Here is a 277,536-nt window from a genome sequence, read left to right as displayed (position 1 = left end):
CCTAATCTAATAACACCGCTAATGGACATGTTTAGGCATTCACTTGAAATACACCAACTACCTAAAACCTTAGAACAGGCTCTGATTACTCTCCTGCTAAAACCAGGTAAGGACCCGAAACTCTGTGGTTCCTATAGGCCCATAGCCCTTCTCTCATCAGAGTATAAGGTATTCACCAAGGTTATAGCTTCTAGGCTGGAGAAGGTGATACCGGACCTTATTTACAAAGACCAGACAGGCTTCGTTCAGAACCGTTTTTCCTCTGACAACATCCGTAGGTTCCTCAATGTGATGTGCCTGATTTTCAGTTATATTATCTGGCTGCCCAATCCAGAGCTATCTGGATCTGGATCCAAAACTTGGAACACCCTCCAGCTTGGAAACAGATTGAACAGTCCCATACGGCGGAAGCGTTGTCTAGCATCCCATTTATTTACTCTTATTACAAGCAGAAAAATGTAACTCAAAATCCAATGATAAAACTTACATCTAAAATCTGGGATGAAATTAGAACAAAGCTCCATAGTGTCCGCACATTGTACAGATCTACCCCATTCCATTTTAATCCGGTTTTACCTGGGATATTAAAAGATGGCATTACTAGAGACTGGTATAACAGAGGCATATGTACTTTTGGACATCTATATGAGGACAATAATTTGAAAGCCTTTGAACAACTAAGATTTTCTTTTGGGCTCCCCTCTGCACATTTCTTTAAATATCTACAAGTTAGAGACTTTATTAGGGTGCAGCAGGGTGGGAAACTTATCCCCTTGGAGGATTTTGAGGTAGACTGTATGATGCGAGACAAGCATAACTCTAAAGGCTTCCTATCCTATGCTTATAACAGACTAATGAGCCTGGCAGAAAATAAAGCTCTTACTGCAAAAGCTAAGTGGGAAGCGGACATTAATTATGCTTTCAATGACTTTGAATGGAAGGAGATTTGCAGTAGCTCTCAATCATTCTCCTATAACGGCCGACACAGACTCTTACAGTTTAATCTTATACATAGGGTTTACATGACACCTCATCGTCTCCATAAGATAAGTAGTAAATATTCTGAATACTGCCCTAGGTGTAAGACTGAAACAGGGTCCCTTCTTCACATGTTTTGGACGTGTGGATGTCTGAAGCAGTACTGGAGATCTATTTTGGACATTATTAAAGGAATTATGGGGGTGGAAATCCCAGCCAATCCACGGCTGACGTTATTAGGAGACCTGTCGGTCTTACCAAATAACACGAAAGACAACACTCGCTTCGTCAGACTAGCCCTAATTGCAGCTAACAAATGTATAGCTATCAACTGGGAAAGCGAGGAGCCCCCTGGTGTTTCTTTGTGGCTTAAAGAGCTCTCGTCATACCTGCCACCGGAAAAGATCATGTTTAATCTCAGGAAAAAACCATCAGTCTTTGATAAATGCTGGGGAGGATTTCTGACCTTTTTACATAATAGAGCTGCCCCTGTAAGCAGTGTCCATGGTCAAAATTGAAAACTGTACTGCAGTGTGCTGCAGGAGTCCTGGGTGATCCCCAGGGCTGATGCAACTTTCCCCAGGCCGCTTGTTGTCTCTATCTTCAGTACCAATCCATCTCTGTGCATCTTGTTTTTAATAATTTTTAATATATATATTTTTATTTTTTGTTTCCCCCTTTTTTTTTTTTTTTTTTTTTTTTTTTACAATGCCCTTTCGATAGGTGTGAATTGGGGTTATTGCTTGACTTGTTGTATCTCATTTTTTTTTCCTTTTTGCTTGTTTTCACTTGTTTTTTACTGATTATTACTGTTGTAACCATTGCGGTTATTGCTATTGATTTTTTGTTTTTGTTTTTCCCCACTCTTGTCCAGGGGAAGGGGAGGGAGGGGGGCTGGGGGGGTTAATGTGGGATGTTAATTGATTGCACTGACCTTGAAGTGTTGTACGAAATCTTAATAAATAAATTGTTCAAAAAAAAAACAATGGTCAAAGCACAGACTCCTCTGTTTAGTCACTGAAAATCAGTTCTCTGAATTAAATACTGCCCATTGTTTGTGATTTGTTTGTTTTCCCTTTATGGATAGTGAGGCCTACGTGAGATGAGGACGTCTAGCACTCTTGTCTTGTCTTGCATTTGCTTTTGGCTGTGAGAGAGCAAAGCGATGTTGTCTGTGAAGTCTAGGTCGTCCAACTGAGTTGTCACTGTCCACTGAATCCTGTTTTTCCTCTGTGCTGTTATGATCTTCATTACCCAATCAATGGCTAGGAGCATCATGTTCGGTGTCAGGCCTGTGGCGCTGTGTTTGGATGCCATGCCGTGCCATGCCAACATGCCATGACTGCATTAAGTCCCAGTCCTAGTGGCAGCGCTCAGCAGTAGAAGCCAAGATTTTCTTTAGGGTGGCATTAAAACGCTCCACTTGTCCATCAGACTGAGGGTGAAATGGAGTGGTTTGTGTCTTTTCAATTCATAGCATTTCACACATCCCTTGGAACACTGCTGATTCAAAGTTGGTGCTTTGGTCACTGTGTAGGCTGTGTGGAGCTCCATACCTGCACACCCACTCACGCAAGCTTTTCAGCCACTGTCGATCGTTGCTCGTCTGGTACTGGATAAGCCTCCACCCACTTGCTAAAATAGTCCTGTACTACTAGTAACGGTTGTACCTTTCTGTCTCATTTAATGGTCCCATTAGGTCGACCGCAGCCCTCTCCACAGGGGCACCAACTCGCACAGTGCCCATGGCAGCTTGAGGTGTTTTCTTAGGCTGGGCCTTGGCAGCACAGCTAGTGCAGGTGTGGCACCACAGAGGGACATCATCTTTCATGTTGTACTAATAGCATCTGGTTTGAAGTCGTGCAAATGTATTTTCCACCCCAAAATGTCCACCCACAGGACCGTCATGCATCTGCTCCATTACAGAATTGGGGTACACACAGGGCAACAGAATCTGGGGACAGAACTCTTTCCCTTCCAAGCAGTAAAACTTCCTTACCAGAGCTCCATCTTTCCCCCTGTGCCCAGTCGGCTTTGGTGGCAGGGCTGCAGTGTGCAAGTGTCCATTTCCTTACTGGTGCAATGTCAAGTATCAGTCATTTGTGTGTCAAGCAGCTATTCTTGGGTCCACCCACAGAAAAGGTTGGTGTTGGGCTGTTCACTTACTCAGCAGACGTGATGGGACAGAGCACGTTTGCAGCCACTGTCACAGGAAGAGCTCACTACCCCCACTGGCGGTGACTCTGGCTTGAGGGTCAGGCAGCCCCCGCCAGGACAATCGGCCCATCCACTCCCCCTGGAGTGTGCTGTGTATGATTCATTTTAGTTGCATTGTCAGGCAGGTTTCACGGCATCATCTTATGCTGACAAAGGTCACTGAGACTAGGCTCTGGAACTGTGCAGGGACATGATGAATGGCAATGCCTCCTCGGGAGTGTGTCTGCGTTTTGATGCTGTTTAACTGGGCGATGGAAGTCGTACTCCACCAGTTTCTTAAGCACTTGAGCTAACTGGCCCTCTGGCTCCCTTAACTTCAGTAGTGGTTTTAGGCATGGGCAAACTGGGCAGCCGCCCGGGGCGGCATTTTTTCATGACACAAGGGGGGCGGCACGAGCAAAAATAAAAAAATACATCTGCGCCGCCACATGGTTTTCTATTATCTGTCATATCTGTGTGGGGAATTGGCAAATTGGCGCCCCCTGCAACTGCAAGCGCGCCTGCTTGCTGAGAAGGTGCCGTGCAGAGAAGGTGTGTGTGAGAAAGGGAAAGGGGAGGGGGGCGCAGGGGACAGTTCACCTCTGGGTCTCTCCCAAACTGAATGGACGGGGGGGATCCACTGTATAAAAGGGCTAAAGTCAGTCACACCTTGACTTTCTTCCATATAACACACATTTCATTCATGATAGGCTATAAGCCTATTATTCCTGCATGTTTTTTGTTTTTATGAATTGTGTGAAATGGCCAAATAAAAATAGGTAATCCAAAACGATTATGTGGTCACCAAGGTGAATTGGTTTAGTCTTGACTTCTGGTCGTGAGTGACAGCGTTGGAGGATGGAAATCTGTTGATTGTCGAGTGTCAAATAAACAGAGATAGACAGAAAAAGGTCAAAACCATCAGGTGACCAGTTTACGAAAAAAAGAAAAGACTCTCTGTATGATTACAGTATCCATGTCATGAATGAAGGGCTAATGATAATTGTTGGTATACGTTTGTTAGCCTTTTTGCTGTGATGCTTGCAATGCTTATACAACAGTAATTCATCTTAACAAACACCAGATCTAATTTCACCTTAAGATTGTGCTTTGCAACAAAACTGTTACAAGTTCACTTATTATTTATTTCCACGTTGGGTCCTGTAATTAGCCAAGGGAATTTTCATATCTGTTGGTTCATATCAGTTTCATATCTGTTGGGGGGGGCGCTTGGAGGGGGTCTCGCCCGGGGCGTAATTCAATGTAGAACCGCCACTGCTTAACCTGGTCAACCAGTGCAGGCTGCTGTGGTCAGTCCGGATGGTGAATGGTCTCCCAGTATTGTCTAAAGTGGGCAGTGAACTCCATTATTGCTAGGAGTTCACGTATGGTGGTGCAATAGTTTTGCTCTGTGGCTGACAGCCGCCTGCTCCCGTAGGCTAGAACCCCCCCCCCCCCCGTACTTGGGAGAGGACTGCTCCGATCCCCCAGTCACATCAGTGTCAAGGAAAAGTTCACCGCTGTCAAGGGGATAGCCAAGGACAGGTGGGGATGTCAGCCATCTTTAAATGCCTCCTGGCATTCGTCTGTCCAGTCAAAGCGTGAATACTTTTTGGTGACTTCATGAAGTGGCCTGGCAACTGTGGCAAAATCCTCAACAAAACATCTGTAGTACGAAGCCAAGCCAATGAACTGCCGTACCTCTGAGATGCTTTGGGGTGTTGGCCACTCTATCACCTTTTGGATCCTCTAGGGGTCGGTAGCGAGGCCTTCAGAGGAGACGGTATGCCCAGGTAAGCCACTTGCTCCCGAAACAGGCAGCACTTGGAAGTTTTCAACTTGAGGTTGGCTTGGCGCAGTCTGGTGAAAACTTGGGACAACTGTTCCAGCATTTCAGCGCCATCCTGCCAGTGTAACCCAGTTAGCACACGGTCCATAAGTCTCTAAAATGTGGCCGGCACATTACAAAGTCCAAAGGGCATCACATTCCATTCAAACAGTCCCTTACATGTGCAGAAAGCAGCAGCCTTGCAGGCTCTTGGCGTCATTTCCACGATGGGTGCAGCCCACCTGCTGTTGCTGGGTTGAGCTAGCCCTGCTTCCAGACTCTGCTGCACTTGCTGGTCTGCTGCGACCTGTTTTCTGGACATTCTACGTGGTGGCTGTTTCACAGGGGAACCCGGGGTTGTCAGGATGTCGTGCTGCACAAGGTCAGTTTGTCCTAGATCAGAGGGCCCCGTGGAGAAGACATAGCCATGGGACTGTAACAGATTTTTGTACCTTTGTTGTTTCTTTGCTTTTTTAAAATGACTACAAAGTCGACAACCCAGAAAATGAACAGGGCTGAGAGTACACCAGCCATTAATGGCACATTTATAGTTTGAAAGATAAAAGACACAAGAGAGACAGATTTTAAGTCAGAATCTTTTTATGAAGACAGACAAAGAAAGAAAGAGAAAAATCCATCACTGCATAAGAGGAAGTTATGTTACGCTGACACTATGACAGCAAAGTCCATGTGTCCATGTATTTTATGATCTCCTCTGTTACAGTATAGCCTACTACAAAACTGTTTATTGATGTCAATGTCAAGTCAAGTTTTATTTATTGATAAAAAAAATGTTGTGTTACATGTGGTATCAGTAAATGTGAGTATCAGTGATCATCCTATAGACAGTTAATGATGATCATACAGTACTTTGTGTGAAGCTCTTACTTCCTTGAAGCTACAGTGAAGATCTTTTGTCTCCCTCTTCTGACAGTGAGAGGAATCAAACAAACTGTTGACAATTGCTTTAATGAATCTTGATTGTTCTTTTTATATTTACAGTATATGTGAGATTAACCTTTATTCAGACTTTCCAATAATAAAAATGCAGAAAACTCTCAGCTGCTAAGCTGCTAAGCTACAAACAGGATCTATGCAGAATGAAAACAAGAGCAAAACACTGAACAGTCTGAAATGTCTCCTGTTACTGGTCAGCCTCAGATGAAGCATGCATGTGTGGCAACATAGTTAGTCGTCATGGTGACTGTCAGCTGTGCTGCAGTCTCAACCAATCATGATGGGAGACTGCCACATAAAGGCGGGTGTAAAACACCTGTCGGCCGTTCGCTTGCCTGAGGCTGGGTCACGTCACTCCTGTGCGTCCTCTATTTCCGCTTCCGTGTGGTAACAGGTAGGCTGCCGGCAGCGGCTGCATTTCTCCCTATGTCGCCCATCCAGTGCTAATGTCATTGTTTATTAAAGGTTCGCTTGGGTGTTGCTAGTGATGGCCCTCTGACACCCGAGGCTCCGACACATGCGCCGTAGCTCATGAAGCAATTGTATCGAACCACTGTGCCGAGGCGTGCTTCGGTCACGTGACTAGTGACGTTTGAAGCACTTGAGTGACGTTCGAAGCAGTTCAAGTGCTTCGAATGCTTCAGCGGCAAACGAATCACCTGAGGGGTTCGGTTTGTCATGTGAATCACCTGGTGGGATCGAGTGTGTTTCGGGATATCTCGGATACCCTATCCCTATTTAGTGGTGCTCATTTGAATGCTTCTTTGCATAGTAGGTTGGTTTGTTGCTGTAGTTGGAGTTAGTTGCGTATTTTGTGGAGATAGATCGTAAGATTCAGAGAGAAATAGATAAATACATAGCACTAGATTGATAGATAGACATAGTTAAATAGATAGTCCTAAATAGCGTTATATATAGATAAGACAGAGAGAGAGATACAGATACGATATAGATATATAGTCAGAAGTGCGTGTATAGTTTTGGTTGGGACAAATCACGTGTTTTGTGAGGTATGAACCATTTCACTGCTTCATTCAGAAACCTTGTCACTGGTTTGGTTGTCTCGGCTCTTCGGGAGAGATGAGATGAGTCTTCAGAGCAAATAATGAGTCAGAGATTTGGTTTGACACTGTTGCATTCAGTACAAATATTCTAACACTACTAAACCATGATACCAAGAGCAAATGAAAATAGCTGATGTAAGCGCTGAAACATAAACATTAGTGTAAACTAGACAATTCCCCTGCGGGAAATCGCGAGAGTGATGCAGTGGCCGCAGCAGTCTGCGATACCATGCTATATTGCTGCGACAGTACGATGCTACGATGCTATGATGATGCTACTATGCCAAGATGCTACTACAATGCTATGATGCTAAGATACTAAGATGCTACAAAGCTAAGATACTATGTTGCTACAATGCTAAGATGCTACAATGCAATTCTACTAAGATGCTATGATGCTAAGATACTACAATGCATCATTGCATTGTAGCATCATTAAAGCATTATAGCATGGTAGCATCATTAAAGCATCTTAGCATCATAGCATTGTAGCATCTTAGCATCATAGCATTCAAATCGTCATTTAAGGCCTGGTTCCTACTGACTGGATGGGTGTGAGTTTGATGTCATGCAGGGTACAACAAATCAAACAGGATGAGGAGGATGCAGTAGGCCTGGCTGAGAGAGAGAGACACTGAGAAGGGTCGTCCTTTATGCTTCGCCTTCTACAAACCGAAGGGCAGGTACAGGCAGCAGACCCCTCCCAGCTCCACCTGAAAGCCAGCATCAAATAAGGAAGAGAGTGGGAGGGATCGTCACACCCCCACCTTTAAGAGGGCTGTCCTCACTAGGATCCCCAGACAAGGAACGAGCAAATCCTCGTCAGTCAAACATGACTGAGAAGTTGTCATTCAGTCAATGAGAGGAGCTATAGCTAAGAGGCCCAGCAGCTGTGTGGAAGCACCAACTGAGAAGGGAGGGAGAGAGGGAGGGAGGGGGGTTCATGGGGTGTTCTGCCTCCCTACTGTAATGAATGTAATGCTGTGAGAGTCCCTAATGTTTTGTCGGTCTGTGTCTGTAATGCTATAGTGGGAGGGGAGGTGGGAGGTTGGAGTGGGGGGGTCATAGTGTCAGGTTCTGGCTCCCTACTATAGTCCTGTAATGGGTTTAGGGGGTCATAATGTTTTGGCAGTCTATTACTGTAATGCCTAAATGGAGTGGAGGGGGGTCATAGTGTCAGATTCTGCAGCCCAACTATAGTCCTGTAATGGGTTAAGTGGTCATAATGTTCCAAGGGTGTTCCAAGGGTTTTCTACAATTTAGTGTTGTCGCCACGCGCGTACTGCCAAAATTGTGGCCGTAGTCGTTTTGGAAAGAAAGTATGCGACACGAAAATCGTCGAGAAATCCCTCTCGATTTCCACATACACACACATGGGGAAAAATTCGAAAAGCTGGCGCCGCACTCCTCACTCAGAGGAGCCTCCAGTCCAAACCGTACGTCCCACACAAATCAAACCAACACCATCTTAAAGCCAACAAAAATCCCTACGTTTTTATGTATTTTTTATCTCTGTACCTCAAAAACTGTGGCCACCACATGAGATTGAACCTTTTTTTTTCAGAATATCACCGAAACTCTGAAGTTAGAGTGAGCGCGAGAGGGAGGGATTTTTAATTTTTTTCCCCAAATTTCACCAAACGTAAACTGCGACCCTGACCAAACCGTAAAAGGTATCGAAACGCCGTTTTCAGGAAGAGAAAGCTACACTTCCCGTGCCTCGTACAAACTTCCAAGCAAGTTTCTACTACAAAGCATGGCCGAGTAATCGCTCGACAAAGCCAAGCTGGACATTTTGGAATGTTGCCGCTTTTTTCGGGCTTCTCCATTCATTTCAATGGGAAATTGATCGCGTTTTTTTCGCGACTACGTCGCGAAAAAATCTTGTTTGGAAGAACTGTATAGAAGCACACCGAGTCCGATCGAGACGCACGTTTTGATGTATTTTGTGTCTGTGTGCGACGAACGGTATTTGAGTTGAAAAGTTTCGAAAAATCGGGTGTGGAAAAAGTTCGCACTGCAAACTATTGACTCCCATAGCTTTGCTATGAGGGTCAATAGTTTGCATTGCGTAGCACTGCATCACTAACTAGACAATTCCCCTGCGGGAAATCGCGAGAGTGATGCAGTGGCCGCAGCAGTCTGCGATACCATGCTATATTGCTGTGATAGTACGATGCTACGATGATGCTACTATGCCAAGATGCTACAATGCTGAATGAATGAATGAATGAATTTATTTATCATTGAGAGATACTCACGAGCACGAACGGGGGGACGAGCTTGAGAGCAGGGTCGGTGGGAAGGCTCCTCTCCGGCCGGGGGGGACGTCTGATGAAACATTAAGACCAAACGCATACAGAACTCAGCAGTTAAGGAGAAAACAATAGATGTAACATTTCTAGAGCCATTTTCACGCAGACAGATGTCATTGTGGCACAGAAGCTTATCTACTGTGTAAATACCTCCAGGGGGGAAGGGGTGGACCTCAGCTCCTCCAGGTCGAGCCTCCTCCAGCGCTGCTTCACCGCCATGGAACGTCTGGACTTCCTAGGCATCCTGCTGACAAAAAATAGACAGAAAAAAAAAACAAGACAAAATACTTTTCAAAGCTTAACAGGCTATCAAACCTATCAAACTAACCTAAACCCTAACCTTTACCTAAACTCTAACTACCTAATGTAAAATAATCTAATCTAAGACAAATTAATGTAATATGTTATACTTAAATTAAATCTGTGTAGATGAAGGTGTGGTGAATGTATGTGTGTGGGTGAGGTGGCGATACTGCTCTGTGATGGTTGAGGGCGATGAATCAACGATGATCACTCTCAGCTGTCGAAGCACAGGAACCCTTTAATCCTATCAAAGACAATGCAAAAAAATTGAAATGTCTTTCAAATGTTATAAGTAAATGTAAGCAACAAGCTAATAACAAAGCAGACACATGTTAAACATCTGTAGTTGTCATAAAGTGTGTGTTTTCCTTATACTAAGATGCTATGATGCTAAGATACTACAATGCTAAGATGCTTTAATGATGCTACAATGCTATGATGCTAAGATGCTTTAATGATGCTACCATGCTATGATGCTTTAATGATCACCTGTTCATATAGTCATAATATAATCCTGGTGAAATTATTTGCGATTTACGTCGCAAATAATTTCATGTTTGACTACAAAAAGTAATGGTCACGTCAAGACAGGTATGAAAGTATTCGCGACTTACGACGCGAATGTCTTTACTAAGTAGCATGTCTTTACTACCATGAGCAGCAGCTATAACAAAAAGCACAACTCAAATAGTCATTTAAGGCCTGGTTCCTACTGACTGGATGGGTGTGAGTTTGATGTCATGCAGGGTACAACAAACCAAACAGGATGAGGATTATGGTCATAATGTTTTGGCAGTCTCTTACTGTAATGGCCACTCACTGCTCGCCGCTGGTTGCTCTTGGGTAGCGCTTATCCTCTGTGTCCACGCCGTGTTGGCCTGACCGGTACGTAGTGCAGCGGCCTTAGCTTCCTCCTCCAGCCATTGTATGTTGCTCGTTGTTTGTTTTATTAGACTGACTGCCGGTGGAACCACTGCTGCTTTGCCTTGGATTTGTTTCTAGTTTTCTTTATTAAAGAAATCATTTGGACTAATCGCTGTACCCCCTCGAACTGTTTTGCTTCGCCTAGAGTTGCTATAAGACTAATCGTTTTGCTTGGCTTTGATTAGTCGTACGACGGACACTCACCGCTGCGCCAGGGCCGATTCGGCTTGTGGATCGCCTTGCCTGTTCATTCGGCTGGCGATAGCGCTCGTGCTTCTTCTGTTGCTTCCTGGGCGAAGCGGTGGCTCGGCGACGCGGTCTCTTTTTTTTTTTTTTTTTTTTTTTTTTATCGTTGGTGCAGCTAAATCTTAAAGTGTGTGTGTGTGTTTGCGTGAGAGAGGACAGTGTGGGAACATAAAATTGAGTTTGTTCCTTTGTGGTACTTTCTTTAATTTCTTTGTTTTGTAATTGTTTTTTTTGGTTGCAACCCATAAATAAGATTATTTTGTTACTTTTGTATTTATTTTTTTGGTTATTATGGGTTGCATCTCATAGTTTGCTTATTTGTTATTGTGTTTAATTACTATAGATTCTGAATATTTAAATGTTTTGATTCCTCTTTTGTTATTAGTTATTGTTTTGTTTCATTACTGTTTTCCCTAACCTGAGCTCTCTGGTCTCCCCCATTCAGGTGCTGAGCCTACGGTGGTGGATTGGTGTCCTGGTCACGGTGTCCCCTTATATTGCATTTGTATTTGGTTGATTCTTTTGTTTACTTTTATTTGCTTTGTGTGGTGTTCCTGGGATCCCCCTTTCCTTTGGATGCAGTTCTCTCACAGTAGGTCTCAGCACTGATTGGCCCCCTTTTGTCCCCTTAATGAGTGATTTTCTTATATTGTCTTAAAACAGAAATTTGTATAAATAAAAGCATTTTGTATCATTGAACTGCCGTCTCTGCCTCACTGCATAACGGACCTCAGTGCCTTCCTTTATTTGGGTTGGTCCCCTTAAAAGAAATCCCTGGGTGAAATTTCCAGGGTGGCGTTGTCTGGCAACAAATTAGATATTATCAATACTGCCTTAAAGGGCATTTTTTTCATCCCCATACCTCGTGTCGCCACACATGCAAACGGTGTATGTGGAGAGACAAAAAAGGAACTGACCATGACTCAGCTGAAGAAGGAAACCCACAACACATACATCTTCCTCCCTGAGTGACTGTCATTGTACAGTTCTTTCATTTTGTTTTCTTAATACAGTAACATGTATATTGGGACAGCAGAGCCATCAACATTTTTATTTTTTTCCAAGCAAAACTTTAAATCACCTGTCTTTACGGACCTTGGCATACACACAATCATCTTCTTTTGGTTCAGTCTGCCGGTGTCGTGCTGAAAACTTGACTTGACCGTACTCCACCTCCACATTTGGCCTTTGCTCAGCCTGCCTCCCCTGCTGCTGCACGACTCTGACATCAGCGTAGGTTAATTCCTGGTCATTTTCTTCCTCTGCAGAGAAGCAGGAAGGACAGACACAAGCATTGTATACTCATTAATTATTGAAGAACAAGTTTTACATTTTGGAAAATGCACTTATTTGCTTTATTGAATAGATTCAGACAAAAATATTCATGTACTTCAACGTCTGCAGTAGCAACAGCCAAGTTAACTATTTTCCTCTGTTTCCAGTTTGTGTTAAATGATTTGCTTCATATTTAACTAAGTGGTATCAACAAGTTCAATCAACTCTGTGCAGCAGCAGATAAGTGCATTGTCATAAATATCAAATTATCTTTTTAAAAGTATAATTACAGCAAATGTTAGAACTGTGAATCCAGTGAAGTTTAGTTTTGTACCTTTAGGTTTGTTGTTTCTTTGCTTTTTCTTCTGAGCCCAGATGACTGCTAAGCCCACAACCAAGAAAATGACCAGGGCTGAGAGTACACCAGCTATTAATGGCAAATAGCCTGTTAAAAAGATAAAAGATACAAGAAAGATGGACTTTAAGTCAGAGAACACTACACGTCTTTTTAGGAAGACAAAGAGAGAAAGAGAAAAATCTGTCAATGAATCCACTGCAGCAGAGTAAGTTTTCACTTACTAATGTACCATAGTTCATCACTGGTCAAAGTTTGATTGGAGGGTTTATTTGACACTATGACAGTTTCCTCGCTCAAACTAGTGTCTGGGACAGTGGTAGGGGCAGTCGTTGGTTTAATACACAGTGTGTTATTGGCGTCAAACACCCACTCTGATATGTGTGTCCCATTGGAAGTGCAGTTAATGAATATGAAGCCTATGAACAAAGAAAGATCATTTATGACTGATGTTATGACACCAACATGATGAACAAGTTATTTCTCATCATGTTGTCACTCACCACAGGTAGAGATTATCTCTTCTCTGGAGACACTACTGATGTGATTCCTGACTGAGCAGACCAGATGTCCTGAGACGTCTTGTTTCAGAGTGATGATGTTAGTCTCATTATTTCCAGAGAGGAGCTCAGCGTCTGTCACTGAGTGTCCATCCAGAGTCCAGCTGTACTGAGGACTGTCCCCTCCATCAGAGGAGCAGGACACCCTCTTCTCTCCATGGGACAGACACTCAGAGACCAGACGGACAGAGGACACAGGAGCTGAGAGAAACAAACACATATGACTTGTGATGATATAAGAAAGTCTTGGTCATTCTCTACAAACTACATCCTCCTGAATGATCATACAGTTGAATTACCACATTTTTGAAGCTGTTTCAACATAAACTGAACATTATAACAGTCATGAAGGAGGATTCAATGCAGGACCGATCTAGTGTACCTAATGAACTGGCAAGTGAAGATAAGATATACTTTGTAGGTTATAAATACTATTTTAGATTTGGATCTATCCATATGACTTCACAGGATTAAAAAAAAAAAAATTTACCTTGAATAAACAACTGTAGAGTCTGTTCTGGTGATGCTGATCCATTTGCATCATAGATTGTAAGATTATATTGACCACTGTCATTCCTGCTCAGGTCATTGATCCTAAATGTTCCATCACTTGGATTAAAGAGAGATCTGTCTTTTATGATATTAGTGATAATCATTTTGTTTCTCCATCTTAATATTACTGATGATCCCTTTTCCCAGTCCCATTTAAATATTTCTAAGGCGTTGTCCATCAGCCTGATGACCACAGTTCCTCCCAAAGCTCCATAACACTGAGCTCCACTCTGTCTGCCATCACAGTAAGTTTCTCCACCTGTGAATTAAAACATTGAGAGCATTTCATTTCTACCACTATAAAGCAGAATTGTTGCAATATTTCCATTACATGCATTGACCTAATTAATCTAATTAATTAACCTTTAAAAGGAGTTTTTAGATGAGTTGAATTCAACCAGGAATTACAAACCTGTGTGTGTCAAACTGAGTAAAACCGATCTGTTGGTTCATATTTTGAATAAAATTAGAAAACTGTAGAATAATCTGGAGCAGTAGTGCAACCAATAAAAATAAGAGATGTGAATATTTCCCTCAGAATGGGTAGGCAGTATGAGCCACGTGTTGCAACACCCCCACTTTTTCAACAAGGTGATTTCATCCCCCCCACTTTTAGTGGTATTAAACCATTTGGTTTGGCAGTGTACCAATGGCAGTGTACCAGCGTACTGAAATGGAGCGCACCTCAGACATGAAATTTAACAAGTTAATAATATAGAATTTTCTCTGTAAATAACTAAACTATGTCTTACTTTGTGAGATGTCAGCTAACATTAAGCAAGCCAGGTGGCAAACAAAGTTAATGCAAGCTCAGTAAAGTTAATGGTAACTGACAGTTTACTGATTTTGATATTATTCACCATTATCATTATTCTTTTTGTTAGGAATGCCAAAAAGGAAAAACCAGCAGAAGATTGACTTATTTTTCCACTCAGGTTGTCATGTAATTAAGTGACAGGAGGGAAACAGAAAGCTGTCAATCCATAAATGCACTAATTCAACTTTATAGTACTGCATATTCTTGCATTAATGCCATGTAGGTGTTCATTTACGTAACTTAAAGCTATTTGTTGGAGCTTAAAACTTCCTTTTCAATGAAGAAAATCCCCTACATCAACTCATCCCTTTTACTCCTCTCAGAAATTAGAAAAGAATAGAAATGAAGACAATAAAATGCAATAAAACTATTAAAATCTTAAATAATAAGAGGAATAAAATAATAATATAGAGTACAATAAAGGCTAGGATGAAAGAATAGTTAAAACAGATCAGAACAACAAAATATATGTGAAATAATTAATAAAAAGCAGTTGAAAGAACAACAAAATAAATGAATATTCCCCTTATCAAAATCAAGGCTGTAGAGGTTTGTTCTAAGTTTACAAATATTTCAACACTTCCATGTTCAGGAATATTAACACTGAGTTCTTTATGTAGGATGAGGAAGGGAAGTCCAGGAGTCAGGACAAAGGAGAGCATGGAGAAGATGAGGGAGAGAACAGGAGAGAAGAGAGAGAGAACATAAGAGAAGAAGAAAGGGAGAACATGAGAGGAGAGGGAGGGAACACAGTGTTCTTGTCACTCACACTTGTTCCTAATAAAAAAAAATAATTGCTTAATACCATGGTGTGTGATTGTGAATATCTTGGGTTATATAGCGTTATGCTATAATGTACATTTTGAATGCAATATAATTTGCATATCCTCATGAAGAAAATCTAGAAATGCATTGCATTAGTTTTGGAGACTGAACACACACACTTTTAAAATTGCTGCTCCACCCCTGTATGAAGCTACAAGGAAGTGTTGGAACAAGGCCATAGAAGGCATTATATCTGTCACTGGTTTTGTTCATCAGTTTTACTCAACAAAGTTATAGAGGCTCAAGGCCACATGAAGCACAATGCAACAGCAGAGTTACACCGTGGGAATGTAGCTGATTTATCCACCAGATAGTCTAAAGAAACTCTGTCAGTGTTGTCAGATATTACAACGACAACATTAAAAACATCAAAAAGATCATGGAAGAAACTAAAGCCGTGTGTATAAAAGACTATCATGTCATCTTCATTGTCCTCAATCAAACTGTTTGATAAACGTGTGAGACTTTCAAACCTCCTTTCAGAACCAGTTAAGCTGGTCACAAGTCTTCCATCACAAATATTGATGAATTAATGCAGCTACAAGATCAGTTATAGTCAGTGAACCTTTAACATGTTCTGGCTTTATTTAATCAAACTGATTCTGTTATTATGGTATTTGATAATTTTTCTATTTTCTTTAGAAGTTCATCATTTCACTGATCCACTAAACCATCTTTATAAACCTTAATAAAGTACCACATGAATATCTCACCATGAGAGACTCCAAGTATCATCAGCAACAGTCCAACCACAGCTTCCATGTCTCCTCTCTGTTCAGACTCTGTTGAGTCACTCAGCAGCTTTCAAACTTTATCTAATTCCTCCCAAAATCAAACCTATATACCCTGCTCTGAACAGAAAGGAGTGTGTTGTGGTAGTGATCAGCCTCAGAGGAGAGAGTGTGAAATGTACAGGGTGTTGCTTCAATTTTCTCGTCATATGATGAAAAAAGAAAGGGAAGCAGTATCAACTTTCTTCCTTTTTTAAATCTACAGTTCAACAAGTGGGTCTTTCTGTGTGACGGACTAAGTGAAACATCCCTCCTTCTGAGACTGACGCTTGATATTTCTAAGGTGCCATGAAGGTGTGAAGAAGGAAACCCACAAAGCATCTTCTTCTCTGAGTTGTTATCATGACTCAGTTTTTTCTTTATTTTAACTACAGTCATGTGTCCATTGTCACGTCTGTATCAATCATAAATTTAGCAATTCAACAGCAGCCCTGCATCAACATCTCTGTAGCTCATGATGTTGACATTTTGGTGACATGATCTGATATGTGTAAATTCATGTATAGTGTTAATTACTGAGTTCATAGTCAAAGATGAACATGATGCAGTCCAGTCCAACCCAACACTAACTATGATCTCAGTGCTAAAACACATATGTGACAGTGTGGAAAACATGAGCATTACAGTAAAGTGGACTTTGTGACAGAACAGAAAACACTGGAACAACCTTTGCTGTTATCTGACTAATGCTCTATTATGGTTATGAACGGTAAAAACACTGCATTACAGCTGTAAAAACTAAATATAGGAAGACCTTCTATGTCCATTTCCTTATAATATTATTTGTCCTGTTGCTCATGACCAAAGACAAACCTATGTACCCTGCTCTCAACAGAATGCAGAGTGTCTTGTTAGTGATCAGCCTCAGAGGAGAGTGTGTGAAATGTGCAGAGCGTTGCTTCGAACTTCTCGTTACATTAAGAGAAAAGAAAGGGAAGCAGTATCAACTTTCTTCCTTTTTTTTAGTCTGCAGATCAACAAGTGGGTCTTTCTCTGTGATGGACAGTGGAAGAGAGAGAGACATCGATTATTCTGAGGCTGACAGCTGGTATTTCTAAGACACCATCATGAAGCTGTATCCTACACTGATCAGTCTGAAATGTCTCCTGTTATTGATCAGCCTCAGAGGAAGTGCTGAGCAAAAATTTTACGTGGAGCAGAAAAAGGGAAGTGAACACAACATGGTCATTACAGAGCTGAATAAGGAACTTAGTGTCTTATTTAGACTTATTGATCTACAGGGGAAATTACTTGGTCACAGTTGCTCAGTTGCACATAAAAAAACACTCGAGAACCAATAAATAAAATAATAAAATATATTTTAAAAAAGAAATAAAAATAAAATGAAACAAAAATATAAGCAAAAACCTGGTATAGTAGTAAAATATAGTAAAAAATAGTAAAATAGTAAAAGCAAAAAATGTAGAAAATTAGGATACGAACAAATGTGACTATGTTGTTGTGCAGAGGATGGTGGACATTGTTCATAGTTAATAGTCCGGATTTTGTCCAAGGTCCTTGCATCTGCCAATAATGTCAGGGATTTCAGCTCTGCCTCTACCACAGAGCCCACCTTCTGTATCAGTTTGTCCAGCCGCAATGTTCCCTTCTTAGTGCTGCCTCCTCAGCACACCTCACCGTAGAAGAGGGCACTGGCAACAATAGTCTGAGGTAGAACATGTCCAGCAGCTTCCAGCAGATGTTAAACAACCTTAGCCTCCTGAGGAAATAGAGAGGGCTCTGACCTTTATTGTATACCCAGCCTACGTTAGTCAACCAGTCCAGTTTGTGATCCAGCTGTAGACCCAGGTACTTAAAATCTGAACCACCTCTACACACTCCCTGTTGATGGTTACGGGCTGCCGGTGGGGCCTGGACCTTGTAGTGGAAATTTTCTGAGTACTGACTAACATAACAAAATATTGATGAAATGAACGTGTTTTTTAGCAGATAGTGTGTTATTTAGAAGCTGTGTTTCGATGCCCCATTTACTCCCGTAGTGGAAAAATCCTTAAGCACTGACTGTCTTGTTTTTGCTCACACAAACCAAAACATATCTGCACCTGCTCAGCCGTTTCTGTGAGAATCTTCTCAAGGTCCCACGGTTGTTGAGAAAACTGATAGAGACAAAACCTCCTACGAGAGGAACAAGAACCAATGAGCAGAATGTACTTGTACAACGCCTTGTTTCAAAGATAAAAACCGTCTGCAAAACTAAAACTGTGGAGAGAATCTGCGGAGTTTTTCACAGATGTTTCTTCCCCCTTCATGAACGGCATACCTTTGTTTTCTGCAATAAAACTCACAAAGACAAAACCTTTGTTTTGAGATCTTTTTATTCAAAGTAGTGAAAAAAATCCACTACAAACTTGGTGTCAGAAGTGGGATTCCAGGCTGATCGCCGGATCCACGGCAGACGGCGACTGGCCATCCAGGACTCAGACAAACTGACGATCCTGCCTCAACCCTGACAGCTTAAAGGTCGAGAGGGCCGACTGCGTGGACTGCGGCTGTCACCTCGGAATCCAACGAACCAACAAACCGCCAAAATAAACGGTAAAGACATTCTGATCTCTTAAAATTCATTCAAAGGCTGTTGTGTGTTTTGTTGCAAATTCAAAGACACATATTTTGTTTTTTTTTACAAAGGGTAAAAGAAATACAAAACAATTAAATTGCTTGCTTTGATGTTGTCTTTATACCTTTTCTTTTGGCCTCCTGGGGCACGCTTTCCTTGGACAAGCTGTGAGTAGAGGACTTGTTTGGGGAGGCGAGAGTCAGGCATCCGAATGACGTGGCCAATCCATCTGAGCTGGTGTTGGGCGATGATGGCAGTGATGGTAGGGATGCCAGCCTCCTCCAGGATGCTGGTGTTGGTCCATCGATCTTTCCAAGTTATCCTGAGGATTCTCCGGAGGTACTTCTGATGGAAGGCCTCAAGTGCTCCCAGGTGCCTGCTGTATGTGGTCCAGACTTCTGACCCATACAGAAGAGTGGGGAGCAGTACTGTTTTGTAGACTAGGATTTTGGTCTTTGACTGGAGGTCCCGGTTCTCAAAGACCCTTTTCTTTAGTCTACAGTATGCCCCACTGGTGCAGCTAAGACGGTGGTGTACCTCTTCATCAATGGTGGCTTTAGATGATAGGAGGCTGCCAAGGTATGGGAAGTGGTCCACATTTTCCAACCTGGTGCTGTCAATGGAGATGTTTGGGGGAGTGCCGCTGTTTGGTGGTGGCTGGTGGAGGATTTGAGTCTTTTTGATGTTAATGGCCAGACCAAGCTGTTTGTATGCTTTCGCAAAAGCTGTCAAGGTGCACTGTAGGTCCTCTTCTGAGAGGGCTACAATAGCATTATCGTCGGCATACTGCAGCTCCATGATGGATACGGTGGTGGTTTGACCTTTAGCCCTGAATCTGTTGATGTTCAGAAGTCCATCAGTCCTGTACATAAATCCACAAGCGAGTTTCTAGGAGTGCTACTTGGGTGTTCCTCTGTTATATTGTAGTCCTGTACATAATTTTGACTCCCTGTGGCAGCTGATTTCCTGTGAGATGGAGGATACCTGCGATGAAGATGGAGAACAGCAATGGGGCAATGACGCATCCCTGCTTGACTCCTGTGTCGACCCGAAAGGGTTCTGTTTCATCCCCAAAACCACTCAGCACTGTGGCAGACATGTTGTCATGTAGCAGCCGCAGCACTCTGATGTATTTTCCTGGGCAGCCAATTCTTGCCAGGACCAGCCAGAGGGCCTGACAGTTGACTGAGTCAAAGGCTTTGGTGAGGTCTATGAAGGCCATGTATAGATGTTGGTTCTGTTCCCGGCACTTTTCTTGCAACTGACGAGCAACGAAGATCATGTCCGTAGTGCCTCTGTTTGGGCGGAATCCACTTTGAGACTCAGGAAGAATGCTTTCTGACAGGGGGGTGAGTCTGTTGGCCAACACCCGGGCTAACGCCTTCCCTATGGTGGAGAGGAGGGAAATACCACGGTAATTTCCACAGTCTGCCTTGTCACCCTTCTTAAAGAGGGAGATGACTAAAGCATCCTTTAGCTGTGCAGGGATTTCCTCTTTTTCCCATATTTTGAGGAGCAGGGTGTGGATGTGCTCAAGGAGGACAGGCCCACCCTCTTTTAGGACTTCAGCTGGGATGCCATCAGGCCCGACAGCCTTGTTGTTTTTCATTGTCCTGATAGCGTCCTGCACCTCTTCCAAACTGAGTGGTTCTTCCATACTCTCAATGATGGGCAGTTGGGGGAGTTGGTCCAGGGCCTCAAACTCAGGAGTGGTGTCCCTGTTTAGAAGCTCTTCATAGTGCTCCTTCCACCTCTGTGTTATTGCCTCCTTATCTTTCATCAGGGAGAGTCCATCCTTAGAGCGAAGGGGGGTTAGGCAACGGTGGCTAGGGCCATATACCGCTCTCGTGGCTTCATAAAAGCGTCTGGTGTCTCCAGAGTCAGCAAGCTGTTGGATTTCCAGGGCCTTTTGTGTCCACCACTGGTTCTTCAGTGTCCTAACCTGTGATTGAACAGCTGCCTTTGCTTTGGAATGGGCTTCTCTTTTATCCTTGCAATTGATGTCATTTTGCCAAGTGATGAAAGTTTTTCGCTTGTTGTCAATAAGCCGCTGGATTTCGGTATCATTCTCATCATACCAGTCTTGATGTTTCCGCGTTTTGTGACCAAGGATGGCTTTGCAGGAGTTCATGATGGTAGCAGAGAGGGTATCCCAATGCTTTTCAATATCCTGTGGATACTGGTCTGGCAAATTTGCGCTGAGGGCTGCCTGCAGCTGTTGTTGGTAGGTGGTTTCTCCCAATCGCTCGATATTAAGCCTTCGGCGGGTCTGTCCTTTCTGCTGCCTTCTTTTCCGCATCAGACGGATAGACATGATGGAGCGAATGAGGCGGTGGTCAGTCCAGCATTCATCAGCGCTGATCATTGCTCTCGTGCTGAGCACATCTCGACGGTCTTGGGAGCGGACAATGACATAGTCAATGAGATGCCAGCGTTTAGAGCGGGGATGCATCCAAGATGTCTTGAACTTGTTCTTTTGACGGAAAAGTGTGTTAGTGATGGTCAGGTCATGTTCGAAGCACTTGGTTAACAGCAATAAGCCATTGGAGTTAGTGTTTCCAACCCCTTCTCTCCCCAGTGTGCCTCTCCACAGATCGTGGTTTCGCCCGACTCTAGCATTAAAGTCTCCAAGAAGGATTAGCTTATCCTCCTTGGGGACTTTGGATATTATTGTGTCCAGGTCAGCATAGAAGGCCTCCTTTACATCCTCCTGTGCATCAAGTGTTGGGGCGTAAGCACTAATAACAGTGGCCATCTGACTGCTTGCAAGCATCAGACGTATAGTCATTAGGCGCTCGCTGATGCCCACAGGTAGTTCATGAAGGTGGTTGACGAGGTTGTTTTTAATGGCAAAACCCACACCGTGGATTCGCTGCTCATCGACAGGCTTTCCTTTCCAGAAGAAAGTGTAGCCACCTTTTTTCTCCTCAGGCTGCCCTTCATCAGCCAGGCGGGTTTCAGAGAGAGCTGCGATGTCAATTTGGAACCTTTTTAGTTCCCTGGAGATGATGGCTGTTCGTCTTTCGGGTCGTTCACTGGCTTGGTTGTCCATGAGGGTTCGCACATTCCAGGTTCCAAAAAGTAATTTGTGTTTCTGACCGCATGGTAGTGACCCCTCTGGATGCGGTAGTCCAGATAGGGTGAAAGAGGCAGGCTATGTTTAGGGTACCTTTTCTAACCCTCTCCCCTCCTGGGGTGAGCAGAGTGGATCCTTAAAAGGGCTGCTCAGTCGTGGGTGCAGCTACCGAAAGGCTCTTTCTGCCTCATCCAAGAGCTTAGCGATCATCTTGCACCCACCGCCTGTGTGCCAGGTTGTGGCTAGGGGCTGCCAGACTCTGGATCCAGTGGCATGGAATCCAAGACAACTGGAGATCGCCCTCTGTTGCAGCCTTCATCCGCCTTCTCAGCCGTTGTTGTGCATCTCACTGCTGCCATCTTCCGCCTGGTCCGCCGTTGAGGTCTTCACTATTTGCCCATAGCTGGGGCAGAGGTTGACGGGCAGCAGAGCATATCCACATACCAGTGGGCCTGCGTGCCGTGTCTCTGGGGTCCCCTGCTACTCCGAGATCCCGTACAACTTTGCCTGGAACCGTGAGGTACCAGTTACCGTGTGTGGCCACAAGGAGGCGTGTACGAGTCTTGGCAGTGGAGAGGCTGTGTACCGGCAGAGGAGGCTTATGCACTCGGCTCCTCTTTTCGGCCCCTGAAACAGGGGACTAGCCGGCGGCGGTAGCTGAAAGCGGAAGGCAGCAAGCAGAAGTTTAATGCAACATGCACTAACTACAAGCACTACTTCTACTCCAACACTACTGCACTGACATCACACGCCCTGTGTAGAATACACACACACACAAAAAACCGGGGTATCAACCTGGAGACACCCAGAGATAGAGAAATAAGTAAGTAAGAAAAAAGGAGTCAGGGACTCGCCAGGTCCGGTAAAGAGCTTGGGTAACTCTTACAATCCGGGGTATCCACCTGGAAAAACCAGTGTAACGGTAGAAGTTTACACAGATTGATCGGGGACGCCTGATAATCTTCAGGAATAGACACCATGGGGTCTAATGGAAGTAAGAACCAGCCAACCGAACTCCGGGGTCCAATTTTTGATGTTATGAGAAAGAAATATGGGGAAACAAGTTTAAATTGTGTTCAATATTGGATAAAGGAATGTGGTTTCCCAGATCAAGGCAGTTTTAGCATGAAACAACTGCAACAGTTGCAAACCTGTCTAAAAAAGAAAGAGGGGGATATTAAGTCACAAAGAAAGATCAGGAGGGAGTCGTTAGAACGTATAGAGGAAAATGTGAGATGTCTTAAACAGTGGATAATGGAAGCGGAATGTAGAGACAGAAGAAAGACAGGAAAAATGTTACCAAAGGTAGATACGAAAAGGGAGGAGAAGACAGAGATAACCGGAAAAAATGCTTGTACTGATACACCACACTGTCCCACTTCTCTTTTTCCCTCTCTGTCCGGTGGGGTCCGAGGCAAAAAAGACGACGATTACGTACCAATATATCATCCCGCCCTGCCTGATCGCCTACCTGATGGACAACAAGGACAACAACCTCCGCCATACTTCGGACAGCAACACTTGCAAGACCCCGTCAAAGAGCATAGAAGCCCAAGAGGCGAAACTCTGTTGTGTTATGGGTAACAGTCTGTAGATGGCGCTGCGGAGGCTCATCCGCCATTATGGACTGAAAGCTGCTGAAATCGTTTGCGCCAGTTTGCACGCCACACAACCAAAGAGTATAGCGAAGATGAGCAAGTGGTCAAAACGCAAGCAGTGTTCTGCAATAAATTGCAAAAATTATCAGTCCACCAGAAGTGATTTGGCATTCCATCGATTTCCAAAGGATGCACAAAGGTAATAACTCATTTAAGTGGAAATATTTTAATGATGTCGTGATTTAACTTGAATGTTGAACGTGAATGACAGCATTGTTAGCGTTAGCAAATCTGCATGAATGCTAGTGCATCTCTGTCAAGTTTGCTTTATAAACTAATGATTGACGGACTATTAGATCGCATTTATTTTCGCATTTATTTTTAAGGAAAATGCATAATAGAACATAAATATTGATAGATTAAAGGTTTGCCGTAATTTTATAATTGTATCTTTGCAAACCGTAAGTGGTAGGCTAATGAAGAAGATTCAGTGGGGGACGAAAAAGTACTATAGGAATCTTATAGTATTTTGGGACAAAATATTATAGTAATCTTATAGGAATACTATAGTAATTTGGGTTATAGAAGTACTATAAGACTACTATAGAAATACTGTAGCGGCTATAAAATATTATAGAGGTATACAGAACATTCCAGAAGTATGTTATGTTCTGTAATACCTCTATAATATCCTAGAGCCGCTATAGTATTTCTATAGTAGTCTTATAGTACTTCTATAGTATGTCCCAAATTACTTTAGTATTCCTATACTATAATATTTTGTCCCAAAAAAATAGTCCCAAGCGATGATGACATGAAGGAGGCTGCGAAAGACCTGCTGCCCATAGAAAAAGGAGGAACGGAATTAGCAGACGCTCCCCGTCTGTTTTGTGGCATGTGGCGACCAATGGGACCAGAACTGCGGAGACTACTGCTGAGACATTTAGGACCCACGGAATATGCAAAGATTCAAACCACCGTGGAGACACCAGATTATAACAACCTGAAAGCTGAGAGGGCCTTATGGGACCCTGCTAAGGAATGGGAACGATGGGTGACAGCCATATGTCAAAAACTGCGTGAATCATTCCCCATAAAGGTGGATTACAGCAAACTTCGAGACTGTATTCAAAAGGAAGGCGAAACGGTCGCGGACTATTTCCACCGCCTGCTCGATGTTTGTGTTCGCCATTCGGGCCAGAATAAACCCGCAAACTGGGAGGGAGCGGAAACGGCCTTCGAAAACATCATGAAAATGGCCTTCGGAGAAGGCCTCTGGAAACCCATCCTCACACAAGTGTGCACCACCCTGATCGGCGGGTGGGCTGATAACAGGCTCTCGGAGCTCCTCAGACACGCCAAACACGCAGAGCAAAAAGAAAAAGAAAAGAAAGATAAAGCCTCCAAGCAAATGCATGCAGCCACTCTGAATGCTCAGCTGGCCTTGGCTCATCTGGATGAGCGCCCATTCAACAGGCCAAACAGAGGACGCGAACGCGAACGTGGACGAGGTCGAGGACGAGAATATGGTCGCGGTTACAGCCCGTATGAACCCAACAAATGCTTCGCATGCGGCAAAAACGGCCATTGGGCCAGAGACTGTCCGGAGGTGCCATGGGGGAATGACAGAGGAAATCGCAGAGGCGGGCGGGACCCTCAGTTCGGACGGACCTCCTTTGCCTAGGACTGACCATCACAGAGAGGAGTTGGTAATGTAACTGCACATACAACAACACCCACACCCGCTTCTTGCAAAGAAGAGCTGCTTTGCACTGATACAATGCTTGGCTTAGTACAGGATAAGATAAGGGATTTAGAGAAGCCCCCACAGCAGGGAACATATGCATGTCTGTCCTCCTCAGGTTATAAAGAAATGCCCATAATAACATGTTGTATCCAGGGCCAGGACTTAGACTTCTTAGTTGATTCCGGGGCAACACACTTAGTGTTAAGAACCTCTGAAATATCCCTGCCCCCTAGCGGTCGCTATACTTTCTCTATGAGTGCTTGTGGTTCCCGTACGAAAGAAAATTATAGCAAGCCAGTTACTTGCTCCTGGGTTTTTAAAGGGAGCACCTGTAAAACCAAACACTCCTTTTTGATGTCTGACATGTGTCCGGTGAATCTTTTGGGCCGAGACCTGATGTGTGCATTCGGTATTGTGTTGATTTGCACCCCCCCTGGAATGCAAGTGACTCGTCCCAAATTAGAAACAGATGAATCTCTGCCTTTCACTTGTGTGAAGGTCAGCCCAAACACAACGCTGTATGCTTATCAGTGGTGGATGAATCATGATTCCTCAAAATATTTGACCGCCACAGCTGCCCCCCTGATCACCGCCTCTGCAGAGTGCATGAAACCAGAAAACTTACATTGTACCTCTTTTGTAAGCAAATGAGGCCCAGACCCTGAGTATGAAAAGAAATTCTTTAAAGATTCGAATGATCAACTGACAATCACTGATATGTACACTAATGGCATACGCAGTGCTGCAGCAGTGGCACTCACACCTGCTCAGAAGAAACTCTATGATGTTCATGACTCTCATCCACACATTTCACTGTCTAAAGCTCCATCTGAACGGTGGCGTGATTTAGGTTCATTTGTAAGACTGTGTAAGGAAGCAAACGACTGGGTTCCCTCCCCCATACATACAGGAGCTTTTTTATCTTTCTCTCTTCAAGCTCACAGACATCCTCTCATAATGAGAGTTCACTGTCAGCGAACGACTCATTTAGTTGATGATCTGCGCAGACGAGTGTCCACTTCCGCGTTTTTATCTGCTGCACACACACATGCAGCGAAACCGACAGAGATCTCTCCGCTGCTCGCACAAGTCCCAAGTACATTATGGGCAGCGCACAAACATGATGTTGGCCTTATACGAAATTGTGAACCGGTTCAAATCACCCCCAAATCTGTGTACAGGCCTCAACAGCGCCAGTACCCTTTGCGCAAAGAAGCAATAGATGGCATTACTCCCGTTTTTGAATCCCTTCTCAAAGCAGGTATTATAATACCATGTGAAGACTCCCCTGTACAAACTCCCATTTTTCCAGTGAAAAAGATCCGCTCAGAAGACCAGCCCACTGAGTAGTGTTTTGTTCAAGACCTACAAGCTGTAAATTCTGCTATTATTGCATCTACTCCGAATGTTCCCAACCCTTACACTATCTTGAGCCAAGTGCCCTCCACATCTCAGTGGTTTTCTGTGGTTGATCTCTCAAATGCTTTCTTTTCAATTCCAGTGCATGAAGACTCCCAGTTTTGGTTCGCGTTCCAATTCAGAGGAAAGAGATATACCTGGACCAGACTTTGCCAGGGGCTCACTTGCAGCCCCACCCTTTTCTGTCAAGCTTTGTCTCGAAGTCTCTCTTCTCTCACACTCTCCCCAGGATCAGTTTTGCTGCAATATGTTGATGACATCGCAGCCCCCACGAAGGAACAGTGTGAGACGGACACCATCCTGCTCTTGCGCCATCTGGCGACAGAAGGACACAAAGCCTCTTTGTCTAAACTGCAGTTCGTGCAACAGCAGGTCACATTTTTGGGTCACATTCTTACCCCTGGCGGCAAATCCCTCTCTCCCTCAAGCGTTGAGGCGGTGGTTAACACTCCGAAACCGAAAACTAAAAAACAGGTTCTCTCATTTCTAGGCATGTGTTCCTACTGCCGCCATTTTATTCCCAATTTTTCAGAGAGAGAGCGTCCACTGAGGGATATTGCCTATCAGAGGGACCTGACGGCCCACAGCCTTGTCACGTGGACCCCAGAGGCAGACGCAGCGTTTGAAGACCTCAAACTGGCCCTGCAGTCCACCCCTACGTTGGGGATCCCTGACCCTGAAAAACCATTCACTCAGTTTGTGGATGAAAAACATGGTTGTATGACCTCTGTTCTCTTACAGGAACACGGCGGTCAGCTCAAACCAGTGGGTTACTTCTCCCGTCTCCTAGATCCAGTGGCCAGAGGCCTCCCATCGTGCTTGCGTGCCGTAGCAGCCTGTGAATCCGCAGTGTTGGCCTCACGTGACTTTGTGGGTTATAATCACCTTAACCTCTTTGTACCCCACTCTGTGGCACACATTTTGCAAGAACAGAAAACCTCACACCTCACGCCAGCACGGTGGCTCAGATATCACACCACACTCTTAGGGCTTCCAAATGTTCAGGTTAAGAGATGTTCTGTGCTTAATCCTGCTACTCTCGTGCCTCTGCCAGACGACGGCGAACCTCACTCTTGTATTGCAGAACTCCAGCACACCTGCACTCCAAGACCAGACTTAAAGGATACCCCTCTAACTAACCCGGATCTAATCTTTTATGTTGATGGTTCTGCTTTCAGAGATCCCGAGCGAGGAACAGCTCACGCTGGCTTTGCTGTTGTTGATGATGTTTCTGTGGTCTGTTCGTCTCCTCTACCTTCTCATTACTCTGCACAGGCAGCAGAACTTGTGGCCCTGACTGAGGCGTGCAAACTAGCCAGTGGGAAATCCATTAATATCTACACTGATTCTCGTTACGCTGGAAACATCGCAAATTCCTTAAATCTGATGGTAAACCTATTCTCCACCATGACAAAATAGCGGCACTATTGGAGGCTATCCTGTTACCCTCCAATGTAGCTGTCTGTCGGTGCCCCGCTCACACCTCCTCCCGAGACGCAGTGTCCTTGGGGAATGCACGAGCGGATGCGGCTGCCAAGAGTGCTGCTTCTCGTGTACAGCCTGCCTCCCTATCTTACTCTGACTCACCTCCCTCCTCATCACAATCTCCAGACTCCTCTCCCACTGCCTCTCTCTCTGCCCTCGCTTCACTCTCTACTCCAGCTGAGAGACGCCTGTGGGCCCAGCACCGCTGTGTGTTTTCGGAAGGCGTATGGAGGGGCCCTGACCACAAGCCGTGTTTGCCTAGAAAGCTGTTTTTGCCTTATGCTAAGCTGTCTCATGGTCTTGACCATTCGTCAAAAGGGGGGATGTGTGCTATAGTGCAAAAACACTGGTTCACAAAAGGCTTTTCAACATTTGCAGATGAGTTTTGTAAAAACTGTCTGATTTGTGCCCAAAACAACCGAGGCAGACCAAAACCTCTGACACATCAAGCAGCACATCCTACACCAGACAGACCATTTCAACATGTTATGATGGATTTTATTGAACTCACCCCAAGCGAAGGTAAGAAATACTGCCTGGTGATGGTGGATATGTTCTCAAAATAGATTGAAGCGTTTCCAGCCAAACATGCAACCGCCGCGGTAGTGGCGAAAGCACTGTTGACAGAAATCATTCCCAGATGGGGAATCCCTGAGAAACTGTCCTCCGACAATGGCTCCCACTTTGTTAACGAAGCCATACAACAGCTGTCCGCACAGCTTAAATTTGACCTCAAAGTACATTGCTCCTACCATCCACAATCGGGGGGCGCTGTAGAGAGGCAAAATGGCATGTTGAAACAAAAATTAGTCAAGTGTTGCCAAGACACCAACCTCAGCTGGCCCAAATGTCTGCCTATTGTGCTTATGTACATGAGAATGCGAGTGCGCACGCGATGTAACCTGTCCCCTTTTGAGATCTTGTTTGCAGGAACTCCGAATGTTGGGGTGGGACCTCCGGGACCCCCAATGGACACCACTCTCTGTGAAGGGAATCTGATAACTTATTGTATTTCTCTAACAAAATGTCTGTCTAAAATCAGAGAACAGGTAAAAGCAACCCTACCACCCTCTGCTGAGACCCCGCTGCATCCATTCAAACCTGGGGACTACGTGGTCGTTAAGAACTTCAGACGAAAGACGTGGAGGCATCAGCGCTGGCTGGGACCGTACCAGATCCTCCTCACCACCCACACGGCTGTGAAGGTTGCTGAGAGGGCCACTTGGATACACGCCACCCACTGCAAATGGGTCCCCGAGCCGACAACGAGCGTAGACACCTCCCACTAGAGACGGAGCATCACTCTTCCTGCCATTGACTGAGAGGCAGAACAACATGGAAAGACCACGCACCTGGCACCCCTTCAGACATCCTGGGCTCTGCGGTCTGCGAGGAACGACCTGCGTTCTCCTGATCCTGTCTGTCGTCATAATCACCCCATGGCTGCTGTGGCTGCGACTGAAAGACCCTGCACCCACCTCCATCCCATCCACAACAACCCATCCAGCCGACACACCACTAAATCTCTCTAAGCAATCTGTGTCTAGGACGGACGCCTCCGGCTTCGTCGTCATCCATTGTGTTCAAGAACCTCTCTGTGGCCACTCTGGACGAGTCCTGTCATCACCTCCACTACAGCTATCCACCAGTTGCACAGGGCCCGACCGACCCTTCTCAGATGCATGTCTACCGCTCCAAGCGTGACATCGCACGCCCTGGAGGTACATTTGACCCCCACATCTATCTCGATGGGATAGGAGTTCCCCGCGGAGTCCCAGATGAATTTAAGGCTAGAAATCAGGTAGCTGCAGGATTTGAATCAATGCTTTTCTGGTGGTCTACAGTTAATAAAAATGTTGACTGGCTTAATTACATATATTACAATCAGCAGCGTTTTATCAACTACACCCGCAACGCTATTCATGGCATTCATCCCCAGTTAGATCGAACCAGTCTTATGACCTGGCAAAATCGACTGGCGCTGGATATGCTGCTGGCCGAGAAAGGCGGCGTCTGTATGATGTTTGGTGATTCCTGTTGTACCTTTATCCCCAACAATACAGCTCCAGATGGTTCCGTGACCCGAGCCCTTGCGGGTCTAACCTCTTTAAGCGAGGAGCTGGCTACAAACTCCGGCATTGATAACCCGTTCTCTTCTTGGATGGCTAACACGTTTGGTAAATGGAAATCTCTCATTATGTCTGTCTTGTGTTCCTTGGGCATAATGATAGCAATACTGGTTACTTGTGGTTGTTGCTTAATTCCCTGTGCTCGTGCTCTGATAGAACGTTTAATCTCGATGGCGCTTAGTAAGACCCCCTATACTCTACTGCAGCAGACTGACGTTCCTGTGCCGCAGGAGCAACCCCAGTTCCCCTCAGACTCCCCCGACTGTTCTTCTGACTCTGACGATGATACTAACGTTTAAAAGGAAAGTTTGTGTGTGATGTTGTGATTTTCTTTCTGCCTTAAGCTTTGCCATACCATAGAGATACCTATGTCTCGAAAAAACAAAGCTCTTCTTTCTTACAATCTATTTTTATGAAGTGTACTCTTAAACCTGTTTGGTGTGCGTACATGGATGCTAGATAGATTCTCTATTTCTATACAAATACATATATATTCTACATACTTTTTATTACATATTTTTTGATTTTTTGACCTTTGATTTGACATATTACATTGTTTTATATACTCTGTATTTTTCTATATACTTGACATATGAGGAGAAGTTGAAGATCAAGGAGATGAATTCCATACCACCATGCATCGTATGTGCTAGTAACCTCTCCATGGTGGTGGCCCTCTACTGTGCACTCAGCACATGGGTTGAAGATCATTCCTCCTATCAACTGTTACTACTATTACATTATTATGATTGCTTTGTTTTGTTTACGGTAATTCCACTTTGAAGGTTTCATATTTACCTTCATACATTTAGTCCGATACTGAATATGCCTGTAATTGTCACATTAAATTGTTACGTAATCTGCATATATTATTGTTATTGATTCATGTGTTGTACCAAGTGATTACACACCCTTATGACATCATCTGGATGAGACTAGACTTTGGGTTTTCCTCCATGACATTGAGGTTTTTCCCGTAGGTCTGACTCCATGGTTAGAATAGTTAGCGCAGGGGTCTTTTTGCCTCCTCTCGTCAAGAAAGGGGGGGTTTTTGACTTCCTGTAAGTAGGTTCATGTGGCTGTGTTTTCCATCGTGAGCCCTTCTAACACTTAGGTGTTTCAGGGGTTCTTTATCCCATTGAGGGTTTGCCTCCAGCGGTTCTTGTTGACGGGAAGGTGGGGTTCATGGATCACATGTTAGATAAGCTGACATGCTATATAAGAAGGGTGTGAATATTACTTCATGATATTATTTCACGTGAGTCAAACAATAATAACGTGATTCTGTGTTTAATTGTGTTTTATTTTACAACACCATCTTTATCAATGTTGATGCATTTATTTGTTTAATTGTTTATTACTTGTTTCACATTTGATCTCATTGGATTCTTGTGTTGCGTGATGGTCTTTGATTCTGATGGCTTGACATTTTGTTATACTGTATATACATATATTGTGTTGATTACATGTAATCAAAAGGAGGGAATTGTAGTGGAAATTTTCTGAGTACTGACTAACATAACAAAATATTGATGAAATGAACGTGTTTTTTAGCAGATAGTGTGTTATTTAGAAGCTGTGTTTCGATGCCCCATTTACTCCCGTAGTGGAAAAATCCTTAAGCACTGACTGTCTTGTTTTTGCTCACACAAACCAAAACATATCTGCACCTGCTCAGCCGTTTCTGTGAGAACCTTCTCAAGGTCCCACGGTTGTTGAGAAAACTGATAGAGACAAAACCTCCTACGAGAGGAACAAGAACCAATGAGCAGAATGTACTTGTACAACGCCTTGTTTCAAAGATAAAAAACGTCTGCAAAACTAAAACTGTGGAGAGAATCTGCGGAGTTTTTCACAGATGTTTCTTCCCCCTTCATGAACGGTATACCTTTGTTTTCTGCAATAAAACTCACAAAGACAAAACCTTTGTTTTGAGATCTTTTTATTCGAAGTAGTGAAAAAAAACCACTACAACCTCCGGAAATTTACTAACATCTCCTTGGTTTTAGCTGTATTGATCAGAATTTGGTTGTCACCATGTCACCACAAGGTTGTTCACCAGATTCTTGTACTCCTGCTCTTGTCCATCCCTGATACATCCCACAATTGCAGTGTCATCTGAGAATGTGGTGCTCCAGTGCTGCTGTTCCAGACATGCAGTTCCTCAACCTGACATACTAAGGTCTCCCAGTGAGATAGTCCTCTGTCCAGGAGGTGAGGTGTGAGTCCACTCCCATCTCTGTTAACTTGTCTCTCAGCAGCAGGGGCTAGATGCTGTTGAATGCTGGAATAGTCAAAAAACATGATCCTCAAGGCAGCATTCCTCTTGTCCAAGTGTGAGAGAGTCCGATGGAGCAGGCAGAGGATGGCATCCTCCACCTCCACCTTTTCCTGGTATGAAAACTGCAGTGGGTCTAGAGTGTGGTGGACCTGGGGCCTGATGTGATGGAGCAGCAGCCCTCCATGGTCTTCATGATGCTGGATGTCAGGGGGATCGGTCTGTAGTCGTTCATCTCCCTCGGGTGTAGCTTCTTGGGGGCAGGGATGATGCAGGATGTCTTCGACTGCAGGAGGACCCTCCTAACGTGTAGGCTCAAGTTAAATACATGGTGAAGGGGCTCCCCCAGCTCAGAAGTACAGGCCCTGAGTAATTGTGGGGACACTCCGTCTGGGCCGGCTGCATTGCTGGGAACAGTGGCAGACCTCAACATACACACAATCATCTTCTTTTCTTCAGTCTCCCGAAGTCATCAATATGCATCTGATTTAACCAAGTAACCAACATGTTCAATTAACTCTTGCCAACAGTTATGTGCATTGTCTAAAACTAAAGGCCGGAACTATCAATCCAGTGAGTGAGGAAACAAGAAGTTTATATTTGTACCTTTGTTGTTTCTTTGCTTTTTTAAAGACGACTACAAAGTCGACAACCAAGAAAATAAGCAGGGCTGAGAGTACATCAGCCATTAATGGCAAATTTATACAGAATCTTTTTTATAAAGACAAAGAAAGCAAGAAAGAAAGAGTAAACTCCATCACTGCGTAAGAGGAAGTTATGTTATGCTGACACTATGACAGTAAAGTCCATGTTAAGGTATTTTATGATCTCCTTTGTTACAGTATAGCTACTACAAAACTGTTTATTGATGTCAATGTCAGTTTTATTTATTTATAAAAAATGCTGTGTAATATGTGGTATCAGTTAATGTGAGTATCAGTGATCATCCTATAGACAGTTAATGATGATCATACAGTACTTTGTGTGAAGCTCTTACTTCCTTGAAGCTACAGTGAAGATGTTTTGTCTCCCTCTTCTGGCAGTGAGAGGAATCAAACAAACTGTTGACAATTGCTTTAATGAATCTTGATTGTTCTTTTAATATTTATGTGTAAGATATAAGGAGTTGGTCAGAATAACTTGAGACGTATGTAGTCTATTAGTATTTCTCAGTTCTTGTGTTTTCAACAAAGTGTTTTATTGAACACAGAACTATCCATAGACAGTAAAGCATTTTCTTTTTTTTAATAGTTAAAGCACAGGTCACTAACAGACAAACCATGGTAAGGGTCTAGACCCAGAAGAAGTCCCATTCGGACTCGGACCTACAGCCACAACAGAAGGTTATTATTTAAAACCGGACAGGGCGCTTTATTTATTTTAACCAAGGCAGCTTTCAGTAGTGGTTAAGTGGCTGAGGAAAGTCACAGACCAATTACATGAGAGTTAGGCCAAATCTCAGCTAATCCAAGTCTGTGCGGTTAACAGTTCGACTCTACAGTGCAGACAGACCATTGACTGTATAAGATGAGACAAACAGATGAGAGAGAGTAAGAGACAAGTTACACAGGAAAAGAAAGAAACAGACGACTGAGCCGTAGAAAGTTGAAGAAAGATGAGTGAGACGGAGGAAGGGAGAGAAACAGACTTGTTAAGATGTGTTGATTTGTTATCTGTAAAAGTGTTTGGGACTGTTGAGTCAAGATGTGAAACAGAAAAGGAGTAATTCAAGCTTTTCCTCCTTTTATTTTATTTTTCAGTCTGCCGGGGTCGTGCTGAAATCTTGACTTGACCGTACTCCACCTCCACATTCGGCCTTTGCTCAGCCTGCCTCCCCTGCTGCTGCACGACTCTGACATCAGCGTAGGTTAATTCCTGGTCATTTTCTTCCTCTGCAGAGAAGCAGGAAGGACAGACACAAGCATTGTATACTTATTAATTATTGAAAGACAAGTTTTACATTTTGGGAAATACACTTATTTGCTTTATTGAATAGATTGAGACAAAAATATTCATGTACTTCAACGTCTGCAGTAGCAACAGCCAAGTTAACTGTTTTCCTCTGTTTCCAGTTTGTGTTAAATGATTTGCTTCATATTTAACGAAGTGGTATCAACATGTTCAATCAACTCTGGGCAACAGCAGATAAGTGCATTGTCATAAATATCAAATTATCTTTTTAAAGTATAATTACAACAAATGGTAGAACTGTGAATCCAGTGAAGTTTAGTTTTGTACCTTTAGGTTTGTTGTTTCTTTGCTCTTTCTTCTGAGCCCAGATGACTGCTAAGCCCACAACCAAGAAAATGACCAGGGCTGAGAGTACACCAGCTATTAGTGGCAAATAGCCTCTTTCTGAAAAATAAAAGACACAAGAAAGATGGACTTTAAGTCAGAGAACACTACACGTCTTTTTAGGAAGACAGACAAAGAGAGAAAGAGAAAAATCCGTCAATGAATCCACTGCAGAGACGTGTTGTTTCAAAATGATGATGTTAATAGGCAGTTTAGACTTCTGCGTTAAGTTGATGCGAAGGCTACGGCTATCAAAGACACCTACGCAGAGCCTAGCGCCGTAGCTGACGTGCACCTCCCCAGAAATGTAACAACGCACCAAGGTGTTGCAGAGCGTAAGAGCTGTGATTGGTCCACTTGGTAGTAGCTTGTTTCCGCTGTTTTGGATCAGTAAAGAATCTGTAATGTTAACTGAGGAGGTTTGGAGATACAGACATTTGTATGACTCGAACTTTCGGCGAAAAGCTTCAGTTGCCATTGTTGAAAGTGAAGCAGGAAGTGAGACAAAAATGAACCGGCATGACAAAAAAAGATACAGCGCCGACAAGCGTTTGGGTGGTGTTGTTACTGAGCAAGCAAGACTGACGTAAATGACTCACACCAGCGTTGGCTACGTGCGTAGGTCCCACACTACTACATAAGCACCTTAAACTGCCTATTAGTCTCATTATTTCCAGAGAGGAACTCAGTGTCTGTCACTGAGTGTCCATCCAGAGTCCAGCTGTAGGACTGAGGACTGTCCCCTCCATCAGAGGAGCAGGACACCCTCTTCTCTCCATTGGACAGACGCTCAGAGAACAGATGGACAGAGGACACCGGAGCGGACAGAAACACACACACATGACTTTTGATGATACAAGAAAATCTTGGTCATTCTCTACACTTTCTAATGAAGAACAGAAAAAAATAGAGACACATGAAGAATATACCCTCACTTGCCAGTTCATTAGGTACAGGTAATATAATAATATAACAGTCCTGCACTAAATCGTAGCTTCAGCATTACTTTATAGAGCTGTTGGTTCAGCTGTGTTTTCATTTTGGAGGCTGTGGTTTGTAGCACTATTGAAGTGTATTGTGTTGAATCAACACATGTTCTTATTATTTTATTTTATTTTATTTTGACATTCCATCAGAGGCTCCAGTGTCAAGGTGTGAATGAGATTGAAACTTCTTGGGGACAGAAGTTAAAACTGTATTGTAAATAGATGGCAGATTAAATCTCAGTCCACCTCCTCTGTTTAGTGAAGGTTTTTCCAGTCTGACATAGATGGCTTCCTTTACTCCTCTTTCAAACCATCGGTCTTCTCTGGCTAAGATTTGGACGTTGTTATCTTCAAAGGAGTGTCCTTTGTCCTTCAGGTGTAGGTGGACCGCTGAATCGTTTCCTGATGAGCTGGCTCTCCTGTGCTGGTACATGCATTTATGGATGGGTTGTTTGGTTTCCCCAATGTATAAATCTGTACACTCCTCACTGCACTGAACAGCGTACACCACATTACTCTGTTTTTGCCTGGGTGTTTTGTCTTGTATTCTTGTAGTGTATTTCCTGGTTTGAAATAAACTGGAATACGGTGATTTCGGAAAATTCTCCTGAGTTTCTCAGACACTCCAGCCACGTAGGGGATGATGATGTTTTTCCTTTTGTTGTTCTCCTCCTTTCTGTCCTTTTTGGGGTATCTTTTTGAGCCTTTTACAAAGGCCCAGTTGGGATATCCACATGTCTTAAGTGCCCGTTTAATGTGTTTTTGCTCCTTCTCCTTTCCATCCAGTCTTGTGGGTACAGGCTGAGCTCTGTCCTGGAGCGTTCTGATGACCCCTAGTTTGTGTTCCAGGGGGTGGTGGGAATCGAATAATAAGTGCTGATCAGTGTGGGTGGGTTTTCTATACACTTCAGTGTTGAGGCTTCGGTCTTCTTCCACATGCACCAGACAGTCCAGGAAAGACAGACTACCTCTGCTGATGTCCTCCTGAGTGAACCTGATGTTGCTGTCCACTGCAATGATGTGCTGTGTGAAAGATTCCACTTCCTGCGTTCAGTGACGTCCACGTACCTGAACCAGTGGGTGGGGGTGTTTCCTGTGAAAGAGTTCAGGGCTCTGGTCTCGACCTCCTCCATGTAGAGATTGGCCACAATAGGTGACACTGGTGACCCCATTGCACAGCTGTGTTTTTGCCTGTAGAATCCTCCATTAAATTGGAAATAGGTGGTTGTCAGGCACAGATCGAGTAACACGCAGAGTTGGTCTGGGGTGAGGGTAGATAAGAACGACATTCCATTTGTTCACGTGCTTTAATGTTGAATAGCAGTGAAATGACAATAATCAAACATGTCATGAGCAGCTGAATGTGCCGCTATGTTTACATCTCAGACTTGTTAACCACTTCCTGTTTCCTGTTTCCTGTTTCCTGTTTCATTACGTGCAACAGCATAAAGGACCGTAGTGCAATATTCCCTATCTCCCCCCGAGCCTTGAACATGTCTAAAGAAAGGCTGAAAGAAAACAGAATCGAATGGGCGGCCGTAAACACATAACCAAACATATAACCAAAGTGCATAACATCAACATAATGCCCACAGAACCCACAGGTAGGTCAACCCATAGAATAGTCCTTGTGCCAGGCAGGCACACTGGTCATCCTGCCGGACCTGCGCAGGACCGCCGCCGGCGGCGCCGCCACGGTGGGCTCCAATGGGGGAGGAGCCACAGGGGCCGCAGAGGCCGGCAGTGATGCACGAGGGACGTCCCGGCCCGACGTGTCCCGATCCCGCCCTGCTGGCGCGACAGAAGTGGGCCGCATGCTGCGCCGGGGAGAGCCCGCTGATGGCGGCGGTGGTGGAGTCGGCCCTGCCACCGTAACTGGCGTCATGGGGCCGCTCACAAGGTCAGGCAGTCGTGACACCACAACAGGTGACGGCACGGTGGCGCGAGCTGCCAGATCGTCAAAGATCGACCGGGGTGGTGGCTGGTCATTGCGAACTGGGTAGAGCTTGCGCAGGAATCTCCGGTTCCGAAGTGTGACCCTGCCTGACCCGTCAATCTTGACCACGTACTGATCATGCTGACGTACCTCCACGACACTGCCCGTTCTGTCCCACTTGTTAGGGTGGGGTCCCATCTGGTTCTGTACGCGGACCATGTCCCCCACCTTGAGAGGTGGGAGGCGTTTGGTGTGCTCCGCCAAGGCGTCAGCTGTGCGGATGTGGCGTTTGCGGAGGGCTTCCTCTCTCTCCGTCAGCGTCTCACGGCAAGTCTCGTGTGGCCTGTACCTCCCAGGGGCTATTGGGATGAAATCTCGTATCGGACGGCCGAAGACACACATCGCAGGTGATATCTTTGTGTCAGGGTCCGGTGTATTGCGGTATTGCAGTATCGCCCTCTGTACAGCGTCGGTGTCGAGTTCACCCTTCGGGCCTGTGTTGTCGGTGATGAGCCGCTTCATCGTCTTCACCCCAATTTCTGCACGGCAGTTGCTGTGAGGGAAGGCCACCGATGAGAGACGGTGGTGCACGCCCCATCTGTGCAGGAAAGACCTGGTCTCGGCGGAGGTGAATTCTGGCCCCCCATCTGATGCAAGCTCCTCAGGCGTCCCATACGTAGCAAAGGCACGACGTAGGTGGCATATGAGATCGGTAGCCCCACCCGTCGACCTGGAGATAATTGGCCAGTTCGAGTAGCGGTCCACTATCACGAGGTAGTGTATACCCCTGTGCATGAAAAAGTCAGAACACACCGCCTGGAAGGGGTAAATGGCCGGGATGGGCGGGGTCGGTGGCGCCGCAGGCTGTGAGGGTGCCATCCGGTGGCAGTGTTCGCAGCCGTTCCGAGTGGTGCTGATGTCAGCCGACATGCCAGGCCAGAACACAGAGGATTCTGCGCGGGCAGTCATCATCGAGACACCCTGGTGGGCAGCGTGAAGGGCGCTCAGTACCTCGTGGCGAAGTGAGGGTGGTATGACTACCCTATCTTTGTACAGGACCACCCCGTCTGCCGACGTGATGTCCTCGCGGTACTGGTGGAAGCCACGAATCGCTTCCGGCATCCCGATCCTCGACTCAGGAAAGCCATCCACCGCCATTTCCTCCAACATGCGCATGTCGCTGTCGCTGCTGGTGGCCTCCTTGACGCGGTCCCATGTCACTGACTGCAGTGACTCGAGGCCCGCAGCACACCATGTCAGGTCGCCCTCCTCAATGTCGTCGACCTCTGGCTCAGTCTGGCGTAGGAGAGGCAGCACATCAGCATATACGCAGGGTGAGGGGTGGGTAACCACGGCGGCATTGTCGTCCGGGAGGTCCATGAGTGTTGGGCGCGAGGAGCCAACTGGCCTGCGTGACATGGCATCTGCGGCTCTGTTCCTCATGCCCGGGACGTGTATGATGCGGAAGCGATAACGCAGGGTCTTTTCCTTGAGGTTCCTGAGGCGGGGGTTGGGTATGTCATCAAGCGCCCTGTCACCAAGGAGCTTCAGCAGCGGCTTGTGGTCGACTGCCACAATTAGGTCCCTGCAGCCCAACACAAAGTAGCGGGCCTTGTCCAAGGCGTCCACTACTGCCAGCGCTTCGCCCTCTATGGGCGCATATCTGGACTCAGCTGCATGCGTGAACCTGCTGCCGACCAGGGTCACCTTCCACCCGTCGGTGCAGCAGAAAGGCCGGACCGGTGCGCATCGACAGTGCTTCTGAAATAGCCAGAAGCCGACGCCCTCCTTTGACCAGTCCGTGGCGAGGCACGTTGGCTTGGACTTATCGAAGATGCGGACGCCATGCACGATCTCCTGAACGATCGCCTCCTTCGACTCACGGAATAAGTCCTCCAGCTCCGGGGACCATTCGAAGCGTATCCCACTCTGCAAGAGCTTCCGGAATGGTTGCATACGTTCAGCCATACTGAAGGCGTAGGCCACCTGGTTGACCAGTCCGAACCATGATCTGATGTCAGTGATGTTACGAGGTCGTGGAAAGTCACGGATTGCCTCCAGGTAACGGTTGCATGGTCGCACATCAGTCATAGTGATTGTGAAGCCCGCAAAGTCCACCATAGGTGCGCTGAAGACGAACTTCTCCGGGTTGAGGATGATTCCGTTCCGGCCGCATACATCCAGCCATTGTATCGCCTGGAAGTAGCTCTCCTTGATTGTGTCAGCCCACAGCAGTGTGTCGTCCACGCACTTAGTCTTGTTGCCAATGTCCGAGACTACCTCGTCGTACCGTCGTGAGTAACCGTCCCCTGACGCCAAATAACCTTGTGGGGCCGAGAGGTACCGGTAGCGCCCCCACGGTGTGATGAAGGTCGTTTTGTGGCGGTCGTCCTCGTGCAGCGGGACACTGTGGTAGCCGTTCCAAGCATCAAACACAGTTTTGCGTTTTCCACTGGGTACTTGTCTCGCCTGATGAAACGGGGATTGCGTGTGGTGGGTCTCGCGGAACGCGTGTTTGTTCAGGGCTTGGAAGTCAATGGTGCGTCGTGGCTTGCCATTCTTCTTCGCGCAGATCACCATGCGGTGACACCACGTCACTGGCGTACCAACGGGTACTTCCTCCAGCACACCAAGGCGAACGTCCTGGTCGAGGCCCGCTTTCACTTCATCTTGCCAGTGTATGGCCACAGGGATGGGGGTGTGATAGGCGATTGGCGTCGCATCCTCATCAAGCATGAGACGGAGCGGCGGGCCGGACATCCTGGGTAGGGGCTGGTGAGGGCACGTATTGAATGTGCTCTGAGCGTACGTTCTGAGTAAGTGCTCCCGCAGTGCTTCTCTGTTAGCCTCCGTCGCTGGCATGGGGAGCATGGTCGGCTTGGCCGGCGGCTCTGCACGTCGCGGGCAGTCGCATTCCGAGGTCGCCAGGTTGACCTCCCCGAGCGTCGGGAACTTGTCCGAGATCATGCCCAGGTCCACGCAGGCTGAGCGAGAGAGGAATATACGGTCTGAGGTGTCCGTCACATATGCAATCTGGCGCGTCTCCAATCTCCGTGCGTCACCGCTGTTACCGGCGAACCTGACGACCACAGCTCCGAGAATCCGTATTCCCCCATTGTTCGCGGCCTTCATTGTCATGGACACGGGAATAAGGTCCTCTGTACACAGGCCCATCTGTTGGGCGACCTTGACGCCAATCAGGCAGCTCTGGCACCCTGTGTCAGCCATAGCAGGCAGGGTCACTGCGCGGGTGCGTCTCTGAAGGTCGAGACCCAGCGCTTTGTAATCTTCACGTTCGATGGTGAGGGTGAGGTTGATGTACGGCTGTGGGTTGGATGGGCGCTTCATCCACTTGTCACACATGTCGTCATATAGGTGGTGAGCGAGGGGGAGCGTGCGTAGCTGGTCGCTTGCGCTGGTCACAGTGAGCGTGCATAGCTCAACGAAGGCAGCTGTCTGCTGCTCGTTGCACACCCCGTCCGTCTCCTCGGATGGGGGCCTAGACAGCCGGCCACCCAGGCAGACCCTGCCGAGGTGGTTCTGACGGTTACACTTTCGGCACGTCTTGCCATACCCAGAGCACTCGGCAGCAGCGTGCGTGGTGGCGTGTATGTTCAGCATAGCCACTACCACCGCTGCCTCTGCGTGTGTGGCTGAATAGTTACAGTCTTCAATCGGGCAACGTGCATTCACAGGCGCCATCAGCACAATTAATCCGTGGAATTATTCCGTAAAACAGATTTCAAAAAGAACGCATCAAAGTCCTCCTTTTGTTTTTTTTTTTTTTGTTTTTTTTGACGGATGCGTGATTCAGGTTCCCGGGTAGCGTTACTAGCCAAACTTTTCTCCGTTCACTCACGCATTAATTTATGTCCGTTTTCAGTGCTGGCGATCTCTGCTTGCTGCATCCAGTTGTTTGATTATAGATAAGAACGACATTCCATTTGTTCACGTGCTTTAATGTTGAATAGCAGTGAAATGACAATAATCAAACATGTCATGAGCAGCTGAATGTGCCGCTATGTTTACATCTCAGACTTGTTAACCACTTCCTGTTTCCTGTTTCCTGTTTCCTGTTTCATTACGTGCAACAGCATAAAGGACCGTAGTGCAATATTCCCTAGAGGGTGGTCCTACCAGCCAAGGAGTCATCCTTTAGTAGTCTTTCCCTTACTACTCTTGTGGCTTCTCCGGTGGGGATACACGTGAAGAGGGAGGTTACATCATAGGAAACAATGGTTACCTTGTGTGATGTTGCTAACTTTGTGGAGTTTTCAATGTGGTGGGGAGTGTTGCCCACCAACGGAGACAGGATGGATGCCAGGTGTTTAGCGATGTTGTATGTGACCGAGTTTATGCTGCTGATGATGGGTCTGAGAGGTGCTCCTTCCTTGTGTATTTCTGGAAGTCCATAAATACACGGGATGGCATCCCCGGGATACAAAGGCGCCTATCGATTGCCTTCTCCTTCGTCAGCTGTTGTATGTAGTTTATTGTTTTGGTTTTGTAGGTGTTGGTTGGGTCTCGCCTCAGTGTCTCATATGTGTCCTTGTCGCTGAGGAGGTTGTTAATCTTTGTGTGGTACTCCGTTGTGTTCAACACCACAGTGCACCTTCCCTTGTCGGCTGGCAAGATGGTGATGTCCTGGTCTCTTTGTAGTGACGCCAGCGCCTTCCTTTCCTGGGTGATGATGTTGGAAGGTGGCGTTTTAGCACTGGCAAGGGCTGCTGTTACCTTCAGTCTCAGTTGTTCTGCATCTGTGTTGGTAAGTTTGTTGTTCTTTATCGCTGATTCCGTGGCACTGATGAGATCCACCACTGGAATTTGATCTGGTGTGATGGCAAAGTTCAGGCCTCTGGCTAAAGCATCTTTTTCTGGCTGAGTGAGCTCTCTGTCTGACAGATTATGGACCCACTTCTCCTGGATGTCATGCTGTGTGGTGTGGCCATCCTTTCTTCTCCATGTCAGTTCTAGGGTTTAATCCCGGGAAACGGGATTCCCGGGAAATCTGATCAAGACTATTTCCCGATTCCCGGAAAAGGTTATGACGGGAAACGGGAAATATATATTTATTTTTTGTTACACGTGCGCTTCTATTGTTGTCTTACGTTAACGTTGAATTCAGTGCAGCAGTAGGCTATAGCCTAGAAATCCACGCACCCTAGCGGCAGCAAATGTCATTTGCAGCAGTAGGCTACCAACCTCCTAATGATGTCTGCAGCCAGCTTTGTTAGGCCGTAAGGTGAACCCTGTTATCGTTTCATCCCGCTCCACAGTCTGGCATCTACACAGAAAACATAACGAGTCATGCTAAGCTACCCAAAAAATGTTCGTCGCAAAAATTCCAGTCGATTGCCGATGCGTCTATGTTTTATGCAGAACTAGTTTCTTCAGAGCGTAATAAGCTCTTGGTGTCGAGTGGTGGCACGGTTGGTCACGTGATCGTTCTACACCAATACGGTAGCTGCTTTTTGGCAGATAGGCTGTCACGCACGCAGCTCACTTGATCACGCAGCAGAATTGATCATTGCAAACTTTTTTGATATGGACATAAACTGTGTTTCTTGCCCTAATAATGTTACAAATACCGTATTTTCCGCACTATAAGGCGCACTTAAAAGCCTTTAATTTTCTCAAAAAACGACAGTGCGCCTTATAATCCGGAGCGCCTTATATATGGATTCATTCTGGTTGTGCTTACTGACCTCGAAGCGATTTTGTGTCGTTCACGGCGCTCAAAGCCGCACCGCTTGCAGCATTACGGCTACCGTAGTCAGGAGAATCACGGAGCAATGCTCAGCAATGCAGGACGAAGGCAGAAGCATCAAACGAGGTGAAAATCATTATAAATCGGGTCATGTCGAGAGCTGTAGTTACACGAAGGGAGTTTTGGTCGGTTCTGTACGCGCCAGCATGCGGGACTTGTAGTTCGTTTAATTACGTATTTTCCATAGCGTTTTACTTAACTATCTGGTGACACACTGTGACATTCTTGACATGTAAAATAATTTTTTATTCTGAAAAACAACATATGTATAATCCAAGGCACAAGTCGATCGGGACCAGAAAATAATTTATCTTTCGCCATAGACTGCCGTTCATATTTTTTCAAAAGATAGGTCCCATAACCCGGAAGTAGAGGGGGCGGGACTTCGGCTCTCTTAATGCGCCTTATAGTCCGGTGCGCCTTATATATGAAAAAAGATCGAAAATAGACCATTCATTGACAGAGCGCCTTATAATCCAGTGCGCCCTATAGTGCGGAAAATACGGTAATATAAAACATGCTGGGAACGCATATTTGAATGATATCGATACATTACTTGGGCAAAAACAACAACAACAAAAAACAGCTGTTTCCCGGGATTCCCGGGAAATGGGTCGTCTTTTCCCGGGATCTGATTCATCTAATTTTCGGGAAAAATATTAAACCCTAGTCAGTTCCTCAGGCTTGTGTTGACAGAAATTTCCGTTTCTGCCGTTCCTTACCTCTTGTGTGTTGCACAGTTTGGGCTCTTTCCACAAAATAAACTGAACATTATAAAAATCATAAAGGGGGATTTAGTGAAGGACTGTTATATTACTTCACAGTGTACCTAATGAACTGACAAGTCAGGGTAAGATATACCTACAGTAAATTATAAATACAATGAGAGATTTAAATCTATTGATATGACTTAATTTCTCAGAAGTATAAGAATTTAATTTACCTTGAATAAACAACTGTAGAGTCTGTTCTGGTAATGCTGTTCCATTTGAATCATAGATTATAAGATTATATTGACCACTGTCATTCCTGCTTAGGTCATTGATCCTAAATATTCCATCACTGGGATTAAAGAGAGATCTGTCTGTTATGTTATTAGTTACAATCGTTTTGTTTCTCCATCTTAATATTACTGATGATCCCTTTTTCCAGTCACATCTAAATATTTCTAAGGCGTTGTCCATCAGCCTGATGACCACAGTTCCTCCCAAAGCTCCATAACACTGAGCTCCACTCTGTCTGCCATCACAGTAAGTTTCTCCACCTGTGAATTAAAACATTGAGAGCATTTCATTTCTACCACTATAAAGCAGAATTGTTGCAATATTTCCATCACATGCATTGACCTAAAACAGACTTAGTGGGTTTTTCTCTCTCAGACTAAACAAGCAAACAAGCATGTGTTGATCCACTAAACCATCTTTATAAACCTTAATAAAGTACCACATGAATATCTCACCATGAGAGACTCCAAGTATCATCAGCAACAGTCCAACCACAGCTTCCATGTCTCCTCTCTGTTCAGACTCTGTTGAGTCACTCAGCAACTTTCAAACTTTATCTAATTCCTCCCAAAATCAAACCTATGTACCCTGCTCTGAACAGAAAGCAGTGTGTTGCGTAGTGATCAGCCTCAGAGGAGAGTGTGTGAAATGTGCAGGGCGTTGCTTCAAACTTCTCATTACATGAAGAGAAAAGAAAGGGAAGCAGTATCAACTTTCTTCCTTTTTTTTAGTCTGCAGTTCAACAAGTGGGTCTTTCTTTGTGATGAACAGTGGAAGAGAGAGAAACATCGATTATTCTGAGACTGACAGCTGATATTTCTAAGACACCATCATGAAGGTTTATCAAACAATAAACATTTTGAAATGTCTCCTTTTACTGATCAGCCTCAGGAGAAAAACATTTTAAATCCTGTATGTGGAGAGGTAAAAAAAGGAAGTGATGACGAATGAGCTGAAGAAGGAAACCCACAAACAATATTCTTGTCTGAGTTGGTATCATTACTCAGTTCTTTCTTAACTGCAGTCATGTTGAAAACATGAGCATTACGGTAAAGTCGACTTTGTGACAGAACAGAAAACACTGGAACAACCTTTGCTGTTGTCTGACTAATGCTCTCTATAAATATGGTTATGAACGTTAAAAACACCACATTACAGCTGTAAAAAACTAAATATAGGAAGACCTTCTATGTCCATTTCCCTATAATATTATTAGTCCTGTTGCTCATGACAAAAGACAAACCTATGTACCCTGCTCTCAACAGAATGCAGAGTGTCTTGTTAGCGATCAGCCTCAGAGGAGTGTGTGTGAAAACTTGACCTAGCAGCGTGTTGAATCTTTGTGGTGTCTCTTTTAGCCTACAGTACAACAAGTGGGCCTTTGTGTGTTGGGGACTGAGTGGTAGAGAAGGAAATATCCCTCATTCTGACACTGACAGCTGACATTTCTAAGACATCAGCATGCAGCCTTATCCTACACTGAACAGTCTGAAATGTCTCCTTTTACTTTATCACCTTCTGAAGAACAGGTTTAACAAACACTGAACATAGAGAGGCAGAAAAAAGGAAGTGAACATAACTTGGTTATGATAGTCAACATGTAGACTGAATATTTTTTGTTATGGGGAAACAGGTATAAAGTCTCTATTCTCTCACAATGGAAAGCTGTCAGATAGAAATATATTATCATCATTCCTTTTTATATTTCTGGACGGCCACAAGAAAACATTTTCAACTCATGTCAAGTTATGAGGACAACAGCACAGCCTTTATAAACCAGTAATGGGAAACTTCAGACCTACTACCCACACGGAAAGAACCGATATGAGGATATATGCGCATATATGAAACCTATATGCAGTTTATCTGTGAATATATGCTGCATATGTACGTTATATATGCACATATATGATAATATATATGCTGCATATATATAGCATCTATGCGTATATATGAAAACGGCCAATTTTATGTATGTCACATATATTTAAAACCTATATTAGAACCTATATCAAAACCTATATGTTTATATAGGTTCTTTCCGTGTGGGTAATAGGAGCCTAGAAGTTTTATTCAGAGTTAAAATAATGTTCAGCAGTCATTAAAGGTACAATGTTTGATTATATGGGCTGCTTAATCATTTTTAAAACACAAAAATTCAATTAAATTCATTTCAGTTCAATTCAATTTTATTTATATAGCGTCAATAACAATACAAATCGTCTCAAGATGCTTTACAAAACCCAGCCTGAAACCCCTAGAGCAAGCCTGAAGGTGACGGTGGCAAGGAAAAACTCCCTTTTAACAGGAAGAAACCTTGAGCAGAACCCAGCTCATATGGAGGAACCCATCTGCCTAAGGCCAGCCGGGCATGAGGATGAGGAAGTTTCAGGACTTTAACCTGTCTCCTGAGAGGAGATTTCATTTTCTCCCACTGACTGTGTGGGTTTTATCCAGGTGACCCAGCTTCCTTCTACAGTTCAAATACATGCATGTTTGGTTAACTGCTGATCAGTCTCTTTATATGGTGGAGGCCTCTGTTACAGTATCAAAAGAGTGAACCTCTGTTCAGAATTATTTCAAAGTGACAATTGAAAATGTTTCACTTACAGAATCTTAGACTTTCAGTATGTGACAGGCAAACATATGAGTGTCTGTAAATGTGAGCAATGATTCTTTGATTGGACACTGTTATGTCCCTAGGTGGGTCAAGGGGAATTTAGGAACGGACACAGGAAAATCACAGAAGTGGAGTCTGGATGTAAGGCAGACTTAACAGGATTTATTTCAATACAAACGTAACTGAAAACCTGCTTGAAGCATACACAGTGGGGAAGGATTGGACCACGTGGTTGTGTCAAATAAATGAAAGCAATATAACAAAACTAGACCTGGCTAATGAACTTCTCCAAGTTGAAGGCAACAAACAAAAGGTCTAACTGTCTATTTATCTACAAAAGAAAGTATAATCAAAAGTACATCAGTGGCACCAACCCATAATCCTAGTGTGTATAAACAATTAACAATGTTGCATGTATGTTTACTATGTGTTGCTGTTACATTTACTATCTACTGATCACGACAGTCCAATAAATATTTTGCAGGTTTCTAAAAAGGAGTTTAACATGGGATTGTAAAAAGCCAGAGTAACTTCTCTGTCAACCAGCAGAGGGAAACCTCACACTTATGATGAGTTTTTGTTCAGCTCTCAGCAGACTTTAAAGTTACAGTCTGTGTTCAAAATGTCAGAGGGTTAAGAGATGATTACTCAAACAAACTGATGACGCCTCACACTGATGATTTACTGACAGCCTTTAAATACATAAAACACAAAGCTCCTGCCAGGTCTAAAAGTTTCCCAGCAGAACATTGTATCGTCACAAGATGGTCACTGTTATTTACTTCTCCTGTCAGTGGTCACAATGTTGTGGCTGACTGGTGTATGTATCTATGTAACATTTATTCAGTGATAAAAATGCAGAAAACTCTCAGCTGCTAAGCCACAAACAGGATCTACAAAAACTATTGCAATTTCCCCATTGCGGGACTAATAAAGGTTTTCTCAATCTATGCAGAATGAAAACAGGAGCAAAACACTGAGCAGTCTGAAATGTCTCCTGTTACTGGTCAGCCTCAGATGAAGCATGCATGCAAACGTTGTATGTGGAGAGACAAAAAAGCAACTAACCATAACTCAGCTGAAGAAGGAAACCCACAACACATACATCTTCCTCCCTGAGTGACTGTCATTGTGCAGTTCTTTCATTTTGTTTTCTTAATACAGTAACAAGTATATTGGGACAGCAGAGCCTTCAGCATTTCCATCTTCCTTTTTTTCCAAGCAAAACTTTAAATCATCTGTCTTTACGGACCTTGGCATACACACAATCATCTTCTTTTGGTTCAGTCTGCCGGTGTCGTACTGAAAACTTGACTGTCCTCCATCTCCACATTTATTGAAGAACAAGTTTTACCTTTTGGGAAATACACTTATTTGCTTTATTGAATAGATTCAGACAAAAATATTCATGTACTTCAACATCTGCAGCAGCAACAGCCAAGTTAACTGTTTTCCTCTGTTTCCAGTTTGTGTTAAATAGTTTGCTTCATATTTAACTAAGTGGTATCAACATGTTCAATCAACTCTGGGCAGCAGCAGATAAGTGCATTGTCATAAATATCAAACTATGTTTTTAAAGTATAATTACAACAAATGGTAGAACTGTGAATCCAGTGAAGTTTAGTTTTGTACCTTTAGGTTTTGTTGTTTCTTCGCTTTTTCTTCTGAGCCCAGATGACTGCTAAGCCCACAACCAAGAAAATGACCAGGACTGAGAGTACACCAGCTGTTAGAAGCAAATAGCCTGTTTAAAAGATAATAGACACAAGAAAGATGGACTTTAAGTCAGAGAGCACTACACGTCTTTTTAGGAAGACAGACAAAGAGAGAAAGAGAAAAATCTGTCAATGAATCCACTGCAGCAGAGTAAGTTTTCACTTACTAATGTACCATGGTTCATCACTGGTCAAAGTTTGATTGGAGGGTTTATTTGACACTATGACAGTCTCCTTACTCAAACTAGTGTCTGGGACAGTGGTAGGGGCAGTAGTTGGTTCAATACACAGTGTGTTATTGGCTTCAAACACCCACTCTGATATGTGTGTCCCATTGGAAGTGCAGTTAATGAATATGAAGCCTATGAACAAAGAAAGATCATTTATGACTGATGTTATGACACCAACATGATGAACAAGTTATTTCTCATCATGTCGTCACTCACCACAGGTAGAGATCATCTCTTCTCTGGAGACACTACTGATGTGATTCCTGACTGAGCAGACCAGATGTCCTGAGACGTCTTGTTTCAGAGTGATGATGTTAGTCTCATTATTTCCAGAGAGGACCTCAGTGTCTGTCACTGAGTGTCCATCCAGAGTCCAGCTGTACTGAGGACTGTCCCCTCCATCAGAGGAGCAGGACACCCTCTTCTCTCCATGGGACAGACACTCAGAGACCAGACGGACAGAGGACACCGGAGCTGAGAGAAACACACACACATGACTTGAGATAATTGTAGAAAATCTCCGTTTTCATCTCTGATAAATAATCAGAAAAAAACAAAAACAAAATACGGATACATGAAGAATATGAAACATATTATGTAGACTCTCAATACAGTGTGAGAAATAAATCTATAAATACGACATAATTTCTCAGGAGTAGAAGAAAATTAATTTACCTTGAATAAACAACTGTAGAGTCTGTTCTGATAATTCTCTTCCATTTGAATCAAAGCATCTAAGATTATATTGACCACTGTCATTCCTGCTCAGGTCATTGATCCTAAATGTTCCATCACTGGGATTAAAGAGAGATCTGTCTTTTATGACATTAGTTAGAATCGTTTTGTTTCTCCATGCTAATATTCTTGATGATCCTTTTATCCATTCCCATCTAAATATTTCTGAGGCGTTGTCCATCAGCCTGATGACCACAGTTCCTCCCAAAGCTCCATAACACTGAGCTCCACTCTGTCTGCCATCACAGTAAGTTTCTCCACCTGTGAATTAAAACATTGAGAGCATTTCATTTCTACCACTATAAAGCAGAATTGTTGCAATATTTCCATCACATCCATTGACCTAATTAATCTAATTAATTAATCTTTTAAAAGGAGTTTTAGATGAGTTGAATTCAACCAGTAATTACAAACCTGTGTGTGTCAAACTGAGTTCATTTCATTTCATTTCATTTATTTGGCACCTAAAATACAACGAAAGTACAACAACAATACAAATACATTAACAATACAATACGTAATTGAAGAAGGTAAGAGCATAAAGGCATGCCAGGGAAACCCCAAAAAACCCTCAAGGGGCTTGTATAGGAGGGTTCCCCAAAAGAACATTTAAATTTTAATTAAAGCGACCAAATTATCTGTTGGTTCATGTTTTAAATAAATGTGAATAAAATAATAAATAATGTAGAATAATCTGGAGCAGTAGTGCAACCAATAAAAATAAGAGATGTGAATATTTCACTCAGAGTGGGTAGGCAGTATGAAGCTACAAGGAAGTGTTGGAACAAGGCCATAGAAGGCATTATATCTGTCACTGGTTTTGTTCATCAGTTTTACTCAACAAAGTTATAGAGGCTCAAGGCCACATGAAGCACAATGCAACAGCAGAGTTACACCGTGGGAATGTAGCTGATTTATCCACCAGATAGTCTAAAGAAACTCTGTCAGTGTTGTCAGATATTACAACGACAACATTAAAAACATCAAAAAGATCATGGAAGAAACTAAAGCCGTGTGTATAAAAGACTATCATGTCATCTTCATTGTCCTCAATCAAACTGTTTGATAAATGTGTGAGACTTTCAAACCTCCTTTCAGAACCAGTTAAGCTGGTCACAAGTCTTCCATCACAAATATTGATGAATTAATGCAGCTACGAGATCAGTTATAGTCAGTGGACCTTTAACATGTTCTGGCTTTATTTAATCAAACTGATTCTGTTATTTTTTTTCCACTTTATATAGAAGTTTATCATTTCACTGATCCACTAAACCATCTTTATAAACCTTAGTACAACATGAATATCTCACCATGAGAGACTCCAAGTATCATCAGCAACAGTCCAACCACAGCTTCCATGTCTCCTCTCTGTTCAGACTCTGTTGAGTCACTCAGCAGCTTTCAAACTTTATCTAATTCCTCCCAAAGTCAAACCTATGTACCCTGCTCTGAACAGAAAGCAGTGTGTTGTGGTAGTGATCAGCCTCAGAGGAGAGTGTGTGAAATGTGCAGGGCATCGTTTCGGTCTTGTCTTTATTGGTATCAACTTCCTTCCTTTGGTTTTTCTGTGTGATGGACTAAGTGAAAGACAGAGAGACATCGATCACTCTGAGACTGACAGCTGTTATTTCAAAGACACCATCATGAAGCTGTTTCCTGCACTGATCAGTCTGAAATGTGAGCAAATATTTTATGTGGAGCAGAAAAAGGGAAGTGAACACAACATGGTCATGATAGAGCTGAATAAAGAACTCAACACAGTGTCTTATTTAGACTTAGCCTTTATTGATCTGCAAGGTCACAGTAGCTCAGTTGTACATAGAAAACACTAGTGAGAACCACAAGTAAAAAGAAAAATAGGTGAAGCTAGTTAAAAAATAATAAAATTGAAAAAACTAATAAAAATAAAATAAAATGAAATATAAGCAAAAATCTAGTACAATAAAATACAATAGTAAAAGCAAAAAAATGTACAAAATTTGTATATGAACAAATATAAAAGAAATAGAGACAGAAGTAAATATATATTATATACATATGGAGGATTAATAAGGTGCAGTTTCTCATCATGTTGTCACTCACCACAGGTAGAGATCATCTCTTCTCTGGAGACACTGCTGATGTGATTCCTGACTGAGCAGACCAGATGTCCTGAGATTATAACAGTCATGAAGGAGGATTCAGTGCAGGACTGATATGTTTGTTTTCACCAGTGTACCTAATGAACTGGCAAGTGAGGGTAAGATATACTTTGAAGGTTATAAATACATTGTCAATATGACTTATTTTCTCAGGAGCGTAAGAACATTATTTACCTTGAATAAACAACTGTAGAGTCTGTTCTGATGATGCTGATCCATTTGAATCACAGATTTTAAGATTATATTGACCACTGTCATTCCTGCTCAGGTCATTGATCCTAAATGTTCCATTACTCTTGTGCCAGGTTGAGTGCTGCTCCACCTCCACTCTCAGTTAGTATCACCTGGTGCCACCTGCTGAACTGGTCAAGCTTTCGCTGGTGCTCACACTGTTTCCTGGCGTTCACTTGTCGAGGGCTCTCTGTCTGGCATGCTCCGGTTGTGGGTACCAAACTGTGACCTGTAAGCGGGGTTGGCCGTGCTGTTTGTGTGCAGCTTCGTGGGGATTTTGAGGAGTGTGGCGTCTGCTCTCTGCCCTCACCGCGAGACGGAGACTGTTTTGGGCTGTGTGTTGAGCTCTCTTCGCTCGAGTAGGCTTGCTCTTTTATTATTAACTTCTGCTGGATTTCTTAGCCTCATGTTAAAAGTTGTCCTACTCTCTGTCCTGCTGTAGCTGTTGAAGCCACAGCTCGTGTCTCTTCTCTTCCTCCTTCTCTCTGTGTGAGACTGCACTGCGCAGCCCGGTGTCGTGCGCCGCCTGCTGGGCATTTGGAAGAACGGCTATCCACGGCCTCCAGCCCCGGTGAGGTCGCTCCGTCTTCTTCTGCTGCCGCCGGTGTTCAACATGATCCGATTCTTTCTTTTTGCTTATTTGCTTTATTCGTTTGGGTTAAATATTTTCTTGTTTATTTGGTTTAATATCCAGCTGTTGAATTATCTTTTAGTCACTAGTCCTGGTCCCCGCCCACAGCTGAGTTTTGGTGTTGAGTTTGTTTTGTTTCCTGATTATCTTCTTACTTTTTTTTTTTTTGTATATTTGTATTTGGCTTCAGACATTCAATTAGGTATTAGGTACATTTCTGTTGGTGTGTGTGTGTGTGTGTTTTAGTGCAGGCCTCCTGTCTTAACTGTACAACCTATCTGCGTGTCCCACCACAAACATTATTGTAATTTTGTTTCTTTCTTTCCCAGGACAGGAGCTGGTGCATTGGTGGGACAGACTTCCCTGGTGGTGTGGCACGGGGTGGTTTGGTTTGTAGTGGTTTTCTTTTTTTCTTTTCTTTTTTTGCTTTAATCTGTCCGCCAAGCTAAGTCTTAGCCCTGTTCCCGTCATTTGTTTATTTTCTACCGCAATTAACCGTGATTTATCATTCTGACACCCAGGCCTTGATTTTTAACCAATAACTCTTTGTTATATTTGGAAGTCCATCTCCCATCAGCCTGATGACCACAGTTCCTCCCAAAGCTCCATAACACTGAGCTCCACTCTGTCTACCATCACAGTAATTTTCTCCACCTATGAATAGAAATAAAGAAAAAGCATTCAGAGCTATCCATTTCAACCAAAATGGTTGTTGCATCATTTTAATAACATGCGAATACTGACTAACACAGAAATAGTGTATTTTCCTCGTTCAGCTATGCAAACAAGCATGTCATGTTTACTGTGCAGCTCCAGCCAGGAGTGGAAAACCTTTAGTGTTCAACTAACACTAATTTAAAGGCCTAGCTCTATCGTATTTGAAAGACCTCATTGTACCATATCGTCCTAACAGATCACTTCGATCTCAAAGTGCAGGCCTACTTGTGGTTCCTAGAATTTCCAAAAGTAGAATGGGAGGTAGAGCCTTCAGCTATCAGGCTCCTCTCCTGTGGGACCAGCTCCCAGTTTGGGTTCAGGAGGCAGACACCCTCTCTACTTTTAAGGTCAGGCTTAAGACTTTCCTGTTTGATCAAGCTCATAATTAGGACTGGACCGAACCATCCCTTAGTTATACTGGTCGGCCTTAGGCAGATGTGTTCCTCCATATGAGCTGGGTTCTGCTCAAGGTTTCTTCATGTTAAAAGGGAGTTTTTCTTTGCTACTGCACCTTCAGGCTTGCTCTGGGGGTTTCAGGCCGGATGTTGTAAAGCGTCTTGAGACAACTTGTATTGTTATTGACACCATGTAAATGAAATTTAATTGAATTTCCCTTTGAGCAGAAGCTGGTTTCAAAGGTCATTTTGACATCAAGCAAAGAAACCACAAGTGTAAATGATTAAAGTAATGATAGCTGAATTCTGTTGAGCTGCTTTATCTTCAGGGTTATGTTGTAGTGTTCACTGTTTAAAAGAGCCACTGTTAATGTTGTTAGTAACAACCAGGCTTCTCTATGAAAACTTCACAAGTATGCATTGAATACATCTCCATATAATCATGAACTTATCTGTTTGGCCTTGATCAAAAAAAATAAAAATAAAAATAAATTTTGCAAAAACACATTGAATATTTAGTTATATTTTAACTGATACTGTAAAGTCGTGCCTGCAAACATCATTTAGCTACAGCAACAGAGGTCATCTAGTGTTTTACACATTTTTAATGAATATAATAAATATATGAACTGTAAATAATGTAAATATTGTATAATGTAAAATGTAAAATATTCCATGCTAACATGTGTTTTATGTTTTAATTTTCTTCTTTTTTGTGTAACTGCAGAATGAAATTCAATTACATATTTCTGTGAAATTGCGTTTAAATAAAAAGCCATCAAAATTTATTTTAAATGTGTCATGAACTACAATTGTTTCCACCTGTTTCTAAACTGAATTTATAAAAAAGAAGTGACAGAAAGAAAAGAAAACAGAACCTACAACTGGTGTTTGAGTATTGAATATTCGAGCTGCTTTACACGTCACTGAGAATCCAGTCAAACTTTATTATTGAATACACTTGATCCTATTGCTGCTAAACATGTTACCGGTATACGTTCCAGTATTGATAAAGTGCCTCATGAAAAAGCAAAAATGAGAAAATCTCACCATGAGAGACTCCAAGTATCATCAGCAACAGTCCAACCACAGCTTCCATGTCTCCTCTCTGTTCAGACTCTGTTGAGTCACTCAGCAGCTTTCAAACTTTATCTAATTACCAGTTTACAACTTACTTCCTCTTTTAGCCTAGCGTACAACAAGTGGACTTTTCTGTGTGATGGACTGAGTGGAAGAGAGGGAGACATCCCTCTATACGTACTGAAAGAGGAATTTAGACAGACAGCTGGTGTTTCCCCATTAACAACCCATGTTACAGTACTAACAAAGTACCAGGTTATACTCATTCATAATGATCAGCTTCTTAAAGTCTGCCTCTGACAGGTTAATGTTACACAGAAGAAGTATTGACACACACTGAGTACTCTGTATTTTGTAGACAGTGAAGAGTTTCACACATTTAAAAACTAAATAATTCAAGATTACAGAATATTGTGTGTATGAATTCATGTATAAATGATGCTGTACAGAATGGAAAAAGTTCAGCTAAGCTTTGAAGCTGCAACACTGAAGACTGAACAGATAAAATCTTGAAAACGAACTGAGAAAAAAAACATCAGTCTGATTGTGAACTTATTCGTATCATTGATCTGAAAGGTACAAACTTATGCAATACTGTATACGTAGAATAGAAACAGACAATTAATACTCTGACATTAATTTTAATAAATTAAAAGGACTAATAAATGCTGAGAGGTTTCAAAACTCTACAGTAATAATACACTGACAGCAACATTTCTTACATCATGTCAACCTCTAAATACAGTGATAAATTCTCATGTAAACTTCCTCTCTCTCATTGTTAGATAATGTTGCATGTATGTTTACTATGTGTTGCTGTTACATTTACTATCTACTGATCACGACGGTCCAAGAAATATTTTGCAGGTTTCTAAAAAGGAGTTTAACATGGGATTGTAAAAAGCCAGAGTAACTTCTCTGTCAACCAGCAGAGGGAAACCTCACACTTATGATGAGTTTTTGTTCAGCTCTCAGCAGACATTAAAGTTACAGACTGTGGTCAAAATGTCAGAGGGTTAAAAGATGATTACTGAAACAAACTGATAACGCCTCACACAGATGATTTACTGACAGCCTTTAAATACATAAAACACAAAGCTCCTGCCAGGTCTAAAAGTTTCCCAGCAGAACATTGTATGGTCACAAGATGGTCAATGTTATTTACTTCTCCTGTCACTGGTCATAATGTTGTGGCTGACTGGTGTATGTTGGTCATTAATGACCTCTCTTTCAGGAAGACAAACTCCTCTGTTTAGTCACTTAGTTCTCTGAATTAAATATTCATTCATTTATTTTCTGTAACCGCTTGTCCTCTGAAGCGTCGCAGCCTGGAGATGGATGAGAGGTGGTCTACACCCTGGACAGTCTATCAAGGGGCTAACACAGAGAGACAGACAACCATTCACGCACCTAGGGCCGATTATAGAATCACCAGTTAACCTAACAAGCATGTCTTTGGACGGTGGGAGGCCAGAGTACCCAGAGAGAACCAACGCAGGCAGAGGAGAACATGCAAACTCTGCACAGAAAGGTCCTGGTCTCCTCTGTTACAGTATAGCCTACTACAAAACTGAGCTATATTTATTTATGTCAGTGTCACTGTCAGATTTATTTATTGTTAAAATTGTTGTGTAATGTAACGTGGTATCAGTAAATGTGAGTATCAGTGATCATCCTATGGACAGTTAATGATGATCATACAGTACTTTGTGTGAAGCTCTTACTTCCTTGAAGCGACAGTGAAGATCTTTTGTCTCCCTCTTCTGGCAGTGAGAGGAATCAAACAAACTGTTGACAAATGCTTTAATGAATCTTGATTGTTCTTTTTACATTTACAGTACATGTGAGATTAACCTTTATTCAGAGTTTCCAGTGATAAAAATGCAGAAAACTCTCAGCTGCTAAGCTACAAACAGGATCTATGCAGAATGAAAACAGGAGCAAAACACTGAACAGTCTGAAATGTCTCCTGTTACTGGTCAGCCTCAGATGGAGCATGCATGCAAACGTTGTATGTGGAGAGACAAAAAAGGAACTGACCATGACTCAGCTGAAGAAGGAAACCCACAACACATACATCTTCCTCCCTGAGTGACTGTCATTGTGCAGTTCTTTCATTTTGTTTTCTTAATACAGTCCCTGACAAAAGTCTTGTCACTTATCCATTTTGTAGAAACAACAGTTTATAACCTGACTTTTAATTAATCCATTGGTTTTAGAAATGGCTCATATGAAAGCTAAAACCCTCCCAAATTATGTTTGATATGCTAAAATAAATTTGCTTCACTGAAGAAAGATTGATCATTTAATGAACACAGAAAGGTCAGATTTTGGCAAGACAAAAGTTTTGTCGCCTACAGAAAGTAATGTGAAAATTGAACAAATCATTTACTTCAAATACAAAAATATGATGCATAACATCAGTGAATGAAGTACTGGTGCTGTGAGATCCATATTTAATATCTTGTATGACTTCCATGAGCTTGAAGGACTGCATCCATGCGGTTCGACAATGATTCATACAATTTATTGATGAAGTCATCAGGAATAGCAAAGAAAGCAGTCTTACATGCCTCCCAGAGTTCATCAAGATGCTTTGGTTTCGTCTTCCATGCTTCCTCTTTCATTCTTCCCCAGACATGCTCAATGATGTTCATGTCTGGTGACTGGGCTGGCCAGTCCTGGAGCACCTTGATCTTCTTCGCCTTGAGGAACTTTGATTTAGAGATGGAAGTATGCGATGGAGCACCATCCTGCTGCAAAATTTGACCCCTTTTATGGTTGGGAATGTAAGAGGTAGCTAATACTTCTTGATATTTTACGCTATTGATATTGCCTTCCACCCTGCAAATCTCTCGCACACCCCCATACTGGATGTAACCCCAGACCATGATTTTTCCGCCACCAAATTTAACTGTTTTCTGGGTGAATCTCGGATCCATGCGAGCTCCAGTAGGTCTCCTGCAATATTTGCGGCGGCTGTGATGTAATGCAACCGAAGATTCATCTGAGAAATCCACCTTCTGCCACTTTTCCAGCGTCCATCCTTTTAGCAGGCTGTGGGCCTTGGCAAATGCCACACGTTTTTTTTAATTGCCTTTTGTTTAGTGGTGGTTTCTGGGCACTGATTCTACCATGGAGGCCATTTCGAGACAGAATTCTACAAACTGTTCTGGTTGACAAGGGGACTTGAGGTGACAAGGCCTGGTGGAGCTCTGCTGCAGTGGAAAAGGGGCTGGCCTTGGATTTTCGAGCCAACAAACGGTCCTCCCGAGCAGTTGTCTTGCGGGGTCTGCCGGACCTGGGCTTGTCAACAACATCTCCAGTCTCTTCAAATCTTTTTCTTATTCTTTGAGGCTGTAATCTAGGATTGGGTGCATCATATGACAATCGACAAGACTTTTGTCTTTGCAAAAACTGACTCAGTGGGCTTTACCAAGCTGTGAACGTTAGAATGCTTTTCAGCAGTTTTGTTTGGCACCAAAACATTATTTCAAAAGCTGTTGGGATTGTAATTAGCCATTGCTTGTAAAACAAATTGATAATACATATATTTGAGGGGCACTTAGGGTCAACTTGTACCCAAGCGACAAGACTTTTGTCTTGCCAAAATCTGACCTTTCTGTGTTCATTAAATGATCAATCTTTCTTCAGTGAAGCAAATTTATTTTAGTATATCAAACATAATTTGGGAGGGTTTTAGCTTTCATATGAGCCATTTCTAAAACCAATGGATTAATTAAAAGTCAGGTTATAAACTGTTGTTTCTACAAAATGGATAAGTGACAAGACTTTTGTCAGGGACTGTACAGTAACATGTATATTGGGACAACAGAGCCTTCAGCATTTCCATCTTCCATTTTTTCCAAGCAAAACTTTAAATCATCTGTCTTCACGGACGTTGGCATACACACAATCATCTTCTTTCGGTTAAGTCTGCCTGGATCGTGCTGAAAACTTGACTTGAATGTACTCCACCTCCACATTCGGCCTTTGCTCAGCCTGCCTCCCCTGCTGCTGCACGACTCTGGCATTAACGTAGGTTAATTCCTGGTCATTTTCTTCCTCTGCAGAGAAGCAGGAAGGACAGACACAATCATTGTATACTCATTAATTATTGAAGAACAAGTTTTACATTTTGGGAATACACTTATTTGCTTTATTGAATAGATTCAGACAAAAATATTCATGTACTTCAACGTCTGCAGTAGCAACAGCCAAGTTAACTGTTTTCCTCTGTTTCCAGTTTGTGTTAAATGATTTGCTTCATATTTAACTAAGTGGTATCAACATGTTCAATCAACTCTGGGCAGCAGCAGATAAGTGCATTGTCATAAATATCAAATTATCTTTTTAAAGTATAATTACAACAAATGGTAGAACTGTGAATCCAGTGAAGTTTAGTTTTGTACCTTTAGGTTTGTTGTTTCTTTGCTTTTTCTTCTGAGCCCAGATGACTGCTAAGCCCACAACCAAGAAAATTACCAGGGCTGAGAGTACACCAGCTATTAGTGGCAAATAGCCTGTTTGAAAGATAAAAGACACAAGAAAGATGGACTTTAAGTCAGAGAACACTACACGTCTTTTTAGGAAGACAGACAAAGAGAGAAAGAGAAAAATCTGTCAATGAATCCACTGCAGCAGAGTAAGTTTTCACTTACTAATGTACCATGGTTCATCACTGGTCAAAGTTTGATTGGAGGGTTTATTTGACACTATGACAGTCTCCTTACCTAAACTAGTGTCTGGGACAGTGGTAGGGACAGTAGTTGGTTTAATACACAGTGTGTTATTGGCTTCAAACACCCACTCTGATATGTGTGTCCCATTGGAAGTGCAGTTAATGAATATGAAGCCTGTGAACAGAGAACGATCATTTATGACTGATGTTATGACACCAACATGATGAACAAGTAATTTCTCATCATGTTGTCACTCACCACAGGTAGAGATCATCTCTTCTCTGGAGACACTACTGATGTGATTCCTGACTGAGCAGACCAGATGTCCTGAGACATCTTGTTTCAGAGTGATGATGTTAGTCTCATTATTTCCAGAGAGGAGCTCAGCGTCTGTCACTGAGTGTCCATCCAGAGTCCAGCTGTACTGAGGACTGTCCCCTCCATCAGAGGAGCAGGACACCCTCTTCTCTCCATGGGACAGACACTCAGAGACCAGATGGACAGAGGACACAGGAGCTGAGAGAAACACACACATGACTTGAGATAATTGTAGAAAATCTCGCTCTCTGATAAATAATTAGAAAGAAACAAAATACAGACACATGGAAAATATGAAATATGTTATGTAAATCTATGAATATTTATTAATTTTTCAGAAGTAGAAGAAAATTTATTTACCTTGAATAAACAACTGTAGAGTCTGTTCTGATAATTCTAATCCATTTGAATCATAGATCGTAAGATTATATTGACCACTGTCATTCCTGCTCAGGTCATTGATCCTAAATGTTCCATCACTGGGATTAAACAGAGATCTGTCTGTTATGATATTAGTTAGAATCGTTTTGTTTCTCCATGCTAATATTACTGATGATCCCTTTATCCAGTCACATCTAAATATTTCTGAGGCGTTGTCCATCAGCCTGATGACCACAGTTCCTCCCAAAGCTCCATAACACTGAGCTCCACTCTGTCTGCCATCACAGTAAGTTTCTCCACCTGTGAATTAAAATAAAGAAAAGAAATCATTAAGAGTTCTCAATTTCAACAAGACCATTTTTGCATCATTTTAATAACATGCAAATATTGACCTAACACTGAAATAGTGTATTTTCCTCGTTCAGCTATGCAAACAAGCATGTCATGTTTACTGTGCAGCTCCAGCCAGGAGTGGAAAACCTTTAGTGTCCAACTAACACTAATTTCCCTTTGAGCAGAAGCTGGTTTCAAAGGTCATTTTGACATCAAGCAGAGAAACCACAAGTGTAAATGATTAAAGTAATGATAGCTGAATTCTGTTGAGCTGCTTTATCTTTAGGGTTATGTTGTAGTGTTCACTGTTTAAAAGAGTCACTGTTAATGTTGTTAGTAACAACCGGGCTTTTCAATGAAAACATTCTAAAGTATGCATTGAAAACATCTCCACATAATCATGAACTTATCTGTTTGGCCTTGATCCAAACAAAAAAATAAAAATAAAATAAAATAATAATAATAATTATGCAAAAACACATTGAATATTTAATTATATTTCAACTGATACTGTAAAGTCGTGCCTGCAAACATCATTTAGCTACAACGACAGAGGTCATCTAGTGTTTGACACATTTTAAATGAATATAATAAATATATGAACTGTAAATAATGTAAATATTTCACACTAACATGTTTTATGTTTTAATTTTCTTCTTTTTTGTGTAACTGCAGAATGAAATTCAAATACATATTTATGTGAAACTGCATTTAAATAAAGCATTAAAATTTATTTTAAATGTGTCATGAACTACAATTGTTTCCACCTGTTTCTAAACTGAATTTACAAAAACAAGTGACAGAAAGAAAAGAAAACAGAACCTATAACTGGTGTTTGAGTATTGAATATTTGAGCTGCTTTACACGTCACTGAGAATCCAGTCAAACTTTATTATTGAATACACTTGATCCTATTGCTGCAAAACATGTTACCGGTATACGTTTACACTCCAGTATTGATAAAGTGCCTCATGAAAAAGCAGAAAATCTCACCGTGAGAGACTCCAAGTATCATCAGCAACAGTCCAACCACAGCTTCCATGTCTCCTCTCTGTTCAGACTCTGTTGAGTCACTCAGCAGCTTTCAAACTTTATCTAATTACCAGTTTACAACTTACTTCCTCTTTTAGCCTAGCGTACAACAAGTGGACTTTTCTGTGTGATGGACTGAGTGGAAGAGAGGGAAACATCCCTCTATGCTCTACGTACTGAAAGAGGAATTTAGACAGACAGCTGGTGTTTCTACATTAACAACCCATGTTACAGTACTAACAAAGTAAATAATTACAATCATATGTCCAGGTTATACTCATTCATAATGATCAGCTTCTTAAAGTCTGCCTCTGACAGGTTAATGTTATACAGAAGAAGTATTGACACACACTGAGTACTCTGTATTTTGTAGACAGTGAAGAGTTTCACACATTTAAAATCTAAATAATTCAAGATTACAGAATATTGTGTGTATGAATTCATGTATAAATGATGCTGTACAGAATGGAAAAAGTTCAGCTAAGCTTTGAAGCTGCAACACTGAAGACTAAACAGATAAAATCTTGAAAATGAACTGAAAAAAAAAAACATTAGTCTGATTGTGAACTTATTCGTATCATTGATCTGAAAGGTACAAACTTATGCACTGTATATGTAGAATAGAAACAGACAATTAATACTCTGAAATTCATTTAAAAAGTTAAAAGAATTAATAAATGCTGAGAGCTTTCAAAACTCTACAGTAATAATATACTGACAGCAACATTTCTTACATCGTGTCAACCTCTAAATACAGTGGTACAGAATTATACAGCTTCAGAAGTCATTAATGGTCAGTCAGCATCAGACTATACTTGTAATACTGGCCTGATTCAACTCAGTTCATTTAAATCTTAGTGACAAAACATAGCATAAATCATCCCCTGACTCTTATAGTGACACCAAGACCTTATAAGAGGAACCCACAGGAACAGCTGTGTGTGCTAAATAGTATCTGAGCACTGTTAAACCTCAGATTCTCAACACTTTATCTCTTTGATAAAACCAACTTAAAGGGAGTTTAGTGTATTCATTTGTTATACTGACAACATGTCATCCCTCCCTGACTAATGGATTGACTGAACAAAACCATTTTCATTAATCAAACTAGGATGTGGGAATGCCATGTGTTCATGTTTATTTGTACTGGTGATTAGCCGGTTTAACACCTGTGACTGAATTACTGATCGTCTTCAGAGTGGCCAACTGTTTTTATAATGTGATATTTTCAGTTCTCCACTACATCAAGCTGTCAAACCCAGTGTTATAACAAAAGCTTTTTGACGTATTTTGTTTGCATAATTGTTGGTTTGAAGTGTTGTTGTTCTGTTATTCACCACATGGCAAAGAAAATAGATGAATTACCTAAAAGGACTATTTCAGTTAAAAGGACTATTTCAGTTCCTCTCCAGAAATGCACTCTGTTGTTACACAGAGGTCTAAACCTGATGTTTCTTTTTCTCTGTTCCTCTCTGAGGATCAGTCTAAATTCTCATGTAAACTTCCTCTCTCTCATTGTTAGATAATGTTGCATGTATGTTTACTATGTGTTGCTGTTACATTTACTATCTACTGATCACGACGGTCGAAGAAATATTTTGCAGGTTTCTAAAAAGGAGTTTAACATGGGATTGTAAAAACCCAGAGTAACTTCTCTGTCAACCAGCAGAGGGAAACCTCACACTTATGATGAGTTTTTGTTCAGCTCTCAGCAGACATTAAAGTTACAGTCTGTGTTCAAAATGTCAGAGGGTTAAGAGATGATTACTGAAACAAAGTGATGAAGCCTCACACTGATGATTTACAGACAGCCTTTAAATACATAAAACACAAAGCTCCTGCCAGGTCTAAAAGTTTCCCAGCAGGACATTGTATCGTCACAAGATGGTCAATGTTATTTACTTCTCCTGTCAGTGGTCATAATGTTGTGGCTGACTGGTGTATGTTGGTCATTAATGACCTCTCTTTCAGGAACACAAACTCCTCTGTTTAGTCACTTAGTTCTCTGAATAAAATATTCATTCATTTATTTTCTGTAACTGCTTGTCCTCTGGAGCGTCGCAGCCTGGAGATGAATGAGAGGCGGTCTACACCCTGGACAGTCTATCAAGGGGCTAACACAGAGAGACAGACAACCATTCACGCACCTATGGCCAATTTTAGAATCACCAATTAACCTAACAAGCATGTCTTTGGACGGTGGGATGCCAGAGTACCCAGAGAGAACCAACACAGGCAGAGGAGAACATGCAAACTCTGCACAGAAAGGTCCTGGTCTCCTCTGTTACAGTATAGCCTACTACAAAACTGAGCTATATTTCTTTATGTCAGTGTCAGTGTCAGATTTATTTGTTGTGTAATGTAACGTGGTATCAGTAAATGTGAGTATCAGTGATCATCCTATAGACAGTTAATGATGATCATACAGTACTTTGTGTGAAGCTCTTACTTCCTTGAAGCTACAGTGAAGATCTTTTGTCTCCCTCTTCCGGCAGTGAGAGGAATCAAACAAACTGTTGACAAATGCTTTAATGAATCTTGATTGTTCTTTTTATATTTACAGTATATGTGAGATTAACCTTTATTCAGAGTTTCCAGTGATAAAAATGCAGAAAACTCTCAGCTGCTAAGCTACAAACAGGATCTATGCAGAATGAAAACAGGAGCAAAACACTGAACAGTCTGAAATGTCTCCTGTTACTGGTCAGCCTCAGATGAAGCATGCATGCAAACGTTGTATGTGGAGAGACAAAAAAGGAACTGACCATGACTCAGCTGAAGAAGGAAACCCACAACACATACATCTTCCTCCCTGAGTGACTGTCATTGTGCAGTTCTTTCATTTTGTTTTCTTAATACAGTAACATTCAGCATTTCCATCTTCCTTTTACTTTTTAAATCATCTATCTTTATGGACCCTGGCATACACACAATCATCTTCTTTTGGTTCAGTCTGCCGGGGTCGTGCTGAAAACTTGACTTGACCGTACTCCACCTCCACATTCAGCCTTTGCTCAGCCTGCCTCCCCTGCTGCTGCACGACTCTGACATCAGCGTAGGTTAATTCCTGGTCATTTTCTTCCTCTGCAGAGAAGCAGGAAGGACAGACACAAGCATTGTATACTCATTAATTATTGAAGACCAAGTTTTACATTTTGGGAAATACACTTATTTGCTTTATTGAATAGATTCAGACAAAAATATTCATGTACTTCAACGTCTGCAGTAGCAACAGCCAAGTTAACTGTTTTCCTCTGTTTCCAGTTTGTGTTAAATGATTTGCTTCATATTTAACTAAGTGGTATCAACATGTTCAATCAACTCTGGGCAGCAGCAGATAAGTGCATTGTCATAAATATCCAACTATCTTTTTAAAGTATAATTACAACAAATGGTAGAACTGTGAATCCAGTGAAGTTTAGTTTTGTACCTTTAGGTTTGTTGTTTCTTTGCTTTTTCTTCTGAGCCCAGATGATTGCTAAGCCCACAACCAATAAAATGACCAGGGCTGAGAGTACACCAGCTATTAGTGGCAAATAGCCTGTTTGAAAGATAAAAGATTCAAGAAAGATGGACTTTACGTCAGAGAACACTACACGTCTTTTTAGGACGACAGACAAAGAGAGAATGCAGCAGAGTAAGTTTTCACATACTAATGTACCATGGTTCTTCACTGGTCAAAGTTTGATTGGAGGGCTTATTTCAGTCTTCTCACTCAAACTAGTGTCTGGGACAGTGGTAGGGGCAGTAGTTGGTTTCACCGCTGATAAATAATCAGAAAAACAAAAAAACTAATTACAGACACATACACAACATGAAATATATTATGTGACTCTCAATACAGTGTGAGAAGTAAATCTGCCAGCATGACTTAATTTCTCAGGAGTAGAAGAAATTTAATTTACCTTGAATAAACAACTGTAGAGTCCGTCCTGGTAATGCCGATCCATTTGAAAGTTGGAATTCAAGATTATATTGACCACTGTCATTCCTGCTCAGGTCATTGATCCTAAATGTTCCATTACTGGCATTAAAGAGAGATCTGTTTTCTATGATATTAGAGATAATTGTTTTGTTTCTCCATTTGAATATTACTGATGATCCCTTTCTCCAGTCACATCTAAATATTTCTGAGGCGTTGTCCATCAGCCTGATGACCACAGTTCCTCCCAAAGCTCCATAACACTGAGCTCCACTCTGTCTGCCATCACAGTAAGTTTCTCCACCTGTGAATTAAAACATTGAGAGCATTTCATTTCTACCACTATAAAGCAGAATTGTTGCAATATTTCCATCACATGCATTGACCTAAAACAGACTTAGTGGGTTTTTCTCTCTCAGACTAAACAATCAAACAAGCATGTATTTCTGCTGCTGAGCATTTCACAGGTCTGTGACTGTAAAACTGTTGTGATTCATTTAACAGCATTAATCTTTTAAAAGGAGTTTTTAGATGAGTTGAATTCAACCAGTGATTACAAACCTGTGTGTGTTAAACTGAGTTAAACCCACCAAATTATCTGTTGGTTCATATTTTGAATAAATGTGAATAAAATGATAAATGATGTAGAATAATCTGGAGCAGTAGTGCAACCAATAAAAATAAGAGATGTGAATATTTCACTCAGAGTGGGTAGGCAGTATGAAGCTACAAGGAAGTGTTGGAACAAGGCCATAGAAGGCATTATATCTGTCACTGGTTTTGTTCATCAGTTTTACTCAACAAAGTTATAGAGGCTCAAGGCCACATGAAGCACAATGCAACAGCAGAGTTACACCGTGGGAATGTAGCTGATTTATCCACCATATAGTCTAAACCTTAATAAATAACCACATGAATATCTCACCATGAGAGACTCCAAGTATCATCAGCAACAGTCCAACCACAGCTTCCATGTCCCCTCTCTGTTCAGACTCTGTTGAGTCACTCAGCAGCTTTCAAACTTTATCTAATTTCTCCCAAAATCAAACCGATGTACCCTGCTCTGAACAGAAAGCAGTGTGTTGTGGTAGTGATCAGCCTCAGAGGAGAGTGTGTGAAATGTGCAGAGAGTCGCTTCAATCTTTAAGAAGAAAAAAGAAAGGGAAGCAGTATCAACTTTCTTCCTTTTTTTAGTCTACAGTTCAACAAGTGGGTCTTTCTGTGTGATGGACTAAGTGGAAGAGAGAGATGTCACGGGGTGACTGTGTGTGGGTGTGTGTGGGTCTGCCGACCTGTGGAGGTGATTATCTGATCACCTGCACGTGTGTAATTAGGCAGCACTAGGGGGAGGGTCGTAGGTGCTTTTTCTTCTCATTCAGGAAGCAGAGACAGAGCAGGACGGAGCGGCTGAGCTGACGCAGGCAGGTGACACGGGGAGAATACGAGTACAGCCGTTGGTCACCACGACAGGTGAGGAGCGAGTCTGCCGAGGAACACGGGAAACGGCCATAAGACGACGGAAGCCGCTGCGGTACAAGAGAGAGGACGCCGTCGATGCGCCGGACCGACCCAGTAGACGCACGGTGCGAGAGGGGGAAGCTGTGGGAGACAGTGGAAGGGTGCGGACGCGTTCCACCCTTCCTCCAGCTAAGTACCCTTCTCATTTCGCTATTTGAACATAAGGAACATCTCCAGCATTATTATCAGTCATTATAGGACAGACGTCAGTCGTTGGATGGGATTTTTGTTTGATTTGCCGTGCTATTAATTTCTTCCAAATTGTGTGGATTGTTTGTTTATTTTTGACTTGCCCTGTGTTGGCCTTTGTTTGATTACTTTTGAGATTAATTGATTTTATCCCATCAACACTGACTTCTGTTTCCTAAAAGAAAAAGAACCAAATAACTGAAGACTGATTAGGCTGAACATTCTGACGGTCACCTGGTGTTTTCTTCTGTGTCTCCTACAAAGTGATCTTCAGCCAATCGTGGATAGTGAGGCCTGCTGCCCAGGAGCTCGCCACGTCCGGAGTAACTCTACATTGTGGACTCTTTTTAGAAAAGGACTTTTAGGAGTATATTATTTTAAATTTGTAATAAAAGTGTATATTTTTTATAAAAAATCCCCCGTGGACTTTGTTGTTGTGGTAGTCGCTCCCCCGACAGAATACGGTGGTTTTGCACCCTGCCCCGGTCGCGTCCACTCGGCGACAGAGAGACATCGATTATTCTGAGACTGACAGCTGATATTTCTAAGACACCATTGTGAAGGTGTGAAGAAGGAAACCCACAAAGCATCTTCTTCTCTGAGATGTTATCATTGCTCATTTTTTTTCCTTTATTTTAACAGCAGTCATGTGTCTAATGTCACGTCTGTATCAATCATAAATCTATCAACTCAACAGCAGCCCTGCAACAGCATCTCTGTAGCTCATGATGTTGACATTTTGGTGACATGATCTGATATGTGTAAATTCATGTACAGTGTTAATTACTGAGTTCATAGTCAAAGATGAACATGATGCAGTCAGTCCAACCCAACACTAACTATGACCTCAGTGCTAAAACACATATGTGACAGTGTGGAAAACATCAGCGTACTAAAGTAAATATAGGAAGACCTTCTATGTTCATTTCCCTATAATATTATTAGTCCTGTTGCTCATGACCAAAGACAAAACTATGTACCCTGCTCTCAACAGAAAGCAGAGTGTCTTGTTAGTGATCAGCCTCAGAGAAGAGTGTATGAAAACTTGACCTAGCAGGATGTTGTATCTTTGTGGTGCTGAGAAGAGGAACTGATGTGAGTTTTCTACCTCTTTTAGCCTACAGTACAACAAGTGGGCCTTCATGTGTGATGGACTGAGTGGTAGAGAAGGAAATATCCCTCATTCTGACACTGACAGCTGACATTTCTAAGACATCAGCATGCAGCCTTATCCTACACTGAACAGTCTGAAACGTCTCCTTTTACTGATCACCTTCAGAAGAACAGGTTTAACAAACACTGAACATAGGGAGGCAGAAAAACGGAGGTGTCATAACTTGGTCATAATAGTCAACATGTAGACTGACTATTTTTTATTATGGGGAAACAGGTATAAAGTCTCTATTTCTATCACAATAGAAAGCTGTCAGATGGAAATATATTATCATCATTCCTCTTTCTATTTCTGGACGGCCACAGGAAAACGTTTTTAACTCATGTCAAGTTATGAGGACAACAGCACAGCCTTTATGAACCAGTAGAGGGAAACCTCAGACCTGCTAATAGGAGCCAATAAGTTTTATTCAGAGTTAAAATAATGTTCAGCAGTCATTAAAGGTACAATGTTTGATTATAAGGGTAGCTCAGTCATTTTTAAAACACAAAGATGAGATGAGGAAGTTTCAGGACTTTAACCTGTCTCCTGAGAGGAGATTTCATTTTCTCCCACTGACTGTGTGGGTTTTATCCAGGTGACCCAGCTTCCTTCTGCAGTTCAAATACATGCATGTTTGGTTAACTGCTGATCAGTCGCTTTATATGGTGGAGGCCTCTGTTACAGTATCAAATGAGTGAACCTCTGTTCAGGATTATTTCAAAGTGATTATTGAAAATGTTTCACTTACAGAATCTTAGACTTTCAGTATGTGACAGGCAAACATATGAGTGTCTGTAAATGTGAGCAATGATTCTTTGATTGGACACTGTTATGTCCCTAGGTGGGTCTAGGGGAATTTAGGAACGGACACAGGACAATCACAGAAGTGGAGTCTGGATATAAGGCAAACTTAACAGGATTTATTTCAATACAAAGGTAACTGAAAACTTGCTTGAAGCATACACAGTGGGGAAGGATTGGACCACGTGGTTGTGTCAATTAAATGAAAGCAATATAACAAAACTAGACCTGGCTAATGAACTTCTCCAAGTTGAAGGCAACAAACAAAAGGTCTAACTGTCTATCAATCTACAAAAGAAAGTATAATCAAAAGTACATCAGTGGCTACAACCAATAATCCTAGTGTGTATAAACAATTGACAATGCTGCATGTATGTTTACTATATGTTGCTGTTACATTTACTATCTACTGATCACGACGGTCCAAGAAATATTTTGCAGGTTTCTAAAAAGGAGTTTAACATGGGATTGTAAAAAGCCAGAGTAACTTCTCTGTCAACCAGCAGAGGGAAACCTCACACTTATGATGAGTTTTTGTTCAGCTCTCAGCAGACATTAAAGTTACAGTCTGTGTTCAAAATGTCAGAGGGTTAAGAGATGATTACTCAAACAAACTGATGACGCCTCACACTGATGATTTACTGACAGCCTTTAAATACATAAAACACAAAGCTCCTGCCAGGTCTAAAAGTTTCCCAGCAGAACATTGTATCGTCACAAGATGGTCAATGTTATTTACTTCTCCTGTCACTGATCATAACGTTGTGGCCTCTCTTTCAGGAACACAAACTCCTCTGTTTAGTCACTTAGTTCTCTGAATAAAATATTCATTCATTTATTTTCTGTAACCGCTTGTCCTCTGGAGCGTCATGGCCTTGAGATGGATGAGAGGTGGTCTACACCCTGGACAGTCTATCAAGGGGCTAACACAGAGAGACAGACAGCCATTCACGCACCAATGGCCGATTATAGAATCACCAGTTAACCTAACAAGCATGTCTTTGGACGGTGGGAGGCCAGAGTACCCAGAGAGAACCAACGCAGGCAGAGGAGAACATGCAAACTCTGCACAGAAAGGTCCTGGTCTCCTCTGTTACAGTATAGCCTACTACAAAACTGATCTATATTCAGATTTATTTAAAAGGGGAAACCTCATAAAAAATTGCTGTGTAATGTCACATGTGGTATCAGTAAATGTGAGTATCAGTGATCATCCTATAGACAGTTAATGATGATCATACAGTACTTTGTGTGAAGCTCTTACTTCCTTGAAGCTACAGTGAAGATCTTTTGTCTCCCTCTTCCGGCAGTGAGAGGAATCAAACAAACTGTTGACAATTGCTTTAGTGAATCTTGACTGTTCTTTTTATATTTACAGTACATGTGAGATTAACCTTTATTCAGAGTTTCCAGTGATAAAAATGCAGAAAACTCTCAGCTGCTAAGCTGCTAAGCTACAAACAGGATCTATACAGAATGAAAACAGGAGCAAAACACTGAACAGTCTGAAATGTCTCCTGTTACTGGTCAGCCTCAGATGAAGCATGCATGCAAACGTTGTATGTGGAGAGACAAAAAAGGGACTGACCAAGACTCAGCTGCAGAAGGAAACCCACAACACATACATCTTCCTCCCTGAGTGACTGTCATTGTGCAGTTCTTTCATTTTGTTTTCTTAGTACAGTAACATGTATATTGGGACAGCAGAGCCTTCAGCATTTCCATCTTCCATTTTTTCCAAGCAAAACTCTAAATCATCTGTCTTTACGGACATTGGCATACACACAATCATCTTCTTTTGGTTCAGTCTGCCGGTGTCGTGCTGAAATCTTGACTTGACCGTACTCCACCTCCACATTCGGCCTTTGCTCAGCCTGCCTCCCCTGCTGCTGCACGACTCTGGCATTTGCGTAGGTTAATTCCTGGTCATTTTCTTCCTCTGTAGAGAAGCAGGAAGGACAGACACAAGCATTGTATACCCATTAATTATTGAAGAACAAGTTTTACATTTTGGGAATACACTTATTTGCTTTATTGAATAGATTCAGACAAAAATATTCATGTACTTCAACATCTGCAGTAGCAACAGCCAAGTTAACTGTTTTCCTCTGTTTCCAGTTTGTGTTAAATGATTTGCTTCATATTTAACTAAGTGGTATCAACATGTTCAATCAAATCTGGGCAGCAGCAAATAAGTGCATTGTCATAAATATCAAATTATCTTTTTAAAGTATAATTACAACAAATGGTAGAACTGTGAATCCAGTGAAATTTAGTTTTGTACCTTTAGGTTTGTTGTTTCTTTGCTTTTTCTTCTGAGCCCAGATGACTGCTAAGCCCACAATCAAGAAAATGACCAGGGCTGAGAGTACACCAGCTATTTGTGGCAAATAGCCTGTTTAAAAGATAATAGACACAAGAAAGATGGACTTTAAATCAGAGAACACTACACGTCTTTTTAGGAAGACAGACAAAGAGAGAAAGAGAAAAATCTGTCATTGAATCCACTGCAGCAGAGTAAGTTTTCACTTACTAATGTACCATGGTTCATCACTGGTCAAAGTTTGATTGGAGGGTTTATTTGACACTATGACAGTCTCTGGGACAGTGGTAGGGGCAGTAGTTGGTTTAATACACAGTGTGTTATTGGCTTCAAACACCCACTCTGATATGTGTGTCCCATTGGAAGTGCAGTTAATGAATATGAAGCCTATGAACAAAGAAAGATCATTTATGACTGATGTTATGACACCAACATGATGAACAAGTTATTTCTCATCATGTTGTCACTCACCACAGGTAGAGATCATCTCTTCTCTGGAGACACTACTGATGTGATTCCTGACTGAGCAGACCAGATGTCCTGAGACGTCTTGTTTCAGAGTGATGATGTTAGTCTCATTATTTACAGAGAGGAGCTCAGTGTCTGTCACTGAGTGTCCATCCAGAGTCCAGCTGTACTGAGGACTGTCCCCTCCATCAGAGGAGCAGGACACCCTCTTCTCTCCACGGGACAGACACTCAGAGACCAGATGGACAGAGGACACAGGAGCTGAGAGAAACACACACATAATTTCAGCTAATTGTACAAAATCTCACTTTTCATCTCTGATAAATAATCAGAAAAAAACAAATTACAAACATATACATAATATGAAATTTTTTTATGTAGACTCTCAATACAGTGTGAGAAGTAAATCTATCAACATGAGTAGAAGAAAATGATTTACCTTGAATAAACAACTGTAGAATCTGTTCTGATGATGCTAATCCATTTGAATCAAAGCATTTAAGATTATATTGACCACTGTCATTCCTGCTCAGGTCATTGATCCTAAATATTCCATCACTGGGATTAAAGAGAGATCTGTCTTTTATGATATTAGTGATAATCATTTTGTTTCTCCATTTTAATATTACTGATGATCCCTTTCTCCAGTCACATCTAAATATTTCTGAGGCGTTGTCCATCAGCCTGATGACCACAGTTCCTCCCAAAGCTCCATAACACTGAGCTCCACTCTGTCTGCCATCACAGTAAGTTTCTCCACCTGTGAATTAAAACATTGAGAGCATTTCATTTCTACCACTATAAAGCAGAATTGTTGCAATATTTCCATCACATGCATTGACCTAAAACAGACTTAGTGGGTTTTTCTCTCTCAGACTAAACAATCAAACAAGCATGTATTTCTGCTGCTGAGCATTTCACAGGTCTGTGACTGTAAAACTGTTGTGATTCATTTAACAGCATTAATCTTTTAAAAGGAGTTTTTAGATGAGTTGAATTCAACCAGTAATTACAAACCTGTGTGTGTCAAACTGAGTTAAACCCACCAAATTATCTGTTGGTTCATATTTTGAATAAATGTGAATAAAATAATAAATAATGTAGAATAATCTGGAGCAGTAGTGCAACCATAAAAATAAGAGATGTGAATATTTCACTCAGAGTGGGTAGGCAGTATGAAGCTACAAGGAAGTGTTGGAACAAGGCCGTAGAAGGCATTATATCTGTCACTGGTTTTGTTCATCAGTTTTACTCAACAAAGTTATAGAGGCTCAAGGCCACATGAAGCACAATGCAACAGCAGAGTTACACCGTGGGAATGTAGCTGATTTATCCACCAGATAGTCTAAAGAAACTCTGTCAGTGTTGTCAGATATTACAACGACAACATTAAAAACATCAAAAAGATCATGGAAGAAACTAAAGCCGTGTGTATTAAAGACTATCATGTCATCTTCATTGTCCTCAATCAAACTGTTTGATAAACGTGTGAGACTTTCAAACCTCCTTTCAGAACCAATTAAGCTGGTCACAAGTCTTCCATCACAAATATTGATGAATTAATGCAGCTACAAGATCAGTTATAGTCAGTGAACCTTTAACATGTTCTGGCTTTATTTAATCAAACTGATTCTCATATTATGGTATTTGATATTTTTTCTATTTTCTTTAGAAGTTCATCATTTCACTGATCCACTAAACCATCTTTATAAACCTTAATAAATTACCACATGAATATCTCACCGTGAGAGACTCCAAGTATCATCAGCAACAGTCCAACCACAGCTTCCATGTCTCCTCTCTGTTCAGACTCTGTTGAGTCACTCAGCAGCTTTCAAACTTTATCTAATTCCTCCAAAAATCAAACCTATGTACCCTGCTCTGAACAGAAAGCAGTGTGTTGTGGTAGTGATCAGCCTCAGAGTAGAGTGTGTGAAACGTGCAGGGCGTTGGTTTGATCTTTAAGAAGAAAAAAGAAAGGGAAGCAGTATCAACTTTCTTCCTTTTTTTAATCTACAGTTCAACAAGTGGGTCTTCCTGTGTGATGGACTAAATAAAACATCCCTCCTTCTGAGACTGACAGCTGATATTTCTAAGACACCATGATGTTGACATTTTGGTGACATGATCTGATATGTGTAAATTCATGTACAGTGTTAATTACTGAGTGCATAGTCAAAGATGAACATGATGCAGTCCAGTCCAACTATCCTAACTATGGAAAACATGAGCATTACAGTAAAGTGGACTTTGTGACAGAACAGAAAACACTGGACAACCTTTGCTGTTGTCTGACTAATGCTGTCTATAAATATAGTTATGAACGTTAAAAACACCACATTATAGCTGTAAAAAAAAAATACTGGACAGTACTGCAAAAGGACGACCTTCTATGTCCATTTCCCTATAATATTATTAGTCCTTTTGCTCATGACAAAAGACAAACCTAACAGAATGCAGAGTGTCTTGTTAGTGATCAGCCTCAGAGGAGAGTGTGTGAAATGTGCAGGGCGTTGCTTCGATCTTCTCGTTATATGAAGAAAAAAGAAAGGGAAGCAGTGAAAAGCAGTGAAGCGGTGAAAACGTGACCGAGCAGGGTGTTGTATCGTTGTATTGCTGAGAAGAGGAACTGATGTGAGTTTTCTACTTCTTTTAGCCTACAGTACAAGTGGGCCTTCATGTAATAATAATACATTTTATTTATAGGTGCCTTTCAAAATACCCAAGGTCACCGTACAAGTAAAACAGGGTTTAAAATACGTAACAGACATCAAAAGCATTTAACAAACAACAAGTATAAGACTAAAAGATAAGATAAAAAGATAAACGATTTGGTTTAAAAAAATAAAAAATCTGGAGGGAGTGACAGTCAGGGAGGGTACGCTTGCAGGAAAAGGTGGGTTTTGAGATGAGATTTGAAAATAGCCAGTTAGAGGAAAGGTAGAGCTGAGTGTCGTCCGCATAGCAGTGAAAGTGAATGTTGTATTTATGGAATATGTGACCAAGGGGGAGGAGGTAAATGATGAAGAGGACTGGACAGAGGACAGAACCTTGTGGTACACCAGAGAAGATGGGAGATGGCTGGGATGCAAAAGTTTTTAATTGGATGAACTGAGTTCGGCCAGTGAGATATGAGTGGAATCAGTCCAGAGGTGTGCCAGCTAGTCCAATGGATGCCAGTCTATGGAGAAGGATGGAGTGGGAGATAGTGTCAAAACCTGTGGTCAGGTCAAGGAGGATGAGAATTGATTGGAGTCCAGAGTCTGCTGCCTGGAGGAGGTCGTTGCTTATTTTGAGTAGAGCTGTTTCAGTGCTGTGATGGGGACGAAAACCGGACTGGAACTGTTCATAAAGGTTATTGTTGGAGAGATGAGAGTGGAGTTGGGATGCGACTGTTTTTTCCAGGATTTTAGAAAGGAATGACAAATTGGAAATAGGCTGGAGGTTATTGAAATTGCTGGGGTCTGAACCAGGTTTCTTGAGAATCGGAGTTACTGCAGCACATTTGAGAGATGGTGGGACAGAACCAGAGGTGAGGGAGGAGTGGATGATGGTGGTGATCAGAGAAGACAGGTGGGGGAGACAGGAGGGAAAGCATTGTAAGAGATATGAGAGACCAATTTCTGATGGATAGTTTCAGTTTTACCATTGAAAAAGTTCATGAGTGAATTACATTGTTCGGCAGAGTAGAAGTGTTGGGGGAAGTTGTCCGGAGGGTGTAGGGAGTTTTTAAGTAGAGAGAACAGAGTCCGAGTGTTCCCATCACTGGCATTGATGAGACTTGCATAGTGTTGTGATTTGGCTGTGTTGATTGAGTCCTTATAATGGAGGATGTGGAGGTGATACATTTCCTTATGAACGGTAAGACAGGTTTTATTGTAGAGACGTTCCAGTAGTCGTCCTTTAGTTTTCAGGAGGCGGAGTTGAGGTGTAAACCAGGGAGCAGAGCGGGTGAATGATACAGTCCGTGTTTTTATGGGAGCAAGTGAAGTCAACAGTGAGTGGAGACTGCTGTTGTAGTGGAGAACGAGTTCATCAGATGTGGAAGGGGAGGTGATGCTGGGAAGTGATTCTATGGCCGTGGTGAGGGTTGTCAGATTAATGTCCTTGATGTTACGAAAAGAGATTATACGTGATGGTTTAGTTCTGGAAATGGAGAAATTCAGATTGAATGATATGAACATATGGTCAGAGATGGGGAAATGAGTAGAAGAGCAGTTAAAAGGGGTGCTGCCATGTCTCTGTCAAGCATAGAAAATCCAGTTTGCAATCGAGGAGGAGGTTCTGGAGAAGAAGTGCTTTGCCCGTGAGTGAGCGGATGTAGTCCGAAGTTGACATCACTACAAACGGAGGTGGAGACAGGTTAGCCGACTTGGCTAGGTTAGCTAACACGCCGCAGTTCGCTTGTCTGTCGGGTTGTCTGTGAGGACGGCTTCAGTTGTGGATCAGATGGAGTTGATGGCAGATGAGTGGTTGATCTGGAGGCACAGGCGGGATGTATTTCCGACGGGGGAGGCGAGCAATGTCCGGGTAAAGATGTAGCACTGGTGGAGGATCTGATTAGGTCGCAAGACCATAATGACGTTCAAAATAAAAAAGTTAAAAAGTTACCGGCGAGCAGCGGCAGCAAGTCACGCCAGCGTTCACTCGACCGGAAGTTACTGAATCCACATTTGTTAGTGATGTATTCTGACGCTGACAGCTGACATTTCTAAGACATCAGCATGCAGTTTAACAAACACTGATCATAGAGAGGCAAAAAAAAAAAAGGAAGTGAACATAACTTGGTCATTAACTCACAACTGATAGTCAACATGTAGACTATTTTTTATTATGGGGAAAAGGTATCTATTTCTATCACAATGGAAAGATGTCAGATGGAAATATATTATCATCATTTCAAGGTACGGCCACAGGAAAACGTTTTTAACTGTTTGGTTAACTGCTGATCAGTCTCTTTATATGGTGGAGGCCTCTGTTACAGTATCAAATGAGTGAACCTCTGTTCAGAATTATTTCAAAGTGATTATTGAAAATGTTCCACTTACAGAATCTTAGACTTTCAGTATGTGACAGACAAACATATGAATATGACAGAGTATCAGTAAATGTGAGCATCAATGTTCATTCAGTACTTTTTATGAAGCTGTTTCTTCCTTAAAGCTGCAGAACTTTTTGTCTCCCTCTTCAGGCAGTGAGATAGATTAAACCATCACGCCATTGAATGTCTATTGTTCTTTTAATATTTATGATATATGTAGTTTATTAAACCCCGCCTTTGCCTGATGACAACTGGGATAGACTTCAGCGCCCCCAACGACCCTTCACAGGACATGCAGTTACAGAAGATGAATGAATGAATGTAGTTTATTAATGTATGTATGTTTTCTTATGTATTTTATCTGATCTGGATTTTCCATGAATTATTTTCACGTTTTCTACACAAAGTGTTTCTGAACAGAGAATTATCAGTCAGAGTAACTCCTCTGTAAACCAGCATAGGGAAATGTCACACCTAAGTCTGAAAGTCTCTCAGCAGACGTTAAAGTACAGTCTGTGATTAAAAAGTCAGAGATTAAGAGAATATTTATGACTGACTGAAGCTTTTAAATACACACAATACTTGAAAGCAACTGAATTATAAAGGTTCTACATCAGTTATAATCAGATGAGATGAACACAAAACTATGATTCATATGCAGTAACTTTCCTGAGTTTAACACTGTGTACGCAGTATATTTAATTATACACATACCTAAGTGGAGAACAAGAGAGAAAACCATGTGTTTCCTGACCACTTTTAAGAACTAGAGGTGACCTGTATGTAAAATACAACCTCAGATTGTAAAAAAAAAAAAAAAAAAAAACAGTACACATTATCTACACTTATAAAATAATGTGGCTTTAATTTAAATGAGCAGTGATGAAAAGAGAAAGAGCCACATATTTTGTTTCCCCCTAAAACATATATTGACACTCATACAGACACAAAACTATTCACAGCAGGTTATAATGTGACACTAGGTGTTGGTTTCAACCATCATAACAGAGTTCTCTGAAGATTTCAGTGTTTGTGGGACAGCAGAGTCTTCATCTATTCTTTGTTTCTTCTTCTTCCAGGCAAAATAGACGGGAATCCCAATTAACAAGAGAATTACCACAGCTGCTTTCAAAGCACATAAGACCAACGAGTCCTCTGTTGCTGGTTTAATACACAGTGTGTTATTGGCTTCAAACACCCACTCTGATATGTGTGTCCCATTAGGTAAGGTGCAGTAAATGAATATGAAGCCTATGAGGAAATAAACAAAGATCACTTATGACTGATGTTATGACACCAACATGATGAACAAGTTATTTCTCATCGTGTTGTCACTCACCACAGGTAGAGATCATCTCTTCTCTGGAGATACTACTGATGTGATTCCTGACTGAGCAGACCAGATGTCCTGAGACGTGTTGCTTCAGAGTGATGATGTTAGTCTCATTATTTCCAGAGAGGAGCTCAGCGTCTGTCACTGAGTGTCCATCCAGAGTCCAGCTGTACTGAGGACTGTCTCCTCCATCAGAGGAGCAGGACACCCTCTTCTCTCCATGGGACAGACACTCAGAGACCAGACGGACAGAGGACACCGGAGCTGAAAGAAACACACACACATGACTTGATGATTTTCCATAGTTGATTCCCTACAGTCTATAATGAAGAATGGGAAGATTCAGAATTTAGAGATAATGGATCTATACAGTGTGTGATTTAGATCTTTTTTTATGACTTAATTATAATTGCATGGAAAAAGTAATTTACCTTGTACAGACAACTGTAGAGTCTGCTCTCGTGACTTGAGTCCATTTGAATCATACAATTCAAGGGTATATTGATCACTGTCAGACCTTCTGAGGGCATTGAAGCTAATTGTTCCATCACTGGGAATAAAGAGAGATCTGTCTTGTATGGTACTAAATAGAACACTGTTTTGGGTCCCACTGAGTATCACTGATGCTTCCTTTTTCCATAAGAATCTTGATATTCCTGCAGTACTGTCCATCAGCCTGATGACCACAGTTCCTCCCAAAGCTCCATAACACTGAGCTCCACTCTGTCTGCCATCACAGTAAGTTTCTCCACCTGTGAATAAAAAAAAGGCATTACCATCACACAGTCATGGCCAACTAATACCTACAGTACATGTAAACATCATGTTACTCAAGTGACATAAGTCTTCCAGTGTTTTTCAAGGCTTAAATGAATAATAAATAAATAAATGTCCATAAGCCATAAGTGATGAAGATATTCCATCCTGAAATACCATTTATATTATCATATTTCCACATTACTTTTAGATTATTTTGTGATAAGTGTTATTATTTACTTAAAGTATTTACTTTAAATGCATATTCATGTGAAATTTAAAGTATTTAAATAAAAAGCAGCTGACTGTAATTTTAAACAACAGTCGCAATATAAAAGGTATTAATGGATTTTTAGTTGAATTAATCAACTCCTTATTTGTATGTTGTAAAAACTGGAACAGCTAAAATGTATTTTACCTGGTATGGACAAATGCAGAGTGTGCTCTCCTAATTGGCTTCCAAGTGAATCATAAATTTGAAGGGTGTATTCACCACTGTCAGCCACTCTTAGGTCATTGATCCTAAATGTTCCGTCACTGGGAACAAAGAGAGATCTGTCTTGTATGATATTCACTCGAAACACATTCTGTCTCCCATTGAGTATTACTGAATGTTCGTTTTTCCAGTCGTATCTAAATATTTCTGAGGCGTTGTCCATCAGCCTGATGATCACAGTTCCTCCCAAAGCTCCATAACACTGAGCTCCACTCTGTCTGCCATCACAGTAAGTTTCTCCACCTGAAAGAATTAGAAATGTTTATCAAAAAAAGAAATGATCTTTCCATTTCTACAGCGAAATTCGGCAAACCCCCCAGAAACAATAGGAATTTTGCAAACAGACTAGTCATTCTTATGCATATGATGTAATGTGATGTATTTTACACTGCCATGTTTTACTGCTGTTTTACCTGCAAGGCCGTGTTGGTACAACCTGTAATGGCATTGTACTGTATCATCACTGTTTTCTTTCCATCAGTTTTATGCACAATAGATGCTCTACTCTCCATTAGTCACTACAAGCATAATGCACTTACAAAGGTACACTGTGGGAATGTAGCTAATTTAAAAACTTTTAAAACTAAACTACCACCTTATGGTTGTCAAGTGAGCAGGTGGGATGGTGAGTTGGATGGATCAGGATGACCTAAGAATGCGGGCAGGAATGTTTATGTGAGGTACTGAGGGGTGAGGTTGTTAAAGGCGTTGAAGGTGAGAAGTAGGATTTTGCAGGTAATAAGGTATTTGACAGGAAGCCAGTGGAGTTGCTGCAGGACCGGTGTTATGTGACTCATGGAGGGGGTTCTAGTGATGTTTCGTGTGGCGGAGTTTTGAACCAGTTGTAGTTTATGGATGGATTTGTCCCATAAAACCAAATAGATGTGACAAGGCTATGGGCCAATAATACTGAGTATAATACATATAGACTTAGCCATCTAAGAGCTATCACAATGGGGCTTATCACTTTGCACAGGGGTCTGTAGGTATATGTCTGCAGTATATGACTTCTGCTCCCAGTGAGACAGCATTTTTCTTTTAGTGGCATTAGTAGAGCCAGTGGGGTCTGCACCTTGAACAGATGATCCAGGTAAAAAAAAAAAAAAAAAAAAGCAGTGGCTGGTGCCATTTCCTGCAAAGCAAGAGTAATGATGATAACCTCGCTGGAAGAAGGACAGTGAGGACTACTCGACAGCTGTGATCAGTCTTCCTGGAAACAGTATCTCCAACACATGCCTAGTGATCGTCATCTGAAATGGCCATTTTCTGCTGCTTCTGTTTAACAGAAAATGGTGTCACTCTGTTCTAAAACAATTCAACAAAGCAGTAAAAGGGCAAGCAGCTGGAAACAGCTTCCCTGCAAGCTCTGGCATCAGTGCCCTCCTCTCTCTCTGAGATGACATACCTGTTTCCACCACATTAGAAAACAGGCGAAAGGGTCAACGAACTGATGTGTCTAAATCTTGATTAGTATTGATGTCCATGCACTCATGGATGACAGGGTTTGCCACACCAAGCAGTGTTCAGATAGGAGATGAGCATATGTCTATGTAGCAGCTACTGCCACAGGCCAAGAAAAGAAGGGCTGTTTCTGCTTAAAATGCACGACATCCAGCTTCATGTGTTCAGACCCTGTGCCACGATGAGAGGTTCCCCACTAACTCAAACAAGTAAGTGGGTGATTGATAACTGTTTATGGTCAACAATGCACATTTGAGGATGGAATTTTCCACTGCCTGAGGTAATGTGAGGAAGTGGGCTGAGCTGATCGCCGTGTTTGTACAGGACTCAGTGTGCGTAGGAAAGGTGTGACAGAGTAGAAACATCTGGACCATGCTCTGCCAAAACAAAAGCAGACAGACAGAGAAGAAAGTCTTCTTTCGAGGGAAGTGCTGTTCATAAAAAGGGAAGTGATTCCTTTGACAGGTAGTAAATGCCTGTCTCCAAATTAGTCCAAAATCGCACCTGCTACTAATTTTGGGGACTCAAAGCAGCATACTGTTATCTTCAGTTTTCAGAAAAAAAAAACATTGAAGCTCCAAGAAGCCAGAAGAAAGATCATCACAGTCGGGGATGTCTAGTCAGTCTCTCTGATGTAGCTCGTCACTACAGACACAGAACTAACAGGTGGTCTGAGGTGTGAGCTGTATAATGTAAGATAGCACCACGGATAGAGGTCCGATCTGGTCCGAGGCTGACCCATTATGGACACAGGCCAGGAAAGGAAATCTTCAGGACTACACATGGACAAAGGGATAAACCCAATTGACGTTCTTGCAGGGCTGTGGTCTATCCACAACAGAACCAATGACAGTATGCAGACAGGAAGTTGGTCTTTTGCAACACAATCAAACACAAATAGGATATTAAATTATAAAACATTTTATTTATAAGAACCCATGGACACGTCCATATTCCAGTACTCACAACTAAATATTTACACTGAAGAAACACAGTATTGTGATGAATACTATTCACAGCTAACTGACTGACTAACGTGTCTAATTGATCTTTTGTCCCTCAATAATTATTAGATAAACACTTAACACAAACTATATTCATATTTCGTAGCACATATTTTCTTTAATAAGATTAATTCTTAATCTTTAAGTAAAGATTCATGTTAAATCTTAGAATCTGTTAGTGCCTTAAAAAATATATATATATATTTGTGGATATTCAACAGAATCAGAGACAAGGACAAACCACTGTTGGTTTTCAGTAGAGATAAAAGTTGAATATCTCACCATGAGAGATTCCAAATACCGCCAGCAACAGTCCAACCACAGCTTTCATGTCTCCTCTGTTCAGCCTCAGTCACTCAGCAGCTTTCAAACTTTATCTAATTGCCACCTACAAGTGTCCCTTGCTCTGCGCACTATGCAGTGTGCTGTGTTAGCCACGGAGGAGTGTGTGAAAACTCTGACCAAGTAGATCGTTGCTATCATAATCTTTTTATATGCTGAGAGAAGGAAATTAAGTGGTATCAGTGCGACTTCCCTTTTACCCTACAGACATCAGCTGAGCCTTCCTACATGATGGAAGAGAGGGAAGGATTCCTCATTTTGAGTCGGACTAAAAGCTTAATCAGCATTGTGTGGAGTCATTTTGCCAGGCCTCGAAATGTAACGGATGTTCATTTGAATAAGTCTTCAAATAAATCATAATGTAGAACCATGTTTCAGTTCCTCCTGTTTTTAGATTCAGTAGTTGAGATAGAATTAGCTAGAGTTAGCATCTTTCCACTTTCTGGCCTTTTACCATAGATTCAAACATAAACATTACCAGTGATGGGAATAACGGCATTAAAATTAGCGGCGTTACTAACAGCATTATTTTTTTCACTAACGGGTAACCTAACTAATTACTGTTTCCATCGTTACAACGCCGTTACCGACAATTAAACGTGGTGCGTTATAAAGTGTGAAGTGAAGCAACTAATAGAGCTCAGGTAGCTGACGTCACCCTCCACCAACAATCACAACACCGCCATATTGGCAGGAAAGCGCACTTTGCTAATTACTACTCGGTTGACAACTGCAAGCAACTAACTTGTCATTGTACCAGTTGCATCCAAAAATGGTCGACAGCTCTTGTTTCCCAGGATGTCAGAATAGTCGGGGACAAGCAAAGGGAAAATCGTTTTAAAGGATTCCCAAAGATACCGCAAGATGGTAGATGTGGATCACTGCAATAAAACGCTCAAGAAGCATTCACAAGAGCTGAGCGGTGGTATCCCTCAAGAAACGGATTTGGCTTGTGTGGCAATCACTTTATATCAGGTACAGAATCCAGCGTTTTTCAAGTGTAATGTCTTGTTTATTTGGCATGTTTTTAACATGATGTCCAACAGATTTCTTTAGAGGCAAAGTAGGCTAATGTTTATAACGTGGATTACAAAGGGGACTTGCTCATTCAGCACTAAAACTACTCACAATGAGAAAGAAATTCAGGATTGAACAGTTACTTTAGACAGTATACACATTCAAACTGGAGGAACAGTGACTTTACGCAGTCATTGCACCAGTGGTTCCTCCTTTGTGATGCTTTGCCAAGGCCTTTACTGCCACTGTCTTCAGTTGCTTTTTGTTTCATGGGTCTCAGTTCCTTTAGTTTTGTGTCCAGCATGTGAGATGCCTATTTGAGTTGGGTTCAGATCAGGTAACAGACTCTGTAATTGCATAATATTCCGCTTATTCACCTTCAAAACCTCCCAGGTTGTTTTCATAGTATGTTGTGGGTCATTGCTTGATTGTACAGTGAGGCACCATCCAATCAACTTTGCGTCATTCCACTGAACTTGAGTAGACAGTACGTCCCTATACACTTCAGAATCCATCTGGCGGCTTCTGTCCTCGGTCGCGTCATTAATAATTATAAGTGAGTGACCTTGTAAATTCACTGTATTTGGTCTTGTGAAGCATTTCCTTCATAGAAGACTTGGATAATGATATGATAGTTAATAGATTGATGGGTGATTATATGAGCAACACAAAAGATAATGTCAAAGAGTACTCAGCGACTATATTCGGCTGCACGTGTGCAATAAGAGACTCCTAGCACAGCGTCACCAATAGCCTGCAGCCATTTTTTCCTTCCTGTTCACCTTTTGTCGAGGGCAGATTACACTTTTAGAGAGGCTCCTCTATATTTGCCAGAAGCAAACAAACAGTACATGTTTAGTGTTTAACACTCAGATGTTGTTAGTGATCAGCTTCAGATAAGAGGGTTAGAACTCCGGATGTGGTGATGACAGTTCAGCTGAGACAGAAACTAGTGGTCAGTAACATTACATTAAGAATATTTAAACCCAAAAACATGTCATTTTCTTGATGTCCTCGTCTACAGAAATATTCGACATGCACAGGCACATTGTAATGTGAGTTTTCAGACTAATTGTCTCACTGATATGTTGTGCCATATGACTGCAGTAAACTATCAAACCAGCATGCGCGCATGAAGCCACTTTATCTGAGTCATATCACAGACACTTTACTCCACACACACCTCATTGTGACTCTAAAATCTAAAATATTTTCTTCACAACAAGACTACGGAGGCATGAGCTCCTCACTCATATTGTGGGCAGTATAAATACAAGTTATTCTAGTCACAAAGGGAAGGGCTCAGTTATTACAAGTATTTTCTAATTTTGAGTAATTTAATGTTAACAGCCAATGATCTTACATGAAAGTGGCGTATGACCAAAAAGGTAATTTTCACAAGTATTTTAACAGAAGTTTGTGATGTTTGCAGAAGTCACTGTCAGGTTTCACCATACTATACAAGGAAATATCGTCATCCAGCTCACAAGGGAAGTGAAACAATCTGCTTACAAAGCGGGCACCTATTTATGTAGCTTTTCACACCTAGACCATCTCTGTTCCTCTCGGTGACAGGCTGCCAGTCTTACCACATCCAAATTTAAATTAATAGATATACAAGATCATCAGTGGCATTATACCCGCCTGCCTAATATTGTGTTGCTCCACCTTTTACCATCAAGAGACTATTTTAATTAAAGGGTGTACATGGTCTCAAACAATTATTGGGTGTGTGCCCGTGTCAAGGTAACATCCATAGAGATGGCAGGACCCAAGGTCTCCTAGTAGAATTTAGTCTAAAGCATCAAACTGCCTTCTTCCCATATTGCATCCTGGTACCAGGTGTTCTCCAGGTAAGCTACCACCAAATAGAAAACAAGATTCATCAGGTCATCTTCCATCGCCCTGTGATGCTTATGTGCCCATTGCAGGTGTTTTCAGCAGTGGACAAGGCTCCCATGAGCACCATTACTGGTCTACACTTCACCACGTGCAACAAACTGGGATGCACTGTGTGTTGTGAAACCTTCCAATCAAAACCAGTGTAACCTTTTTCAGCAGTTTTCAGCTATAGTCGCTCGTCTGTTTGATTGAAAGCACAAGGGCCAGCCCTCTTTCAGCACATCCATGAAGTTGTTGCCGATTCATTGGCTTTCCTACCTTGGACCGATTTGATGAGTACTTCACACCGCAGACTGGAAACAGTGGAGAAGATGCTCTGATGCAGTCATCCAGCCGTCCGGGCCCACATCAGAGTCGCTCAAATCCTTCCATTTGTTCATTGTAACACCTCAAAGTTGAGGACACAAAGTTCACTTGCTGCCTATTATATCCCACCCACTCACAGGTGCCATCATCAACAGTTTATGTCATAATGTTATGGCTGTTGTGTCATTTAAAGTATAATGTGTGTAGAAGATGAGACATCTGAATAACAGAAGAGAATAATAAATAATATATTAATAAAACACAATGAGATTTACGTTTAGTTTTAAATTGATTAAGTTTATGCTCCAGCATAGAAATACATTATATTTACTCAAGCACATTCATGAATCATATGCATGTGTATGTATTCAATTTACAGCATACCCTATTTATGAAAAACACAATAAAATCTTAAAAGCTCAATAATTATTACATCTAATGACACAGGTTTCAGATGCACAATCCAAATATATTTAATTCAAAGCACAAAATGAAATCTCCACAGTCTTTTCCAGTTTCCCACGTTTGCTAAAAGTCCGGTTTGCTGTTGGTCTTTTCATGAAGCATAATGGCCTTCACATGGGTTCATTAAAGTCCAAAAATCCATGCTGAACACTCACAGTCCTGAGTCTGCACAAAGACACAGAATTAAAAAAAAAAACATGTTCACAAACAAATGATGTCACTTAGCAAAATGATGTTTATTTATTGACCTTATTTTTATTCAGGCACGTAAAGTATTACCTCACTTCTTAGGACGTCTCACTTCCCTGCACACAAAGCAAACTGACACCACTATCAGCAGAGCAGCCAGTGCAGCACAGACAGGGATCAGGAAAGGAAAACTGCTTTCTGAAACTAGAAACGACGATGATAATTATAAGGACAGTATTCAAGAGTAATTCTTGCTATTAGTCAACCTCAATCGGTGGTTCAGAGCGAAAGCAGTCCTTCTGAAAATTCCTGTAACTGTCTTTGCAGCATAGAAGATCTACTTTTGTCATGACATATGTGTGAGTTTGAGGCAACAATTAGAAAAACTGACACACCCTGCATTTTTTCTCTTAGCTGCAATTAGACAATAAACAAAGTTATGCTTTATCATAAAGCATTGCATCGACTCCTGTAGTAGCAGCAGCATCCCTGTCTAGCATACTATCAAGTAAAAACAAAAAGAGAAAGAGGGAGAGAGAGCAAGAGGGAGGGAGAGAGAGAGAGAGAGAGAGAGAGAGAGAGAGAAAAATACCAAAGACAACAAACACCAAAACCTGCAGTTAAACCACAGCCAGTTCCTGTGGTTGAACCCCGCCTAACACCTCTACTTCGCATGCATAGTGACGGTTACATGCATTTTTTTTTGCAATAATTGTTGTTTCTGTGTAACGCACTGTGTAAGTTGTATTTCTATCATTTTTATGTAGATCCCTATTTTCTAGTGTCTGTGCACTGATAAAGATAACAACGAGTGTCAACGTGGTGAGGAAGTGTGTATCTGAAGAAGTCATTTTTTGAAGAAACGCGACGCATCTGTGTCAAGAGCAGGAACTTGTATTACTGTGAAAAATGTTCATACCACACAGTTCTTTGTCACAATATGAAAAAGTTGAACAACTCTGATGTCTTTGAATGTCCTCTCTTTTAATCTTCTACATAACACAACTGGTGGATTTGTATTTTCTCTCCCACATGATGATTATGTTTCTGGTTGACTTTATCATGACAGATAAATAAAAGAACAGGAGTAAGTCAGAAGATGATGTTACATGATCTTAAAACTTAATACTTGCCTTTAACCTCCAGGCTGAATTTAAATTTCTCCTTACTGACTCCATCCTGATCAAAGACCTCTATGCTGTATTGACCTGAATCCGTCTGCTCCACATTTGTGATCTTGAATGTCCCGTTGTTGGTGATAAACGACGTTCTGTTTTTGAAGTTATCCTCTATAGTCACCTTCTCTCTCTTCAGAACGAACACTTTCACAGGCCCACTGGGAAGCTCCTTCTTACACTCCATCCGACGCCCGCTAGCATTGTTCATCACTTGGATGTACACAGATCCTCCGAGTGTAACAGAGCATGGACATGTGTTCCCGGTAATATTGCATTTAGTCTCTGGAGTGAAAGCTGGGATAGATATGTTAAAATAAACACAGGGATAAACTGAAATTATCTATTAATGGCTTTGCAAAATGTTACATTTTGGTGCATTCATGATGAGGAGCTTACCTTGAGTTCCTCCCATTAATATCACAAGAATGAGAAATTGGTCCATACTCCTCTGTCTTGGTATGATCTGAACCGCGGTATAAATCTGCCATGAACCTCAGCACACACAGTGCTCAGGAAACAGGAAACATTTACTGTTTCTTCAGCGCACACAGTGCTCAGGAAAAAGTAAATGTGTGGCTGTCTAGGTACCGCATGTGTAGAAAATCAGGAAGTCAAGTGAGCACTGATCTCTGCTGCGTACAGCGGTAAAACGAGGTGTAGAAATATATATGACTAAACGTCCTGTTTTCCTTCTCTGTTGAAATCAGTGAAACTGAATCTAGACACATTACATTACTGGGGTGATACTTTGTTATGGTTACCACACAGTAAAACATGTCAAGGTAGCTTTTATTTCTGTTTTGTGTACTTCTTCTTACCCTGCCCAAAAAACTGAAGTGAGAATTACAATTATTGCATGTACACACACCATGGGCAGCTCGGGCCCTTACCTGTGGTTAATGAACTGTTCTGCTGTGCATCTCACTTGCTTCCTTCACATGCACAATATTTCTTCAGCCACACTTGCTGACTCTGAGTTCCTGTTTACATAAACGTTAAATAAAATGATATATGCTTTTACATACCCCAAAAAATATATCAGAATTAGAGATGCACCGGATCCAGGTTCCGGATCCGGATCCGGCCGGATAATGGCGTTTTTATGGGGTCCGGTTACTGCCGGATACCTAGCGTGGCAACCGGATCCGGACCCGGAAGAACGTGATTACGCGGTTAATGTTTAGAGAAGCCATCCACTACATTGTGTTAGCAGTCCTCGTCGGAAATGGAAGCAGGGAGCCGAAAAAGTGCTGTGTGGCAGTACTTTAAACTGGTAGAGGGAGATTCAAGTCATGCGATATGCACGCTTTGCTGTCAAAGTTTGTCTCGAGGTAAAAACGTTAAAGTGTACTCAACATCTCCGCTGTTTTACTGCATTATAATGTACAAGCTGATGATCGGAGTAGGATCCGGATCCGGTTCCGGATCCGGCAGGATCTTAAGCAGTGGATCCGGTATCCGGCAGGATCCTAAAAATCAGGATCCGGTGCATCTCTAATCAGAATGCAACTATTTTGACATGCACAAAGTGATTCTGCCTGCTGTGGTGTGAATCTGCCAGAAATAGAACAATAGAAGAAGAATTACTTCATAACTGACAACACTAGATTCATTCAATTGAAAAAGAAGACCACAACAAACCCACATATTCAGACATCCAACACAAACAACACTTGTTTGAACTACTTGTTGGTCATTGTTTAGGAACCGCCATGTTTTTCTGCCAATCCCGAACACTCTCCATGTCACCTAATGCTACATTTAGACCCACCTGGGCACTAGCATTTCAGTAATAATCAAAATAATGCTATTCGGAATAAAACCAGGCCAGAAAAGGCTCGATCGCAACGAATTTTCAACCAGATTTAGAGGAGTGTGCAAGCCATTGAGGTAAACATCAGGTGTCCGGGAAACACAACCATAGCTAAATAGCGTTAGCAAAACATCAAAAAACAAGTGGTCCAAAAAAGCGTTTGAAAGAATGAAGGAAGCACCGTTGAAAATGTGGGACAGCCTTGATCATCCTTTTGTATTGAATGAATTCAGTGTTGTCTATAAAGTCTGGGATTTCTTCTGTTAGATGTATTTACTGTTATAATTTCTCTTATAGCTGGGATACTTGTCAGTCTAAATGTGCTTTGCCTTAAGCAAATACCCATAAGTTCATTTTGATTCTCAAGCTCTTGCTCAGCATTGAGGTTTTTCAACCACGAGTAAAAGACAAAAAAAAGAAACAAAGTCAGGGTTGTACAACCGCACAATTCTATTATTCCTCTTTCGTAAAAATGTGTAAATCCACAAATAGGGGAAGTCGAGAATGAGTTTGAATGGAAGAAATAAGTCTTGCTAATAATGTCACATCGAAAGAGAGGTAGCCATTTATATTAATCAAAGTTACAAATGATTCTCAGTATCATCTTGTCATCCTCATCCAATGCACATATTTTCTAAAACGACCCCATCTTATAAAGGGCACAGTCTCCTTGTATGATTAAAAAACATTTGCTTACATACTTGTCTCATCTTCTGAATTTCTACTATTTAGTTTAGGGACACATTTGTTTATTCAAATAGATGCCAAAAAATGAATAATCAGTTCAGAGACTGAACATACACCTACAACAACAGCTCTGTACGTTCAGCTTGAGCTTGCAGAAATGACTTCAAATGTTCAAACAAACACAACTATTGTTGATTCACGTCCTTTCTATATTCTGTTGGACATGATCCTAGTGTTGAGTCTCCTAAAAAATGACCTGCTTTTGGACAGCTTGAGCTTCTTCTTCCAATCCATGTTCTTTTTCTGGTAAACACTATCCCACCTGTCCTCCTCCTCATCTCCCACCCAGGGGACCCAGGCACCTCCATTGAGGTGGGGTTCAGCCCGTGGGTCCTCTGATGGGTATCTTACTGGCACTGAAGTGCGGTTGTAGTAAACCAGTCTGGCCAGCAGCTCTTTCACAACATCTGGTCTCTGCTCAGAAAGGTCAAAACGCTCGTAGGGGTCCCCGGAGATGTTGAAAAGCCACACTGATTTGCGAGGTTGAGTGTGGCGCTCCAGGTTCCACCAGCTGCCAGGGAAACCTGGAAGCATCTGTGGCGGGATCCACTCTCCATAACCAGGGTCTCCTGTCAGGAGTTTCCAGTCTCCAGCTCGTATGGAGGCCTGAATAGCTGTATTCCAAATCCCATATCCTTTCTGCAGGGAGCCACTGCGTGCATGGTTGTACAGAGGGTCAATGTTGTGGAGGATCTCCAATCTGGGGGACTCCTTCCCTTCACTAATGGTTTCCCAAACATTATACCCATCAAGGCCTTCTGTCAGGGACGCATTGCCTCCTGCTAATCCCACCAGTGTAGGGTACCAGTCAGTGATGTGCACTAGTGCTTTACTCACTCTCCTCTTCTTCCGCAACAGAGGGCTGTGGACGAACCCCAAACCCCGGATGCCACCTTCCCAGTAGGTGCCTTTGCGTCCTCTGAGAGGCCAGTTACTGCCGCCAGACAAGGGCTGTCCACCGTTGTCAGTAGAGAAGATGATGACACTGTTCTGATAGTATCCATACTTGCGTAGAGCGTATGTTATGTTGCGAACCGCCTCGTCGACAGTGGAGACCATGGCCGCGTACTTCCTGCGGGCTACATTTCCCAGCCCACGGTACGGGTAGATGTACTCCCGCGGAGACTGTAGGGGTGTGTGAACAGCTTGGAAGGAGAGGTAGATGAACAGTGGCTGTGACTGAGGATCATGGGTTGCAAGGATCTTGCGCACCCTCTGTGTGTACAAGTGGGTAGAGTATTTGCCCCTCTGACCCCAGGCGACTGATTCCCCCTCATGGAGGTCAAAGCCACACAGGCCAGGGCCATCACAGGAATCATAGGTGTAGTAGTTCACACTGCCGGTTAGGGAACCAAAATATGTGTCAAACCCACGACGAGTGGGCAAACACTCCTTCTTGTAGAAGCCCAGGTGCCACTTGCCTACCATGTGGGTGGAGTAGCCGAGCTCCTGCAGCCTCTGAGGGAGGGTGACCTGGTCAAAGGGCAGGCAGTTGGGCTGGCGTGGCCGGATGATGGAGTGCTGGAGACCAGTATGAATTTGGTACCTGCAGAATTAGTAATTAAGGACATAGTCAAGATGAAACAGATCTAACAGATAACAAAACTAAAAGTGGAGAAGAGGTTAAACGATTACAGAGGATGGAGAAAGACTGTCACCCACCTCCTTCCTCAGACAGAGCTGAGAAGGTTTTTGTTTTCTTTTTTGAGACCTGATGTAAGATTTTACAATTCAACAATACGTTTTTGTAACATTTATCTCATGAGGTCATTTAAAACACAGGCAATACTGGATATAACAGTAAGGATACTGAAGCCACAGGGTGTCTGTTCGAATTATGTGATCAGAAATATAATAATCGAAACTTAAGTTCAGATTTATACTATAGGTTTGAAAATTTCAAAGAAATAGAAAACATTAATCCCTTTTTACAGTTTTGTACATAAAATACATGGTTCAATGCTTTGATTGTATGTCATAAACATATACCAAGTTGTAAATCTAATAATCTATAGTTTTTACATTTATTTTTTGAGACATAAAGAACAAAAATCCATATCCATCCATACTTAAATCCATTCATGTGTAGTTTTGCTTCATCACCGCTTTCCCATTCATTCAAATGTTACAACAAGAACAAATATCGTATCACATTGTGAAATGCATCCAGTCAAATAAATTCATTATTCAGACATTTGCAGGAAAAACATTGCAAAATTCTGCAGATATTTGTGTCTATATGCAGAAAGTCCCTATTCAAATGATTAAAGGAGCAAAAAGTGACAAAGGTCTGAGGAAACACATTTTACCTGCCAGTGATGAGTTGACTTCGGGATGGGGTGCAGATGGGCTGGACGTAGTAATTCTCCAGCTTCACTCCATCCGCAGCCAGTTTATCCAGCACCGGTGTCTTTATGTCAGAGCTATGATAGCCGATGTCGTTGAAGCCCTGGTCGTCTGTCAAGATGAAAATGATGTGAGGAGGCTGAGGGACAGGAGACCTGTTAATAAAGGTTTGGTCAGGCTCGTTCTCCAACTGGTTAGGGCTCATGAAATCCCAGGTGAGGTACCCGAGGCTGAGCAGGCTCATCATGGAGAAACCGGTCAGAGCTGTTGTTGCCATGGTTCTTGACAATTGAAATCACTCAGACCTGCTAAAGTATTTAGTATACTGTCACAAAATCATTGTGCAGTGAGGTGCAGAGTAAAATAAAATCTCATCAGATGTCGCAACTGACCCTTGACAGCTTGAATGCCAGCTAAGAAATCCTATGGAAAGAAGAGCTACACCTCCATCCTCACTGACTCTCCAAACTGTTTCAGCCTCCTTTGAAAGCATTTCCCTTTCCCTAGTGGTCTCATTAACCCCGCCCATTTTGCCTTGCTTGCTCGCTGAAATAACATCAGCCCCCTCCACCCACCCCCAAAACACACACAGAGAAGTATTTCTACTACATCCAGGTGTTAATGGAGAGTTTACATCTCATGTTAGTGATACTTTTGCTAAATCTGACAATTACTCTGCAGCATTATAGATCTGATAACTGCACGTCTGTTGCAAACTCACGTTTTACTTTAAACATGAGAGCAGCTGAAACATCAAAGCCTAATTTATGCCTCTTCATGGTCATTTGATTTCAATGAACTACAAGTTTAATAATTAATAGAAAGCAAAAACAAATTCACATCTGACTTGGTTTAGCTGTGACTGGCGGAGGTCTACAGAGAAAATACAGTGTGTGTGCATGTGTGTGTCTTTGGGCGGCAGTGGGGCCCAACAGACACAATCGCGGACACTGTTCCCCACTCCACTCCACAGCGCTCACAAACACTCTCTTATTATTTGCGCTGTTTTATGAGCAGTGGAGACCTGAGGAGAGAGTCAGAGCAGACTTCCCAGGTTCTGATAACATCTCCTGCAAGGCGTCAAAGAAGCACTTTACAAATCATCCAACGGGTCAACAGAAAGCAGCAGGGCTGCACAGTTTCAGCCTCAGCTCTTGAGTGGAGGTATTTCTCCGCAGCATACAGGCCAGTGGGCCTTCATCATGCTGCAGATTCATTTTGATTGGGAATCAGGGAAGATCTGGGGAGAAATGGACAGATAAAGGAAGATAGAAACCAATCAGAATTAAATTCATGTAAAAGACATTGGAAACCTCCTCCTCCCTCCTTACTGCTTTCAATGTGGCATGCACCTTTTGTTACATGTTGCTTCGTACTATAACAAGCCACTTAGTGGGAAACCTCCAGAGGTGGAAAGTAACGCAGTACAAATACTTTGTCACTGTACTTTTTCAGGTAGCCGTACTTTTCTTGAGTGTTTCTTTTTCTGACGAGTTTTTACTTTTACTGCCTACATTTGTACACAAATATCTGTACTTTCTACTCCGTACGTTGGTAAAAACTGGCTTGTTACTTTTTCAACCTCCAGGGATGACATGACGTAAAAGACGTGACATGATCGGACATGACTAGAGCATCAGACTAGAGACAGAAAGTCAATAGAAGAAGAAGACAGACAATAGTGATATTGAGCCCTCTCCAACAACTGCCATTTTTGGTATTGCATCGTGTTCAGATGGGTCCACTCTCCCAGCACACCTGCAAAGGGTCATTGCCTTTCTCTCCTTATTAGCTAGACGTGCCATTCTTTTTAAATGGAAGGATTCAATTCCTCCAACAAGCAGTCAATGGATTAGAGACGTCATGCTAAATATGAAGCTAGAGAAGATTAGATGTACTCTCAATGGCTCTGTTCACAAATTTTATAAAACGTGGGACCCTTTTATACAATATGTGAATACCTTACCTGGTCTGGAACTGTGAACATATACCTCATGTTTAGACTGTTGTTGCTCTATCCTACTTACCTATTGTACTTATACAGTGATGCACCCCTTATGTTTTATTTATTTATTTATTTATTTTTTTGGGTTTGTTTGTTTTGTTTTGTTTTTCCTTTGTATGTATTTGTCTATTAGGTGTTGCGTCAATTGTTGTGGTTGTTGTTTTGATTGTGAAATATCACATGGTAATCTACACATGTGTCCGTTTTGTGAAAAAACACCATAAATAAAGTGTTAAAAAAAAAAAAAAAAGAAGAAGAAGACAGAAAGTCAATAGAAGAAGAAGAAAAAAAGAAGAAGAAGAAGAGGGACAGTTAACCATGGAAAGGTGTCGAGTGAGTGGAGAGTGAGAGAGAAAACTTGCAGCAGCATGGATCAAGGAAATGAACCGGGGTGTAACGTTAGCAATGCTATGGGAACACATCGTTTTGATAGTTTATAGCTAACGCTAGCTAGCTCTCAGTTTAAAAAACAACAACCCAATAAGTTTGCAAAATTATCAACGGATGTATTTTTTCATTAATGGCATTAAAGTACATTTCAGATCCTGTACTTTCTTACTTTTACTTGAGTAAAGGAGTTGAATCAGTACTTTTACTTTTACCGGAGTATTTTTTCACACAAGTATCCGTACTTTTACTTAGATTCAAGATTCAAGATTCAAGATTTTTATTGTCATTGTATTTCTAAAACGAAATTTTGGTGGCACTTAAAAAACAGAAGACAAAACAAAACAAAACAAGACGGAACAGCTTGGACTAAAAAAAAATAAGTTAAAATAAAGTATAAGTATAAGATATAAGATATAATTAAAAGTTGTAGAATGTGAATATGTTTGCCACTTCTGGAAACCTCACAGTTTCTCACAGGAAGTGTGCATGATTTGAGATCAGGCTGAGGTTACAACTTCCAACCTCGCCCTTTGAGGTGGATTTCAAAAGGCAGTGAATCCCCATAGGACTCTGAACTTTACAGCAGAAATGTTTACAGTATGGTACAACAAAACATTGTTTTTGTGTTGGGTGTCTTCGGAGGCTGCGAACCATCTGCATAGGTGTGAAACTACAAACTATCAAGTTCTACGCTCTTTATTTTAATTCCTGCATTCCTGTTATGGGCCATTTTCATTGTGATTTAGTTTCAGGCACAAGTTGCTGCACTGATCTTGTAAAAAAGTCCCAATATTTTCATGTTACATTCATTGTACTGTTCAGAATTTACTTAAAGTTCAGTGAGGTGAAACATGGCGTGGACTCAAGAAAAAGTCAGAAGTTCATCAACATACTGGAAGGTAAAACAGCACACCTTGCAAATGTTGATATTGGGACTGGTGGGCATGGAGGTCGCTGGGCAGCCAAAGGAAGTATGAGCCTCCCATGAAGGGCATGAAGGGCATGAAGGGCATGAAGTTGCGGTGGGGTTTGTTTGCCCAGCAGCAGCAGAGCCATCTTTGGAGCGGAGCTTCTGAGTTTAAGGTAGGTCAAGCCGGGAAATAGTGAGGGAAAAAAATTATTGAGGTGCACCTGAAGTTTTACACCATGATGTTTATTTATGTACTTTTCCTAGAGGGAGCGGCCCAGACATGGGAAGGTCTTGGCAAACCCAGAGAAGTTGTGCAGTTGTGCTGTGTGAAGTTGATATCGGACATTCGAAGTTCACAACAGAGAGTTAAATTGAAGCCAGGGGCCAGAAAATTGAGCAGGACAGAGAGTCATTAATGCAGCTGGGTGGTTTTGAGGAAACAAAGAGTCTCTTTGGGCAACTTCACTTATTAGATGTGACTCATCTGTTTGCTGTTGGTCAGAGGTGTAACTGCGGCAGCTCGCCAGGCCAACAACAACTCTACTCACGTCCAGCACCACAACACAAACAACGCACACATTCGGACACTCGCGTCTCACACATGTGCTCAAATATTAACATAAACGCATGCTGGACACACTCTAAAGTCTCAAGAGATGTTGATAGGTTGATACCACAGATATTTTACAGCTCACAGCTCACAGTTTGATCTGTCACATTGCCAAAGCAATGTCACTAACATTTCAACCATTAACCAGGGAATGACAGTATTTATGGAAAGAGTGTCCTGACAATGAACCAGGAACAGAATTTCAGTGACCCTTAAATGCTGAACAAACATAATGCTCGGTTTCTGGAGGTTATTTTTCACAGTTATTTGTTTGTCTTATCGTGGGCTGCTGCTAAGAATAAAAAGCATGTTGAATTGTTAATACTCTGGTAAACCACAGGTTGTCTAATTCCGGTAAAATTATTCAGCAACACATCAGGTGGTCTTGTCAGGTAAGTTACAGAAGGTCAGTCTGGGGCAACCCGATAGCTCGCTGGTTAGAGTCCAGCCTCTTTGCTGTTTGTCATACACTCTTTCTTAATGAAACACTCACTGAGGTGTAGATCTAGATGTAGATGAGTGGAAATTCACATTCTCAGTCAATTCAAATCAAATCAGCATTATTTGCCATGTATATAATGTATGTGCACACATACAAGGAGTTTGTTTCTGCATTAGGCCGGCAAGGAACAAAAAGGGATAGTGTCCACCAAATCCACCGTTTTTAAGTCAATGACCTGATGTCATGAAGGTGTATGTTAAATAAAGCTTCCTCTCTGCACACTGTTGGATTGCTACACATCATCAGGACATTTTGGGGTGAGTACAATAACCCTTGATAAGTGCATTTGAAATCTATTTCCTGTAAATTTGTCACGCTTGCTTTTGACAGTGCTGTGAACATCTGTGGTGTATTTGTTGGTTGTTCATTACCTCCGCAGTGTTCTGATTTCTTCAAGGGGACGTTAACAGATTGCCACGGTACATTGCGAATTTAACAACACCTCGTTTTCCTTGGCTCTTAATTAAACATAGATATTTTAAACACAATCAGTGTGTGGTTCCTTTCAGAAGCAGCTCATACTTCAGTCTAGAGAGACTCACTCATAAAGTTAGCCTGTGGGGCTGGTAGACCTTTCACCTTCCTCTCTTGTTTCTGTGTTTCTCGCTGCCACATTAAGCTTAATTAAACAGCAACCAATATTAGACCTTTGTTTGTTTTTATCTCTAGACTTGGATTAGCCAGCTCATAGACCCTTTCCAAACAGCTCCCAAGCCTGCATGTGAGGAGCTGTGAAATGCAATAATGACTTGAAAGGGAAGCAGAGACTGTGGGGTGGTGCTGCTGCTGCTTCTGCTGCCGCCGCCGCTACTCTGTGTTGGTCGGCTCCAGATGTTGGCTTTGGCCAAAGCAAGAGGTGCTGTTACCGAACGCGGTTGAACACTACCCCCTTTCTAATCAACGCAGCCCTGCCAGTAAACCTCCACATTACTCCCCCTCTCTCCCCAATTTTCTAATCTGAGTAGGACTGGATGGAAGTTTTCTTTTTTTTTCCTGTTCCCTTTTCCCTTGCTTCAAGTGTATCCAGCTCGTTGGCCCTCTACTGTGTACAATAGTTCCCTTGTTTCAGAGTTTGCTCTCTTTTTTTTTCTTGTCTTTTATCAATCTTTCAACGACAGTTCATTGAATTAGAAGTAATTTTAGGGCCAGAGACATTCATCTTTCTCTCTTGGTTCTTTAAGGTCTTCAGTGGTGTGAACGCCTTAAAGTCGTAAAGTTACTGATATTTTTCATACAAATACAAAGAGCACTATGCAGCACTGAAAATGTGATTCTGCAAAAGTGTCAAAAATGTATAGATGATGAGTAGTGGGTACAACGGAGGAAATAATCATACAAAAAAACTGAAAACTAGTGAAACAACTATCCTTTTTCCACTGTCTGCTGTCTCACCTTCAGTGTTACCTCTGGACTACATTATTACAGGTATTCATTGTTGTTGTTGTTGTTGTTGTTGTTTTTTTAATGGAAATTAACCTCCAAATTGCTATTGGCTGACTAACCTATCAACAGTAACACAGGAATTTGGGACTTGACAAAGGACAGACGCATCAGAAGCAGAGCAATCAGAAAGCCAATGTTTTTCAATACGTTTTAGCTCCATTTGAAGTTACAGCAAATTCTAAATCTCTTTCACATAAATTAGACACATTACGTAAAATGTTTTAATGTAATAAAAGTCAACATTGTATCTGCTGCCAACCTGTGCTTCTGTTTCACTTTTCAGTTGAATCATGTAGGTGGCAGTCTGGACTGCGACAGTGTTGCTTACAGTTACCACTTCTGCCCCAGCAGCCACAAAAACCACTGTAAGTGCACCAGCTCTGCAATGCCAGAAGCATGTGCATGTTTAAAAAGAAACCCCAAATTGATCTCACGAAGAGCAAGATCTCTAATATTTCTCCACACACCAGGCCTCACCGGGTGGGACCTCACAGCTGAGGCTGTCTCTCGATCGCTGGCCTCGGCCCCTGACTGAAAGTGTGTTTGATTTGGCCCCCGCCTTGTGGAGCTGCAGCAGCACCTGGTTAGTGAGAGCAGACACAACACTTCATTATGACCCTCCTGCAAAGCCACCTGGAAGGACATCTGAGAGGGACTCGATGAAGAATCACTACCAGTATTGAGTTACTGTTGTTGTTGTTTTGTTTCATTTTATTATTTTTAAATCAATGATTCAGTCAGTGAAACTTTTTTAAAATCATAAAATATTAATACACACGTGTAAGTGTTTCACCTCAATCAGTTTTATCACCGAACCAATGTGTCAGCGCTGACAGGTTGTGACACACAAATCTCACCGGCTGGAGCTGAAGGTAATTACCTGCAGAGTGAACGCAGATGTGAGCGGCTAAACACGTGGAATGTAAAGCAGATTTATTTCCTGTGAAACAGACTGCCATTTACGAGGGAAACCTGTACAAATATCCCAGTCATTTTACTGCAACATGTCATCAAAGCCAAGGGAAATGTTCGGCTTCTTTTTTTCTTCTGCTCGACGATGTAAAGTTATTTGGTCCTTTCTGTCGCTGCTTCATTTCTCCAGTGGCTTCACCTTCTGAATTGTCTATTTTGCACATTAGTGTTCAGTTCAACATATTGATTTTTAGAGTAAAAATGAGCTGAAGAAATGTTGCCTTTCCAGCTGTACTAATAGTTTTACTTACATTAAACCTTGGTGGTCCGTCCCATCAACACTCTGAGAAAGCCTCATAACCAGCTCATTAGCCCAAACCAAGGGTGTGTGTGTTTAGGGCTAGAGGGGTTGTGGAGGATGGTGAAATGGAGCTTGGTGAGACTCACTGAGCCCTAGGGGTTGCACTATTTCAAATTTTTCAAAATCGACTATTATGTGGTTAAAGTCGAGTCGACGTCGACTAGTCGCATAATAGAAAGCAATGCTTTGCAACAATTAAATCTGTATTGTTGCCTTAAATGCATATTGTAGCATCTCACTCAAAAGAAAGCTACGGAGGCTTTTCTTCAAGTTGACGTTCAAGTTTATTGAAGTTTATTGAAGTTTATTGAAGCCTGAACACGGGCTACTGACGACCGTTGCCCCCGCCAACACCATAAACACAGTCAGTCTGATGCTTCTAGTATGCTTCTCTCGCTCTGCAAACTCTCAGCTCTACCATCATTTCCGTCTCTCGCATGGTGCATTCACTGACATCAAGGACGAAAAAAATTCCTTGCAAAATGCTGATTTGCAGCCTCCTTCTCTCTGTTACTGCTGGACGTTTGGTGCAGTTGTTTATTGACTGCGGTTGATAGGATCTGGATCATTCCTCTGCTAGTGTTAGCAGATGTCTTTCTGATGAATGTGTACTGAAGTAGTACATTTGTTCTATTTCAGGACTGTCTCATGTCACGGTAGAATGGGCTTCATCTTAAGTGAAGCATTTCTACACACTTGATGAACTGCTGCTAGTTTGCTGCAATGACTCACTGGGCTCTTCATCGGTCTTCTTGGGGGTGTCCGTGTTGTTATTGTCACGTGACCAGTGACTACTCGACATGATGCTTAAGGCGTCATGGCACAGGAGAGAAGTTGGCTAAACGACTAGTCTGTACAACCCCTGCTGAGCACTGACGTTGAGGTTGGAGTACACACTGCTTTCCTTTTCTGGTTTTCCTGATGAATGGGGCCCTTTCAGCTGTTTTTCTCCTGCTGACCCACTGCTTACCCAATACTCTCTTCTAGTTTGAACCAAGGTCTCACCACCAGCTTTCTGAGATGTACTCCCTGGCACCCTGTTGTGCCCACTCCCCTCAGTTTCCTCCCAGACCAATCAAACAAAAAAAAGTCACACATTTATCCAAATACACCTGAGAGACAGGATTCTGACCTTCCTGGCAGATTTTTTTTGATTTGCCCATTTCAGTGGATTGTTTTTGGATTGTCTGGATCTGTGGACCGGGATGTTGTTCCAACATGAAGAGATTTAAGACGAGAGCTGAGTCAAGAAACCAAGAGCCGCAAGTGAAAGGGTGAAAGAAATGGTAGCTGGGAGGGACAAAAGGCAGAGTTTATTTTAAGTCTCACATGATAAAACTAGTGTTATTCCCTCTGGTAATTTCACACTTTTTAACATCTGTCGTCTCAGCTGAACATACTTATAAAATGCTTTGCTGTCCACAAATGTACCGCTCTTCATTTTTGTACAGAACCCCTTGTCCAAGGGTTTCTTATTTTGTTCAACAAGATGCCTTCCCACTGTGCACTACTGGGCAAATGGCATATTACATTCAAGACAGGACTTTAACACACAGTCATATTCATCCAATTCTACAGACAACTTGCATGGGTCCTAACTAAAACTAGCATTTTTTTTTTTCATTTCAAAAGTAGGCTTTGTTTCAAGCATCGCCATGCTTAGATCGTATTGTGATATGTTAACATTAGAATGAAACGAGAGCCACCTGAAACTTTAATAGTCTCCATACAGAATAATCTTCAAGGCTGCTCTCATACTGCCAGAAAGACAGATATGATTGCTGCTGTGGAATATGCCCTATGAAATTAGATCAACCCCATTAACAGACATCTCAGGTTCCGTTCCCGGACCAGGATGTGGAGCTGAGACTAAACTGACCAAAAACACAGAGCAGGTACAGGCAAACTGAAGAAGAAAGAAACCATTTAAACTCATGCACATCCACAGCAAATTTAGACACAGTAAGAACAGGGAAGCTCTGCAGAGAAACCGAGAAGCTTCTTGCGTTGACCTAACCTCTACACCACCCTTGTATAGTAATCTTTGCTGTAATGCCAGTATTGTGTAATGACAAGCACATAATGGTTAAAGCTTCCAGTAACACCAGCATACTGCAATAGCAACATTAAATGTTATTTATGAAAAATAGCCCATAGAGAGCTGTGCAAATATTTAAACTATTATTAGAGAAAGCAAGTGAAAACACAGTTAAAACAACAATAATTTGAGTAAGAAACTATGTTATGTTCACAATAAAAACATACTTGAACAGATTATTCTCAAAAACTGTTCATTAATAACAATGGTTTAAGTTTGCCAGGTAATGTTTGTCTTGAATAATAAATAGTTGACACATACTAAAGGACTTTAAAAAAATAAGAATTGAACAAAAAAAGGAGATGGGAAAAAAACTACAGCTCCCGTGATGCATTGCGGCGGAAAGCGGAACTACTTCCGGTGTTAGAAGTTCAACGTGCTAACAAACATGCGGGCTACAGTGACAGTAGTTGTGTCCATCATGTGCTCAGTCTTGATATGAAAGTACTGCGTTTGTTCGCGCTGCGCGTTTATTAGTCGCCTTCTTTTCCGTTTGTCGAACATGTCTGTGAACGCATCAAAGCACGAGCTGCTCCAGCTGATCTACCGCCATTTGAAGGAGCATGGTTTCCAGTCAGTTGCTGATGAGCTACAGAGGCACAGCCCACAGGTCAACACTGTCCTACCTCACACACACACACACACACACATACACACACAACGCTGCATGCACTGACAGAGACAAGTGTGTGATTAACCAATCAAGTGAAGTTTGCAACAGTTTGTCTAATGATGTACAGAAGTTATTGTAGTCAGCTAAAGTACATTTAAACCCATACGTGTACATGTACGAGCATCACCACTAAAATCTTAATTGATTAAAAATGTTATTATCTTACAAGTGTTGTTTTTAGGCTGTATTGCAGTAGGCTACGTGTGGTATTTGATCTCAACCGTAGTTTAAATATGCACTTAAAACATGGACCCAGTCCACAGGAATAAATATTCTCTATGCCCACCTTTGTTTGTGATTAGAGATTTGATCAAACATGCATCAGCCGGAAGCACTTAGCAGCCTGTCTGCGAAAGCAAGGTTTTGCAAAGAGTATTAGGCGTGCTGCTTCATTTATTTATTTATTTATTTTTCAGGAACTGCGTCTGTTTTTGTGGTTTGGCTCCTCCTGCACCTCTAAACCATCGCTGCCACTTTGGTTCAGATTAGGTTTCGCCTTGCAATCGGGGTTCCTGCATTCGTGCATGTGGAGCCATGTTGCGTTTGACACGATCCATTAACCCATTTCACTGTACAGGAGATCAGTTCATTCATTCGTTTTCCGTGACGCTTGTTCTAGAAAAGGTCGTGGGGGAGCTGCAGCCTAGCAACTTTCACTGGGTGTGAGAGGCGGGTGTGCACCCACTCTGGACGGCTAACCAGTCCATCACGGGGCCAGCACATAAGATCTTGACAGAAGATCAAGCACTTTTCAATTCACGGCCTTGCACATTTATTATTTCCTCAAATTTTTAAAAGTGAAATGAATACAAATCAGGTATTTCATATTAAAATAAGGTCAAGCCTGAATGTTTAAGGTCTCATGGGGCCGGAAATAAAAAGCGTAAACAGAGCATCTTTTTGTGTTGTGTAAGAAAAGAACACATCAGACCTTTTGCACAATTATATTTAAAAATGACAGCCTATGCAGTGACACCTAACAGACAAGGTGACACATTTCAGGGAGGGAGGAAAAAAAACAAAGCACTCAAAATAACTGCGGAAGTATGTGCACCAGCTGAAGCAGCCTTTACCCCAGTCAGTCTATCTGGATAATAGTCAGTGTCAGAATCAGTTACTTAGACTTATAGTAAGTGTGAGTGTGAAACGGAAACCGAATAGAAGTTTCCAGAGTATACTGAATATCATTATTAACTGATGCAGTGTGTCACACCATTGTTTCACTGATGTTTTCCTTCCTAGGACAATGTAAAAAGTGTGCTGTAAAACTTAAAAGCTTGGTCTGTTGTCTATAATAAATACTGAATGTTTTTTACCTGTTATTTTATCTGCAGGATGAGACAAAGACACCGGCATCATTACTGGACATCTACAGTTCGTGGTTGAAGTGAGTGTGAAACTAAACTTCTTGACTGGTTGACCTGTGCTTTAATGATGTGTCTACTAACTTCTTGTTTCCATTCCCTCAAAGTGACAAAGAGAAAGCACAGCCTGACTCGGCCAAACGCTCCAAATCGAAAGGAGGGACGGCAGCTAAAGGTGCATCTTTCTTTGACATTTGCTTTAGATGCACAGTTTAGAAAAGGGAATTTTGATCTGTGCTAACTGGTAGAATGTTTTAACCCTCGTGCTACCTTTGGGGTCTCTGGGACCCCAAGCGAATGGACAGACAGATAGAGATCATGCAAGAGGGTAGCACGAGGGATAAAGTAAACTTAGACTCAGTTATCACTTTGTTTTGCAATTACTAAAAGCATCAGATGGGCGGCACAGTGGCGAGGTGGTTAGCACTGATGCCTCACAGCAAGAAGGTCACCGGTTCTGTGTGGAGTTTGCATGTTCTCCCTGTGTCTGCGTGGGTTCTCTGCGGGTACTCCGGCTTCCTCCCACCATCCAAAGACCTGCTCATTAGGTTAATTGGTGATTCTAAAATTGGCCGTAGGTGTGCATGTGAGTGTGAATGGTTGTCTGTCTCTGTGTGTGGCCCTGCGATGGACTGCCTCTCGCCCGATGACAACTGGGATTCTCTTTCTTTTCATTCCTAGTTTGACTCCTGTTTCTTTTTAGGCCGTCTAGTTTTTCCTTCCATGTATAATTTTGTATATACTGTGTGCAGTGTTATTATTCTTATTATGCACTCCCTGGCCAAAAAAAAGTCGCCACCAAAAATATTTCGCCTTTAGCTTTGATTACAACACACATTCATGCCAATGATTTGACCCTTCTCAAACAGAGTAACATCTTTCCCACGATCACAGGATGTGTCTTTAGACATGGTTGTTAAAGAAACGAGAAGCTACTCATTGCATCATTTGGGGTTAAATAACTTGCTGCCAGCTGAAAGATAATCACCCATGCAGTAATTATCCACTCATACCTGTTTGCTTAGTTAAATCCAGGTGGCGACTTTTTTTTTGGCCAGGTAGTGTATATTCTGTGCAGAACCACAGTTGCAACAGCTTCCCCTGCTGGTCCGACTAAATGAAGCTGCTAGCATTAATCTTTGAGGTGTGGTGGTGCATTTAAATGTATATTAACATGTGCACTTTTCACTTTTTCCAGCCAACCCAACCACACCAAAGAAGAAGAAGAACGACAAACCTGCGAAAAAGCCAGGGTCACAAAAAAAGGTGAGCTTTTATTTCGTCTTCATTCCTTTATCGTGGCCGCTCTTAAATGTTACCAAGCGGTTCTCTCTTCCTCTCTTCCTTTCTTCAGTCTGTTCCGGCAAAAAGGAAAAAGAGTGAAGGAAAGTCTGCAGTCAAGGTGAAAAAGCCCAGGACCAAAACAGCAGACAAGGTTTTAGCCACTGGTGGAGATGATTCAGACTCTGACAGCAGTCTGGATGTGGAGAAGTGGAAGAAGCTGGCCCTGCAGATGACAGGTAGGGGTGTGTGTTTTAAAACAAAAGACAAAAGCCACTGAGTGCGTTGTTTGGCATTCATGTGGACAGATGAAAAGGATCAGGAGAATCCTAGAAAAAGTTAGTTGGAGTGCTTTTTGTCGGTCCAGATAGATGGAGGGACTAAGTGATGTCTGGAGATATTTTCTGCAAAGTTATACAGCTGCCTTTATTCGAGTTTGACTGTTTTTTTTTTTTTATTATTAAATCCTTGATGCTTGAGCAGCTGCATTTCTTTGGCTATACTGTATGTCCTCATCATATTAGAAGCTCAGCCTCAAAATAAACAGTTGGAAGCACTAACTCTCCCCTCAGGTGAAATTAAACCGTAGCAGAAGTGAACGCCATGTGACGAGGTTATTAAAAGAACGGTAGTCATATTTGAAATGGTGGTCAGTAATGTGGAAGTAGTGATGAAACATGACCTTTCTGATAGGTTCACCCAGCTGTTTTTAAACAGGTGAATGGAAATAGTTGCAGTGCATCCGGAAAGCATTCACAGCGCTTCACTTTTTCCACATTTTGTTATGTTACAGCCTTATTCCGAAATGCATTCAATTAACTTTTTTCCTCAATATTCTACACACAACACCCCACAATGACAACGTGAAGAAAAAATGAGATTTTTGGAAATTTATTAAAAATAAAAAACTAAGAAATCACATGTACATAAGTATTCACAGCCTTTGCTCAATACTTTGTTGATGCACCTTTGATAGCAATTACAGCCTCAAGTCTTTTTGAATATGATGCCACAAGCTTGGCACGCCTATCTTTTGGGCAGTTTTGCCCATTCCTGTTCCTACAGGATGCGCCTGAGCTCAGTTTTGAGCTTCATGGCAAAGACTGTACTTATGTACGTGTGATTTATTTATTTTTTATTTTTTTAATAAATTGCCAAAATTCTCAAAAATAATTTCTTCACGTTGTCATTATGCGGTGTTGTGTGTAGAAGTTTGAGGGAAAAAAAATTATTTAATCCATTTTGGAATAAGGCTTTTAACATAACATGGAAAAAGTGAAGTGCTTTGAATACTTTCCGGATGTCCTTTATGCAGAATGATTGTGGTCAGGTCGAATAATGAAGGTCAGGCAATTATGTTATAATTTGCAAGTGACTGTGTCATTCTGCTCAGACAATTGTTCATTCACTACTTTCTTTATGCTCCTCTGAACAAATTGCCCATGTGCCATTATTTCCAAAGACAAGGCACAGAAATAATTGAGATAGTCGGGCATCGTAGGACTCCAGCAACAGTAAGAAGAAAAGTAAGTGCTTTCATGTTGGAATGTGACAGAATGTCAGGAGGTGTGGAAAATGCAGGAAATTACTGGAGATGAAACACCAGGGAGAGATGAGTCCTTACACTTAAAAGGAGAAACACAACCACCAAACAGGACAGCACCACCCATGAACAACCACGGAAAACAACGATGTCATACAGCAGCTGTTTACCTGCGCGTCACTGATGTTTTCTTTGAAGCGTTTGTGCTGCCTAGGCAAGTTTGTTCAGAGGCTTCACTGTGTTTTCTCTGCCCACAGAGGCGGACATAGCCAAGATGGACATCATCAATGCTCTGGACACCTCTATACCCCAACCCAAGAAGAGAGTCAGAAAACCCCGGGCCAAGCCTCCTGCAAAGACAAACCCTCCTGTTCAAGAGAATAACGTGACGGCTGAACAGAATGAAAAAGAAAAAGGGAAAGCTGTGACAGAGACGCAGACAAAGAAGAGTACACCGAAGAAGAGCAGGTCAAAAAATACCACAACGGTGACCTCCTCTGGCGCCGTGAGCCAAGAGCAAACAGTCACGGCTGTAGAGGACAAACCAGTCACATCCACTCACTCCCCTGCAAAACATAAACAGACAGAGAAAAGGGGAATTGAAACAACAGATGTAACGACAGACGTGACAACGCCTGAGCCTACGAAAAAGAAGAAGAAGAAAAAGAAGGAAAAGCAGGCGAGTGAGGATAGCGTGGAAGGGAATGCGCACGAGACAGGTGAAAACGGAAAAGAAAAAGACAGCAAAGAGAAGGAGACTGGAGTCACAGGGCGAGAGTCTGCTGATAAAGGTGTGGCGGAAAGGAACAAGACAGAAGGAGAAAGAAATGAGACCACAAATGCTGTGGTGGATAAGAAGACAAGTGCTGATAATGACAGCATTTCAGAGCCACTGGTACAAGAAAAGAAAGCCAAGAAGAGGAAGAAAAAAGACAAAACTGATAGTGAGGAAAATGTACCACTCACACCTGAAGAAAAAAAAGTAAAGAAGAAAAAGACAGATCATAGGGAGGGGATTTCAGAGCTGTCTGAAGAAGTAAAAGAAAACGCAGATCACATAGTGCAGAATGAAAAGACAGCTGGCAGTGCGGAAAATTCAGAGGAAACCATTGTGCAAAAGAAGGTAAAGAAGAAGAAAAAGAAAAATTCGGAGCAGGTATCCGAAGAGGTAAACGAAAATACAGAACAAAATGCTGTAGAAGACAAAGAAAATTTGGAACAGATATCTGAAGAAAAGAAAGCAAAGAAGAAGAAGAAAAAAGAGACTCTTAACGGTGAGGAAAATCAGGAGCAAGTAGTTAAAGTAAAGAAAGCAAAGAAGAAGAAAAGGGAGGATCCCGGTGAAGAAAACCCAGAGCAGATAGAGGAAGAGGAAACGCCACACCAGGCTACCGAAGAGAGGAGGAAAAAGAAAACAAATTGTGTTGATTCAGAGCCACAGCCTCCACCCATCCTGGAGGAAACGAGTCCTCCAACAGAGAAGAAGAAAAGTGAGTAATTGACCCCCTGAAATCATGCCGAGGTGCAGTGTGGATGTTTCTTTTTAACGTCTCTTTGTCATTCCCTCAGAGAAAAGCAAATTAAAAACGACTGACGGCCCCGTTGTTTCGGTCCCTGATGAAACTCTCCACACAGACTCCAGTGACACCACCCACAAAAAGGTATCAGGTATCTTGTAATCTGTGACCAGTTTCATTTTATTTTAATTATTTATAAACTCCTGCCATCCCAATTATGTTTGCTGCAATTCTTCACAGAAAAAGAAATCGTCAAAGAGCAAAGAGTCATGAAGGCGCTTCGACTCGTCATCCCTGCACAGCCAGAGGATGAAGACGACACATCATCTCTGTCCTTTTTCTAATCATCAACATGGTTAGAGGGTTTACTTAAAGCTGTAAAGAGAAACAGACATTTTTTTATTTTGGTACATATTTTATCTTTTTCAATAGTTTAATGTACAATGCTGCCTTTTTTACTGAGTGATTTATACGACGTTTGCCATTTTAATGGCATGTTTCTGTGACTGATTGTTTCATGGACTGGATGATGTGATATTTGAAACCCTGCCAATGACTGAACGGAGAAACGTCTCTTTAAGCGCTGTCTTAGGTATTTCCGCTGTTTTTAAACCATCAGCACAGTGAAACCAAATGAATCTGTCTTATAGTTAGCACAAAACAAGAAATAAACGTCTTTTTGACCAGCTTAATATTTATTCAGTGTAACATGTCATTTGGGGGTAGGGCCCTGTATGTGGGAGAATATGTGTGATTTTTACAAAAGTTTTAAATGTTTGGTAAAACTATATGCATTGTACATGATACTTTTAATAGAGATTAAACAATAGTTTCACTAATTGACTGTGTCTTGTGTTACGGAAGTAACGATAAAGGACTCTGTCCTGGGCTGCCCCTTGGACTCAGGCTGCCCTTTGGACTCAGTGAGGGAGGTGGGTGACAGGAGAGTTCTGGCTAAACTGTCCTCCATGCTGGACAATGAGTCCCACCCCCTGCACGGTGACCTGACAGGACTGAGGAGCAGCTTCAGTGACAGACTGCTTCACCCTCGATGTGTGAAGGAAAGATGCAGAAGGTCTTTCCTTCCTGCTGCTGTTAGGCTCCACAACGAGCACTCGTAATATGTGCAATATATCTATTATTATATATCTATTATTGTATCATTTCTGCATGCTGTTGCAAACTGCAATTTCCCCATTGTGGGACGAATAAAGGTTTTTCTTATCTTATATAAGCCATGTGTTTTTTGCTAATTGCGCCGCTGGGTGCGGCCGCTAGATGGCGCCGCTCAGCTGAAAGAGGTTACGCTACAAACGCAGAAGAAGAATGAATACAGGCATGGATTGATTGCTACCATGGCTACACTTTGACTATGAAACAAGTGACATTCAGTCGGTTTGTCCAGTTTTTATTGACCGCAAAATGTGGAGGTTAAACAAAGTTCGCCACAAAGTTGGACGAGCAGGCGACAGCTTGGATCAGCTCAGGTTGAAGAGGCGGGAGCATGAGAGAGGTGAGTGTTTTTAGGCTAACATGAAAATATGCTTACCTTAATGCCGAAATACTAACTACAGGTTAATATCAACACATTATGTGCGAGGAGAATGTGACTTTTAAGGTTGTCAAAGCTTGTTTAATTCTGTTTTAGGTGGTTGGATCGTTGATTATTACCACATGACAGTTTCCTTAAATATACGACCTTAACTCCCAAACCCCTATAAAACCATATCTACAGAGGCAAATGTTGAAGATCGTGTGTAAACATAATAACGCCTAGTCTCTACAGTACCCACTGTATATATTTATTTCGTGCGTCTTCGTCCATCTTCATCTGTCCATAAAACAGATCTGTCTACATCTCTGCTTGTTACCCTGGTGAGATTTGAAGTATCGCGAGATTCCGGAGAACCCACGAGTGGTTTGTTTATAGATGATGTTTTAAAAAGCGTTTCATTTACTAAAGAAACTATAAAAGTTGGCTATAATAGTTGGTATCTTTTCTTCTCTTATTAATAAAATCATTAGTAAAGTGGACATAACTAATAGCACCAACACAACTAGCATGGAGTCATTCACAGTAATTTAAATGTCCATACATAGAGAACACTAAACTCTGTCATTATGTTATCTTACATTGTAATTCCTACGACTTCTATGCTTTCTTATCGTAAGTTTGTGACTCATAGTCCCGTTTGACCACATGGCAGCTTTGTCTCTAACTGAAGACATATAGTACTTTGATAACTGTCTTGTGTGTTATTATTCGTTACAGCACTGAGACAGGCCCGCAGAGACAGGCATCTCGTGAGCAAGAGGCTCCTGCTGAATGAAGATGAGGAGCAGGCCGACGCCATGGACACATCCCCAGGGGAGCAGGTGAGTAGCACACACTGTGACTGATAATTTGCGGTCAGGTTCATTAAATAAAAGATCTAAGCAGTCAACGTCTGATTTCCACCAGGATGTGGTCAGTTTGCTCCATAAACTCCAGCTCAGCGGGCAGGAGAAGGAGGCCCGCCTGAAAGCCTTGAGTAAAGCTCTGCGCGACCCATCGGCACAGCTCACCTTCATCAAGTATGATAACATCTGTCTGCACAGTGTTTAAACGATGTAAGCAGCACCGTTGCCTCTGTGCGTCTGTCCGTGAATCTGTCTTTTGTTTTTCAGGCAGGAGAACAGTATGCATCTGCTGGTCGGCCTCCTCACTGGCTCTAATGCTCAGTGCCGTCTGCAGGCTGTTCGGTGTCTCCATGAGCTGTCTCACTCTCCCCACACCACCATGGCACAGGCCTGTCTGCCTGCTACCCCCTACCTGCTAACCTACCTGTCTGGCCAGAGCACCAAGTTCACCGTGAGTACGCATTCATATCAGAGACTTGGTGTAATATTATAGTTGATGAGAAGATTCCTGATTTTTGGTGTGTTTATTTTTATATGTATACAGGAGCTGTGTCTTTACACACTGGGTAATATATGCCCAGACAGTGAGGTTGTAAGAGAGAAGCTCCTGGCGCAGGGAATCATACCAGCTCTGGCCAGTTGTATAGAGGTACTGTCAACCAGTTTCTTTTTGGGTTTTTTTACATATAAAATAAGATAATCCCTGACCATATGCTACACAACACAACATAACTTGGAGGATAAGAAGTCCGTGTATGTGTGTGTGTGTCTGTCCAGAACCAGAGACATAACCTTGCAGTGGTGGAAGCGGTGGGGTTCACCCTCTCTCAGCTCCTCCAGACCAAAGATGCAGCAGAGAAAATAATCCCGTAAGTGAAGCGCTAGTCACGCACAGGTTCATCATTTCAGTCTCCTCACTGCGTTCTCTCAGAAACGTCTCGTTAGTGAGGCTTTGCTTAAATAAAACATAGATGTCTGTTGTGTAGTAGTCTTCCGCTGTGTCTTCAGGACGGTCCTGGCCTCCAGTTTGCCTTCGCACTTATTATCAGTCCTGACACCTGACCCAAAATTTGGCCTGGCCCCCGCCATTGAGTGTGCATGGTGTCTGCACTACCTCACATGCAGGTGATGATTTGTTCTTGTATGTGATTGCATTATAAATCAGTACTGCTAATATTTATAATAATAATAATTTATTGAATCTCGTGTCTTTATCAGCTCAGAGGATAACACAGAGTTGTTAGCTCGAGGGGCCCTGTTGCAGTGCAGTTCCCTCTTAGTGTCACTAGGTGACGCTGTGGCTGAAGGAAACAAAGATGAAGGAATGGAGCTGGTAAGGAAATGAACTGATCAAATACAGTATTATGTATTATACCGTATTTATGTAGTTGCACACTTGCTTTTTTTTTTTTGGTTGTCCTGTTTTGTTTTTCCCTTTGTTAAAATAATACATTCTGTTTTAATATATATGTCTTACCATCCAAGATCTCTTATTTGGGTTGCCAAGAATCAGGTAAACTATTAGTATTTATGTATTTGGGGAAAAAAGTAGAAATTACACATATATGGTGCGTTAATGCAGCTTCAAGGCCTGTTTGCTTTCAAGGAAGCCTCAGCATCAGAGGTTTGGCAGCACAGAAGCATCAAATCAAATTCAAATTCAAAAGTTTATTGGTCACATGTTTTGTAAAAAAGAGCATTCTTTACATACAGTGAAATTAAAAAGGGATAAAGCAATCTGTCTGTCACTGTGCAAAATACTTTTATAAATAGTAATGCATTTTTAAAAACAGGCATCTACCAAAGGTTATGCTATAAAATAGTTTAAAAATGACTTAAAAAGTGCAGGTGTTTTATTTTTAAAAGTGCAAAAGTCCATAAAGTGCAAAAGTGCCAATTAAAGTCCATCATGGTTGAGAAGTCTGACTGCCTGTGGGAAAAAGCTCTTCCTCAGTCTCTCAGTCCTGGCCTTTATGCAGCGTAGGCGCCTGCCTGACTGCAGCAGGGTAAAGAGGCCAACATTAGGGTGAGAGGCATCCAGCCTGATTTTCTTGGCTCTCGCCCTCACCCTCTTGCTGTACGTTTCCTCCAGCGTGGTGAGGGATGCCTTGATGGTACGCTCTGCTGAGCGTACAACCCTCTGCAATGCAGCTCGTTCCCGTACAGCACAGCTTCCATACCAGGCTGAGATACAACCTGTAAGGATGCTCTCAATGGCTGCTGAGTAGAAGGTTCTCAGGATGGAGGGAGAGACCTTAAACTTCCTCAGCCGCCGGAGAAAGTACAGCCGCTGCCTTGCTTTAGAGACCAAGTGACCCGTGTGCAGTGACCATGAGAGGTCCTGAGTGAGGTGCACTCCCAGGTACTTAAAGCTGGGGACCCTCTCTACCGGCTCTCCTCTAATGATGCCCTGTTTCCTCCTGAAATCGACCACCATTTCCTTAGTCTTGGTGGTCGATTTCACTGGATGAGTTTCTGGAAAATCCATCCCTGAAAAAGTTGTCAGAATTGTTCTGCCCATTCAGTAGTTTTTGTTTCAAACTAGAATGCAATTGAATGCATTAACAAGACTGAGTGTTGACTTGCCTTTGATATTTAAAAGAAAAAAAGTTGCAGATAACTCTAAAAACCTTAAGAGTATTCTACGTGTAGACATCAGTTATCATTTTCAGGCAAAAGTAAAAAAAAAATAAAAAATAAAAAATACATAAATAATTTCTGATCTGGAACACACACAAAAAAATAGCTCTTACTGTGTCTTCTCCAGCTTGTCTGTCCTCTGCTGAGATGCGTGGGGAACCTGCTGTCCTCCTGTCCAGTCAAAGACATGAGCACTCAAGTGGGTGACGTTCATCTGGTGGTTGCTCTGTGTGCACTCGTCCAGGCGTACCTGCACACCCAGCCAGGATTAGCCAGAGAGACTGCCTGGGTCCTCAACAACCTCACAGGTTCGACCTGTTTGTTTGACTCCTGCACTCATTTTAGTTTTTGGCAAATACCAGCAGATATCACAGTAATGATGTAACGAGGCTGTACGGACATCTATTGTAGCTGAGTTGCCTTAGTTGTGTAGTTTCAATTTGTTCTTTCTCTTGTGTATGTATATAAATAATAATAATTTTTGGTTTCCCATCATTCTCTGTTCCAGCTCACTCTGATGAGTTCTGCTCTGCTCTGTTCACTTTCAACATGATCCCAGGACTCATCCAGCTTCTGCCTTTCTCACGAGGCATTAACACGATGGTGACTGCAAGCTGTTGTTGTTTTTGGAGTATTCTGCACAGTCATCGAAAAAGATGCACGTTACGTCTCCCTTCTCACTGATCTGTGATTTCCTTTTATTCTTAGATCCTGAGGATTCTTGCAAATATTGCACACAAGAAAAAGGAGTTCTGTGTTGAGCTGGCGCAGCTTGGATTGCTGTCTGCGCTCTGTGCCACGCTTAAGATGGCCGACCAAGAAATGGTGACACTGAGTCTGGATGTCCTGTTCATGCTGGTAGTTAGTAGTTCGCAGGTAAACAAGGGCGCATACACAACAGTCAGGCATAACATTATGACCACTGACAGTAGAAGTAAATAACATTGACCATCTTGTGACAATTCCATGTTCTGCTGGGAAACTTTTAGACCTGGCATTTGTGTGGATGTTACTTAGACATGTACCACCCACCTAGACCAGACCAGGCACCCCTACCCCATAGCAATGACACTTCTTGATGGCAGCAGCCATCCCCATCAAGATGCAGCCTGACACAGACACACACACAAAAACAGTTTAGGAACAACTAAAAAAAAAACAATTTTCTAGATTCCAAATTGATCAAGTATCTGTGGGATGATCCACAGAGGCCCCTCCTCTCAACCCATAGGACCCAAAGGCCCCCACTAACATCATCCTGTTGCCAGACACCACAGGAGGCTCATGTCCATTCTCTGATGAGTCACAACTGTTTTGGAGGCACAAGGGAGACCTACATAATAATGTCATAATGTTATGTCCGATTGGTGTATACAATAACTCCCTTTTAAAAAGCTGCCGTATCAGTACCAGGTTGTACCAGTGTAAGGTGATGAGGTATTCTTTTCCCTCAGGTGGCAGAGGAGTTTGTGAGGCAAGGTGGGCTATCGCTGTTAGAAGCCATTCAGTACAACGGTGACGGAGAGATGAGACGAAGGGCAACACACCTCCTGGAGCAGCACCTACTGACCTATTAACAATAATGTTCATGACGTATGATGAATCATTAGTAGTTTAGGATTAAAAATGAATGATGTGAGCTGGTGTGGATGCATGACGGCTTGTCTTATTTTAACTTGTGTACATTTTAGAGTCTGTGTAATGCTGTAAGACATGTGCTGTCTTTGTATTTAAAGTTTTTTTTTTTAGCATTTTAACATGTAAATATGAAATATTTTTAAACCATTGAGTATCACCAATTAGTTAAAGTATTTGAAATGAATTGTATTTATATTGAGAAATATTTTTCTGTTCAGACACTGGTTTATTTTTGCTTTTCAAACTCCAGCGTCTGCAACTGAAGCTCCTTTTCACTTTTTTATTTTATTTTTATCATGACACACATTTTAGGATAATCACGGATTTCCGGTCGATAAGACATTGCAGTTATGCTTGCCAGTTCATTAAATGCATTATTAAACACAAATGTGAGGCAAGATATTCTCTGTTTCTCTGTTTGGTCCTGTAGTGACTTTGTTGCCTGACCGCAGAGGAAGGAGATTTATTGGTCGATTAGTCCAGTTCTGATCAATGCCCCGTCTTTTGAGATTGTCATGAGTATGAAAAGAACAAACTGTTATCTGTGCCTGGTAAAGACATTAATAAATATACCCAATTAAAGTAGAAAGAAACAGACATTTTGATTTTTTAGTTGTTAGCTGTGCAAAGTAAACTCAAATCAACAGGTCTACTATTGTACGATTTTTAAGCTTTAGGATTTTCAAGAAAATCAAAGACGCGGTTCAGCCTGATATACAAGCTAGACAAGATAAGTGTTTCCTCGATGAGGGCAGGCAGCTGATTTCAGTACAGATAGTTATGACCCTATTCAGTTGTTCTGTCATAATCATTTGGTATGACCCCCATCCCCCCCGAGGGTAGTGAGCTTGCAGACTCACTACCCTCATTGTATTGAGGAAGAGCCTCAGCCGCAAACACACAAAAAAAAGACTCCAGCTCCTCCCCTTGGTGGGGAAAAAAAACTGTCTCAGATTTCCACACTTCCTCTTCCCACCCTCAACACTCCCGTACTGTTATGTTTCACACAGCTCCTCTGCGATAAAAAAAACAAGGTAGGCCATGTTTTTATCTGCTTCTGTGCCTGTGTTTTTTTTATTATTATTATTATTAATAATCTCACATGTGTCATTTGTCTTCATTTAATTGTGCTTCACCGCAGCTATTCTGTCTCTTGATAAATCTGCTCTGCCGAGGGGAGAGTGTACATCTGGTCCGATTGCTTCTTGTTGTCTCCCCCCACACAGCCAACATACTGTGTATAGTTCACTGGCAATGGAGGCTACTGTGTCAACAACCAGAGAGAGAAAGGCAGAGAAAGACAGGACTCAAGAGGCAGACCACAATGTGCTGATGTATAACAAGCCTCTGCATCGCTTTGTCCAGAAAGAGCCCAGGAGTCTTGGGGTAACACATCAAATACAGTAGTGAATAAGTGCATAGGAGGAGAGACACACACGAGGGCAGCTATGAACTGTAACACTGTAAACACTTCAATCCATCCTTGCTCTTTCCCTCCCCAGATTGTCATTGTGATCTTCGGCTGTGTTGAGCTGCTGATGGGATTTCAGATGGCTGGTGAAGATTTGAAAACCTCATATAGCATCTACATACCCTTCTGGCTGGGAGCTCTGGTACGTTACACGTAGTCTTTTATGAGTATGGCCTGTAAATACTAGCTTTAGAAAACATGGGAAATGTACAGTACTCATACTCTGTATTTGCTGAAAGTTCAGTAAGTGTCTATATGCAGTGACCAACATCACCCTGTTAGCTTAGCTTAGCTTAGCCTAGTTTAGCACAAACACTGATAATCTTCACAGGCTGCAAAATCTTCCAAGCATCATTCAGATACGCTGACTGATTATACATGTCACTGTGCGTTCATGTGATGCCATAATAACTGGAAAAATTAGTTGCTGACGTCTTATTAACATTTTAATAGTAAGTTGTAGTAGACGTAGGTAGACACCTGTCACTCTTGGACATAGTCTATATGCTACCTGGCTGATGGCCAGTTTCATAATTTACAGTTGTGAGTCATTTACAATATCTCATCTGTCTGTAAAACAAGCAAATAAGGATATTTCTTACCCAAATGACATAACATACCTTCAAGTGAGGTTCAGTTAAGTTGAAGCTGACACATATATTTAGACATGCTTGTTGCCTTGAGAGAAAAAAAGAGCTGTAAGTCAATTATTGCATTTCTTACTTCAGCAAAGAGGAGCTTTAGATACTCCTTTAGCACTTACTTAGCTTTATAAGTCACATTAACATAAACTTTGGGTGACATCAAGGGAAGATTATGTGATAATCTGTGTTTTTTGGTCGTTGTTTCTTAAAGTTCCTTTGCTGTGGAATCTTGTCAATATACACCGAGTTACATCCATCCAAGAAGATGGTAAGCAAATGGTGATCGTGTGTTCTAGTCTGCTGATTAGTTACCTGCAGTATTTCTTGTTATCGGAATAACCGTTTCTTTCTTGTCGAACTGGTCTTTCCCAGGTGACAGTGTGCTTGGCCATGTATGTGGTTTCCCTCTTAGGAATCATAGTCTCCATTGGCTACAGGATATTCTGCCTCTTCGGGTATAAGTACCACATATTCCGCAGCAGCTTCATGAGCAGTGACGGGATCTGGGCCTCCAACAGATCGGTGAGTTACAGCATACACGTTTTTGTTTTATTTTTTGGTGACATGTGCATTTTCACTGTGTGTGTCTAACTTCCTCTCTCTCGTCCCGATGCTGCAGTCACAGATATTCGCTGTTGAACTCTTGCTGTTACTGTCCTCTGTGTGTGTGTCGGGGCTTCTCATCTTCCTGTCCATCATCGCACGTTTTGCACTAAAATCCACACACACTCAGGTAATACGTTTTTTAATTTATCATCCATATTTGTCATCCAAAACAGGCCTTTACTTAAAAACAATGAGACATTCAGTGTGGTCATGCGGAGACAGTAAAGCTCACAGAAATGTCTGTCTTGAATGAATCGCATAAATAATGTTTTCCTTCTCACGTGTGTTGTTAACCGCTGGCCCCTCAGAGTTAACATGATATGAGGTTCATTTAAAGAATCCCTGATTAAATCCTTCCTATTTAATCTTAGTCACAAAGGCCTCACTGAGATAAAAGTTCATCAAAGTTCACGCAAGAAACATTAAATAATAATAATAAAAAAAATAAAAAAAAACAGCAATTTTCTAAAAATCATAGCTGAAGTCACTTCAAACTAATGAGACGAGCCCAACCCTCTGAAACACACATGGGCAGCCAGAAGAAGCCTGATGCAGTCACATCACAGTGATATCTGGTAAATAATAAAGTTCTTTAGCTTTGTGTCACTCATCCTTTCACCACCTTCTCTCATCAGATTATTCTCCAGCACATCCCGATGCCATCGAATGGCACAACGACAAACTAAGGTCGACCTTTTTGAGCTTTGCTCTCCACTATGATTACTAACACTGTTTTATCCTGCAGTCCCCTTGTCCTGTGAAATAAATAAATGTCGCATTACTGAACCACATTTATTTCATTTTTAAAAGCTTGTTTACGAATAAAGGTGATTTTCTTTTTTTCTTTTTTTTTAACATTTCATGTGAGGAAATCTATTTTACAGACGCTTATTAAAGAAAATAGTAACCACTAATCTCTCTAGCCACGCTTGCTGGATGTGGACCTGCTGCATGGTCCTGTTGAAGCTCTTCAGTTTAGCTCCTGGTGCCTATAAATGAAAGTATTAACTCTGTGGAAATGTTATATCACATCTGTGTAGTGTCACAGTGAAAACACAGTGATGTTAACGCTGACAAAGTCAGACAGAAGGTCACGTTTGTATATTTTACGCACAGTATATTCCACAATCTTTTAAATGTCAGAAAATCTAGACATGAAACTATTTAATCAGATGTTTCCCTGGCAGTTTGTATTTCTATAAAAGGCTCTGGACGTTTTCTGTCGGCTTGACAACATTTCTTATCGTCTACCCAACGGTCCTGGAACGCCACTGGAAATCAGATATTTTTATGAATGAATGGTAGAAGACACAAAAATGAACATTTCTTAAAATGTTAATGTTTTGGTCATTTTTATTCATGAGCTTGATTTTATGAAATGTTAACTGCAATTGTGGCCTTTGAAGATATGTTAATTAAATCTGTTGAGGTTGTACTTACGCCTTTTCACTTCAATCATCAAAGTATGGAGCTCTGGTTACATATGAGCCACGGTACGATAACTGATACGGTGAAGTCACATTGATCCTGCATATTTGTCGTAGCTTCTTTGTGATTTAATGGTATATGATTGTGATTTTTATTTTTATATTTTTTTAATATAAAGAGAAAAAAAAAATGAGCCAGCTTAGAAAACTGTTGTTTTTTCCTTGTGTGAAAACATTGCTTTGGCTTATAACTTTCAGCTAAATGGTGCAATAAATGTATTCTGTCTTCGTTAAATAAACAAAATAAAATAAAAAAATCAGTTGCTTCCTGCTGTTTTACTGGAGTAACCACTATGAGCCCAGTTCAACTCGATATTATGCATGATCCTCTGGTTGCATATCCTGTGTAGGCTGCATCTGTGCATTTTACGTCCATAAGGTCTAAGATAAACTTGGATGAGCTGCACAGAGATGTGTCAGAGATAAACATTTTCCTTCCACTGAAGAAGGGATTTAGTCTCGGAGGTGAATTAAATTCATTAAGCACAGTGACGCAGCAATTAACTATCTGCACCCACCATAATTTCCCAGGTATCAAGCATCCTTATTAAGTGTAAAGTCAGTGTCAATTTCCCTGCAGGAACCTCCCAAAGGGATCAATAAAGTTGTCTGTCTATCCATCTAAGTTGTGACATGCTCCCAGATCCTAAACCAAAAGAAATGCACCGTTATCAAAACCATTTTGGTCTTTCCATTTATTTCTTTAAGTACACAAACAGTAGTTCAACATTGTAAGTCTTCCCCCCGGTGGTACAGGAAAGAGGGACACCCAGCAGAAGAGTGTCATATTTGGTCCATGTGCATTTTTTGTGGTCATTTCGTTTTTTCACATTTAGTAGACGTAGCTGGCGGTGAACAGAGACTGCATGGAGGCCTGGTCAGCTGATCCGGTGGGCTTGTACTCTCCCTTGGAAGCCAGGCCATTGATCTGATGGGAGCAACGGAGGGGGAGGAGAGGAGGGGGGGGGGCAAAGTCAAATCAGACCGTTAATGATCAGCCAAGATACCTGTGCCACATTACCACAAGACTAAACAGACAAAAAGCTTTTTGGAATCAATCATTAAACCAGATAGTATTGGGTAATGCCAGTTTTTTTTTTAATTTTTTTTTTTGCACAGCCCACAGGGACAAAGTGATGAGTGTGAATTATTCAGATCTACTTATCACAGGCATTCATGACGTCTGGGGCTTACCTTGGCCCTGTTGCAGAAAGCTTCCTGTGTAGCTGCCCTGTTGGCAGCTTTGCCCTGCCAGGCTGCAAGAGCAGAAGCCTGGAGTGCACGACCGTAAGAGAAGGTCAGCTTCCAGGGGCGGTGGAGGGGCACCTGGTTCATGGCGTTCAGGTTGAGGGAGGCCTCCTCCTCGCTCTGGCCTCCAGACAGGAAGCAGATGCCTGAAAAGACAAGAAAACATGCAACTTTTCTATAAAACCGCTTTCTTAGAAGGGGGAAAATCTGGCCTTATGGCACTCACCAGGGACTGCGGCGGGCACGGTGCGTCTCAGAGCGGTGACTGTGGCCATAGCAACCTCCTGAGGGGTGTACTTCTTGGCGCAGGAGTGTCCAGCAGTGACCATGTTGGGCTTCAGCAAGGTGCCCTCCAGGTACACGTGGTGATCAGACAGAGCCTTGTACACGGCTGCCAACACCTAAAGGTCAGCAGACATAATCAATGGTGGCCATCATTGAATATACATCACATTGTGTTTCGTTTAATTAAACATTTTACGTCATGTACAAACCTTTTCGGTCACATACTGGCACCTAAGAAGGTCATGGTTTCCATCAGGCAGGATCTCTGGCTCCACAATGGGCACCAGGCCATTCTGGTGGACACGAGTTAAAATGAATGTCTCACAGCCACCATAATAAATCTGTCAAACATCACTGTAATCGCTATACACACACACCTGTTGGCAGATACTGGCATATCTGGCGAGCACATTGGCGTTCTCTGCGATGGCGAGAGCTGATGGGCAGCCGTCTGAGATCTTGAGCACGCACCTCCACTTGGCAAAGTCGCAACCATCCTTCTTGTACTGGGCACAACGCTCCGAGAGGCCGTCAAGACCTAAAGGAAGAGCAGCAGTAACCAATGCTTGAGAGGTCATTCTGCACTACTTAGCAGAAATGTGTACACGTCCTGTTCTGGAGTTGTACTTTGAGAACACGATTACCTTGTGTGGTGGTCTCTCCGTCTGTTCCATTTAGACCAGCTGTGCCTTTGTCCACCTGAAGCAAGAAAACCAAACTCAGACACATGCGAACAATGCTGTACTGTGATTTAAGGCGAAACCTCCACTCTCAGCCTCCTCACCTTGATGCCAACAACAATGCCCTTGTCCTTGATGACCTGGGGGAAGAGCTTGCCGCTGTCTGCTTTCTGGTAGAGCGTCTCGTGGAAGAAGATGACGCCACCCACGCTGTTTGTCATATCGGTACCGGAGGAGAAAAGGATGTCACGGTAGCAGCGTCGGTTCTCCTCCGTGTTCTCCACGTTGATTTTCTGGAGGCGCTTCGCCATGGTGCCTTGAGACAGGAGCATACGGAAGTGGTTTTATATTGCGCGCACGCACTCTAATCGTGGGATAACAACGGAGCACGAGGCTCACCTGTTGACTCATCTGCAGCCAGGATTCCCTTTCCTGGAGCCACGATCTTCTGAGCAATGTCAGAGAGCTCCTTCTTCTGCTCCGGAGAAAGTGATGGGAACTGGTGAGTCATCCTAGAGGTGACAAGAGAAGAAAAAAAAAAAAAAAAAGTTATTTGGCAGTTGTGCAGAAAAACACTTCCATGCGGTTGCAGCAGGAATGAGAAAGATTTGATCTTTGTTTTTCCTGCTCTTTGTCAAACACAACAACACTCCAACATCCTCCTACTCTTGCACCATCTCTGCAGTTAAATATTTGGCTTGCATGGTTGAACTTTGGCCTTCATGGCAGATAAGTTTTTCCCTTCAGCTTGCAGCATGGGTTCATAGTTCACTTGCAAGTCTTTGGCTACAAGTTTACCCAATGCTTTCTGCAGGGGAAAGAATTAAACAGCCCGACGTGAAGGCTGAAAACTTAAGAGCATGACCATATTTTGCACAGGAAACAACAAATTATCACAAACGAGAGGTAGACGCCTCTTAAGTAAACGCTGACAGCCACACGCAGAGGGAAACTTCGACAGGCAAACCTTTCCAAGTAAAGCTGCCACGAGGAAAAGTTTAAAATTAAAATTAAAAATGAATAAATCTGCTGCACTCTTAAGGGATGGAGGAAAACCACGAATACAGACAAATCCTGCAAAAACGATTCGAAGTATTTCAACTCTCTTATTCTGAAAAATATAAAAACACGCATCACTAAAAGTGAGCAAGAAAAATGAAAGCGCGTCTTACTTGAGAGGTTCGTGGAAACAGCGACAACAAGTGAAGTGGCAGTCGGCCCGTGCAGCCTCCTAGCAGTGATTAAAACTGGTAGAGAAGGCCGAAAAGAGCCGAAAGAGTCGCATTTAAGGCCTGATCGGAGCGGAGGAGGAGGAGGTGGTGGAGGAGGAGGTGCTCGTGATGTGGCGGGGCGTGTGTCTCCCCGGTAACGCAATTGGCCTCTCCAGACGCGCACGGGGCGGCGTTTCGTGGCGTGGCGTCGCTGCTGGTTTGTGAAATCTCGGTTCATATCGGGAACCGAGTGGAAAACAAGAAGGGAACAATGTGTGTCTGTAATAAAACCGAGGTGAGGCGGTCGTGAGCGGCCCCGCCTGATATCCTCCTCGCACCGGTCTCAGAGATGTTGTAATGTGAGAGGAGGCCTGCGGTAATTTTGCAATTCAGGTTTCCGCCATTCTTTTTGTCCTGGAGGAAGTGCAGATTGCAAAAGTGTATTTCTTTGTATCGTGTGGAGGCATTCAGAGGATTGTTACAGCTTTTCATTGTACGCATAGTTTCCAAGATCCTTGGATTTAACAAGTGCACATTCATGCATGACCCTAATGATTTTCTTTTTTTACAGTTAATAATTTGAATGTTGGCTCCATCCTTTTTTATCCATTAACGAGCTCCTATGTATCATGCATCCCCTATAATCATGTATACTTGTTAGTTTAATGTATCTGTGCAGCATGTATGAGTTATCCAGATGCACTTTTATGTCTCTCTTCCTTGCCGGCCTCAAGCAGATAAGGTGGGCTCTTCTCAAGGTTTCTTCCTGTTACAAGTTAGTTTTTCCTTTGCCACCTTACTGCTTGATCTGCAGTTTTCAGGATTTTAGTTCATTGCAGTGTCTGTGAGACTATTTTGACTCTATATTTTTTAAAAACAGTTTAATTGAAGGTAACTACTTCAACAAGAGAAATCCTCCAAGTGATTTCCAGTCTTATTTCACTTTTTCAAACAATTTGGTGTCTTCCCTGAAGTTCTGTACAACATGTTAATCCCTTTGTTTGCCTAAAGCAAGAAATACATGCATCTTTTAAGACAGAGACAATCAGGAATCCCTTTCTGATGCATCTACTTTTCCCTGTAGAACAAAAAATAAATAATCTTGAAAATTTCTGTAATTTTCAACAGGTCTGACAAAATTTTACAACATTTTCATTATTTTCTGATTCGTGTCTTTTTGTTTGTTGTTAGAACTGATCGACCCTCTTTGGCGTGCTTTCTCATGCGGCCTTGTGTGTATCTGCTTTGCGTCACGTTGCTTGTCAAGCGCGTCATGCAAGAACGGTTTCCAACATCGATTGCTGAAAAAGGCCCAAAAACTTGTCTCACCACCTGTCCACCGGTGACCTTAGCAGAGCAGAGGGATATAGTGAAAGCGTAGTCTGGGTTGGATTTGTTACTAACAAACTGTGACAAGCCAGCTTTTGCACAACCTGGACTCTGCTCCCTGTGCAGTGTACTCTTTAATAGTGCTGATCAGAGTTCAGTCTTCGATCACGAGTCCAGAGGGTGGCGAATATCGTCCGGACAGTGTTGCTTATCCCAAGAAGTGCAGTTTATCAAGTGCATTTTGAAAAAGCACACATAATAAATGTTGATTTGGTTCTCTGATGCTATATGATAACCACTGTAAGGTGCCATTCAACATAGTGCTGTGCAGGACATGCTGCTTGTAAGGATATTTCTAATGTAATGGTGGGAAATAATCCAGTATCAACCATGCTGGAGGCATTTTACTTTATTGTGTTACTATGTTTGGGATCTATTAAGTGAGTATCATTAAACCACACCCTGCAGTTTCCAGAGGGCCACTCAAAAGGGCCACTCAGCAGCTGCACACCTCCAGAAAGCCAGAAAAATCCCAGGTTCACTAAAGAAATTGTATCAATTTGTGTCACTAAAGAACAGAATCAGTGCTGTGTCATTGTGTGTGCTGATGCTGTTCTAGGGCTTTGTGTTAGTAGATCTAACACTGTTGTTAGTTTCTGATATTGTGACTGTGGTTTATTATAATATAACAGTCCTGCACTAAATCCCCCTCCATTACTATTATAATGATCAATTTATGTTGCAACAGCATCAGAAAGGTGTTAATGCAATTGTATGATCATTTTAGAGGATGTAGTTTGCTGTGCTGATAAAATGGATTTAATTAAACACTGAAGTGTTTCTGTTATATAGTTTAGTCCAGTTACTAAAAAGGCATTAAAATATTAGATATGTGTGTCGGTACAACACAATCAAATTCAATAGTGCTACCAACCACAGCCTCCAAAAGGAAAACACAGCTGGATCAACAGCTCTCTCTGTTATTTTAAACAAATGCTGACCATAAGTAGTGTGGTCAGTGTCCACGGTGGGGCAATAGAGGGCAGTGTCCACCCCCATAAAGCATGTCCCTGTTTTCTCTGTCGTCATCATCATCATCATCATCATCATCATCATCAGAGGGCAATAGAAGTGTGCATGCATTTAGCACCTCCACTCAACAATAATGCACTTTTTTTTTTAACTGAAGTTAACTTTTATACAAAGCTTAAATGCATGACTACTGTCACTTGCCTCTGCAGCATGAATATTGTTAACTGTGTGCTTGCTGGTATGCCATATGTGTCTATGGATAGATTGTCCTTCTGTAACAACAAGAAAATTATGTTCTGTTGTGAATTTGATCGAATGTGAATTTATTTTACTTTTGTGCACGACCACTGGCAGTAATTTGGGTATTTGTTCCAGTGCCCACACTTAGGACTGTTGTGTTAGAATGGCAACAGGATGTTGTTTGTGGGATCTAGTGAATTTGGAGGCCAGGTCAACACCTTGTGCTGTTTTTCATGTTTGGTTTTTTTGCTGTTTTTTTTTTGTTTTTTTGTTTTAGTTGTTCCTAAACTGTTTTTGTGTGCGTGCCTGTGTCAGGCTGCATCCTGCTGGGGAGGGCTGCTGCCATCAAGGAGTATCATTGCTATGGGGTGGGGGTGCCTGGTCTGGGGTCTCATGTACAAAGGGTGCGTACGCTCAAAAATGTGGCGTACGCTCTTTTTCACGGCAAAGTTCTAGGTAGGCATCATCCACATGAATGCCAGGTCCAAAAATGTCCCAGCAGAACATTGCATTGTCACAAGATGGTCAATGTTATTTACTCCTCCTGTCAGTGATTTTAATGTTGTGACTGATCGGTGCACAATTGTATAATTCGGCTGTTTTTATATCACTTTATTTAAGGGAACCGTGAGTGGGTGTGTGGTTCCCTCCGCGGCAGCAGGGGGCGCAGTGTGTCAGCTGAAGAACATCCCAGCTAGACTCTTAACACTTCCGTTTCCGAGAGGCAGGGAGCCGCAACATCAACATCCACAGACACATTCAGTTCATAACTTAAAACTCTTAACATTACAAGCGGTAAGATTTCGATAACTTGTGGTCGATGCTGAAAATATCACCAGCAGGTTGCATTGAGTGATTGGCCGAAACAGAATCAAAGCCAATCAGCCTTTGAAGCTAACGTTAGCAAACGGCTAACGTTAGCCTAACCTTACACTGACTGATTGAACTGGTTTGTTCGGGGTTTAAAATGAGATAGCAGGTCATATTTGATCTAGTTCTAACGAGTGCTCCTCGATATGTGGATACAGATTAAGAATAAACATTAAGGCAGTCATCCCCGGCCTTTTATTTAAGGGTATACCTTAAACACAGTTGCTGGTCAGTTTGAATTAATGACTGATCCACAGTCCTCTCCAGTCTCACTCAGCTTTGTTTCTGTCTCTACTTTTGTGTCAGGAGTCTGAGGATGTCGGGACAGAAGCGTCCTGCCGACCCCAGCGGCCCCTCGTCCTCCGGTGCGCCCCCAGAGAAGCGGAGGGACAGGGAAGGAGAGGACGGAGGACCCGGTGTCGGCGCTGCGGCCGGGGGTAGCACCGCGGTGGAGACGGTCATCAAATTGGGAGGGGTGTCCAACTCAGTGAGACTCTTTTTTTATTGTCTATTGAAGACATATTCGTCAATAACTGTCACCAGTGACGTCTGGCTGTTTGTCTTTGCGTCGTAACCTTTGGACCCATTGTTTTTCAGGAAGAACAAGACATCAAAGCTCTGCAAACCAAGAACAGGAAGTTGGGGGAGTCACTCGATCAGAGACAGGTGAATTTATTCTCCAGTATTTGTCACAGCTCTGGAAACTCTGTCTCTCTTCCAGTTGTCTGATGATGTTTAATCTCTTGACTTGCTGGTTTGCAGGTGATTGAGGATGAACTGCGAGAGCGAATTGAGAGACTGGAGACGCGCCAGGCTACTGATGACGCCAGCCTGCTGATCCTCAACAGATACTGGAACCAGGTAAACGGGCAGAATTCACTCAAGGAGGCAAAAATTACCTGTCAGCTTTAACTTTGAGTTGTATTTCTAACTGAATGATCTCAAAATGTGATGCCATTCTCTGTCTTTTCAGTTTGATGAAAACATTCAGCTCATCAGCAGGCGTTACGACCAAGCCAGCAGTGAACCTGAGAAATCTCCAACAGGTGAGGGACGGAGTCTGAAGCCAGAGACCCCTGAACCTGATGGCGACTCCAACCAGGAGAGGGCCAAGGACAGAGGTACAGATGGCACTTTGACAGCACTAACATCGAGACGGTCATCTCAAAGTAAAAACCCTGTATTTTGTGGTTGTCGTCCAGGCCACCAAGGAGAGACGTCCAACTCTTTCCTGGCCACGCTGGCCAGCAGCAGCAGCGAGGAGATGGAGGCAGAGCTTCAGGAGAGAGTGGAGTCCAGCGTGAAGCAGGCCAATCGTGTGGTGGAGATCTACGTGTGTCTGAAGAACGCAGTGGATCAGCTCAAAGCAGAGCTGGAATCTGGAGCGGGTGAGGGGAAAAAAAAGTTTCTGTGGCAGAAGACATTATGACAACAGTGAAATGGAGCGTAGCTGAGGATAAATTGTGGGACACCTTTCGATAAGATGTTGCTTTTCATTTCAGAGGGCAGTTTGTGGCAGGTGGCCTCCAAACTGAACTCACTCCTGACCAGTGAAAATGAGCGGCTGCAACAGCTGACTGAGGACCTCAAGCAGAAGTACAGTCACATGACCAGTGAGGTACGAATTAGAGCTGGATTAATGCTGTATTTTCTTGTTAGGGGGTGATAAATAATTCTGATATCGATATGTCTTCGGATATCTTTATATACGGTATACAGATGTAGACAGATGTGACAAGTAGAAGAGAAGGTTATCAGAGACCGAGTCATCTTAGAGTTATACTGAAAGCGCCTTCTGGTGTTATTGTTGCTAGTTTTGACAAACAAAAGCTATGCTGAGCCTGTTCCCAGAGGAAAGTGTTGAAACCCTGTAATGATAGGCTAGAGGTGATGTGAAGGCTGGCGGTCAGAAGGCCAACACAGGTTCAATGGTCAAGTCTGCTACATGCGCCGCAGACAGCACAGAGAATGCTGTAAACAGTGGAGTCAGATCCCACTCTGCTGGACAAACACTATTTCTACATGAACCCAAGCTCCTTTGTCTGCATAATGTTCTGAAAAAAAAGTTTTCATATTGGCACATGTTGGATCCCGATAAAGTAGCCCAACCAATACATCAGTCTTCAGGTTGAAAAGATGCTCAAACATGTAGGCATCTTGAATGCTTTGGTGTTAAAGACGTAATACAGATACATTTAAATCCTTCAAACTCATCATGACTCTGTGGCTCCCTGTGTTAGTTTAGTTTTATAAACAGCATACTGTATGTCATCATCCTCTAGTTTCCCGTTTCTCAGAAAGGACTGTGTCTGCTGTAGCTCTTGTGCTGAACGTCCGTCCTCTGTGTTCTCTCCCGTTTCATCCAGTCCCGGTCTCTGGGTCGTGCGGCTAACAAGGCAGACCAGCGCGTCAACGAGCTGCAGGTCCTGATCGAGGAGCTCCAGTGGGACATGGAGAAGATCCGCCGCCGAGAGAACCGACTGAATGCACACCTGAGCGAGATCCTGGAGAGGGTGAGGACGATGGGGAATAATTTTGTTAGAGGTTGTCATGATGTCTGTTTGCACGTTGTAACACTTCCTTGTGCACCCCAGGTGAACAGCAAAGGCTACAAAGTGTGTGGGGAGGCCAGCAGTGTGTGTGGGACCATCACTATTAATAAGAGAAAGGTAGGACTTCAGTTCATCACTTTGGTAATTCAGATAAAATGTGGAGCGAGAGCTACAAAGCAGTATTTGATTTCTGTGTCTCTTTGCAGCCATGCCTCTCATACTTTTGTCTTTTTTTTTTTTAAACAGTTTGAGGAAATGAACAGCGAGTTGGAGGAGAACAGGGAGCTGGCAGATAATCGTCTTATTGAGCTGCAGAAGCTCCAGCAGGACCTGCAAAATGTCCACCAGGAGAACAACAGCATGAAGGTACCTACATTTAACGCTGTGATTCAGAAAGTTTGGCGCTTATGGATTAATTTAAAAGATACGGTTGTCAAATTCACCTTTATTAAAGCAAAGGTAGTTAAATATGTAACATGACATGAGTAAAATATCCTCTACTGGTTTTATTGGAGTTCAAATGGAACATCTAAAATGAAAAACCAAAAACCTCTCAGGTGAAGTTCATACACGTGTTCTTACGTGTTCTTCCGTCCTTTTTTGTCAGACGGAGCTGCTGAGTCGAGCTGAAGGCATGGTGAAAGAGACTTCCGAGTACCGCTGCCTGCAGTCACAGTTTTCTGTGCTCTACAACGAGTCTCTCGTCCTGAAAGCTCAGTTAGATGAGACCCGTGCGCGCCTCAACACTACTCGCACGGCCCGCCTTCGACAGCTGGAGCACATGGAGGTACGTTTTGTGCGTGTTTGTTGCCAGTGTCTCTCCGTGTTTCCTGGCCTTTTTCTTACCTTCACCCCCTCTGAGCGCAGAACGATGAGGTGGCTCTGCAGAGGAAGGTCCGCACCGAGGTGTTTCAGCTGGAGGACACGCTGGCCCAGGTCAGGAAGGAGTATGAGATGCTGCGCATTGAATTCGAACAGACTCTGGCTGCCAACGAGCAAGCAGGTTAGTGAGGTTCTGGCCTTTTAAAGGGAATGAGCTGTGCTAAGGAGACACTTGAGCTTAGATTCACTTCAGATTTGTGCTGACAAAACTAGTTTCTAATTTTGTTTTCCAATCCTCAGGTCCTATCAACAGAGAGATGCGTCACCTGATCAGCACGCTGCAAACTCACAACCAACAGATGAAGGGAGAGGTGGTGAAATACAAGTTGAGACTGAGAGAGACACAAGCAGAGCTCAACCAGGTCAGTCAGAAGGAGACAAACCGTCACCTCTCAGATATTAAACAATTACGAGCCACTTTGATGGCCGTGTAGCACTCTGAAAGATATCTGTTGCCCACGTAGGTCCGTGCATCAAAGGGCAACGCCATTCTCCAGTCCCAGTCAAGCACAGAGATGGACGTAAAGGATGAAACAACCTCTCCTTCAACTCCAGCTGTTTCTTCAGAACCTGTGGTCAAAACAGAGCCTGACAACGGCTCCTCCACACCCAGCAGCACTGGTAACTAACACCTACTTAACTGACTATAAAAGCTTAGTTGTTATTTTATTAAAAGATAAATTACTGCCCTGGTTGACACTTTCCCTCATCCTTTTTCTAAAGGAGCCTCAGTCAAAACGGAGCCCGGTTTAGATGCAGATGCAGCCTTAAAGGAGGAGGAGAAGGAGGAGAAGAAGGAGAAGGAGGAGAAGAAAGAAAAGGAGCTCATCAAGAAAGAGGAGAAAGAAAGAGAGCGGGAGAAAGAGAAGGAAAAGGAGAGAGAGCGGCCGACCCGAGGCGGCGGGAGCAGCAGCGTGATGAAGGAAGAGAAGGAGAAGCCGGGGAGCAGCGGCCAGCTCGAGGAGTCGGCCGCGGAGCGCCTCTCTATGGTCGGGGGCTCTAAGAGGAAGGAGATGGAGCAGCTGAAGATCGTCCGGGCAGAGCTCAAGTAAGTGTGTGGACATTACGAAAGCTGGGAAAATACTACTGCAAATATTAAGGACGTAGTATTTTGCTGATGTGGTGGTTTCTGCAGTAGTCACGTGATCCTGTGAATGGCAGGCTCATAGTGAATACCAGACTCTGTCCTGTCTGCAGCATGAATTGCTCCCTCACTCTCCGAGTTTTACCGATTTCTGGCCGTGCATGGTGTTATCTGTGTGAGATGTTAAAGAGTCTTGTGTTGTGGCTGTGCAGGAAAGCCCAAGAGTCCCAGAGGGAGATGAAGCTGCTGCTGGACATGTACCGCTCAGCACCCAAGGAGCAGAGGGACAAGGTCCAGCTCATGGCTGCAGAGAAGAAGGCCAAGTCAGAGGTGATCAGCTACTGCACAGCACAGATACCTCGTGTTTTGTTGTGATAGTGGATCTGTTAAGACATCCTGATAAGATATTTGGAACAATATGGATATTTGTGTGTGTTTCCCCTAACAATACAATAACAATGTGCTGTTTCCAGGGAGAGGAGCTGCGGCAGAGGCTGAGGGAGCTGGAGGAGAGGGAGAGGAGGGAAGGCAAGAAAATGGCCGACGAAGAGGCTCTGAGGAAGATCCGTTCAGTGGAGGAGCAGATCGACATCCTCAACAAGAAGCTGTCTATAGCCAAACAGGTGTGTGCGAGCAAATCATCATTTTTATTCTTTTTTCCCGCTGTGCCTGGCTCTCTGTTAACGCTCTTTCTTCTTCGTCGCTCCGTCTGCAGGAGGAAGACGCGCTCCTGAGCGAGATGGACGTGACGGGCCAGGCCTTCGAGGACATGCAGGAACAGAACATCCGGCTCATGCAGCAGCTCAGGGAAAAAGACGACGCCAACTTCAAGCTGATGAGCGAGCGCATCAAGTCCAACCAGATCCACAAGTTGCTTAAAGAGGAGAAGGAGGAGCTAGCGGACCAGCTCCTCACTTTAAAAACTCAGGTGAACCACCGGGCAACTCTAGGGGGCTGCACACACTCCTTTATCACACGCACAGTTAAATAGCAGCGATAATGACTTTCACTGTCAATTTAGTATTTCACCGAACACCCCGTCAGAGCCTGTTTCTCTTTTTTACCTTCTAATTTCAACATCACCTTCTAGCTTTAATGAATGTTTTTCCAGTGTTTCAATCTATTTTATTTTTTATTTTTTCATCTTTGTTTAACTTTTTGGGACTGAATCCACTCACAGGTCGATGCCCAGCTGCAGGTGGTGAGGAAGCTTGAGGAGAAGGAGCGCCTCCTGCAGGGCACCATCAGCACTGCAGAGAGAGAGCTGACGCTTCGAACACAGGCTCTGGACATGAACAAACGCAAGGTTATTAATGAGACTCTCATTCCCATACTATAAAGTATATACATAAAGGGTTGCACAGTGTTAGAAAGAATGATATTCCCCTTCAAATCGGGACATATTAAAAGATCTCTCGTCCCCCTCCAGGCTCAGGACTCTGCGTTGCTCTCAGAGGAGGTCCGGACTCAGCTGGAGCAGGTTCAGCAGAGACTCAGCCTGGTCAGAGAGGAGGTCATTGAGAACAGCATCTCCAGGGAAAAAGAGTCCTTCAACGCCCGACGAGCACAGGTAGCAACACACGTAGACACACACAAAGTTCTTTCCTAATTAAATTTGTGGATTGAGGCTTTTAGTTTCTACTTTGTTGTCCTCCACTTAAGTGATTATAAAGTTGCCTGATTATTTTTACCATGCTGCTAAGGCTTGTTTGAGTTATTACTGCAGTCCGCTAATGTCTGCCCACTCATATTGTATTCATAGTCTGTTTAAAGGTGGTAAAATGTGGAAGACATGGCTTCTTTAACATAAAGCTGATGTTTCTCAGGAGGACATCTCCAAGCTCAGGAGAAAGATCGAGAAGGCCAAGAAACCAGCCGAGAAAATCAGCAACGGAGACGACATCCTTAATGAAGAAATTAACGACTACAAGGTGGGTTTTTTTGGTGGTGCAAAGAAATGTAAACAAATGTACGTTTTTATTGATCCTGCCGCAGAATCTGTTACTGCGCAGCATCACGGACACCAGCCGGGGTTTAGATCAGACACATTTTGCAGGTCAGGTGTCACAAAATTAACAAAACCAGCATGCTCCACTATTACAGATTCATAATCTACTGGATAGTAGATTACAAATCCAAAATGGCACCTACGCGTGTATTTAAAGAAGCAATTTGACATTTAAGAGGGAGGTGAGGTGATTTGATTCCGCTCAGTGGTGAATCAGAAACTAGATCCAGCAACCTGTTTGCTAAGCACAAAGACTAGAAGCAGAGATTCATTGCTCTTTCCAAAGATAATAAACCCATTGGCACAATTAAAGCTCAATAATTTATGTGTTGTATCTTATTTATATGTGAAACTGACAAAGTCTTTTAGATTATATGCTGCACTGTTTCTTGGCTCAGAGCGCAGGGACGGTAACAGGTTAGTTGGAGGTTACTGGTCCCAGCTTGGAGTCATTTAGTGATGTAAGGTTTTTGCGGAGTTTATGCAAAACCCGTGTAGCTGTAGCCACTTTCTGTTTTTTCAGCCTTGGGCAAGTTTCTAGCTGTAAATCATGCATATACATGATATTTACTTTTTGCCTTGGGTCTGAGCTCCTGTTCGTCAACATGAACACGTGAAGCGGGAAGTTACATGCTTATCTAGTTATACTCAGCCTTCTGGTCAAATCCATAACCAAAAGTGTTGGCGGGCCTTAAAGCCAAGTGTGATCACACTCTTTTTGAGAAGCACACTTAAAATTCCAACCAACTGTGGAAAGACTCATCATTGCACATTGCTGTTTGTAGCTTCATGCATCTCACACTGCAGCTCATGCTCAGCGGCGTCCGCTGTATTGGCTGCTGTCCTAGATATTTGCGTCCAGCGATGCCGAGGGCAAAAATGTCTCAGTTTATTGTTCCAACCATTCCCTCTCTCTCTCTCTCTCTCCCCCTCCGTCTCCTCACAGGCACGTCTAACGTGTCCATGCTGCAACTCCCGCGTGAAGGACGCCGTTCTGACCAAGTGCTTCCACGTCTTCTGCTTCGAGTGTGTGAAGACACGCTACGACACCCGTCAGAGGAAGTGCCCCAAGTGCAACGCGGCCTTCGGAGCGAACGACTTCCATCGCATTTACATCGGCTAAAGCTGCGGTTTGTCCCCCCCTCGTTTTCAAAGAAGGGGGTCAACAAAACAAGCGGCGGCGGCGGCAGTAGTAGTCGTAGAAACACTGCCTGGAGCGGCACTCAGCCCCTCCGCTCATGTGCGGAATACGAACCTCTCCCCCTCCTCTTAAATGTGAAAGAGACTATTAGTGAGAAGTCACCCGAGGGGGCTGCAGCGACGCTCTCAGTGGAACGCTTTAACTTTTGTTTTATTCTATTTTTTAAACAATGACTGAAGCCTCTCCCATACAGTATCCACTACTTTACTGTGTGCTTTTTTCAGATGCTGGCGCACAAAGGCTTGTGGAGTGTGTCTGTGTGTGTGTGTGTGTGTGTATGTGTGTGTGCGCTCATTTGAGAACGGGCAATAAAAACCAGTACACAAGGAAAAAAGGCGCAGTGAGAAAAAGCAACATTCCAGCAGGTGTTTACGTCGGTGTGTGTGTGTGTGTACATTGTTATTGTCATTACGTGTCCTTTTTTTAAATTTTTTGAAACCTGCCTGTTCATGCTCCAGACTGCTCCGATAAAAAAAAAAAAGAAAAACCTGGCTCAGTGCTGTATAATTGCTGTTCTACTAGTTATTAAACTGATATCTAAAATGTGCAGCTTCTCCTTCCGCTCCTACTGACCCTGAAGGTGTGAATACGCTTGACATTTGACCTGCAGTACACTCTTACAACAGATGTGTTAATATTAACACAAGTCGTGTCAACTAATAACACACTAATCTGTCAATATAAGGACCACACTTTTTGTGTTAGAAGATTTGTGTTGCAGTTTCAAACACAGATTGTGTCAAATTTAACACAATAATATGTGTAGTCCTCATATATATATATATATATATATATATATATATATACCATATATATATATATACCATATTATATATATAATATATCAAACCACAAGTCCCAGTGTGCAAATCTGTGTTTATTCCTGTGCCGCAAGTGTCCTCCTTCCTCCTCCTCCTCCTCCTCCTCCTCCCTGAAGGTCCATACGTGTTTGTACACTGGAAACAGTCGTTAGAAACGCTGCAAGGAAGGGAGTGCCATATGGGAACATTGACAAGGGAGGGTTTTTTCTAAAAAACCTTGTGCAACATAATCCATCGCAGCGGAGCATTTCCAGTGACAAAGGAGCACCAAAGTTGCGCGGCGGTGTTGGAGCTCAGAGCAGAAATAAGAGGCTTTGGGAGACTCGTGGTCAGCTCAGCGCCCTCAGCGTTTCCTCCCGTTTTCCTTCAAAGCTGCGACGGAAAAGGAAGGAAACTTTTGGGACACATTTTTTTCCGCTACATTATTTATTAACGACTCCCCCGCTGCTCCTTTAACTCTGCCCACATGTATGTGCCGCCGCGGGATCTAAGCCTTTAACGGTTTCTTACCAAATATAGCCACGGTTAATGCTGGAGCGCCCTTGAGGAGCGGAGTGATCCTCGATTGAACATTTGCAACAACGGTGCCAAAGTTTATTATTATTATATTCTCTTGATTCTTTTTTTATTATTATTATTACTCATCGGGGGCTTTAACCCCTTTCAGCTTATTTGCAAATCGGCTGGTGGTTTATTTCAGAGGGGGTTTTTCTTTAGTCTCCGCTTCCTGCCCATTGGGATGCATGTTTAAAAACGCGCTGTAGCCCCTGACTGCACGCAACAGAAGCCATTTTTAAGTATTTGATTTTCAAGCCTGCGTGAGTCACTCAACGCGAGCTGCTCGACCTGCTCCGTGCTGCAGCGATAACCCGTGCGCACACATACATTTTTTTATTTTTTTTCCTCCCTCTTTTGTTCTCCAATCCTCCCTACGTGCGTCTGGCTGTGCGGGCGGAGTGGATGTGCCATGGCTCCTTCTCTGCTTACTACCTACGTGTTGGTTCTCGGCTTGGCGCTGGGCTGGGCTGGAGGTGAGCGGGCCCAGGCGGAGGAGAGCGCACCGGTGGTCACCCTGCGTACCCTGATCACGGGAACCTGCCAGGAGATCCAGCGCTACGCGGAGTCTGTGGTGGGAACCGGCCCGATACGGTCAACTTGTGAGGTAACGCAGAGAGGAGGCGCGCCACTGGATATATCACTCATTTCCTCTCTGCACCAGGAAGTGGATTCACCCACAGATCTTTTCTTTAATTTTTAATCTATTTTGACCTAACTTTACTGTTTGCTCTGTCACTATTCTTGACCGGTGCCTAACTGTACTTGATTACTAATTCTCAGCCTGTCATTTCTCTCCATCTCTTCCTTCACCTTTCACACACATTCCTCTCCTCATGCTCCCCAACTTGTTAATCTCACCCCTGATCCCCTCATCTTCTCTGCCCTTTTCCATATCCATGCATCACCCATGCACACCCTCACCCTCACACACACACACAAACCTCCGTCCTCCCCACCCTGCCTCCACCCTGCTGTGGCTCCCTTTTCCCCTCAGAGTGCAGTGTTGTTTCTTGAGTCATTGCTTGGTCAGGAGAACGTCCACTCGGTGGCCATGGTAAGAAACCTCCTCCTGGGTGTTTTCCATCTCGCTACCCTGACATGGTCCCTCAAACAGAGTCCTCTCACGCGGCTCGGTTTAGCCCATGTCACGCCACAGTTAGTCCAAACAGTAGGAGCATGCCTGTAGCGAAGCTGTCGCCCATATGTGTGTCTTTCCATACATGTGTATTTACATGTATGCAAATAAGACTTTGAATACACAGATAAGTATAGACTCTGCTGGCGCCTCTGAACGCAACATATAGACAGTGATCCTTGGTGAAGGAATAAACAGAAATTAAATGTTTTCAGTGAGAAATGGTGGTTTAAATCAGGTTTACTTTGAATTAACATAAAAGTAAAACTAAAGGTCTAATAATCTGCTGAGAATTTAATGTAACAGGGCAACGCCTCATAATGTTGCCCTGTTAAATTCACTTGGCGTTATCAGACTGTGAACAGGTATTGCGTAAACTTTCCCCTTCACGTTTTTTGGGTGTGCACATTCCGCGCTCTTTAAAATGTAATCTATTCTTTTTACAATCCTCAAATCGGATTTGGCGCATTAGTAACGTATTGAATTGTTTTCTAAAGCTGAAAGCAGGACGTTATGCTGCTGAACATTTGTCAAAGGCTCCATAACGCTCCCTAAAAAAGTCTGCAAAAGCTTTGTGAACCTGTCTTTATAACGAGGGGTGTTTTTAAAGTTACAAGCACACACTGACGTGGTGTGGCCGACGCTTGACTCTTGCTCTGACACGCTGGACAATCCTCACGTATGCGTCTGACCGTGTAGTGCAACAGGTGCAGATAAGACAACTTGGTGGGCTACCCTTGACCTTGCTGGACAAGGCTGCTGCACTATGTGTCTATGTGCGATTTGAGTCTGTACAGGAATAGAGAGGGCCGCTGTCCAGCTGTCTCACGCATGCACAGTTGTTGGTCCAAGTCAGTCATACAACAGATCTTCTATCAGCTATTTTGCAGTCATTAAGGCCGAGTTTGCATCCGGTGCTGCTGTAAATATCAGCCGTGCTGTATCTGCCTGCGTATTCTCTTATTTCCTCTGGGCATGCTTGTTAATCTGAACAGAATCTCTCTTCGTTGTTGTATGACTAACTAAACCGTGTCTTCCCCCCACCCCCTCCTTTCACAACGCCACAGTTTTTGGAGACGGTGATTCGATTCCTGGCTGAAGGAGCTGCCAGCGGTCTCAATGTCATCGCTGTTTACGTCACGGAGATCCTCAGGGTCACAGGAGTCGATGGTGGGTACCAGCATGGCCCCTGTATGTGTCTGTGTGTGTATCTGAGCCACTACGTGTTTAGGCTTTGCTACATGCTCTATGCTGCTTACTAAGAACTGTCCTCTGCAGTAAGAGGTGAATCTAGACAATGAAAGTTGCAAGCTCAAGTGAAAATATGTAGCCTTGCCTTTCGCCCCGGGCGCTTCGTCTGCCACTCCTTTTGAAGCATGAGGTTTCACTCTTGTGGCTTCCTGAGCGACAGAGGGGTATTTTCAAGCTTTACACCTTATAAAAATAAGCCTGAGATGGATTTCTTTTCTTCGCAGTTACCCTGACGTTGCCCCACTTCACTCCAGAAGGTGTAACTGCCGTCGCCCAGTGGGGTCTGGTGGGCCTCATCGGTTACTGGGTGCTGACCATCGTTCTCCGTCTGCTCATCGGTGTCCTGAGGCAGGTGTTCTGGATGGTGAAAACCGTCTTGGCCCTCTGGCTTTTCGGACTGATCGTGACCGACAAGCAGGCCACTGCGGACACCACGGCGGTCCGACTGAGCGGCCTGGTGCTGGTGTGCGTCCTGTTGACTCTCCTCACCTCCGGCTCAGAAAAGTCTTGCGGAGTGGAGCACCGACTGAGCAGCCTGGAGGGCCGGCTGAAGGCGGTAGAGAAGAGGAAAGGGGAATAGGGATGAGGAAGTGAGGGAAAGAATTGAGATGGACTAATGTGATGATCATGTAGGTTCAGAAAAGCAACATTAATGATTTCTATGTCTGTGTCAAACGTGGGAAATAAAGTCATCTCTGGGATTTTTAATCAGAAATACTCTATTTTTTTATTTATTTTTTTGCTTCTAGAAAAAAAAGTTATATGTTTTACGATAATGAATAATTCTGACCTCTGAGGCTGCAATAATTAGGCTAGCGTGAGCAAAAGGGTGCCACCTGCGCTCTATTTCACAATTTCAGATAAATAAAAATGTAAGTAAAATTCAACAGAAATCTTCAAATAAAACAAATCCACAATCACGCCGGTCAATATAGTTTTGAACTGCGACGGGGAACAATGAAATCTGAGGCCGCCTATTTGACCCGGAACAGTCAAGAGGACCAACAGCAGATTTATGAGGCTACATTCTCCAGCAACTCACCACAGTCAAGGCTCTTCACTCCCCCTGTCCTGGTTGCTGCTCAGTCAGCTGGGAGCTTTTTTGATCCTCCGCGTTCATACCAACAGTCTTCACTTCGACTGCCACCTCTGACTGAGCGGAACAATCTGACCTTGGTGCCAAAATTATCTTTCCTGATAGTTCGCAGCAGCAGCAGCAGCAAACTCCTCCTATACTGAGCCGCGGCAGAGGGCCAAGTGGACCAGATATAAATCCGGACTGGAACCAACTGTGGGGTTTCCCTGTGTAATGACATCATCATCATCATAGAAACAAAGAATAGAAAGAAATCATAATGTCATCGAGAATGATTGTTTCATAAAAAAGCTTATTGTGGAAATGAAACACTTCATATGAGAAGTACAGATAACATATAAATTGTACTAATTAAATCATAGAATTAAAACCCAATTCTGCTGTTCGCCTCAGATCTACCTGTATATTCGGTTTTGCCAGCCACTGCTTTCTCACTGCGCTTAGTTTTAAGCCACAGCTGGCAGCTGTTTCACCAACAAAGCCATAAAAACAAAATGGCTTTGCCTGGGGCGAGAGGCAAGACTAAGTTAACGACTGCATAGCTGGTGAACACTGAAGAGCATGTAGCATGTAAAGAGCTGACCGCTTGAGTTAGATTTAATACTGAGCTTACGTTCACCAGATGCCACAAACACAAACTGTGCCGATTGTCCGTTGAACAATACTGTATCCCAGTGGTGTGTTCGAAACCTGTTTCCACTGCCCCCTGTGTGGCAATGTCTAAAAATACCGCCAACGCACAGTAAAACATACATAATTATCATAAATTTCACAACTTTAACTTGCCAGAGGGTTAAATTTACAGGTCTGAACCCTTTTTTCAACAAAAGTAAATGATTTGTTCCGCATTATAGCCTTCTGCTTTCACAGCACACGTCAGGCAGATAATACACTGCATGCGCAATTATTAGGCAAGTGAGTGTTTTGACCATGTAATCAATTTTATGTATACTATCCAGCTCCAAGCTGAATAAATGTGAATGCCTATTGGATTTAAGTGCACCAGGTGATGTGCATTTGTGTAATGAGGGAGGGTGTTGCCTTAGGAGATCAACACCTTGTATCAGGTGTGCACAATTATTAGGCAGCTTCTTTTCCTCAGGTGAAATGGGCCAGAAAAGAGATCTGACAGTGCTGTAACTTGACCATCACTGACCAAAACAAACAGGTTGAAAAGCCACGACTGGGCCAAGAAATATCTGAAGACAGGTTTTTCAAAGGTTTTATGAACTGATGAGATGAGAGTGATTTTTGAAGGGCCAGATGCTTGGGCCCATTGGCTGGATCAGCAATAGGCACAGAACTCCACTCGGACGCCAGCAACGTGGAGTTGGGGGACTAGTATGGGCTGGAATTATTTAAGACGAGCTTGTTGGATGTTTTTCGGGTTGAAGATGGACTCAAACTTGACTCCCAAACTTACTGCCATTTGCTAGAAGACACTTTCTTCACACAGGAAAAATATGCATCTTTCAAGAAGACCATGATTTTTATGCAGGACAATGAAACAGTAATGACATGGCCCCTTTCTTCACCTGACCTAAACCCTACTGAGAACTTGTGGGCCGTTCTTAAACGTGAGATGTACAGTGAAGGAAAACGGTACACGTCTCTGAACAGAGTCTGGGAGGCTGTGGTCGCTGCTGCACAAAAAGTTGGCAGTCAAGTGATCAAGAAACTGACAGACTCCATGGACGGGAGACTTTTGAGTGTTATTGAAAAGAAGGGTGGCTATATTGGTCACTGATTTATTTTCTGAAATGTCAAAAGTGTCTGCTTGTAAAGTTTGAGTTGTTTTAATATTCTGAGTTGCATCATAGTTCTGCACACTAATAGTTGCCTAATAATTGTGCACACGCAGATAATTCTCGTATGAAAGCCAAAACCTTACTTTCACTTCCTTAAATATTCAGGTTTGAGGTTTATTGACATTTTGGATTGACTAAGAGCACTGTTGTTAACAATAAAAGTGATCCTCAAAAGTGGAACTTGCCTAATAATTGTGCACGTAGCGTGAAGAGATTTGTCTGACTGTATTGTTTAATTTTAATCTGGTAAGAGATAACAACCATAAGGTTAAAATACTCAGTGGCCCGATTTTAGGAGATTAATTGAAATGGATAAACAATTTTGCAATTAGGAATGCACAAATTTTAGGCATTTGTTATTGTTAACAACCAATACCTAAGTCAGGAGCAATGTGACATCCTCATGGTTAGGGCTACAGGTTTGAGTTTATATTTTGTTTCTGTTCACAAAGACAGTTGAGAAACGGCGTGTGTTTACAATCCCACGTAAAGTACGAGGCATTAAACTTTCAGCATCACTGAAACTTGGAACAGATTTGTGCCTAACAGATGTTTTTCTTCTCCCGCTCACAAAAGGCTTAGTCATATTTTAACTTCCGCTCCGCCGAAATCCTTCTGTGAACTGGCTGGTGAGTCGGGGAGGAATTTCCATGCCAGGATGAGTTTGAGTTTTTGGCTCTGTGGGGTGGGTGGAGCTTGAAGTGGCACTGAAGAGAATTACAAGTAAATTATCCTGCATGTGTAGACAAGACGGTGGAACAAAAACAAATGAAAATCGTACTGTTGAGTGGTATTTGCTTTAATGCATAAAGTAAACACTAAATCTAAATATACAGAACAATGCACACGCTGCATTCGTATGATGTCGTGGTAACAGCTTCAAAAACTCCACCGTAAGTGTAAAACAATAAAACTATGGCACGCATTATAACACATTCAGATATTGACGATTAAAATGAATATAACTAATCCGTATTTATAAAAATACCTAATTATTAATCACTACAACTCCATTACTCCGTTTGTGCGTGAAAAAGATAAAAAAAACTATCGCAAGACTCGCCTTGAGGTAGACGTTCAAAATAGTGCACTTATGGAGCTTAATGCTGACATTAGTGCAGCAAAGAGAAGAGGTATGTATATAGTATATACACAGTACAGTGGGGTTCAAAGTCTGAGACATGTAAAGAGCCCTGTGATGTTTTCTCATACACCTGGAAATAATCAAAAATATTCTTTCAGGAGAATAACTCAAACTGCAGCAGGATAATGAGCCCAAACACACCTCAAAGCTTTGGAAAACTACCTGCGGACCAAGACAACGCATCGTCTGCATCACATGTGTTGCACATACTTGTCTATGGAGCTCGAGTGCTGCTGTCATTAAAGATCTGGCTTTCCACTCATATTGTTAAAATGGCATTTTCATTTGTACCAAACCGAACCATCTTCAGAAATCGTCTCCGACTTTTTGACCCCACTCTCTGTGCGTGAGCGTCTCACCTGAGCGGCTGAAAATTCCTGTTTTTAATTCTACATTCAGTTACATAATTCTAGCATCAAATAATAAAACACGTCTACGTAGATATACAAGAGAAACAAGTTGAATTTGAGGCACCAATGTAACAACAATGTCCACAATGAGCACTTTTAAATACAGCGCTCTGCATTGATGATACGCTTCCCTGAAAACTTTCAGTCAAGCTGCTCTGCTTCTCCTGAGCTGCAGCAATGAAAAATATTCAGACAGTACTATGATAAAGTCCAGTTAGCTATTTTAAGTTAAACTAATTATGTTACAAGCTTAGTGTAAATAATGTAGGCTTTCTCAGTGCAGAGTGCATGCTTTTCACTTAAAATGTCTGTTTGATCTATGGCTTTGAACCTATGATCTGTGGGTACATGTCCCGCTTGGCTCACATGCGGCATTTGAAGTCTCACAATTTCATAATGAACCTAAAATAAATGGAAATGTTGCAGAAGAATGGTCTTCACATGGTCTCTAAAGGTTAACTGTGGAATTTCTCAAATATTAGAGAAGAGTATATATGTGACTAGGTGCACTATCAACTGAATAAGCGTTTATTTTGGTAGTTACATTTACTCCCTTTCTTGGCTAAAGTTAGATGAGAAAACCGATACCACTCGCATGTCTGTTTGGTAAATATGAAGCTACAGCCAAGCAGCTGGTTAGCTTCACACCATATGCAAACAGGTAGCTTAGCGCTCTACAGAAGTAACCGATCTCGCTTTTCAGTATCTCTGAAGCATTATTTAACCCATGAAATAAAAAATCTAAGAAAAAACACACACACACAAATTTGTTATTGGTGGTGGGTATGTGCCGGACTATTTCTTATCTAGGACCACATCAAGGCTTCCAGTGGAAGTTGAGTTTGTCTGAGCTATAAACGTCAGAGGAACCTGAGTCTGTATTGAGCGGGGAAGCAAAGGTCATCCCTTTCAGTTCAAACTTCGGATCAGGGCTGGAGAAGACAGGCACAGTTGGAGCGTCACCCGGCTCAGCCTGGCCGGAAACCTGGAGGGTAACAGACAAAAAGACAAAGTGTTAGTGGTTATTAAAGTATTCTTGCAATATTCTGTTTGAGGATACATTTTAAACATTGCAATAAATCAGATAATTCTCAAGCTTATGATGTTTTTGTTTCAAACATCATATGAAGTTGATGGATTTTTCACATCAACTATTAACAGCAAGTTAAAAAAATATACTGTAGGAAAATGATAAGTCTTCACATTTGCTTGTTTGCAGAGACTACACTATAAGAAAACCGTATTTGGTCAGGACTTGGAAGTTTAAAAATAGTATTGAACTTTTATTCAGCAAGTCTGTCTATGTATGTGGCCGTGCGTGCAAGCGTGTCAGTAAGTCATACATGAGAATAAGCAGATGGTTCATCCACAGTAGGAGGTTTGTGTATCTGCAAAGTGAAACAACAGATATTAGTGAAGTGAAGCTCAAATAAATATCAGCACGAGAGGAGATGTTCTCTCTATGAAAAGCAGCACACACTGACCAGAGGGGCAGTCGGAGCAGAAGCCGGCTGAGAGGGGTACTGCGTCCCAGAGGGCGGACTGAGTTGGTTGGTCCTCCCTCTAGCAGGCTCCTGGTCATACTGCAGTTTCAATTAAATAGTTTAGAACATAGTTGAATGTTTACTTCTACTGTAAACACACAAAGTGTTAAGTATTCAGTGCAGAGCATGTTCACCTTGTGATAATACACTCTAGGTTCATCAGCAGTAGAAGTGGCAGTTGCAGCAGACTTAGAGCGGCCCTCCTTTGAGTGCTTACCACAGCAGCAACACTTCAAACAACAGCAGAGAAGGAGCGCGGCGGCGGCAGCACCCCCGGCATAAGCAAGGTAAATTGGATCAAAACGTGAAGCTGAAACAAGTAATAATGAAATAAGTCCAATTAGTTGATCGGCAGAAGACCTTTCACCAAAAATGTATTAAAGCATTGCCATTATCATTAAAGACTTTTTAATGATAGGGTGATTACTCAGAAAAAACACAATCATATGACACATAAAACCTACAGGTTACTTACATTCAACAGTCAGCTTCACCACCAAGGCTTCATCGTCATTATTGTCTTTGACTATAAAGAATCCGTTGCATGACATTTTGACGGTAGAATTGTAGAAAATCCCACATGGCTTTAAAATATCAAATCCTAGGCAAACATATAATGTTTGGTGCCACCTGCCCTGACGAACAATGAGAATCTCAGTCTCTCTGATAGGTTCGAAGTAAATGTTGCAGGCCTTTGGATCCATATTATGATTGAACTCGAAGCTGTCACCAGGCGACAATGTAAACTCCTGACGGTGTGCTGGTGGAGAGGACATTAAAGTGATTATCAACCCAAAACATGTTACCTTCAAACTCTCATCACGTATACTCTTGGTTCTAACGCTAAGAAATATGAAGCTACAGGCTGCAACTTCATACAATGGCCAGCTTAGCTTAGCACAAAAACACATAAGATTAAAACACAATTAAACAAGAATGAATGCGTTCATTAGGGGTGCAGGAAGACAGATTTGATCATTTTTAGAGACAGCCACGCTAAATGTTTACACACAATACACATTTGCCAAAAATTAGTCAAAGCCTTCATGAACTGACTCGCAGAGGGCTATTTGCCTCTGAATTTTTAAATGCTCTTGTAAAGTCAGCTAAAAAGTCCAATCTGCTATGACTGGTTAGCTCCAATGGCCGGAGAAGCTCATACATGAGAGCCGAAGCCAGCAAGGCAGACACTGAAGGAGAGAAAATCGGGAAAGCATTTCATCGGATACAAGTTCGTGTAATTAGTATACTCCCCAGAATGCAGGAGGAGTCATCAATAGTTTTCAATCATTTCTCTAGGAAGCTCTAAAATACCATTTCACCTTTTGTCAGAGTTGGGGCGGATGCTGGCATATGGGTGAAGGTCAAAACATATGCCCCTCATACGGAAACATTTAAATAATGACCACCGTCTCATCTTGCCTTTAAAATATTATACACCGCCTGGCCAGAAAAAAAGTCGCCACATGGATTTAACTAAGCAAATAGGTATGAGTCTCCTTTTGCATAATTACTGCATGGGTGATTATCTTTCAGCTGGCAACATGTTATTTAATGCAATGAGTAGCTTCTCATTTCTTAAGCAAAGACACATCCCATAGTCGTGGAAAAGATGTTAGTCTGTTTGAGAAGGGTCAAATCATTGGCATGCATCAAGCAGAGAAAACATCTATGGAGACTGTAGAAACTACTAAAACTGGGTTAAGAACTGTCCAACGCATTATTAAAAACTGGAAGGATCATGCTTAGTGCCTACTATACAAGCCTGTGGGGGCAGTGCTATGATCTGGGGTTGCTGCAGTTGTTCAGGTCTAGGTTCAGCAACATTATGCGCCCAAAGAATGAGGTCAGCTGACTACCTGAATATACTGAATGACCAGGTTATTCCATCAATGGAGTTTTTCTTCCCAGATGGCACGGGCATATTCCAAAATGACAATGTCAGGATTCATGGGGCTCAAATTGTGAAAGAGTGGTTCAAGGAGCATGAGACATATGGATTGGTCACCACAGTCCAGACTTTAACTCCACTGAGAATCTTTGGGATGTGCTGGAGAAGACTTTGGGCAGTGGTCAGACTCTCCCATCATCAATACAAGATCTTGGTGACTTTATTTTTGGCCAGGCAGTGTATTATACAATTCTGAGAAGGAAATCTGAAACATTTAAGTAACTGAGATTGCTATACGACGTAAGACAAAAACTGAAATTTAAATTTTACGGAAGCAAAATGAGTGACAAAACTGGTCTTCCTAAAAGCTACCAAGCTCAAAAAGCTAAGTAGCCTAGCTTAGCAGAGTCCGGCTCTAGTTTGTGTAATTTTATGTGGCCTTTAAATGACAAATCTTAAGTGCATTTTCCCGACACACTTTCGATGCTTCACACAGAGACTGCTGTATCAATCCTAGATTTCATGTAAGGTCTGTACCAATAGTTTGGCTAAAGAGGTTTCAAATTTACTGATGTTACTGTAAGCGCTCCCCTTCTTTAAAGGTAGTTACAGAACTGCGGGAAGAAGAAGCTGGAGCACCTGGAGAAAATGGTCTACAATCTTACAATCAAAAAATACATAATCAAATAAAACAAAAACAAACGGACAAAAAAAGATTAAAAGAGATCCTCACCTTCTACTTCAACCGTTTTCATAATTATAATTTTCCCATCTTTGTCTTTTATCACGTATTGACCACCGTCTCTCTGGGTTAGATTGCTTATCACAAAGTATTTGCCAATCACCGTCCGCCTACTGTCCACAGCAGCTTGAGGTTGGTCCCGTTGCCACAGTATCGTCACATTCGAGCTCTCAAACTGTCTGAACAGGACATAGTGAGACGCTCTGAGCATCCGTATGTTGTGTGTGCTCCCATACTTCTCCACTTCATAAGGGTTATCTGAAAAGCCTGGAGAAGAAGTCCAAAGGAGAGAGAGCAACCTTGTGAATGAGCATTGACGTTGCTCAAAAATGCATGCACAAGCAGCATTATCTGAGCTCCTTGTATTTGATCATTTACATTTCAGGGACGCATCAATAGCAAGACCACAGCGAAGTAACACCACCTGAGAAGTATTTTTAGTTACATGTAATAAAAGTATTAAAAGTCAGAGTACTCACAATATAAGATTACTTTGAAATTCAGCTATCAAGGTGCCAAATATTTGAGAAATTACATTCAGCATACTGTAATAATAAAACCTAATAAAAACACAAATAATTGTTTTATCTCTCTATTATTCAAGTTGATGACGTGTAGAGAACAAATAACTGATAAACAGTTTAATGTGTTTAAGTATAATGTTTTTCTCTGAAGTTGGAGCGTAAATCAATTTATCACGCGGCTAATTGAGTACCACGTGACATAATTTATTAGCCTTTTTTTTTTTTAAATGTTGCGTCTTTATTCGGTGAAACACGCTTTATTTTGACAAACTCTCTGTTTAAACTGATAATTAATAAATTAAGTGTTTTATACTTACCCGTACGAACACAGGAACCGAGCAACAGCCACAGTGTCAACACCCGCAGCGACCCGTCCATTATGAACGGGTACAAAATGTCTTTACAGTTCATTAAGACGTTTATTCTGCGCACCGCAGCTTTTCAAACACTTTGCGTGCACAATGTCGGGAGAATAGTAAAACAGTGTTTTCACCCACTACATCGCCTCTAAAGACGAGGCTTGTACAACCGGTCAACACAACGGAGCAGAAATCCAACTCTCGAACCAACAACAGGGCGTCTCCTTGGTTGTGCTCGTGGTGCGTTTACGGACTGCAATTTAAAATACCAACCAAATAGACCCGTCTTTGTTGTTTCTTCATAATTCACAGAGAAACATTGATTGTATTAAAAGAATGACGTCGCAGTGTGTTTTTTACTAACGGTGAAGCCTGCATGGATTTCGACTTGATGATGGATAGCCTAGTGACTTATGCCATGTCACGACTCCTCTTCTTCTTCACCGTGAAGTAAACATCTGTGGTTTTCAGAAAACCACTCATTTAGGCCCCGCCCAGCTTTACTCTATATATTACTAAGCCTATATAACCTAAAAAAAAAAATCAAAGTCAGCCCGCAACATTAATTAGTACATGCTGGAATCCAAATGTGCCAAACTATGACTGTAAACATGTCTGCTTGTTAGCGTGTTAGGTTGCTAATGTAGCATTTAGCCACTAACATGGCAGTCACTGAGAAAATGCATAAACAACTTTTAGAGTGCTGTGTAATCTGTGTAATGTGTACCAAATGGAAAGCTTAACTTTAATAACACTGATGTTTTTTATAATGCTGTTTTACAATTATCACGTAAAGCCTTTCTGATTTATTAATTAAAAGGGTAATCCACCAATTTAAGAGTTAAAATTTGTTCACTCACAGCATCGACTACAGAGTTTGTGAGAGTCAGAGAAATAACCTGCAGTGGTGAAGTCCCTGGGGGGACCTTGTTGCATCGTACATAGGAAAAGAATTAAAAATATTGTGAGACTTGATATATGTAGATAGATAGATAGGTAGATAGATACTTTATTAATCCCAAGGGAAATTCAAGATAAATATGTAGCTGAAGTAGTTAAAAACAATAAATAAAGCTGGTAATATATTCTGTCCTGGCACCTTTACCTGGCAGCAGGATCAAGTGCATGTTATTCACACAAATTATGTCAAACACATTTTTATTTCATATTCTGGCAGTTTACTTTAACAATGCAGACTTAGCAGCTCAGCTTTCAACTATCTAGAGACCATTTTTCTTGTAGTCTGCTCAGTCCGTTTCCAACGAACCTATGAGCGTGATTTTACAAATATGCAAAAACATAATGGGACAGTTTTTAAGTGAGGTATATATTACTACAGTACAAGAATCTGAACATGTCAGCACACTCACATAATGAGACAAACTAATGGAGGTTGCTAACTTCCCTCTACAGTAGGTAACCAAACTTTTCCTTTAACATATTTTTAATAATTGTTATACACATTTCTTTTGCGCGTATAGTATACAGTCCAGTCGCGGACTGAAAAAGATGCATTCAACTTTGACACGATAAATCTCAGCATGCTCTTTACAGGAGGTTTAGTTTATCTGAGGTGTAAACGTTACAGGAAGTAGAGCCTAAGCTGAGAGGAGAAGCAGAGGAAAGGGTCAGTCCTTTCATCTCAAACCTTGGCTCAGAGTCTGAGGAGAGAACGTCTGAGCCGACTGAGGGACCTGGAGCAGGTATCGGCCCTGCTTTTACTTCAACCTGAAGACAGCAGTGAATAAAAAAAAGAAAAATCAATATGTATTAAAAACATGTATAAGTTAATCTGTCTTAGAATGAAGACTCTCTTTTTCATATGCATTTAGGGGGAACTCTGTGTGTGTACCTCAGGCTGAGAGGGGTTTCCATCGACGTGAGTGTTAACAGTTACAGAAACGTGGACATTAACTGGCTGGTACACCTGTAAGACAAAAATACAAGTGCATGGAACAAGGAGGCGGCACACAAAATGCTTATCTTAAACCCTTTATACTGGCTGACATCATTTGTTGTAGTTTTTGTATCAATTGAATTCGGAAACCTCTGTTTTTCACTTACTGGTGGCTCACGGGAGGAAGCTGTAGGGTAGAAGGAGTTCTGAGGCTGATGAGAGAAAGTTGAAGGCGGCGGTACAGCTGAGTAACTTTGACCTGTAGGTTTATGATCACCCTGTAATTGGAACAAGCATACTGAAATAAAATAGCAACATGTATAATGATACTTGGTCTGAATGAGCATTTAAAGAAATACCTACATGGTTATACACAGCAGCAGTTGCTTCAGGCTGAGGAGCAGACTTGTCTCTTTTGCAACTTCTTTTACAAGAGTACCAGCAACAGCAGAGAATCCATCCAAGGCCCATCATGGCAAAGATTATTAGATATTGCAATGCAGTAGAAAGCTCTGCAAGAGGACGAAGATATTTGAGAAATACTGTAAGTTATGTGGTGGAGGATTGTGTTAGTTTGAATTGTCAGTAGTTTTGCCCAGATAGGAAGAAATGTTGCTCACCATAGTATACATCCACTACTGCGGTCAATGCCAAGTTGCCCTGTGGGTCTCTGAACTCAAACGTACCAGAGTCTGTGGTCATCACAGGATTAATTTCTATGCCATAATATGTATCCTGAAGTCTATAACTGAACGAGCTTTCACTGACGACCACACGACCTGCTATCATTAATGTTAGGGGTTTCATTTCCCCCTTAGACATAAAAGTCACAGTCCAAGTGCGATCAGTCCGAGGATATTCGATCATGAGGCGACTGTCCTCATCTGGTTCATAATGTTTAGTTTCCTCTGTGTGAGACAAAGATCAGATTGTGTGAGAACATTTAATGCGGTACACAGTAATCTAAAATCTCACATGTAGTTTCTATGAAGCTCCTAAAATCACCTTGTACCACGAGGCGCCCCCTGTATAGAACAGTGTTGTCTCTTTTCCTGAAGCTGTAGTAGCCACTGTCTTCCTGAGTGACGCACACAATCACAAAGTCATTTTGTGTCACCCGCCCTTTTTGTCCGAGATTGATTTGAGAGTCTGTGCGATTCCACACGATCTTGGGGTGGTCCGAACTGTTCAAATTAGTGTATTCCAGGAAACTGGCCTCTGAAGGGATATTCTTTCTCCACTGATACCCATATTGCCTTGAGATATTTTCAGCACAATCTAAGAATACACGTTAAGAAAAACTGATTTGAACTTATTGTATTTAAGAACACTGCCCAGAGCCAACAGGAATACATAATCACATGAATGTTTTATGATAGAATAGAAACATACACTAAAGCTCTCACCCAGATATTTCAGTGTGGCAATCTTGTTTTTACCATCAAACGATGTAGAAAAATATCCATCATCTCTTTCTGTCACGTCGTTTAAGTAAAGGGAGTTCGTGTTAAGTGTGAAGCGTGGGTCCTTCACCTGGAAGATGGACAGCACAAATAAATTTACTCAAGACAGATATTCTATTCAATTTCATTTAAAATCTGGTTCACTGGTTTAAAGAGATGGCAGATATTTGTCATATTCCAAATGTGGCCTTGAATAGATCATCACAGTACCAGACGCTTCTCACCTCCCCATTATCCACCACTACTTTCCTGGGCCCCCCGTTACTTGGTGTGAAGTATAATGGTCCGTTGTAATGAGGGGGAATATAGTCAGGTGGTAATTTAAATTTGCCCCCATGGCACACCTCTTTTCCAGCGGATGAACCTTCAATCAGAAAGACAGGGAGGGAATATTGAGACACAAAACATGTAAAACATAATGGACAGTGCCTGTAAAAAGTATTGAAAGTTTCACCCTTTTATTGCTTTCATAAGTGGAATCATGGTCAGTATATTCAGGCTTTCAGATTTCTACAAACTAATGTCAGTTAATTAAAAATATAAATCATAAAATAAGTGACTGCATAAGTTTATTAAATTTTACCACTAACCTACAGATAAAATTAACGCCAGCTTCAATTCGCAACCATGTTATAATAACAATAATAATAATAATCTTTATTTGTATAGAATAAAACTTCTTCCAAGCCTAAGTGAAACTGCTCTTTATTTACATACAGTCTCCTACTGAGCATGCGCGAAGTAATTTCCATCACTCTAAATTATTTCTGACTCGTTACCATAGAATCCGGTCTCTGTACAGCTCACGGGTTAGTTAGTGGAACTTTATGATAAATACCAAATTCAATCTACTCACCAAAGAAGACACTGCAAACTGTCAAAAACACAGGCAACATGTCCTGCAAAGACAAAGAGACAGAGACTATGAATGGGAGAAGATGTGTTCACGTGTTGTTTCGGTCATAACACTTGGATTAGGTCCCTTTGAGTAATAATTTCTCTACATCGCAAGTTTTTTTTTTTTTTTTAAAAAAGCCTTTATCAACACAAACTACAGAACATAAATTGTTTAGACTACTCACTGCAAAATAATGACACCGTACGTCCTTGTCTCCTCTCTTGAAATGTACCGTATGTGTCCAGGTCCAAGGAGGAGAAACATAAATGGGCGTGTCCTCACTGCGCAGTAAGTGAGCCGTTCGTGTAAGTGAGACGTTTGTGTACCCTCTGTGCACCAGAGTTTCTCCTCTAACGACGACGTTGTTGCCAGATCGGGGGGCTTCACAGCTAATTGGCCGGTTTGAAATTAAAATTTTGTTTTGCAGGTGAAAATATAGACTTGGGCAGGTGAATAAAACTTAGGCTGTTTTGAGATCACTTGGGCCTTTTTGAAATTACTTATTGCTGCTATTTGAACTAAAACCAAAGTGTGTCTGCCGTTTGTTCCCTGATTATTTATAGGCTTCGACTGCATTGCTTTTTATGTCAGGCTATAATGATATAGGCAAAGTGGGTAGTTAAAGTACTAAATAATATATCTGTTTAATTATTGTGGCCGGTTTTGTGCTCGTTTTGGTGGTTTTTGAACAGATTTTGGCGTGGAAACCATCAGCTGTACCTGGCAACACGGGTGATGCGTTTTGACAACATGATCAATATCATGTTAATAATATTATCTTACTAATAAACACAACGTCATTCAAAGGGGACATCGGATGCCCTATTTCATACGTTAATATATTTATTTCGTGTCTTGATCTCTGTGAGTCTCTCTTGTCTAAAACAGCCGTTTTTCACAGCAAACCGCTCCGGTCCGTTTACCCTTTAAATGACAACGAGCTGCTGTAACCCCGCCCCTTTATTCCGGGAAGCGGGCTCGCCTCGCACGCGACCATCGGAGACTGAAGATCACGAGACATGGGCGGGGCGGGGATGTTGTCTTGGCAACCGTTCAGCTTATCAGTACGGCAGCAGGACGCTCTGAAACAACATCAGTCCATCTATTTGTACCGGAGTTGAACCCAGAACAACAGGAGAACCCTACTTCTTCTCTCTCGCACTGACCTCCTACTCTGTAATTCATTATCTAAATACTTCTCTATTACTTCTCATGCATTTGCGTGCTACTACTGCACGTGTGTCCCTCTTTCATCTCCCTTCCCCTCCCCTCCCCTCCCCTGGCTGGTCTCAAGCAGATGGGTTCCTCCATATGAGCTGGGTTCTGCTCAAGGTTTCTTCCAGTTGGTTAAAAGGGAGTTTTTCTTTGCCACCGTTGCCTTTGTGCTTGCTCTGGGGGTTTCAGGCCAGGTTTTTTAAAGGGTTTTGTGACAATTTGTATTGTTATTGACGCTATATAAATAAAACTGAATTGAATTGAGCGTCTGTGTTGCCACTCGTTCTGCTCATGAGGAGGATATGATATGTGGTTTTGCAAAGACACTTGTGCAACTTCTCACATGCTTTGTTTATGGCAATGTTCAGCAGTTTCTTGGTCGTTCCTAATGATACAAAACAAACTGTATTTCAGACATCCCGAGAGTTATGATTGAAACTAAATACAACCTTTCACTCTAAATAAATTAAATTCATGATGGCACTCTTATCTTTCTGCTTTGCGTATAGAATAACCAGTCTGTGATACAAGAAAGCCACGGAGCACATACATTTTAATTTGAATTTTTATAGGCTTTTAACATAGATATTTTTGTTATATTGTTTCAAATGTCCAACCTGCATGTAAAGCCTTTCTGTAATCCTTTAATTAGGATATATCAATTATAAGGGTATTCCACCAATTTTACTCACGTCACTGACTACAGAGTCAGAGAAAGGACCCCCAAGGGTGCAGTCGCTGGGAGGATCTCGTTGCATCGTGTGTGGGAAAAGAAGCGTGACTGAACTGGTGATTAAAAGTCATTTTGACTGTTTTTTGTCAGTCTTGCATGACCCCAACTTCAGTGATTTGAACCAACAAAATTAAGCTAGACACTCACATGGAAAATACATTTTCCATCATAAATATCTGCTTTTGAAGTCTGGTGTATGCAACAGTAATTTAACACCATGAAAAAGGCTCTACTGGCTCCACACTAGATACTAACAGTTTAATTCGTCTATAATAAATACATTTCCAATATTGTTTCTACTCCGTTGTAAGGTTAAAGTTTTAAGCAGTGGCAAACATTCTTTACCAAATGACAAAACTCACAATCACATATTTTCATATAATGCAAACAAACACATGTATAAAAGATATTCTCCATTTATTTCATTATCAAAAAGAGATTATAGTCAAAGTTCCACAGAAGTTACAAAAACACAGAGAGACCCAGATGTAGGACTTACACTTTTGCAAAGTATATAAAAAACTTAAAATAAGCAAACATCACCATCATACCTCAAAAATGTACCAACATGTGACATATGGAGAAGAAGGCAAATAATGGTGTAAAGTATAAAGTAAAGTATTTATGTCATATTTATTGCATATTATGGCAGACTTAAACTGCTTAACTTTAAGCTACGCTCTTATGACCCATCTAACTCAAAACAAAAATATTAATACTGCATGGTTTGTTTATAGTACACGTCTGTGTCACAGAGAGAAGATATGACATACTTAAATCTGGTCAGATGTAGTGTGAAGGAGACTCTTTTTGTTCTACTCAGTCCTTTTCCAACAAACCTATCAGCATGAGGTTACATGTACGCAAAAACATAAAGGTATAGTTTTTAAGTGAGGCTTGTATGAATTACTGATCCAAATTCAGTGTATTACGTAGGGTAATAATGCAGAGAGGAGTGCTGACACAGAAACCGAGCAATGTACTGTTGTAGACAGAATCAGCAGTAAAAGGCACCAGTGTGTGCTTTGACCAAAAAAAGAATCTGAACATGTGAACAAACTCACATAATGAGACAAACTACTGGAGGTCTGTGTGCTGAGGAGAGAATAGATTGATATGATCGTTTCAGTTCCCTGCCAGAGAAGGTTGTCCTACTGCAAGCTTTATTCTAAATAAACCAAACACTTCAACTGATACAACTGATACGGCTGAGACACATTTTGTTGCCCGATTCATTCACATCAGATCATTGCATGGCTTCTGCGCTAATATACCTGTCTGCTTCTACAAACTGGAGGTGTGCTAACCTCCCTCTACTGTATGTACCAAAACTAATTTTTGTTGTGCGTATAGTACACAGTCCAGTCAAGGACTGAAAAAGACTTTAACACGACAAATCTCAGCATGCTCTTTACAGGAAGTTTAGCTTATCTGAGGTGTAAACGTCACAGGAAGTAGAGTTTAAGCTGAGAGGAGAAGCAGAGGAAAGGGTCAGTCCTTTCAGCTCAAACCTTGGCTCAGAGTCTGAGGAGAGAACGTCCGAGCCAACTGAGGGACCTGGAGCAAGTATCGGCCCTGCTGGTAGTGCAACCTGAAGACAGCAGTGAATTAAAAAAAAAGGGAAAATCAATATGTGTGAATGAAAAATGTGTACAGGTTAAACAAATCTGTCTTAGAATGAAGACTCTCTCTTTCTTATGCATTTAGGGGGAACTCTGTGTGTGTACCTCAGGCTGAGAGGGGTTCACATAGACATTAACTGGGTGGTACGCCTGTAAGACAAAAATACAAGTGCATGGATCAAGGAGGACAGAACACAATATGCTAATTTTTAAGTCTTTATATTGGCTGATATCATTTGTTGTTGTTGTTGTAGTTTTGTGTCAACTGCATTTGGAAACCTCTGTTTTTCACTTACTGGTGGCTCACGGGAGGAAGCTGTAGTGTAGAAGGAGTTCTGAGGCTGATGAGAGAAAGTTGAAGGAGGCGGTACAGCTGAGTAACTTTGATCACCCTGTAAATGGAACAAGCATACTGAAATAAAATAGCAACATGTATAATAATACTTGGTTTGAATGAGCATTTAAGGAAATACCTACATGGTTATACACAGCAGAAGCCACTACAGGCTGACGAGCAGACTTGTCTCTTTTGCAACACCTTCTTGTACAACAGTAACAGCAAAAGCAGAGAGTCGCCACAAGGATAATCCCGCCAATGAGAACTGAATATTTCAATGCAGACGACACCTCTGCAAGAGGACAAAGATTTTTGGGAAATACATTATGAGGTGGAGGATTGTGTTGAATTGTCAGTAGTTTTGCTCAGATAAGAAGAAATGTTGCTCACCACGTTGTACCTCCACTACCGCCATCAGTGCCAGGTTGCCCTGTGGGTCTCTGAACTCAAACGTACCAGAGTCCGTGGTTTTCACAGGATCAATTTCTAAATTATTATTCAAAACCTGAAATCTCTCATCAAACCAGCTCTGATGGAGGACTGGATGACCTGCGTTCATCACTGTTTGGGGTTTCATTTCCCCCTTAGGCGTAAAAGTCACAGTCCATGTGCGTTCAATCCAAGGATAACTGATCACGAGGCGATCGTCCTCATCTGGTTCATAATGTTTAGTTTCCTCTGTGTGAGACAAAGATCAGATTGTGTGAGAACATTTAATGCGGTACACAGTAATCTAAAATCTCACATGCAGTTTCTATGAAGCTCCTAAAATCACCTTGTACCACGAGGCGCCCCCTGTATAGAACAGTGTTGTCTCTTTTCCTGAAGCTGTAGTAGCCACTGTCTTCCTGAGTGACGTACAAAATCTCAAAGGCATTTTTTTTCACCCGTCCTTTTTGTCCGACAATGATTTGAGGGTCTGTGCGATTCCACACGATCTTCGGGTGGGCCGAACTGTTCAAATTAGTGTATTCCAGGAAACTGGCCTCTGAAGGGATCTTCTTGGTCCACTCATACCCATATTGCCTTGAGATATTTTCAGCACAATCTGAAAATACACGTTAAGAAAAACTGATTTGAACTTATTGTATTTAAGAACACTGCCCGGAGCCAACAGGAATACATAATCACATAAATATTTTATGATAGAATAGAAACATACACTAAAGCTCTCACCCAGATATTTCAGTGTGGCAATCTTGTTTTTACCATCAAACGATGTAGAAAAATATCCATCATCTCTTTCTGTCACGTCGTTTAAGTAAAGGGAGTACGCGCTGAGTGTGAAGCGTGGGTCCTTCACCTGGAAGATGGACAGCACAAATAAATTTACTCAAGACAGATATTCTATTCAATCTCATTCAAAATCTGGTTCACTAGTTTAAAGAAATGGCAGATATTTGTCATATTCCAAATGTGGCCTTGAATAGATCATCACAGTACCAGACGCTTCTCACCTCCCCATTATCCACCACTACTTTCCTGGGCCCCCCGTTACTTGGTATGAAGTATAATGGTCCTTTGTAAAGAGGGTGAGTATATTGTAACTCAAATTTGCCCCCATGGCACACCCCTTCACCAGCAGATGAACCTTCAATCAGAAAGACAGGGAGGGAATACTGAGACACAAAACATAAGGACATGCAGAAAACATAATGTACAGTGTCTATTAAAAATACCGGATGTTTCCGCCTTTTATTGGTTTTACACTTGGGATCATGATCAATATATTCAGGCTTTTTTGACAAAAAAAAGACAAAAAAAATGATTAAAATTCAAAGTCAAAAGTCAGCACTGAGTCTGTGTAGGTGCGTCTCAATCAGACTTACACATCTGGACACTGCATTCAAACTGCTGAAGCTCTGTCAGGTTCCATGGTGATTAGGCGTGAACACCACTTTTCAAGTCTAGCCAAAGCCACAGGGTTAGCAGCCCGATTCCCAAAACACAGACCACATGCCACAATGTCCCTGAGCAAGACACTGAACCCCAAGTTGCTCCCTGCGCCTGGCACTGGTGTGTGAATGTGTGCTTGTTGTGTAAAGCGTTTTGAGTAACGATATGTAGAAAAAGTGCTTTATAAATACAAGACAAGACCATTACCATTATCAAACTATGCCCGTATCGATTTTACTGTATGCTCTGGGTCATTGTCTTGTTGTAACCAAGTCATAGTTCTATCGCGGGTTGAATCAAACTGTCGTCCGATAATTCCCTATTTTTGCTGCATTTATTTTACCCTCTTCCTTCACAACCCGTCCAGGGCCTGCTGGAGAGAGGCATACCCACAGCATGATGCTACCACCACCATGCTCCATGCTGAAATGGAGTGTGCAGTTAAATAACCTTCTTCTAGTCGACCCTGGAGTCTCCCATTTGTCTTTAATATAAGCGTTCTTTACCAGTGGCTTTCTCTTTGCCAGTCTACCATAAATCTTTGCCCGGTGAAGAGCCAGTGCCATTTCTCTCGATCAGACTACTAACACCTCTGTTGAATCAGGTCAATCACTTTAAAGGAGGTGAATACTGATGCAGCCACTTGTTTTTTATTATATATTTTAAATTCATTTACATAACTTTAAAGAAATCTGTCTTTACTTGACAGTAAATTGTTTTGTGTGTGTGTAAAAGCAATTCAAGCAACTTCAGTAAACACAACGGCGCATATAACATTTTTTTTAGCATTATTTTGAAAGCCGTCATTTCTGATTGGAGGAGTCCGTCGCAACAGATCCCAATCTCTGCACAACTCACGGGTTGATGAAACTTTTTGATAAATCCCAAATTCAGTCTACTCACCAAAGAAGAGACTGGAAACTGTCAAAAACACAAGTAACATGTCCTGCAAAGACAGAGAACGAGGTTATGTATGGGGCTGCGTGTTATCCTGTCATTCCCGTCATAACATTAGTATTGGGACCCTTAACAAGTTAGGGTCTCAAACCCGCAGCGCAAGTAAATTACCTCGCAAGTTTTGGAAAACGTCTTTCAAGGAAAGAAGTTCCAAAATAACGCCTGCGACGCCCTACTTGTCTATTCTCGAAATGTGTGTCTTCTGTTTTCAGGGTTTCAGCGTAGACTGCGTTTAAACGTGGGTTTCAGGTACACGGAGAAACATAAATGGGCGAGGCTTCTGCCCTCCACCCTCCCCCTTGCTTTTTAACACAATGGTATGATCCTAGTCTGTCCTCGCATGTGATTGGCCACAATGGGTGCCCATCAAAATAAAGTCCCGCCCCTGCCTGCAATGGAGCGGCTGGCTGAAACTAAATGATGGTTTGTTAATGCTGTTCAAATGTGTAATTCTGGCAATTGGTCAAATTAACCTATCACAATAATGTTCTCTGTTGTTTTGTGTACAAGTAGCCAACATGGTTTAAGAAGAAATGTAGTCTAGTCAAGCACCATCATCATGTTGAATACACAGCCCACTTTGTTTAATCCATGGTTTTCCTCCTGACTGTGACTGTACTGCCGTATTAATCCAGTGAAATTTTATAACATGTCATAACCTGAAATTGCTTAAGAAAACCAAAGTGTAATTTCAGGTCATTGCTGCATCTGCTATTTTGCTCTGGTTTCTCAGGTTTGTGTCATGTCCACAACACTTAGTGGACAAATTAGGAATAGGTGACAATTTTACTGAAGAATTGCAGTTGATGCCTTCGCGCTTTCTTCTATTTCCTCCTCTTTTCTCCCTCCTCCTTCTTTTCATCTTCCTCCTTGTCCTCTCCTCATTTTCCCTTCTTCCTTCTCCTTTCTGTACTGTTTCTCCTCTTCCTCCTTTCCCATCTACTTCTTCCTTCCTGTTCTTTCTCTGCTTTCTTCTGTTCTTCTCTCTCCTCCCCTTTTTTTTGTCTTCCTTCCTTCTCATTTTCATCTTCCTCCCCCTCCTCTTCCTTTTCATCGTCCTCCTTCTCCATCTTCTCCTTCCACTCCTCGTTCTCTGTCTACTTCTTTTCATCCCCATTTTCTCTCTTCCTCCTTCATTCTTCTTCTCTTCCTTCATCCACCTCCTTCTTGTCTTGCCACTCATCATCGTGCTCCTTCTTCTTCTTCTTCTTCTTCTTCTTCTTCTTCTCCTTTTTCTTTGCAAATTCATCCCATGGGCCAGCAATCTGGTGGGCCAGTCTTGGCCTGCGGGCCACATGTTTGATACTCCTGGTCTAATAAGACAAAGTAATATTAAACATATATGGATCTGTTAAGAAACCCAAATATTAGTTGAAATACTGTATGTTAATTACCATATGGTTATTACAGCTGAAATGACATGAAACGAAACTGTGGCCCAATTTACAAAAAATGCCAGTGAAAACAGTCGCTCTGCAGCAGTTTTATTCATGCAACCATTTGCTCAGCTCAGCGTAATTATACATAAACTGTGGAAAATCCTCATCTAACAATAGTAACTCAAATAAATACAGTAAAAGGAACATTGTAGCAACTGGCACAGAATATGCAAACACTCCTTTAAATGTTTATTCCAGCTCAGCATTGTTTAATTTGAGCATCTATCCCCACGTTTGAAGTATTGGGTTTAATCTTGGATCAAAGCCCGTTACGAACACCTACCAAACGTAACTCCGTGTATTTTGCGCAGGAGCCGGACCAAACAACGAACCACGTGACGCACTTTGCGTAGTAGCCGCTGAGAATACAAACACCATCTATGGTCGCAGAGAGAGCTTCAACGCTCACTCGCTCTCTGCAGAGGACGTCGGCGTCCTCCTCGTCCACATAAACATTGAGAAATATCCAGCGGTGGACTCGGTTTGCGCTCTCCCTGCAGGTGAGCTCAGACAGGATGCTACACAGACTGTGTGATCGATTGTAGGTTATCACTGAAAGGCCTGTCGGCAATTTACATGGCTGCAAATGCTGTCCAGAGGCTGATGAGCGTGTTGGACACCTGAGTGGACATGGCTTCAAACATGACATCGTTAGATAGTGCCGCTGATGCTGTTTAGGGGTCGACTGGATTTGCCTCTGCACATGCATGACCACAGTTGCTGTTGGGCTCTCTCTTGATTGATGATGGCATGTAACACCCGGACTCTTGTTTTCAGAGGTGGGTGGGGATGAATGTTTACAGTCCAAACTGCTGTCTTTTACAGGAGACGATGTCCTTCTACCTCCTTCTTACTGCACTGGTTACCCTTCCTCTCTCTCTGGGTAAGTTCCTGAATGTCACAGGAGCCACTTTTTAATAAGAAATCTATTATTTTTTATATGCATTGTAACCAGGGGCGTAGCACCAAATTCTGGGCCCTGTACACTCAATGTCAGTGGGCCCCTATCCATACCAGTGCACGAAGCGCAAGAGCAAAAAATAAATAAATAAATGAATAAGTAAACAAGAATAAATCGGGTTTTAAGCTGAAATCAGGTCAGATTATATTGATGACTGGTTCTTTCATTCACCACCTGAATTGACGCATTTGGCCTACTTATGCTCAAACACTTATAAACATTAGGCTACATCTGGTTTCTGTACAAACGTTTTGATCCACGACACATTTTGATTTAAAAACATTTATTATTGAACAGGAGCCAACAACTGTACACAGAGAATGAAATCAAATAAACTATCTAATTTTTCAATAAAATTGCTCTTCAGCTTGCAGAAAAAGAAATAAAGACTTGCTAAAGCCTTACACGAGATGTAAGGATGTAATTTACATCCCAGTAAATGCCCACGGACTCTGGACTACGACAACGTTAACGTTAATTGGATGCAGTTAAAGAACAAGTAAACTCGGTTCACCTTTCGGAAAGAAAGCAGTTAACAGTTGCTTCCCCTCATTCTGACCTATTTCTTTTTCTTTCCGCTCTTTCTTTTTCTGGTACCCCGATTTGTGTTTTTTGGGCGGCATGATGACAGCTAGCCTCCAGGTCATTCAATCTGCGCTCGCTGACGTACTAAACCATTTTGCGTCTCCAAGAGGGGCCCCCCAGAATGTCCAATATGTTGGGAGGGCTGTGACACAAAGTTCATTCTCTCAGTTGATGTTATCAATATATTTGAAATACATTATGACACCAATTGATTGGAGGGCCCAATTCATTCAGATAAATAAATAAATAAAATAAAAATAAATTCAGGATTTTCATGGGCCCTCTTCCTACTCGGGCCCTGGGTAGTCAGGTCGCCTTTTCCCCCTACTACCACGCCCATGATTGTAACACATGCCTTAATTAAGTGTTCATTATTCATTTAGTGGAATTTATTAGGGGTGGGACTCGATTAAAAAAATTATCTAATTAATTAGAGGCTTTGTAATTAATTAATCTCGATTCATCACATTTTAATCGCATAACAATATTTATAACAATATGCCCCAAAAAGCAACATTTTGTAATTCAAATGGATTTTAGTGGACGACTGAATCAAATAATAAACACAGAATAAGAATAAGAATAAGAAAAACCTTTATTTGTCCCACAATGGGGAAATTGCAGTTTGCAACAGCATACAGAAAGGGCAGAATAAAAAATAACAAGAGTAAAAAGAGTAGCATATAAAAGATAAATAATGAAATAGAATAGGATAAAAAAAATGCACAGATTGGACTGTAGATATTGCACAGACTGGTGTAACTGGGTTTTGAAGTTTTGACACCTTATAGTGTAATACTATTGCACATAGACATGAATATTGTAAACTCGAGCTCTTTTAACGTCTGGAAAAATGCATTTAATTGCATTTCAAGAATCAAGAATCAAGAAGAATCAAGAATCCTTTATTGTCATTAAGTGAGGACATAACAGAATTTTGTGCGGTAGCTCCTGGCTTAAATAGTGCAATATAAAAAAAACAACAGAATAGGCATTTCAGTTCAAAACAGCTGAAAATAAAGAAAATATCCGTGGCCAAAACTGAACAGACCTAAAATTAAAGCGCATTTTAAGTAATTTAAGTACTTTATCAGGACAGTATTGACTTTAAATGGTAAAAAAACAAACAAATTTGGGTTCAAATCATCTGCAGTTTAAGTATAAATGCATCCAAAAGTCACTCACACTTTGTTTATTTTATTATTATTTTTTTTCTACTGAAATCCCGAAATCGTGTTGCAATTCACTGTTTTTTTTTGTTGTTGTAGGAAAATCACACATTACACAGACATTTCACTCAAATTAAGATTAGTGCAGAATAGATCTTTGCACACGTTCATTACCCAGAAAACTCCACAAAAAGAAATAAATCACATAAATATGGTAAATACTAGACAAATTATGCATTGAAGCATTTTTCTATTGAAAGTCTAAAGAGTTAGCAGAGTTGGTAATTTCTAATATTGCACTTGGCACTTTTAACATTGCTGAATTAAAGTGCTAAAAGGACAAATCAAAGCAAACTCTAAAACCTGACACATTGATGAGGAGGTTTGTCATTACTGTGCAGCCGGTAACTCCCTTTATACATCTGACTAGAAAACTGAGCCGTAGTTTCCTCAGTGAGGTGTAAACACTGCTGGAGAACACTGCTAATCATGTTATTTATACTCGACCTGCAGGTTGGGACTCTTTAGGTGAGTCAACATAAATATTTCATGTGAAATCTTTCACCTACAGAACATAGTCTGCAGAGGTTGCTGACTTTCTTTTTTCCGCTGGCAGGTGAAAGAGAAAAAGTCCAGACGGTTTGCATCGGGAAGGAATTTAGTCTGCCGGTGGACTCGACATCGAGAATCGTGACTTTCACGCCAAGTCCCGATGGGCCGAGACGTGTCCTGTTGAATAAGACCGCTGTGAGTCGAAGTGTGTTCATGCTTATTGCCTCTGGGGTCCATCCTAAGAAAGCATGGCATTTCCTTTCATTGTTATGCTGATGATAGTCAGATATATATGCCACTAAAGAAGAAGGATGCTTTCTCGCTCAAACCACTCCTGTTGTGTCTTGAAGACATTAAAACCTGGATGACCTTAAACTTTTTAAATTTCAATGAAAATAAACAAGTGATGGTGTTTGGTCCTAGTGGGATCTGTGAACCTTACCCTGTTGATTTGGGCCCCTTGTCACCCTATGTGAAGCCAGTAGTCTCAAATTTGGGCTTCAAGATGGACAGTGATTTTAAATTGGATCGGCAAATTGGTGCAGTGGTTAAGTCCAGCTTTTTTCACCTTAGGCGGTTGGCAAAAGTTAAGCCCTTCCTTACACATCAGCACTTTGAGACAGTAATCCATGCCTTCACTTAACGCACTGTAACGCACTTTATTTAGGGGTCAGCCAGTCGTCCCTCGCATGTCTCCAGTTAGTCCATAATGCTGCTGCTCGCCTCTTAACCGGAGGACGTAAGAGGGAGCACATAACTCCCATTCTGGCCTCCCTCCACTGGCTGCCTGTGCACTTTAGAGTTTATTTTAAGATTCTTTTATTTGCTTTTAAATCTTTAAATGGTCTCGCTCCTCCTTACCTCTCTGAGCTTCTCCATCCTTAAGTCCCTTAGGTCAGCTGATCAGCAGCTCCTAGAAGTACCAAGGTCTAAACGGAAGCTCAGAGGGGACAGAGCTTTCTCTGTTGCTGCTCCCAAATTGTGAAATGACCTACCACTCCACATCAGACAAGCCCCCTCACTGTCCATTTTTAAAACTTGTCTTAAAACCCATTTTTGTTCCTTGGCCTTTACCTCAGCATGAGACTCTGTTTTTTCTGCTTTTGTTTAGTGCTTTTATTGTTTTTATTGTTTTTAGTGCTTTTCGTGTTTTATTATTTTTATTGTTTTATTGTTTTTAATAGTTTGTCTCACCAATGTACAGCACTTTGTTTCAGCTGTTGTTGTTTTTAAAGTGCTTTATAAATAAAGCTGAGTTGAGTTGAGTTGAGTTATTGTGTTTGGCTGTTGCGCCGCCTAAACCCGTTAACTGTTTGCCTGCAGGTGAAGGATCCACGCTTCAAGTGGACCAGGGATAAAACGTTAGTCCTGAAAGAAGTGACTCACAGTGATCAAGGACTTTATGCCAACAAACTGTCCCTCGGATTCACCTACGAGACCGTTCGTCTGATTGTCTCGGGTAGTTTTCTTCTCTGGTGCACCATAAACCATCCATTACCTTTCTCTTTCAAACTTTAAAATCATTCTTCCTTTTCTTTATCTAACCATAGATACCTCAAAATTGTGTTTCAGAATGCATTAAGCCCTACCACAAGCACTACGGGAAGAACTTTGAGCACAGCATCCCCGAAAATGGCTCCGTGCTGGAGTTTTCTCCCTCGGGAGCTCCGCCTGAGGCCATGCCAGTGGTGCTGTGGAACAACACGAACCCCGAAACCAGCGAAGCAGGCCGGGGTCGGCTGCTGCGAGGGGGGAAGGTCTGGGTGGCAGAGAGAGTGACACAAGCAGACCAAGGCAACTACACAGTGAGAGACGTCAACGGGAAGGTGCTTTCTCGCAGCACCCTCACTGTCCGTGGTGAGCAGAGACTGAACGCCAGTTTTAAGTTTAGGACTGATGAATTTCTTTAACTCTAGGATACTCTCAGTGAACATAATCAACATCATTTTGTTTTGTCTCTCCCTTTCCATGCCGTCTCATTTCCTTCTTTCCACGTCTTTTTTTGTTCATGATTTTGCATGTGGATGCAGAGCACTCCTTCAATGTCACACGCTTCACCAGGGAGTCTTTAGCCCTGCCCCTATTTCTTCCTGTCCATCATGCCCACCTCGTTTTTACACCCTCCCGGCATCCCGACGAATCCTCCCTTGGGCCTTTTGACTCCAAGCCCCCGCGTGGCCCCGTGCAGCTGGTTCGCGATGGTCATATAATAGACCACGACATTCGCTACAGGGGAATCATCTCTCTGAGCAGGAACGGCTCCGTCAATGAAGTAGTCATAGCAAGACTGACCTCGAGGCACGATGGGCTGTATGAAATCAGAGATGGGAAGGGTAACCTGGTATCCTCCACCTTCTTGCAGGTGATCGGTGAGTCGCACCGTGGTTTTCCCGTCTGAATCCTTCACTTTACAGTTGCTATTCGTCCTGATGTCTCTGCCGTCTCTGCGTCTGTAACTTTTCCAGACAAGAAAGGTGGCGGTTGGCGAGCACTTTTCAAGTCCATCACTGTCCCTTCTGGCATGTTTGTGACACTGGCTGGTTTCATCCTGTTCTTGAAGCGCTACCCTAGCTGCAGCCTCTCACATATCATCACTTGCTTCAGGACAAACCGCACGCCACCGGTTAACGCACCAAGGATCAACATCCAGGTGAGGAAACCACGCGAACCAGATTATTTTGAAATAAATGTGTAATATATTAATATTGGGAAGTCTACTATCTCAAGTAGACTTCAACACTGGGACAACACTATATCGTTGAATGAAATCAGTTGTGAGGCGTAAAGAAAAATATGGTTATCTGGGAAAAGGAGGACATATGAAGAAAACAGCATGATTCATTAATTAGATCAATCATTTAGTTTGTTTTATTGCTCCTTGTGATGCTCTGTTACTGCTTCACTGCTGCTCTGAGTTTACGTTTGTCTCTGCTTGTCTTTGTAGGGATACAGTCAGCCCTGTCCTCAGCCTTCAGGCTACCACCATCAGCAGCCTGGAACACCGAGAAAATGGACCCCGCAAGCCAGTCCTGCTCACTCTGTAAGACTAATTAAATGAATCAAATAAGGTAAAACTGAGTTAGAACTGTTAAATGATCCATTTGTTCGTCTTCCCAGAGTTACTCTCCTGCTAGGGTAGGGACGCCAAGACCTGAGAACCAGGAAGCACACAGACTGACAGCTGATAGCTCCCCTCATCGTAATGTTGCCCCTGAGGTAATGCATTGCCAAACTTCTAGCTGTGAGTATTTGCATGTCTCAAAGTGTTTTCTAAACATTTGTCTTAATTAATTTCTAGCGAGACAGAAGTGACGAGGAAGAGAACAGGATTACCTTCCCTGTGGCGGGGGCTTCAGACTGCCTCCACTCCTCTGAGGATTGTGTCCAGTTCCAAATCAATAAAAATGGAAATAGGGAAAGGTGGAGCAAATCACAAGAATTCTTTTCCACACTGCCACTGGACACGGACACCTCAGAATCCTGCAGTGTCTACACATCAAAGAAGCTGGACATTTTATAAAAGTGAAGTTGAAATAAGAGAAGAAGAAAGGAGATTTTTTTTCTGTTTAGGATTCTGAAACAGAGCTGTCATCTGTGCCTTTTGCACAGTTTTAATGGTTGGGTATCAAAATCGCATGTAATTCTTCTGAAGCAGGAGCTGAGCATTAAACTCCCAGTCTCCTGTTATACTGGCTGATGGTGTGCCTGAAATCTCCTGCTGTTACCTACCTCCAGACCCTCAGGACCAATATGATCTGCACTGTATTTACTGACTGCCTGTACGTTTGTGTGTGTAAGACCATCTCTAGGGCTAAGAAGAAACTAGAACTGTCAACTGTTTTTAAATACTGTACAGCGATATAGAGTTAACTCTATATGCTCATTCTTTGTGTTGACTAACTGCAACAATAATTAATTATCATGTCAAATGTCTGGTCTGGTGTTTAATGAATTTTTCAGCTGTAGTGTATTTACCTTCTAATTTTGTGACATGTCACACGTTTCACCAAATATTGCAATAGCCTATTAATAAGTGAACTTTGTGTACATGACAATATCATATCACCAATTTCTCTTTCTATCATCAAAAGACACTGGACTGCTGCTTGTGATATTTGAAAATGTGATCTCTGAAATAATAAAATGCATCGTTAACACACAAATTTGAGGGCATTTCTCTACGTTACTGGCTGTTTTGTGTGTACATGTGCCTGGGATCATAAATTAAATATATACAATATGAGGGAAAGATGACGAATTGAACACGTATTCCCAAAACTTAAGTTGATTGGTTCGTCAACATAGCAGTCCAAATCTCAAGCATTTTTATTCAGATTTTTGCTTTTAGTGGCTGTAAAAGGACAATGCCTTATTTCTGGCGGTAGGTGGCGGTGCAGAAACTGTGACGCGGGTCCCTTACGCTAAAACAAAGCGTAGAAGAAGAAGAAGCTCCGTTTGTAGCGGCAATGAAAGGACAGCGTGCTACTTCTAATTTGAGCAAAACATAAGTAAAGTGTCCGTTAGCGCGTATAACTATCCGGCACAGAGTCAGCACAATTCAATTTTAAAAGTAGACTATCAGGACTGAGTCGGGAAGATGTCTTTGGTTTGTGCAAGTAAGTCAAAGCTGAATTCATTGATATGACGGAGGCAGTGCGTTAGCTCGGCGCCGCGCTAATGCTACTAGCACATTTAGCTAACGTTAGCGCCCATGCATTACCGCCGCAGCTGGAGATAGTTCGCCGGTCACATTTGTCTCCTATTTTACTGTTAGCATTGTGTGATTATTATGCTTTATCGTCGTCTTTTCCAGTCTCCAACGAGGTGCCGGAGCACCCGTGCGTCTCCCCGGTGTCTAACCAAGTGTTTGAGCGCAGGCTGATCGAGAAGTACATCGCAGAGAATGGGACCGACCCGATGAACGGACAGCCCCTGTCGGAGGAGCAGCTCGTAGATATCAAAGGTAAAACCAATGAAATATTTAAGGAATACAGTGTAATACAATAAATCCTTAATAAATTGCTCATCGACGTTAGAATATCTGACGCTTTCATTGTGAAGGCTGAAGTTTGGAGGGGTTTTGCATTATCCTGAGAAATGAAAGTAACACAAATCTGCACCATTCATTCATAAACAAGCTGAACAAGGGCTGCACTTTACTCTCTTATAATATTTGATACGTGAATGTGCTTTAGCTTTAGGTGTATGTACATTTGTAGTAAATATTTAAGAAGCGCACAACAACCTCTAAAGTCAATCATGATCAAAATACTTGATTAAAGGTTGCTTTTCTCTGTTTTAGTGTCCCATCCTATTAGACCAAAGGCGCCATCAGCAACAAGCATTCCTGCCATTCTCAAGTCCCTTCAAGATGAGTGGGTAAGTACTGTAAACCCTGAGAAGCTGTCAAAGAGGAAAATCCCAAATGTCTGCTTTGAATAAACCTCATATTTGTCTTTTTCTCTAGCTTTCAAATGTATGAGCTTCAAATAATGACAAGAGTTCATTTGTAATGTTTTTCTCTTTTCTGTTTTAGGATGCCGTCATGCTTCACAGCTTCACCTTGCGCCAGCAGCTGCAGACCACTCGCCAAGAACTTTCGCACGCCCTCTACCAACACGACGCCGCCTGCAGAGTCATTGCTCGACTCACCAAAGAGGTCACTGCTGCCCGAGAAGGTGGGTTTACAGCTGTTTCTCTAGTTCTGTAGCACATAAAACAACATTTATGGGCAACAGGTCAATAATCTGCTCCGAAGCAACACAAACATATTGGATAATGTTATGAGATTGTGTTTTTCTAATGGGTTCTGTTTCGTCTTTACAGCTCTTGCCACACTTAAACCCCAAGCTGGATTGGTTGCCCCTCAGGCAGTCCCTGCCTCCCAGCCAAGTGCAGCAGTGAGTGTTTTGATTGCCAGCTCTTACACCTTAAATTTTATATATATATATATATATATATATAGATATATATATATATATATAAAGAGCTTTTTTGCTATAGTTGCTTCTGACAATCTTTAATTCTGCCTTGTTTTTTTTTCCCCCAGGGTGCTGGTGGAGAGCCTATGGAGATTAGTGAACAGGTGGGAATGACCCCTGAGATCATTCAGAAGGTAAGATTTTTTTCTTTTACCCACAAAAATACATTATTTGACTGTAAACTCAATTTGTTGAGCTAGTCTTAAGAGGTGTTTCAGTGTAATTTTTTTCTGTTTGCAGCTCCAAGACAAGGCTACGATCCTCACTACAGAGAGAAAGAAGGTATTACATCTCTCCATGTTTTATCTCCGTTTGTGCTTTAGATTTCCAAATTGTGAAAACCACAAGGCTGTATCCGTTGTGGTAGTATGTAATTTACTCTCCATTCACACTAATGTGTTGCTGTATTCATCCAGAGAGGAAAAACTGTCCCAGAGGAGTTGGTCAGAGCTGAGGATCTCGGCAAATACCGCCAAGTGGCCTCTCATGCTGTAAGTATTGATTTTGCATAATCAGGAGGATGCAACTGTTTGATCCGATGTCTGACTCTTTTCAAATTATCTTGCCTCTTGCCTTCAGGGTCTTCATAGTGCCAGCGTGCCTGGTATTCTGGCTCTGGATCTGTGTCCCTCTGACACTAACAAAGTGCTTACTGGTACATTGAATGCACCTTCCGTTTCATATTTGATTTGATTTCACATCAGACCCAATATGAAGAATCTGTTATGTGATTTTAACCCTCTTGTGTTTTTTTAGGTGGAGCTGACAAGAACGTGGTGGTGTTTGATAAGAACGAGGAGCAGATTGTGGCCACGCTTAAAGGTCACACCAAGAAAGTCACCTCCGTCATTTACCATCCATCTCAGGTAATTCTTCCTCTGTTGGTTTGATTAGGGGAAAAGGGAATCGCAATGATAACCAAATAACTCAAGGAGACATACCGTAAATTGTTCTTCCTCTAATCCAGTGTTTTATTTTTTCCTCCTTTAGTCTGTGGTCTTCTCTGCATCTCCAGACACCACCATCCGTGTGTGGTCTGTCACTGGGGGCAACTGTGTGCAGGTGGTGCGCGCCCACGAGGCAGGTGTTACTGGACTCTCCCTTCACGCTACTGGGGACTACCTGCTCAGCTCCTCTGAGGATCAGGTGTGTGACAGACCTCTGGCTTTACTTACTAAAGGAATGGTTCCACAGTTTGGCTGCTTGACCTCACTAACTTTATTGTTCTTTTAATCTGCAGTACTGGGCCTTTTCCGACATCCAGACTGGTAGAGTCCTCACCAAAGTTACTGATGAAAGTGCTGGCTGCGGTAAGTAACCTTTTTATGTTTACATCTGTATTTGATAGCCCCAACAAGAGTCCTCTTCAGTAGGTAATGCTTCCATTTTCAACCCACAGCTCTCACTTGTGCTCAGTTCCACCCCGATGGTCTCATTTTTGGCACTGGTACTGCTGACTCCCAAATCAAGATTTGGGATCTGAAGGAGCGCACCAATGTGGCCAACTTCCCAGGCCACTCTGGACCCGTCACCTCCATTGCTTTCTCTGAGAATGGATACTATCTTGCCACAGGTTAGAATTATTAACTTCTTTCCTGTCAAGTTGCAGCAACATTTGGCATATCACACATCGCATGCACCTGATCTACAATATATTAAGTCCTACAGGAGTCTACAGTCTGACTAAAGGGATCTGTATATATGATTTTGTGCATTTTAAATGCCCAATGTTTTCCAGGTGCCCAGGATAGCTCTCTGAAACTGTGGGATCTTAGGAAACTGAAGAACTTCAAGACTATCACCCTTGACAACAACTATGAGGTAACAATTTGCGAGTTTTTGTTTGACCGGTTGAGTAATAGTTTTTTTTTTATTATTATTGCCTAAAGTGTGAAGAAAACGATCAATACTGTGCCTGTTATTAATTATGAATATAATACTAATACACTAAATATGATGTTTGAGCCAAGGGGCCATTGGCATAGCAAATCTTTGTTTTATATATTATGATTAAATGTAAAAACAGAAATGATTGATTTCACTTTGGACGGAATTGGAAGAACATAAATACATAACTGCTGGCCCCAGCTTTATATTTACCATTTACACATTAGAAAAACATCAGTCTTCACATTTCACCTAGCAAGAAAGCAAACCCTGAGTGTGTATAACATTAGGCAGCCACACAGTTTTCATCCATCTGTGCTTCTGAATCTCATTCATGTTTTTTTTATGTTTCAGGTGAAGTCCCTTGTGTTTGATCAGAGTGGTACCTACCTGGCTGTAGGAGGGTCGGACATCCGTGTCTACATCTGCAAGCAGTGGTCTGAGGTCCTCAACTTTACAGGTGACGATAAGAAATATCTTTACAAAAGTTCATCCAGTATTTATGTAACCTGGCGGTAACCTGTGAAGATTTTTACCTTGTTTTTTCTTTTTTTAATTGCAGACCATACAGGATTGGTGACTGGAGTCGCCTTTGGAGAGAATGCTCAGTTCCTGACCTCTGCAGGCATGGACAGAAGTCTCAAATTTTACAGCTTGTAGGAAAGGAGAGGTTCAGGACAGTGGAGAGGAGGATAGAACGTGTCTTTGTGTCTGAGTCACTATCATGGACACAGTTATTTTTAGAAAATGGAAAAAAAATCACTGCTAACTTTGCTTCTCTTAGTGTGTTAGTCCTCAAGTCCAAGAAAGAAATCCCATAAAATGATCTGCTCTCTGAAGCCACGGCAGCATGGTTAGTACAACATGTTTGTTGGCTGTGCACGTTCAAAATCTGAACAACATGAAATCAAATGCGAAAGCCAGTGTAAAGTTCCTGTCCTGTTTGCCAGCAATTATGATTTTACTGTAGTATTTTCTTTTTTTTTTTTTTTTTTTTTTGGTGTGTGGAGGGTCTTCAGTTGTTTGTGATACAACTCTTAAAGTGTACATGATCGGAAACTAATTGATCTACTTTGCTTCTTAATGTAGACCGTCTTCATTACAGTATATGTAGGGTGAAATTTAAAATACATCTGTAGTGATGCACAGTAAAGAGTAAGATGAACTGGTTTGCGTACTTCTGTGAACAATTTAGTAATGTTTAACCTTCCCTCAGTTTCATTTGCTGTTTCAATTGTTCCATTTAAGGATTTGTCTTTTTTTCCCCAATTGTATATTTTTCATTACTCGACGTTGTGTCTGTTGCACCTCTGCCCTTTTACAATAAAATAAAAATATCTTTTATATTGCCATACAGACGTCTGTCACTCTTCGGTCCTCGGTTTAAAAAAAGTCTATCTGTGGGGTGCACTGGAGCAAGCCTGATCCACAGAGGCCCCTCCCTTCAACTCATAGGACCCAAAGGCCCCCACGAACAACATCCTGTTGCCAGACACCACAGGGGACCCTCAGAAGGTCCATGTCTATTCTCTGATGAGTTACAACTGTTTTCGAGGCACAGGGGAGACCTACACAATATTGGGAAGGTGGTCATAATGTTGTGCCTGATTGGTGTAACAGTCCTGCAGTTAATTCAGCTGTGTTCTTATTTTGGAGGCTGTGGTTTGTACTGCTATTGTGTTGAACTAACACTTTTTTTTTTTTTTTGCCAACCTAATTTTAGAGGGCTAGACTAACTAGCACCATTTTAATAACGCCACAAACTACAACCCCCAAAAATGATCATGCATTTGCATTACCACCTATCTGATGCTGTTCCAACATACATGAAACATTAGTGAAGATTTAATGGAGGATTGTTACATTACAATACGTTCATGCATTCATGTTTACTAGTGTACTTAATGAACTTACAAGTGAGTGTGCATACACTATTCATTCTGAAATTATTAATTTGCAATTTTACGACAATTTTGAGCCGTAAAGTACTCCTCCACAGCATAACGCTTACTTATCTCATTGCGACCTTCCATATGAGATTTTGTTGCTTCAGTGTGCTCCACCAAAGAGGCTGTAAGGCCACTAGAAACATACAGTGAGCTTTTTAAATGAATAATGAATCCCCTGCTTTGAATTCAATGAGGTGCTGGTGTAAATTTGACACAAGTTATGTTGTGTATTTGTTTAGACATGGGCTAGGGCTTTACTGGACGCTCCGGACAGATAACATAATTATGGCCGTCGCTTAGCAACCACTCAAACTAGCCGCTTCACTTTTATTCTTATTATCATAAACCCGTAGTCGATAAATATTTAACACGGAGGTACAGTTAGATGTTATCTCCACAGACTGATGATAAAATGGCCGGGTAAAAGACAACATCTGTCTACACTAGTTAGCTTTTAGCGCCATTTAAATAACAACCGGAAGAGAAACTCGACCCCTCGTGGCCAAATGAGAGACGAACGGTTAACCATCACGTGAGGCCGCAGTAACGTGACTCTCACAAACGGGAAGTGGGAGAGCAGTGAACTTCTAATAAACCTCAGAAACACGGCTAGACTCCCCCGGTGAACAGGCTCCCGTCAGTCCCACGGTACGGGGCCGGACAGTTTAAAGGACGGCACGTCTGAGTCCAGCTGCATTTAGGACGCAGACCGGTAAGATGTTTAATATTTAGCTTAAATCTCCGCAAACTGTGTTGTCACATGAAGCGCGTTTTTTTTTTTTTTACCTTTTACCCTGCCTGCTGTTGACATGAATCCAGTCTTTGTTGTGCTAATTATTTTTTCTTCTCACTGAACATTGACAAGTTAGAAAGAGTTTAATGTTTTTAAATGTTAAAATGCGACTCCCTTTGTTTTTACATTTCCCAAGTTCAACTGACATGGTAGGCTAGTAATAACGAAACTGACCCAGGTCTGCATGGCACCAGAGGAGCCGAGGCTCTCTCCAGACTTTTACTGTGTATTCGTGGGTTTATAGTTATTATGTGAAGTTACACAGAGTCTTCACAAGTGTTATAATGTTTCACACACTCTCAGTTTTCAGTTTATGAGGAGCACACAGTTAAAATCACTGCAGCCTCATACAGCTTCAATGCAAAAGCTCTTTAAACTGATTTTATGTTGGAATTATCTCAGAGGGGTGAGGATTAATTTTCATTTTCATTTTGGGGGCTGTCTGTTGTTGTGCTACTGCAGTCACCAACGTCCCTGTAAAACTGAAGAAACACTTTTAAAAACAAATGTAAAACCATTTACCACAGAGTGCTTGTAACTCTGTTAGTTTTAGCCGAGTGAGAGTAATTAACTGGCAACCGACTGCATATTTCTGTATAAAGCAATGTTTTTAGTGTATTATTGAATCATTTTATTAACAAACGGAATAAAAAATTAAAAAAAAAAAACCTATGAGAGTCTAACATGCCTGTGCAAGAATGGAAATCCCACCTGACCGTCACAGTCAGGAGGACTGCACACTTCCCCTTTCTTGAGTTTCCATTAATAAGCTTCTGCATTGTTACTGAGAAGTTTTTATAGTCCCAGCTGAAAATAGACGCCACCTGGTAATTCTCCTGTTTGTGTTTTAGAAGAAAATGTAAATTTGGACTTGTTTCCTTGGTGATTTGCAGGCAGCCATGGGTTCCATGTTCCGCAGCGAGGAGGTGTGCCTGGTGCAGCTCTTCCTTCAGTCCGGCTCGGCCTATAATTGTGTCAGCGAGCTGGGAGAGCTGGGCCTGGTTGAGTTCAGAGACGTGAGTCACTTATTGCTCTTGGCTCTTGTTCAGAAATACTAATGGATTACCTTCACACTCTTATCCATAACATCTCCATATCTGAGTTCAGACAATGAACCGATGGTTGCGTTGTATCAGTGGGGTGCTGCTGCTTTTTCCTTCTCTTGAGTAACTCTTCTCTGATGTTTCAGTTGAATCCTAATGTCAACGCCTTTCAGAGGAAGTTTGTCAATGAGGTGAGACGATGTGAGGAACTTGAGAAAACCTTTAGTAAGTACTGACTCGTTGTTCCCCACGTATACATTTCAACATTCTTTATTCTTTAGTTTTATTGTTATTCTCTACCTGCCCTTTTTAAACTTCATTATCCGCCATTCAGCCTTCCTGGAGCAAGAGATCTCTCGCTCCATATCTCCACCCATGCGTGGTCCCCTCCCTCCTCCCTGCCCGACACCTTCAGCCCCTCAGCCCCGCGAGCTCATCACCATAGAGGAGGAGAGCGAGAGGTTGGCGAGAGAGCTGAAAGAGGTGAGCCCCTTAAACAAGACTATGATCAAAAGTCTTACAGCTTCTGTTTTCTTCTTAGCGTGAAGTCTGAGAAGGATGAACTCTTTTGATTAATGGGATTTGCGTGCGTTTCCTACTAGGTGTCAAGGAACAGAGACAGTCTTCGAGCTCAGCTGACGCAGCTCTGTCAATACAAAGGAGTCCTGACCAGAACGCACTCTCTCACGGCCTCACAAGTGGTTAACAACTACATTTCTACAACTGTTACTGTATTAGTATCACATTTGACATGTCGTTAATTTAATCAAAACTTAAACTGCAATAAAATCTCTTTGGAAATTCAGGCACCACCACCTGCACTGGAAAGCCAAGGTCTGTTTGATAACCGCCAAGATGTCCACCTCAGGTAGACCTCATTTGCAAAAAAATTTATATATGTTTGAATATGTTTATGTATTTGACTACATTTGTTTTCCATTGCGACTGCTCTCTCTCAGTTTTGTGGCAGGAGTGGTTCATCCTTGGAAGGTCCCCTCCTTTGAACGGTTGCTATGGCGAGCGTGTCGCGGTTACATTATCGTGGATTTCAGGGAAATGGAGGACCGACTTGAGCACCCAGACACGGTGAGAGCTCAGAGGCAGAGAGAAAGGGTCACTGTTGAAATACATAATGCGAAAGCTATTTTTAACAGATATCCCTGATGGTTTGTCACATTAATTGACACATTATTTTTTATTTTTTTAAATCTCCAGGGGGAAATGGTGCAATGGACGGTGTTCCTCATTTCCTACTGGGGAGATCAGATCGGACAGAAAGTCAAGAAGATATGCGATTGGTGAGAAAATCTGTGCACCGTGTAGTATTTTGTGTTTTTTTTTTTTTTTTTTAAGATTCAAATGCTCCTGTCCGTTGAGCTTGAATTTATTTTTGATTTCCTCATCACAGCTTCCGTACGCAGACATTTGCATACCCTGAAAGCACTGCTGAGAGAGAAGAAATTCTGCAGGGACTGCAGGGAAGAATTGACGATATCAAATCAGTGAGTATCTTTGCAAAATCATTTTGGCTTTTTGTTGCTACATTGATAGAATCACCGGCATTTTCCTTAATTTGCAACGTCTGAAATGGCATTTATTTGTAATGACAGTTATCCCTGTTTTATCATGTCTAAAATATCTCTTTAAAATATCTACTGTAATCCTCCTAAAACATGTCACTGAGCAACACCTCTCCTTTTTCACTTCCCTCTACTGTGCTCCAGGTGTTGTCACAGACCGAGGACTTCCTGCAGCAGCTGTTGGTGCGGGCTGTTGCTCTTCTGCCCCAGTGGAAGGTGCGAGTCCAGAAGTGCAAGGCGATCCAGTTGGTACTGAATCTCTGCAGCCCCTCTGTTACTGACAAATGTCTGATTGCTGAGGCCTGGTGTCCCACTGCCAAGCTGCCTGAACTGCAGAGTGCTCTGAGAGAAGGAGGGGTAAGACGACAGGGCCGCAGAAACACAAGTGACTTGACATTCATGAGTAAATTGCCTAATTTTGCTCTCTATTTTTATCTAACTCTCTTCTCCATCTTCAGAGGAAGAGCGGCAGTGGGGTCGACTCTTTCTACAACCGCCTGCCATGCTCCACCTCTCCACCTACTCTGTTTCCCATCAACTCTTTCACATCTGGTTTCCAAAGCATCGTTGATGCCTACGGAGTGGCCAGCTACCGTGAAGTCAATCCAGGTACGTCAACACTACAAAAATGATGTCCTCTACCATGTTTGGCAATTCGAGTTTGTTCAGGGTGTAGAAAGCTCGCATGTATGCATCTTAAGTCAATGTTTGTTTCCATGACTCTGCAGCGGTGTACACCATAATTACATTCCCCTTCCTGTTTGCGGTGATGTTTGGGGACGTGGGTCATGGTTTGCTGATGACTTTCGCTGCCCTCTGGATGGTACTTGAGGAGAAGGACCCCAAAATGAAGAACAACAACAATGAGGTAATTCAGAGGATATCCACCAAGTATTTCTTGTATTGAATGTAGCTTTGGTGGTATTGTATAATTTAGGGCAAAGCAGCAGCTCTTGTCCAGAAATTGTGAAAAACACATCACTGGTGCTCACACACATAGATGCCATAGTTTCCAGAAAAGGGTTTCTAGAGTTTTAGAAGTGATCACTGAAAGTCACCAATTAAAGTTTACTTTGTACCACACTTACAGGAATCAAACGTAACATATCATGGTTTCAAATTTACAATGTGGATTGAGTTGAGGTTTTTAGATAGTATCATTTAAAAGTTATCCTAGTGTTGTTGACATGGTTAAGAAACAAACAGTTGGGATAGTTTTAGGTATAAAAGTGTTTGACTTTGAACGCTGGATCCACACATGACCTCCCTCCTCTTGTGTTTCAGATCTGGAGGATGATGTTTGGAGGAAGGTACCTGATTCTGCTGATGGGATTTTTCTCTATCTACACGGGGGCCATTTACAACGAGTGCTTCAGCAGAGGCCTCGCGACCTTCCACTCGGGGTGGCACGTCCGACCGATGTTTGAGAAGAACATATGGAAGTGAGGATGCTTCAAACAGCCTTGCACAGCCGCTTCCTACTCATTTTTTCCTAAATAGTCCAAAAAAAACGTTGCGTCTTACATTTGTGTCATTTCTTCCAGTTCATCGGTCCTGGCAGGTAGCCAGTACTTGTCCCTGAATCCTGTTACCCCTGGCGTTTTTACCGGCCCGTATCCATTTGGCATTGACCCAGTAAGGCCGCAACACTCGCCACCTTTCAATCAAGAACAAACAACGCTGCACCAATTCTCAGTCTCTCTTGTTTTGTGTTGTCAGATCTGGGGCCTGGCCAACAACAAACTAACCTTCCTTAATTCGTACAAGATGAAGATGTCCGTCATCATTGGTGTCATTCACATGACTTTTGGAGTCTGCTTGTCATTCTTCAACTACTGGTAAGAGCGCTGCTTTTTTGATGTGTGTGTGTGTGTGTGTGTCGTGTGCACACCTCTACCACCGTTGACTTGCCTTCACAAACGCTCGTTTCCCTGAATCTGCTTCCCCCTTGCTGTTTATCTGCAGGCACTTTGGCCAGATACGGAATCTGTTCTTTGTGCTGATCCCAGAGCTGATGTTCATGTTGTGTCTGTTTGGCTACTTGGTTTTCATGGTGGTCTTTAAGTGGATTGTCTACACTCCTGCCATGTCCAAAAACGCTCCCAGCATACTCATCCACTTCATAGACATGTTCCTCTTCACACAAAATGCCGACAACCAGCCGCTTTACAAGGGACAGGTGTGTGGTTTGCTTATTTCTCCAAAATTAAAATATCACAGTTTGAACTCACGTTCTGCGTTTTGCTTCTGCGTCACATGACAGCCAGACATTTTAAGCATGCTTTAGTTTTCATTTTGATGAAAGTTTTCCAGGAAGTGACTGTTGTTGGTAGATGGCTGAAACCAACAAGGAAACCACATCACTGAAGATTTATTCTGAGTTAGATTGACCAACTCCGACTAGGTGGTATGCATAGAAGATGTATGTCCACGTTGACACATTCTAACGTAGTCTATATGGTAATTTACAGATTATTTTATGACTTTAAAATTATTAAAATGTCTTCTGAGCCGAAGAAACTAAGTTTAAAAATACCCAGACTGTGAAACAAGAAAGAAAATGATTGAACACATCCCTCCTTACACAGTCTGATGAGGTATTAATTCTATAAAAGGGCATTTTCATGCCCAGCCTACTCTTACAGCAGGGTGTATTTATAGCTGGTGGTATTGTCCTTTAACATTGCTTTCTTTTCTTCTAACTCTTCATGTGTAGGTTGTGGTGCAGACTGTCCTGGTGGTGCTGGCTGTGTGTTCTGTCCCAGTCCTCCTGCTGGGGAAGCCAGTGTGTGAATACATCTCATTCAAGAGAAGACGACGTCACACTGTGAGTCTGATTGATTGACCTTTAACCCTTTTGTATACTGTGAGTGGCTTTTCCTAACAGAGCTTTACATATCTGCAACATCAGGAGGAAGACAGACAACCACTGGTGTCTGACAATGGCTCCATCAACACTCGTCAGGGGGAGTTAGAAGGAGGAGCTCCTGAAGAGGAGGTAAAAGAAAAGCCATTTAAGATTAAATCTGGTCTATGATGCACTCTTGTGTATTTTTTTTTTTGCTCTAACAGCTTTGATTGTGTTGTTTGTAGGAGTTCGATACTGCAGATGTGTTCATGCATCAGGCCATCCACACCATAGAGTACTGCTTGGGCTGCATCTCCAACACGGCCTCTTACCTCCGACTCTGGGCTCTCAGTCTGGCGCACGCACGTCAGTGCCTAACACACACAGACACGATGTGTATCTTCATCCTCACATGATGCACACACACAAGACTTCCTCTATAACCTACTCATAGTATTCTGTTTTCAGTCAGTTATTCCTACACTCATGATATTAATTTTCCAGCCAATTATGGTTCTGCATTGCTGAGTTATTTGTGTCTCCACAGAGCTGTCAGAGGTCCTGTGGTTGATGGTCATGCGCATTGGACTGAAGTCGCAGGGCTACGTGGGATCTATTATCATTTTTGTGATATTCGCCTTCTTTGCTGTGTTGACCGTCTCCATCCTCTTGGTCATGGAGGGACTCTCGGCTTTTCTGCACGCGCTCCGTCTGCACTGGTACGTATGAGAGGAAGGAAGGAGAAGGGGAGCAGAGAGTTTTGAATTTTAGTTATTAGATTATCCAGACAACCCAGTGATCCATCCACGGAGTTTCTTCGGGCGGGTCTCGTGTCTTTTACTGGCGTGCACATTGCACTTTAGTTTGCTGTCTGTCACCTGACAGATGTGATTGAGGAGGTCCTGACTATGACTCAGCAAACCTCTATGGCAGTTTGTTTGCTTATTTATCTTGCATGCAAAGCTGATTTTTCTGCTTAAGGCTCGTGTTCAAGCTTAGAGCATCCACAAAGAAAAATGTATATATGTAATGTATGGTAAATAATCTGAAGTGAAGAAGAAGAAGGAGCTCTAACGTTCTGAGTGGTGAGACATCTTCAAGAAACTCAAGTCCAGTCGTTTTGTTTTAAATACTTAAACATACCATGACTTGGATTACTGAGGATTTTCTGATTACATTTTTCCTGAAAGTGGTGTAGTAGTGTGTTGGGGAAGAGATGTAAAGAAATAGACGAATATTATTCATGTATTGAAGTGTTTGTTTTGCTGTTGTGGGTTGACTTTGCTCGTCTCTCTCGCAGGGTGGAGTTTCAGAACAAGTTCTACAGCGGAGCAGGCTACAAACTCAGCCCTTTCTCCTTCTCAGCTCTGATCAACGCCTCAAATGCTATATGATCGACCAAACTGTTAATCAGAATTGCCGGACGGTTAAATTAACTTATGTAGCGCGTATCAGAATTAGCCTGTCTTATCTATGTTATTCTTTTGCCTGTAGGCTATGAAATTGATAAAAAAAAATCACTTGCACCGTGATCACAATGAATGATACAGACTGTTATTTTTGCATCAGTATAATTGAGATGAATTACAACCTTATTATCACATGAAGAAAATACTTTTGTATCCCCCTTGCTGATTTCAGTGTTACGTACTTCTTTCTAATTACTCTTTCAGTAGGTCAAGAAATAGCTGGTAATTGTTTCTCTCTCAAACACTTCATCAATGTTGAAAAGGGAAAGTACTGTACATCATTAAAGGATCTGTTCTGCAGTATAAGGGAATGTGTGATTGTTGACTGGGTGCACTGGACGGATTGATCAAATGACTGCAGGGAATGATCTGAGTGGGTTTCATGAGCCAAAGACACATTCTTCCCCTCATTGTAATGTCTTCCAAACAAACAACAGGTATTTATTGATAGTTAGATATATCTTCTGGTGCCTTACTGGGACTGTTGTGGTTGCGTCGTGTGTTTTGGACAGATCATAACTTCTCCTTACTGTGCCACTACTATGTACACTGCAATGGTTTGTGTTTTTCTGCCAGTTTACACAAAAATATCTTGATTAAATTGAACCGAGATTAAACCAGAGTTCCTTGTGTGCCGTGATTTACTGAACAGGCTGCACTACCTGTTGCCTGTTCCCGTTGTTTGTATGGCAGTTACCAATGATGGAACAAATATTAAAATAATTAATTTATGTGTTATTATAAGGAGGAAATATGGCAACGTAATAATATCCAAGTAGTACCAGCATTTGAAGTTGTATTATAAAAGTAAACGTACCTACTAAGCAAAGGTATATCTTGCATCTTATGAGTACTTAATTAACCTTCACATAGAAAGACAAGGAGATGGTTTTTGTTGCTTTATTGTTAATATGTAACAACTATTAATACATATTTTGTAGGTAAAATCTTAAAATGCAAAATTAAAGAAGGTATTTGAAGGATTAAAGGTATTTGTCACGTCCAAATACTTTAAAATGCATTTAATAATATTATTTCTTTAATCTACTTCATTGCTTATCACTGCAGACCCTCACTGTAGCGCTAAAGATCAGAAACCTAAAGTATTTCTTTTTATTTTGTAAGAAGACGTGTGAGCGGAACCTTGAGTGCAGGCTTCTGTTTCTGCCCGCACTGCTTCTAAAGTGACACCACGACAAATAAACCGGATATTATCGTAATGTCAAAGATGGCGCCGCACACGTCAGGGTGATTTCTTCTCTTGCCTAAAGAGTAAAAATTGTTTGCGTGTTTTTTAAAGACATAACGTTTCAGCAGACGGCAGTGCGCCGAGTGGAGTTTTGTTTTAATTGATGAGGTGAACAGAGCTGAGGAGGAGGACATGGCTTTGAGAGAAATAAGTCGCGGCGTGCGGCTGCTGATAGGTCAAATTCATCTATGCCGCCCAGTGGCTACAAGCCAGACAGGTAAGCTAGCTCCTTAAAATGATTAGTTTAATCTAGATGAGAGTTTGTCTCACAATGACTAACTGGGTGGCCTGTTGTGTGTCGGAACAGCTCGGTGCATGAGTCAGGCAGCCCCTCGGTCGGAACCCGTCGCGGATGAAAATGAAGCCGTGAGTCCGACCTTTGTGAACAGAAACCCCCGCAACCTGGAGCAGATGGCCCTGTCTGTGAAGGACCGAGGCTGGAAGACCACCTGGCCCCACCGCAAGTTCTACCACAGGTCTGTGTGTTTATGGATAAAGTACCACACAAGTCCCCCCCCCCCTCTTTTCTTCCACATGTGACGACAATGTTTTGCTAGTGATGTTAAAACGGGTGTTTTATCTAATATCTATAACATTTAACTTTAAAAAGGCAATTTCATCAATAGTCCAGAAATGGATCTTGTGTGAAAACTCCTCCCTGAATGGGTTGCCAGTGTAACTCAAGGCAGGGAAATTGTGACTGCTGCTGTTATCAAAGACACTATGGACGTTCATTAATACACAGGATTAGATGTAACAATCCCTTGTGACAAAATCCCAGGCAAAACACATTTAGAGGCCCTGTCCAGCTGAGAAATCCTAAAAAACCTACAGTCATATAATATGACACTTAACCTACAATCTAAATAAACTAAGTAAATGCTGCTGGCTTGTATGGCCCGCTCAGCAGCAGACGCTAACTCAAACCTTGTGAAATATTTGCTAACCAAATGCTACAGGCTAGCTTAACCTACAATCGAATTAAACTAAGTAAATGCTGCTGGCTTGTATGCCAGAGCAGCAGAGGATAATTCAAACATTATGAAACATAAGCTAACCTAACGCTGCTGGCTTGTATGGCCCGCTCAGCAGCTAACCATAGCTACCAAGCAACATGAAGACATCAGGACATATATTCACTCGTTAGATCATTAGGTACACCAGTGAAAACAAATGGATTATACGAACAGTCCAGCACTAAATCTTTTCTTCGTGAAAGTTATGGTGGATCTGTTGATTTAATTCTATTTTCATTTTGCAGGCTGTGGGTTTGTAGTGCTGCTGAATTGTGTTTTGCTGTACTGACATGTTTCTATTATTCAACCCCATTTTGTTCAGTGGGCTAGGGTAAATAACATTTTAGTATTTGATTCATTCTGGTTTTAACAGCACCACAAACCACATGATGATATGTATGATCCATAATGATCATACAGTTCAATTATCATCTTTCTGATGCAGATTCCACATTAACTGAACATAATAACAGTCATTTAGTGCAGGACTTCTACATTAGAATAGATTTGTCTTCACTCGTGTGCCTATTGAACAGGCAAGTGAGCCTATATTGTATTTATTTTGCCTTATTTCTCACGATATGAGAGACTGTGAATGCATTCATGCAACATTCCTGTAGTCAGTCAAGATCCTCAGACTTGGAGGAAGATGTGAGTAAAGAAAGAAAATGATAACTTGTTTCTTTTTTTCAGTCCTCTTCCTTTCCTCCCACAGAACTCTGCCACTTACGCTTCACTGTTTGTCCCTCATCTTTCAGGTTGATGTTCTCTCGCAGCCAGCACCACGTGACGGCACAGGTGTTCTCTCGCGACTCCTCTGTCCCGGTGCTGTGCTGTTCAACCAAAGAGTGGGCGATTAAGAAGGAGCTGGCTTCCACAAACTGCGTGACGGCGTGTCAGGCCGTGGGCGAGGTGCTGGCGCATCGATGTCGGCAGGCTGGCATCACCAGAATGGTGTACAACGATATCCCCTGGACATACCGCTCTGATGCTGTGAGTACACCCAGCACGAACGGTTGGAAGAATTTTCCCTCATGTGTATTTTGACGTACTTCATGTGTCTCTCTCTCTCTCTGGCTTTTCTCTTCTGCAGGTTCAGTCGTTCAGGGCAGCAATGAAAGAGGGAGGAATCATCCTCAGCGAACCCAGAAGGAAATTTGTCGGGACATAAGTTTAGGCGTCATCTATCACATCTGTTGTTTTGTATAAATATCTTCGGCAACGCTTACTTCCTAGTTTTTTTGAATCATTAGTGACATCAAAACTACAGTTAATAAAAAGGATCAAAACGTTTGATCAAAGGAAGGAAGTTTGTCCCTGTGCTTTGTCTCTTGTGGATAAAATGTTTCTGAACATAAGCTGTTCTAGTCTTGTGTTATTAAACCAAGTAATAAAGCGTCGGGTCGGGGTATAATCATTTATTTTTCACTCAAAGTGCTTGTAAACAAGAGTGAGGTGCAGACAGTGGGGCGCTTAACACAACAAGACGTAGACACGTGAACACAATTTGTTCTGAAAAAGATTCACTGATCATTTCCATCATAGTACAGCGTGAAGTTGGCTCAGGCGGTGGGAACAGAGTGTGTTGTGGGATTATAAAGTGCGCGTTTAACTTATTTTAAAAGTGAGCATGCAAGTTAAATGATGGAAGCTTGAGCTCAGGTTCACTGGGTAAGAAAACACCAGCACAGAATAAGAATAATCCACATCAGCACTGAGTATGTTGAATAATTTATCTCAAGCCATTCAATGTCTGTAAAAATACAAGAGAAAACCCTGAACGGTTTCCTTTCACAGGTTGCTATAAAAACTCAAAACATGCACCCAGGTGATCAGCAATTATGTGTTGATACATACACGCTGTGTGTACGGGATGCGCATACATGCACAACCTCGGGAAGTCATATTTAAGATGACCATCAGTCAAACCAAGTGATGAACGGTACGAGAGAAATACAACATGTGGCCCCCACCTCGCATTAAAAACCCTAAAAAGAGCGGTAATAGAGTCGTATTTCATTCTCACATTGAAGGCACTCATGCAGCCCTGGTGTTAAGATAAATAAAATCAAACGGGTGACTATGCTTCTCCACATACTGACATGATAAAGATTTATAGTTAAATATATTCATTGGCACATAGGAATACGTAATTTGGCAAACAGGCGTGTGCCATAAAACTGGCCCTGACGTGGTCCGTAATGCACAGCTTAGATACAGTGAAACCCTTTAGGGAGGAGATGTAGGACATTTAAAACGGTCTACCGTGGCCTGGCAGCATACAGCCTTGTATTTACAGAGTGAAAGAGAACAGTTATTGCATAGAAACCTGTTGATAGTAGAGCTAAAGAAGGTCAGAGGGAAGAGACTAACCGGTTTGTATGCGAGATATCTTCTTAAAAACGAGTAAAAAAAACCATAATAATACACTGAAAATGACTTCAGCAATCAGATATCCTGGCTTTTACTGGTGTAGCAATACTGCAGCAAGATTCTTATCAAAACGAATGAAATCAGTTGTTTTTACTATGAGCCGAGCTACGCAATGAAAAACCTGCAGCATATAAATTAAAACTTCGGAATCAGTGTATAAAAACCTTGGCATGTTCCCAGAGCTCACTTTCCTTCTGGTTTTGTGTCCTTCAGGACGTTCCTACTCTGTGCCTCCTTTACACTCCCGGCTTGTCCATCTCTTTGTTCACTTCAGGGCTTGCTTTGTTCGGCGTCCGGCAGGCTGCGGGGTTCAGGTGAAACGTCCACGCACGCCGTCTGGTGAGCAAGCGCTCGTCGCACGTGGCTACGCCTCCGCTGCGCTGGAGACCGCATCGGGCTGCCAGGCATCTTTGGAAAAAAACAGGAGTAAAATTTCAAAGCTGCTGTTTTTAAAATGGATGTAATGATAGCGGAGGTGCAGACGGAAATTGCAAGAAGGGAAAGAGAGGAGGACGATTTGCAGCTGTGGTTCAATTGTATGTCAGCCTCTCAGAGCTGTTGAGGGAGCGCTGACACTACATTACACAGTCAAGCCCGAAATTATTCATACCGCCGTTTCAATCAACTCAACAGGTGAAAAACAGCAGCTCTCTGAAGTTGGTTTGTGGACAGTCATGGCTAAGACAAAGGAGCTCACTGAGCACCTGCGGCTGCGCAAAGTTGCTGCTCACAAGTCAGGAAAGGGCTATAAGGCCATAGCTGAATGTTTTCAAGTTCCAGTGGCTACAGTGCAAAGTTTTATTAAAAAATACAAGATGTTCCGCACTGTGGAAAATCTCAGAGGACGTGGTCGGAAGCCAAAAGTGACACCTGTGTTGGCCAGGAGGATAGTGAGAGAGGTGAAAAAGAATCCACCAAGGCCATCCTGGTGAATCTGGGCTCTGCTGGTGACAACGCCTCAAGGCAGACAACGGACACTGCACACTGCTGGGTTCCTAAGATGCAGACTAAAGAGGACGCCGCTTCTCGAGATAAGGCACCCAAAAGCCTGCTTGGCCTTTGCAAATGCTCATCTGGACAAAAAAAGAAGACTTCTGGTCTTCTGTTTCATGGTCAGATGAAACAAAAATTGAATTGTTTGGCCACAATGATGTATCCTTCATTTGGCGTAAAAAAGGAGAAGCTTCAACCCTAAAAACATCCCCACTGTCAAACATGGTGGTGGGAACCTAATGCTTTGGTGGGTATTTTTCAGCCAGTGGACCAGGGAACTAATCACAGTAAACGGCACCATGACAAAAGAGCAATACATCAAGACTGTCAACAACAACATGAAGCAGTCTGCAGAGAAACTTGGCCTTGGGCACCAGTGGACATCTCAGCACAACAACGACCCAAAACACAGCAAAAGTGGTTAAGAAATGGTTAGTGGCCCAGCCAGAGTCCTGACTTGAATCCAATTGAGAATTTGTGGAGGGAGCTACAGAGCAGGGTGATGACAAGGAGACCCTCCAACCTGAAAGAGTTGGAGCTCATCTCTAAAAGATGAATGAGCAAAAATACCAGTGGAGACATGCAAAAGGCTGGTCAGCAATTATAGGAAGCATTTGATCGCTGTAACAGCCAACAAAGGCTTTTCTATTCATTATTGAGAAGGGTATGAATAATTTTGGACATGCCACTTTTTGTTCATATGTAAATAAAAGCTGAGAAATAATTTTTCCCTCAGTGATGCCTCTTGTAAATTGTCTTATCTTCTGGGAGACGCCTGTGTCATTTCCAATCAAGAAAAAACCTTGCTGGTTGAATAAAAGTAACTTTATGTCAAAATTTGGCAGGGGTATGAATAATTTCGGGCTTGACTGTATTTTGAAGTGGCTGGACAATTGTTACACTTTAAATCAACTAAATGGAGACATATGGTATCCTTCATTGTCTTTGCATTAAAACAGCATCAATAGAGAAAATTCTAAAATGCAAAGCAGTCACTTCAGCTATCAAATGTTTGTCCTTTACTTGAAATATAATTTTAGGGATACCATCATAATCACTCCAAATTTAAATAAACAAAGAGGAATTACAGGAAATATATTCACTCACATATCTCTTATCTTATCTTTCAGAGTTCATTTTGAAAACAGGTTCTTCCACTTCCTAATCTGCCATTTGAGTGAACAGTTAAAGGAGAGAGAGCGGGAGAGAGAGAGAGAGAGACCGGTGCTCATTTACCTGTTCATGTCCTTTATCCACATCATCTAGTTCGCTGATGGACTGCATGAGCGAGAAGAGGTTCATCCTGCCGCTGCGGTTAATGCTCGGAGCGACCTTGAAATTAAAGTCACACAAAAACACAAGTAGCTTCAGGTAAACTGCGCATCAGAGAGAGTAAAAGACACTGGGGTCAGGCAGTCTGCTTACCTTTCCTGGTTCGCTTACAGTGATGACAGGACCTGGTCCCGTCTGCTCAGGGTCCTGGGTGGTCGTGGACTCGGAGGAGTGCTCTCCAAATACCTGGGTGTGTGTGTGTGTGTGTGTGTGTGGGAAGTTAAAACAGTTAAAGCATAAACATAAAAAATGGTCAGGAGGATTTAAAAGAGGTGAAGTAGCTACCTCGTGGTCTTCCTCTGAATCATCCTTTTCATCTGGACTGCCGAAATCTTCCTCATCAACTCCTTCATCTTCTTCGTCTTCTTCGTCTTCCTCGTCTTCCTCATCTTCCTCATCTTCTTCTTCCTCTTCTTCCTCCCCTCCTTCCTCCTTGCACACGGTCTTTTGTCTTTGGTCTTTCGACTTTCGCCTCCAGAGTGCGCTGTGGCGCTGCTGGCTGAAACCATGAACGAACAGAAAACACAGTGTCATTTCAGAAACCGGGACCAGTTGGTTATTGTGGAGCAGAGCGCTGAGGCCTGACCTCGCTTTGAGGATGCCGTCGTAGGTCTGGAGCTGCTTCATGAAGCCCTCGTTGGGCTTGATGATGGACCGGCGGTCCCTAACGTAGGCCAGAGCCACATCCAGAGGCCAGCGCTGTTGCTTCATGGCATAAGCGATCACCGTGGACGCAGAGCGAGACACGCCCATCTTACAGTGTACCAACACCGCCTGCCCGCTCTTCCTGTGAGACGCAGAGAGGAAGAGAAGCTCGCTGAGTGCTTAATAAAATATGGTGGGATGACTTGATCCCCTGATGGAAAGTACAGAATGACGTGGTCACCAGCTTGACATGCATTAAACTTTAAAACAGCTGGTAGAGACACGCTGCTAGCAAATGCGCGGGGCCTCTGATAAATTAGCAAAAGCAACTGACTGATCAGTTGGACAGATTCAAGAGAAGACTGCAAACTTTGACATAGAGTCCAACAAACTGAAATTGGAAAAAAATACAGAAGTGGTACTTATCTCAGTCTGTGTAGACATATTATGCACAGATTAGACTGAATGAGAGTCTAAGACAGAGTGACAACTGAAAACTGACACTAATGTCAACTTTTAAGGAAAAACGCTTATTAATCTTCTGGTTGTTTTAGAGCAGTGCTACTAAGAATAAAGTGATTAATTTCCAATCTTTATTAGTTAAATTCACGTACTCTATGTGGATGTAAGTATATCTCTATGCATGTACGGATACACATACAGTAGGTACAAATATTGGTGTGGATAGAGTATGTAGTCTACATATGGATAAATGCACCTATCAGGTGTAACATTATGACCACCATCCTAATACTGTGTAGGTCTCCCTTGTACCTCCAAAACAGTTCTGACTCATCAGAGAATGGACATGGGTCTTTGGGTCCTATGGGTTGAGGATAGGGTCCTCTGTGGATCAGGCTTGTTCCAGTGCATCCCATAGATACTTGATCAGTTTGGGATCTAGTTAATTTGGAGGCCAGGTCAACACCTTGTGCTGTTCTTCATGTTTTTTTTAGTTGTTCCTAAACCGTTTTTTGTGTGTGTGTCTGTGTCAGGCTGCATCCTGCTGGGGATGGCTGCTGACATCAAGGAGTGTCATTGCTATGGGGTGGGGGTGCCTGGTCTGGTCTAGGTGGGTGGTACATGTCTGAGAAACATCCACATTAATGCCAGGTCCAAAGGTTTTCCAGCAGAACATTGTATCGTCACAAGATGCTCAATGTTATTTACTTCTCCTGTCATAATGTTGTGGCTGATCGGTGTATTTTCTTTCATTCTGTGTGTGAGACCAGGTTTGTCACTGACAGTATAAAATAGTGAAACTGATTGACAGCTGTACACAAACCTTTGATTATCCACGTTAGCATTCAAAAATCTAATTTCTCCATGTAACTAACTCTAACTCTCTGTCAAGGCCTCGACTACCCCTGTGATCTCTGGTGCCCCTGGTAACCCCAACTTGTTAATAAAGCGATTAGAGGACTGAGAACACTTTCCACTGTGTTCATTAAATATGTAGCAGCCAAGTTAGCTTAGCTCACGGTAAAACACCTTGGCTGGCTCTGTTAAATGGTAACAATTCATGACTTTGTGCACCCACATAACTTACTGTTTACATAATAACAGCCTGGCAATTAGACCGAGAAACAGGTGGCAGGCAGATTCTGGACAGATCCAGGCAACATGTTTTTGCTCCAAGCTAAGCTAATTAACTCTATATTTAACTCCAAGACAGGTTGGATCTTAACAACAGACTCTCGGCAACAAAGAAAACAAGCGTATGTGTCAACAAAAGGTCAACTCGAGCAGTCAGAATAATATGAAAAAAAAATTGATTTTTAATTCCTGATGATCAAATGGTTGATGCAGAAACATGACAGACGTGTGCTCTTGTAATCTATAACAGACTGTTTTAACTGTCTTGTTCTGTGTTTGGTGTTTCAGGTCTACCTTGCAGTGTTGATGAATTTGTACGTGTCTGTCCAGTGAGGGAGCAGATCGGTCGCTTCCACATCGTACACTCTGATGTTCATGTAAGTGAAAGACTCTGGGAAAAAGTTATCAATCTCCCTCGTCACATTCAGGATGTAGCCCACGCTGAAAAACACACAGATGAAAACTCTGAGCCGCAGCGGTGACTCAGCAAAACACAATGCACGGTTCAGTATTACCCATGTCATGAGACAATAGAATAGAGGGATCGCTGACAATACGGAGAGTTAGAGAGAAGGGGGGCAGGCAAAAACACTGACTTGTTTTTCTGCAGCTCCTCAAAGTTAGCTGCGTTCCACTCAGAGCCCTGGAACCAGATAAAGAAAGGTTCAGTCAAAGGTTCAGAAGGCAAGAAGCAGCCTTCCCTATCGCTGTCAACACAGATCTCCCACAAAGGGGAAGTTACAGTCACATGACAACATCCTGGCGAAAGCACACTTCCGTCAGTTCCCTGACCCAAGCACAAGAGAGGGCTTCGTACCACGGCGGTAAAATAAACCCAACTACTGTATTTAAACCTGGACAATCACTCACCAGGTAAAGGTAGTCAAATATTTTGGAGGGCTTGTCCATCTGAGCCATGGTAACAAGGATCTCATTGTCGATGTACTCGTTGTAAGGTCTCATGTCAAATCCTATCCGGGTCTCCAAAGCAGCATGCACCTAAAGTAGCAAAACAAAGCTCAAATCACGCGGTCGCTCACACGCTCTCTCATTTCTGATCCATTATTTTCCTGCGTCGTGCTCTTATAATCTTTTCACAGCAACTTCCTCTCTCTATGCGTATGCACAAGTCTCACCATTTTAGATGTGAGGTTGTCCAGGTCTTCAGTCCTCATGATGTCTCTCAGATGCTCTTTGATCAGAGTCTCGTTGGAAACTCTGTCCGCCGAGCTTCCCGTACAGCAGAAGTTTAACTTTAGTACAAGTTCACAGGTACGCACAGGCAAAAGATACAGAAGGCCAATTCCTTATTACTTCTACATTTGTAGCAGTACTACGCTGAATTACCAGTTTGAGGTACAAGACTTTTTAGGAACTGGATGCTACTTTATACTTTTACTGTACTACATGTGTAATATTGTATTTCACCCCAGACATCTGCTACATATATGATATGCTTGGTCAGCTAATACAAATAAAAGCATAAGCACGGACATTTAAACGGAAACAGCGCTTACCTCTGCCCATTATTGTCCCTGCGGACCGACTCCAGGTCGTTCATGGCCTCCCACTCATTGAGGCAGAAGCGATCAGACTCGATGTGATGGTTGTAATGCTGGGCCCACTCCAGCCCACTGCCCGGGATCACAGCTGCCTTGACCGCCCGCTCGCAGCAGCCGTGCAGCACCTGCAGCACCGACCTAACAGCAGCAGGCACGGTGGTGGGGGGGGATTACAAGAAGAAAACGTCAGGGAGAGGCTACAGAAGCGAAGAAGGTATTTATCTCAAAATAAATTTAGAGCTGTGCAGTCGTTGTTGGGGTAATTTAAGAAGCGAGGCGCTGAATTCCACTGCAATATGTTGGCTTTAACACCAGCGGCACTCACCACATTGTCTGCATGGATACCGGCTTAAAAATTCTAGTCTCTTCTGCTGAGGTCACGCTGAAGCCGCTGCAGAAAAAACAAAAAAGACAGTAAAATGAGCGCGGATCATTTTCTGTGCATAATTTAAGAGAAAAAAAAAAAGAAACAAGGAAGCAACACTAGAGTAACAAGAACCATAGATGGACTACAGCCTAGTCTGACATTCAGTAGAGACAGAGACAGAGAGAAATTATTCAGTGTAAATTAGTGAGTGATAGTTCTTGAGATTAAAGAGTATGATGGAAATGTTAGGACGGAGAGAGACAGAGAGAGAGAGAGAGAGAGAAACTAGCACAGTCGGAGGTGTGATGAGGGTGATCATGCTGGTGTGACAAGGCAACCCATCAAAGCAACTCGCATGAAACTCAGCATGCGACAGCAGATTAGTTAAAACACAGCAGTTTCCACACCATGTCAGCCAGAGTGTTTTTATCTCTCAGCTGCAGTGCCCTTCTCTATATCCTCCGAGCATCAGCGGCTAATGAGTCACCAGAGACCTGACGAGTTTATCCACCAACACTGAGCTTTAATGGACATTTGGTGATCTGCGTAGATAAGCTGCACTGCGCTGTAGATTCATTAGGACCTTCTGTGGCTAAACCTTCACTGACCAGAGAGAAGCTAGCCACATTTTACATCCATTTCATTATAATAACACATGACCTCCATGCTTATGTAAGGGCCTGAGTGAGTGACGGGACCAGTTGTAATTTATGGAGAACGATTCAAGTCCATAAATAAAGACATTACTCACTCACATTATCTCTGGCCAGAATCCCAGCCATCAGCCTGCAGAGTCTGTGCTGAGGCACGCTCGTGTTTTTACACTTTCAAGTCCTTTTTTTTTTTTCAATGCTTCTTACCCGTCTCCATCCAGATACACTTGTGTGTCGCTCCATACTGGCAGAACGAGGCCGATGGTGCAGCGGTCACTGCATAAAGGCGAGGAGGACATGGAAGACAAGGGAAGGAGTTTGACTTGTAAAAGCTGCGACAAGAAATTGTTAAGCGAGTCGAAATCTTATCTCGTGCACTCCTTGCGGAACAGTACACCGGCTTCTTGGTTACACGCACCTGTCTGAGCTGGGGAAATCCATGCCTAGCAGGATGCTCTCTTGTTTGCTGCCCAGCGTGGAGACGACGATCAGATACCTGACTCTGACCGGGCTGCTGGACTCCAGCTGCACCGCCTGCAGGACGATAGGATCAGAGGGACGAGACAAAACTAGTGGAGTCAAATAAAATGAACGTGCAACAATTCGCAGTTTCCTCCAAAGTCTAACGCTGCCCAACCTTATCTGGTTACAGGCGGTATAAAGTATCCAGTGCAGTTTATTTTTCTTGGCCTTCCGGTAAAAATCTAATCTTGAAGTGAATGTTGTGTTTAAAGAGAACTCAAGACACTGGCTATTGTCCACTTAAAGGACCATATCTGTGCTCCTTTTTAATCTACGTTTTAGCTCATTACCTTTAAACACTGCATATTTAACATTGCTTTTTTTCCAAAGCAAACATTAGGCTTTCCATCAAAGTTTCACAATGATGTGCAGCAATACAGTTGAGGGTCCAGTTGTGCATTCAAGAGTTTGAAGGAAACTTGTAAAACCCTCGAATTTAAGAACTGACTGTACAAGTTAATGTTAAGTGTGATGGATGACCCACGTCAGCATCTGAGTGATGTTCATGTTTTAGTGATGAAATAAATGTGGAAGCTGCCTTAAAACGTATTGTTTAATCTCAAAATCTGCAGAAGTCTTTGGAATGTGTCGGTAACACAGTTAGCAGTCAATGGGCTGAAACAGGAGAAGGTGGTTTGTAGATGTGGCATTTCACTTACGCGCTCACCTTAAAGCACTGATATGCTGCAGCCACGTCGCTAAATACAGAGCTCGACTGCCGAACTGAGATGTCTCAGTCACAGCACGCCGGCCACAAACTGCTGCACAATTCAAATTTCATCAGGTGTGATGGTGGAGGTGTTAATATTTAGAGCGCCTGTTGTGGTGAACCGAATCGTGCTTAATCTTTTGTGAACTGAACCAATTACACGTTTAATCCTCAGGAAATTTAAGAACAGAGGAATGTATTATTCTAATAGTTTGAACTGCCCACAAAAGGGTTTTTGTTGGGGATGCGCCATTCACATTTGTCTCTCTTAAGGGTATCTGCACATAACAAGCAACAATGAGAGACTAGTGCTCTCTGTCCTAACTTCTTCCAAAATAAGCACATCACTTCACTTGAATCACTTTTTTTTTTTTTTTTTTTTTTTTTAATATGAGGCAGCATAAGGCCCTTAAACTTAAACCAGCAAATAATTAATAAACCCCAATATATCCTTAGGTCTTCTTTAAATAATAATCTGATGCATGAACTCACGCAACATTTTTGAAATACTTTGCAGCACGAGTGTAGACACGTTCCCTCACCAGCTTCAAAGTATCTTCTGGTCTGAGCTGTTCAACCATGGCATGGAGGTGTCTGCGCCGCGTGTCTGACGCTGCGCTGTCCTGCTTCACCGGGGAGGTCGGAGTGTGAGAAGTCTCCTCGTGAAGGCCCGCGCTCTCGTCGTCTTCCAGCAGAAGAGCCGCCCCTTTTATGAAGGCAAAGCTCTCCCTAGGGACGGACAAACATCAGTGACGGGCACCGCTGCGATCGAGCAGCTGGTTACATTTTGTATGGAGTGTAATGAAATGACCTTTCACAGCGGGGCACGGGTGTATACCTACCTTTTCTGAAGTCTCTCTCTTCTTTGGAGGAGTTCATCCTTAAAATATAAAACAAATCACAAGAAAAGGCTCAAGCAGACCGGAAGACGAAACGCATTTAGCCACTATTAGATTTTGTGTGATTCAGTTTGCGTGTACAAACCTACAATATATTATCTTTTTGTCAAAGTAATTATGTGTTTTATAATTATTTATCTATTATAAAGTTTCTGTTGTGCAGAGTATTTGTAGTTATGAGAAAGAGTGGTATATGTACACACCTAAGGATGGTCTAGCTGTAATACGCTAATTAATATGAGAAAATGTTACACACCGTTTCTAATACTTGTAATTTATTAAAGATAAAGGTGTCTGAAAGACAGTAACAAATTTCTGGGAACACTGGAAACAGTGATGTTTTAACTCTTGCTCACAGTTAAGATGCAGTAGTGAGGGGACAGACACAGAGAGTGATATGGAAGCTACATAAGAGGGGGTTGGTGAAAAACAAACAGAGAAACTGTGGAATTAATGAAGAAAATGCAATGAAATTAAGGAGAATGCAAGGCAGGGCAGGGGAGGGAGAAAGAAACAAGGGAGAAGTAGCAGTGACAAAAAGGGTTTACAGAGAAAGAAACTTGAGACAGTAACATTACCTGTTACGCAACTGACAAGTCCAGACACAGTCAAGAAAAAAAAAAAAAAAAGAAATTAAAGAGGAGAAGTGGGCAGGAGCCAAGGGAGGAACGATGAGGGTTTGAAGAAGAAAAAAAAAAGAGAGATCACAAGTTTAGATAGAAGAGTGATTAGATTATGTGACAAGATAGGCAGAAAAATGAGACTTGGAACCACAGTTAAGCAATTTATGGTTTAGCTTAGCGATGTAAAAAAACAAAAATAACCAAAAGAAAAAAAAAACAAGAGTACAAGCCAGGCTATTTGACGTCACACTAACTCAATTTCATGATGACAGAATGTAAGGTAAGATGAGATAAGAGAGACAGAAGCTGACAATACAGTGTTTATATGTATCCACCAGTGGCAGTGAGCATTTAGACGGATACAACGCGATTTAATCAATTCCTGACAAGGTTGTGAAGAATGCGAGCTAAATCACGTCAATTGGCCCTGTATCTGAGACACGATTACCCTGTAAACCTATCAGCGCAATAGCATCGCTGGCAAAAACTGAAAAAACAAAACGGTCTTGTTATCGTTCAGGCAAATGTGGCGATGGTATCCACAAAAGGGGCGCGCTCAGGAGCGGCAGAGCTCCCAGGGCCCCCGGCGGGAACAGCTCGCAGCCGGTAGACTGAATCATTCTTTGTAAAGCAAAAAGTAAACAACTTCATACTCGAGGATACAACGCCAAGTGTTTGTGCACAACAACGCGGTGGCATGACTGAACTCACTGGAGCGGTGGAGGTGGACGGGATCCTGTGCAGGGTCAACAGAGCCATCGCACGGTACAGGTTTGTCTCCGCTAAACCTGCTGCTGCTTCTGGCAGGCTCAGACAGGCTCTGCAGGTTCCTCAGCCAGAAGAGTAGGGTGGGTGGGGTGAATACTAGTATTTATTCTGAAATGACACGAAGATATTTGGGTTAGTTTACGTCCAATAAACAAACTTCGTATGGCGCACGTTTTAAACGGCTTGAGCAGGCCAGGTGTCTGGTTTGAGGAGGAACTGAAGAAATACTTTTACAGTGGCGTTTAAACTAGTTGACGCAGAGTTGTTACAGTTACCAACGGACTGATATCAGGGCACGTGCAACCACAGATTTATGGGACTCACCTGATTTTTGCATAAATGCAACTGAGCACCAAAGGTTTGCCTGTAATTTCCATCCTTAGGTTAACATGAAGTGCACCATCTTTATGTAGTTATTTAATCTATAAAAAGTAATTAGTTCACAGTTTGCATATATATATATTAACAGCTGAGTTTATGCAAATCTCCCCTCAAAGCCACAGAGTCATTATTCACACATACAGGATTAAAACTGTATTCATTTAACGCCACACAATCTTTTATTCTCTACACAGTGACAACACAATAAAGGAAAAGGACAGAAACACAATTGAAAAAGCATAAAAATAGGATAAAAGCTGTCATTTACAATAATTTGACAAAGTACAGTCTTAAATTGGGGGTGTATCCAGCAATATCGACCAATAAAATATAAAATGACATACCTAAAGTTTTATTTTTTTATTTTTAACAATTTGCACAGCCATAGTCGTTTAACACAAATGGTGCAACCTGGTCGAAACCTTCCCATACAAGGTCCCTCGGTCTGTTTACCATCACTTTCAGACGGTGGTAACGCCTGCATTACATGACAGCAGACATGGCTTCAGCTCGTTGCATACAGATAACGCACACCGACTCGTTTCCCGGAATTGTTAACACATGAGCAATCTTAACGAAAACGTCCGATATTGACAGATGAGCCAAAAACAGACCTCGGTTCTAGTGAAACCACAGCCCACAAGCTAGCGGCGGTGTGCGCGTTTAGCCTGTTAGATCCAGACCCAGTTAACAGCTGGCGGCAACGTCCACTGCTGCGCTCACCAAGGCAACACAAACGCATATAAATACCCTAAAGAAGAAGACACTTTCCTCACCTTTAAAAGACGGCGTCCCCCGCTCTAATTTCCAGTTGTTTTTCTTGTATTTTTTTTTTTTTTTTTTTGGTGCCTGGTTGCTTGTTCCGCACCCGAGCGCTCCTTATTCCGCTCTCTGCTGCTTCCGAGGGTGAGGAGGACTTCACCATTTACAGCCGCGGCTGCTGCTCCTTTGGAAGAGCGTTCACCACCGAGTTGAGCCGCGAGCAGGAGGAGACTGTGACGTCAGACGCAAGGGGGCACGTTTTGGTGCGTCAAAGGAAAACACACAACAGTTCAGACAGCCACAGGAGCCATGAAACATTAACAGGACACTAGTAGTAGTACACGAAGTTTACAGTTACATACGAGGAAATACTCAATAAAAACCTTTAACACTGCCTGAGTAAAACTGAAAGTGTACTTACATTTTCATACGCAAGCTTAAAAAAAAAATGTGACTGATGCTATCAATACCATCATATGCCACTTCATGTTTCTGCATTTACTGCAGGGGCCAGCCCATCGCTCGAAATAGTCACAAGACCAACGTGAGGGGCATTCAAGTGGTTAATGGGGTAGGAAAGAAGAACACAAACTTGTATTCATAATTAGTTTTTTTGTTTGTTTGTACTTTTCTCTAATCTTCGTGTGTAATACCGGGGAGTACTAAGGCGGTCGTTGATCAGCTGTTAAAATTAAACCATTTAAAAAGAAACTGACAGGAAATCTCTTTTCAGGTTCACTGCTGACTCACAGACGTACGAGAACAGGGCAAGGGCCCACAAACTAAAACTGCTGAAAGCCACTATTTTATTATTTTAGAATGGCATAACGTTATCATGTGCAGACTATTTCTTTGTTGGTTTTGTTCAGAAAAGCAACTACAGACAGTTGTCTGATAAACTGCGGAAACTGTGTGGAAAGTATTAGTAGAAAGACTGTGGCATTAAAGGAAATACTCCAGCAGAAGCCCTTTGAACCTGATCCAGTGATTGTTTTCATGATTCATGTTCAGTTACTCCCATAGGCCCTATTACTACCAAGACATTCGTGTCTTGGTTGAAAAGTAAACAAACAATTAGAAAGAAACGTATTTCTTATTTTAATCATTCAGAGGACTTTACAAAATTAAACGTAGCATTGTTATAATTATAAGCATTGTCAACAAAACATTTACTTCAGTAAAACGTTTACTTAGTCGGTCTTACATTTTATGACAGCTGAAATGTTCATAAGTAAATTATTGTTCCCTAAGTATAGAAAGAGGCCGCAAAACCACAATGCGCATGCGTCTTGAGACCAGGGCGCTACGACGCTGTCCGCTCCTTCCTTCTTTGCGAGATCTCAGGAAGCAAAATTGCAGGAATGATGTAAACATTCCTATACTAGGATAAGACGCTCGCTTAAGTGTAACAGCTTGCTCCCAAATAAATCATTACGAAAACTACTGAACACAGAACCAAAGTGTTTGTGTCTATAACGATTGGTTTATATATTAACGTGAGCCTTTTACCGGTTTTACAGCTGACATCCTGTTCAATTAGACAACAGACAAGATTAAGTTTAAACAATTTGTGTGTTTGACATATGAGGACGCCAAGAAAAACAAACACATCCGCCAGGGGAGAACAGGGAACAACCAAACCCGCCCCCGCAGGGTTAAAATAGCCACAGCTCCGCGCAGGCGCACTGACAAACAAACCGAGCACTTCCTGGTGTCTGAATGAAGTGGCAGCCCTTTCGACTCAGCGCTGCACACGGTGAAGGTTAAATGGTTTAAATTTCAGCCTGAGCAGAGTGCGCAGACGACCAAGAGTTCCTCTTTCAGTACGAAAGGGACTTGAAATAACTTGCGCCGCTGAAGTGGGATGCAGAAAGTTGGTGAAATCATGAAGGTTTTCGTAACGAGGCGCATCCCGCAAGAAGGGATGAAGATCCTGTCAGCGGCTGGAGTGTATGAAGTACTTTTAAGAACTTGAAAACTGTGTCCTATAGTGACAGGCAACACCCATGCAGTCGATTTTATCAGCTAGCATAACTGTTAGCATCTAAATACCACGCCATGATGAGTTTGGTCCTTCTGTGTCTTCATGGAAACAGGTGTGAGGTGTCTCTGTGGGACTCGGATGAGCCTGTGCCGAAGACAGAGCTTCTCAAAGGTGTCCAGGGGGCTCATGGTCTTCTGTGTCTGCTGTCAGACAAGATAGACGCTGAGGTCCTGGATGCTGCAGGTACTGATCCACATCACTGGGTGATGCATCCACCATACAACCAGGATGGTCACATTATATTTCCTTAAAAACATGTGCTACAACTACTATTTCAAATTAATAGAGTGTACTTTTTATTCCAGTGCATTTATTTGACAGCTAGAATTTGCAGCTTATATGTTACGTACAAAACATAAACGCCCCACTGTATTTTAACGAGGATATAGTATGTGACACAGTCCATACAGATTAAACTAGAACCCCATTTCTAAAAAATAGTTGGGACACTTTGTAAGATATAAGTAAAGACAGAATGATTTGTAAGTCAACCTGTGTGACCCTGTATTTAATTGAAAAATAGATAAAAGACAACATGTTGAAACTGAAAAATGTTTTGTTTTTGCATTTAGTGTAAGCCGTAAGCCAAAGACGTTGGAACAGGGCCACCCAAAGACTGGAACAAAACACCTGATTGAAAATTTAACATCTAATTAGGTCAATTGGCAAGAGGTCGGTAACATGACTCATATTGTATAAAAAGAGCTTTGAACCAAGTAGAGATGGGGAAGGCTTCACCATTCCCGGAAAGACCGAGTGGGCAATACTTCTGCAAATTAAGAATAACATTTCTCAGTGTGACATTGCGACGAATTTGGTGATTTAATCATCTGCGCTGCAGATTATATAATGAAGTTAAAAGATTGAGTGTATCCTGAGACATGTCTATATCAAAGGACAAACCAACATGGACCCAGTTTTTTTAAAAACACACTGCTGGCACTGCTCCACCACAAACAATCTTGACAGTTTTGATGTACAACTTTTGACTTCTTTTGATGACTAAATTAGAGCAGACCATAGTGTAGTAATAATCTGCACAATATTAGTGTTTACACTCTGGCACATCTCTCTTTTTTTTTCAGGACCAAACTTGAAAGTAATCAGCACCCTCTCTGTGGGATTTGACCACTTGGCTCTCGATGAGATCAAAAAACGGTGAGCCGCACTGACAAACCCCATCTTTCACTGGTAAGAGCGTGTTTTACGTTCCGCCTCAGTTACATTGATGCTTATTTTTCAACAGCGGCATACGTGTTGGATACACTCCGGACGTCCTGACTGATGCCACGGCAGAACTGACCGTGGCTCTGCTCCTGGCCACAGCCCGAAGATTACCAGAGGGAGTGGAGGAAGTTAAAAAGTCAGTTACACATTTACTTTAATCTGCGACTCCTTTGTGTTCGTGTAACTTTTTAACCAGAAACGCAAGCCGCCTTGATGTGGCTACACAATAGTCATACTGTCTTTTCAGTGGTGGCTGGAGCTCGTGGAAGCCTCTGTGGCTGTGTGGTTACGGTCTCTCTGGCAGCACTGTAGGAATCATTGGACTTGGGCGCATAGGTTAGGGTTTACAGCTATTGCTTCATTTGCTTTGGCACAGCAAGTTAATTATCATTGGACATAGATCTTACGATTGGGTCGAGTTTCCATAACTGAGGTGTGTTTGTGTTCAGGCATGGCCATAGCTCGGAGACTGATGCCCTTTGGAGTGAAGCGACTACTGTACTCTGGGAGAACAGCCAAAAGTCATGCCGCTGAGGTGAATGGAGAGTTTGGTAAGAAAAAAAAAAGAGAAAGCAAGGGCGCTAGTCTCAAAGAAAAACATTGAAAACCTTTTATAATAGAGTCTAAAGATGAATGAGTCTTTTTAGAAAGTAAACTAGCAAAAGTGAACTGTTTCCTCTCTCACTCTGTGTTGCCTCTTTTGTTCTCTCACTGATGAACAGTTCCCCTGGACACACTTGTGTCTGAGAGCGACTTCATAGTTGTTTCCTGCTCCCTGACGCCAGAAACTCAGGGCCTGTGTGACAAGGCTTTCTTCAGCAAGATGAAAAACACGGCAGTCTTCATCAACACAAGCAGGTAGGCTTTTTTTTATGGCTGTACACCATCCTGCTACATCGTAGACTCCACTTCTGTTTTCTGCTAAAATAGATAACAATGGAAATGTGGTGAAATGTTTCTTTCAGGGGAGCTGTGGTGAACCAGGAGGATCTGTACCAGGCTTTGGCCAGCGGACAGATCGCCGCAGCTGGACTGGATGTCACGACACCCGAGCCACTCCCAACAAACCACCCGCTTCTTACACTAAAAAACTGTGGTGAGTTGGAAGAGTCGAGACACAAGTTCACATGATTTTTTTTTTCCACGTTTTCTTTTTAAAAGCTATTTTTTGTTCCTTCTTGTCTTGCGCAGTGGTGTTACCACACATCGGCAGCGCCACTTACTCCACAAGAGGCATCATGTCGGCTTTGGCAGCCCGAAACCTGCTGGGTGGTTTGCAGGGCACAGAAATGCCCAGTGAACTCACTAACTAGAGGTTACAACTGAACCGCTGTGTCTACTGTCTCCTCTGGTGCCGCATGGTTAACAGTGAAGAATAATGTCATCATCTAGATGGAAAGAATAGTACGGATACTAAATGTTCATGCTCAGGTGCATGTTTCCATCCTATCAGTGTTAGCTTGATAGTCTAATTTGATTCATTCGCACTGTGTGGATTTGTGAGGAAGGAAATGCTCAGTGCAGTTTTGTCACTTCAAGTTCAAAAAGAGGATTATGAACCATAAACCCAGTGTGCACCCTGAGCCTTATCAAGATCTTTACCTTTCTTTTTTGCATTTTAACGTATTCCTTCAGAATAGAACAAGTAGCTGTTCATCACTCCCATCCTGAATTAAACAGGTGCCAAACAGATTAGCATTTTACTACCAGGTCTGCACTTTGATCTCATATTAATGCTCCGTGTCTGCTGTTACTGAAGCACACTCCAGTTTTGTAAAACATAGGATTTTTGTCCGAAGACTAGTTTCAATGTGCAACAGTGTTTACTTGAACTGGAAATATAACTATGATCAATAAAATGACCAAATGCATGTTTTATTTTCATGGGTTTTAACACAACAGCGACAACAAGTTATTTTTGAGAATGCTTCCAAGGCATGTTTTATAGACTGAATGTAATAACATAATAAATAACAAGAAATGATTAGTTAAAGATGTACACCGATCAGGCATAACATTATGACCATCTTCCTAATATTAGTCTCCCTTGTGCCTCCAGAACAGTTGTTACACATCAGAGAATGGACATGGGTCTTCTGAGGGTGTCCTGTGGTGTCTGGCAACAGAATCTTGTTAGTGGGGGCCTTTGGGTCCTATGGGTTGAGGGGAGGGGCCTCTGTGGATCAGGCTTGTTCCCACAGATACTTGATCAGTTTGGGATCTAGTGAATTTGGAGGCCAGGTCAACACCTTGTGCTGTTCTTCATCTTTTTTTTTAGTTGTTCCTAAACCGTTTTTGTGTGTTTGCCTGTGTCAGGCTGCATCCTGCTGGGGATGACTGCTGCCACCAAGGAGTGTCATTGCTATGGGGTGGGGGTGCCTTGTCTGGTCTAGGTGGGTGGTACATGTCTAAGTAACATCCACATGAATGCCAGGTCCAAATGTTTCTCAACAGAACATTGTATTGTCACAAGTTGGTCAATGTTATTTACTTCTCCTTTCAGTGGTCATAATGTTATGCCTGATCAGTGTATATGTGAATGCTGACTCAGTTCATGTACCCGAAAACGTCAAGAAATAATGTCTTTTGGTTGATAAACAACAGAGTGCAATTTGCTTTAAGAATTACGTGAAGTTGTGTCTTCAGGCAGCTTCACAGGTCAGAGCAGAGTTTCTGGCAAAGACTGATCATCCTTCCAGTTGAGGCAGGTGTTCTTCGAGTGCTTGTACAGATGGGAGGACTGGCTGAAGCGTTTGCCACATTTTGGACAGGGATAAGGCTTTTCCCCTGTGTGGACACGGATGTGCTTCTTGCAGTCGGTCAGGTTCATGAAGGTCTTGCAGCAGATTTTGCAGGCGTATTTCTTCTCCCCTTCCACCAACAACACGTGATCCTCAGCGGCCGCTTTCTTGCACTTGGACAGGACATCCTCTGAAGCTCTGGTTAGAGGGGGCCGATCGGACGCGTCTCCCGCTGATGCGGACGAGGGATCTGCTCCAGTTTCTGATCCGGGCTGCACTTTGGGGGCGATGCGACGAAAGGTTGTTGAGCTTTTCCCAGCCCTGGACGGTTGGACGAGGGAGGCTTCCAAACTGAGGCCCGGTCTGATACCACTCAGGAACCCCGTCAAAGAGCTCTGAGTGGGCTGGAGGATGATTGTGTCACTAAAACTAGGACTTTGAGTTGGGAGAAGCTGCTGCAAGGGGACAGAGGTTACTGGAAAAACAAGTGAAGATGAAGAATCAGAGGAAGGTGCAGCTTCTTCTGCCTGTTGAGTGTGCTCATCTGTACCTGTTGGAGCTGTTGGAGCATCACTGGCGGCAGCAGCAGCAGCGGTAGCAGCAGCTGTGAGACTAGCTAGACTGTCTTCTTCGTCCAGAGCCCCCATGACACTTTCACTGGGATTGAGAAAACAGGAAAAGGCAAGCTCTGACAGGCTGTCCAGGCCTTCTCCATCTACCGAGTCCTCACCCGCATCTCCAACCACTCTGTGTGCGTCCGCGTGAAGATCTGTGCACAGATGTGACTGTAAAGAGGTGACACCAGCCTCTGCTCTGATGGTTGTGGTTTTCTCATCATTTAACTGTGCGTTCAAATCGTCTGTGCAGTCTTGCAGTGGAGACGGAGGAGAATTATTCTGTAGGGTTTCTAAATCTGGAGAATATGAGCTGGGATTTTCTTTTTTAACCTCAATCACAGCCATCTTAAGCTCCTCTCCATCTTCCTCTCCCACCTTAACTTTGACCACATTGTCTCCATCTGTGTCTTCACTCTTCTCGCACACCCCTACACCCCCTGTGCTGCTGTCCGACTGGCTCGGCAGCTCCTCCGACTCTCCCTTGGTGGCCTCGTATTTCACCTCCTTCTCGTCATCATCGAGAAGTCTTTCCCAGAGTCTGTCGGTCGTCTTCAGGCAGTCTGGGGAGAACAGATCATCTGCTCCTTCCTCAGTACTCGCAGTGCTCCTGGTCACAGTAGGCGAACCCTCCTTACAGTTTTCTCCAGGCACCCTGCAGGACCTCTTCCTGTCACCGAGCCTGTCCTCCGGTGACTTTCTCTTTTGCCTCAATGATGACGCTACACTCTGCTCGCCACCGACTCTCCTCCTCAGCGCGCCGTCTTCTTCGCCACCAGACTGGCTCACCTCCTCTCCCACGTCCTCTTCATTAAGAACGTCCTGCATGGCTGACGTGACCTGTTGCTGCGTGCAGCCTGCAGCCTGGGAAGTCGTACTTTCCTGCTGCTGCTGTTGCACTGACCTCCAGCCTTTAGGAGGTGATGCGGGAAAGTTTTTCCTGGACAGGTGGAGCTTGCACGCCTTGACCACAGTGTTCAGGTGCAAGTGTGATGCCGCTAACAGCACATCCATCACATTGGAGGCCCCTATGGAGAGGGTGGAGGTGTAAATCATGTCCAGAAGGGTTGAGAAGGCCTCTGGGGTCACCACCTCTGGATCGAGCTCCATCACGCTGGGGCCCCCGTCTCCGCCTCCGCCTCCATCAGCTCCTGAACCTCCAACTTCGTCAGCGCTGTCACTGGAGCTGAGGAGAGCCCTGAAGTGAGAGCTGCAGGCTGCCAGGATGGAGCGGTGAGCCTGGAAGGTCTGGCCTCCGACCACCACCACACAGTCACACATCTGAGCGTGGAGCCGCTGGTGGTTGAGCTGTTTGAAAATGTGTTGGAAATGACCTGGGAAAAACATCTCGGCTGGGGAAACTTACTCAGTACTGGAGATATATTTTAGAGCATCCGCTGTGCCACTGACAATAACACAATGGTTACTGTCAGATCAGAAACAACGCTGGAAAAACGCTTCTCGTTATCTTCAGTTCATCTGCATTAAACGACTCCAGCTGACTGATCTGACACGTTTCATCTCAGCCTACCTCCAGCTTTGTGTTCAGTAGTGTATTGTCTGCCGGCTTTCACAGAGATGCTCTGGAGTATGGGCGGGCCTGGTCCGACAATAAAGCGATCAGAGCAAAGCAGACTCGGCCATTGTCTCCAAGAAATGGGAGCGGCGTCTGCACAGCTGCTTCTTCTCTTCTGCTGAAACCTGCGGTTAATACGGAGCCGTAAGCATGTCCATCGATGTCTTGCTACGGATCCGAGGAGATCACGTACAATCGCGCGGTTTCGCATCCATTGTAGACGCCTCCATCACTCGCAGTCGCATCATCCCGCACTTACACAACACCGCCCCCAGATGGTGATATTAGGGAAGTGCAGCCTCACGTTTAACAGTCGAAAGGTTGCTTCAAACTCCTCTAAATTACATTTTATTGCCAATTGGAATATTTTCTTGACCACAATTAAGTAGTAACATTACTTTAACTGCCTCTTTTGTTGTAGCTACTGAACAGTGCCAGTGGAGTTTTATTTCAATTGGATTTTGACTGAAAAGACGATGTGAACATCCTTAATTTATTCCAAAAATACTAGTGAGTAAAGGTGATTTTATTTTACTGGATAAAGTATGCTGTTTCATCAGCGTAATGACTAATCTGTTGCAGATGACAGATAATCATTTTTATACATCTCATGTACGCATACAGACTTCACACTTATAAACCAACAAAATCAACATCATCATCTCTCTTTATTATGTGACACAGCTGGAAGACACTATCAAAACGCAAACTGTGCAATATCAAAGATCATTATGTTAAATAAAAAAAAAAAAAAAGAAAAGAAAGAAAAAACAACAACTGCAGATTTAAGTTTACGACATGAAACAAAAAATGAGAACAGGCTGGTTCTGCCGGCGCAGTGACGGACACGCGCAGGTCATGTTCCGCAGTGATGCTGTAATGGGCCCCAGCCGTCCACGTATGGAGATCTGTGCCGTCTCGGATGCGGTGAACTCTTGGTGGATAGATGGAGGAAGAGGCCAGCTGCTCCGCTCATATGCTGTCCAGCTTCTTTAACACGTACGGAGCTGTGAACGGCAAACACAGATGATTGGTTAGTTTGAAACCATTTGAAGAGACAGTCTGTCACAGCTTACTGTAATAATTATCAAGACTAAAGGCAATATTGGCATTTGTGAACCACTCTAATACATAACGTCAGCTATACCACGATTCTCTACCTTTATTTAGTTGGAAGTACCAAAGCAGGTCTACAGTACCACACAATTGCCATGTATTATTACATTTTTACTTTAAAAACTATGTTTCCATTAGCTATAGCTACAGCACTTGGATTTATTCTTTTTTTAAATCACTTTAGCCTTTAACTATTTTATTTATTACATATCACTATTAATTATTAAACCCTAGCTGGCCAGTTTTCATGTCTCAGTGGTGGCCTTTTCTTATGTAAATCAAATTATAACATAACTTTCTAGGATTAGTTAAGCTTATCATTACATGCACCCAAACTGATCAAATACCAATAAAGCAAAGAGTTAACTTTAGATTATTAGATGCACAAAGTGACAGAACAGTTTCCTTTAATAATCAGAAACTGTAGGAAACATCTGCATGATTACAATTACTAGTATTTAGCTTAACGTCAATGTCATCTGCCTGTACTCACTGGCTCTGAGAAGGGCGACGTAAATAAGAAAGTTTCGTAAAGATGAGATGACATCTTGACGCATTTTCTTCTTCATCTCCTCTGGGTCCATTTTAGGCCCGAGTCCTTCCAGTTTGAACATTGTAGATGTTGTTTTTTTTTAGGTTTTGAGCTTCAGCCTGTCTTGTTGGAAAACCAGCGTTTCAGTAGCATGGATGTAAAAAAAAAGCTAAACCGGAAATACGTAACGACGGAAGTTACGAAAGGGACGGTGCGCAGGGAGGGACAAACCGTACGAAGGCAGGAGAAGGCGAACACTTAAATGGTCTTCAAATGAGTTTATTTGCTTTTAAAATTCGAAAAGTTATCAATTCGAGCCTTTTAAAGGGTAAGTACTTAGTTGAAATTGACACCATTGATATTTCTTTGAAAATATATTATTTATTTGTTTATTACTTTTTAATTATCTGTTTTTTTTTAGTCTACAGGTTCGATCCATATACACATTATATTGTTTGTAGCGCTATGTACCACTTGATATGCTAAAAATGCAGTCTTTATATACCTGCTGGAGATAAACATGTTTAATATATCAAATTAGCCTTTTTAAAGCTTAAGTGATGAATTGAAATGAGAAATGTAATTAGAAATAAGTATAGAAATAAGTATAGAAATACTTGCATGATTTGTGTCCAAATTGTGAGATCAAATTTGACCCCAGTTGACCCCGTTCAAAAAGAAATTGATTTAAGAACCTGTACCACAACAGTTATGGCAGAGACAGGTTGCAGTTACCAGGACCTGCATTTAGGTCGTTCTCATTTGAGCTGATGTTGCGAATTAATGGTAGTACTGATTGCAGAAAAAAACTCCACAAATATTTGCTGTCAATTAGGCCCAAATGACCACAAATAGTAATCTAAGTAAACACGGGACCCTAGGGCCCTTCTTCTCCCATTTTGTAATTAATTCCTCCTTGTGGGCTATTTATTCAGTGATAGTGGAAGGTGCAAAAATGGAAGTAAATTGAAATTGCAGATAACTTAGAGTAGTTTTTATTAAAACAAATCAAACATTATGAACAGAACAATTATAATTTGGTTAAAAATATATATATATCATAGCTATCAATAGTCATGCTGTATAAGATCATGAAATAAAAAAAAACGACTGTAACACTTCATATATGGTTAATAAAATGAGAGAAGTCTCACTAAACTCAGAAACTATCTAGTAAATGAATAGTTAATGAACAGCTTCTGAATAACTCAATCAATTCATTCTCATTGTGGTGCCTGACCTTGCGGAGGAGGGGCGGGGGTCCTCCGAGCAGACAGCGATGGAGGCAGGGAGGAGGGAGGGAGGCAGGGAGGGTTGAGACGAGCAGAGGGAGGGGGGTGGGTTATTTCTGAGCTCAGGGCCGAGGATTAGGCAGAGAGAGCAGTCCCAGTTCGATGACAGCATCCAGCGTATGGCCAACCCCCCCGCACACACACACACCACATCACCACCATCATCTGGCCCGGGAAGACGCCGCTGACATATTCTGAGACAGAAACACCGTCTATCCCTCAGATTCTCCGCCTGCGTCCGCGGTGATCTTTCGGGGGATAAACCCCCCTCTACATCCCCCGGTCCGTCTGTCTCCTCCTCAACCACGAGGTGAGTTTTCTATCGTTATTTCCCGGTGTTATTGTCTGATGGAGGAGCGCCCGGCTGGATACGGAGGAGGCGCCGGACACCTTGCGTCCAGAGCTGCCATTAGTATTGAGATTTCTCACACGGGAGGAATAAATAATTTAACTCGTGGTCATTTCCACAACGCCCGCGGGCTGCACCCCGGACCCCGTTTAAGGGAAGCGGTGGAAAGATTTAAATCCGATTAAGATTACAAAGGAAGCAACAAAAGACTGACCTTTTTTTTTTCCTTCTTCTTTGTTTAGCCTCTTGGTTTCAGTGGCATGGCCGAATCTATTGATCAAAGTTAGTGTTTGGTCAGTGTAATGGGATTTATTGATTATTCTAAGGGTATTTGTAAAACATTTATGATCAGACACAGCCCCCCTTTATTGGGTAATATATAGGCTACATATATACAGCCGAAATACAGACACTATCCATTCTTAAATCACATTTAATTCATCGTATTCGCCAACACATGTCCTAATAAGCGGCGGCACCGGAGAGCCATGCTGTCGTGTGCGCAGTGAAATCACCGTCACTGGCTATACGGATTGGAAAAGCACGGACTAAATCCTGACGGGATGGGGATGGGGGGCACGCCGGGAGTCAGGGTAGTAGAACACGCACATTGTGAATGGGCGTAGGCGATGTGCAGCCGCCTCGGGACGATCCTCTTTTCCCTTTATTTCTTTCCTCCCTTCCCTCGTATGATTTGTGCCCAGCCGCAAGCCTCTTCCTTGCGCTCTCCCGTGCCGTGTCAGGCATGACAACATAACTAGACCGGAACAATGCGTTTTTTCGCCGTTCCGGGGCCTTCATTTAACGCATGACATGATTTATTGCGCGTCAGACATGTGTGCGTTACCGCATCTTTCGCTGCGCATGGATCGCCTTACTTAATGGCGATTAAGTTTTGTGTTTTTTTTGTTTGTTTTTTTCACAACAGCATCATAAGCTGCTCGTCCACATGCCGTTTCGGCGCGGCGATGATAAGCGGCGTCTGCTGTGAAAAGGCTCGGTGTTTTGCTTTCGCTCTTGTGTTCTCCTCCTGGTGTGTGTTTGCACGCTGTCTGCGCTCTGCCACCGCTGCGGGCGTTGCGCTGTGTGACTCAGGGATGTATGCTACAACATGTGATGGGAGTTGCTGCTGCTCCGAGGTCACTCTGCCAGAGGAAAAAAAACCTGACGGGCAGAACTTGCACATCAAGATAGACTTGATGCCTGTCTGCATTAGACTCGGTCTACTCTGCTGATTGCTCCCCCGTCCCAGTTACTGCAGCCGGCCAGCCAGCCAGCCATCCTCTTCCTCTCCCTTCATCTTTAGTCTCAGCTCCATGTCTCCAGGGCAGACTGTGTTGCTGGGCTGGTATTTGCTGCTCTGGCCAAATGAATCCCAGACCGATAGGTATCAACCTGAACCTGTTCAAAAATTCATATTTAGATTCATTTTCAGTTCAGTTAATGACTGGGTCAGGGGCTACGTGATTCTAACGGCTACATTTAAAGGGAGATTCATTAATAGTTGCATTAGTCAGTATGCTGCCCATTTGTTTTTTTCCCTCAAACTGTGCCAGTGTTACTCCTGCAGAGGAAAAAAGAAGACGTGACCTCATTGATGTGACAGCTCCATGGTGATGGCACAATTGACCGGCAGTGGTGCCGTAATGTAGGCCAACTATGAGTGTGTAACAAAAACACTATACGAATGAATGGCATTCCCTTAAAGCCTCATAAAGCCTAAGTAAATCATCAACTTCCAGCAACCAGATTGCTCCTCTTCTGTTCTTCGCTGTGATATGAAATATTAAAGTCCTGCCGTAGCTGTATAAGTATTATTCCAGAGCCCAGAAGGCAGTTGTAGCTCTTGGCTAACTCGACCGCCCTCATATTACTTTACTTAAAGATAAGACCAGCATTGTGCAGTTTTTAAAGGCTCACTGACTTGAAGGAAATTGGCTCAGGCAGATTAAAGTGAAGCAGACTTTCCAGACTTGCAACATCCATCATCCTCCTACAACCCGAAGACTTTGCCCAGACGTCGACGTCTCTCTCTCTCTTGTCTGTTACTCCCCGGGACCGTCAGAACCGTCGACAGAGATCCCTAACACAGTGCAGCACGCTGTTAAAAGACGTATTATTTGATAGTGCACGGGGGAACTCACGCCTTGCCAGGTCACGGATGAAAGGGGGAAATGAAATGAGCGGCGGATGTTGAGCCACGTCTTCGTAATGCTAATGGCGCGAGCTGACAGACTGAATGAAGATGTGATTACAGTATGTGTGCATGACAGGTAAATGGGAAATAACCAGCAAAACACAACAAGCAAAAGTAGACGATCTGTTTTTTTTTCATGGGACAATGGAACATACCACATCATATGAAGCCGATAAAACCACATGTTCATGTACAAACAAGATAAAAGAAAAAACACGGACAAATATTCTTAATATATCCCAGCATCTCTGTGAGGCTGCTTTGAGCTAAACGCTGATTTTCTCACTCTGACAACGTGCTGCTATTGATCAGGTTTAGCCTGTTCGTTATAGATTAGCATTTAAGCATGCTAACATTTGCGGAATAGCACTAAACATCAACCAAATTTTTGGGCAAACTTAAGTTTATGATCCTGTAGTTGTGCTTTAAAATGTTAAGCGGTCTCTAAATTTGGTGCAGCGAGTGTGTGACATGCTGTCTGTACAAATTCAACCGCAATCCATCTAATATTTAGGTGATTAGGCAAGTTATAATAACACAGCCTACCAACAAAATCTTGTACCAGCTTATTTTACCAGGTATTTTACTGTTTAAGTTCATACCTGTGCAATCTACCCAGTCCAAACTAGCCAAATTGGTCACTGGGTGGATAGAATAGAATACCTACTGGGTGATGTGGATATTGTCGATCCACTGTAGGCCTGTAGGTTTGAGGGGGTTTATGGTTGTCATTGTAAACTATGTTAAAGGTAGCCACCTGGGAGCCGCCTTTCTCATTTGTTTTTTCCCATGGGGTCCCAAACAATTGCTTTATTTGCCTGCCCTGACGCTGCACCCTTGTGGACCACCACACTGCAGCTTAATGAAAGGCACCAATTCTTAATGACTTCTTCTTTGAAAAACAACTTTATGTCAAGTTAATTTCAGACACGATCAGGTTTGAGTTCCCTACGTACAGTATGTGTTTCACAGTAGGCGAGAGCTCCTCACGATTCCTCGTTGAAGCACAGTGACTCCTACACGCTTCTCAGGAGCCTGGTTATTTAGACACTGAGGATGCATATCATATCAGCAAATTTAATGACATGATGTAGCCTCAACATATTTGATTCTTTTAAGAACATGGCCTGCGGGGCCAAATTAGTCTTGTTTATCAAATTTTAGACGTGTTTCTTTACTTCTATTTAAAGGTTTAATTATTTATATGTAACTTGCCCGTCAGGACCGAACTGTGAATTAAAAGCAGAGATTTAAAGTCCTCTGCACTGACTCATTCTGTGGTATTTATTGTCTGCTCTACTTGTTGTTCCCAACATTTACAACTTTGCGTTTATGAAATCTGAGGCCGTACAGCTGCGTCTCATAAACTTAAATCACCCTCACCTCAAGTCATCCAGATTTTCACAAACACGGGAGTTTCTGCCAAGTGTGCTGCTGCCGGGCCGAATGTTCTCTGAGGCCTGTGTCCAACTCTACTGGCAGCGGCTGTGAGACGAAACGAAACGCTGAGACGCTGAAGCGACGCCTGCTGCTGCCGTCGCTGCTACCCCGCGCCTCATGTGGTGCAGCTGTATCCGGTGTGCCCTATTCAGATGGGGTGGGTGGATGCGGGGGGAATCACAAGATGTCAATAATGGCCAACTGGTCCTGTTTAATTCTCCACTTACTTATCATATTAATGCCTATAAATTGTGCGCATGTGTAATTGTGTTTACAAAGTAGGTTTATTACAGATCAATTCAGTCAGATTATCAGATCAGTTTGCATGGATAATGTCATTTCATATGAAGACAGCTGTAGCTGAGCGCTCTTCCTCCCACTTCATGCTCTAATGCCGCTTCTCTTGGCCCTGTCCAGGTCGGTCTGACCTGCCGTGGCCCTGCAGTGCTAATTGGGCTTAAAATTGTTTTGTATTCAGCTGGCTGCACAGGAACTGTGCCACATCTCAACCTCCCGAGAAGCGAGCGGAGTACCTCCATGAACTGCATGCGCGCTCGTAACAGGATTGAATAACTGACTGTTTTGTCGGAGGACAGAGAGGCATTGTGTGGGTAAATGAGCAGACCGAGGGGGAAGATTGTCTCAGGGAAATGAGACGCAGACAGACTTCATGTCCTAACAAGATATATGTGCTGTAGTCTCCGTGTAAAGTGAAGGGTGAAGGGGAAGGAAGGAAGGAATGGCAAGGCTGGATTAAAGGCCTCGCCATGACAGTAGAGGACAGATTCACTATTGATTCAGGACCAGATTAGGAGCAGACTCATCACTGTTACTGTCTGGTTTGTAACTGTAATCAAACAAAAATGCCATCACATCGTGAGAAAAACAGAGAGGAACTGTGCTACAGGTCTGCTTTATTCATTATTCATTTATTTGACAAATAGCCATATATCTCGTGCCTGTCTTCCCACTCCTCCCTGTGAGCGTACCTCTCACTGTAGATACTTTTGTGCTTTCTTCTCCTGCAGCTTTCTTTCCTTCGCCTCTGCCCTCTTCACCCTCTTTGAAATTCTCCCCCCTTTCTTTCCCCCTTCAATATCCTGTCCTTTCTTTCCTTTCTTTGCCTTGACCAATTCTCTTCTTTTCTGTATTCCTTCCCCTTTTCTCAGCCCCTCTAGAGTCCCCTCCCCTCTCCCTCTTTTCTCACCCCTGCAACCCCCATACGTCTTTCCTGCGTGTCTCTCTCCCTCTCCCTCCTCTTCTTCTTGTCGGTGTTGGCAAAGTGGCAGAAGGAGGCGGTTGAAGGCTGAGCTAGCTGCATTAGCCCCATGCATTATTCATGTGCCCTGCAGTCTGTGTGGGTCTGGGTCCTACGCTGGCTTTTCAGTGGGACACATGGGCCTCGTGAAAGAGCTCTATGTGAGGGACACAGGGCCTGATGGAAGAGCTACACCACTGGGACTATCAGTTCCTTGATTTCTGCTCTCTTTTGAACACGAAAGCCCCCGAGGAGCGAGAATTTACTTCACATATCAACATTCAAAGTGCAAAATGAGGTGGTTTCCTTAGACGAGATCCACAGTGTTTGTTCAGTGTCTCTCCATATGCAGCAGCCAGGCTTTTCACAACAAAGCCTTCCCAAAGTATGTTTTTTTTTTTTTTTCCTGCTGCAAACCAGACGCTGGCTAAGGTTTCAGCCATATCTGCCCTGATGTTTATATGAAAGCCTTGTCCTCTTTTACCATTGGCCAAGATCTCCGTTCGCCTGGCAGCGTTTCATCGGGATTCACAGGCTGCCCTCTTTGCTTTTAGAGCGCGCCCAGTAAGAACCGTTAACTGAACTGGGCTGTATGAAATTTTAATTTAGACAACCAGACGGAGATGGAGTGCCTTGTCTCCACATCGCCATGTGCTTTTGAGGCTGTGGAGGAGTAGGGAAAGACAGCGGGTGAGAGAGGGAAAGAAAAAAAAAAAAAAGAGTGAGAGAGCCTTTGGGACCAGAGGAGGGGCCTCTTGGAAAACCACAACCACATAGCTGGTTTAGTCTCACATCTGCTTCGCTTGACATACTTGCGTGATCACACTGAAAATGTCAGCGAAGGCAGCGTAGTTCTCTTTCTTTTCATAAATAGGTTAAGAATTCAGAGCTCATACGGCTTAATCGAAGCGGTCGCTTCATGCTCCACTCCAATTATAAACCTGCCACACGGATACTCACCCTGTTTATGGGCTTTGACAGGTTTCACTGATAGCGGTTGTTCTGCTCCGCACAGGTGGCCGCACCAGACTGGGGTTGGCACTGATGATCACACGGACCCCTCTCCACTTCTTTTCCGCCGGTCCTGGAGGGGTTACAGAGCTGATGCCTCGGAGGACGAGGGGGTGTGCGTGTTCTGGAGTCCTGAAGAGACAAGCTACATCACGGTGAGTCACGCTCTCACAGTCTTTGATTAGAACATGGAGCATTGTGCTGCTTGCTTAAAATATCCGGGCGACATTTGAGCCCATGAGCGTGTGGGTTTGATTTGAGTTTCCTGTGGACAGAATACATGCCGAGCATTTTTTCTGCCTTTTCCAGAAGTGAATCTCTTGCAATCAATGTGTGTTTTCCCTTGCTAGAATATTCAATTGTTAAAGATTTTCAGGGCCTATTACACCAGCGCACACTGTGTTTGCCGTTGTACCTGCTTAGCTAGCTGCTTTATTGAAGTAAATAAGTGTTGTTGTTCAGAGTAAAGGCAGTGAACCCCTTTTCTCCAGTGCTTTGGGTGTGCATGTGTATAAAAAGGAAAAGGCTACTGCTGCCCACGGGGACTGTTATTGGAGATGCCTACCTGACTCTGCAAGGGCAGTGAAGGTGAGAGAAAATGAAAGACAGAGGAGAGGAAGAGGGAGAATGACAGCGAAAACCGTCATCTGACTCAGCGCTGATTGCTGCACTTGAGCACAACACAAAGACACGCGGCCAAACGCCTTCGAGCGTTTGTGGTGCACACGCGCCACAAGAAGATAATGCAAGGAGTCTTGGCGTGCGTCGTGATCTACGTGAAGCAGATTGGTGTTTCTCTCATTGATTGAAAGAGGCGAATGTGTCAATAATCTTACTTGTGCGCAGCTGTCGGCTACCTAGTCTCGCTCAGCCTTCTTCATCCACGTCAATCTGCCTCAATCTGGATAAGTGGGAGGTGCTGAAGTGACACCCTGACCGGTGCAGGCCCGCGCAGAACGAGGACCTATAATCCTCTTAAAGGACAGACCTACGCTGTAGCTGCTAGCGAGGGAGGTTAGACAACGCCGGCCCACAGCCACTCCAATATTGATACACGCTGATTTTTTATTTACCGATTGTTTCTTCCAAACGACAAATTAATTTTGTATTCTCTCTATAAACGCCACTCTACTCACAGCGTTACTGCTTAACATCCCGCATTGATCGCAATGCAGCGTATATTGTTTCCACACAGCTCAGGACTTAAAGTACAGTCAGGTAATTGCACTGTAATGACTCAGCCCTCCTCATTTATCAGATGAAGGCATGTATTAAAATGATCAAGTGTGGCTGGAGGCCAGAAAACAGTTTGTGCTAGTTTTATGATCTTCGCAAAAGTCTTGGCGTCTGCTCTGTATTTCACAGGGCTGATCAAACTAAGCTCTTGGCTCACTTTCCCATAGCCGAGGTATGTGTCATTAGGTTTCAGCGGCGCATTCATCATCGTTAGACGTATCGATCAGGTCTGGGTCGCTGCTCTCCCCGTCCCTGCCAAAGTTTCCCTCCCTTTCCCAGGGGTCAAGCGGTCCGGTGTGTCATGAGTGCATCATGAGATAGCAGCGAAGCAGCATCTGCTGAAAACAAAACACAACGAAAACCGAATTCACCCTGCTGTCTCAAAACAGTGAGGCTGCTGTTTCAAGTAAAAATCAAACCGCACAAATTAGTTTCTGCAGCTGTGAACGTTTTGCAGCCATTACGTCTAAAACTAAACACTGTCTAATAAAAGTCATCTTGTAGAGTAAATTTCCCGTAACAGACAATAAAGTTTGCCGAGGGATTATTAGTTTCTACATGCCTCTCCAGCGTATTGATTGGCTGACAGAAACAAAACACGGTTGAGGGAAGTCGTAAGTCTTGAGATTTGGTCCGGATTCAGTGCTGAACAGCTTTGCCTCCCAGGGGTCCAACTGGGCCCTCCATCGTTCATTATGTCCCCAGCACTCCCCTGTTTTAAAGGGCAAGCTAAGCAGAAAATCCACAGCTGCAGAGTCGCACAGAACGTGCAGATTGCGGCATATTTATGTTGAACTCTTTGTGAATCCGGTTACTGTGTGATGGTGCAGTTGTCGTTATTGTTGTTGTTGTTGATGAGAATCAGGTCATTTAGGCATGTGCTGTTGCTCACTCTGACCGGACTCCACCCCCTTTCTCGCCCAGCCTTTGTCGCTTTCTGTTCACATGTCTGATTATTCACCGTATTCAAGGCTGGCTACACGCGCTGCATATCAAAACAGACTGGGTGCAAATTTCGCTGGAGCACAATCCTGGCGCTGATTACACAGTCGAAAAAAAAAAAAGACAGAACTAAGCCTTGAGCAGTTTCTAATTTATTTTATCCCTTCAAATCCTTTCATCTTCTTCCCGCATTTCCTTTTCTCCACTTGTTTTACAGTAACATCTGTAACTCATATCCTTCTCTCTGTTTGTCCCTTTAGATAAATGGAGGAGAAGGAGCGATGTAGGAGCAGGTCTCCAGCTCGGAGGGCCAGCCGGGTGCAGCAGGTGGTGGGAACAATAATTCGACGCACCCGGGAGTCCCTTAGCAGGTACAAAAAGTTCAGGACACATCTTTAAAAGTGAGTCCACGTAAGGTTGGCTATGGATATGAATAGAGCTGGGATATAAGAATTCAGGATGCGATAGAAAACTGTAGCACCATGCAAAAAAAAAAAGAAAATGTCAATTTCACTCCTACCACCGTGTCAGCAACAAATAAAACAACGTGTTCAGTAAAAAAATAAAAATTTAATAAGTTTAGGCTAGAAAGTGGAGAAAGCAGCTTCATCGACTTCTAGGCCCGTTGCCAGATTCTCTTGCGATGAAGAAGTGTGGATGTTGTAGGTGGATTTTGTCCAGTATGCTGAAAAATTGTGCGGCTCATTGTTAAATACCCTCCTAAATTAGAAAATATACTTATATAATAAGTATAAATAAGACAAAGAATAAAGAAACACACACACCAGATCTCCTCCCCACACCCACACGCAGAGACACATAACACATAGTTGAGGACATATCCAAACCCCGACTGTCCCTCTCTCACACACAAACACAGCCCACAGCGGACCACAAATATGCTTTCAAGAACCCTCCATCCCCTTGTTGTCCGCTGAGTGGTTTTCATTCTCAGCAGAGGAGGCGTTGCAGAGGGAGCCCAGTAAACCCCCTCTCAGTCATCCTTGGGAAAGGTCTCTGGATGTTGTGACCGTCTGACCAGGACAGGAGGCCTTAGGGAGAGGCTGTCGCTGTTAGATTTACGTGGAGCACACGAGTACATATACAGTAGTGAGAGTCATTTGAGCTGACGACGTATAGCAAGTTGTGCGAATCTGACCTTAGTTCAATGACCGTTGTGATGACCCGTATGTCCTGTTAGAAATTAAACAAATGAAGTGGTAGAAGGATTTGTAATCAGTCAATTGTTGTCTAAGTTGTTTTTTAAATACAATTCTCCAGATCCAAACTTCTGGACCTCGTGTGCTCCTGGCATTCATGTGGGTGTTACTTAGATCAGGCTTGACTCAGGGAACAGGACGCCCCTGCCATGCACAGTCCCATGAGATGTCCGCAACATTACAACAAGGCGACTCTCATGAACAATTGGGCATGGGATGCAGGCTCAGGACTGATCACCCTGTAGCTGGCCGCCTCTGATGAGGGTGTATAGCGTGAAAGGCCCCGTGAACCGGAGGAGCACTACTGATGATGCATCCCAAAATTCAAACAAACTCCCGAGCTTCTTCAACCAATTCACCAAGAACTCTTGTACGTGTTTCCGCAAAGAACATCTAATCCTGTGTTTTGGTATCTCAGACATATACCACCCACCTAGACCAGACCAGACACCCCATAGCAATGACACTCCTTGATGGCAGCAGCCATCCCCAGCAGGATGCAGCCTGACTTGACGCAAACACAGAAACGGTTTAGGAACAACTAAAATAAACATGAAGAACAGCACAAGGTGTTGACCTGGCCTCTAAATTCACTAGATCTGTGGGATGCACTGGAACAAGCCTGATCCACAGAGGCCCCTCCCCTCAACCCACAGAGGGCCCCACTAACAACATTCAGTTGCCAGACACCGCAGGCCACCCTCAGAAGGCCCATGTCCTTTCTCTGATGAGTCACAACAGTTTTGGAGGCACAAGGGAGACCTGCACGATATAAGAGAGGTGGTCATAATGTTATGCCTGATCGGTGTCACATAACGTCAATCTGCCTCAATCTGGATAAGCATGAGGTGCCAAATTGACGCCCTAACCAGTGCAGGCCCGTGCAAAACAGGTGCCTGTAATCCTCTTAAAGGACACATACGACTGGAATAAGTATTGTTATTATGCAGCCTTAAAAAAAAAAGACACGTGATTTGTTAAGGGAAAACAAAGAGCTATCTTCCTCCTGAGCCAATTGAACGTTTCTATCGATGACTATTGTCGTGTCCAGTCAGATGACCTGTCACCCCGTTTGACCTCCTCAGAGAGCGGTTGCTAGGCGATGGGAGGTCCCAGCGCTCCAACAGTCTGTCCAATCAGAACTTCCAGGCCAAGCTGACGCTGCAGATCACCAGAGACCCGGTCCTGGACAGCAGCACGGGGCATGGCTTCACCCTCACCACAAACGCACCCCTGCTGGTCAGGGACGTCGCCGCAGGTACACGGGGTTTGTGCGTGCCTGTGTGTCTGACTTGTTTGTCTATGTGGATGAGTGCACTATGTTTTCCTGCTTCCCCTCCAAATGGCCACCTGCTTTATGTAACGTTGCAACGCCTGCAGTAAGTCAGGATTTACACACTCTCTTTGTCTCTCTCCCCCTGTCCTCTCTCTCTCTCTCTCTCTCTCTCTCTCTCTCTTTCACACACACACACATATTGACTCTCTCCTGGCATCCAGACTGCAAGGCATGGTGCCAGAGAAGCCACAAAAAACAACACAGCCACCTGCTCATCCTTTCTAAATTCAATCACTTTTCATTTAGACAACTTTGATAGGGGGGATTGAGAGAGAGAGAGGGACAGAGAGAGAGAGAGATGCTGATCCATTACTTTTTTGTCCGTCTTGTAGAATAAGCTGATAAATGCCCTGAGGAGGGTCCCGCCCTGACACCAGCTCTGCAATTGCTATGAGCTGCCAAAGACAGAGAAGGGGACAAGGAGGAGAGAGGGAAGAGATAGCAGAAGACGAGATTTAATAGAGAGAGAAGATGCCAGCGGGAAGGCCCAGGGGGAAACAGACTACAACAAGTGCAAATATGGCTAAAGATAGATAAAGTAATGAGTGTGAAAGAGTGCAGAGTGCAAGGAGGGAGGAAATATGGGTGATGCCTTTAGGGTTAGGGAGAAGTCAGGGAAGTCTTAGTGGCGAGGAGGCGAATGTTAGAGGAAAGTGATGGACGACGAAGGCTAGGGAAGGAAAGAGGAGGAATGGGCAGGTCTTGAAAAGCCGACGCAAGGATTTCAGTTCAGGCAGCAGTGTCATGAAAACTTGATGGGGGTGCTTTGGTTTGCGTGTCTGTGTAGGAGCTGGCAGAGCAGCGCAGTGAGCCCTCCAGTGGGTCAGAAATCAGGGCCAGACAGGGCTTTACCAGGCAGAGGGGGTTTGTGAAAATCTGTGCGCGTGGTTGTCCATCTTTGCGTTACACATGCACCTACAACAGCATGCTGCTGCGCCTCGGCCGCGCTCTCTGTTGCCCCCGAGGATAAATGAGTAGAAATAACTGGAGAAAGCAGAGCGGAGCCGAGCTGGAAGAGACCCAGAATCACTGTAACCCCTCACGTCCCGGAGAGCTCGGCTGAACGCTGTCGAGTCAGCCATGTTGAATAAGCATGTGTGTCACTATGTGTGTGTGTGTGTGTGTGTGTGTCTGAATTTTTCCCCACGTGTGCTGGCTTTTGTTTTATGCAGAAGCGCTCACTTTTTTCGTTGTGTGAATATGTGTGTGTGTGTGTGTAGGGAGTCCTGCAGATGGGATACTATACCCAGGAGACCAGGTGTTGCAGATTAATGAGACAGTTCTGGAGGATTTGAGTCCAGAGCAGGTGGAAAACGTCTTACGGTGAGAAGAAATTCTATCTATCTATCTATCTATCTATCTATCTATCTTTTGTAGCACGAGTTTATTTGATAAAGTATTCTTCTGACCATCCCCAGGAGGCGGTACACATTAGTTATCTCTGCGATCTTGATTTTCATACAGTCACAGGACGGGTTTAAAGTAGTTTGCTCATTCTTTCCCAATCAGTCATAAAGTAAACCTTGATGCCAAATTTGTGTGTTGTTTCATAGAGGTCGAGAATTACTTTGTGACACAATCAGGTGTCTTCATAAGGGTCCACTGCCCCCCTTGTTATTTCTTTGTATTTCTCTGAACCAGTGGGTATTATCAGGCACGTACAAACAGAGGTCAGTCGAAAAGAAACATAAATTCACAAGCGCATATTGAACTTTTTGACCTTTCCATTTTATACTGAGAAATATTACATCTCTGCTATCTATGTTTCTGTCAGTTCAGGAAACAAAAAAAAAAAAATTGTGTGGAAACTCAACTGACTTACTGAGACCAGTGCATCTGGTCCATCCAGTGACTAAATGCGTTGTCATCTCTGTTTTCCAGAGTAGATCTCTCAGAGTGTTTGGATGCTTCATGGGTGACTGTGTGTGCGAAAGGCTTAGCACGTAGGGGCAGAGGTCAGGTGAAAATGTCCCTACTTGACAGCTGGACAGAAAGATACTGATCTCTCTTGCGTGCATGTGCACTCATGCGGTTGTGCTTCAACGTGGATGTTTATTTTTTTTCTCCACCCAGGGACTTGGAGGATTGCATTAATGTGACTATCCTGCGGCACATGACAGTGAGTACAAGGAAGACATTGATGACAGCCACTAAACACAAATGCACACATTCTCGGAAACTCATTACACCACGTTTCATTTGAACATAAGCCGCCTGTGTGTTTCCAAGCATGTGACGGTAAACTGGCGTCTTCTGACAGGATTAACTCCCCAGTACAGCTGCATCACAAAGTTATTTGGTGTCAGAATTAATTGTGTCATTGCACTGTTGTGGGTTAGAACACGGTCTAGGTCTCATATACAGTACAGCAATGGTGTATGTCTGTGTGTCACAGAATCCCAAGTCCTCCATTATGTCGGCAGAGAAGAGAGCTCGTCTGAGGAGTAATCCAGTTAAAGTGCGCTTTGCAGAGGAGGTGGTGGTCAATGGGCACACTCAGGTGGGTAAATCTTATCTGATGCAGATGGAAAGCTGCTGTGATAAATGACTCTCATTTCTGGATCCATCACGCCTTTGAAGATTCTTTATTTAGTGTTATCTTCTAACCTGTCTGGCAGCTTCTTTGTTCTCTGTTTTATCTCTCGTCGTTTGACGTTGATCCCGTCTAACCACACCTCTCACTTCTCTCCACCAGGGAAACTCTCTTCTCTTCCTGCCCAACGTCCTGAAAGTATATTTAGAGAACGGACAGACCAAGGCTTTCAAGTTTGACAACACAACCACAGTCAAGGTAGTTATAAAACAGGATTTTCGGGGCAGCGAGAAAGATATACCACAAAAAAAAAATAAAAAATATTTGGAGCTTTTGCATTAGGCGTATACACAGTGGTCTGATGGAGATGCATATTGCAACTCGGTGGATATACTGCAGAAGTGTATACCAAGCTGGATTAGCTGAATATACTTATATCAACAATAGCCACAATTCGACATAAAACAGAAATAAGAGTACTGATTGATGCATATTATTGCCCTCAGAAGAACCAAAGAGAAACCCCCCTCGGTTTCCCACATGCATCTCAACACCAAACATGAATCGATCTACAGTTTTTTCTTGAAATGCTTTCTAGGAATAAGTATTTTACAATTAAACACACCACAAGTTATGGCGTGATTGCCCCGAAGGTGCCAGAGTGTGGGTAGGCTGGTCTCACTGGAGGAATAGTATAAAAAATTGCACCATTCCTCGAGGAGGAAGTTATGAAACATTTTAAAGTGAGGAGAAGATTGTGGAATAATTCAGGGCTGCGTAACAGTGAGGCTAACATGGTTGTTTAGAAGGCACAGCTGGATTTTTATGGGCTATAGTTTGCAGTAGGAAAGTTCACTTTATAGAATCATCGTAATGAGACAACAAACCCCAAAAGACAGAGGGGTTAGACTCAGGGTTAGCAAGTCACCACAAGTAAGGTCCATGTCTGTTGTTGTCTTCATAAGCACATTGTTGCTGTTGGAGCAGCTCTTATATATGCATTTCAGTTTGTGTTCCCAGCCAAAGGGCAACTGAGAAGAAGAATCAGATTTGTCCATCTGCCCTCTGCAGACTGGGATGAAACATGTTTGTCTAAGGGGTCTGAGCTGTTGGTTTTTCATCATTCCAGGACATTGTTTTGACTCTGAAGGATAAGCTGTCCATCCGGGCCATTGAGTACTTTGCCCTGGTGCTAGAGCAACAGTACAGCATCACCAAACTACTGCTGCTGCATGAAGATGAGCTCATACAGAAGGTACAGCGGCTGTGGATGGGGGGTTTAGATAAAACGCAACTCTTAGCTTTCCCAGACGTTGCCCAGATGCTAATTATTTACACTTTTTTATTTTCTTGCTCTTCGCCAGGTGGTGCAGAAAAAAGACTCCCATGACTACAGGTGTCTGTTCAGAGTTTGTTTCATCCCCAAAGACCCCATGGACCTGCAGCAGGACGACCCCTCCGCCTTTGAGTACTTCTTCATGCAGGTCAGAGAAGCTGGTTCTTTTATCTACAGCGATGCTTTGTATTCGTCTCATTCTCTGTTCACCTCGTGGTCTTTTGCTTTGAACTTCGCAGTCAGACACTGACCCCTTCCTCCCATGTGGAAAATAATAAAATAAGTCTTATGTACGTACACAGAAGTTGGAAATGTAATGTTTGATAGATTGTGGTGTTGAACTTGCTTAAGCGTGCTCCAAAAGAAATTACATAAATAGCCGAAAAAAACAAGATGTCAGAAGTTAGCTGTGTTTCTGATACTAGTTGAAAACTGCAATATTATCATATCATTTTCTGTTATGGCCTTGCTGTATATCACGTTGCTAACATGCGGTAATCCTTTGACTTAGTAGTGAACTCGGCCATACTCGACTGATGAAACACGGCTTTCAGACTGTATTTTAACTCTATGGAACGTGTTTTTGTCCCACAGTAACAGGAGTGCCACTTGCGTCATGTTGATTTATTGTTTTAAAAAGAGTCTTTTCCTCCTGCTGTGTTTGTTCTGCTGGCACTTGGGGCTTCCCAGAGCTGGTTTACTTAAACATGCTCACAAGTTGTGTATTTTGTATTACCTTGCATAAAGTGTGTGTTGACAGATTATACAAGTTACTATGAAAACATGGCGCTTCTCAGTTTGCTGCACTGAGAATGTCTGACGCTGTGATTGTGTTTGTTTGCAGAGTGTTGGAGATGTGCTGCAGGAGCGCTTTGCAGTAGAGATGAAGTGTAACACCGCGCTCCGCCTGGCTGCCCTGCACATGCACGAGAGACTAGACAGTTGTGGCCAGACTAGGACCTCCATCAAGAGTATTACGTGAGTTATATGTGTGTCATTTTAGGGTCACACATGTAGGGCAGCCCTCCACACAGCCTTTTGTATAATTTTGTTAATCTAGGAAGATTGTTCTGCAGCTGCTATTCTTGTCTGGGATGAAGCTGCTCACTAATCTATTAGTGTGATGGAACAGATTTTGCATGTGTGCAGCGTTGTGTAATTATCCCATAGCCCGTATGTGGAAGTATCTCAGTATGTATAAAATCCCACGAGCACAGACCCATTTAAAGGGCCAGCTCTTTGATGCACTGGTCAAACATTAATTTGCTTATGTACTGGACATCAGTGCCGACAAATACTTCTGTGCCCCGCAGATGTACCTCATATCGTACTGATACACAAAATCAGCAGACATACTTAATCCAACAAACACTGTGTGCTTTAATTTGTATTTTAATGTTTTTTTTTCAATTTCTCCACAAATGTATTTACTTTGGAATAGTGTCACTGAGATAAGACGTGAGATAAACTGTTTATTTTAAACTATTTGTTATTATTGTACATTATCCAGCATGTAACACTGCCCACACGGAAGCACAGACGTAGCAACACAAAGCTAATGCTAGGCAGACAAGCTAATGTTAGCATTGAACAATTTATGCGTATTTCATTCAATAATAATATGACAAATGGCAAGTACAGGTACAATGAGAGTACAGTTCTTTCTTTATCTAATATTACCAAATGTGAAAAGCTAGCTACCGTATGACGCTAGCTAGTGCATGAAGCTAGCGCGGCAGCAAGCTGTTTGCCGGGGCCTATGAGACTGGATGGTGGTCATTTGCTATGAGAATGATCAAATACGTTTGAGATATTTGAAAGAAAATCATTCTAATGCTATGTAACATTTGCTATGTTACTTTATTATCATTTTTGACTTTCTCCGAGTCCCTTCTGTTTTCATTTGCTACACCAATATTTACTTGGTTTTCAGCAAACTAAGTAAGGGACATAGTGGGTGGCGCTGTGGTTCAGTTTTAGAGCCTCTGAGTTCCTCATTAAGAAGCCTATTTGTGTGATTTTCCTCCCTCTATGTATGCCGTGTTGACAGAAAGGAGTTTGGCCTGGACAGCTTCATCTCTCCCACGCTGCTGAGCAACATGAGGGAGAAGGACCTGAGGAAAGCCATCAGCTACCACCTCAAAAAGATCCAGTCCCTGCTAGAGCCACGCCAGAAGGTAAATGCAGACTGATGGATGAGTGGAGGGAAGCACTGAGAGGCGTAAAGAGACAGATAGTGACAGTTTAGTAGTGGCTTTGGGGTACTTTTTAGCTGACATTTAATTTCCCTGGGGTTTGAATGGGTAAATGGAACGACAGCAGGTTGGGATAAGACAGATAGGTAGGAGGGTGATTAAATGGAAATTGTAGATCTGGGGCTTGGGTAATGTTTCTAGGGAAAGGAGTGGGGCATATTTTCTAACATCTCCTCTTGTCCACCTTTTGGATCTGTAACACTTCTTTCTTCTTCCATGCTTGCTGTGGTGTTATAGGTAATATCTGCTAATCAGGCCCGGTTGGCCTACCTCACTCAGTTGGGAGAGCTCATTTCATATGGGGGAAGATCCTACACAGCTACAATGATGGTAAGGTGGTATGTATGTAGTGTGATGAGTCCTGAATCATATGATATCAAATAATTTGGATTCAATCTTTGACCTTCTCTCATTATGGTCCACTTTCCCACCTTCAGCTTCAGGACAGAGAAGTGTTGGTCAGCTTGCTGGTGGGAGCCAAGTATGGGATGAGTCAGGTCATCAACCACAAGCTCAACGTGATCTCTACACTGGTCGAGTTCAGCAGCATCAGCCGAGTGGAGTTGCTCTCAGAGTCGGACAAAGTCAGCCTACTGCGCATCTCACTGCATGACATGAAGGTATTGGAGACATAGGCTACATATACACGCACATGTTCATGGAGATGCTAGGCTCTATTATTAATGTAGAAGCTGACACAGATACAAAAATGGATGTTCACCCACCGCGCTATATTCGTACCAAATCTCATGCTAGAGTAAATATAGGTCAAGCATTCTTCCTCCAATGTATGTAGCCTAAGGGAGTGTGTGGTAGCTGTATAATGTTAATTCAATGACTCAAAAGTGACTGTTTCTCCCTCTTTCTCCCACTCCATTGCATCCCCCCTTTACCCATTGGCTTTAATCACTACTGCTTTACCTTATCTTCTGCAATGCCCTCCCCCTTTACAGCCATTTGCCTTACTGATGGACTCTCTGGCAGCCAAAGACTTAGGTTGTCTGCTGGGAGGCTACTGCAAACTCCTGGTGGATCCCAGTGTTAATGTCTTCCGTCTGGGGCGCCCAAAAGTGAGGGTGCACCGGATTCCTGCTGAAGAAGGTGTGTGTGGGAGGTTCGCCGTAATAGAGGGCGTGTGCTATGAATCCCTATCAAGTGAGCAAAAACTGTTTCACTTAAAACAATAGCTTTCTGGCTTTGGCCTTTTGATAGACATTTTCATTGTCAGCAGCCAGTACGGGTACGGATAGAAATGACTGTCATATTATACTATCACAGTTAAACATTATTCAGTTCAAACAATGTACTAACACATTCTTTGCGTTGCTTGTCCGGTGTTTGTGTATTTTCTTGATGTCACCAGGTTATGTGTCTCGCTGCTGCAGTGATTCAGATGACTCAACAGATGAGGATGACCCAATGGATTCCCAGAATTACAGACGCCTAGATCCAGCAAGTCAGGACTGGGAAGAAAGGAGGAAAGAGGAAGAAGAAAAGCGGAGGGAGGAGGAAAGAAAAGAGAGAGAGGAGTATAACGGCAAACAGGAAGTGAAAATAATAGTGACAACAGAAGGTAAGGAAAATGACAGTGGGGATGAAGGAGGAGCAACAGGAAGTGGTCTGCGTAAGTTCAGTGTCATGGATGAAGAAATGAACCTGGAGACCTCTTGGTACCACACTGACCCACGGGTCACCAGCAGCTTCTCCAGCTTGTCCAGTGGTTCGTTGAGCGCCGCCCTGGAAGAGAGCAGCGCCGCAGCCAAAGCTCCATCTCGTGGACTACGCACAGGCGAGGATCTTCCGAGCTTGGACGTCCATCACCCCTACCTCCTGGAGCCAAAACTACACCAAGGCCCCCTACGACCCACAAACCTCAATTACCGTGGCAACGATAACTCTTGTCTTTGCTTTGCTGAGCTCACTAAGGCTGATTTCCTTCCTAGCCCCCCTGAGGCTACCAGTGATGATGATAACGATGACGATGAAGAGGAGGAAGAGCTTGGAGTCAAGGAACTTAGACGCATTTCCAAGATCCCGAGTTCGAGGGATTTGAGAATGATTGACAGCATACCCTTTCAAAGATCACCCATTAAAAGAAAGAAAAAGACTCCTCCTAAAGTCCCAGTAAGGACAAGTTCAATTCCTGGGCACAAAGGAGAACAGGCTGAGCACCGTTTGTCTAAGGATGAAGATGCTTTATTTCTGACACCGTCACCCAACCCCAAACCAGCTCTTTTGGTCAAAGAGAATGCCTCAGAGTCTGAGGATGAGTTTTTTGATGCACAGGAGAGATTTACACCACCAGTCCCCGATCTATCAGGTCTGTATACAGCATCGTTGATATAACTTTGTAGATGTATATACCCTGGTACAGTTTAACTTTGTCACTCTATTGTAAATATCCATTGTCTGTTTTGAGTATTGACGACATGTGGCAATATTTAAATGTCAGTGTGATTAAGATGGGTGCATTGGTGCTGTGATATTTATATCAGTCTGTTGATGCATTTCTGTTTCAGATGCTGAGCTGGCTGACCAGCGAAATGCTAATCGTCTGAGTGGAACCTGGAACAGTCTTCCTGCTGTCCAAGGGAAAGAGCCGTCATCCCACCTTGCCAACAGAGCCCAATCCTCTAAAATAAAGAAGGAAAAAGAGAAACCGAAAGGTCACTCAAATCAACTCATCAACCAACAACACAGTCCTGCAAAGCAATCCCAGAAACCTGAAGTTAAGGTCAAACCACCACTGGCACCGAAGCCCCAGCTGCCTCCCAAACCTCATATCATTCCTCCTAAGTCCCCCCAGCATGGGAGATCATACGCCCAGTGCAATGGGGATGCATCCGGACGCATGTCTTCCGAACTCCTGGAAATGGAGCCAGACACCATGGAGTTTAAATCTGTCACATCAGGTGGACTGCCTCTGTCATCATCCCTGATCACAGCGGTGCGGTGTAGCAAGCAGTCACTACCCATCACAACACCACAAGCTGAGGAAAAAATAAAGAGGCAAGAAAACAGTCCAAAACAGAAGAATATGGTACAAGAGAATGGAGCGCATGTGGTTTCCAAAGACAAAGCATACATTTCTGATGAAAAACAAAGTCATAAACCGGAGGGCAAAAGCAATGGGACTGATGGGCTGATACAAAAGCCAGCAGTCCTACCCCTTATCCCCCGCTCTAATTCAGGTACAAAGCTGGCTACTCCCCCTCCAGTGCCTCCGAAACCCACTTCTCCCACCACTTTCCACCCCTTATCACTACCTGCTAGCTCCCCTGTCACCCCTACCGATCCAAACAAAGGGATCTTTAAGGATTCCGTCAGTCCACCAAATGGGATCCACCCGTGGAGCAGTCGCAATGGTAATGTCCAGTCAGGACCTAGGAGGGTCTCTCTGAGTCATGAGAGCCTATCGCCCAAAAATACAGATGCACCCCTCACTCTTACCACCTCCCTCACTTCTACCACCTCTACAGGTGTTGCGGGCCTGGACAGCAGAGAACCTGGAAGATCTGGTTCTGGATCTGACCTGAGAACCAGCTCGTCCAGCCTGGGAGGCAGACTTCCAGCCTCTGCCCTGAGAGGGAAGATCCAGGCTCTGCCTTGGTACATGACCCGTTCCCAGGAGATTCTAGGGACTCTTGATTATCCCTCCACTAGCTCCATCAATGGAGACACATCTGGATTTGGCTCAGGTTTGTCTGTAGCCAGTGGTTTATCAGACCTAAACAAAACCCCTGTCAAGGACAAGGAAATTGAGACCTCAAAATCCGAAAGCAAAGGGAACATTTTAGATGACGGTGCTGAGGTTGTCATAGCGACCATCAAAGAGGCCCAAGAAGTGACCTCCCACTTAAAAAAGGCCAATGGAACTAATGGCTCACACCCAGATCTGAGTTTTAGAGAAAATAGTGCACACAGTGCTAGGGTTTCATCAGAGCAGCCTCAGTCACGGTCTCATTCAGCAGTAGGGTTGGGAGGTGTGTCGGACATGCAAATTGGTGGTGACTCGCCAACATCATCACAAGCAGATAGTACTCCTCCACAACGTGAGGCCTGTGGCTGCCGAACCGTTTATGCCAATTGTTTCAGTGGAGACACTGAGGATGGTGTTAGCTTTGATGAGGAGCTCACCGTTTATGAGTTTTCCCGTCGAGTACGCCCGAAACCTACCTGTCCTGCACCGGTCCCCTCTCCAACAACACCCTCTGCAAAACCCAATATTCTGTCACTGCTGAAGGATAACCCTCGTCCACTCTCTACCTTCTCCACTGCCTCCTCTGAACTCAGCCCTCTAGTTTCACGTCCAGTTTCACCCACATCCTCACTTGGTGGTCCTCTTCGTTCACTTACCAACAAGAATTATGGTGGGTTGAGGGGAGGCTTTACTTCTCTACGTCAAGATATAGATCAACTTCTTCTGGTCTTGGAGAGGGGAAAATTTGAGCAATCGCAACAAACATGTCAAGATTCAAAACAGGAAAACACAAGCATAACAATAGGGCCTGATCTAAATCACAATGGAACTCAAGACAGCACGACCCTGGCACAAAGTCTAAATTGTACTGGGACAAACCCTGTTGGCATGACAGAGGCTGAAAAGACTCTTCTACAGGCAGAAGCTCGACGACTGGCATCCGGGTGCCAGCGGGCCACACGTGTGGGCTGGGCGCCTGATGAAGCCCTGCGATCTTTATCCAACAGCTTCAGCGCCCTGGTTCAGCTGTCAGCAGCTTGCCTGAGAACAAATCCCTGCCCTGGTTGTGACATCTGCCAAAATGTGACTCCGCTCTGCAGGGATGAGGACGATGACAGCCAGGAGGCAATGGACAAGCTAAAGGAGATAGTTGGTCTGTACCGTGAGTTTGTTGGGGCTGTTGAGACAGCTGGAACTGGTGCTAGGGTCGGGGATAAGACCGTGGGGCTCAGTGGGTCTGCACAGGGTCAAGGGGAGGGTGACGGGGTGAGGCTACTAGCCAAACGCTGCACCGTACTCATCTCCTCTGTATTCGCACTCACACAGCTCTTCCGGACACGCACACTAGACCCGTCGGACACGCCCGGCCACGTACCTCTCAACTTTTGACCTGTGAATTTTTACCCACTCATAACCCACTGACCCCAGAGGTGAGACAAGAGGAAACAGCACAGGGCTAACTGGTGTGTAACTCCTGTGTTCTTGTACAGTAAGTGCCATGCACACCACAGCACAGACACTCCCACATGACACATAACCCACACGGAAACACATACACAAAACATAATCCTACAGGAAGAGCTCCTTGGACGCATATGGACTATGCATTTGTACATATGAATTTTATAATTATCTTATAAGTCTCTTATTTTATGAAACAACGTGTATGTATGTAAGGATGAATAACCCATGTATGTATTTATGTATTTATTTTTACAATATTTGCACCATGATCTGTGATGTGCAGATCTCTGGTAAGAAAAAAATAATCTATGGATGTCACTGGAATTTTTATGTTTCCTTTCTTTTTGAGACAGTATTATGAATTGTTTTGTTTTTTTTGCTGCTTTAAAGATTTCTCCACTCCACAAGGTGTAATCTGTAAATTGTCATTTTTCAAGTTTATTATCATGGTATGTTTACTTAAAAAATTAATACAGAAAATATACTTTATCACACTTGTGAAATATAGTGATTAACTCATTTGTTTTATATGTGCAGGTTTTGCACCTTTCTAAGGATTTAGTTTTTCAACATTACAGTCACATATAAATGGGATACAAATCTATACCATTACACAGCAGGGAGAGCACTTTTGACTGTTACAGATTGCACCTTTTTATGAGACACACATCCTTGTGTAAAGTGTTTTTCTACCCTTTCCCCTTTCCCAAACTGACTCCGAGTGAATGCTTCTTGGAAATACTCCCACTCCCCAAACATATGCAGTATTATTACATCGATCTAGTTTTCATCCAAAGGACACTACGTATATATTTTCTGGGAATGTGTGGGTCGGCCCCAGGCAGCAGAGCACGGGACTTTGTTTATGTAGTTCAAAAAAAAAATTTTTTTTTTTTGACTCGGCACAAGAGAGACTGTTAAACTCTGTCCAGATGTAGCAAATATCCAAAGTCTTAAAACACTGAGCCACAAACAGTTCCCTGCTATGGTTTCCTCGTTGGGCGCGCCATTTTATTAATAACATACTGACTGACGGATGGACTGACTGCTGTAGGCTGGGGTCAGAGCTGTAGATATACACATATATCTCCGTGTCCTATTCTGTCCCTAACCTTAGTTTATGGCTATGCAAACATAAACTCCTCAACCCCAACATACTGTAATTTTCTTTTTTCCTGTGCTAACATTAAAAACAACAATAGCTGCATTATGTTTGTCTGAATATAATGGATCCTTTCTTTGTTTGGAATGTTGGCTTTTGTCTTGTTTCGGGAAAACCTTCTGCATTATGGATCGCAACATTTCGCGAAGTTGCATGGCATTAGCGTATGTCGATATAAGGACTCCTGTCGATACTGATGTCTGTGAATTGTCAGTAAAAGGATTACGTCGCTCGATCGGTTTGCCGATGTACAGTGTTCACCAGTCAGCTCGTCCATATCACATGATGCCAGCTCATTTGATGAGCCTTCCGGTTTGAAGGATTTGCCTGAGCCACCTGAGACGACAGGAAGGTAATTAAGTCAAATCAGTCTACAGTTGCTTATTCAAATATGATCAGGGGATTAGCTGAAATAAAGGCCGCTTAAGTGTTCAGAGACAGCTGGTGAAGAGAAAGGTTGTATATTTAATCTTCTACGATGATGACTGAGCGATATTTTGTCAAGGTGGCTGATCGTGCGGACTACTTCACAGCTTCCACTTGCCATTGAGGTAACGTCCTGTAGCCGTGTCCATCATAGCACTAACATGAAGACACTCTTGTTACATCTCAGGAGTGTTGCTGTTCATCAAGCTGTTCATCAAGCAGGCTCAAACAGTAAAGAGTGCCTGTGTTTCAGACTTCTTTCTGTATGGTGAAGTTGTGCAAAACAGCATTTTCATATTCAGAGAGAACATTGTGTTTCTACATGAGTGGTCACTTTTGCATACCCACGTACAACGAAGTCAATGTACCAAGAAATGTATTGTTTGGGAATAAATGACACACTGACCCTAACGGTGCTGGACTCGTTTTGGGGTTTATCTGCATCTGGAAATGTGAGTTGTGTGCAGTTTCACATAGCGCCATCCAGTTCACAAAAGCCCCAGCCATGCATAGAGTTTTATTTGTGAGATCATGAGACATTAAATTTAGCGCCATGCCCAAACATTCAGCACAGCAGAAAGAAACAAGGCTTTAACATTAACCTCAGCTGCCTAAATAGCCTTACTACTGTAGGTGCACACCCTCTGCTCCACTAATGCAGTTAGTGAGGATTACTGCGGGATTGTTTTGTCAACGCTGGGATGCTACACTTCCACGAAGGCAGTGTTTATCTGTGAATGTAGCACAGGGACCTCACTTCTTTATGCTTTCTCTCATTTCGTACTTGTAATGCCTCTAAATTATTCACGGAGAGAAGCTAAATTGACCAAAACCCCAACTCCTATTATAAAAACAGGTTCTTAAATAATGAATTTAAAAAAAGAAGATTTCACCTAATAGCCTCAAAGACTGAGGGAGAGCCGAGAGGTTTTGTCATCACAGCAGCTCAACCCTCTGTGATCCAAAGTCCCCATGTCAGATTGTCCTTAATCTGATCATTATCTGCAGCCCGACTTCATGACACATTAATCTACAAAAGGAGCACCCTGAACTGACCCACACAAACAAAACACGGTCTGACTGCATGGTCCTGCTGCTAGAGCCACTCCTAAGGTCCGATACATAAAACATAATAAGTGCAGACAGAGGTGTTTAACTACACTTTGTGAGCGGAAGTGTTGCCTCCATCCATCATTAAAGTCCAGCCTGCTCACAATGCATCGTTGTACGGGTGATGCTGTTTGTGTGATTGGTCACAAAGAAAGGATTACAGTACATATTTAGGAGGTCAGACAGATGACTCATTATTATTGACTCACACTTATTCAGAACACACAAGAACCTATTCAGCTCCATGATGTAAGGCCGACCCTGTTCTGTAAGTAAACCATCATTTGTCACCTTTCTCCGTGAGCTGAGCTTATTCTTTGAAAACAAATATGACAATGGACTCGTTTTGTCACAGAGAAGTCCCAAATGACAGATTTATTTGTGTTTTTAATGGACCGATTAATTAATTTGACATTTTCAAAAAAGCGACGTGGTGACTTGTGCTTCAGGAGAGTGGACGAGAGCAACGCCATCAGCGAGGGAGTCCCACTATTAATTAGAGTACAAAGTCTGACTTTCCAAGAGGAAACACTAGAAAATCCTAAAAAATAAAAATAAAAATTAAACATCCCATGACACGTAGTACACTGTGGACAGTCAAAACGAAAAGAAATAAGGAAATAGGCCGAGTGATCTTTTTACATGGCAGCTTGAGCTTTTTGTGCCACTGAACATTACCCTCTGAGCCGGTCTTCTCTCAGTACCATTACTCTTCAACCCCCCCCCCCACTCTCTCTCACAAGCGTCCAAGCAGTATGCCTTTCCTTTCGGGCTGTCGTAACCCAGCAAGAGCTGCTGTGCGGCGACTGCATCTACTCAAGCTTGAAATCTGAGCCCATTATGTCAACAGATGTTACAGGCAGAGAGCAGCGCAAGCGTGAGAGAAGGAAATACCAAAGTGTGAGCAAAGGGAGATACATGAATAAAATAAAGGGCAGTTTATAAAAAAAAAGGGGAAACAAACATTCAGGAGCACTTTGTTTTATAGTCCGTAAAAGAGATGTCATCCAGAAATTCGCAAATGCAGCCAAAGGCGCAATTTCTTCTCAATCAACTCTTTATTTGTTGTAATAGGAGGCTTGATTAAATTTGCTCTCTTCCAGTTCATTTTAGAAAGGATTGGGCACTTGTCAAAAACACAAATAACAACACACCCTGCCAGTGGCACGTCAGAAAACGAACAAAGACAGACTCTATTTCACATTTCACTTAGATAATAGTGTGAAAATACAAGCTGTTTAAAAAAAAAAAAAAAAAAAAAGAGAGAGAGCCTGACATGTTTACTTTGGGTTTTGTCAGCATTTCCGAGAACCACTGAAACTGATTTCAACTATTTCTTCTCCAACATGTACTCTGAACCCGCGGAGAATAAATACGCAGTAATTCTCTCCTCGACGATAAATCCCAGGGGCGGACAAAAGCGTCGAGATTATTTAAGTGGCAGACTTTTTGCTTCACAGAGGAAGTGATCTTGGACGAACAAACAGATAGTACGCTGTCTTAGAGAAACACCACGGCACAAACAAGAAAACAGCTTCTCCAGCAACACAGTTAATTCAGTCAGGCAACATTTCCTTGAAACAGCGGGGGGGGGAAAAAAAAACTTTAGTTCGGTTTGCTCCCCAAAAGCTTTGTACACAGAGCAAACAAGGGCATTTCAATTGGACCCTGGCACAGGTTTTATTTTATAGGCTTGTGTATATCTCGTTTATAATACTTTTGACAGTAGTAAAAAGTAACAATGGCAGGTGGTTATCTTACACTGACTGTTGGCCCCTGTCAGAAATGCAACTGCTGTCTCCCAGTCATAGAACATGTCCCACTAATAGTGTCAGACAACTAGTGCAACGACTTTACAATTTCTTTCATCAAACTGGCTCTATCCCTACACACAGGTTTTTCCCTTTAAATACACTCTCTTCCACTCTACATCTTAATTTAATCCTCTCCTTTCCTCCCCTCACATGACCTTCAGTAGCAGCTCGTAGGTGGCGTTGATGATCCCCCAGGAGAGAAGTGAGCGGTGGTAGTTGAGATGGGCCCCGCGGAAGAGCATAGCCACGCTGCCACCCCTCTCCCTCCACACCGTCAGCAGCACGTCCCTGCACGGCTGGAAGGCTCCACCAACCTGAGACTGAGCCCGGGATTTTACCACATTTAACGGATAGAACATGATCCCGAGGGCTGCCCCCAACACCCCTCCACACACAAAATCATTGACCAAGTGGCCGGCCCTGCTGCTAGCTTCGGGGAGCTGCTCTTTAATCGGCCCTCGCAGCCCAAAGAAGAGCACGTTGCTGGGGGCGTTACGGAGGAGTATGGGCATGAGGCCACGGTAGCACTCCCTGACGCCGTACTCGTTCACAAGTGTCCGGAAGGTGTGGGCCGTGTTGTTGAAGCGCCCGTGGTGCCGGTGGTCCTGTAGGAGAGTCTGCACACGCTCAAACGGTGTTAGGATGGCCTCTGCCATTCCCGCCAACGCCGCAGCGAAGCTTCTCGTGACCAGCTCCGGCACACCGCTGCCACCGGCCTCTTCTAGTAAGAGTCTAGAGAAGTCCTCATACAGGCCAAACATGATGGCTACTGTAGTGGTCTTTTGTAGCAGTGGGGGCAGCAGGCCCCGGTAAAGATTCCTCAGCCCATCCCTCTGGAGCTGGCGCACGGCCTCAGTGGCCAACACACCGTGTAGCTGCTGACGGAAGAGCACCTTCTGGATGGGGAAGGTCACCACGATATTGGTGAAAGCTGCAATTGAACCGCAGACATAATGTTTCCCTTGAGGGCCCAACGTGGCGCCCAGAGCCCCAGCAGGCAGCAGGGAATGGCCTCCTTTTGTGAGGGCAGCCTGGGGCTGAGGCGTCCGGGTTGACTCAGAGTCCATGGTCCTAACAGCCATGAGGGGCTCAGTGCACCGCAGCCTGATCCTCCAGCATCACTGCACACTTCTGGAAGACACACCCAGAGTTAGTTTTCATAAAAGCACATTAAATAATCAGTTCAATGTTTGCCAAACGTGCCACTGATAATATTTGTTTGTTAATGAGTTATGACATAGATAGGCGTCAAAATAATAGAAATAAACAGAATTTTAATGAAAATTACTATGAACTACATATAAAAAGATGTATAAAACCTAACTCATGAAACTAGAATGAACTAAATAAGATATAATATGCAATAACAATATCTATAAAGGAGTAGCAGTACAATTTCTTTTTCCATATCTGGTAATATATGTTGAAAATATCCTTTTTTATTTCTTTACAACACGCAATATATTTGCTGCGGTCTAAATTAAGCGGCTCATACTCACAAACTGTATTATAAATGTTGTCTGAACCATTTCAATTCAGCATACACCTTGTCCAACGAGGCTGCCCCAACGGCCCGCTGATAAAGAGTCATTTCACAACCGAACAGACTGATAAGTCCGGGCCAAGTCAAGGGGAGGCCCGTGCAACTGTTAAGACACGTCTCTTTAAACAACGTTCACCGTGAATATTAAGAATATTAAGACTGAAATATGTCTTTTGTTTTTCCTTCAAAAATAAGCGGTACAACCTATTGTAAAAGCAGGGTTGTGTACCAAATTAAAAGTAACTGTCTAAAGACTTTTAGCACATGAAGGAAGAACAGCTCCACGATCTAAATATAGATCAGAAAGGAGATAGTGGTGGAAAAGCCTTGAGGTCATTGGAGGTCAACCAAAATATCACGGCAGAAATCTTCACCCACAGTTTTAGGTCAGTGTGACAAACCGGACTGTCGCCACGTGGCCACCTAAGTCTGAGAGCCCCATTGTGGAAGTCACTGCACTTTTGAGTCTCAGGCTCATCATGCTGGCACGATGCCTCCATTATATTTCAGCGTGATCAACTTAATTACCCTGCAGAACAGGATTATCCATGCAAATTGTACACTAACTTGCAAAAACATTAAGGTACGCTAAACGAATTTATCCTAACATAACAGTCCAGCACTAAACGTTAGCTTCATGAAGATTACAGGTTTTTAGTTGTGTTTGAAACAGAGCGCAAGAAGAGTGGTCATTAAACTGTATCAACTGATCTATTAAACGAACCACTACACTGATCATTTTGGAGGATGCAGTTTGTGATGCCGGTAATTAACCACAACGATGTTTCTGTTATTTTCGAGACTGGGCTTAGCTAAATGCATTCATTTTCAACTAATAATGAACTGGCAGGTGAGTGTATATTTAATTTAAGTAAAACTGCACATTACAACTTTGACTTGAGTGACACACGTGGATCACTTATTGTAAAGAGGGTACAGGTTAATGCATGATAATGACATTCAGAATGAATTGGGTGTTTTACTTGGGATATTTCTGGGATCACATTTGAATACAAATATGATCCATTTTCCCATTATAGATAATATCACACATGCAAATCACGTCATGATATAATCACTGTAAGTAAGAGATTTGTGCAGAAGGCGACGAATCTATTATGAACCACAATATTGTGGCATAAGTGAGTCAACGGTGAACACGCCCTCTGTGCAAGGCTTGTCGGAATTCACTAACTGGTCTCGTCAAGCCTGTTGTCTAAACATGTCTGTCAGTGCAGACAATAAGACCTAATACTGCAGTACAATGGCACGAAGCTAACAGTTAACGTACGAGCAAGAACGGCTAAAGGAAGCTCAACAAATCACTGAAGTGCTAGCACGCTTAGCCCAGCAGCCTGACACCGAGATGCTAGGCTGGTTAGCAGACTCTGCTAGCTCAACGGCGCTAGCGACCGCGCCTCCCTGGTCACTGTTTGTAACAGTTAATTAGATTTTACGTCTAAGAATAAAAAACGGTCGCTGGAAGCCACAACAAAACACTATGCCCTAGCATGCTAAGTGGCTAACATTATCCGAGTCAAAGCGGACAGGCGCTGGTTGATGATTGGTTGGAGACACAACTGACAGCAAATTAATGTCAAAAGGCAAAAGAGCATCTTGCACGTTTGGTCACGCAATCGCAAGTCTCATAAATTCGTTTTTTTTTTTTTTGTACTTGCCATGTACACCAGTTGCTGTCCTATCCCCGGACAGGTAGAGGGCTGTTTTTGCAGGGTAACTGGGCCACTACTGTAGGTCGTGTCTACAGCTCCAGCAGCAGCAGGTGACAGCGATGCAGCTTCTGCGCATGCGCACCTCAGCAGCTCACAGAGCCTATCGAGTATAACTATGACTTCAAAAGGGCGTTTCATACTTAAACACACTGTTTATTGTGTTGCATGTTGTGAATAGCAGATATGTAGGTTTGGTAAAATACCCCCAGATGTTTTTAATGCACATGATTTGACATGAATGCACTGAATACAAATACTTCCGCGTTGTTGTTGGTGCTACTAGCTAGTGGCTAATACGGCAGTGATGAGTGTTGGTCGTAAAGCAGGATGCAGCGTCGTTTTTACGACTACGCTGTGACGTCGTTATCGTAACATAAGAGAGTGTCAGTAAATAAAGGTTTTAGCTTTGTCTGGTTAATTCAGAAGGACTTTCAGTTGATTTGCCTTTCGCTTGCACACGAACCTGTTTTCTAATATAAGATATTTGAATAATAGAGCATGGTCTGGCTAACTGTTCAAGCAAAGATGCCAGCTGAAAGTCTTATAGCTAACCCTAGCTAGCTAACGTCATGTGTTGCTAACTTACATTTTGCAGAGAGGTACTCTCTTAAGGTTGGATATCTATCATCCGAGGACCTTTTTGCGTTAAACCGCAGCGTGGGCTGCGTGTTTGGTCGGTTTGTCTCCTTCGTCCTTCGTGGAAGTTCAATTCACGTAAAATGTCAGCGCAAAAAGACTGCGAGTTTTTGGTGAAACGAGCCCGGGAGTTGGTCTCTGATGATCCCTGTGCAGCCAAAGCCTGGCTGATAACTGCCAGAACCCTTTACCCTACAGATTTCAATATACAGGTAACACTAAAGCATCTACCTCTTCATTAACCACTGCAGATGTAGTGATGTCTGTTTCAGTTACATGGTTGTGGATCTGTGCTAAGAAGTGTATTTCACATATTTTGTTACAGTATGAAATGTACATCATTGAACGCAATGCAGAGAGGACAGCTTCGGCAGGGAGGTTGCTGTATGACATGTGAGTCAGCTTGTAATATGTCTGTTGCACTAAAGTCAATTGCTGAACCTGAACTAACAGCTGGTAACAATTTGTCCATCCTTTAGGTTTATAAACTTCCCAGATCAGCCCATCGTGTGGCGTGAGATTAGTGTCATCACAGCTGCCCTGCGCTCTGACTCCCAGGACAAGCATGCGCAGTTTCTACGAGGTAAGAGGAGTTTAAGTACATTCACCAGTGAACGTCCATTACAGTGTCCTTATAGTAAGGTGACAAATCTATGCATGTGTTTGCCTGTCCCAGGTCTTTTCGAGACGCTGCCTGGTCGTGTGCAGTGTGAGATGCTGCTGAAGGCCACAGAGCAGTGTTTCAACACGTTGGAGAAGGCAGAGATGCTGCTTCTCCTACTGAAGCGCTTTCCGGAGTCTGTCGTCCAACACGGGGTTTGTAATAATACCATGAGTGTTGGTGTTTTGAGATTTGAATCACGTGCAGCAGGGAACGGTAACAATCTGTTGTGTGTTGCTAGGTCAATTTAGGAGAAACGTTGCTTGAGGCAGAGGTGTCGGAGAATGTGGAGACTCCTGTCAACTGCTTCAGAAAACTTTTTGGTATGTAAATACTATAATAAAAATATTTTTTATTAATTTGCAAAAATAGCCATGTCTCATTCTTTTCCTTTTTTTCTTATTACAGTGTGTGATGTTCTTCCTTTGGTCATAAACAACATGGACATGCGCCTGCCAACCAGCTTAATGCAGAAATACATGCTGAAAGCAGCTGAATTCTACATTAGTTATGTTACACGTGGACCTTCACCTGATGTGCAGATACAAGGTGAAGCTTTACTGTGTTGAAGTTGTTCTCAGTATTCCTGTCATATGTTTAACATGGGAAGATTTTGTTGAATCTGGAGTATAATCTACTTTTTATTAGTTTTTGTATTCATTACCTGACATTATTTTCATTTCCTCTCGTTCTTTGTTTCAGGCTCTCAGGAAGGTGGGACTCTGAAGTCTCCCACTGTGTCCCGTGGCTCCCAGCGTTACGTGATTGACGGCCTGTCGGAAAAATCGTCGGTGGTAGCAGAGCCTTGGGAGAGGCTGTTGGAAATCCTTGCTGTGGTCGGAGCACGCTGCGAGTGGCAGGGGGACAAGGGACAGAGGTAGTCTATCATTCTGCCTGTCACTCAGTCACTGCTGTCTTGTACAGAGGTGACTCGACAGGAGTTTACAGTCAGTTTTACTTTCCCCACTGTGGGATAAATAAGTGATTGTCTTATCTTAACTGTAGCTACAACCAGTTTAGTCTAATGTCACTGCTTTTAATGTTGTTGAGACCACGTTGATCCAATTTTATGGTCACTTTAGAGGCTGTAGTTTGTGGTGGTGTTACATTCCATCAGCACAAAAAGCAATCTTCAAAATCTTAACGAAATCTTAATATAAATTAAAATACAATCAACAAATTGAATCATTTGTACAGAAAATGTGCAAATAATGGCTCATGTCTGTAAATGTAAGAGGCACAGATAAACATATATTGTTACATTTCTTGAGGAAAACAATAATAAAAGTTAATGTTAAAATAATTTATTAAAAAAAATATATATATACAAAGAGTATGTTTTGCTTTATGTGCTCCAGGACTTATGTGGACATGCTGCAGAGAGTGAAGGAGCTGTGTCGCTACCTGCCTGGTCTGGAAGGAGACATGAGAGCCCGCTGCTGCAGTCAGGTGGTCATCTGCGCTGCGCTTGTCCTCTTCCGCAGCGCCTTCCTCTATGTCTCAGCTGTACAGCCTGCACTGTTCCAGGGTCAGTCTTTATCTTTGCAAGCATACGTCATTTCCTGTCAGTTCCTTTCAGCCAGGACATGCATCTCAATAAAGGGCTGTGACTGAACGACCTGTTTACGTTTCCTAGGGGTCAGTGCGTTGAGTTCAGGGCCTTGGATCCTCGTAGAGGATTTGAGCTCCGTGTATAATGATGTGGAGGTGGAGAGAGGAGCGGTGAAACATGCGCATAAAAAACGCAAACTGGCCGATGGGAGAGAGAAGACTATGGTGAGGGTATTTAAACACATTTTGCGTATTTGTGTTTGTGTTCTTCTGTTGTATTTGCGTTTTAGTTACCGTGCCGTTGTGCGTGTGTGTCATTGTAGAGCTCGGACGATGAGGACGGTTTGGGGAAAGGCCGTGGTCGACATATTTTAGTGAACAAGACTGAGATGCCCGGCTGGTCAGAGACTCTGGAGAGCTTTCGCACAGCGAGAGAAAGCTGGGACCTCCTTCACTCCCACGATGGTTTGGAAACTGGTAAACAACTTCAGTGTGTGCAGGTGTTTTTGACAACGTCAGTAGATGCGCGTGGATTGGTACTGCTTTTAAACAACAAACGGGGAGGACAAGGAAGAAATTCTTAAAAATATAAATGTTTTTTTTCTTTTTAGAGTTCAAGAAGATCTGTGCTACATGGAAGACAGACAGCTGGCTGTGGTTCAGAATATTCCTGACCGACATGATCATATACCAGGCAAGAAATGGTTAACTTTTTCTTCTGTTTATGGCAAAACACCTGGGGCCCTTTTATTTTTAGTCAGTAGTACCACCACTTGCTTAGACTGTATTGTATTACCTTTAAGTCAGTTTAAACATTTTTGGGGAGGAGCAACAAATATATAATAATACATACTTTATATTGTATAAATGTTAAAAAAAGATAACACAACTGATTATACTTTTAACATGATTTATTCATCTTAAGTGGGAGATATTTATACACGTTGACGTGTGTCCTTGTGCCTGACAACTTGGTCTGTTGTTCCACTGAATGCTGATTACATGTGAACGTGTTGCCTCCAGGGACAGTACCGTAAAGCCCTCTCCAGCCTGCACCAGATGGCTGCAGTGCAACAGCCTCAGCCCGGGCAGCAGAGCCCCTCAGGTCAGGCCAGTCTGGAGCACCACAGGGCACTCATACAGCAGGCATCCTGCCACTACGCACTGGGAGAGTACAGGGTACACACACACACACACACACACACACACACACACACACACACATACAACCACACTCCACAGTATATATCAGGATGTTAGGTGTCAGGAGAAATGCATATGCAAATACGCTTCTCTTAAACTGTATTCTGAAAGCAAACTTTACTGTAATACACATTGTACTAAGCAGTAGTAGCTGTGTCTTTTGCATCATATTAATTATATTGTAATCCCACTGTTGCATAAATATATTGTTCAAGAATAAGCTTTGGGGGTTTTTTTTTCTTTGTTTTAAACATTTTTTAGGTGAAGTCGGCACTATTACACAAAATATGTCAAAAAAAAGTGACACCAATTAGCCTGAAGGTGGCGATATACTTCCAGTTTATTACAGAGGCTTGTGGTCTTACATATTTAGAACAACCTATTTATTACTTTGCTTGACAGCAGCATATTTTACAAAAAAAAAAATACTGACCTAAATAAATGTCTCCATTACTCTGTTACACATGACAAAATACACAGCCTGTATATGAGTACTGTATGTATGTATGTATCGTACTGTGTCTGTTATTCAGCTGGCCTGTGAGAAGCTGCTCGATGTCGTCGGCGGACTGGTGCCCCCGATCCAAGAACCAACAAAGCCCCCAGAGGATCAGAGCAGAGTCAAGACCAAATCTAGGAAAGGTAAATGCTTCCTAAGTTCACTGACTGATTCTGATCACGAACAGCCTTAAATTAGTTCTTCAAAACTGACATCTCAGTACTTTGGGGTTTTCCTCAATGTCGGTTAATATGGTACCTGTCTATGTGTTGATTCTTTGTTGTTGTACCACCAAGACCACAAGTTCCCTTTGCTGCAGTCTGCATGGTTAGATCACATCCACATGACAGACAATCCACTTTGTCAAAACTGCTGTTAACCCTTGAAAGTAAAGTGAACATGTGTTATTTGACAGATGCATACATTTAATTTCATCAGAGCACTGTCCTGTTTTTGTTTCAACCAGGTAATGATCTGAGATTGCTCCCCTGCAACAGTAAAGCTGTGTTACCTTTCTGTCTCCAGCTGATGCTTGCCTGCTTCAAGGTACCTTAACTATTTACATCAGTGGAAATCAGTGGAAATTAGAGCATGGAGTCTAAGTTTATATTGCCAGACTTTGATAAAACATACTCTGTGTTTATCTGTGTTTCTCCCTCCATCAGCTCCGTGCCTTCACAGACAATCGTGACGACCTGTCCCTCGGTCACGTGGTGGTCCTCCTGCAGCACGACTGGCCGCAGGGAGAGATGCTGTTTTTGAAGGCAGTGGATAAAATCTGTCAGCAAGGCAGTTTCCAGTACGAGAATTTCTTCAACTACGTCACCAGTATCCTGCTGCTCAGACGGGCACTGTAGCAGAAGCTGATTGAGCAGATTTGCATAATGTTTAATTGTGGTTTCTTTATCTGCACTCTCGTGTCTCGGGTGTTGGTTTCCATGAGCTCACGATCTTTCTCAGATATTGACATGCTGGAGGAGTTTGCATACCTGCGTACTCCGGAGGGAGGGAGGATTCAGCTGGAGCTGCTGCCCAATCAGGGAATGCTGATTAAGTAAGCAACACCCATTCTGAGGTTTTTAAGCTGGCATCGTGACTCTGCACTCTCCCGTTCAGTTGGTGTGTTTATAAAGGGAACAGCTCTGTTGACTGATGATTTAACTAGACATGGCCTGTGGGGAAAATTTCATTTTGAATTGATAACGCTGTTAACGGAGCGGGCTTTATAAAGAGAAGGGGTTTATGGTGAAATAAAGCTATGATCAAACTCCTTCGTTGTTTGCTGCAGACGTTTAGACACTTGAATGCACCCTCACTGACCGAGAGTTGTTGAATGTTGCTGTCCCTCAGGAACCCTAGCCCCGCCCTGGGGGTGGAGTTAAATACCCTTCTTCTACAAGGGGTGCAGACCATGGACAGGTACCCCAGGCCCCTCTTCCCACAGTCCCCATCCCGCCCACTCCACCTTTCTCCATTCCCAGCTTTAAGGCTTGTCATCCCCCAGTTTTAATTTGGGCCTGTCATTTTACATCAAGAGTTAGTCGTTCTTTGATTTCCTGTCGGCGTTTGTTTATTTGAGCCATTACTTGTCTTTCTGTGGTCATCTTGTTGTTGTTGTTGTTGTTGTTGTTTAAGGCTAATGTTGGTGTCGTTGTACAGCCAGTTTAGTTCTTTGCCTTTTCATAACACTTGATCTCATTTCATCCGTGTCTTATGTGGTTATGATTGATTATAACGGAACGTACGTTGTTTAAACTTGACTGGCTGATTTATGTGTGCAAGGAGAAAGTTAACGTGCCGATTCCATGACTTTGTCTTTACTGCATACCTCATATAGATATATATTTCTGACCGTGTTTATATTTGCATTTATTTCTTTCGTCTTTTTTATCCTTGCAGACACCACACAGTGACTCGAGGAATCACCAAAGGGGTGAAGGAGGATTTCCGCCTGGCCATGGAGAGGCAGGTGTCACGTTGTGGAGAGAACTTGCTCGGTGTGCTTCACCGTTTCTGCATTAACGAGAAGATAATCATCATCCAGTCTCTTCCTTGACACCGGCCCTGTGGCTCTTGAACATTTTCGCAGTTGAATTGCGGTTGAACTGACATTTTATGAGTCCTAAATCTTTTTGTCAACAGAGGACACATTTCCACTCGTGGTCTTCATCATCTGTCTCCGAACTCTTAAGAAAAGAATGAGCCTGTGTATTGTCCCTGTCCTGAAAGTCGACCGATCATTTCGGAGACTTAAAGACGATTTTTAACGTACAGTGTTGCTGTGATTTTCAAAGTATCGTGTGTGAGTCGTTTTCATGTTTACTTGTACAAAATTGAGATGATAACAGTAAGTACTGATAAAATAAGACATTGCATTTTGATACTGTTTTTTTTCTACAATCTCAAAGAAATTGTTAGTTTATGTGGATGTTTGAATAAAATGTCACTTGAATGGTTTGAATATGTTTACATCTTGACACTGCTCATCATCTGCTCATAAAACTAATGTGAAAATGAAATGATTTGGCTCACAAAGGTGATTATATATTATCAATCAATCACTTTAAAAACAACACAGTTGGTCAAAGTGCTGTACACACACATGAGAACAGATAAAACACGTAGAAGAATTAGAAACAAGATTAAAATCATAAAACAATAAAAACAGTAAGAACCAACATTTCAAACTGAGTTAAAAGCCAAAGAGAAAAAATACACATCATGCTGGAGAATCTATACATATTAGTCTATCTTGTTCCCTTTTACAAACGTTCAACTTTCTCTTTACTCCTGTATCTCTGCGACAGGTGCGTTTGGCAGGTTATCCTGTAGGGCAGCTCTAAGGTTAGCCCAGAACAGCCTGTGCTTGGCCCTGTCCTGGGGCCACTCTAAATAGGTGTGGCGTTTCATCATGGACTTCAGCTGGTAGTACTTGGATGGGATCAGATACTGAGGGAGAGGCTCGAGCATCAGCAGCACGATGCTATCCGAGCCGCGGGAAAGGCGCTGGTGGGTGGCGAAGTACAGCTCATAATGGCACCACTCGCTTTTTACAAAGTGAGACGAGAGCACAAACACGGAGCGCCGGCTTTTCTCCACGCAGCTCATAATGTTCTCGATGATCGTTTTTCCCGGCACAAAGTGTTTCTCGTGGTGGCAGATTCTGAGCCCTCCTGCAGGACCTTCGAGGTTGGGAAGGAGGGAATCGTGCACCCAGTCCGAATTGTGCTGGCTGTAAGACACAAAAGCATGAAACTCAACGCCCACGAGATCTTCGGGTCGAACGTGGCGCATTCGTGCGCGGTGTTTGGCTCTGGTCCACTGCCAGATCATGCCCAGATACCAGGGAACATCAAGTTGGTGGCACAAAATCACAATAGTGATGATCAGGACCACTGCCGGGACCAGGATAGCGGTTGCTAGGAGACCAACGTTGCAGGAGATTTCTGGGATCCAGATGTCTTTCAGAGAAGAGTTTCTAACGTCCTGTGGGTAGATGCAGAAATAGCCCGGTGGCCAGCTCAACAGTTCTATTCCTGTATCACTTTGTTTGTTTTCAGACTCGATTCCAAGACTAATGAATCTTCTCAGAGAGCATGTGCAGGTGAAAGGGTTGTTACTGACATCAAGGGTTTTCAGTTTGGAGCAGCTTTTTAACCTGCTTACAGATGGAGCATGGAGGGAATTTGACTTGAGCAGAAGCTTGTTCAGAAAGGGGAAGGAATTACAAACTGGCAGGTCACGCAGCCTGTTAGCGTTTAGATTCAGGGATGTCAGGTTTTCAAATTTTAAGATGGATTCAGGTACAAAGGAAATCTGGTTGTTCTGGAGGTCCAGTGTCTCAACTCCTTTTGGTAGACATTTAAAAACCGAATCTGTCAGTCCATTAGAAGACAGATTCATACTGGTAATGTTTTGTGGCCAGACACATTCCAACAAACCGTCATAAACTACTGAGTTGAGGCTGAGGTCCAGGTATTGCAGGGATGTCATGTATTCCACACGTTTGCTGATTAGATGCAGTTTCTGAAGACTGTTGCCTACAAGAATCAGTCTCCTCAAGTTTCCCAGATTCTCACATTCAACTATTTTGTCATGCTCCACTCTGGTGAAGATGGTGTCTGACAGAGCACAGAAGGAGAAGTCCAGCTGCAGGATAGGACTCTGCGACTTTGGACATGTCATGTGTATGATCGGAGTCGTCGTGATTGCTAGATTCTTCACTGGCATGTTGATAAAAAAGTTGTACACAGACTCCTGCGAAAAGAAGAAAGACGTCACCACCGCATGTCTGGCTGTGAAGGAGATCATTTTTGACGTTTGGGTCTCGGGGCTGTCGTGATAAGGCGGATTGTTAATGACCACATCAGAGGCGCACAGATGGGAGATGGATGTGAGCAGAACCATATTCACAAAATGAGTCAAATCACTCCAGTCAATGACAATGTTTGTGAGATAAAGATAAGAAGTGTGAATATCCGATTTCTCAGTCAACTGCGTACTTAGGGTGTCGTAGCCACCTCTCAAATGCATCATCTCCACTTCGACAAAGACTGACAGAGCATCATCAATCAGATCATGATCCATTATTTTACTGCTACTGAAAGCTATCTGCAGCCTTTGAGCATGAACATCCCTTAGGCTGCCCGTTTCATAAGCGAGTTCGTCCTCGAGGGAAAGGGTCAGAGTACGCAGTTTCACCTTAGCGATATTCACGAAGTCACCCACGCTAATGTGTTTCGCTCCAACTGTTAAATGCTCCAGTTTAACCAGGGAACTGAACTCACTTCCCAGCGTCATGGTAAGAAACTCGTTATGGGCCAGATTTAGCACCAGGAGGTTCCCTGTGTGGAGCAGGTAGCCCTGATGTGACAGGTTCATCAGCCTGTTGTGTGACAGGTCCAGATGACTCAGGAGTGGTGTGTCAAGAAAAGTCTCCGGGTCGATCTCCTCCAAACTATTCCATGACACGTTCAGGAAGGTGAGGAGGCTGGTGTTCCTAAAGTCTCCTTTGTGAAGTTGGTGGATATGGTTGCATGAAAGGTCAACAGCCTCGGCCGCCTGTGGCAGGTCTCCTGGGACAGAGGAGAGGTTTTTGGATGAAAGGTCTACGATGTTGTCAGGGGACGAAGCACTCCTCTGGAGTCCCGTTAGTATGGTGGCTGTCCAGAGGACAGCAGTGGTGAGTCTCATTGTTTACCTGGAAAATAATAAGGAACCAGTTACCAGTTTATTAGATACACCTTTCTTAAATGAATGCAATCGAACACAACAGTCAAGTGATATGTTCTACCTCTGTGATGTTATAATGTTTAGTTTAGTTTAAACTGCTTCAGAGAAGTGTTGACACACTTTTGATTATGAAGTGCGTGGACATTGGTGGCAGTCAACCGACATGTGTTCCTGTTTTTTAGCCCATTGATAGAAATGGGTCAAACTAAATAAAAGAGAAATGAAGTTGATCAGTTTGGGATCTAGTGAATTTGGAGGCCAGGTCAACACTTTGTGCTCTTCTTCATGTTTTTTGAGTTGTTCCTCAACCGTTTTTTGTGTGTGTGTCTGTGTCAGGCTGCATCCTGCTGGGGATGGCTTCTGCCATCAAGGAGTGTCATTGCTATGGGGTGGGGGTGCCTGGTCTGGTCTAGGTGGGTGGTACATGTCAGGTCCATATATGATATATTATGATATATCATTAGATCATTAGTAAAAGCAGGATATTACTGTTGCAGGTTGAGATGGAGCTCCTTTTAACTATTTTGTATTGAAACTAACTAATGTAACTAATGATCATTATTATGGCTTGATCTGCTGCTTATTTACTCTATTAATTGACTGATAGTTAGGTATGTAAAAAATTAGTGAAAATAGTGAAAAATGTCATCACAACTGCTCCAAACAACGAACGAACCAATTTGTCTATTAAATGACTTTCAAGTATTTGATTGATTGACTAATGGTTTCAGCGGTGTATGAATAAACTGTTGGGTAAATCTGTACAATTACCATGATTTGTAAAGTACGAAAGCTGTCTGATTAATAATGTAAAAAGTTCAATAATCCCTTTTGATCTGAACTGTAGCTAAACTAAATGACGTAAATATAGCTAAACCTTTGTTATAATTTTCAAGGCTCATAATTACTTCTGTCCCAAATGAAGTTATCGGCAAATTAAAAGTACAACATGAAACACTATGTAATACGCAGACAAACAAATTAGTGCACCAACCTGTAACTGAGTCCTGTGCTTAATATCGAGTTGATTTGTTGAGTATTTAATTCCTGTTAATTAGGTCTCTGCTCCCTCTGAAGTATAAAAGTAGTTTTAAAATCAGAACGAAAACCAAAATTAACAACTTATTTGAGTGGCACCAGCCCTGCTGCAGGATTAGCTCAACTGCTTTTACTGTTAACAGTATTTAACAAAACAGGAAACAGACACAGAAATGAAGCAGGGCCGGACATGTTTAACCTCGCATGTATATCCTCTTTTTACTTCCTCTTTTCTTGACTGCACTAAGGTTTTTGCTGAAGGAAACAATTTGCTGTACTTCAAGATGGTATCGCTGTGTGAGAATGTTTAAAGTAGTGAAATCAGTTTTTGCTCATTTAGTCTCTTACATAGCAGCCCGAGTAAATATTATTAGACATGCGTGAGCGCGAGGTAGCCTCTTGAAAGTGAAAACAATGAGATTTGTGAATTTTGCAATAAAAAATAAATAGGCATAAAATAAAAGAAAGCATTGTGACGACTGATTTCCTAGCTGAGCTGACACAGATTTGAAATAGTGGACATGAAGTGTATGAAAAAGTAATATGAAAATGAACGAGTAACAAAAGCTGTCAGACAAATGTGGTGCGAGTGTAATATTGTGACATGTAGTATTTAATGCATTAGATTGCATTAAAGTGCAAGTATCATTCGACATTCAACTGGGTTTTGATTCTATTTCTATTTCTATGTAAAGAAATATGGGCATGGGTCGGCACAGTGGAGCGCTGATACCTCACAGCAAGAAGGTTCCGGGTTTGAATCCAGGCCGACGGGGGCCTTTCTGTGTGGAGTTTCCATGTTCTCCCTGTGTCTGTGTGGGTTCTCTCCGGGTACTCCAGCTTTCTCCCACCGTCCAAAGACAGTTTAAGGGTAATTCTAAATTGGCCACTGTTAAACTTTTTCATCGTAAATTTACAGTAATTGACTGGCAGCAGCTTCGCCAGCACTGTATTTCAGAATTACAGTATACAGTATTACTGGAAATAAATGTACAGTTCATTGTTGTAAATTTACAACATGATACTGATGATGAGTTTTCAAATATTTATTAAAATAAAAACAATGCAACACAAGTAAAACTAACTGTGCTGAATGATTCACTGATGTTGGCTTCTTTTGGACCATCTTGCCGCTCTTCTTGCCTTATACCTTCTCACGGCTTGCTTTTGTGCCCCTCTCAGGATTGATGTCAATACTACTTCTGAAAAACAATATAGAAAGACAAAAATATTTTTCTTTCAGGTGATATTGGTCTATGAATGCGACATATCAAATAAGAGCATGTTCAGCACAATGTAGTGATGCAGAACGTTGAACCACGTTAAAAAGAAGGAGTATCGGCCTTAGCAATATTAATAGAGGCAGTAGTTATGTTTGTAGTTGCTGTTCTTGTGTCAGAGGCACCATTGGCTATCACTACAGCTTATTGGACAATGGTGTTGTGTGAAGAAAAGTTAATCAAGTAAAGTTCTGTGGTACAGTGTATGTAAAAAAGAAGCTACCTCTGAATGAATTCCAGCATGCACGCTGCATCATGTTGATACTGACGGTTGAAGTTGTCGTAGGAGGAGAAGACTACAGCAAGCCCAAGCACAAAGGACGTTCCTCCTATGCTCAACATCCAACGTTGGTTTGTCTGCACCATTGGACCTAAGAAAAAGATTACAAGTTAGAAACAGTTATCAGAAATCACAAAAGTAATGGAATCAATCTCTTCTGATGTTTGACCAGGACAATACAACAGTTGTACTATAAGATAGGATATAACAGTCAGAACTGTAAATAAAACTACCTTTCTAAATTAGTAGTTAAAATATCTACCAGCAAAAGCAGCAGTGTTTGTTAATGTAAACCGATACACAATGGTGAGATTCGCTAATTTTAGCTAACTAGAACATTGCAAATAGAAACTTTTCGTGGCTCTTTTTATCCGTGTGGAAACAGGCACACAAAGCACTATAGGTTAAACTTGCTACGTTACGACATTATCTTCTAGCAAAAGCAACAGTCTTGTTTTAATGTTGATATAAATTGAGACAAAATGCTGACATGTTCTAATTTTAGCTAGCTTGCAAAAACGAACCTTTTCAACAGCTTTGTTCTAACACTATTCTAAATTGCAGAAAATTCAACTGGAGAAATCCTCAAATCCTCCTCCTAAATCAGAAAAAAAATGATGAATTAATGTTAACTTACTCAGTGGAGGACGTCAGACGGCTCCGGACATCTGTGACAAAAGGCTGAGCACGTTGTCCTGACTGCCTTCGTCGTGACAGAGAGACTGGCTGGCAAACTTGCACCAAAGTTAAAATCAACAAAAATAAAATGCAAGCTGCAAAAACAAACTTTTGCCATTTAATAAAAAGGTCTTGCTGTGTCGGTAGATTTTCAAATTTTAGTTCTCGCACTTTCCTTTCACCTTCCCATGATGCTCAGCTGTTTACAGTAAAGTTTACAGTCAATCATGACTTTTTTTACAATCCTGTAAAAAAATGTCATTCAGTTAAAGTGCTGTAATTTGCTGTAATCACATTTTTTTCTCCCAGATTGCATTGCAGTTTACAGTATGATACTGTATGACAGTAATACAGTAAAATACTGTTCAGATTTCACTGTAAATTTACATCAAAGGTTTACAGTGTAGGTGTGTATGTGAGTGTGAACGGTTGTCTGTCTCTTTGTGTTAGCCCTGCGATAGACTGGGGACCTGTCCAGGGTGTACCCCACCTCTCGCCTGATGACAGCTGGGATAGGCAACCCCCCCCCCCCCACCGCAGGTTACAGAAGATGAATGAATTAATGAAATAAGGGGCACCAATCACGAAAAATATATTATTCTACAAATTTTATCTTCACCTTGTCCTGTCCAGACTGTGTGTGTATTGTTGTGAGCTGAATGAATAAAGCGGCTGGACCACAGCTCAGTCTTTTTAAGGCATCTGTCCCATAGTATCATAGCGACCACACTGAGGTCAATCTAGATGGTAGATGAACATTTTCCAACTCAACTGACTTATCCCACTAATGCCTTGAGGCAGAGCGTCTCCCGGGAAACTGCGTTGTTTACTCTAGACTGCTACACACACTTGCTTTAATGAAGGAGAATGACAGAGTTTGTTTTTTTTGATGGGCTTTTTATTGTGATCAGGAGGCTGCGAGTGTGTGTTCAGACAGATGGAGGGTGATGCGCGCACAAACACACACTTCACACTTTCCAGACGTGTTTTTGGTCCGGCCGTGCTGCTCTCGCCTCGGGTCAGTGACTGATACTATACAAGTGGATCTAAATGAAATCATGTCATATGAGCCGCTGTTCTCACCTGGCGTGGGTTGATCAAATCTCGGGAGAACACTGCAGATGTCCTTATCAGCTTCTGGGCATAAGACAACAGAGAAGAGGAGTAATTTCAGCATTGTGCCTTGTCTTGACATCGCCCCTTTTTTGGTGAATGTCGTGGACATGACATAACTGAAATCCATTAACTTATATGTAATTAAAAATTCTGTGTGTGCGTTTATTTGGAAGAGACAGACAGCAGTGTGACGTACTTCTTAGTTATGAAGCTAAGATCAGAGTACAAGCTAATTATTGACACAAGAATGTTCTTTATAGCAATCAGCATGTGCCAGTGAGCTCTGCACCGGTGTGTCTCTGTCCTCACAATGATAGCTCAGTAATACCCTGGTGAGTTAAGCTGTGGCTCGTCTTGTTTTACAGTTTCATTGACAATATAATCAAGGGAGTTTTTGGAAGTAAAAAAAAAAAAAATGCTCCGGAAACGTATCAGCAGTAGAGTGAAACAAGTGTTTGTGTACATGAGTCAACCTTTGTATGTGTGAACGTTATGTAGTAGGGAGGGGCTGAGCAGAAGTACACAGAGGGAGAGATAGGGAAGACTAACCAGGATGTCAGATGGATACTGCTGCACCTGGACGCTTCAAACGTCCCTCTCTAATGGCTCTGATCACTTCTCTGATTTCCATACCAACATTATGGATCTCTCTTCAGTCACAAGGGGACTTGTTATAATGAAAAGGACAACTGCGCAGACTGACACCGGCCATCGCTTTAAAGTGGATTTCTGAAACAAGGTAGACGGCTTCAATATGCTGAACCATCCTTCAGCAAGTCTCTCGCTCTTCCTCCTGGTGCTGGTGTGTTGTTGGACCAAGGCAGACTGTTCTCTTGGAGAGGGCAGGAATATTTGGCAGCAACCAAAGCCGGACCTGATCATCAAAGACCAAGCTTTCCTTAAGGACACCTTCCCTTCTGGATTCCTCTGGGGCTCAGGGACTTCTGCTTTCCAGACAGAAGGAGCCTGGGACCAGGATGGGAAAGGCTCGTCCATTTGGGACCATTTTATCAACTCTTCCGTCAGTGGCTGTTTACTCACGGACACTACCAGGGTGGCAAGTGACAGCTACAACCGCTGGGAAGAAGATGTTGAGGCGCTGGAATATCTGGGTGTAAGATCATACTCTTTCTCTCTCTCCTGGCCTAGGCTCTTTCCTGATGGGAATGCTAGAAATCCACCCAATACAGCTGCTGTGGAGCATTACAAGAAGCTCATAGAGAGGCTCCTGGAAAAGAAAATAGAGCCAATTGTCACTCTCTATCACTGAGACCTGGCACAGGTGCTGGGAAAAATGACACACTGGTGGGACTTTTTGAGGAGTACGCTCAGTTTTGTTTCCGCATGTTTGGGACTCACGTTAGGCACTGGCTAACAATGCATAATCCGTACCTGGTGGCCGTGCAGGGGTACGGAACGGGTTTGCACGCTCCTGGAGAGAAAGGGGGTCCTTCTGCCTCCCTCATTGTGGCCCACAACCTGATCAGGGTGAGTTATACGGGGTGTACCAGGCAGCTAGTGCAGCCAAGCACTGTCAAACCTCACTTTTTATTTTAGCTCCTCAGTCAATCATATTTGTACAGATATGTTTTTGATCAGTTAGCAAGACTGTTAACAGTTGAGGTCAGAGTCCACCACATCAGCACTTTTGCGCTGGAGAAAAACGGTGTGTGTCAGGAAGTCATGGAGATTTGCTTCATTAATAATCACTCGTGTTCATCCAGTCAATCACACATGGCATGTCTACAGCACTGAGCGGGCAGAATAAGCAAACAGTCATTTACTGAAATTACTTTCATTATTAGGCTGTTACTTCTACACTTCATACTTTTTGTCTAGTTTGAAGTATATTGTTGTTAGTTGGTATGAAATCTCAAGAAAATATGAAGAAATCAGTTTGAATTTTGTGGAAACGATGCAGATCTACACTTAAGTGTGCAAAAATCTTTCTAGAGTTAATCAGATAATTTAGAGGACTACAATGCCTTGGCTGAGATCTGTGGTCTGTGGGATTTTGAACTGTTTAAAATGAATGTGTTTCCCAGCTCACATCTTGACTTGTTGGAGGACCAGAGCAGAGTCAAGACCAAATCTAGGAAAGGTAAATGCTTCCTAAGTTCATTGACTGATTCTGATCATGAACAGCCTTAAATTAGTTCTTCAAAACTGACTTCTCAGTACTTTGGGATTTTCCTCAATGTCGGTTAATATGGTACCTGTCTATGTGTTGATTCTTTGTTGTTGTGCCACCTAGACCACAAGTTCCCTTTGCTGCAGTCTGCATGGTCAGATCACATCCACATGACAGATAATCCACTTTGTCAAAACTGCTGTTAACCCTTGAAAGTGAAGTAAACATGTGTTATTTGACAGATGCATACATTTAATTTCATCAGAGCACTGTCCTGTTTTTGTTTCAACCAGGTAATGATCTGAGATTGCTCCCCTGCAACAGTAAAGCTGTGTTACCTTTCTGTCTCCAGCTGATGCTTGCCTGCTTCAAGGTACCTTAACTATTTCCATCAGTGGAAAACAGTGGAAATTAGAGCATGGAGTCTAAGTTTATATTGGCAGACTTGATAAAACATACTCTGTGTTTATCTGTGTTTCTCCCTCCATCAGCTCCGTGCCTTCACAGACAATCGTGACGACCTGTCCCTCGGTCACGTGGTGGTCCTCCTGCAGCACGACTGGCCGCAGGGAGAGATGTTGTTTTTGAAGGCAGTGGATAAAATCTGTCAGCAAGGCAGTTTCCAGTACGAGAACTTCTTCAACTACGTCACCAGTATCCTGCTGCTCAGACGGGCACTGTAGCAGAAGCTGATTGAGCAGATTTGGATAATGTTTAATTGTGGTTTCTTTATCTGCACTCTCGTGTCTTGGATACTGGTTTCCACGAGCTCACAATCTTTCTCAGATATTGACATGCTGGAGAAGTTTGCATACCTGCGTACTCTGGAGGGAGGGAGGATTCAGCTGGAGCTGCTGCCCAATCAGGGAATGCTGATTGACTCTCCCGTTCAGTTGGTGTGTTTATAAAGGGAACAGCTCTGTTGACTGATGATTTAACTAGACATGGCCTGTGGGGAAAATTTCACTTTGAATTGATAACGCTGTTAACGGAGCGGGCTTTATAAAGAGAAGGGGTTTATGGTGAAATAAAGCTATGATCAAACTCCTTCGTTGTTTGCTGCAGACGTTTAGACACTTGAATGCACCCTCACTGACTGACAGTTGTTGCTGTCCCTCAGGAACCCTAACCCTTATATCCTATCTTATATTATAGTAACTGTTGTATTGTCCCGGTCAAACATCAGAAGAGATTGATTCCATTATTTTTGTGATTTCTGTTAATTGTTTCTAACTTGTAATCTTTTTCTTAGTTCCAATGACGCAGACAAACCAACGCTGGATGTTGAGCATAGGAGGAACGTCCTTTGTGCTTGGGCTTGCTGTAGTCTTCTCTTCCTACGACAACTTCAACCGTCAGTATCAACATGATGCAGCGTGCATGCTGGAATTCATTCAGAGGTAGCTTCTTTTTCACATACACTGTACCACAGAACTTTACTTGATTGACTTTTCTTCACACAACACCATTGTCCAATAAGCTGTAGTGATAGCCAATGGTGCCTCTGACACAAGAACGGCAACTACAAACATAACTCCTGCCTCTAATAATATCGCTAAGGCCGATACTCCTTCTTTTTAACGTGGTTCAACGTTCTGCATCACTACATTGTACTGAACATGCTCTTATTTGATATGTCGCATTCGTAGACCAATATCACCTGAAAGAAAAATATTTTTGTCTTTCTGTATTGTTTTACAGCAGCTGCATTGACATCAATCCTGAGAGGGGCACAAAAGCAAGCCGTGAGAAGGTATAAGGCAAGAAGAGCGGCAAGATGGTCCAAAAGAAGCCAACATCAGTGAATCAGTCAGCACAGTTAGTTTTACTTGTGTTGCATTGTTTTTATTTTAATAAATATTTGAAAAGGAACTGCATAATGAATATTGTCCTACTGTCATTTCTTTATCATTATCATTATTATTATTATTAGTAGTTGTAGTAGTAGTAGTTTTACAGTAACATTCTATAATTGTCATTAAATACAGGATACATACTGTAGATTCAAATACAGTTCAAATACTGTAAATATATAGTCATTTACTACTAATAATATCATTAATATCATGTTGTAAATTTACAACAATGAACTGTAGATTTATTTCCAGTAATATACTGTAATTCTAAAATACAGTAGTTTGCTGGTGAAGCTGCTGCCAGTCAATTACTGTAAATTTACGATGAAAAGTTTAACAGTGCAGTTTTAAGTCTTGTCATCCCCCAGTTTTAATTTGGGCCTGTCATTTTACATCAAGAGTTAGTCGTTCTTTGATTTCCTGTCAGTGTTTGTTTATTTGAGCCATTACTTGTCTTTCTGTGGTCATCTTGTTGTTGTTGTTGTTTAAGGCTAATGTTGGTGTCGTTGTACAACCAGTTTAGTTCTTTGCCTTTTCATAACACTTGATCTCATTTCATCCGTGTCTTATGTGGTTATGATTGATTGTAACGGAACATACGTTGTTTAAACTTGACTCTTGAACATTTTCGCAGTCGGTGTTCCAGACGCAGTTGAATTGCGGTTGAACTGACTTTATGAGTCCTAAAGCATTTTGTCAACAGAGGACACATTTCCACTCATTGTCTCCGAACTCTTAGAGCAATAATGAGCCTGTGTATTGTCCCTGTCCTGAAAGTCGACCTATCATTTCGGAGACTTAAAGACGATTTTTAACGTACAGTGTTGCTGTGATTTTCAAATTATCGCATGAGAGTCGTTTTCATGTTTACTTGTACAAAAGTGAGATGATAATAGTCGGTACTGATAAAATAAGAAACTGCATTTTGATACTCTTTGTTTTTTTTTTCTACAATCTCGATGAAATTGTTAGTTTATGTGGATGTTTGAATAAAATGTCACTTGAATGGTCTGACTATGTTGACATCTTGACACTGCTCATCATCTGCTCATAAAACTAATGTGAAAATGAAATGATATGGCTCACAAAGGTGATTATATATTTTCAATCAATCACTTTAAAAACAACACAGTTGGTCAAAGGGCTGTACACAGACATGAGAACAGATAAAACACGTAGAAGAATTAGAAACAAGATTAAAATTATAAAACAATAAAAACAATAAGGACCAACATTTCAAACTGAGTTAAAAGCCAAAGAGAAATAATATTAACATATGCTGGAGAATCTATACATATTTACTTAGTCTATCTTGTTCCCATTTACAAACGTTCAACTTTCTCTTTACTCCTGTATCTCTGCGACAGGTGCGTTTGGCAGGTTATCCTGTAGGGCAGCTCTAAGGTTAGCCCAGAACAGCCTGTGCTTGGCCCTGTCCTGGGGCCACTCTAAATAGGTGTGGCGTTTCATCATGGACTTCAGCTGGTAGTACTTGGATGGGATCAGATACTGAGGGAGAGGCTCGAGCAGCACCAGCACAATGCTTTCCGAGCCGCGGGAAAAGCCCTGGTGGGTGGCGAAGTACAGCTCATAATGGCACCACTCGCTTTTTACAAAGTGAGCCGAGAGCACAAACACGGAGCGCCGGCTTTTCTCCACGCAGCTCATAATATTCTCGATGATCGTTTTTCCCGGCACAAAGTGTTTCTCGTGGTGGCAGATTCTGAGCCCTCCTGCAGGACCTTCGAGGTTTGGAAGGAGGGAATTGTGCACCCAGTCCGAATTGTGCTGGCTGTAAGACACAAAAGCATGAAACTCAACGCCCACGAGATCTTCGGGTTGAACGTGGCGCATTCGTGCGCGGTGTTTGGCTCTGGTCCACTGACAGATCATGCCCAGATACCAGGGAACATCAAGTTGGTGGCACAAAATCACAATAGTGATAATCAGGACCACTGCTGGGACCACGATAGCGGTTGCTAGGAGGCCAACGTTGCAGGCGATTTCTGGGATCCAGATGTCTTTCAGAGAAGAGTTTCTAACGTCCTGTGGGTAGATGCAGAAATAGCCCAGTGGCCAGCTCAACAGTTCTATTCCTGTATCACTTTGTTTGTTTTCAGACTCGATTCCAAGACTAATGAATCTTCTCAGAGAGCATGTGCAGGTGAAAGGGTTGTTACTGACATCAAGGGTTTTCAGTTTGGAGCAGCTTTTTAACCTGCTTACAGATGGAGCATGGAGGGAATTTGACTTGAGCAGAAGCTTGTTCAGAATGGGGAAGGAATTACAAACTGGCAGGTCACGCAGCCTGTTAGCGTTTAGATTCAGGGATGTCAGGTTTTCAAATTTTAAGATGGATTCAGGTACAAAGGAAATCTGGTTGCTCTGGAGGTCCAGTGTCTCAACTCCTTTTGGTAGACATTTAAAAACCGAGTCTGTCAGTACATTAGAAGACAGATTCATACTGGTAATGTTTTGTGGCCAGACACATTCCAACAAACCGTCATAAACTATTGAGTTGAGGCTGAGGTCCAGGTATTGCAGGGATGTCATGTGTTCCACACGTTTGCTGATTAGGTGCAGTTTCTGAAGATTGTTGCCTACAAGAATCAGTCTCCTCAAGTTTCCCAGATTCTCACATTCAACTATTTTGTCATGCTCCACTCTGGTGAAGATGGTGTCTGACAGAGCACAGAAGGAGAAGTCCAGCTGCAGGATAGGACTCTGTGACTCTGGACATGTCATGTGTATGAACGGAGTCTTCATGATTGCTAGGTTCTTCACTGGCATGTTGAGAAAAAAGTTGTACACAGTGTCCTGCGAAAAGATGAAAGACGTCATCGTCGCCTGTCTGGCTGTGAAGGAGATCATTTTTGACGTTTTGGTCACAGGGGTGTCCGGATAATCCAGGATGTTAATGACCACATCAGAGGCGCTCAGATGGGAGATGGATGTGAGCAGAATCGCATTCACAAAATAAGTCATATTACTCCAGTCAATGACAATGTTTGTGAGATAAAGATAAGAAGTGTGGATGTCTGATTTCCCAGTCAACAGCATACTTAGGTTTTTGTAGCCACCTCTCAAATGCATCATCTCCACTTCGACAAAGACTGACAGAGAGTCATCAATTAGATCATGATTCATTATTTTACTGCTACTGAAAGCTATCTGCAGCCTTTGAGCATGAACATCCCTTAGGCTGCCCGTTTCATAAGCGAGTTCGTCCTCGAGGGAAAGGGTCAGAGTACGCAGTTTCACCTTAGCGATATTCACGAAGTCACCCACGCTGATGTGTTTCGCTCCAACTGTTAAATGCTCCAGTTTAACCAGGGAACTGAACTCACTCCCCAGCGTCATGGTAAGAAACTTGTTTTGGGCCAGATTTAGCACCAGGAGGTTCCCTGTGTGGAGCAGGTAGCCCTGATCTGACAGGTTCATCAGCCTGTTGTGTGACAGGTCCAGATGACTCAGGAGTGGTGTGTCAAGAAAAGTCTCCGGGTCGATCTCCTCCAAACTATTCCATGACACGTTCAGGAAGGTGAGGAGGCTGGTGTTTCTAAAGTCTCCGTTGTGAAGTTGGTGGATATGGTTGCATGAAAGGTCAACAGCCTCGGCCGCCTGTGGCAGGTCTTCTGGGACAGAGTAGAGGTTTTTGGATGAAAGGTCTACGATGTTGTCAGGGGACGAAGCACTCCTCTGGAGTCCCATTAGTATGGTGGCTGTCCAGAGGACAGCAGTGGTGAGTCTCATTGTTTACCTGGAAAATAATAAGGAACCAGTTACCAGTTTATTAGATACACCTTTCTTAAATGAATGCAATCGAACACAACAGTCAAGTGATAGTTCTACCTCTGTGATGTTATAATGTTTAGTTTAGTTTAAACTGCTTCAGAGAAGTGTTGACACACTTTTGCAGTCAACTGACGTGTGTTCCTGTTTTTTAGCCCATTGATAGAAATAGGTCAAACAAAATAAAAGAAATCAATCGGTCTGACATGTCCAAAACTGTTTCAGTAAACAATTAAACATTGATCCTTCCTTGTAGGATTTATAGTGTGAATGTTTTCAGAGGTGGAGAAAGTAGACCGATCGATCCTAATATTAAGACCACCTTCCTAATATTGTGTAGGTCTGTGTCTCCAAAACAGTTGTGGCTCATCCCAGAATAGACATGGACCTTCTGAGGGTGTCCTGTGGTGTCTGGCAACAGGATATTGTTAGTGGGGGAGGGCGTTTGGGTCCTATGGGTTGAGCGGAGGGGCCTCTGTGGATCATCCCAGATACTTGATCAGGGATTTTTTTTTTTTTTAGTTGTTCCTAAATCGTTTTTGTGTGTGTGTCTGTGTCAGGCTGCATCCTGCTGGGGATGGCTGCTGCCGTCAAGGAGTGTCATTGCTATCGGGTGGGGGTGTCTGGTCTGGTCTAGGTTGGTGCTACATGTCAGGTCCAGATGTTTCCCAGCAGAACATTGCATTGCGACAAGACGTTTTTTGTTTCACCTGTCAGTCGTTGTATATAAATAAAAGTGGTAATACCACACTGGGAGTAACCAGAAGTCCTGCATTTAATTTGTTACTATGTAAAAGTATCATCACAAAAAGTATTTAAATAATTTAAATACTTTTTTTTAGTAGTATTTAAAGTAAAGTTCTCCATGTTGTGCTTATGACTGTTCCACTATTATATATCATATATGATATATTATGATATATTACGTATATCATTAGATCATTAGTAAAAGCAGGATTTTACCTGTTGCCGGTTGAGACGGAGCTCGTTTTAACTATTTTGTATTGAACTGTAACTAATCATCATCATCATCACGGATTGATCTGCTGCTTATTTTCTCTATTAATGATTGGTAGTTAGGTATGTAAAAAAAATCATAAAATAGTGAGAAATATCATCACAACTGCTCCAAACAACGAACGAACCAATTTGTCTATTAAATGATTTTCAAGTATTTGATTGATTGACTAATGGCTTCAGCGGTGTATGAATAAACTGTTTGGTAAATCTGTACAAAAACCATGATTTGTAAAGTACAAAAGCTGTCTGATTAATAATGTAAAAAGTTCAATAATCCCTTTTGATCTGAAGTGTAGTTTAAGTAGAAAGTGGCAGGAAAGGAAAAGACTCAAGAGCAACTACTTCAAGTGTGTATATAAGTACCGTACTTGAATGAATTACCCGTTACATTAAACCACTGACTGATGCACTGCATTACTTTTACTGAAGCAATGTGTACCTGGCTGTCCATGCAGTACCATATACTGACTGTGATTTGTTTCATTTGACCTGCAGTGGTCAAAGCAGAAAGTCTCAATAAAATGCCTTTGATCAGTTATAATTAGGATTACTAATATATCCACAAGTCCCAACACATATAAATACAGATATTATTTTCTGTTATTGTTTTCATCGTCACGTTTTAGATGAACGAAACTAAATGACTAAAATATAGCTATAATTACTTCTGTCCCAAATAAAGTTAACGGCAAATTAAAAGCACAGCATGAAACACTATGTAATACACAGACAAACAAATGAGTGCACCAACCTGTAACTGAGTCCTGTGCTTAATATTGAGTTGATTTGTTGAGTATTTAATTCCTGTTAATAAGGTCTCTGCTCCCTCTGAAGTATAAAAGTAGGTTTAAAATCTCAGAATATTGGAAAAACTAAAGCAGAAAGAAAACCGCTAATCAATACAAATCAGAGACTCAGCTTATTTGAGTGGCACCAGCCCTGCTCCAGGATTAGCTCAGCTGCTTTAAACAGACACAGAAATGAAGCAGGGCCGGACATGTTTAACCTCGCATGTATATCCTCTTTTTACTTCCTCTTTTCTTTTCTTGCACTGAGGTTTTTGCTGAAGGAAACAATTTGCTGTACTTCAAGATGGTATCGCTGTGTGAGAATATTGAAAGTAGTGAAATCAGTTTTTGCTCATATAGTTATCTCTTACATAACAGCCCCAGTAAATATTATTAGACATGCGTGAGCGCTCTTGAAAGCGAAAACAACGAGATTTGTGAATTTTGCAATAAAAATAAATAGGCATAAAATAAAAGAAAGCATTGTGACGACTGATTTCCTAGCTGAACTGACACAGATTTGAAATAGTGGACATGAAGGGTATGAAAAAGTAATATGAAAATGAATGAGTAACAAAAGCTGTGGGGTGGTGGTTAGCACTGATGCCTCACAGCAAGAAGGTTCCGGGTTTGAATCCAGGCCGACGGGGGCCTTTCTGTGTGGAGTTTCCATGTTCTCCCTGTGTCTGTGAGGGTTTTCTCCCACCGTCCAAAGACAGTTCATTGGTGATTCTAAATCGGCCGTAGGTGTGCATGTGAGTGTGAATTGTTGTCTGTCTCTTTGTGTTAGCCCTGAGAAAGACTGGAGACCTGTCCAGGGTGTACCCCGCCTCTCGCCCGATGACAGCTGGTATAGGCTCCAGCTCAAGCGGTTACAGAAGAAGAAGTTAAGATGAATGAATGAATGAAATAAGGGCACCAATCACAAAAAAGATATTATTCTACAAATTGTTTCTTCACCTTGTCCTGTCCAGACCGTGTGTAATATGTTCTGTATGGCTGTGAGCTGAATGAATGAATGAGGCGGCTGGACCACAGCTCAGTCTTTTTAAGGCATCTTTCCCATAGTATCATAGCGACCACACTGAGGTCAGTCTCGATGGTAGATGAACATTTTCCAACTCAATTGACTTATCCCACTAATGCCTTGAGGCAGAGCGTCTCCCGGGAAACTGCGTTGTTTACTCTAGACTGCTACACACACTTGCTTTAATGAAGGAGAATGACAGAGGTTTTTTTTTCTTTGATGGGCTTTTTATTGTGATCAGGAGGCTGCGAGCGTGTGTTCAGACAGATGGAGGGTGATGCGCGCACAAACACACACTTCACACTTTCCAGACGTGTTTTTGGTCCGGCCGTGCTGCTCTCGCCTCGGGTCAGTGACTGATACTGATACAAGTGGCGCTAAATGAAATCATGTCATATGAGCCGCTGTTCTCACCTGGCGTGGGTTGATCAAATCTCGGGAGAACACTGCAGACGTCCTTATCAGCTTCTGGGCATAAGACAACAGAGAAGAGGAGTAATTTCAGCATTGTGCCTTGTCTTGTTATCGCCCCTTTTTTGGTGAATGTCTTGGACGTGACATAAATTAAATCCATTAACTTATATGTAATTAAAAATTCTGTGTGTGCGTTTATTTGGAACAGACAGACAGCAGTGTGACGTACTTCTTAGTTATGAGGCTAAGATCAGAGTACAAGCTAATTATTGACACAAGAATGTTCTTTATAGCAATCAGCATGTGCCAGTGAGCTCTGCACCGGTGTGTCTCTGTCCTCACAAGGATAGCTCAGTAACAGCCTCGGGAGTTAAGCTGTGGCTCGTCTTGTTTTACAGTTTCATTGACAATATAATCAAAGGAGTTTTTGGAAGTAAAAAAAAAAAAAATCCTCCGGAAACGTATCAGCAGTAGAGTGAAACAAGTGTTTGTGTACATGAGTCAACCTTTGTATGTGTTAACGTTATGTAGTAGGGAGGGGCTGAGCAGAAGTACACAGAGGGAGAGATAGGGAAGACTAACCAGGATGTCAGATGGATACTGCTGCACCTGGACGCTTCAAACGTCCCTCTCTAATGGCTCTGATCACTTCTCTGATTTCCATACCAACATTATGGATCTCTCGTCAGTCACAGGAGGACTTGTTATATTGAAAGGGACAACTGCGCAGATTGACACCGGCCGTCGCTTTAAAGTGGATTTCTGAAACAAGGTAGACGCCTTCAATATGCTGACCCATCCTTCAGCAAGTCTCTCGCTCTTCCTCCTGGTGCTGGTGTGTTGTTGGACCAAGGCAGACTGTTCTCTTGGAGAGGGCAGGAATATTTGGCAGCAACCAAAGCCGGACCCGATCATTAAAGACCAAGCTTTCCTTAAGGACACCTTCCCTTCTGGATTCCTCTGGGGCTCAGGGACTTCTGCTTTCCAGACAGAAGGAGCCTGGGACCAGGATGGGAAAGGCTTGTCCATTTGGGACCATTTTATCAACAATTCCGTTGCAAGTGACAGCTACAACCGCTGGGAAGAAGATGTTGAGGCGCTGGAATATCTAGGTGTAAGATCATACTCTTTCTCTCTCTCCTGGCCCAGGCTCTTTCCTGATGGGAATGCTAGAAATCCAGCCAATACAGCTGCTGTGGAGCATTACAAGAAGCTCATAGAGAGGCTCCTGGAAAAGAAAATAGAGCCAATTGTCACTCTCTATCACTGGGACCTGCCACAGGTGCTGCAAGAGCAATATGGAGGCTGGAAAAATGACACGCTGGTTGGACTTTTTGAGGAGTACGCTCAGTTTTGTTTCCGCACGTTTGGGAGTCACGTTAGGTACTGGCTAACAATGCATAATCCGTACCTGGTGGCCGTGCAGGGGTACGGGACGGGTTTGCACGCTCCTGGAGAGAAAGGGGGTCCTTCTGCCTCCCTCATTGTGGCCCACAACCTGATCAGGGTGAGTTATACGGGGTGTACCAAGCAGCACTTGTACAATAATTACTCATTATCTGCCTCAGTTGCAGCGACATGCAATGTTTCTCCAATGACACACACACAGATGCTAAACTTTGACCTCCTGCGGTTTTATCAGTTTATGATGGTCAATGAATGTTTACATCTTTGAAATGATTTTCGGTCACAGGTCAGTGAAGCAACCACAGTCCACATCAGCGCCGCTCCGATACATGCGCCGGCATTTTGTAATTATCCACTTCCTTCAAGACAATGAAGTCCAGTTTAATGCAACCTAACCCTCCAGCTAGTGCAGCCAAGCACTGTAAAACCTCACTTTTTATTTTATCTCCTCAGTCAATCATATTTGTACAGATATGTTTTTGATCAGTTAGCAGGACTGTTAACAGCTGAGGTCAGAGTCCACCACATCAGCACTTTTGCGCTGGAGAAAAACAGTGTGTGTCAGGAAGTCATGGAGATATGCTTCATTAATAATCACTCGTGTTCATGCAGTCAAGCACAGATGGCATGTCTACAGCTAACACTGAGCGGGCAGAATAAGCAAATAGTCATTTACTGAAATTACTTTCATTATTAGGCTGTTACTTCTGCTCAGGAAGCCATACTTTTTGTCCAATTTGAGCTATATTGCTCATTTACCTGTTAGTTGGAATGAAAACTCAAGAAAATATGAAGAAATCAGTTTGAATTTTGTGGAAATAAGAAGGGATTGCTATACTACAATTCTCAGATGGAAACAATCAGTTGCTGGATTTTCTCTCGCCGCGTCTTTTGAAGCAGATCAACACTTAAATGTGCAAAAATCTGATAATTTAGAGGACCACGATACCTCGAAGTGTTTAAAATGCCCGATTAATGTGTTTCTCATCTCACATCTTGACTTGTTGTTGTCAGAAAACTATAGCTGTTATATGAGTTATATAATAAGTCAACCATGGCAGCTTTATAGTGGGCCAGAAATCCACAATACCAGGAGCCAAAAACGGAAGTAGATAAGGTGACTGCAGTCATTTTATAATTTACACCTGTGCTTTTCTCACAATCATATGTCACAAAGTCTTCAGTGGAACATGTTTATTACCCTACAATTAAGCTGTGCAGACAGCTCAGAAACACCATAACAACGTCTCTACTTTTATTTCTAGGCACATGCCAAAGCATGGCACACCTACGACACCCACTACCGGACAACTCAGAGGGGCAAAGTATCCATTGTTTTGGGTTCACATTGGGTTGAGCCTCAAAGGGGCCAAGCTACAGCTGCCAATGTTGAGCTTTGTCAGCAGTCAGTAGAGGCGGTCCTTGGCTGGTTTGCCAACCCCATCTTTGGGAATGGTGACTACCCAGTCTCTTTAAAAATGAAGTATGGAGCTCTGCTGCCCACGTTCACCCCTGAGGAGAAGCTCCAGGTGCAGAAAACAGCTGACTTTTTTGCTCTGTCGTTCGGGCCTAACATCCTCCGTCTGGGCCGCGACCTGATTCTCAACGGCCAGACTGTGACCCCAGACCTGCGGCGTCTTCTGGGCTGGATAAAGCTGGAGTACGGGAACCCCTCGGTGCTGGTTGCTGAGGGAGGCTGGTACTCTGAAGCTCCGGGAAGGGAAGACACAGTGGCCATGTATCTAATGAAGAGCTTTATCAATCAAGTATTGCAAGGTGAGCAGAGAAATAAAAATATGAGGTAAAAGAATTATACACAGTGAGTCTTCCTCACTTTTATTGCTCTGTTTTCTGTTCTAGCTATCAAGCTTGACGATGTGCAGGTGTTTGGCTACTTCGCCTGGTCATTGGTGGATGGATTTGAGTGGAATTATGGGTACTCTGTTAAACGTGGCCTCTTCTATGTCGACTTCAGCCAACCAAATCGATCCAGGATGCCCAAGACCACAGCCGAATACTACAGACGTGTTGTCGCTGACGGTGGTTTCCCAAAAGATGACACCTCCAGAGAGGTCAAAGGCCATTTCCCCTGCAAATTTCACTGGGGCATTGCTGACTCCACTTTGCAGGTAGGATAGGTTGACATGAAGCGTTGCCAAATTGCTTGAATGCACATAAAAGCTAATTTGTTATTGTCTTTTTTGTTTTTGTAGGTCCGCTACTACCCTTTCTCCCCCCAGTTCACTGACCCTCATCTGTACAGCTGGAATCTGACAGGCGACGGCTCATTGCGTCCAGTCCCTGGAGTGAAGCTCCACACCCGACCAGCCCAGTGTACTGACTATTTGGCAATCCGTGGTCACCTTCGCCTCTTTGCATCCACCGGGGCATCTCACTACCGCTTTGCTTTAAACTGGTCTCTGATTTTACCTCAAGGAGATCGTTCTAACGTGAACACGGAAGCTCTGAGGTAGAAATGCACAAACACACAAACACTGGACTCTATTCCAGTCTTCATTTCTGTTTAATTCATTTTGTTTCAAAAGGTTGATTTCAAAAGGTTAACTTCTAAATCTCTACTTCTAAAAGGTACTACTGCTGTGTCCTGACAGAGCTCAAGAAGCTGGATCTGGAGGCCATGGTTATTATGTACTACCCAACAAACAAAGCTCCCAACCTGGGCTTGCCATTGCCACTACATGCCTCCGGGGGCTGGCTCAACTACAGCACAGTGGAAGCTTTTCAAGACTATGCAGAACTTTGCTACCAGGAGCTAGGCACCTGGGTTCGACACTGGATAACCATAAATGAGCCAAACAGACTGGTAGATGTTTATTCCAGGGGGAAAGAGAAACATCTAGCGGCTCACAACCTTCTCCTGGCTCATGCAAAAGCCTGGAGGTTACATGAGCGGGATCATTACAGCCAACAGCAATCGATGGTGTCCCTTGCTCTGCATGCCGACTGGGTCGAACCTGCCAACCCCTTCTTGGAATCACACACATCGGCAGCTGAAAGATTTCTTCTGTTTGAACTTGGTCGCTTTTTAGACCCACTGGTGGGGACTAAATATGAGGAGAAGCAGAGAAAGGGCGACTACCCACAAGAAGTGAAGGCGTACCTGGAGGAGAGATCTCGAATAAAGGGCCTCCCTGAGTCCCCTCTTCCTAGTTTTACAGAAGCTGAGAGGGAGGAGCTGAGTGGGGCTTTAAGCTTTATTGCACTCAATCATTTTACCACCCGTTTGGTCTCTCCATATCCCCACACACAGACTGGTTTTCAGCAGAGACCAGCCCCTGATCATGACTGTTTGACCCTTTCTGATCCCACCTGGCCGACGTCCAGTCTGGGGCAGGCTGTTGTCCCCTGGGGCCTACGGAATATGCTGAGCTGGGTGAGCCAGAGATATGGAGGAACTCTGCCTATCATTGTCACGGGCAGTGGGATCGATGATCAGGCCCCTGTTGAGGACAAACTTAGGCAACACTACCTCAGGAGTTACCTGCAGGAGGCTCTTAAAGGTGGGGTAAATCAAGAATGTTGTTGTGCAATCGTTTTAGGGCAGGAACATAATGTACAATCTGCAGTTCTCAGGATGTCGAGACAGAGTTACAACTGTGCATGGTATATAGGGTTAATTACCTTATTGCTTCCGGCAATAAAACCTAGACCTGATGAGGAACAGTGAAGATAAGAGAAATACAACGCCGGAGCTAGAAAAACAGTTTAGTCACAGTCTGATTGATGGCTGTCTTGTATTTGCACATTCAAGCATACTGGTCACACATGCAAGGTTTGTGCTTCAGTTGGATAAGTTGACCTTCTCTGTCTCACTTGTGTGTGTGTTTTCAGCTTGCCACTTGGATGGAGTCAACCTACAGGGCTTCTACGTGTGGAAGCTCCAAGACCGACATGTTCCCCTGTTTGGCATCTTCACCTCAGCCCAACACAAATCCAAAGGCAAAGCCTCCATTGCCGTGTACAGGGAAATCATCGCTCACAGCGGTTTCCCTGACAATGGGACAACCCGGCCCTGCGGGTTTAGTGAAATGCGTGAACCCTGTTCTGCGTGCGCGTGGATGTCCAAGAACAAAGCGCTGCTGGTTTTCGGAAGCTGCCTCCTGATAACCACTGTGATGCTGGCGGCACTGGTCGTCTTCGTCATCATGTCTAAGAGAAACCAAGCGCAGGGCAGAGGGAGGGGGAAAAGCAGAATGAAAAGGAGGAGAAGGAGGGAAGGACCATCGGTGTGTTTCTGTACACCTGTTGTTAAGGGCTGATTGCGCAGGGAAGACTGACTCAGTAGAACATAGAAGACAAAGTGTGTGGCCCGGCGACTCAGAGAAAAGCCACTATATGTAAATGTTTCTGCTCTGTTAGTGTGATCAGTTTACCATCAGTCACTGACAAGAAAAACTGTTTAAATATTTTACTTCAACGAAGAATAATCATGACTGTAAAACTGTTATTGTAAAATGTATTTTTTAGTATGAAATAACAACACATTTACTAAATTTAAAATCTCCTGGCTGGTTAATGTTACAGAAGTTAATTGATTGTGAAAGTGACGTGGTTTACTATAAAACAAAAATCACTTCACCTGTTATATTATAGATCTGTTGCGTGTGTGTGTGTGTGTGTATTGCACCGGTTTTTGCAAGAAAAGGTAAGCTGAAATGCTCTCCACTGCCACAGACAGTGTGAATCTTCACGGGACAATAATGCCCCCTAGTGTCACTGGTTGCAGCTGTGACGAATCACACTATAAAACATCCTGTTTTCTGTTAAAAAAAATAAAAAATAAAAAATGTGAAGAATACCACTGTGCTCAGAAGTGCCCAGTTATGAAGCATCATGACTATGTCTTTGCTGCCTGAAGTTAATTTCTACACACTTGGAGTACAGCTCAAAATAAATATGGAGGCCCGCACCTCCATATCCTCGAGTCAGTATCCTGTGTCGTTCTATTAAAGTTAATCTTTCTCTCAGTCGGTAAAGAGTAAATGATTTTTTTTCAACTTTTCCGTGTGTCCTCAAAGAAATCAATAAAGGGAGTCAGGGAGGTGTGTGCATCTGATGAGTATATGAGAGACTCACAGCTTTATTTCACTGGGCTCATCTGATGAAAACAGCCGCTTACTGTGCAAACTGTAATAAAGCAATTTCTTTATGAGACTGATACAGAGTTTAAAACTGAATAATGGCTTACGAGAACTGTGCCCAACTTCACTGTAGAACATTTCTGGCTAAAAATAAGTGATCGCATAGTAATAAATGAATGTAATCTGTAGCCATTGTCTAGAAACCCTCTTTATTTATGTTTAGGGTTATTCTGAGATTGCTTTTACTGTGCATTAAAATGTAAAATTGACAAATAAAAGTAAAATTGTAATACAATTACAAATAATACTCAGAAAAACCTATATTTGTCCCGCAATGGGGAAATTGCAAGTTTGCAAAATAAAAGATAAATAATGAAATAGAATAGGATAAAAAAAAAATTGCACAGATTGAATTGTCAGATATTGCACAGACTGTAACTGGGTTATGAAGTTTTTACACCTTGTGGCGTAATAATATTGCTTTGTGAAGCCTAATAATAATAATAATAATAATAATAATAATCAATTATTCATCGTTAAAAGTTTAGCCAATGGGAGAAGGAGACCAGGATGGCAATACAGATCACATGACCCCCTCTCCTCCAGACTGCATGCAGTTTGGTATTAAAATGTTTTCAGTACCACCAACCATTGTGTTGATACACATTTGACATGATCGATACGTGTTGAGCTATCTCAACGGGCTACAACTTCACACTGATAACGAGGACCGACGGCATTCACGGTGAACAACGTTACAGCTGTTATTTTTTTTTTTTTTTTTGGAGGGTGTACCCAAAAAGTGCAGAAGGAGCAGAAGGAGCTAGCGTTAGCTAACGTTAGTCAGGTCGGACGGCGACGAGGCCCCAACCGGACGGGAACACGGGGGAACCATGGCCAACATCGCAGTTCAGAGGATAAAACGGGAATTCAAGGAAGTGCTTAAAAGCGAAGAGGTTGGTTGTCATGTTTGCCAGCCGAAGTTGCGGCTTTTGTGGTTTCTTTTCTGCGGCTACGAGGCTGAATGAGAGTGACGCGTCGCTGGCTCAGCTGTCAGCTTGCTAATCACCAAGATGCTAGCATTAGCCGCTAACTGTATCACACGGCAGTGCATCAGGCTTCTCAAATAGCTACCACTGCTAGCTCTTGGTATGCCACGCTGGGGAAGTTAAATCAAATAAAATCACTGTTAATTTACAACCGGTTAATCATTTTTTTTAAATTAAGCATTTCTGGTATTAAGTGAGCCACAAGTTTATTTTGCTAACATTGTTGGCTAGCTTACCATGCCTTCTATGGTTGCTAAGCTAGCTGGGGTAGCCCTAGCAAGACAATTTGGTGTTATCCCTGTGTAGTGCTGAAACCACGCTCTTCCCATGTGTCATCCTCACTCTCTAGACTTAGTTACGCTCCCGTTAGATGACCTACAGTGTGTAGATCTTTAAGATTTGTGCAACAAGTTGAGGTCAACTTTGGCTAACGCTGCGGGGGGGTGTCAACTTATGCTGCATAGGCAGGTTTGTGTTTGACAGCATGCTAGCTTAACACTTTGCAGCCTGCCTGCCTGTCTGTCCGCTGGAGTTGTAATACTACTTTTTTGCCTTTTTTTGCCCTTTCAGACGAGCAAAAACCAGATAAAGGTGGATCTGGTGGACGAGAACTTCACAGAACTTAAAGGGGAGATAGCAGGGCCACCTGACACGCCATATGAAGGTGAGGGGGCTCGTGTAGACACACCGCCTGCTAGCCTGAATGCATGGTTGCACAACTTTGTTATGCGATACTGTGCGTCACTGACAACTTGATTTTGAGGCCTTACTAACTAACTGTTATAGGAGGCTTGATATATATATAATTATTTGCACCTTGAATTACTACTACTCTTTCTTCCAGGGGGTAGATATCAACTAGAAATTAAAATTCCAGAGACGTATCCGTTCAATCCACCCAAGGTAGATATGCATTACCATGTCCCTTTCCTTGTGTACATTGGGCTAATTCACTAATAAGTCTGTCCGTCTCATTTTTTCATTTAATATTTCAGGTGCGGTTTATCACAAAGATCTGGCATCCCAACATCAGCTCAGTCACAGGTGCAATATGTCTGGACATTCTCAAAGACCAGTGGTGAGTAAATGTGCGCCGGCATTCTTTGCATTTTTCATCCCTCATACATGCGTTGTTTAATACTTTCTAGTTGTGTGAGAAAGTATTCTCCATTCAGTGTCATTATTCGATTCAATAATCCTTCTTGTCAGTACCTTTAACATACCCTAACTAAAACTAAACGTACTAAACTAAATCTAAACTGATGCAAAGTTCCTCGTTGTACATTGTTCAAAGCTCATACCATTATACAGTGTAATGTACATAAAGTATGTAATGTAAAATAGGTCAGTGAACCTGATGATTTGGTAAATATTTGTTGTATGTTGTATGTAAGTATTTAGATGAAAACGAGTCTGTCGGTGTCCCATCCATTGAGGAGAGGTGACTGTGACCTATGGTGGCATTAAACCGTAGCATTTATGTGGTTTCAGGGCAGCAGCTATGACACTGAGGACAGTCCTCTTGTCATTACAAGCCTTACTGGCAGCCGCAGAACCAGATGATCCACAAGATGCAGTGGTAGCCAATCAGGTGGGTGTGCCTCCGTATTTACATATTCATTTTTGAACTGTGAATTCCTTTGATAAACCACTACTGATGATAGGTACTAAAAAGTTGTGAGCATGTGAAGACTCTCTGTAAACGCCAGTACCCAAAACAGTGTCGCATCATTAGAAGAAATTCTCAAAAATAGTGCAACTCTTAGTCATACACACAGTCTCGCCAGCAACCTTAGATGTGAAACTGGAATTGGAGTTTAGAGATGTTGCATCGAACGGTTTACACTCATTAAAAGTTTAAAACCACTACAGCGGCTTTGTTTAAGGTCTTTGCATGACAAACGAGACGTGTTGGCTTACTTGCCAGCAGGGTATGGCAGGGTGTTCTGCCTCTTTTGTTCTCTGCACAGACTGTTTTCCTGCATTCAGTTAAAGCCCGCTCAGATACGGTTCGTAAATATCACTACAAACAGAAATGGGAAACTACTTGTCCCTTGCCTGCATATACAAATTTACCTTCAAGATATTCACTAAACCTTCTGGAAACAAATTTCTCAGGAACGCTTTTAGTACATTTGTTCAAATTTGGCACAGACCTTCACTTGGACTCAAGGAGCAAAACACACTGTATATATATATTTATATTATGGACATATGACTATGAATGTGCTGTACACTGCAACTTGATTGATTAGTGGAGGCATACAAACGTGAGTAAGTTCTCGATATCACTGTGCTTGCAAATCACACTGTTGGCCTCAGGTTGCTATTTAAAACTTGATCTCTTAACATCAGATTAGCACTTGTTTATGTATATGAGGAGGATGTATTTCAGCACCTTAAATATCAATACGAATACGACCTCCCTGACTCGTACTGTCATATTAATGATAATGTAAAGCTCATACGTATATCTCCCATGTTATATACAGTTGAAGTCAGAAGTTTATGTATATGGGTGGATGGATCAGTGGTGCACCAGTAATATGAAACTGTTAAGAAATATTATATGTAGTCAGTCAGCTGTTTGCCCTACACCTACTTTATTTTATTGAAAAGAATATCCTACTCTAGTAAACACGTTATCACACCTACAGACAATCACTAATCCTTTGTAAAGTGAGTAACAGTCATCTGTTGATGACCAACCCACAACACAGTGAAACATACAAAGGAAAACAATTAGGTTACATAAGAGTTAGTGTACTGCGATAGACTGTCAGGGGTGTATCCCGCTTCTCGCCCGATGACAGCTGACACGACGGACAAGAGTTAGTGTAGTATAAAGATCTGTTCTTGTTAAGTATTCGTCTTATGGGGTCGAGGTTTTTCAGTTTTAAATAATAACATGTTTATCAGTTGATCAAAGATCTAGTATTGAGGCTGTTCATGTGATTTGAAAGACGTATATATAACCGAGGTTTATAAAACTCTCAACAGCTCCACTGGTAACGGTAGTATTTCGTAAATGTAATATTTTACTACATAATAACCTGATGAGAGCCACCGCTACTTCCTTTTATTTATTCATTCTTTTTCATCACCAGTGGATGAGTGGATATTGACTCCCTTCATTACGATTATAGAATGCCACATAAGCAGAGCTTTACACAGCCCTGGGCAGAAATGGCTGCTGGGCAGACAGCAGCTCTCCCTGCTCTCTTGCTCTGCCTCTGAATATCGTGTCAGCTTCAAAATCTTGCTGGAAATTCGTCATCTGTTGTGCAGATACACAAAGTAGTACAGATGAGTCATAAGTGCTCCACCTCTAATGATGGTTGTGGCCTTGAATATTTGTAGTTTAGTATCAAATCATGTGCCAAAAAGTTGTTTCTCAGATATTTTCTCAAAAAAAAAAAAATCTACAACTTGATGTGAACTAAATACAAATAAGAAGCGTGTCAGTTTTCGACAGTGGTTTGCTGAAGCCCTTTCAGATGTTGCAACGTGTTGTAATTATGCTTTTTCACGTTTGTTCACCACACAGTACAAGCAGAATCCAGAGATGTTTAAACAGACGGCGAGGCTCTGGTCTCATGTCTACGCAGACGCTCCTGTCTCCAGTCCGGAGTACACACGCAAAATAGACAAACTCTGTGCCATGGGCTTTGAAAAAGTAAGCATCTCCAAACTTTTTGTCCCCCCCCCCCCCCCCCCCCCCCCCAACTGTGCACTGCGTTGCTGATTTCGGCTGCAGGATGAAACTGTTCTGACTGGTTTGTTTTTCTCCACAGAATGCAGTAATAGTGGCGTTGTCGTCGAAATCCTGGGATGTGGAGACAGCGACAGAGCTACTGCTCAGTAACTGAATTTTGACACCCTCTTCATCTTCCTCTTAATCCCCGTCTCTCTCTCCTTACACACACACACGCACACACACTCTGAATTCTCGTTGTCTGAAGGCGTCTCCTGCCCTGTCATAACCCCCCCATTGCACAGTGGACTCCACGTCTCCACTCCTCCCCTCTTTCCCACCCCCCTTTTGTCCCCTCTGTGTGGCATCTCTCCTCTGTACTCATCACCTCCGCTGCACCACACTCCAATCAACTGCTCGGTGAGCTCTTATCTCTGGTTTCGTTACGATCATTCTACATTCCACTCAGTGCTACAATCAGAAACCCAACCACATCTCACCCCCTTTGAAGAAAATGCCAGATTACGGACCCCGCCCACGTCAGCTTTGCTGGCTCTGTCCAAGAAGCAGCTTATCCTTGCCTATGCAGTGCATTTACTTTCATTTGTGGAAACCTTTGTAGGAGAGAGTCAAGCCATTCAAGGGGCTCTTTTGGACCTGGTCCTGATTTTTACACACTTCAGAACCTGTTTTCTAAACAAGGATTAAGCCGAGACCTAAATGGTTATTGCTGTTAAAAAAATTTATAATAATTTGTGCTGTTTGCAAACTACTGGCACTCGCTCACACGTCCCCAGATAACAGTGTTAAGTTTAAGTTACTCTGTAATGAATTGTTTTCTAAGAAGAAAGGTGTGGTTTTGCACAACAGTAGTTTATTGAACACATCTAGCTAGTAAATCCAGTATTGTGGATGTTTTTTTTTTCTTTCTTTCTTTTAGGAAAAAGCTTCTTTAGTTTCATTAGGAGAGTTTTTGAGGACTGTATTTGTGCATGAATTGAACACATACGTTTCTGGGGAGCGTCAGTGTAGTACAGCGTACAATCACTTCACACACACACACGCCATGTGGCTCGGCTTACTCCGTGTTCTGGAAACCAGCTCTTGAAGTGTCACAGAGGTGTTCACACAGTAGCCATACTCATCGCCATGCCACATTTCCTCCTCTTCAAAAGTCAAAAGCTGACGGACCCAAAGCTCCCGCAGGGAATCCTCCTTTCCTCTCCTCACACCTGTCACTTCATCTATTCCTTCCTCCCACAATTTTAAGAAAAGATCTATTTGGTTTTATCCTTCTGCAGGAATACGTTTGGATTCTTGTTTTTAAACCGAGAGAAAACAAACACAAAAACATGTTCCGCTGTAACACAACCTGTCACGAGTCTGGATGAAAACGGCTCAAAACGAGTTTGAAAAATATTGCGTCATCTTAACTAAGCCAACAGATAAATATGTCAATGATTCATCTGTAAATAAAATATTAAAGTCTGTGTAAATTAATCCATATTGTCCTTCCTTTTTGTGGTCCCTCTCAAAGACATTGTGACATTTGTTATAAATCCCAGGAACATCAAGAAGCTATGCGAAATAATGCCATGTTTCATATAATGCAGCCACTTTCTTAAAAGATTAAACCCAGGCGCAGTGTTGATGAATTGAGGACCTATTTGTGCGTCCTGTTGTGTTGGATCCGACATTAATTTATAAGCTTGTTTGGCTCTGCGTGCATTTGAATAAAATGGAGGGTGAGACGCTAAATTTACTGGACCTAAAGAAACCTAACCCACAGGGAATTACATCCCAGTGAAAATGGAACAAGCAAGCCAATTCAGATGACGAATGTGCACGGGTTATGCATATTGGAGTTTGTCTTTTGTACAGTAGTACTTGGTGCAGTTGTTTTACACAAACCTTGCATCAAGTTCCTGTTGGAGCAAGTGCATTAAAAACCGCAATGAGGAAGTGAACAGGCACTTGTGATAATGCTCAAGTCTTCTGGTTTACGGTGAGAGAAACAAAGCCTGAGCATGATAACAGATGGCCTGCTTGGTAGCGTGTTGTGCCACGTTGAACACATCCAAGAAACCCTGGCAATAATCTGAGCCTTATTTCAGCCTGCACCAAAAAGGGAAAATAAATACCACTGGCATGTTTCTAAATAAACAGTCTATGGTGTAAATCCATCATGACCTCATTGACACTACACTAGATTTAACCGCTCAGTGCTGCACCTGCTGCAAATTCAACCAACCTCAGGTAACCCAAGTGACAAAAGCTCATTTTGTATCCTCTCACTGGATGTCGGCATACCTCTGATTCATATCTACCATCTGGAGCTCCTCCAAGCATCCCAGGGTCGTGGACCGCACAGGACTTAATATACGAGACTGAAAGCTTCCTGGCTCAGGGAATGACTGTCTTATTAAAACGTACACAAAATGGAAGAAAGAGTTGACATCACCACAGCGCTTGACAGCAGGTTTCTACTGTGACTCCCACACTACTTCTGTTGGGAGATCTTTGACATGATGCTGATGTTGGTGACCTTATTTAATGGAAACCACAAAAATGCGAAATTCTGATTTGATTACTTTTCTAAGTTATATTAAAAAAAAAAAGCTTTACTGTAGGGTAGTGATTGCAGAGTAAACCAGTACTTCCAGTGGGCCTTCTTTAGCTGGAACTCTGCATTTTAATTTTTTTATTTTTTGGAAAGAAGTTCAGCTTTATAACCTGTATCAGTGATGTTTACAAGTTAAGATCAGTGAGGCCCCTAGAATGGCTATAAATACAGTAAGTATTCATAAAATTCTGCATGCCAACACCGATCAGGCATAACATTATGACCACCTTCCTAATATTTTGTAGGTTTCCCTTGTGCCAGTTGTTACTCATCAGAGAATGGACATGGGCCCTCTGAGAGTGTCCTGTGGTGTCTGGCAACAGAATGCTGTTAGTGGGGGGCCTCTGGGTCCTATGGGTTGAGGGGAGGGGCCTCTGTGGATCAGGCTTGCTCCAGTGCACCCCGCAGATACTTGATCAATTTGGGATCTAGTGAATTTGGAGGCCAGGTCAACACTTTGTGCTGTTCTTCATGTTTTTTATAGTTGTTCCTAAAGTGTTTTTGTGTGTGTGTCTGTGTCAGGCTGCATCCTGCTGGGGATGGCTGCTGTCATCAAGGAGTGTCATTGCTCTGGGGAGGGGGTGTCTGGTCTAGTCTAGGTGGGTGCTACATGTCTAAGTAACATCCACATGAAGCCCAGGTCCAAAAGTTTCCCAGCAGAACATTGTATTGTCACAAGATGGTCAATGTTGTTTACTTCTATTGTCAGTGGTCATAATGTTGTGGCTGATTGGTGTATAATTTAAATTCACAATCTTCAGTGAATAATG

The 277,536-nt window shown here is 42.6% G+C and overlaps 28 protein-coding genes and 1 long non-coding RNA gene across 40 annotated transcripts; 15 read left to right on the top strand and 14 right to left on the bottom strand.

Moving 5' to 3' along the window:
* Window positions 1-11,888: 11,888 nt before the first annotated feature.
* LOC311491822 (T-cell surface antigen CD2-like) lies at window positions 11,889-15,957 on the bottom strand (the record flags this gene model as incomplete). The annotated part of the gene is made up of 4 exons (XM_084549861.1): window positions 11,889-12,073; window positions 12,945-13,202; window positions 13,492-13,812; window positions 15,909-15,957. 4 exons carry the CDS (start codon window positions 15,955-15,957, stop codon window positions 11,889-11,891), a joined length of 813 nt encoding a protein of 270 aa, XP_084405987.1.
* Window positions 15,958-58,709: 42,752 nt separating this feature from the next.
* Window positions 58,710-62,120, bottom strand: LOC311491821 (uncharacterized protein; the record flags this gene model as incomplete). The annotated part of the gene is made up of 4 exons (XM_084549860.1): window positions 61,487-62,120; window positions 60,140-60,460; window positions 59,720-59,977; window positions 58,710-58,846 (listed from the first exon to the last, which is right to left on the bottom strand). The coding sequence occupies exons 1-4, from the start codon at window positions 61,533-61,535 to the stop codon at window positions 58,710-58,712; spliced, it is 765 nt and encodes a 254-aa protein (XP_084405986.1). The 5' UTR covers window positions 61,536-62,120.
* Window positions 62,121-85,866: 23,746 nt separating this feature from the next.
* Window positions 85,867-88,262, bottom strand: LOC311491757. Its single transcript, XR_014699192.1, has 4 exons — window positions 87,789-88,262; window positions 87,348-87,686; window positions 86,305-86,418; window positions 85,867-86,190 (listed from the first exon to the last, which is right to left on the bottom strand). It is a non-coding gene; the product is annotated as an uncharacterized lncRNA (long non-coding RNA).
* Window positions 88,263-90,099: 1,837 nt separating this feature from the next.
* On the bottom strand, window positions 90,100-92,682 carry LOC311491606 (arylsulfatase I-like; the record flags this gene model as incomplete). Its single annotated transcript, XM_084549578.1, has 2 exons — window positions 92,262-92,682; window positions 90,100-91,498 (listed from the first exon to the last, which is right to left on the bottom strand). The coding sequence occupies exons 1-2, from the start codon at window positions 92,573-92,575 to the stop codon at window positions 90,100-90,102; spliced, it is 1,713 nt and encodes a 570-aa protein (XP_084405704.1). The 5' UTR covers window positions 92,576-92,682.
* A 9,193-nt stretch (window positions 92,683-101,875) lies between these two features.
* On the top strand, window positions 101,876-108,996 carry LOC311492035 (uncharacterized protein). Its single transcript, XM_084550158.1, has 8 exons — window positions 101,876-102,139; window positions 103,537-103,589; window positions 103,674-103,741; window positions 104,765-104,832; window positions 104,921-105,086; window positions 106,648-107,880; window positions 107,960-108,051; window positions 108,148-108,996. The coding sequence occupies exons 1-8, from the start codon at window positions 102,032-102,034 to the stop codon at window positions 108,178-108,180; spliced, it is 1,821 nt and encodes a 606-aa protein (XP_084406284.1). The 5' UTR covers window positions 101,876-102,031; the 3' UTR covers window positions 108,181-108,996.
* Window positions 108,997-109,239: 243 nt separating this feature from the next.
* Window positions 109,240-115,157, top strand: tmco6 (transmembrane and coiled-coil domains 6). Its single transcript, XM_084550314.1, has 12 exons — window positions 109,240-109,420; window positions 110,180-110,283; window positions 110,369-110,481; window positions 110,575-110,758; window positions 110,852-110,956; window positions 111,085-111,176; window positions 111,316-111,432; window positions 111,526-111,640; window positions 113,075-113,255; window positions 113,456-113,550; window positions 113,656-113,823; window positions 114,402-115,157. Exons 1-12 carry the CDS (start codon window positions 109,330-109,332, stop codon window positions 114,522-114,524), a joined length of 1,488 nt encoding a protein of 495 aa, XP_084406440.1. The 5' UTR covers window positions 109,240-109,329; the 3' UTR covers window positions 114,525-115,157.
* Window positions 115,158-115,563: 406 nt separating this feature from the next.
* On the top strand, window positions 115,564-119,425 carry LOC311492138 (uncharacterized protein). 2 transcript variants are annotated; one of them, XM_084550317.1, is made up of 7 exons: window positions 115,564-115,619; window positions 115,812-115,971; window positions 116,088-116,198; window positions 116,912-116,968; window positions 117,073-117,222; window positions 117,320-117,433; window positions 117,942-119,425. In XM_084550317.1, exons 2-7 carry the CDS (start codon window positions 115,840-115,842, stop codon window positions 117,990-117,992), a joined length of 615 nt encoding a protein of 204 aa, XP_084406443.1. In that variant the 5' UTR covers window positions 115,564-115,619; window positions 115,812-115,839; the 3' UTR covers window positions 117,993-119,425. The 2 variants fall into 2 exon arrangements, with proteins under 2 accessions (XP_084406443.1, XP_084406442.1); XM_084550316.1 differs by having other exon boundaries at window positions 115,569-115,619; window positions 115,727-115,971; window positions 117,942-119,423.
* Window positions 119,426-119,473: 48 nt separating this feature from the next.
* On the bottom strand, window positions 119,474-122,325 carry aldob (aldolase b, fructose-bisphosphate). The gene is made up of 9 exons (XM_084550315.1): window positions 122,179-122,325; window positions 121,406-121,518; window positions 121,111-121,322; window positions 120,971-121,025; window positions 120,704-120,864; window positions 120,536-120,619; window positions 120,268-120,442; window positions 119,988-120,187; window positions 119,474-119,721 (listed from the first exon to the last, which is right to left on the bottom strand). Exons 2-9 carry the CDS (start codon window positions 121,515-121,517, stop codon window positions 119,626-119,628), a joined length of 1,095 nt encoding a protein of 364 aa, XP_084406441.1. The 5' UTR covers window position 121,518; window positions 122,179-122,325; the 3' UTR covers window positions 119,474-119,625.
* Window positions 122,326-125,516: 3,191 nt separating this feature from the next.
* Window positions 125,517-133,571, top strand: rnf20 (ring finger protein 20, E3 ubiquitin protein ligase). Of its 2 annotated transcripts, none has more exons than XM_084549940.1 (22): window positions 125,517-125,613; window positions 125,995-126,175; window positions 126,286-126,354; window positions 126,451-126,549; window positions 126,662-126,734; window positions 126,891-127,076; window positions 127,191-127,306; window positions 128,055-128,201; window positions 128,283-128,357; window positions 128,487-128,606; window positions 128,848-129,027; window positions 129,108-129,243; window positions 129,363-129,484; window positions 129,587-129,743; window positions 129,846-130,170; window positions 130,419-130,536; window positions 130,680-130,829; window positions 130,922-131,134; window positions 131,387-131,512; window positions 131,636-131,776; window positions 132,033-132,137; window positions 133,161-133,571. In XM_084549940.1, the coding sequence occupies exons 2-22, from the start codon at window positions 126,005-126,007 to the stop codon at window positions 133,335-133,337; spliced, it is 3,006 nt and encodes a 1,001-aa protein (XP_084406066.1). In that variant the 5' UTR covers window positions 125,517-125,613; window positions 125,995-126,004; the 3' UTR covers window positions 133,338-133,571. The 2 variants fall into 2 exon arrangements, with proteins under 2 accessions (XP_084406066.1, XP_084406065.1); XM_084549939.1 differs by having other exon boundaries at window positions 126,662-126,809.
* Window positions 133,572-134,432: 861 nt separating this feature from the next.
* Window positions 134,433-137,895, top strand: LOC311492294 (uncharacterized protein). The gene is made up of 3 exons (XM_084550530.1): window positions 134,433-135,398; window positions 136,997-137,099; window positions 137,405-137,895. The coding sequence occupies exons 1-3, from the start codon at window positions 135,204-135,206 to the stop codon at window positions 137,758-137,760; spliced, it is 654 nt and encodes a 217-aa protein (XP_084406656.1). The 5' UTR covers window positions 134,433-135,203; the 3' UTR covers window positions 137,761-137,895.
* Window positions 137,896-140,871: 2,976 nt separating this feature from the next.
* On the bottom strand, window positions 140,872-147,561 carry LOC311491563 (uncharacterized protein). Of its 2 annotated transcripts, XM_084549502.1 has the most exons (7): window positions 146,657-147,561; window positions 145,807-146,082; window positions 143,658-143,942; window positions 143,317-143,492; window positions 143,123-143,221; window positions 142,982-143,026; window positions 140,872-142,623 (listed from the first exon to the last, which is right to left on the bottom strand). In XM_084549502.1, the coding sequence occupies exons 1-7, from the start codon at window positions 146,748-146,750 to the stop codon at window positions 142,456-142,458; spliced, it is 1,143 nt and encodes a 380-aa protein (XP_084405628.1). In that variant the 5' UTR covers window positions 146,751-147,561; the 3' UTR covers window positions 140,872-142,455. The 2 variants fall into 2 exon arrangements, with proteins under 2 accessions (XP_084405628.1, XP_084405629.1); XM_084549503.1 differs by lacking the exon at window positions 142,982-143,026.
* Window positions 147,562-147,683: 122 nt separating this feature from the next.
* On the bottom strand, window positions 147,684-151,345 carry LOC311492170 (uncharacterized protein). The gene is made up of 10 exons (XM_084550368.1): window positions 151,141-151,345; window positions 150,915-150,957; window positions 150,283-150,422; window positions 150,002-150,128; window positions 149,601-149,873; window positions 149,216-149,503; window positions 148,959-149,107; window positions 148,763-148,873; window positions 148,551-148,625; window positions 147,684-148,426 (listed from the first exon to the last, which is right to left on the bottom strand). The coding sequence occupies exons 2-10, from the start codon at window positions 150,952-150,954 to the stop codon at window positions 148,247-148,249; spliced, it is 1,383 nt and encodes a 460-aa protein (XP_084406494.1). The 5' UTR covers window positions 150,955-150,957; window positions 151,141-151,345; the 3' UTR covers window positions 147,684-148,246.
* A 1,959-nt stretch (window positions 151,346-153,304) lies between these two features.
* On the bottom strand, window positions 153,305-157,985 carry LOC311492249 (uncharacterized protein). 3 transcript variants are annotated; one of them, XM_084550480.1, is made up of 10 exons: window positions 157,828-157,985; window positions 157,663-157,705; window positions 156,321-156,454; window positions 156,040-156,166; window positions 155,639-155,911; window positions 155,254-155,541; window positions 155,004-155,155; window positions 154,823-154,918; window positions 154,632-154,676; window positions 153,305-154,495 (listed from the first exon to the last, which is right to left on the bottom strand). In XM_084550480.1, the coding sequence occupies exons 2-10, from the start codon at window positions 157,700-157,702 to the stop codon at window positions 154,316-154,318; spliced, it is 1,335 nt and encodes a 444-aa protein (XP_084406606.1). In that variant the 5' UTR covers window positions 157,703-157,705; window positions 157,828-157,985; the 3' UTR covers window positions 153,305-154,315. The 3 variants fall into 3 exon arrangements, with proteins under 3 accessions (XP_084406606.1, XP_084406607.1, XP_084406605.1); XM_084550481.1 differs by having other exon boundaries at window positions 156,693-157,705; window positions 157,828-157,981; XM_084550479.1 differs by having other exon boundaries at window positions 156,321-157,705; window positions 157,828-157,983.
* Window positions 157,986-159,588: 1,603 nt separating this feature from the next.
* On the top strand, window positions 159,589-166,616 carry LOC311491605 (uncharacterized protein). The gene is made up of 10 exons (XM_084549577.1): window positions 159,589-159,655; window positions 159,981-160,038; window positions 162,487-162,617; window positions 163,746-163,881; window positions 163,995-164,279; window positions 164,453-164,791; window positions 164,888-165,072; window positions 165,367-165,462; window positions 165,540-165,638; window positions 165,721-166,616. The coding sequence occupies exons 2-10, from the start codon at window positions 159,987-159,989 to the stop codon at window positions 165,940-165,942; spliced, it is 1,545 nt and encodes a 514-aa protein (XP_084405703.1). The 5' UTR covers window positions 159,589-159,655; window positions 159,981-159,986; the 3' UTR covers window positions 165,943-166,616.
* A 252-nt stretch (window positions 166,617-166,868) lies between these two features.
* On the top strand, window positions 166,869-171,676 carry prpf19 (pre-mRNA processing factor 19). Its single transcript, XM_084549745.1, has 16 exons — window positions 166,869-167,038; window positions 167,236-167,385; window positions 167,725-167,801; window positions 167,959-168,100; window positions 168,249-168,322; window positions 168,472-168,537; window positions 168,644-168,685; window positions 168,820-168,894; window positions 168,983-169,058; window positions 169,160-169,269; window positions 169,394-169,549; window positions 169,644-169,713; window positions 169,803-169,976; window positions 170,142-170,224; window positions 170,645-170,750; window positions 170,853-171,676. Exons 1-16 carry the CDS (start codon window positions 167,020-167,022, stop codon window positions 170,948-170,950), a joined length of 1,518 nt encoding a protein of 505 aa, XP_084405871.1. The 5' UTR covers window positions 166,869-167,019; the 3' UTR covers window positions 170,951-171,676.
* A 1,041-nt stretch (window positions 171,677-172,717) lies between these two features.
* On the top strand, window positions 172,718-180,634 carry tcirg1b (T cell immune regulator 1, ATPase H+ transporting V0 subunit a3b). 2 transcript variants are annotated; one of them, XM_084549744.1, is made up of 21 exons: window positions 172,718-172,951; window positions 173,926-174,048; window positions 174,222-174,300; window positions 174,410-174,558; window positions 174,678-174,773; window positions 174,882-174,943; window positions 175,035-175,161; window positions 175,291-175,373; window positions 175,484-175,577; window positions 175,800-176,012; window positions 176,114-176,264; window positions 176,384-176,523; window positions 176,940-177,097; window positions 177,200-177,290; window positions 177,375-177,493; window positions 177,621-177,834; window positions 178,372-178,482; window positions 178,567-178,653; window positions 178,749-178,869; window positions 179,051-179,222; window positions 179,804-180,634. In XM_084549744.1, the coding sequence occupies exons 2-21, from the start codon at window positions 173,932-173,934 to the stop codon at window positions 179,895-179,897; spliced, it is 2,478 nt and encodes an 825-aa protein (XP_084405870.1). In that variant the 5' UTR covers window positions 172,718-172,951; window positions 173,926-173,931; the 3' UTR covers window positions 179,898-180,634. The 2 variants fall into 2 exon arrangements, with proteins under 2 accessions (XP_084405870.1, XP_084405869.1); XM_084549743.1 differs by having other exon boundaries at window positions 174,678-174,776.
* A 541-nt stretch (window positions 180,635-181,175) lies between these two features.
* mrpl18 (mitochondrial ribosomal protein L18) lies at window positions 181,176-183,810 on the top strand. The gene is made up of 4 exons (XM_084550560.1): window positions 181,176-181,438; window positions 181,529-181,697; window positions 182,996-183,230; window positions 183,331-183,810. The coding sequence occupies exons 1-4, from the start codon at window positions 181,354-181,356 to the stop codon at window positions 183,406-183,408; spliced, it is 567 nt and encodes a 188-aa protein (XP_084406686.1). The 5' UTR covers window positions 181,176-181,353; the 3' UTR covers window positions 183,409-183,810.
* A 146-nt stretch (window positions 183,811-183,956) lies between these two features.
* Window positions 183,957-196,715, bottom strand: LOC311492311 (protein phosphatase Slingshot homolog 3). The gene is made up of 17 exons (XM_084550557.1): window positions 196,497-196,715; window positions 195,283-195,447; window positions 193,892-193,929; window positions 193,592-193,778; window positions 192,237-192,352; window positions 192,026-192,094; window positions 191,124-191,189; window positions 190,754-190,936; window positions 190,373-190,466; window positions 190,107-190,235; window positions 189,833-189,879; window positions 189,531-189,677; window positions 187,582-187,782; window positions 187,281-187,494; window positions 187,089-187,181; window positions 186,900-186,995; window positions 183,957-185,078 (listed from the first exon to the last, which is right to left on the bottom strand). Exons 2-17 carry the CDS (start codon window positions 195,328-195,330, stop codon window positions 184,941-184,943), a joined length of 1,866 nt encoding a protein of 621 aa, XP_084406683.1. The 5' UTR covers window positions 195,331-195,447; window positions 196,497-196,715; the 3' UTR covers window positions 183,957-184,940.
* A 1,494-nt stretch (window positions 196,716-198,209) lies between these two features.
* grhpra (glyoxylate reductase/hydroxypyruvate reductase a) lies at window positions 198,210-201,882 on the top strand. 2 transcript variants are annotated; one of them, XM_084550558.1, is made up of 9 exons: window positions 198,210-198,432; window positions 198,579-198,709; window positions 199,612-199,684; window positions 199,773-199,889; window positions 200,001-200,089; window positions 200,203-200,304; window positions 200,476-200,611; window positions 200,719-200,849; window positions 200,945-201,882. In XM_084550558.1, exons 1-9 carry the CDS (start codon window positions 198,347-198,349, stop codon window positions 201,064-201,066), a joined length of 987 nt encoding a protein of 328 aa, XP_084406684.1. In that variant the 5' UTR covers window positions 198,210-198,346; the 3' UTR covers window positions 201,067-201,882. The 2 variants fall into 2 exon arrangements, with proteins under 2 accessions (XP_084406684.1, XP_084406685.1); XM_084550559.1 differs by having other exon boundaries at window positions 198,344-198,439.
* A 470-nt stretch (window positions 201,883-202,352) lies between these two features.
* LOC311491604 (zinc finger and BTB domain-containing protein 5-like) lies at window positions 202,353-204,474 on the bottom strand. The gene has a single exon (XM_084549576.1). The coding sequence runs from the start codon at window positions 204,453-204,455 to the stop codon at window positions 202,413-202,415; it is 2,043 nt and encodes a 680-aa protein (XP_084405702.1). The 5' UTR covers window positions 204,456-204,474; the 3' UTR covers window positions 202,353-202,412.
* A 693-nt stretch (window positions 204,475-205,167) lies between these two features.
* On the bottom strand, window positions 205,168-206,513 carry tomm5 (translocase of outer mitochondrial membrane 5 homolog (yeast)). Its single transcript, XM_084549468.1, has 2 exons — window positions 206,294-206,513; window positions 205,168-205,691 (listed from the first exon to the last, which is right to left on the bottom strand). The coding sequence occupies exons 1-2, from the start codon at window positions 206,412-206,414 to the stop codon at window positions 205,657-205,659; spliced, it is 156 nt and encodes a 51-aa protein (XP_084405594.1). The 5' UTR covers window positions 206,415-206,513; the 3' UTR covers window positions 205,168-205,656.
* Window positions 206,514-207,771: 1,258 nt separating this feature from the next.
* On the top strand, window positions 207,772-232,802 carry frmpd1b (FERM and PDZ domain containing 1b). 3 transcript variants are annotated; one of them, XM_084549932.1, is made up of 17 exons: window positions 207,772-207,934; window positions 213,884-214,034; window positions 216,318-216,428; window positions 218,363-218,535; window positions 219,834-219,936; window positions 220,687-220,732; window positions 221,009-221,113; window positions 221,309-221,404; window positions 222,276-222,401; window positions 222,511-222,630; window positions 223,327-223,460; window positions 224,533-224,659; window positions 224,975-225,067; window positions 225,175-225,357; window positions 225,691-225,892; window positions 226,101-227,057; window positions 227,257-232,802. In XM_084549932.1, exons 3-17 carry the CDS (start codon window positions 216,322-216,324, stop codon window positions 229,824-229,826), a joined length of 5,142 nt encoding a protein of 1,713 aa, XP_084406058.1. In that variant the 5' UTR covers window positions 207,772-207,934; window positions 213,884-214,034; window positions 216,318-216,321; the 3' UTR covers window positions 229,827-232,802. The 3 variants fall into 3 exon arrangements, with proteins under 3 accessions (XP_084406058.1, XP_084406059.1, XP_084406057.1); XM_084549933.1 differs by lacking the exon at window positions 207,772-207,934 and having other exon boundaries at window positions 213,312-214,034; window positions 225,691-225,838; XM_084549931.1 differs by lacking the exon at window positions 207,772-207,934 and having other exon boundaries at window positions 213,312-214,034.
* Window positions 232,803-232,940: 138 nt separating this feature from the next.
* Window positions 232,941-238,319, bottom strand: LOC311491879 (mitochondrial nicotinamide adenine dinucleotide transporter SLC25A51-like). 3 transcript variants are annotated; one of them, XM_084549938.1, is made up of 2 exons: window positions 238,276-238,319; window positions 232,941-235,544 (listed from the first exon to the last, which is right to left on the bottom strand). In XM_084549938.1, exon 2 carries the CDS (start codon window positions 235,493-235,495, stop codon window positions 234,560-234,562), a length of 936 nt encoding a protein of 311 aa, XP_084406064.1. In that variant the 5' UTR covers window positions 235,496-235,544; window positions 238,276-238,319; the 3' UTR covers window positions 232,941-234,559. The 3 variants fall into 3 exon arrangements, with proteins under 3 accessions (XP_084406064.1, XP_084406062.1, XP_084406063.1); XM_084549936.1 differs by lacking the exon at window positions 238,276-238,319 and adding an exon at window positions 237,636-237,734; XM_084549937.1 differs by lacking the exon at window positions 238,276-238,319 and adding an exon at window positions 235,913-236,549.
* A 14-nt stretch (window positions 238,320-238,333) lies between these two features.
* Window positions 238,334-244,705, top strand: ints10 (integrator complex subunit 10). The gene is made up of 17 exons (XM_084549935.1): window positions 238,334-238,537; window positions 238,651-238,718; window positions 238,805-238,908; window positions 239,002-239,141; window positions 239,228-239,309; window positions 239,395-239,535; window positions 239,689-239,863; window positions 240,345-240,514; window positions 240,623-240,762; window positions 240,861-241,014; window positions 241,149-241,231; window positions 241,561-241,716; window positions 242,274-242,382; window positions 242,706-242,785; window positions 242,905-243,067; window positions 243,200-243,293; window positions 244,139-244,705. Exons 1-17 carry the CDS (start codon window positions 238,409-238,411, stop codon window positions 244,293-244,295), a joined length of 2,145 nt encoding a protein of 714 aa, XP_084406061.1. The 5' UTR covers window positions 238,334-238,408; the 3' UTR covers window positions 244,296-244,705.
* A 70-nt stretch (window positions 244,706-244,775) lies between these two features.
* On the bottom strand, window positions 244,776-248,786 carry LOC311491877 (toll-like receptor 1). Its single transcript, XM_084549934.1, has 2 exons — window positions 248,466-248,786; window positions 244,776-247,439 (listed from the first exon to the last, which is right to left on the bottom strand). Exon 2 carries the CDS (start codon window positions 247,430-247,432, stop codon window positions 245,024-245,026), a length of 2,409 nt encoding a protein of 802 aa, XP_084406060.1. The 5' UTR covers window positions 247,433-247,439; window positions 248,466-248,786; the 3' UTR covers window positions 244,776-245,023.
* A 4,454-nt stretch (window positions 248,787-253,240) lies between these two features.
* LOC311491820 (integrator complex subunit 10-like) lies at window positions 253,241-254,902 on the top strand (the record flags this gene model as incomplete). Its single annotated transcript, XM_084549859.1, has 5 exons — window positions 253,241-253,272; window positions 253,909-253,964; window positions 254,288-254,367; window positions 254,486-254,648; window positions 254,781-254,902. The coding sequence occupies 5 exons, from the start codon at window positions 253,241-253,243 to the stop codon at window positions 254,900-254,902; spliced, it is 453 nt and encodes a 150-aa protein (XP_084405985.1).
* A 1,448-nt stretch (window positions 254,903-256,350) lies between these two features.
* Window positions 256,351-259,787, bottom strand: LOC311492034 (toll-like receptor 1). The gene has a single exon (XM_084550157.1). It carries the CDS (start codon window positions 259,601-259,603, stop codon window positions 257,195-257,197), a length of 2,409 nt encoding a protein of 802 aa, XP_084406283.1. The 5' UTR covers window positions 259,604-259,787; the 3' UTR covers window positions 256,351-257,194.
* Window positions 259,788-263,678: 3,891 nt separating this feature from the next.
* Window positions 263,679-268,578, top strand: klb (klotho beta; the record flags this gene model as incomplete). The annotated part of the gene is made up of 6 exons (XM_084549858.1): window positions 263,679-264,398; window positions 265,564-266,074; window positions 266,159-266,427; window positions 266,512-266,768; window positions 266,888-267,819; window positions 268,151-268,578. The coding sequence occupies 6 exons, from the start codon at window positions 263,679-263,681 to the stop codon at window positions 268,576-268,578; spliced, it is 3,117 nt and encodes a 1,038-aa protein (XP_084405984.1).
* A 1,417-nt stretch (window positions 268,579-269,995) lies between these two features.
* Window positions 269,996-276,068, top strand: LOC311492005 (ubiquitin-conjugating enzyme E2 K-like). The gene is made up of 7 exons (XM_084550120.1): window positions 269,996-270,356; window positions 271,020-271,113; window positions 271,294-271,352; window positions 271,445-271,527; window positions 271,941-272,040; window positions 273,997-274,125; window positions 274,244-276,068. The coding sequence occupies exons 1-7, from the start codon at window positions 270,294-270,296 to the stop codon at window positions 274,316-274,318; spliced, it is 603 nt and encodes a 200-aa protein (XP_084406246.1). The 5' UTR covers window positions 269,996-270,293; the 3' UTR covers window positions 274,319-276,068.
* Window positions 276,069-277,536: the final 1,468 nt, after the last annotated feature.

The sequence above is a fragment of the Chelon labrosus genome, assembly GCF_963514085.1.
Source record: "Chelon labrosus genome assembly, chromosome: 8".
In the NCBI taxonomy this organism is placed as follows: domain Eukaryota; kingdom Metazoa; phylum Chordata; class Actinopteri; order Mugiliformes; family Mugilidae; genus Chelon; species Chelon labrosus.
Note: the sequence above shows the minus strand (reverse complement) of the source record. Positions and strands in the feature narration are given on the sequence as shown.

Excerpts from the sequence above, each read along its gene's own strand:
- LOC311492249 (XM_084550479.1), bottom strand. The coding sequence starts at position 156,506 with ATGTCCTTATGTTTTGTGTCTCAGTATTCCCTCCCTGTCTTTCTGATT. Across the intron at positions 155,912-156,039 it reads TGCCACACTGAAATATCTGG|ATTGTGCTGAAAATATCTCA; the intron begins GTGAGAGCTTTA and ends GTGTATTTTCAG. Across the intron at positions 155,542-155,638 it reads GGGGCGCCTCGTGGTACAAG|AGGAAACTAAACATTATGAA; the intron begins GTGATTTTAGGA and ends TGTCTCACACAG.
- LOC311491605 (XM_084549577.1), top strand. The coding sequence starts at position 159,987 with ATGTCCTTCTACCTCCTTCTTACTGCACTGGTTACCCTTCCTCTCTCT. Across the intron at positions 160,039-162,486 it reads TACCCTTCCTCTCTCTCTGG|GTGAAAGAGAAAAAGTCCAG; the intron begins GTAAGTTCCTGA and ends TTCCGCTGGCAG. Across the intron at positions 162,618-163,745 it reads TCCTGTTGAATAAGACCGCT|GTGAAGGATCCACGCTTCAA; the intron begins GTGAGTCGAAGT and ends GTTTGCCTGCAG.
- LOC311492311 (XM_084550557.1), bottom strand. The coding sequence starts at position 195,330 with ATGGCTCTGTTGACCCTGCACAGGATCCCGTCCACCTCCACCGCTCCA. Across the intron at positions 191,190-192,025 it reads GTGTATCTGGATGGAGACGG|CGGCTTCAGCGTGACCTCAG; the intron begins GTAAGAAGCATT and ends TTTTTTCTGCAG. Across the intron at positions 187,495-187,581 it reads GACGGCATCCTCAAAGCGAG|CCAGCAGCGCCACAGCGCAC; the intron begins GTCAGGCCTCAG and ends TCATGGTTTCAG.
- LOC311491604 (XM_084549576.1), bottom strand. The coding sequence starts at position 204,455 with ATGTTTTTCCCAGGTCATTTCCAACACATTTTCAAACAGCTCAACCAC.
- tcirg1b (XM_084549743.1), top strand. The coding sequence starts at position 173,932 with ATGGGTTCCATGTTCCGCAGCGAGGAGGTGTGCCTGGTGCAGCTCTTC. Across the intron at positions 174,049-174,221 it reads GCCTGGTTGAGTTCAGAGAC|TTGAATCCTAATGTCAACGC; the intron begins GTGAGTCACTTA and ends CTGATGTTTCAG. Across the intron at positions 176,265-176,383 it reads CTACCGTGAAGTCAATCCAG|CGGTGTACACCATAATTACA; the intron begins GTACGTCAACAC and ends ATGACTCTGCAG.
- mrpl18 (XM_084550560.1), top strand. The coding sequence starts at position 181,354 with ATGGCTTTGAGAGAAATAAGTCGCGGCGTGCGGCTGCTGATAGGTCAA. Across the intron at positions 181,439-181,528 it reads AGTGGCTACAAGCCAGACAG|CTCGGTGCATGAGTCAGGCA; the intron begins GTAAGCTAGCTC and ends GTGTCGGAACAG. Across the intron at positions 183,231-183,330 it reads GGACATACCGCTCTGATGCT|GTTCAGTCGTTCAGGGCAGC; the intron begins GTGAGTACACCC and ends TCTCTTCTGCAG.
- LOC311492034 (XM_084550157.1), bottom strand. The coding sequence starts at position 259,603 with ATGAGACTCACCACTGCTGTCCTCTGGACAGCCACCATACTAATGGGA.
- grhpra (XM_084550558.1), top strand. The coding sequence starts at position 198,347 with ATGCAGAAAGTTGGTGAAATCATGAAGGTTTTCGTAACGAGGCGCATC. Across the intron at positions 200,305-200,475 it reads TGAGGTGAATGGAGAGTTTG|TTCCCCTGGACACACTTGTG; the intron begins GTAAGAAAAAAA and ends ACTGATGAACAG. Across the intron at positions 200,850-200,944 it reads TCTTACACTAAAAAACTGTG|TGGTGTTACCACACATCGGC; the intron begins GTGAGTTGGAAG and ends TGTCTTGCGCAG.
- tmco6 (XM_084550314.1), top strand. The coding sequence starts at position 109,330 with ATGTGGAGGTTAAACAAAGTTCGCCACAAAGTTGGACGAGCAGGCGAC. Across the intron at positions 110,284-110,368 it reads ACACATCCCCAGGGGAGCAG|GATGTGGTCAGTTTGCTCCA; the intron begins GTGAGTAGCACA and ends GATTTCCACCAG. Across the intron at positions 113,551-113,655 it reads CACGAGGCATTAACACGATG|ATCCTGAGGATTCTTGCAAA; the intron begins GTGACTGCAAGC and ends TTTTATTCTTAG.
- tomm5 (XM_084549468.1), bottom strand. The coding sequence starts at position 206,414 with ATGTTCAAACTGGAAGGACTCGGGCCTAAAATGGACCCAGAGGAGATG. Across the intron at positions 205,692-206,293 it reads CGTCGCCCTTCTCAGAGCCA|CTCCGTACGTGTTAAAGAAG; the intron begins GTGAGTACAGGC and ends TGCCGTTCACAG.
- LOC311491563 (XM_084549502.1), bottom strand. The coding sequence starts at position 146,750 with ATGAACTGTAAAGACATTTTGTACCCGTTCATAATGGACGGGTCGCTG. Across the intron at positions 143,943-145,806 it reads GAAAACGGTTGAAGTAGAAG|CACACCGTCAGGAGTTTACA; the intron begins GTGAGGATCTCT and ends CCTCTCCACCAG. Across the intron at positions 143,027-143,122 it reads CTGCTCCGACTGCCCCTCTG|ATACACAAACCTCCTACTGT; the intron begins GTCAGTGTGTGC and ends TTCACTTTGCAG.
- aldob (XM_084550315.1), bottom strand. The coding sequence starts at position 121,517 with ATGACTCACCAGTTCCCATCACTTTCTCCGGAGCAGAAGAAGGAGCTC. Across the intron at positions 120,443-120,535 it reads GCCAGTATGTGACCGAAAAG|GTGTTGGCAGCCGTGTACAA; the intron begins GTTTGTACATGA and ends GCTGACCTTTAG. Across the intron at positions 119,722-119,987 it reads CTTTCTGCAACAGGGCCAAG|ATCAATGGCCTGGCTTCCAA; the intron begins GTAAGCCCCAGA and ends TGCTCCCATCAG.
- LOC311492005 (XM_084550120.1), top strand. The coding sequence starts at position 270,294 with ATGGCCAACATCGCAGTTCAGAGGATAAAACGGGAATTCAAGGAAGTG. Across the intron at positions 272,041-273,996 it reads ATGCAGTGGTAGCCAATCAG|TACAAGCAGAATCCAGAGAT; the intron begins GTGGGTGTGCCT and ends TTCACCACACAG. Across the intron at positions 274,126-274,243 it reads GTGCCATGGGCTTTGAAAAA|AATGCAGTAATAGTGGCGTT; the intron begins GTAAGCATCTCC and ends TTTTCTCCACAG.
- LOC311492170 (XM_084550368.1), bottom strand. The coding sequence starts at position 150,954 with ATGTTGCCTGTGTTTTTGACAGTTTGCAGTGTCTTCTTTG. Across the intron at positions 149,108-149,215 it reads AGTAGTGGATGTATACTATG|AGCTTTCTACTGCATTGCAA; the intron begins GTGAGCAACATT and ends GTCCTCTTGCAG. Across the intron at positions 148,626-148,762 it reads CTTCCTCCCGTGAGCCACCA|GTGTACCAGCCAGTTAATGT; the intron begins GTAAGTGAAAAA and ends TTTGTCTTACAG.
- frmpd1b (XM_084549932.1), top strand. The coding sequence starts at position 216,322 with ATGGAGGAGAAGGAGCGATGTAGGAGCAGGTCTCCAGCTCGGAGGGCC. Across the intron at positions 221,405-222,275 it reads ACAACACAACCACAGTCAAG|GACATTGTTTTGACTCTGAA; the intron begins GTAGTTATAAAA and ends TCATCATTCCAG. Across the intron at positions 225,068-225,174 it reads CCTACACAGCTACAATGATG|CTTCAGGACAGAGAAGTGTT; the intron begins GTAAGGTGGTAT and ends TCCCACCTTCAG.
- LOC311491879 (XM_084549938.1), bottom strand. The coding sequence starts at position 235,495 with ATGGCTGTTAGGACCATGGACTCTGAGTCAACCCGGACGCCTCAGCCC.
- rnf20 (XM_084549939.1), top strand. The coding sequence starts at position 126,005 with ATGTCGGGACAGAAGCGTCCTGCCGACCCCAGCGGCCCCTCGTCCTCC. Across the intron at positions 128,202-128,282 it reads TGAGCGAGATCCTGGAGAGG|GTGAACAGCAAAGGCTACAA; the intron begins GTGAGGACGATG and ends TGTGCACCCCAG. Across the intron at positions 128,607-128,847 it reads AGGAGAACAACAGCATGAAG|ACGGAGCTGCTGAGTCGAGC; the intron begins GTACCTACATTT and ends CTTTTTTGTCAG.
- LOC311492138 (XM_084550317.1), top strand. The coding sequence starts at position 115,840 with ATGGAGGCTACTGTGTCAACAACCAGAGAGAGAAAGGCAGAGAAAGAC. Across the intron at positions 115,972-116,087 it reads AAGAGCCCAGGAGTCTTGGG|ATTGTCATTGTGATCTTCGG; the intron begins GTAACACATCAA and ends TTCCCTCCCCAG. Across the intron at positions 116,969-117,072 it reads TACATCCATCCAAGAAGATG|GTGACAGTGTGCTTGGCCAT; the intron begins GTAAGCAAATGG and ends GGTCTTTCCCAG.
- ints10 (XM_084549935.1), top strand. The coding sequence starts at position 238,409 with ATGTCAGCGCAAAAAGACTGCGAGTTTTTGGTGAAACGAGCCCGGGAG. Across the intron at positions 240,515-240,622 it reads ACAGCCTGCACTGTTCCAGG|GGGTCAGTGCGTTGAGTTCA; the intron begins GTCAGTCTTTAT and ends TACGTTTCCTAG. Across the intron at positions 242,383-242,705 it reads CAAGACCAAATCTAGGAAAG|GTAATGATCTGAGATTGCTC; the intron begins GTAAATGCTTCC and ends TGTTTCAACCAG.
- LOC311492035 (XM_084550158.1), top strand. The coding sequence starts at position 102,032 with ATGTCTGTGAACGCATCAAAGCACGAGCTGCTCCAGCTGATCTACCGC. Across the intron at positions 103,742-104,764 it reads AGGAGGGACGGCAGCTAAAG|CCAACCCAACCACACCAAAG; the intron begins GTGCATCTTTCT and ends CACTTTTTCCAG. Across the intron at positions 108,052-108,147 it reads GTGACACCACCCACAAAAAG|AAAAAGAAATCGTCAAAGAG; the intron begins GTATCAGGTATC and ends AATTCTTCACAG.
- prpf19 (XM_084549745.1), top strand. Across the intron at positions 169,714-169,802 it reads TGATGAAAGTGCTGGCTGCG|CTCTCACTTGTGCTCAGTTC; the intron begins GTAAGTAACCTT and ends TTCAACCCACAG. Across the intron at positions 169,977-170,141 it reads TGGATACTATCTTGCCACAG|GTGCCCAGGATAGCTCTCTG; the intron begins GTTAGAATTATT and ends AATGTTTTCCAG.
- LOC311491877 (XM_084549934.1), bottom strand. The coding sequence starts at position 247,432 with ATGAGACTCACCACTGCTGTCCTCTGGACAGCCACCATACTAACGGGA.
- LOC311492294 (XM_084550530.1), top strand. The coding sequence starts at position 135,204 with ATGGCTCCTTCTCTGCTTACTACCTACGTGTTGGTTCTCGGCTTGGCG. Across the intron at positions 135,399-136,996 it reads CGATACGGTCAACTTGTGAG|TTTTTGGAGACGGTGATTCG; the intron begins GTAACGCAGAGA and ends ACAACGCCACAG. Across the intron at positions 137,100-137,404 it reads CAGGGTCACAGGAGTCGATG|TTACCCTGACGTTGCCCCAC; the intron begins GTGGGTACCAGC and ends TTTTCTTCGCAG.